At 49.3% G+C, this 267,976-nt stretch overlaps 4 protein-coding genes, 1 long non-coding RNA gene and 1 other non-coding gene across 13 annotated transcripts; 4 read left to right on the top strand and 2 right to left on the bottom strand.

The window, feature by feature from the left end:
- Positions 1-7,123: 7,123 nt before the first annotated feature.
- On the top strand, positions 7,124-16,896 carry Map1lc3b (microtubule associated protein 1 light chain 3 beta). The gene is made up of 4 exons (XM_005073109.4): positions 7,124-7,284; positions 11,926-11,981; positions 14,683-14,789; positions 15,365-16,896. Exons 1-4 carry the CDS (start codon positions 7,245-7,247, stop codon positions 15,537-15,539), a joined length of 378 nt encoding a protein of 125 aa, XP_005073166.1. The 5' UTR covers positions 7,124-7,244; the 3' UTR covers positions 15,540-16,896.
- Positions 16,897-17,614: 718 nt separating this feature from the next.
- On the bottom strand, positions 17,615-76,016 carry Zcchc14 (zinc finger CCHC-type containing 14). 5 transcript variants are annotated; one of them, XR_005873176.1, is made up of 15 exons: positions 75,394-76,016; positions 50,621-50,744; positions 38,577-38,690; positions 37,625-37,698; positions 30,439-30,510; positions 29,134-29,243; positions 28,086-28,180; positions 27,946-28,000; positions 27,176-27,458; positions 25,646-25,737; positions 25,035-25,162; positions 24,045-24,185; positions 22,493-23,953; positions 20,559-21,299; positions 17,615-20,475 (listed from the first exon to the last, which is right to left on the bottom strand). XR_005873176.1 is itself a non-coding variant. In XM_013115667.3 (14 exons), the coding sequence occupies exons 1-14, from the start codon at positions 75,964-75,966 to the stop codon at positions 21,244-21,246; spliced, it is 3,378 nt and encodes a 1,125-aa protein (XP_012971121.1). In that variant the 5' UTR covers positions 75,967-76,016; the 3' UTR covers positions 17,615-21,243. The 5 variants fall into 5 exon arrangements, 4 of the variants coding, with proteins under 4 accessions (XP_012971121.1, XP_012971122.1, XP_021084658.2 ...); XM_013115667.3 differs by having other exon boundaries at positions 17,615-21,299; XM_013115668.3 differs by having other exon boundaries at positions 17,615-21,220.
- A 30,559-nt stretch (positions 76,017-106,575) lies between these two features.
- Positions 106,576-140,431, top strand: LOC121136616. 2 transcript variants are annotated; one of them, XR_005873659.1, is made up of 4 exons: positions 106,576-106,712; positions 129,093-129,174; positions 131,369-131,466; positions 140,360-140,431. It is a non-coding gene; the product is annotated as an uncharacterized LOC121136616 (long non-coding RNA). The 2 variants fall into 2 exon arrangements; XR_005873658.1 differs by having other exon boundaries at positions 129,042-129,174.
- A 7,409-nt stretch (positions 140,432-147,840) lies between these two features.
- Jph3 (junctophilin 3) lies at positions 147,841-212,491 on the top strand. Its single transcript, XM_005073111.4, has 5 exons — positions 147,841-148,534; positions 169,628-170,405; positions 204,573-204,697; positions 207,175-208,058; positions 212,275-212,491. The coding sequence occupies exons 1-5, from the start codon at positions 148,153-148,155 to the stop codon at positions 212,353-212,355; spliced, it is 2,250 nt and encodes a 749-aa protein (XP_005073168.1). The 5' UTR covers positions 147,841-148,152; the 3' UTR covers positions 212,356-212,491.
- A 7,086-nt stretch (positions 212,492-219,577) lies between these two features.
- Klhdc4 (kelch domain containing 4) lies at positions 219,578-252,381 on the bottom strand. Of its 3 annotated transcripts, XM_005073112.3 has the most exons (12): positions 252,216-252,381; positions 249,738-249,829; positions 246,511-246,589; positions 245,456-245,554; positions 238,887-239,023; positions 230,371-230,463; positions 228,361-228,520; positions 224,532-224,607; positions 222,649-222,857; positions 221,141-221,537; positions 220,170-220,295; positions 219,578-219,993 (listed from the first exon to the last, which is right to left on the bottom strand). In XM_005073112.3, the coding sequence occupies exons 1-12, from the start codon at positions 252,312-252,314 to the stop codon at positions 219,797-219,799; spliced, it is 1,764 nt and encodes a 587-aa protein (XP_005073169.1). In that variant the 5' UTR covers positions 252,315-252,381; the 3' UTR covers positions 219,578-219,796. The 3 variants fall into 3 exon arrangements, with proteins under 3 accessions (XP_005073169.1, XP_012971172.1, XP_021084659.1); XM_013115718.3 differs by lacking the exon at positions 252,216-252,381 and having other exon boundaries at positions 246,534-246,589; positions 249,738-249,824; XM_021229000.2 differs by lacking the exons at positions 249,738-249,829; positions 252,216-252,381 and having other exon boundaries at positions 246,506-246,589.
- Positions 252,382-258,308: 5,927 nt separating this feature from the next.
- On the top strand, positions 258,309-258,415 carry LOC121136663. Its single transcript, XR_005873707.1, has one exon. It is a non-coding gene; the product is annotated as a U6 spliceosomal RNA (small nuclear RNA).
- Positions 258,416-267,976: the final 9,561 nt, after the last annotated feature.

Here is a 267,976-nt window from a genome sequence, read left to right as displayed (position 1 = left end):
ATAAATATGCCTATGTTCACACCATGACTTCTGGAACTCTGCAATTAAAAAGTGACAGACAGAAAAACACAAGTCTATACAGCATATGTAATTCTGTTAGTCAGTGTGTAGGAATGCTTTATGCTCAGGGAGGAGACTGGATTTTGTTTGAATACTCAGAGAAAGGGTCTTTGGGGAAGCAGCATTTGTGATTCCAAGTGCACAGGTCCTGAATTCAATCCCCAACACCAAAATATCAAAGAAAACAGGTGTGGCATCTGAAGTGGTGCACACTTAATCCCAGCTCTCTGGAGGCAAGGCAGACTGGTCTCTACGAGTTCAAGATCAAGCTGATCTACATAGTGGTGATCAGTTCCAGCCAGACCTACATAGCAAGATCCCACTCCCCATATCATTCACATATATATATATATATATATATATATATATAGAGAGAGAGAGAGAGAGAGAGAGAGAGAGAGAAAATTACAAAGAATATGTACATATATAAAGAAGTGAAGTGAGGAAGTGAGCTAGGAGGAAAACACAGGAGGTAAAATGTTCTAGGAGCAAGAGGCAGGTACTTGCTAAGTACTAACTTAGCAAAGGAAGCTGAGAGCTATACTAGGCAATGACATACTCAGAGATAGGAAAGCAAAGGCCTGCCAGGAAGTAGGGACTGAGCAGGCAGAAAGGCATGGCAGGAAGGCTCAGGCCAGAATGGAATCTGAGCAGATGAAACAGGAGCTGGAGCCAGGACCACAGAGGATGATGCAATCCTGAAGGAGGTGTTTTGGGAAGCCAGCTCAGGCTTCCACTGCAGCGTGGGATGCTGATGAACATGCAAGATTATGTTTCATGGTACACAAACACATTTTGTTTTGGTTCAGCATTTGATATGCACAGGTGAAAATTAAATAGTACACAAAATGTATAAATCCCTATTGCATAAGACACCTCTACATGAAACCAAATTCTTTTACAAAGCTTCGAATGAGAAGTGGGATGTTTGAAAGGAAATGGTGGGGCTCTGCCCAATGCTGTTGGAAATGAAGACTGGTGCAGATGCTATGGAAATCAGAATCAAGGTTCCTCAAAAAGCTAAAAATGGACCTGGCTATGCCACTCCTGGGTGCATACCTGAAGGATCCAATTCCACCTGCCACAGAGAAACTAAGACAGTGTTCAACGCAGCTGTTTACAACAGCCCTGAGATGGAAACCCCAAGAATGGATGTAGAAAATGAGCGTGTACACATGGGAATTCTGTTTAGCTGTAAAGATTAATGACGCTATCATGTCTGCAGGAAAATGGATGAACCAGAGGTAATTCTAACAGTCAGATTCAAAAAGAGGAACAACACGTTTTCTCTCATGTGTGGATCCTAGGTTTAAACGTGTGTGTGTGTGTGTGTGTGTGTGTGTGTGTGTGTGTGTGTGTGTGTGTGTGTGTAATCTAGGACATAAGAGTAAAAAGGGGACCCCGAAGGGGAGGAAGACTCCTAAAGGAAAGGAGAGGGAGGAGTAAGGGAAGCGATTGAAGGGCAGAACGCAGGACAGTGTAGACTCTGGCAGATTGTGGGGAAGAAGGCAAGAAACCCCAGCGGTACTTAAGATGCCCAACAGCTTTGCATTCCCACTAAAAGAAGGAAAACTACACGGAAAAGTAAGCAGGTTTTAGCCGGGCGTTGGTGGCGCACGCCTTTAATCCCAGCACTCGGGAGGCAGAGGCAGGCGGATCTCTGTGAGTTCGAGACCAGCCTGGACTACCAAGCGAGTTCCAGGACAGCCTCCAAAGCCACAGAGAAACCCTGTCTCGAAAAACAAAACAAACAAACAAAAAAAAGTAAGCAGGTTTTCCAAAGCAGTGGAGACAGGGGAAGAGGAAGGGGGGGAGGCAGGGAGGGGGGAGGGAGGGAGGCAGGGAGGGATGCAGAGACAGAGACAGAGACAGAGACAGTCTCTTGGGAGATGGACGCTGATGGACGGACGGACAGAGACAGTCTCTTGGGAGACAGACACTGATGAAGCAGGAGTTCATCCTGGGCTACACTGGGAGTAGGAAGTCAAGTCTAAGCTACTTGAAACCAAGTCTCAAAAACCAAGCAAAACTTATTGACTTTGCTGGGCGGTGGTGGCACACTCGGAAAGCAGAGGCAGATGGATCTCTGAGTTCGAGGCCAGTCTGGTCTCCAGAGCGAGTTCCAGGACAGCCAGGGCTACACAGAGAAACCCCGACCTGGGGGGGCGGGGAGGGGGGAGGTGTCGATTTTGGGTAAACATGGTGGTTCATACCTGTAATTTCAGCACCCAGAAGGCTGAGGTAACAGGAGGGACACGAGTTCCTGAGCAGCCCAGGCTACAGTACGAGAACTTGGAAATAATACGTAAATGGTGGGAAAGCGTCTATTTGTCCATGCCAGGAGTCAGGAGCACAAGTGCAGAGAGATAGAAACTGCGGGAAAGGGCCCCCACAAGGCGCTGGGAGGGAGCCAAGGAGCAACCACCAAGCAACCCCATCCCAGTGGCCCAGAGGTTTCCCGGAGGTCGCTGTCCCCGCTGGTCGCGGGTCACCAACACACCGCCCTGCTCCCCTAGACGTTCTTGAGCAATTCTTGTTTACTTGTTCTAAAGAGCAGGTGAGGCTGAGATTGACTGCACAGCTGGCCAATAGATTCCCAGACAACAAAGCTGATGGGCGGCTTCTTCCAATCAAAAAGAAATAGGGGCGGGGCAGGCTGTGCGCACGCCCAGGGACCCGGCACTCTCCATGTTGAGTGTGGCGCCTCGGCTCTGTGCTGCGGGAGGAAGTGTCCTCCGGTCCTTTGGTGTCCTGACTTCCGACTTTCCGCTTTCCGGAGTGCCCAGGTTGCCAACCTAGGCTCATCATTGGAAACAAGGGTCGGTTTCCAGGTGTTTCGTCATCTATCTACCTCCCAGTATGAATAAGCAGTGAGGTGGGAGGTTTTCAAAGTACCACCGCATGGGCTCACGAATTAGCAGTTTGGGGACCATTGGCTGTTCTTCCAGAGGTCCTGAGTTCAATTCCCAGCAACCACATGATAACTCACAACCATCTCTAATAAGATATGGTCCCCTTTTCTGATATACAGGCAGAGAACACTGTATACATGAAACTTTTAAAAATGTGCAGTTTGATTGATATGTTTTTAATTTGTATTTTTACAAAAGGGCTCGTGTATACAAGGGTGGCTGGAACTCACAAAGAGCCTCCGGCCTCTGCCTCCAGAGTGCTTTGATTAAATTTAAAAGCATCACAGTAAACAATATACCTATAGAAACGTTGCGTTCTGACTTGGAGGGAAGAATCATGATACTAAAAATAAATTATATCGTGGAGGCTAGAGCCATGTCCCAGGGGTGTAGAGCACCCAGAGGACCTCAGTTCAATTCCCAGCACCTGCATGTCGGCTCACAATGGTCTGTAACTCCAGAGCTAGAGGATCCAATGCCTGTGTCTGTGGCCACTGAACATACATGGTATACAGAAATACATTCAGATAAAACACACACATAATAATGGATATTCAAAATAAACCATACTTTATGTATCATATAAACCATACACCTTCTGTTTTGGTTTCAACTGGGGCTGGAACCTAGGGTATTTTGGAAACTGGGCAAGCACTACACCACTGGGGGTATTGGCTCACTTGCCTAGAAAGTGCCAGGCCCTGGCTCAGTTCCTTGCAATACTAAAGAAAACCAAAGAGACTCAGGTGAGCTGGAATCTCATAGGTGACTCATGCCTACTCAGGCACACTCCTGTTTGTGAATTTCCATGGGTCTGCTTCTTGTGTTCAAATGTGAAGAAAACTTAGCCCACTTTGAATAGAATCTGTACTCTGTAAGTATAAACTGCCCTTCTCCTGGGGGAGGTGAGTCTTGCAAAGCACCATTCGACTCCACATTGCAATGAGAACTTGGGGTGGTGCCAAAGCAGCTTGCAAAGGTGTAGACTTCACCATTGCAAAAAGAAAAGAACAATCCTGGCCACCACTTCTGCAACCTTTCGTTGATAAGGGGTTGCCCTAGGGAAGGCAAACATCTCTTTCCCTTCCCCCACTGCCACAAGCCAAGTATGACATTTCCTCTCATTGTATTTTGTGTGGTTCAGCAACACAAAAAGCCCATTTCTTTTTCTTTTCTGATTTGTTTTGTAGCCCTGGCTGTCCTGGAACTCACTCTGTAGATCAGGTTAGCCTTGAACTCAAGAGATCTACCTTTCTCTGCCTCCCAAGTGCTGGGATTAAAGACATGTGCTACCACTGCAGGGGGAGGAAAGAAAAAGAAGAATAATTTCTTGCACATACACAGTAGCAGTTAAGCTACATCAGGCAAGGCTTACTGTCATAAACACACAGAAAAACAAGCAGTTCCTTTGTTGTCGAGAACAAAGCTTCAACTTGAAGGCTTTTCTTTTGCATTTTAGGACTCAAACCCAGGGTCCTGCACAGACTGGGAACACCATACCATTTGGTACATTCCCTGGGACCTAGAAGATTTTTAATTTGCTTTATTTTTTTGTGAAGCCAGATAACAATTCATTCCACAAGTCAGGACTTATGTTCTCCTGAGGCCAGTGCAGGAGGTGGTTCTATAGTCAGAGAAAAGTTAAAGAAAACATCAGTCAATAAACAAATACATAAATAAACAAGATAAAAACTAAAAGCAGGCAGCAATGTTAAGACTGGCCGTTTCCACATCACTTTCCTCCTAAGGTGGGAACAGAAAATAGAAAGTTGACTAGCTGACATCAGACTACTTTGGAAAGGCAGAAGAGCCTTCTATGCTAGTTGAATTAGCCTGCTGGGAAATGTGGCTCCGCAGTTCCTGTTTTGGGGGTAAAGAGGGTCTCACTCGGAAACTCTGGCTGGCCTGGGGCTATGTAGACTAGATTTGCCTGCTTCTGCCTCCTAGGGCTGGGTTAACGGTGGTTTTTTTGTTTGTTTGTTTTTGGTTTTTTTCGAGACAGGGTTTCTCTGTATTGTTTTGGAGGCTGTCCAGGAACTAGCTCTGTAGACCAGGCTGGCCTCGAACTCACAGAGATCTGCCTGCCTCTGCCTCCCGAGTGCTGGGATTAAAGGCGTGCACCACCAACGCCTGGCCCCCATTTTGTTTTGTTTTCAGACAGAGTTTCTCTGTGTAACAACCCTGGTTGTCTTGGAACTAGCTCTGTAAACCAGGCTGGCCTTGAACTCACAGAGATCCCTGTCTCTGCCTCCCAAGTGCTGGGATTAAAGATGCATGTCCCTACTGCCTTCATTTCCTTTGTTTATCTTTTGAGATAGAGTTACAATGGGTGGGGCTGGGTGGTTCACACTTTAAATCCCAGCATTTAGGCATAGCAGGCAGATTTTAACAAGAAATCAGACAAACACAAAAAGATTTTTATTTCATGTGTATGAATGTTTGCCTGTATGTATGCATGTACCTCAGGAGGCCAGAATAGGGTATCAGATCCCCTACAGCTGGCATTACAGTTGAGCTGCCCAGATGAGTGCTGGGAACCAAACCCGGGTCCTCAGCAAGAGCAGCCTGTGCTCTTGCCCCGAGTCATGCCACCAGCCCCATCTCACCTCACCCCTTATATGAGTCAGGCTCTCACTATGTAAGAACTTGTTACGTAGAACAGGCTGCCTCAGATACACAGAGATCAGACGGACTCTCTTCTGGAAGCACGGATTAAGGTCTATGCACCAGGCCCAACTTCGCCTTGAACTTCTGATACTCCTGCTTCAGCCTCCAGGATGCTAGGATTACAGGTCTTGCATCACCAGACTTGGCTTCCATTTTGACTTTTAGACTGGTTTCTTGGGCCCCAGTGCAGGAGTCTCATACAAAACAACAGCCCTCAAGCAAACAACAGCGCAAATAAAAAGGAACAGCCCTCTGTGACCTTAAGAATGCGTCTTGAGTGTTTCCTGTTCACGATGATGCATGAGGCAATCCCTTTGACAAACAGCATGTGAAGAAAGTTGAAGGAAGTCTGGGGTGTAGGGATGGTGCAGTGCCAGGCGGTAGATCTGCAAGGACACCAGGCTGGCACAGTCACGGCATCACCCACAGAGCTGGGGATGGATGCTCAACGCTGTACCTGTCACCAGCTCTTACAAACTCAAGTGGGAAAGCAGCGTTGCCTCCCTCTCACAGGGAGCTGGAGGCTCACACTTGAGGCTAAAACTCGCTGATAGGCTGAAGGCTGTGGCCTGATGAGACTGAAACCTGTCCTAGACCGTAGGCAGCAGCCATGGGTGAGGAGTGGGCAGGCCCAGGCTCTGCGGCAGCAGAGGTAGTCTGCAGGAGTCAAAGTGGGGACTGGCCTGTGACAGAGTCACCCAGGGGTCAGCTGAAGTAGAAGGATCTGTCAGTGAAGGGACAGCTGAGGTAAAGGGCTCCAGACAGAACTCTCCCAGACTTTCCAAGTTGGATCATGGCTGGATCATGCTTCTGCTGGTTTTCCAGAACTCTGACTGCTCACATACCAAAGCTTGAGAGGCGAAATGGTGGGAAGGAAATTAAGGTTACACATGGGCTGGCACCCTGGGAAGTCTAGGCAAGGTATGCCCCCCAAACCCCGTGCTCAGGAGCTCAGGTACACAATGGTGCTTTTATAGGAAGGGAAAATGGATGTGTTGAACACCAGGTGGGGTCATCAACTTTTTGCTGGAACACGTAATTGACCTTGACCTACCCCGAGAAGCCTGGAGTTCCTGAGACCTTGCTTTTCTTCAAGTTCAACCTAGAGTACATACAGGACACACAAGGGAAGGCGCCACAAGTTCAGATTCACCAAAAAGGCTCCAGACGTCTTGGGGTTCGTAAACGTAGTAAAGATTATTTAGAAGGCTAGACAACTCGACTTTTTTGGGGTGGGGGATTTAGGGATGTCAAATAACATCGGCAAAGGGGTGGACACTGGGACACCGGCTGGGCCATGAGTGGGCAGGGGCGGAAAGGCTTCTGCAAGTCTCCAGGTCCAGGGAAGAACAGACCCTTAACTGACTTTCACCATCACTCGCCCAGCCCGGCCGGCGCACGCGCAGGACAGACAATTCTTTGCCCGCAGGCACGCACGCGCACCGCCCTGGATTCCGCCACTCCAGTCATGGCGGTTGTCGGGGCCGCCCTTGGTCCCGCCCTCGCTGACGTACCGCGGGTCACCTGACTCAGCTGCGGGCTGAGGAGACACAAGGGAAGTGGCCGTCGTGGGAGCAGTATCCTCCGACCCCGGACCACCGCACCATGCCGTCCGAGAAGACTTTCAAGCAGCGTCGCAGCTTCGGTGCGTGCCGCGGGCCCTGGGGTGGGAGATCCGATGGTGTCGTGAGGGGTGGTGGTCGGGATCCCGGTGGTGTCGTGAGGGGCCGAGACGCGGCAGGGGCCGGTGGAGTCTTCCTCTCCATCCCCCAGCTTCGCGGTCCCTGCTGGCTCAGTCCCCTGGGGAGCCCGAGCCCGACGCGTCACCCTGGTCGTCGGTGGTGTCGGCGTCCCCTCCGGTTCTGGAAACCCGACCCGGGTGACAGAGGGTACCGAAGCCGCGGCGCTCTCGGCAGTGTCCTTAGTGGGCCCCAAGTCCGGGCGCCCCGCAAGCCCCGGAACAGCACCCAACCGCCTTTGCTTCGGCAGTCGCCAGGGAACGTTTGTGTAGCAGAGATAGCCTCTGTCTCATAACAAGTATTTGACAGTTTTATTTGCTTGTAGTGATCTTTAGTGATTCTGGAACAGTGGTCAAGAAAGAAGAGGCGTAAGGGGGGTGGGGTGGGAAAAGTGAGGCGTGCACTTTAGCTAGGACCCGGATCCCCAGGATGACCGAGGGTAAACTCCAGTGTTCCGTCTGTCTTTACCGTAGAACTGCCTTTTAGGTATTTACCCCGAGTTCGCCTTCATCTCCCTCTACTCCAGCCATTCTGAAGAAAGCGCGGGTATCTGATGGCTGCTGTTTTCCTTGCTTCTGACTTTAGTGGTCCTGACTTTGGGCACAGAGTTTAGAGGTTTGCCTTACAGACGTTGTTCGGAGGGGCCCCTTTGTGGAGGCCAAGCCCAGTCTTGCTTCTCCATTTTGAGGTATTTAGATTGGTGGAGCTCTGGAGTCTCCTCTGTCCGCCTTGAGGAGATGCTTACTGGGTGGATTTAGTGCTCACCCCAAACAGACCCTTTGTAGATGAAGGACTTGGGTGGGGCCTAGGGCAGTGAAGCTCAGGGTCCACCTAGTGGCAGAATCCCATTAGCTTTCTGTCATAAATTCTTGCACTTCCAGTAAGTAGCCATCAGCCCCAGTGCTGGAAGGGGACTAAGAACATTCTGCAGGCTGGGCACCTTTACAGATCGTTAGAAACACAGGAACAACTTTCAAGTTAAAACTGATTAAATGAGAGGCAGGTGGATCTTTGAGTTCAAGGCCAGCCTGGTTTACAGAGCAAGTTCCAGGACAGTAATGCTACACAAAACCTGTCTGGGGAAAAAGGAAAACTGATCAGGTGATTCCAGGGTTCATTCATCTCAAAAATGATCACCCCCACCCCCGAGGGGGAGGCAATCCATTTATTTACTGAGAGGCCAACAGTGCTCAGTTTTTTCAGGATGGTCTTAAGCACCAGTGAACTGGTGTCTCCAGGGTGCTGGGCCAAAATAAATAGCCCCAGGGTTTTACAGGTCTGCTGGATAGCAAGATTCCCATCAGATTCAACTAGATGTCAAGCCTTTAATCCCAGCATTGGGGAGGCAGAGGCAGGCCTGTCTTGAGTTTTAAACCAGCCTGGTTGGTTAAAACTCAGGCCAGCCAGGTCTTCATAGTGAGACCTTCCCTCTCAAAACAAACAAAACATCGAGGTAGCTTCAGGGTTGGGCCCAATGGAGACAGATAATTTAGCAGTTGGGGTTGGGGGTGGCATCTGTTCTTCCAAAGCTCAAGAAAAATAGTAACACTTTGACCCTCTGCTTATCTGCTTGGGGGATTCCTGGTTCCCAGAGGCTGAAGGAAAAGGAGCCTAGGCGGCTCCTCATCACGTCACTGACATGTTGTGGCTTTTATTTGGTCTTTAGTCATCTTCTCTACAAGTCTTGGTGGGGGGCACTTGGGATGCTGAGAGGCTGAAACTGTAGTTGCATGGGCTAGTGTCTGGAGAGAGGCATGATAAATATGTCCTTGCAGTTAAAGGACCAGTCTCCTCCAGTACAAACTGTTGGCCTCTGAGCAGCTGTCTGCTTACAAAGGCCTCCAGCATGCCCTGAATGTCCCCACTCTTCCAAGGAACCCCAGTTCATTGTCCCTGCAGCCAGCCAAACGCTGAGCAAGTCTTTTTTTTGTTTTGTTTTTGTTTTTGTTTTTACGAGACAGGGTTTCTCTGTATTGTTTTGGAGGCTGTTGGTCCATCCTGGCCTCAAACTCACAGAGATCCGCCTGCCTCTGCCTCCCGAGTGCTGGGATTAAAGTCGTGCGCCACCAACGCCCGGCTACACTGAGCAAGTCTTATGGGCCATCAGTTTTGTTCCTTGTTTGCTTTAAGACAACTATTAGCTGGGCAGTGGTGGTACATGCCTTTAATCCCAGCACTCAGGAGGAGGTGGAGGCAGGTGCATTTCTGTGACTTTGAGGCCAGCCTAGTCAAAACCCAAAACTACTTCTGTCTTCCCTTTGGGAGCTTATTTTGGGACAAATCAAAATAACATTGTAGTTTCTGATGGTAGAGTCCTTTTGGCCTGATCTTTTCCTTCTCCACTTATGGGTGAATTAACTGTTTGTTTTTGTTTTTGGAGGCAGGGTTTCTCTGTATTGTTTTGGAGACTGTCCTGGAACTAGTTCTTGCAGACCAGGCTGGCCTCTAAAACCACAGAGATCTGCCTGTCCCCACCTCCCGAGTGCTGGGATTAAAGGCGTGCGCCACCACTGCCCAGCTGGATAACTGTTTCTACTCTAGAAAGTCTGACTCTTAACATGTACTAGTTTGGGGCTCTGTTTATTTATTTATTCTTTTGAGACAGGGTTTCTCTGTGTACCTTTGGAGCCTGTCCTGGAACTCACTCTGTAGACCAGGCTGGTCTGGAACTAACAGATCTGCCTGCTTCTGCTGGGATTAAAGGCGTGTGCCACCACACCTGTTTTTTTTTGTTTGTTTGTTTTGTTTTTCCAAAACAGTGTTTATCTGTGCATCCCTGGCTATCTTGGAACTAACTCTGTAGACCAGGCTGAACTTAAATTCTTCAAGATCCACCCACCGCTGCCTCCTAAATGCTGGGATTAAAGGCATGTGCCACCTCCACCTGGTGATTTTTATTTTATTGTTTAAAAAGAAAGAGCTTGCCCGGTTGGGCTCTGAGGTCTTGTGAGTTAAGCTTTTAATTTTATGTGTATGGTTCTTTGGCCTACATGTATGTTTGTGCACCATTGCTGGTGCACATGGAGTCCAGAAAAGAGTTACAGATGGCTGTAAACCATATGTGGGTGTTAGGAACTGAACCTGGGTCCTCTTCAAGAGGAGCCAGTGCTCCTTCCTAACTGTTGAGCCATTTCTGCAGCCCCCAAGTGTGGAATGTATGCCAGGTATGTAAGCAGCTACTTGTTAGAATTAGAATGAGTTCATTGCAGTGACATCCTACACCCTGGAGTATTCAGCAGGGATACAATGGAGGGTTTTCTGGAAAGAGGCAGGAGCCATGGGTAGATGATACCATCCCATTTGTGGGGTGACAGGGAAAAATGGTTCAGAGAGCACAGCCAGCTCTTCAGAGAGTAGAGAAGGGTGAAGGGGTAAGCCCCTTGGTGCAGGTGACTTGTTTCTGCAGAACCTGACTTTGTGTCAGTAAGCACATCCCCAGTCCCTTGAGTTTGCTATGAATAGCAGTTGAATTTGCTATTGATCCTTCAGGAAGAACCACTGGTAGAAATATCAGTTAGGACTCTTCCACATGGTAGCAAAGCCATGTGATTGCACTTAACACGAGTTATTTCCATGGCCTTTCTAAGTGATGAAAACAATTTTTTAACCCAAATGCAGTTGGCAGTAACATCAAAATGTGTCTTCATTTTGGTCACAGCATCATTTTTTTTCTAGAGCCTTCTCAAGATTTTTCACAACACTGTTTGCAAAGACCATGAGTCCGACCCAAAGTGTCATGGTTCTGCTAGTTTTGTTTTGCTTAGCGTCACCTCCTCCTCCATGAATGCGGTGTATGGCCCGCTGTATGGCCTTACTGAGCCCTGGACTTTTTCCTATTAGCACAAAAAGCCTGGTACACTGTTGAAACGAAGACAGGACTGGTTGTAGGCCTTCCTGCACTTGTGAGGTAGAGGTCATTCTCAGCTACATGATGAGTTTCAGGCCAAGCTGTGTTACAGGAGGCCCTGCCTCCAAAACCACACAATGAAAGGGAGGTATTCTCAGGGAAGCATCTGACTGTGGGATTTTGATTTTGGGGACTGCTTTTGTAGAGTATCTTACACTCTACACCCAGGAGCACAGCTGTAATTTCAGCACTGGGAAAACTCAGGCACAGGCAAGAGGGTTCCATTTCAGAAAATAAATAAAACAAATCCTGAATAGTACCACTTAATGCTAAGTCAAAGTGCCTCAGTCCTTGGTTTATCCACATTGGACTGAAAATTTAACAAAACTTGGCAGGTATCAGAGGAGAGATTGGGAGACCACCCTCTTCTCCCCCAAGTTACAAAATTAACCTGCTCTGTGTGGCTATACACCTGGGATTGTAGCCCCTTGAAATGAGGGTTTTTACCCTCTGGGCTGCGTTGCCATTGCTGTTGGGCCCACTGACTGCCATAGTGCTCAGTGGTGAGATGTGATCCAAACCCGGAGTCCAGGGAGAAGTGTCCTCACTGCTCTGATGTGCCTCAATTAGAGGACAGTCCACCAACCAGCAGGAACTGGTAGCATGGCCCCTGATATCACTGTCTCTTCCTTTCTTGCAGAACAAAGAGTGGAAGATGTCCGGCTCATCCGGGAGCAACACCCCACCAAGATCCCAGTAGGTTCTACTGTGGCTATGATGATACTTCTGGGCAAGAAGGGGGACCCCTCCCCCAGAAACCACCACCATCAAGAGCTCTTGTACTCATGGGCTTTGTGTGCCCACCTAACCACATGCTTTTCTTCCTAATCAGAACTTGCTGCTCCTGTGCACATTAAAGGGATAGATGAGCTAGAATTATTCTTTCCTCTATGATATCAGAACTAAACCCAAGGCTTGAGCATGTGACTACTGAACTCTACTCCAGCCACCACTGCAAGGGAAACAAGGATGACGTCTGGGAATCAGTAGTCCTCAAGGAGGCATGGCTGCTTTGTAGGAGATGAAGGGACATGACTCTCACCCCCTTACTGAGTGTTTTGCTGACAGACAGCCATCAGTATCCCTCTATGCTGTGCTCCTTGGTTGTAGTCCTTATACAGAGCTGTGAGTCAGGCACGGACAGGCCAGGGTTCAAAGTGGCTCAGTGTTCTACAGTTAGTTCCCACATTTGGGGAAGAATTCTGGTGTGGTGCCTCTTTTACAGTAGAAGAGGACTTAGCCTGTCAGGATATCAGCTGTCCCTGTGCTAGAAGGGCACCCTAGTGCCAAGTCCTGCAGGTGTATCCATCCCTATGTAGCTCTCTCACTAACCCCGTCAAGTCATTCTCAAAGTTGAGGAGGGAGGGGTTGCTACGGAGTGGGGTGAGGTGGGACATGTTGTTCTGCACTGGTTGGACATTTCCCAGTCTGTCCTCACATGGAGGTAAGGCTTCCTGGGCAGGGCCCCATGAGTAGCTTTTCCTGGACTAAAGCAGTCTTTCATTTGGAGTGCCTGCCCGGCTTATTTGCAGGAAGCACAGCCACCTGAGCTGAGCCTGCCAGGGTTTACACACAGCTTCCTGCAGGGCTGTGGCCTACGTGCACACCGGTGGCACCTCCTGCAGTAACTCCAGGATCTTTACAGAAACTGAGTTGTTCATGACACCAAGCAAGCATGAGACCAGGCTTAGCGCTGCCTAGTTGAGGACAGGGTGACCACAATGTGTGGCTCCTGGGAATTCCAGGCTGGAAACCTTGAAGGCAGAGGCCTCTTTCAGACCAGCAAGCCACATGTCTTCCTCTATCTAATACCTTGTATACTTTCCCAAATTGGAACTGGAGATGATTATGTCACTAAGGAGATTCCCAACAAGGGGCTGGAACCTGTTGAGAGCCAGTCTCAGGACACTAGTGTCCTCTAGTGTCCCACACTTCTGGCCTTCTAGAAGAGTGCTAAGGTCTTTTCTTATGTGCTCTGTCATTGCTCTGCACTTTGATGGTGGAGGGTCTGCCTCATATAACCAGGTCTGTGGCACCCACAGCTGGCATTTCCTGTGGATGCCATGCTTCCAAGCAATTCAAAGTATGGACTTTTCAGTCTCCCAGGGATGGGAATGGCAGCCTTTCAAGGAACCACATGCAGGTCACACCCAGGGAGCATGTTCAGACAAGTGCTTCCCCTCAGTGTTCCTCTCTGCCATGCCATGACCAGGCAGGGATTTCTGTTCTCTGGATGGATTCCATGGCACTTGGAAACTGTGGTGTACTGAGGGTTCTGAGGCCCATTGATGCTCAGATCTTGTAGCAGCTTTTTGTTTAGTTTTGGTTAGTTTTAGAGACTGGTCTCTGTAATCTGGATTAGCCTTGTTCACTGCCTCAGTCTCAAAATGCTGGGATTATATATACATGTGCCATATATGCATACCTAGCTTTTTCTTTTTTGGTTTTTTGAGACGGGGTTTCTCTGTATTGTTTTGGAGACTGTCCTGGAACTTGCTTTGTAGACCAGCTGGCCTCAAACTCAGAGATCCGCCTGCCTCTGCTTCCTGAGTGCTGGGATTAAAGGCATGCACCACCAACGCCCGGCTTGCATACCTAGCTTTTATTTTGTTTTTAATTATCTATTTGGTCTTCGTAGAAAGTTTCTCAGTATAATAGCCCTGGTCATCCTGGAACTCACTCTGTAGACCAGGCTGGCCTTGAACTCACAGACCTGCCTCTGCCTCCTGAGTGTTGGCATTGAAGGCATGGGCTACCACACCCATCTGCTTTTTAACATTTCTTAATTATTTTCTCTCCTTGGAGCAGATAGGAGGGAGGAGGTTGAGGAGCAGGAGGAGAGGAGGGAGGGGGAACTGGGATTGAAATGTAAAAAAAACTAGTAAGTAAAAAAAATTCTCAGGGAACAAAAAATTATTTTAGGGTTAGAGATGGCTCAGTGGCTTAGAGTACTTGCTCTCACAGAGGACCGTCCTGGGTTTGAGTCCTAGCACCCATATGGCAGTTCACAACCATCTGATCTGTATGTAAAACTATGGCTTTGTATACCTGCTGGGTATGATGAGGGTCATGTCTATGATCCTAGCACATAGGTTGATGCAGGTGAACAGCCGTGAGTTAAAGGCTAACTAGGCGATGGTATTAAACTATTAAAAAAAAAAAAACAGCTAGGTATGGAGACATACACCTTTACTCCTAGCACAAACAGTTTAAATAGCAAAAAGGGTGCCTGGTGGCCCTGTTACATGTCCTGTGCCACACTTCACAGGCAATGAATGAACGCTGGTCATGTGGGGAAGCCAAGGGAAGACTGGGTTAGGGCCTACTTTGCATGGCATATGCTGGCCACAGCATGGGGGGCAGTGTGCCTGCTGCTAAGTGTCTCTGGTCTTTGCAGGTGATAATAGAGCGATACAAGGGTGAGAAGCAACTGCCTGTCTTGGACAAAACCAAGTTCCTTGTACCCGATCATGTGAACATGAGTGAGCTCATCAAGATAATTAGGTATTTGGCCATTTCTTGTCTTGTTTCCTTGAGTGACATTTCTCCTCTCCCCATCTTGGTGCCAGTCTTAGGTCCTTCCTACTTCTTTCATGTCCCTGTAAGTCAGGTGGGTCCAACCTGCAGCTGCATGTATCTCAGGACAGCTGTGAATATAGTCTAGCATATTTACAGAAGGTATCACATCAGAGGGGCTAAAGGTTGGGCACACATTCTGGATGATGATTCTTTAAAATATTGCTAGGTATGGTGGGTTGCTGGTCCCAGTTTGAGGATCCCCACCCTATGCTAGTAAACTGTCAAGAACACTTAAATTTGTGGACACTGAGAGTTAGTAAGAGAATGTGGACTCGGAACTACGCAACCTGGAAGGCGAAGGCCAGTTGTAGATTTTGAATACTAATGGTGTTTTGCAGGACAGTTTCAAACTGCCTTAGGTATAGAGCCAGTCCGTAATTCCAACCATCACTGAGGGCTGTAACATGGTAAGAAGAGAGCTGTGGACTTGCTTAGTTTGGCCAGATCAGTCTTTTTTTTTCTGCACAGTGTGAGGTCTCCCCACTGTCTTCTCTCCACAGAAGGCGCTTACAGCTTAACGCCAATCAAGCTTTCTTCCTCCTGGTGAACGGGCACAGCATGGTGAGCGTGTCCACGCCCATCTCTGAAGTGTACGAGAGTGAGAAGGACGAAGATGGCTTTCTGTACATGGTGTACGCCTCCCAGGAGACATTCGGAACAGCACTGGCTGTGTAAGACTAGAACAGTGCCTAATGTTTGTTAAGCCCTTATCAAGGAAAAAAGGGATGTTACCAGCAGACGCTGGGCAGCTTACCATTCACAGATCAGAACATAGGCGCCCACCTAGGGTGTTAGGAACTGTTTGTCAGCAAGAAACTGAGCTCCATGCAAGCGCATTCAGCTTTGAAACTCATCTAAATTAGGCTCTCTTGTGTTCAAACTTTAGAAGTTTAAAAATAAAATACTTTGCATCCTGAGTTGCCAATAAAACAGACCACGTTATTTTGACATTTTTCTCCTGTAGGGATTTAAATGGAATAGCAGCATCAGGGGCAGTCTTTTCCTGGGATCTGCTGCCTTCTCTAAAAGGGCTTCCACTCAGTAGAGAAGTCTGCCTAAGCAGTCCCTCGGCCCAGGTTGTCTAGCAGAGGCCCCAGAGGGCTCTAGCTTTGCCCAAAACAAGTTAGATGTGTAGGATATGGCTTTAAGTAGCCTGGTCCTGACCCCCAGCTACACTACCATTGCTCACCCTCAACAGTGCAGGGGAGCTTACCTGCTGCTGTCTAGATGCTACCAGATATTCCTCACTGCTCAGAGACCAGTTCCAGCCTTGAACAGGGGGTCTCTTGGTTCAGCATCTAAGGAGGCTGCAAGATTGGATTTGGATTCTGTTTGGCCCATACCTGCTTCAGGGAAGGGGAACAATCAGGTATGCAGTGCTGGCATTAGGATGCAGCTGTCAAATGGTAGACTCAACTCTGAAGTTCAAATGCACTCCATCTGCATTTATCTTAAAGCTATAAATAATTTGTTAGGGTATAACTGTCTTTGTAATGGTAGTTATATCAGACAGCTGTTGAGATTCTCCCACTCCATGTCAGTACATTAGATGTCAGCTGTGATGACGCCGGCAGCAGGAGACACACCTGCTCTTGACAGAGATCCATGGCCAGTTCCAGCTAAAGCAAACCACTGCTTCCTACTACCTGCATGTGGTCCACTGTGACACTCAGACCATCTTTGGTCATTTATGTTTGTGATCTGAGAATCTCAGTGAGAACTGCCTGCTGTCATGGAGGGAAGCCAACATAGCCACGTAGTATCCTAGCTCCTTACAGGCACCTCCCCCTCCCTGCATGCAACTGTCCACTTGCTGACTTTCAATGTTATTTTATTTACATCATTATATCTGACTACCCTGTCTTGTGTAGGTTGTGTATGTCATTATGTCCCCGGTTTTTATAACTACGGTGCGATCAATAAGGATTCCTGTAATACTGCTTTAAAAACGCTGCTCAGAGTGGCGGCCTTCATTTATAGGACACCTGTATACTTCGATGCACTAAGTGAATAAAGGCACAATTGAACCTGTCCTGAGAGCTGTCTCGTGGTGTTAGCATGGGAACTGGGCCCTGCAGTAAGCTGAGGGGGAGGGCACTTCCCCTTGGTCAGCACCTTGCCACTAGCTCCTACTTTTAAATTCTCTGGAGAGCCGACTGATGTACTAGCTGTCAGGATGCAGTCACTGCTGTGGGACCGACCCAAGGCGGCCTTGCCCACCAGAGCGCACACAGCAAAGAATGGCTGGTGTGGGAGGCTTTACTCATGTGGACACTTATTACTCATTGCTGGCACTTGGGAGACAGTGTCAGCAATTCAGCTTAGAGCAGACAGCAGCTCTGCAAAGCTGTTCAAGAATCTCTTCAGGCCAGCCCAAGAAGCTGCACTGGGGGGTTGCCCATACTGTCCAGAGGAAACTGGACAGACCTGGATCTGAGGGATGCCTCAGTAACCCTCACAATGCAAATACTGGTCAAGTCAGTGTCAGACAGTGCTGTTACCAGAATCCCCTTTCTAGAAGACCAGGTTAGGCCATATCATATCCCAGGGATGTGACTGTCAAAGATCGTGCAGCTGAAACATCTTCAACCTATTTAAGTATTTGTACTGTGAGGACACTGTTCAAAGCTGGGAACCTTGGCAGAAAGAGTCCTAGAAATTGGAGGAGGAAAGGAAGGTGCCTTACCTGAAGAGAACTGAGCTGGGAAAGTGGCCTGCCTCTGTGACAAAGATCTAGGTACATAGAACTCTTAAGTTTTTTAAAATTTTTATTTTCCGTACATTAAATTTACTCATAAAAACAGTCTAAAAATGTACAATTTCTCCTTTTTAACAAAGTATAATAAAACATAAAAACCCCAAAAACAGAATACTTGACATTTACAATTCAAAATCAAATTAGCAGAATATTAAATATTTACAAAACTATATCTTTTAAAAATATTTATAAAGTTACATGCAATTTTGTAAATTGACAAAAGAATGGCTCAAAAATGGGGATAATTGTCCTTCATTCCTAAAAAAGAAAATATGCCCAATAGAATCTGTGAAGGTTCAGTCTTGGTACCAACACCTCCTCTGTGTGCGTGAGAACTGATCTGTGCTGAGGGCTGGGTCACTGCCTCCCCTGTGGTAGGACAGTGACCTGGACCTGTTCTTGCCATTACAGTATGTGGTTTTCTGAAATATTGCCAAGTGTTGACTACAGGTGCTGCATTCAGTCAAATACGGGACAGGCCAGCAGTCCAGTCTCTGGACCCCATGGTCATCTGACTTGCTCTATGGGAGTCACCTGCACTTTGGAAAGGACAGCTAACCCTGCTCATGTTCCCCAAGACTGCCCTTGGGGATGAGGTTGAGCAGACAGTTCCTGCAACCTTTTAAGACTTTAGCAAGTAATGTTACCCATTAGTTGGCTATAAAACTAGCATGTCAGACCAAATATCAGGAAGCAGAAAGAGTGACAGGGACGGAGTGAGGAAAGTGAGACCCAGTTACCATCAGGCTGTCCTCAAGGGACTGTCATGGCACACATGTAGGCAAAGGTACCACCATTGAAAATGCCTCTGCACCTGCATGTAGTACAAGCCAGGTTGACTTGCAGAAAGGAGTGGAAGCTTAACTGGAGTTCCACACGGAAGCTGCTAACTACTGCATTAACCATCTGGCTGCTGTCATCTTTGGGAGATGAGTATGTCACTGGTTTCCTAATATCCAACTGTATATATGTTCAAGAAATAGTTTGTCTTTATTGTAAGAGCTAGTTCCCATTCCTCAGTACTCTTCAGAAGTTAGGAGTTTTCAGTGTTAAAACACTTGCCAATTTTTACTATCAAGCATGAAACAGAAACTAGAAAGTAAGGTAGAAAATTGAGTAGTTTGCTTAAACAATAAAAAAGTCACATAGCTGTTTTGTCCCAACATTGTGCCCTCCTTCCTATCGGAACATCCCACTTCCTACCCTGAGATGTTAACACAGAATTAGAACTGACACTGCAGTCCCAGGGCTATGCCCACCTGGGTACCACTGCCACCTGACACAGCAGTTTTGGGAAAATTACTGGCAAGGGCTGGTTTGTTCGGTGTGTAACAACGGAGTCTCCCAGTGAAGAAGTAAGTGTCGGCCATGCCGATGGCCTCTACAGGCTCTGGGAGTGAGCCCCACCCACAAATGCTGCCCATGCTTCCATGGTATGCGTGCTCCTTTGCCTGATGTAATCCTTGCCGCCTTCACAGAAACACCACACCACATAAGCTCTTTCAAAGACAGCTGGCGGCTTCCAGACACAGCACAGACTTCTGCCGTCTGAACAGCTGAGATGGTGCTGGGGCTCGCTCGCCTCAGCTGAATGCCACAAGTCGTGGGAGTTGCCACAGCAGACTGCTGTCTTTCAGGTTATCAGCTGAAAGGGTAACAAGACACTTCCATTCCCTATACTGACCACAAAACAAAAAAACTTAAATATGATTTTTTTCTTTTGCTATGAGACAGTTTTCAACAATTTCTGTGTTGAAATAGGATTTATTTAAAATATTTCTTTGTTTAAAAAAAACCAAAAAATTTAAAAGTTTGGCTTTCAGCACATATCCAGGCCACTGTAATGGCCTTCAGAAATATTAAAATCGTAAACATCAATGAACACTCTAAGTCTTCCTTATTAACACAATTCGACCAATCCCAGTCTGGTGCTCTTTAAGGCAAAGTTGTGTCAGTTCTTGTATTTGACATTTGTAGTGTTACTGAGTGAGAGATCAACAGAGCATCCCCTAAAGCCTCATCACCATCACCTCAAAACAGATGTGATACTGTGTGCCATGGACAGAAAAGAGGTCTATCAATCCTGCATTGCATAGAATCAACAACACTCAAGCCTTCCGTGTTGGTCTCCACGGATAGAAAGCCCATCTTAGAACATGAAGCCTTGCATCACAGCGCCTCCAGTTATAGGGTATTTTGTAATTTACACTAATTTTGCATGAGGGTGATTGTCCCATCTGAAGAATGGTCTAAGGACTGAGATTTTCTTCTCCATAAATACGAAGCTGGAAAATTCTTGGCAAGATCTTACCAGTAATTTTTTTTAACACCGAAGGCTTCAGCATTTTAAATAATGTTATTTGAACATAAAATTCCCTTTAACCTCGAAGGTCTAAGCCCCTCATGCCTCCACTGTGGTGGGGCTGAAATGTTCATACCCTACTGAGTGAGGGCCACCCCCACCCCTGGTCTGGACTGTAACTGGTGAGTGGTTTCGAGGAATCTTGCATCTCTCTACTGAAGTTTTCCAGGCAATTTTAACGGAATTAACTATCAACACACAGCCTAACACAAAAGAAGCTGACAGTTTCCAGTCTTTTGTTCATAAATCACAGGACTGTATTACTGTTGAATGTTTGTCTCAAGTGTGAATTCATCTGCAGTGAGCTCTGGGGAAGCCATTTGAGACATGACAACTTGCCAGCTTCCTGAAGAATGGGGAGCATCAGTCACAGTCAACTCACAAAGTTGAGTCCTCAGGAGTTGGTTCTTGTTTGGAGAGAGCAGGCTCAAAGCCACCAATGGGAGGGGTGGTCTCAAGCCTCGGTGACTGGATTCCCTGGGACTTGGACCCTTAGAAACGAAGTTGTCAAGAGTGAGCTATGTCTTATCTACTATATTGTGTAAATTTGTTTACAGAAAAAAATATTAAAAACCTGGAACTGCTCCAAGTGTCTGCAGAAGGACACCCTGTGACCTCTGGGTGTACTAGGCCGAGCAGCCTGCTGGTGCCAACTCCAATGCCCACTGATGGAGTCCCCTACATTGTTGGGTCCCAGAAGAGTCTGCCTCCCAGACTGAAGAGGTCCTTGTCAGGTAGTGCAATCCTAAGAAGCCAGACATGAGACTCCCACTCTAGGAAACGGCAAAATCCAGTTGGCACTTCCTAGCCCAAAGGGGTCTTAGATCCGACTGGGGAACTCCACTTGAGAGAACACCGACCTGCAGTCTTGACTCAGGCCGTGCATAGCTGCCCTGGAATTTATGTGTGAGCCTAGAAGGACCAGCGATCTTCAGGAGACAGGTCTCCATACTGCAACAACAGTGAGGTGGCCACATCACTGCTGTGGAGACATCCACTAGGCAATCCTTGTATCAAGCTCCAAACTAGGATTTTGGCAATGAAATCGAGTTTGACGAACTTCTATGCTAGATTCTCTATCCAGTATAGTAAAGTAAAGCACCTTTGGGTTAAAAATATTAAGCTCCACAGCAACTCGACTTCCGTTTTTCTATGTGATTTTTCCTTAGGTCTCCATGGCTCCACAGCAACTTGACTTCAGTTCTCTATGTGATTTTCATGGCTTAATAAAATGTTCTGTTGCCAAAAAAAAAAAAGGATCAGTCCGTGGAGTCCAGACTTTCTGCTGGAGGGGCATATTTCAACCTAAAAGTTCCTGGAGAGAAAGAGAGAGAGAGAGAGAGAAAGAGAGAGAGAAGAGCGTGAAGCCTGAGTCGGTTGTGGAAGTGCACACCACCCACCTGCCCTGAGCTGCCACTTAGGACTGACTACTCTCACGCACAGCTGAATGCCATGGGTTTATAAGACTCTGGAAGTGACCAAGAGCTCATCTCTCCATGCCGTGGATCTTTCTCTGGACATGAACCTTGCACCCAGGCTGCAGCACACTCACGTGGGCAGGAAAGGCCTGGACTTAGAGGGTGCAGGCCAGCTCTGGGAAGGGAGGCAGCCACCTGTACCATCACTGGATCTCTCAGGTTACAGGTTTCGGCTTCAAGCTCTCCAGGTGGTGAAGATCAACAGGAAACTGCACAATTCGAGATGGAGGTGCTGGGAACCCAGAGATGGGCAAAGTGGGACCAACTTTCCTAACTTTACTGTAATTTCTCCAAAACAAATAGCAATTGTAAACCTAGTGATCCAGGTGTGTGGTGACAATGTTAATAATCCCAGCACTCTGGAGGCCAAGACAAGAAGAACTTGAGTTCAAAGCCAGACAATAAAACAACAAAAGAATAAGCCTGGTATAATAGGGTAGACATTTTTAAATTTGAATAACAAAGACAAACTATAGAAAGTAAGAAACAAGGGAAAGAAAGCAGCAGCCAGTCGGCAAGACACAAGGGCATATAGCTGTCTCAAATGGATAGACCAGCAGAGGTGGCTATGCTGGAAACCTTAACTGACTGCCCCACCCTTAATTTTCACATATCTTCCAGGAGGTGGCAGCAATCACTGGCTGCTCTACAGACCTACAAGTTCCATCCAGTTCTGTTTAGGTAAGGAGGATCTGAGGCCATGTTTTTGGTTTTTGTTGTTTTTAAAACGTGTGTGTTTGTGTGTGTGTATGCCCGTGTGTCTTTATATGTCTGTGTGTATTCGTGTGTTCAAGTGCCTACAGAGGCCAGGAGAGGACTCTAGATTCCCTAGAGCTGAAATTACAGGCAGTTGTGAATGGTCTAACATGGGTACAAGAACTGAATCCAGGTCCCTTTATAAGTTGGCTTTAAAAACAAGTTTACTACGTTTTCAAAAAGCCAAGCAGTCATGGGTACTCCCCCAGCACCCCCCACCCCCAGAAGCCACGATCAGCACAGCAAGGAAGATATAATACCTCCCAGTGTTTACCTTGTCGGTTGAAGTCCATGGACGGTTGCTTGCAATCCTGAGCACGGTGGCCAGTAGCCCCACAGTTGTAACAGGACAGATTCCCACTCTTTTTGTGACTGGAGCCATTGGTGCTGCCCACCAAGCCTTGGGTTTGGTATACCCCTGCTGTCCCAGCCATGAAGTTCTGCATGGGTGGCACTGCAAAAGTGGACTGCCCACCTAGGACGGGGTCCGGAGTCACACTGCCGCTGTAGGGCGCATGTACAACAGGGAAGGCAGAGCCACCACCATACTGCTGGGTACTGACATAGCCATTGCTGCACATGGGGCTGAAGGGTAGGAAGGGGAAGGTAAACATGGATGGCCCAGAGAATGGGTGCTGGAAGTAGTTGGCATAGCTGACAGTCAGGCCACTGGAGCCACAGCTGCCACTGCACCCACAGGACGTGCACACAATGCATCCAGGTGGGGGTGGCGCAGGCTGTGGGGGTGCAGGGGGCTGCTGATGGTGGTGGTGGTGGTGGTGGTTCTGACTTGAGGCAGGAATGTTTCCTGGGGAGCTGCTGCCAGCACCGCCGCTGTAGAAGCTGCTTTCAGGGACAGAGGAGAGGGCAGGGCTGGAGCTGGGGGCAGGACAACTGGGCAGAGTGGCCATGCTCGCAAAAGATGTGGAGGGGTGGCTGCTGGGGGAGGCAGTGTTGCTGTTGGCGCAGAAGCTGCCCTGCAATGGGCCCACAGGCACACTGCTCACTGCAGAGAAGGCAACTTTGGTGTTGGCTGTATACAGAGCAGTCCGGGGGTTGATTATTGCAGGGGGCACGCTGATCTGCCCATTGTTGGGGCAAGAAGTCTGCCCAGAGATGGCAGCATCAGTAGGGACGGAGGAGGACAGCAGTAGCTTGATAGGCGGCCGGGCCACATGTAGGACGGTGCTTGGTGTCCCTGTGGCGGCTGAGCTGGTCTCTACAGTCAGGGCTGGCTGCTGTGCTGTCTTCAGCACCCTGTCCAGTGCGGCTGCATGTACAACTTTGGCCCGGGGACCAAAGGAGACCGTGGGTGACACGGAGTTGTTCTCTACAAGGCCCGAGAGGACCTGCACTGGTGGATGGGGTGCTGCTGAGGGCAGTGTGTCCAGCACAGCTCCACCAAAGCTCTTGTCCACTTTTGTGCCACTTCTAGGGCCAGGCCCCTTGTTCCTGTCTTCCAGGGTCAGAAGGGAGTGGACAGAGGATGAGAGGAGCTTCACGTCCGTGCTGCCTCTGTCCGACTTGTGCACCGAGTTCAGCATGCGGACAGGTGCCAGGTGGGAAGCTGTAGGCATCAGCTGTGCTGGCAGGGGATGGTGACCTGCAGGGCTGGAGCCAGCTTCATTCTGCACAGGCAGGACCTGGGCTGTGGGTCTGGCAGAGTTGGATGGGAAGTGAGTCAGTAGCATCACAGGCTTCTCCTTATCAGAACCCTCAATATGTATGTCCACACCTGAGGACGGAAAAGACTGTTAGCACACCGTGTGACCAGCAGCAAGCTCAGAAGGTGGGGTAGCAAACAGGCCACAGCACAGGTATCTTACGTCTATCGCTCTCCTCAGCGCTGTCTGAACTCTCCTCTCGTACCTGCACACCCATGGGGCTAGAGGAGGAGCTGGAATACTCAGAGGAGCTGCCTTCCCGGGGCAGCTGGTGAGCCGGTGGCTCCACCTCCACACGTAGCTCTGTGGAGAAGGCAGGTAGAGGTCAACAGCTCTGTGGAACTAGCCCACAGGCAAGAGAACCCTGCCAGGAACACTAGGAAACACGCCTCCAATCATGGTCAGATTAAGATCCAAGAATCTTGAAAGCTGCACCAACCACTCAAGACCATATTGTTAGGTGACAGATCAGGCTAGCACACCGCGAGGTTGATGCCCAGTCACTGTGGGGTGCCCTGCTCCATTCTGAAGAGTACAGAACTATATTACATGCCATGAAGGATCCCTGTAATGGACTGAATTGTCCAAGATGGACATTTATTTCTTACCAGTCTGCCATGACTCTTGCTATTCATCACATCTTTTTGATGAATAAAACAATGCTTAGTGCTTCTGACAGGATAACACAGCCACTAACTCCTATGTTCCCAGTCTCTTCCACAGACAAGGATTGGGGAAGAGGATGAGGATACAGGCTAAAAACCCAAGTCCTTAAGCCTCTCAAGTTTTCCAATGGGAAGACAGGAAGGACAACAGTGGTCAGAGAAAGGGCACCAAGCAACAGTCCATGACGATCTCCTGTGTGGCAAGGGCATTTCACCTCTCTGGATTGTACCTTGCTTCCCCCAAGAGCATAAAAGTTCAGGGTCTAACACTGCTGAGACTAGTCACCAGTGTCTAGTACCTAAGGCCATCCATACAATTACTTTCCTGCACTAAACACTCCAAAGTCAGGATAAAGAAAACTAAGTGTAAACATTTAAAACCTGTAAATGAAAAACAAGAGTAATAAGAAGTCTAATTCTGATCCAAAAGAATACCATACCACACCTGTATACATGGCACACATCTGAACCACAGGCCCTCACACACCTGCAGCATGGCTGCTACGCCCAGGCTGCACAGGTCCCACGTGGCTGGTGGGGGTGACTCGGGCCACTCCACTGCTGGTAACCAAGGATGGTGCTGAGGAGTTGAGGCACCGTCTCTCTGACTTCTCCCTATGAATGACAAGCACAGTCAAAAAGCTCCTCCTCCGCAACACTCTAGCTTCCAGTGCACCTCCCAGGCAGGGCCACAGAGGCCAAAGCTACAGCTGTGATGCTGGATACCAGCTGAGAACTGGGTAAGAAATAAAGTAACCTGGACCCTAAAATTTAGAAACCTTCAGGTTCTAACACTGCTCAGCACATGAGAAACTAAAATGAACACAAGTTATTCTGTGTTGATTTGGTGTTTGAGACACAGTCTCACTATGCAGTTCAGGCTACCTCAAACTCAAATCCCTCTTCCTGCTTTAGGCTCAGGGCTGAGATTGCAGTGTACCCACGCCCACAAAAGCACACACATTGATTATTTCTCCTTCCTCCCTCCCTCCCTCCCTCTTTTACTCACAGAGATCCTCCTGCCTCTGCCTCCCAAGAGCTGGGATTAAAGACATGCACCACCAATATCCGGCATACATCATATGATTTCATGCTTACTTTTCCAGCTCCAACTGAGTCTTGAGCTTTTTCTTTGCTCCCATGGTGAGGGACTCAAATTTATTCAGATCTTCTTCAGTAAGGCTCAGAAACTTGCATAGGAGAAACAAAAGATAGTTACTAAGATGACCACAAGGACTATGGAACCAACCAACTTTATCTGAGTGCAGGATATCAGATAAAAGGGCTAGAAAACAAAAGGCTGGAGACAGAGACCACTTCCCATTGCTCTAAAGAGCTGTGGCCTCTCTTCTGCACCTCATCACAAGTGCAGCTAACAGGCATCCTTCAGCCCTCTGGTCCCTGCACCCCAGTCACTAGGCAGGGATGCATACCTCGGACAGTTTTAACACTATTCACTTACAATTGAATGCTGTCCCTGTTCCCTGGGGAAGGTCTCACAGAAGCAGGGCACAGTTGCCTTACAACTGTTCTTTTTGGCAAATCACCTTCAGCAGCTTGGTGAAGACTCAAGTAATGTAGAAAGGCGGCACTATCCAGATGAAATAGTAGCTAACTTATAGGCCTGATGCTCCGGACAACCGGCAACACAAGTGGCTTACCACATCACAGTCAGCTGTGGGATTCAGTCATCTCATCGTAATTTTTTCTGAGTAGAAAACTTAAACTGTTTATAACCAATATCAGAAAATCTCTTGTCCTTAAGATTCAGGGGTCCTGCCAGGCGGTGGTGGTGCACACCTTTAATCCCAGCACTCGGGAGGCAGAGGCAGGCGGATCCCTGTGAGTTCGAGGCCAGCCTGGTCTACAGAGCGAGTTCCAGGACAGCCTCCAAAACAATACAGAGAAACCCTGTCTCGAAAAAAAAAAAAAAAAAAAAAAAAAAAAAAAAAAGATTCAGGGGCCCTCAGCAGCAGCATGACAAGCACAAACTCTGTGTTTCCCCTGTCTCCAAAGCTCCATCTCTATGTTTAACAGTAGAGGTTTATAGGTGTGGAGCTGTTACAGAGCCAGTTTGTCCAGCAGGGGGAGTTCAGATTTCAAACACCTTGTGCAGGTATCATTTGGCTTTGAAAACATCAACAGGAATTCCAAGTCAAAACTGTTCACTAAAACATTGCTCTCTGAGAAGGCCACTTCTCTTCCACGACTCCAGTCCAACTGTTAAATGCAGCCTTGGTTGTCTGAGCCCCCACTTGCTTGTGTCCAAGGCAATGACTCTGTGAGCTGGCCACATGGAGGCAGGAGCTACACCAGGGCTACTTTCAAGAGGAACAAATGGTGTCTGAATGAGCACTGGCCTACAGCAGCTTGAGGGATGGAGCCAATATAAGTCACAGAGCTCTTGGTTTGTCAAGACCCTCACATTAGAAAAACTATGTGCTTATGACAAATCCTGTGTTGGTTTGTTTTTGCTTCAGGCAACCTGGGAGTGAAATCCTGGTCCCCTCTAACACCAAGCTATACGATCACCACCCAAGTTCTTAACACCTCTAGGAATAAGAACAGGACACAGGCTACTAGACAAATAGCAAGCACACAGTGTGACCCTTTGAGTAATAAACTTACCTTCTCCATGGTGAGCTGTTTAAAGACAGGGTAATACTTGTGCAAACGCAGCTTCCTAAGCCAGTCTAAAATCCCATTTTGCTCCTGGGGCTGAGGGGCCTGCAGACTAGAGGGCATCAGGATGGTAGGCGAGTTGTCCACTTGGGTCCGGTAAGCCAGTGTTGGGCCTGTACCCCCTGCATGGGAGCAGTGGGGCAGGGAAGCAGATGCACTGGCCGAGTGCTGCAGATGGTGCTGGGTGCTGCTCTGCGAGGACGGGATGCCAGCCACTCCACACACAGGCCTGCAGGACATGGGACAGCAGAGTACAGGTACTGCTCTACAAGACTTCCAGTTGGCGCCAGGAAGTTAGAGGTATCCCATGCTGGCACCTACTCCCTGTGGCATCTGGTGTTTGGCTCATGGCACACTTGGGGCTAATCAGTGTCCTGTCTACTACCAACCCCATCATGACTTCCCTCCTCACACTGCAGTGCCCACAGGGATACTGCTGTACCCACATGCTGTGTGTCTATGTGCATCAGAGATTTAGCTGAGCTACCCGGCATCTGTCACTTCTAAGGAACGAGATACCAAGAGTCATGAGTTAAAACAAGCTATGCAGCACTGTGAGAAAACCATGAAACTGGGAAGCCAAAAATTAGATTCTTTCTATCCAATTTCTCTCCTGGCATTATCTAAAATGTAGACAGAGTGGACAGCTCTGACAGCAGCTGCTTGCATACATATGGGAGCAGTGCTGACCCTGCTGTCTAGAGAGGACCACTCACCTTCCAGATACACCCATCATGGCACCGACTTTAGGAAGGGAGGGGTTGCCAGGACCTACAAAGTAGAAGAAAAGTATTATAGAAACTTATGGACAACCATGTAACTTTGTTTTTATTTTTTAACCATTTCACAAACTTACTTGGACTCTGGAGCTGTTGGGTGGGAGATGAAGTACTGAAGAACTTCCTAACGTGGTCATGTTTCAGTGTATGAGGAGGTATGGAAGCCAAGTATCTGGGGAGTAACACAGCAGCTTGTCAGCATGGAAACACACACGCATGCATGCACGCACACACACAACCAAGAGAATGATATTAGATAAAAAATAAACTCGTCCCATAGCCTGATACCCATCTTGCTTTTATTCAATTTGTATAGTTTCCTTCAAGTCCCTTCTCTTGTCTCTTACAGTGAATGAGCCAAGCTCTACAAGAGTCTGTGACAGGAACACTGGAACCCTAGTGCTCCTGAGTCTGCTGGAACCAAGTCACAATGTGAAGACATTGGTCCCAGAGCCCAGAGAGGACCATGGCCTCGTACACACTAGAGAACCAACAAGAGGCCATAGCTGTGACTCAGGTGGTAGATAGAGTGTTTACCCAACATGTGAGCTCCATAACTAGTAGCACATCAACTGTGTGTGGTGAGGCACACCTTTGATCCCAGCCCTTGGGAGGTGGAGGCAGGAAGATTACAAATTCAAGGTCAGCCTCAGTCTCAAAACAATGGAACAGAACTAGTGAGTCTCAGCATGGCATGTTCCATGTGTGGGACATGGCTGAAGATTCAGAGAACATACTTTCATTCTGATAAGCTTCAGATTTGTCTTTTCCCTCAGACAGGGTTCTCTGTATAGTCTTAGCTGTCCCGGAACTCACTTTGTAGACCAAATTGGCCCAGATCTCACAGAAATCCACCTGCCTCTGCCTCCTGAGTTCTGGGACTGAAGTATGCGCCACCACCATCCAGATAGTTTCATCTTTTAATCCCACAACACAGCTGACTGCTTCTGTCATCTCACAAGGACAGCAAAACCCCACAAAGCACAAGCTTTTGATTCCTTCATCTCATACTCAACTCACCCTAAGGTTGTCCATACCTTCAAATCCTTACAACACATAATCCTGGAGATAAAGGAAAGAGCCACATCAGAGCAACACAGCCACCTCATCAAGAACCTTACTTACCTCAGACCTGCTTCTAAATCCACATGGTTGCGCTCCACATAGAAGGAATCTGGGCCAGTCAAGCAAGGAATGAGTTTGTCCAAGTTCTCTTCAGGGCAGAGCTGGGATAACTGAAAGAAAACACAAGGCAGAAGGTCTGTCTCCACAGCACACCAGCACTCCACCTTGCTACAAGAGGCTTGGTAAGGGGCCTCTGGAACATCTGTGGTAGGACAGTTTGGACCTTTCCAGATGCTTTGATTCTATACACATGTCAGATACCCTACCACAGGCAGGTGAAGTTCCACAGTCCCCTCATCCTAACCAGCCCTGAGTCTAACCTAGTTTGAGCCACAGGGCCAGTTCCTGACCAGAATCCAAACAGGGACCAGGCCTGCAAAGAAATGCCACACCATGGTCAGCACATACGGGATAAGATGGATATGTTCCCCTGGGACACACATGACCACTATACAGAGGTGGTGAGCCAAGAGTGGCACAAGTACCTTCGGAACTTCCAGGTCCTTAGCCTTTAGGGGATAAACAGGAGCATGACATATACCTGGCCCAGTGTATAAAAACACCCCAGTGTCTTAGGCAAGCAGTGCTCCGAGTGGAAGAAAAAAAGCAAACATCTTCTAGCCATGAAGCAAGGACATGAGACCCCTTGGGTGCAGGACCCTACTGAACATACAAGCAGAGGTCCTCTACTTGGAAAGGGCTGAGTTCTGATGAACTCTAGCCTCCAAAACCCAGGTACAACAGCCCTGTGTCTAAGACCATGACCAGGACAAGAAGGTGGAGAATCCCCCTCTTGCTCTTCTGTAAGTCTAGCTCTAGGTAATGGGCATTGGCAGCCTATCCTCGAGAGAGGACACAAACAGAAAGAATCCCTCTGGTGTATTGGGACAGCTGAAAGCTGAGTGTTAAGCAAGGCTCTGGCAGCTCAAGACCCAGAAAGCAGCAGCCCATCAGAGATGTTACGATCACATTAGAGCCAGCCACTCCTGCCTACACTGACCCAAGGACCTCACGACTGGCCTGGCAGGAAATGAGTACCCACTATAGGCATGGCTACTCTTTCCTCAGATTCTACAGCCTTTCAAACAAAATGCCTAATATTCAATAAAAATTTCAAAGACACGAGAAAATATAGGGACAGGGAGACTACTGTCAATTTTGTCAAGAGAAAAAGTACGTGTGGTGGCTCATGCTTTTGATCCCAGAACCTCTCTGCTCACTGTCATGACTAGGTAAAGGATAGAAGCCACTGATATCACTGCACCATGTACTTTTCACTGCTTGAAGAGCCCTCGATCACCTTACCTTTGAAATAAATTCAGTCACTTCTGAGGAAGACTTGGTTACCGACGTTACTGAAGAATCAGACCATAAGACCTTAAAAACAGATAGCACATATTCAGATTCCGACTGTCCAGGGCTCACAGCTAGTGAATAGGATACTCATGCTCCTGACTTGCTGTGAAGACAATAGTTACATAGCCCAAGTCCATTCATATACTACCAACTCACTAAAGAGAGGTTAGGGCCACTCCTAGGATATCACCTGCCATCTAAGCTCCTATGTACACCAGGCATGCTTCCTTCTCTTTATGGCACATGTGATGCTGGACAAAGCATCCAATCACCAGAAACCAGCCTCTTCACCTGGAAGCAGGTATCTGTGCCACACAGGTGCTGTGGCTATGTGAAAACTTGAGCCCAGACATAGCCTGGGCCTTCAGGCAGATGACAAATGTGGAACAGGAGAGGTCCTCCACAGGAAGGCTGCATCAGATCAGAAGAGTCTGAGAGGTGAACAGAGCTTAGTGGCAGAGGTTTCACATGCCTGTGGGCTTGGCACTTGCTTTAACCCATGGCACTGGGGCCAGCATGACCTTCTGACTTCATTAAGCTAGCACTGGCTGAGCTCTTGTCATTCCTTCTTGACTGCAACAAGGCTATTGCTCACAACAGTGCTATGCAGCCTGAATGCAACTACTTCTGCAGGTGTATATGTGTGGATTTTTTTTGTGGGGGAGTCTGTGCAAAGAACATGAACCCACTTAGAAAGGCAAGGACAGGAGGCATGAGGAGTAGGCTAACTAGGATACAAAACACACACATTTTGCCTAAAATCCAGAAGTTACTGCCCAAAAGGGACACATCACATTTACCCTGGTGTAGAAGCAAGAGCTCAACATGACAAGCCTCTAATCCCTTCTCTGCATAACTGAGACACCCATGACCTGGGAGGGCTCAGTTATGTTCCTCTCATCTGTGATGTCCACATGGATCTGTATGTTTCAGCGTCAGCACTGTGAGTGACAGCTCTCACAAAGCCAAAGCAAATGGAGAGAAGGCCCCATGAGTTTGCAGGTGAGGCCATTACAGTCTCTGAGCTACCTGCTGCTAGGAGTGAGGCTTCCATCTCAACTTGTGTGCACTTGGGAGAGAGATGCCTCAGTGCTTCTTGGCTTCCAATAATCTCACAAAGCTGGGGTTCCTAAATTTGGGCCACAGCAGCCCTGAAATCCCAGATTAAGATGAAAACTTGAGTCACCCAGAGCCTTGAGTAGAGACAGGCAATCTGTTTCTAGAAGGAGTCTTTCCTCCCAAGACTGACCCAAGGAAAGCACAAAGTCCACAGCCAAACTGAAAGCAGTAGTCCAACCCCTGCCATGGCATGGCTTGCCTTGTGTATGTTCCTGGGGTCCTCGTTTCCACCAAGAACATAGAGTGGGAGATTCACAAAGTGATCCCAGGGATCTGGTTCACTTCCAAGTTGCTTAGCCTTGGCCAGGGTCCAAGGCTGCACTGGCCTCATACTCAGTCTCCACCCACTCAACACAAGGCGCTGGAGGAAGACAGGCCGCCACAGACGCATGGAGATGTAAAGCACCCAATCAGAACTGCATCTGCCATCCATCTCCAGGAACCCATTCCTTTCTACCCCATCAGCAGGCATTGCAGGAAAGTTTAGGCACACAGCATCAATTACTTCCTCCAAGAGCTGGAGAGCCATACTGGGGCTGACTTGAATCTTTCATCACACAAGAAAGAGACAAACATACAGGCTAAGGTCAGCTCCACATGCAGCCTGATTTCCTACTCACATGGAGAACCTCTGCCTAGAGCCACCAAAAATGGCATGTGCTTCATTCTGTACCAGCCAGGTACTGGGCAGATAGTTCCACCCAGCCTGCAAGGTATCTTGTAAGATCCCAAACTCTTCCCAAGATCCCAGCCATCTTAAGGAAAAAACAGCATGGAGGATGAAGGCTGCAATACACATTCTCAGGGGATTTGATGCCAAGAGCTTGGCTGAGGCAATGGTGGCAAGCAATGGCCTAGCACAGGTCCCAGGGGAGGATCTGAAAAAAAGCCCAAAGCCCAAAAACCTCCAAACTAGAAAACAGACAAGCCAAAAAGAGACATCCATCCCATAAGATGGATGAGGCGGGTGACACCAAGACTCTTCTAGAAGTATAAAACTCTTGGCTGGAGGCACCTAGGCTGCCAGAGGACCAACCAGAGTGAAACCAGGTAAGCAAGCTCCCCCATTCCTTAGGAAAGTCATGGCTAGGCCAGGCATGATGGCATACTCCTTAAATCCCAGCACTCAGGAGGCAGAGGCAGGAGGATCTCTGTTCAAGACCAGCCTGGTGTACACAGAGAGTTCTAGACTACATAAAGAGACAGATATGCCTCAAAAGAAAGACAGACAGACAGACAGGCAGACAGGGGGAGAGAGAGAGAGAGAGAGAGAGAGAGAGAGAGAGAGAGAGAGAGAGAGAGAGAGAGAGAGAGAGAGAGAGAGAGAGAGAGAGAGAGAGAGAGAGAGCGCAAGAAATCATGGCCAGCCCATTATCAACTATGGGGATGGGGGGAAAGCAGGACTTGGGACAATAGATAAGGCATCAACAGCAGGCATCAAAATGATATTGCCCAGCTAGTCCTTAAGACCCTGCCACACTCTTAAGGATGACTCAGTAAGGATAGTGGTTCATACTTATAACTCCAAAACTCTTCACAATTCCTATAACACCATGCTGAGACAGGATGTAGAATTCCAGGCCAGCCTAGGCTACATAATGAGACCTTGTCTTAAAAACAAACAAAACAAAACCCACAATTCTGAGAGAACAGACCTGAGTGAGACAAAAAGGCATGAGGCTCAGTATTGGTTAGCCTGTGTTGTCCAGGTACCTTACAGTCATATGCAGGCAGCACCACCTTGCCTGGCTGGTAAAGAGTATCTCAAATAAAAGAAACTTCTAAAGACAAGATAACAACCAACCAATAAATGCAATGGCTTTTGAGAGGTATTCTGTACTAGTAGTGTCTTGTAACAAGTGAAATCCTCAGTCACTGCACACACCATCAGGTGTAGGAAACAACCCACACTTCTGAAGAGCCACAGTTATTTCACTTTCTTCAGATACACTCCCCCTATTTGCTTCCTGAGACTCTGGCTGGACCTTCTCGGGACAGTAAGTACAGTTGCAGCAAAAAGGAAACTACATCTCTATGGAAAAGAGCTCACACCTGTCTGTAGCAGGTGCTTCTTGATCACGCCCATCCAGTAACTAAGTGCTGGGAAACACTGTTCTTGTTAAGATTTTTGTCAACTCGACACAAGCTAGAGTAACTTTGGAAAGAACGAACCTCAACTGAGAAAATGACTCCAGCAGACTGGCCTGTAGGCAAGTCTGTAGTGCATATTCTTGTTGGTGACTTATGTGGGAGAGCCCAGTCTAGTGTGGATGGTGTCACCCCTGGGCAGATGGTCCTGGGTTGTATAAGAAAGCAAACTGAGCAACCCATGGGGAGCAGCAAGTAAGCAACATTCTTCCACAGCCTCTGCTTCAGTTCCTGCCTCTAGGTACCTGTCTTGAGTTCCTGTCCTGACTTCCCTCAGAGTATGACCTAGAAACTGTGAGCTGAAATAAACCTTTGTTGGGGAAGTCTTATGCTAATAAAGCACTGTCTGGCCAATAGGAATCTAGATAGGTGGGGCTAGGAGTCCAGGAGGACTCTGGGTAGGAGTAACACCAGGAGTTCGAGATGTAACCGCATGGGGTAGGAAGTCCGGAACTATTCTCCGGTAAGAAACATACTTAGATTAACAATTATGGGGTAATTACTTAAAGCAGAGCTAGCCAGTAAGAGACAAGCAAGGCCAACAGCTTCATAATGAATATAGCCTTCTGTGTGTTTATTTGGGACTGATGCGGCTCTAGAACCAGGCTGGCGCGGCAGAGCCCAGGCGACTGGCGGGGGATAAACCAAAGCGGCTAGCAAAAGGAAAAAGCTTCTCTTAACAACCTTTTCCTCCCAAAGTTGCTTTGGTGATGGTGTTTATTGCAGCAATAGAAATCCTAACTATGATACACTGATAGCCATAAAACAGAGCTCTGGAGAACCACAAAAGATAGCTAAGGGCAGGAAGCTCTGGGCTTCTCCCTAAGCATACAGAGTTCAACAGACACTTCAAATGTGGACACCCCACTACAAGATGTCCAGTGCTCAAGTCACAGTGAAGCAGTTATTACTTACTTTTACTTACTATTCTCACTATTTTCCATTCTACTTCACTAGTCATGTGGTGTACATTGTTTCTCAAACGAAATTTTAAGATTTTGATACCAAGTATAGCAAGCCATACTTGGGCAGCTGAAGCAAGAGAACAGCACGCTCAAAGTCAGCCTGGAGTGCACAGAAAAACGTTAGGCCCTATCAAGAAGTAAGAAAAAAAGTTCACTTTTGATTGTAGTTGATGGTGAGCTACACACAAGTGTGTGATCAAATGTTGAAATCATATCCCACTCAGACAACTGATCACAGCACCCCTAGGCCCTTGGCTGACTTTCATCCTGTACACAGAAGCTTTCTGGCATGCTCCCTCACCATGGAGTAGTTTGCATCTTATAGAATTGTATGTAACTGGCTTGCACAGTATACACCTGTTTGGAGTAGAGTCTGAGTCACTGTGCCTCTTCTGTGTCCCGCTTTTGAACAGTCCTCCACCCGTGGACAGTACAGTCCTGGAGATGCAGGTTCCTAGGGTGGAACTCACACCATTCACCTTGCATTCAGAGATATCTATCACTAATAAAGTTGTGCACTCTCACAAATCAAACTGTGCAGCACACAGGTAAATGAGGGTCTATAGCAGATGTGGATTTTAAAGGCTGTACTGAGGAGTCCCTTGTTTTTTGAAAGTTGTCACTTGCCTAGTGTGCATAAGCCATTCCCCACTCCCAATAGCAGAAGCACACAGAACTCCATCTTAACAAATCAAGTGTGGCCAGCATTCTTCATGTCAGTCTTTCCCATAGGCAAGACCTCTTCCATAGTGCTTTAACACTATGTCCCAGCTATGAGGCTGCTGGCACACCTTTCCACATATGCTCACTACCAGCCAGTCTTTCTTGGTACTCTGTTCAAATCTTTTGTTCATTTATTTTTCTCCTTTTTCCTTTCTCTCTTTCTTTCCCTCATTTTATGTTTGTTTACTCGCTCTGTAGACCAGGCTGGCCTCAAACTCAGAGCGATCCACCTGCCTCTGTCTCCCAAGGGCTGGAATTAAAGGCATACATCACCATTGTCCAGCTGGCAGTATAGCATGTTCTTAGTACTAAGCTCTGATAGGATAGTTCTTTGAAGACTTTGGGTAGCAACTCTTCATGCCCCTTCCTGCCTTATGGCTAGTCCACCCATTCTCTTCAGGCTAGTCTCGATTAAAGGTGTGTGCCACCACCATCTGGCTCTTTCTCTGTTTTCTTCTGGAAGCTTTATAGCTTCTGACTCCCAGCCAGGTCTCTGATCATTTCTGACTTAACACCTGTGAGGGAAGTCTAGGGTGGGTGTCTGTTCCAAGGCAGCCTGTCTTTCTTGAGCCTTTGTCCCCTATGAAGTCTACCAGTTCAGCAGAAAGTATTCCTGTGGTCACGAGGCACTGGTGAGTCACTGGAAAAGCACCAAGCAAGTCTACTCCACCACAGTCACATTGCACCTCTGGGACCTCTGGTGCTTTGTCCTCAGCACACAGTAACAACTACTCCAACCCTCTCTGGTTAGAGTTCCTCCTTCCACAAGAGGTCAGGCAGTAGTAATACCAACACCCACCTCTATGTGGAAAAGCTGTAGGCAGTTCTGGGGACCATGTCACCAAAGCCCCTATTCTCACTGAGGACTAGAGGGATCCAAGTTCACCGTGGCAGACTGGCAGAAGCAAAGCTGGCTCCCAACATCTTGGGAGTACATTCCCTACACACAGTCCCTACTGGGCTGAAAACTTCCTTCTCAGATATACTAGAAAAAGACAGAAAGGAGTGACTTGTGAACACAGCCTCAAATACCATGAGACATCCGTGCTTCCAGGTGTGTAGATGGCTACTGAACCATGTCCAGGGTCCTGTAGAACTTGCTGCCCACACTACATTGAGCACTGGGGCTTGGTGGGTCCAGTGATACCCACCAGTCAACAACCTCCAGAACATATACTCAGAGTTCTTCTTGTGTTCAAGAAAAAACCCCACCTGCAGTACAAAGGATTCTCATCACACAGCACCTCCTGAAAAACAAATCTGGCTCACATGCAGCACTAAGTCACTTCTGAGTGTGCTTCCCAGTACTGCCAGGGCAGATTCTTGTGCTCTGTGCATGCCTGAAGACAGAATCTGAGAAATACCTAACCTGCCATACCAGATGGGTAACAGAACTTTGATACAAGCCAGCAAATACATTTCCCAGTTTCCTTTGCAGACAAGTGAGACCAAGAAACTGAATGTTTGTCAACTGAATACAAGCGGATGCTCTTCCAGCTGCTCCTGGCATGTTCCTCCTCTCTGGTTTGCATTTTGCCCACCAGCAAGTGAGCACTAGAGTCCTAGCTGCCATCTTGACCACAAGCTGAAAGACTATATCCTGAGGACATGCACACAGTAAAAGCTGGTGTCAGTCAAACTGAGTTCTAATGGAGGACTAGGACTGCCTCCCTGAACACCATAGTGGGGAATAAAGGGAACTTTTGGATTGTCTAAGCCTTTGTAATGACAGGCCTCTCTCACACAAGACAGCCCTTTCTTCATGGTGTATCGGTTTGGAGCACATTCCCCTGCATAGACCAAGTGGCCATGGTCAAGTAGTCAGCATGTATGTGTGTCTCATCTAGGGGTACTTACTGCCCTACAGTGCCCAGTGCCATAACCTGGATTTCACTCTCTCCAGAACCAGGGTGAATGCAACCATGTCCCTCCAGTCTTAGTTACAAGTGACAAGCACTGAATTGATGTTCATTAGAACTTAGCTTTTCCCTGAGAAGGTGGCCATCCCCCAACACCCTAGCCCACCCCAAAGACACCTGCCCTTGCCAGGCTCCAGGCCCATCTTACTCAGCACCATTGCTCTGCAAGAAGCACAGCTTTCAATCCTGTACATAAAGTGGCTACTTGTGACAAACGTACCCCTCAATACTTCCAAGGCTAGGGAAAAAACAGCATCTTACCTCAAAGGAACACTCAACACTTCTGTCATTTTTCGTGTGTGATAATCCCTTCAGGTCTATTTTTTCAACACTCACTGTAAAAACAAACAAAATTTTAAGAAAGCAGGAAGACTTTGAGATACAAATAATTACTGGGCATGTGACAAGTAGTTATTCCATACAAGACTGCCAGAACCAATACCTGAGTATCACCTGCACCAGCCTCAGCTGGTATTGGCATTTTGGAAGACTAATATCAACCAAATCCCAAGAAAGGGAATGTAGGAATCTTGAATGGGACAGCACATTTGTGAGCCCTTGTACTGTCCTTCAAGACAGTAAAAAACTGGATCTAATTCCTACGAAACTCATGATCATGTCTCCCATGGTGAATGGTTTGCATGAGGAGGAGCCTGGCACATTCTTTGAGGGTCTTTCTGCAGACCTGTACACCACTGCTCAGCTTTACCACTAAGGCAAAAATGGAAGCTCTGAATGGCAAGGTCTGGGAGGAATCAGAGTGGTTCCCAGACAGTATGACATGATTATCAGGTTGGGGACTGACCATGCTAAAGGAGACTTGCTGTTACCATAGAGCTCTGAAGCCTCACTCTACTTCCTGTTCCAAATCTTTCTCTTCAGAAATGAAATGACACCATTAAACTATAATACTGTTCCTAGGCAAGTTCAAACATGTGCTCACAATCAAGCTCTCTATCTGGGCACACACATCCTCCCCCAGATGACAGTGCTGCTGACTGACCCCATCCAGGGACTCAGCTGCTTCTTCCAGGCAGTCATTTTCCACAGGCATGAGAGTCACATAACCCACTGCATTAAGCAAATGGGGAAGACCACAGCTGAGCAGAACTGTTAGATTGGCTGAGCTTCCAAGAGTCCAGGAAGCCACCTCCATATCCTGCAGAGCTTTCTACACACTCTGAACCCTAATGATGGATGGTGACATACTCACTAGGCTTTACATTCCCTGCAGGTACACTCTTCTGGTCAGCAAAGCCAGAGCCTTCCAGAACGCCAATCCTTTGAGATGTCGAGGGACAACCCAGAAGTTTTATAGACAAAAGATCTAGAGGAGAAAAAAAACCTCAGCAATGGCAACCTGCTTTGTGAGGCTGCACTGGGAGGTTCCTATACCTGTGATGCTCCATGCTGGAGTCACTAACTGAGGTATTCACTTAAATATATTAAAATGGACTAACTCTGGTCTAGGTATTGAACAGACACATGTGTGGGGCCACTACTCTGGATGGTGAAGAATGGACATTTCCAGTATTCAAGTGTCTTTTGTTAGTGCTGTCTGAACTGACTAGCATACAGACCAAACCTCCATAGCTTTCTTGGCAAATGGCTATACAATTTGCTCTAGTACCACTGACAGCTGCTCTCCACACACTACAGTAAAGCTGGGCTCAAGAGCAGAGAAAGACACTACATTAGAACCCCAGTGTGGACGCTGTACCACACCACAGCAGAGCACTTAGTCCCAGAACGTGCCAGTTGCAGGAGAAATGGAGGCAGATCAGGAGTCCACCACAAGATATGCCATCATCTTGATGGCCACTGTGGCACCCTTGTCTCTCCAGCTAGAGGCCAGCAGGAAGCAACCCTCTGCACAGACTCACTTCACTCAGTGACACCATTCTAGACCACCCTCTTTCTCTAAGCAACAAACTATAGGACCAGAGCCCACCCTGCCCAGAGAATCAATCTGAACAAGTGTTCCCAGACCAAAGAGCATCAGAATATGAGAAAGGAAAAACCCATTTGGACAAAGGGAAGTGACTCAGCTGGACAGGAAAACAGGCAAAGTAGATTAATATCGTTTAGCTGTTTGCACATAAAAGCATTTTGGAGCCAGGCCAAGTACTCACAGCCAGCCCACTGCCCATGAAATATGTTTTAAACCTAAGTACAAATCTCACTGCCTCACTGCTGCCAGCCTCAGTACCCAATGGATTGTAGGCTCTTCTTCCAGAACTCTGATGCCAGGGCAGGGCAGTGGCTTAACAGGTAAGGGTTAAGTCTGAATCAGGTCAATGGCCTGATTCAATCCTCAGGACCCAAGTGATAAAGGAGAGAACCAACTTGTGCAAATCCTCTGACTTCCATGGATGTGCCACATCACAGTACACACACTAAGTATATAAATAAATAAATGTAATAGATATGTTTTAAAACACCATGTTTCAGTATACTCTCCAACTTGGAGTCACATGATTACAGGAACTGCATTGGCTTGTTAGCAAAGCACATCCAAAACTCACACAACTAAACAGAGTTGAAGGGTGTATGGGATGCCAGAGGCCAGGCATCTTCTCTGAGCACATCACGCATTGGGAAAATCTCAACTTCCAGGCAACTGCTGGGTTTTCAGGAACTGGAAATTATGACTCTCACACCAATGGCACCTTATACCTGCAGCTGGCTAGAGCAGCAACATATGGGTGCTGCCAACCCCTTCCTTTGGAGAGGAGAGTCAAGAGGCATTCAAACACAATGGGTGCTGCAGCTTTGTAGCTGCCTTCAGGGCAGAACCTTGCCAGAATTCTGCCCACTGGTCTGAAAAACACCCAGGGCTACAGTGTAGGGCAGCTGGTACCTTGGAAGCACCATCAGCAACAGGGAACACCTTTCTCAAACTTTCATTTTTTTTTTTTTAGGATTTCTATATTTATATTTACTTATTTTGGTACACTGTCTATGTAGGCCTGGCTACCCTGGAGAAATTTATTCCCTTTAGTTTTTATTTTTACTCTATATGCACGAGTACCAAGATGGTGAACTGACTTTTCCTGGCTATGACTGTTTCACTGCCTTTTCCTTATTGCTTCATTCTCTCTGATGGCCACTGTTGCCCCAAGAATGGATGGAGGTAGGCTTGTGTTTCAGGACAGGGTTTCTCTGTATTGTTTTGGAGGCTGTCCTGGTTTCAAGACAGGGTTTCTCTGTATTGTTTTGGAGGCTGTCCTGGAACTCGCTCTGTAGACCAGCCTGGCCTGGAACTCAGAATTCCACCTGCCTCTGCCTACTGAGTGCTGGGATTAAAGGCGGGCACCACCAAAGCCCAGCAGGAGGTAGGCTTTAACAGGGCATCACATAGCAGTTCCTCAAAGGATTCTTAATATCTTAATATCAAGACAGGTGCTGGGTGCAGGCCCAGGGACCACACCAACCCAGAAATACATGCTGCCCATGATCAAAACTAGTCTCAATATGTCAGGAGGCTTCTGAGACAGTGGTTTGTGAAGTCTTTTTTTTTTTTAAATTCAAGTGCATTAGTGTTTTGTTCCTGGACCTGGAGTTACAGACACCTGTGAGCTGCCATGTGGGTGCTGGGACTCAGACCCAGGTCCTCTGGAGGAGCAGCCGTACTCTGAGCCATCTCTCTAGCTCAAGTGTAGCCCGTTTTGATGCTCAGCTTCAAAATAAGCCTAATTAAATAATGACAGTCACAGGAAAGCGTTACCAAGGGTTATTCATACTTACTGATGCTGCTCAGCAATCGGGCTATGTAAATATCCTCAGGAATTACAATTTCAATCAAGGAAGCCATTTTTGTCTCCTGCATAATGCACAGATTGGCTTTCACCCCACAGAATGTTTTAACACTTTGGGGGCAAAACTTACACAGAGAAAATGCAGCATCTCAAGTCCAAAGTCAGTCAGTCAAGATGAATATGGACCCTTGAGTCATCAGCCACTGAGTCAGGGTGGGAGTGAGCTGACTGGTGTGCTGGCACCCGAAGCTGAAACAGGGGATACAGATGTACACACCCCTCTGCTCTGTATAGTGTCTTGATCCTTGACCAACTTCTTTTTTTTTTTTTTGCATGTAAAATATGTTTTATTGTTCTTTAAAAGGGTTCAGGGTTTTGTTTTAAATCAGGCTGCACACCTTTCAAAAGTCTGACATCTCTCACCATGCCAAACTGGCTTCCACTAGCAATACTTCATTAAATTCAAAAGAAAAGTTTTAATTTTGAGGGAAAAAAAGTCCAGTTCTGAGAACAACATTAGTCTTATTTAAAACAAAACGAGGGCTGTTTTCTGTAGCTCTGCCCAGGCAGGAACTGATACTGATGGAGACCTGCATGTACACACCCTCACAGCACACGTGCACAATGCACACACACAAATTCTGAGTGTGTCAAGTGAAAAAAGGTTTTGTTAGTATTGACCAAACCCCTGGAGTCAACACTTAATCTAAATTTAGAGGGTAGGATATTCTGATCTTGAATCTATGTTAAAGCAACCTATTGTCATGTTCTGAAATAAGAGAATTTTGGATTGTATCATCATTTTTTACTTTAAAATTTTAGAAACAATATCAAAAAAGTATTATTTTTCATTTATAGGATAAGGCAGGAAGGACTCCACAGATTCAAATGCAGAGCGATTCCAGCAACAGCAAAGAGGTAGCTCACAAAGCTGCCAGCATCTGAGGTATCATCAATGAGATGTCATCCATCCCTATTGGATCCTTGACCAACTTCTGACCAAGGGTATCTATCTCCTGCAATTACTGGGATACACTGCACCATACGTGGGAACTCTAGCAGTGTGTGTATTCTCACAGTTCTGCACTAAACTGTGTAATCTGCATAAATGAAGCTGACAGCAAGTAACCAAGAGAATCATGTGAAGGGCTGGCATCGTGCTGCTTGGATTGTACTCAGTACTAGTGTGGACTAGCCACAGTTGATGCATGTCAGGTTCCAGGGGCAGGATGCTGTTGTTCTCAAGCATCATGAGAGTAATGTCAGATGAGACAAGACCAGGGCCAGGGAAAAGATAGAGGAACATAGGCCACAACCATGATGGTATGTGAAGGAATTCTGAGTTCTCCTATACTTTCAATGGTGAGCTCACAGCTCTGTTCAGATGGCCTGCTGGTGGTATGAGGCTTGCTGCTCATAGCATTGGCAGTTACTGGGTCCCTGTAAACCTCATGTACTCACCTCGACAAAGAAACCCTAATCTAGCTGGGCGTTGGTCCCATGCCTTTAATCCCAGCACTTGGGAGGCAGAGGCAGGAAGATCACTGTGAGTTTGAGGCTAGCCTGGGCTACAGAGCTAGTGCCAGGATAGGCTCCAAAGCTACACAGAGAAATTCTGTCTCAAAGAAAAAAAAAAAAAAAAAGAAACCCTAATCCAGCACAGGAGACCAATGCATACAGCACTGGGACATGGGATGCTGCCGAGCTGTGAGCTAAGACAATGGCCAGTGCCTAGAGGACAAAACCAGAGGGGCAGGAATGGAGGCGAAAGAGCCCAGAATAATTGATGAAGATGCAGAAACAAAGAGAAACTGAGTCCCACAGGTCCAGGTCTGCCAGGTTCACAGGGCTAGAACCATCCTGTAAAAAACAAGATGCCTGACACTTCCTCGTTCTTGAAATTTTTTTCAGATTTTTTTATTTTATGTGTATGATTGTTTTGCCTGTACATATGTATGTATACCACATGTGTGCCTGGTACCTGTGGCAGTCAGAAGAAGGCACAGAACCTCCCAGGACTAGTTACAGTTGGTTTTGAGCCAACATATAGGTTCTGAAAGTCAAATTCTGGTTCTAAGTGGTGGTTTGAATGAGAACATCCTCCATTGTCTGGGGTATTTGGCATTACTTGGGGAGGTTTAGAATGTGTGGCTTTGTTGGAGGAAGTATGTCATTAGAGGTGGGCTTTAAATTTTTTGGTGTTGTTGCTGTTTTGTTTTGGTGGTGGTAGTTTCAAGACAGGGTTTCTCTTTGTGGTCTTGGCTGGCCTCCGATTCATAATGACCCACCTGTCTCTGCCTCCCAAGTGCTGGAATTAAAGGCGTGATACTTTAAGAGACTTATGCCATTTCCAGTTTTATGTCTCTGCTTTGTGCTTGTGGATCAAAAATGTGAGCTTTCAGCATGCTGCTCCATCCACCATGCCTGTATACTGCTGCTAACATAACATTATGAACTCTAACTCTCTGGAACCTTATGTCAAAATAAACTCTTCCTTCTATGAGTTGCCTCGGTCATTGTGTTTTACTTCAGCAACAGAAATGTGGTGGTGGTGGTGGGGGGCTGAAGAGATGGCTCAAGCAGTGATAAACACTTGCTTTTCTTTCAGAAAACCTGGGTTCAGTTCCCAGCACCCATATGATAGCTCGCAATGGTCCAGTTCCAGGGGGATCTGATGCCATCTTATAATTTCTGTGGACACCAGACAGCACATGCCACATATATATTCATGCCAGCAAACACTCATAAAAAAGTAAGAAGGACTGACACCAGCCAGGAGGTAGTGCTGCATACACCTTTAATCCCAGCACTCAGCAGGCTGATCTCTGTCTTTTTTTTTTTTATTTGTTTTTTTTGAGACAGGGTTTCTCTGTGTAGCTTTGGAGCCTGTCCTGGAACTCACTCTGTGGACCAAGCTGGCCTTGAACTCACAGAGATCCGCCTGCCTCTGCCTCCTGAGTGCTGGGATCAAAGGTGTGCGCCACCACCGACTGGCTGAGAAATCTTGTCTTGAAAAGCAAAACAAGAAAACGAACAGCAACAAAAGGGAAAAGAAAAAGAAAAAAGAAAGCTTGGGAACATCTCTAAAAATGTAAGGTTCACTGTAAGATATTTTTCCTTCCCAGAATTCCCACTTCTTAGAGTAGTCCCCATAAGCCACCATGGGGTGTGTTTGCCTGGGTCTGCTCACCTTTCTGGGTCCTGACTTAGAAAGGTGCAATTCTTTTTCTTTCAGATGGCCAGGATCTAACTATGTGCTTAAACTTCCTAACTAACGTTTGAAGCTTTTGTGTTCTTTTCCTGCTGCTATGTGGTTGTGCTCCACGCTAGCTTATCAACTCTATTGTCCTCCAAGCAGCTGTGAGATTTGTAGCTTGCCTGTCTTGGGTTTTCCTTTCAGGTTTTAGTAAATTGTCTTCAAGCTTCCATTCGTGTCCTTTCTTAAATTATTTTATTAATGAGACCAAAAGCACTAAGAGAGGATCCAAGCTCCCTGGTATCGTACAGTGGATCTGCTGGGACTCCTGGGTTCCAGCCCTCATATCTGCTTTTTATCTTACTGTCACTGTTAGTAGAATTTGCCTTTGCAAACTTTCTTTTCTACCTTTTAATTCTGCACTCAGTGGAGAAAACAAACCATCTCTGCACCCCTAATTACCATCAGTACCAAAACCATCAATCTGCTGGGTGTGGTAGACAAACCTTAATCCCAGCATTAGGGAGGTAGGGACAGGGACATTACAAGTCCAGTGCCATCATCAGCTATGGAGTTCAGTTTGAAGCCAGCCTGGGCTATGGGAGATTCCACCTCAAAAAGCAAAGCAAAAACAACCACAAAAAAAGAGAAACACATTATTTGATGCAAATACATCTAGTGGCGGGGGAGGGGTGTCCCAAGTTCAATCCCTAGCAACTGCATGGTGGCTCACAACCATCTGTAATAAGATCTTGTGCCCTCTTCTGATCTACAGGCATACATGTAGACAGAAGACTATATAAATAGTAAGCAAATAATCTTTTAAAAAAAGAAGAAAGAAAGAACATCCAGTGGACAATAGGCTGGGAATAACAAGAGGGGACAGACAAATCTATAGAGCAAAGAAAAGTATCCTGCCTAAAGAGGAGGGAATGAAGGTGAAAATGGTATCCATGGCTTACATGATCTGACATGGTGAGGGCATAGTGCACACAGCCCCTGGAGTGCCAGCTGGAAAGGAGGAGGAGTGAGTTCATAACAGCTGGAAACCCTCTAGACTTGGTACAAGAAGTAAAGGAGCTATAAGAAAAACCACATATAGGGACACTGCAGTCAGATGAATCCCAACCAAAGAAAACTGTAAAACAACCAGAGAAAAATGGCACTGACATAAAGACAGCCAATCACACACTGCAGGAAGACTCTCATTAAAGGAGGCAGGCAGACAGAACACCTCTGGCAAAGCTAAATAGCAAAACCAACCCAGCCAAGCATTCCATGATCAGAAAGAACATCTTCAGGCTAATGAAAACGGGTAGAGTCCACACCCGCAGAGCTGCACACAATCAACCAGCTTTCAGGAAGAAAAAGGGCATCCAGGGGGAAACCAAACAGAGCATTCAAAGACTATCCTTCCCCTTCTCAAAATATATGAAAAAAACCCAAGGTCCTACATGGGGGCACAAGGCACACAACACCTAAGTTGTAATACATGTGGCACCTCTATACAGGGCACATGGAGAACCATGCCAACACTGTAAGTACCCTCATCCACAGCATCTGCCACTCCCAGAGGTGTAAACACTGTTACCAAGAGACATCTGAAAGTTCAGCACTAACTCTCAAGAGTCAGTGTATATACACATAGCTGCAAGAGTCCCCCAGCCTCATTTTCTTTAGGGAAACTGAGGAAGCAGTCACTTGGATAGTTTTTTATGTCCTGGGGTTCAAAGGAGAACTGCTGAGGAAGAGTGTGAGCAGCCTGCTTAGAAATGGGGACAGGCCAGGTGATGGTGGAGCACACCTTTAGTCCCAGCATTGGGAGGCAGAGACAGGCGGATCTCTGTGAGTTCAAGACCAGCATGGTCTACAAGAGCTAGTTCCAAGACAGCCTCCAAAGCCACAGAGAAATCCTGTCTCGAAAAACAAAACAAAACAAAAAGAAATAGGGACAGTACGGACCTAATACACAACATATGCAAGGCCCGAGGATTGGTTTCCAGCACTGCAAACTAGTAACAATGACAATGATAAATTAAAAACCAAAAAATACAGTAAAATAAAACTGTGTGATCTGGGCACTCATTGTAAAACTCTGAACTTTGCTGTCTGTCTGCAGAACCAGGAATGTCCCAAGCACTAAGGCTTCTTATCCCTGCCACACTGCAATCCCAGTGCATCTCAGAAGAGGAAACACATAGTTATGGTCTCATGAGATAGCTTTTATCTTCTATTCCTGTCTTGTTAAAATTCATGCTCATATTTTGAGTTTCCTTTTTATTAAAATCCCAAGAACGAGCTGGGTGCGGTGGCACGTCTTTAATCCCAGCACTCAACAGAGTCAGGCAGATCTCCCTGAGTTTGAGGCCAGTCTGGTCTACAATGAGAGTTCCAGGACAGCCATGGCTACACAGAGAAACCCTGGCTCAGAAAACAAAAAACCAAACAAGGAAAATCCAGGACTTTTGAGGGTCAGTCTTATCATTTGTTTATTTTTGAGACAGGGCTCTCTGTAGCTTTGGATCCTGACCTAGAACTCACTCTGTAGATCAAGGCTGGCCGAACTCACAGAGATTCATTCGCCTGTCTATGCCTCCAATGCTGGGGTTAAAGGTATACATCATTGCCTGGCTCAAGGTTCAGTCTTTAAGCTGCTCTTCATCATGATAATATTACGTAACAAAGTCATAAATAAGCCTCAGTGGTGCTTTGTCTGAAGGTATAAAGTTGCCACAGACAGCACACTTTGTAAACATAAATTCCTTCAAGTCCTTTTTTGTTTTTTGTTTTTCGAGATAGGGTTTCTCTGTATTGTTTTGGAGGCTGTTCTGGAACTTGCTCTGTATACCAGGCTGGCCTCGAATTCACAGAGATCTGCCTGCCTCTGCCTCCCAAGTGCTGGAATTAAAGGCGTGCACCATCAATGCCTGGCAAAGTCCATCATTTTTAAGAGTGCAAAGAACCTGAATTCAGAGATATTTCAGATCTGCAGCTTAATCAAGGTGACAGAACCAGCTCTCCCTCACTGTCTTGCCAGAGTCAGATTCCAGTTCTGGTTGTGAAGGGATAGAATCTCCCACCACACTGGGCATCACTGGGGATGTCTCCTTTTACACCTCCTAATCCTTTGGCACCAGTAACAACTAGGACAGGGACTGGACCCTGAGACAGTTATCTTTTGTACAATGATCCACAACCGAGGGAGGGAGGGAAGGAGGGAGGGAGGAGAGGGAGGGAGGGAGGGAAGAAGGACAACTATTTACCAGTCCTGTGGACTTCCTACACCAAACCAAGACCTCTGCTTCTACATAGTAAGGTAAGAAACAGTACTAGGAAACTGCACTCTGGCACTAATACCTTCACTCCCCTTCCCACTTTCTTCATACCCACAGCACAGGTTTGTGCCTCAGGAGCTTACTTGTGACTTAAATCTCATCAGCAAAGTAGGGTGTATTGCTCCTGGGAATAAGGGTTTCCATTCTATGTTCCCAGGGTCACTGAGAGCACTGTGAGAGAATGGGAACACAAGACGTTTTAGGAATGCTGACCCAAGCCTGATTATTCCATAAGTTCCATCATATTGCTATAAGACTTCTAAGACAACAGAGAAAACTGGATAAAACTTCAGACTACAGTGACCACAGACCAATGCCCAGCACAGGGGAAGGGACCATGAGAAAGGAACCAAAAACTCAGCTAGTTTGCTTGCCTACACTGGAGAGAAGAAACTCCTGGGGTTGGCTAGTGATGAGTGATGGGATACTGGGCTAGCTAAAAGAGGGCAGCATGGTCTTACAGGACAGTCTCCCCAGTATGCTCCACCACAGCTGCTTAGCACTCATTCTCCTCAGCACTAAAGCATATAATCAGAGAACAGCAGACAACAGCCATGTTTTTAAATTATACCCAGAGGCTGGAGAGATTTCTCAGTGCTTAGTGCACTGGCTGCTCTTCCAGAAGACTTGGGTTCAGTTCCTAGCACCCATTGCTCACAATTGTCTGTAACTCCAGTCCCAGGGAACCAATGCTCTCTTCTGGCCTCCACAGACACTACACAGACCTACATGCGGGCAAAACACTCATACACATAAAATATGAACCAGGGAGGGAGAGAGGGCCATACCCTACAACCCAGGGTCTTGGTTATGGCTCAAGAAAAAGCACTGTGGCACAAGGTGGATGCCCTGCTTGGTCTGGAGGGTGCTACACAAAGGAATTAGCACTCACAAGAGGCTCTGTTCTCAGCTGGCTCTCTCCAGCAGGCAGCCCTGCACTCCAAGTACCAACTCCATTCTGTGGTCACATTGCTAGGAAGACCTGGCGGGACAAATAATCAACAGAGGGACATAGTCCCTTGGGAACAACCTGTATCATGTGCACTGTGACTTTACAACTAACGCCAAGTGGGAGACTAGGCTTTCCAAGACTGTGTCTCAAGACACAGATGTGGCACAGAAGCAGACCACCCTGAGCTGCAACCAAGCAGAGCAGACAGCATTCCACGTAGAGTGAGCACAGGCCTTTAAAGCAACAGCACGGAATGCACCTGTGAGATAAAAAGACATAGAGAAGGGCAGAAGGACCAGCTCAAGTTACAGAAGGCACAGATACATCTTCGAGTAGTGAAGCAGAGCAACTCATGAATAGGGATGGGCATCCTCCCAGGAGCCTCAAAATACATGACCAGTCAGGACATACTTCCCTGCCTAACTCTGCTAAGACGTGGTCTCACCAATAACCTCATCCAATTTAAAACAATCACTTTATGCCTGCCCAGGTGATTCCAGAGTTAGTCTGGCAGAAAGCCAGGAGGCCCATGGCCTGTGGTGAGAGGTTTTGTCAGCTGCAGATTCATACTGAGCAAACTCACACTCCAATTACATTTTTAAAAATTGTGCTTGTGCCAGGTGGTGGTGGTGCATAGCTTTAATCCAGCACTTGGAAGGCAGAGACAGGAGGATCTCTGTGAGTTCAAGGCTGGCCTGGTCTACAAAGCAAGTTCCAAGACGGGCTCCAAAGTTACAGAGTAACCTTGTCTCAAGGGGGAAGGAGTGTGTGATAAGATGGCTCCGTGGATGACAGACTATGGACACCCCCACGGAGGGCCTCACCCTCCCTGGGGAAAGGAGGGGATAATGGGGGGGTTGGGGGGAGGGCATGGGAGGAGGGGAGGGAAAGGGAGAGGGACCTGGAACTGACTTGTGAAGCAACCTTGTTTCTTATCTAAATTTAAACTAAAAAAAAAAGAAAAAAGATGGCTCCGTGGTTATGAGCACTGGCTGCTCTTCCAGAGGTCCTGAGTTTCATTCCCAGCAACCACATGGTGGCTCACAGCCATCTATAGTAGGATCTGATGCCTTCTTCTGGCATGCAGGTATACATGCAGAGCACTCATACATAAAATAATAAATAAATGCACTTGTTCAGAGGCATGAACAGTGTGGAACTTCACTGAGGCTGATAGCACTGAGTGAGTGAAGACAGGAGTACCTGTTATAGCATATCACATGGAATAAGTCTCACAAGCCCATTTAGTTGGGAAAGAAGTGTTCTACGCCCAGCTGCTTTAAAGTCTGATGTGAGGAGCAGAGGACATTTAAAACATTTTCTCCCTTAATAAACACCAGCATTTGAAGTTGATATTGCTGAAACGTGGTCATGAGTTCCTTGGGAGAATCAGAAAGACAACAGCTCCCTCTAAGCATGCCTGATTAAAGGGACTCTGGTCAGCTGAAGTATGACAGGCCTTGCCTTTCTTCCTGATTCCCTCTAACTTGCTGAAAAACCATTAGATTACATCCCTAAAGCTAGCCACCAAGGTCTATTCCCTTATTTGGCCTCTTCCTCCTCCTAAGTCGACTACCAAGATCCAGCTATCAAAATATTAAGGTCCAGCAATCAAACGACCCCTCTGGCTCACCTAATTAAAATGCCCAATTAAAATTAAACACCTTATTCTAACACAGTTTCCCCTTTGTACTTTTATAAACTGCCATGCCTGTCTTCCTCTATTCCGAGGCAGTCCTGTTTCCCTCCATGACAAATACCCCTTCCCCTTTTCCCTGATTACCTTCCTCTTCTCTCTCATCCTCTATTTCCCATCTTGGTCTCTTATTCCCTGCCCTCTGTACCTCTGGGGTACATAAGTCTCCTTTGTACTGAAAGAACTTGGTCTTGGGAGTCCTGAGGTGAAACTTTTCCTTTCACTAATGACACTATGTACCAACAGTCTACAGCTCTGTACTGTGGATGCCTTCTCCCTGAACTTGGGATCTCCCAGTAATGTCCAGCATAACTACCCACCTTTGCCGTGTTTCCCCAAAGGCCTCTTGGGCAGGGACTCCTCCGTGGAATGTGCTGATGTGTGCAATGCATTCTCCAGACTGTTGCTGATGCTGCTCACAGGGGTCTCAGTTCTGGGAGCCATCTGAGGAGACAGAATATCACCTTCTTACTTTTTTCTGCACAACTGCCTCTTGTTGAAAGTTATACACACAAACATGACTTCAAGTTTTTCTACCATAACACAATGTTCTTCCAGAGAAAGAAGAAACACCACTATCCACTATTCTCCCCAAACCCACAAACAGTCCTGTGCTTCTGTCTAGGTTAGGTCATTAGACAGAACAGCAGTCTTAGCCATGGTGGTATGCATCATACGCCTTCATCTGAAGCAAACCCTGTTTTTACGTCTTACAATTAGACGCTTTCCTATAACAAACTCCACAGAGCTCTGGAAGCCACCGAAAACAGCACAGGACATTTGACCATGTACAATTTGAACAACAAGAGAATCCCACAGCAATTCCACTTCTAGGGATTGTTGTTTAACACCTTCCTCCAATATTGAAACATTACATCCTTCAGGGAAGCTCCTTGAGCAAGAAGGTAAACAACTCAAGATAGCTTCTGGAAGTCCCTGAAACAGATTAGATTCACTATGCCCTTCCCTGTTAGAATGAAAAATAAAAGCTGAGAGTCCATTCAGATGGAAGGTAGTGAGTAGCTGAAACTGAGCTGCCAAGATGATGGAAGAGAAACTGAAACTGAGCTGCAAAGTTAACTTAGAGAACAGCTGCCAAGAAGACTCTTGAGACCAGGACAGCAGAACAGCTGCCTGGAAGCAGAAACCAGCGAGCTGTGTGGAAGAGGTTTAGACCATTTGGGCATCTGGAATGGGCACTGTCCAAGCTATTGAACTGCCTGCAGGGGTACAGTGTGCTCCAGCTTCCTGGCTTTGTAAGCTGTCACTCATGCTGGGGTTAGCCTTAGGCATACAGCTGTCTTTGAGTCATTTCTGTGCCTGTAAGTAGCCCCTCATCACACTCATGTAAATAACCCCAATAAAACTCAGACCAAGGGGCTGGAGAGATGGCTCAGAGGTTAAGAGCACTGACTGCTCTTCTAGGGGTCCTGAGTTCAATTCCCAGCAACCACATGGTGGCTCACAACCATCTACAATTCAATCTGGTGTCCTCTTCTGGCATGCAGGCAGAACACTGTATATGTAATAAATAAATAAATCTTAAAAAAAAAAAACTCAGACCAAATCCATACTTTGGTCTGTCCTGGGACCCATCTAGGGTGAGTAGCTGTGTGTTGCATCTCCCCAAGTTTTAACACAGGAAGAGACCTGACACTGAACACTTCATTATCTAGAGATGAGGACCTGCTATATAAGTCATGGGACACCACAGTTAGACTGTGACACAGCCATCCTCTGCCCTGGCTGGGTGTAAGAAGAAGGTTCTTTTTTGGGGGGGGGGTTCAACACAGGGTTTCTCTGTGGCCTTGGAGGCTGTCCTGGAACTAGCTCTTGTAGACCAGACTGGTCTTGAACTCACAGAGATCTGCCTGCCTCTGCCTCCCAAGTGCTGGGATTAAAGGCGTGTGCCACCACCTCCCGGCTAAGGAGAAGGTTCTTACTGTATACACACACAGAACTGGGCCCACAAGCCCTGGATGGCTGACTGACCCTTGGGAAGGGAGTGAACTGTAGTATCCTCCATTTCCCTCCTTACCAGTATTGGAAAAATTTACAGCCCAAATAGACTAGATATAAAATAAAAAATAGCAATGCTTTCACTTTAGTCATACCTTAAGATTTCAAATAATAGAAAAGGTCCAAGATTTTAAAATTTGGGAAAAGACTTGTGGGTTCCATGACTGACAGCCTGCTTTATGAACCATGGGAGCAGGAAGTTGAGAAACTAACAGCAACTCTTGGTTCAGTCTTTAACTTGAGTAGTGAACACTTGGGACATGCCTGCTCCTGACATTCTAGCCCTGTGCCCGTGGCTTCCTATTGTTACCAGCCTGGTGGTGGCAGCTATCACTGGCTGTTCAGAGACCTAGCTCAGAGACTGAGGCTCTGCTGGCTACACAGTGAGACCTTGACTCAACAACAACAAAAAATTTACTCAGCATTCCAGTATCCAGTAGAGGACAGCAAATGCCTATAAGCAGTGTGCCACTAGCCGGTTTCTATGGACTTTAACGGAATTCAAGAAAACAAGTCCTAGCCATTCATTCACTTTAGGAAGATAATTCACTGTGGCTAACATTACCAAGAAGTTATCAAGAAAGTTAAATGTGGGTCTAGAATTGGTAGACTACTTGCCTAGCATGCATGAATCCCTAGGTTTGAGCCCCAGGCATGATGTTTCATACATGTAATCCTAGCACCCAGAAGGTAGAGGCAGAGGGATCAAAAAATTTAGGGTTTCCCTAGGCTATACAGCAAGTTCAATGTTAACCTGGGCTGCATGAAATTCTGTCTCAAGAAGGAAGGAAGGGAGGTCAATGAAGAGGGTTGGGTAAAACGGCTCAGGCTCAGTGGATGATAACATTTGACTTACAAGCCTGAGTTCAACTCCTGAAAACAAAGTAAAAAAGTAAGAGAACTGACTTCATAGGGTTGTCTTCTGACTTCCATACACAGAGTGGCATGGAGACATGTACCTCTATCATGCATATACACATAGTAATAATAAAATACATTTATAAAAAAATGAAAGAATGTTAAATTATAAACCTGGTATTTCACATATGCCTATTATCCCTGTACTTGGAAGTCAAAACAGGACCAAACTGGACTAAACAGCAGGCTGCCTTCAGTTTAGCAGCTTTTTTCATTATTTAATAATTGGACATTAAGAACAAGGCACACCCTTACCGGGAGACAAGATTCTCACACAACTTTGTGAGCAGCTCAGATACAATTTGTCAGTATATGGCCGCCAGTCACCAGTAGCCCGTCCTGGTGGCTTGACTCACACAGCTCCTGACTCTACATCCTGGTTCCAAGAAGAGTTGTTCTGACTAGTCACAGGAAACCAGCCATTTTCCATCACCAGAGAGCCACTAGCAAACCCCAGCTTCCTACCCACAGCCTACATGTGAAGGTAGCAAGGGATATGATGACAACAGGCCTCACTAGGGTACCCCTACACATCCAGGCCAGAGTGCTGCAAGGGCCTATACTTGTGTGGTTCCAGAGCTGAGACCCAGGCTGAGGTAAGGACCATTTCTCAAAGAATAGGCTTGCCCACCTGCCGACTTCAGTAAGTAACAACAACAGGAAGCACTTCCTATGTCCATGTAGACTCGGCCCAGAGTTGAGGCTGCTGTCCCCAGGCTGTGAGCTGCCTGATTAAAACATGCAGAGAAAAAAGCTGCTTTAAGAAGTGATGACCCCAAGGCCAAATGTGTCTGCCTGTCTGGTCTCCCTCCTCTCACCTCTTGCTCCCCTGTTTACACTGAATGCTGCCTTCAACTCCAATTCCCAGAAATGTTGTTTTAGGTTATTTTTGGTTAGGTTAATTTGTCCACGTGACCCACAGTTCAACTCAGATAGTCTCTGACTCACTTTCAGCAGAGCTCCAGTGGGCCTGACATTCACATGTTGCCCTCCCATCCTGTGCAAGGCTTGCAGACTAAGCCAAGGCACTCCCTTCCCTGGCTCTTCCTATTCAAATCCTTTCTGAGCAAAGCACCTTACTTTATTTCCAAGAAAGAAAAAAAAAAAACCCACAGGTTTTACTGTCCAACTAACTGTCCTTCCATCATCATAGCCAACCTTTCCAAGACCATCAGGGGCTGCAGTACAGCCCACAGGGACCCAAGTGAGCACCCCCATCTCATTTACCTGGCCCTACACCTCATCCTAGTCTAGGCACAAAGTCCCTTCTATTGGCTCTGTGCTCCTTGTCCATATACAACTTCATTGCCAGCATTCAGTGAGGCATGGTTTTATTTCGCTTTTTGTTGTTACTTGTTTCTTCTCCTTTTGGGCTGTTCTGTTCATGGAGGGATCCTCTGCATGTACAACAGTGCCTTCCATTTAGAAGCACTATTCAGCTACAGCACCAAGTTCCAAGGGCCCCTGTGGCACTGATTTTCCAGGTGATGCTCTGTATTCCCATCTTGTCTGGCTGTAATTGCCAGGATCTCAGCAGCTCTGCTTGGGCACCAACAAGCAATGGCTGCATACAGATCTGATGTTTAGCACCTGCAGGAAGCCCAGGACATACTCCTCTCTCCAAGAACTTCCAAATCATGGTATATGTGTATTCTAACTTGGGTCCAAGGTGGACCTTGAAATTCTGCATTCCTGACTACCAGGACATTTCAAAATAAAGGGTTACACCTGGGTCAGACCAAAGGCTAGGTAGTTCCCACAAGAAAGGACCTGAACATTAGAATCCCAGGTGCCATGTGGACAATCAGACCAGATGGACTTGTATCCCTTCCAGGGAAGTCATAGGGATCAGGTGGCTTGATGACTGATGTTGCTCCTATCATGATAGCTGATAAATGTTCCTCAGACATAGACAATTTTTTAAAAAAAGGTTTTCCTCAGACTGTAATACCCTATGAAAAAGCTCACATTTACAGGCTTCTTTAAACCTATGGACAAATTCACTTTAATATTCATAAATCAGGTACACGATCTTTAAAAATTTAATTTCTAAACACCAATTCCATTTGCAATATACAATCATATTTCTGGAAGCAGAGCTCCCCAAATATAGACTGTAACAGACAAGCCAACTGGAGGGAGCTTGTGTAGGGGTGAGCCCCACAAAGCCATCTGCCCATAAGGGTGGGGATAAGGAAATTTAGCACAGATGAAGATAAAAGGAAGTGAAGGAGAAACAACTCTCTTCTTCTCCTTCTTCCTCTGGAAGACGGATGTGCTTCTAACTACCCATCCTTTGTGTGTTAAGTTCATACTCTGGTAAATAAATATATTGTATTCCCTATTGCATTGACCTTCATCTTTAAGCTTGGGCCTCCCATAGCCCAGTGGCATTGCTCCAATAGGGAATGGTAGTGAGCTGCTGGAGTAGATATACACATCAGTCCCCACAACAGACCAAGTTATCCTCACATTACAAAATAAAGCTGGAGCACAACTCCTAACACTTTGCCCAGGGCCACATGCCCAGATGGCACGAAAAAAGGGAGACACGGTAGCCAATGAAATCAGTGGAATCAGTGGGCTTGGTGGCACACACCTATGATCCCAGTGCTCATGGCGGTGGAGACAGGAGAATCTCAAGTTCCAGATCAGTGTGGGCTATATAATGAGACCCTGTCTCAAAATAAATAGGAGGGAGGGAAGGAAGAAAAGAAAGTGAACAAGAGTATGGGCAGATAACATGGGCACTCAGTGTGCAGACAGCAGCACAGGCCTTGCTAACTGATGAACCTGGTCAGGAGATTTCACCTGGTTCTGTCGCAGCCTCTTTTACTACAACGTGGAAATAATAGCAAGTAGCTCACAGGGCTTTAATGGTAATTAAAATGTATTTATTAAGCTCATCAAACTGGAAGACAGACACTAGATACTATTATTGCCACTATTGTGGCAGACACAGCGAGGCTGCTAAGGCACCTCAATGGCACAGTGAAAAAACAGGGGGTCAGAAGTTATGGGTCTTACAGAGCCTCCCACCCTCCTGGACTTCCTTTGGGCACTGGGCAGAACTCCCAATGGCCACCCAACATCCACATCCCTGCGGTTTGTTTTGTTTTGTTTTTGTTTTTTGAGACAGGGTTTCTCTATGGCTTTGGAGCCCATCCTGGAACTCATTCTGTAGACCAGGCTGGTCTCGAACTCACAAAGATTTGCCTGCCTCTGCCTCTCGAGTGCTGGATTAAAAGTGTGCGCCACCACCGCCCAGCTATCCCTGCGTTTTAATACAGGGGGTCTCTCCTCCTTCAAACATATCCTTCTTATATGCCCATTACAACAGTCCATCACTTCATGTAAAATTAGCAGTGACAGCTTTAGATATCATTTCATCACCCCAAATTCAGTGAAACAAAGTCATCACAGCAGGACAGACAGTATAGCCTTAGTTGGCAAGTACTGACTGGTGTCATTGCTGGACAGCCAATAAGCAGGACACAGCTGAGACAACTCTGTACCTTCTGACCTTCTAAAGCTACCTAGAGGAGTCAACAGATCCCTAAGCTATCACAAATCAGCAATATAGTCAAGGACTTGTGTGTAGAAAGATATAACTAACCTTCACATGATGACAATCAATGACATCAACATGCATCAAAATCACAGGTGACACAAAGTCACAGTCATATGAAGACCACAAGTCCTTTAAACAGAATCAGAGGAGACAAAAGGCATGAGGAATGTTCAAAAGAGGAAAATATGTCTATAAGTGGAGTCTCACTGGAAAGAGACAGAAAAAAAAAACTTGAAAGAGTTCACAGTATTTACATCTAGGTTACTATTATTTACTTAGCAAGGTTTAAGTAGACTTCAGTGTTATGGGGGGGACTCCATCAAGCAGAGTCAATAAATGTGGTCTCAAGTTGTCACCATGGAGACATCAAGATGTCATGATTGCAGAAAAGGTAACTAGAATTGAACCATGATCAGGAAGGGCTGGCAAGAATGCAGGAGACATGATCAGAAAGGGCTGGCAAGAATGGTCTGGTCACAGGATATTGGGAGAACAGCCTCTTCTCTACTGCTTCTTATAGTTCTCCAGATGTGGCAGGACCTAGTCCACAGGCAGGAGGCAACACAGGAAGCAGGAAGTGAGAGACTCCCTCTTGCCCCAGCAGCATCATGGAATGATCCTGGGCATAAACACTGCCAGCCACAGGGTAGAGCCACTAGGACCCTTCAGCAGCAGTGGCATCAGAATAGACACAAAATAACAGGAATTAGCAATCACTGGTCATCATTAATATCCATTAATATAAATGGTCTCAATTCACCTATAAAAAGATACAGGTTAGCCGGGCATTGGTGATACACGCCTTTAATCCCAGCACTGGGGAGGCAGAGGCAGGCAGATCTCTGTGAGTTCGAGGCCAGCCTGGTCTACAAAGCGAATTCCAGGACAGCCTCCAAAGCAATACAGAGAAACCCTGTCTTGAAAAACTAAAAAAAAACTAAAAAAAAAAAAAAAAAAAGAACAGACACAACAGTAGTTTTTGAGATAGCGATCCTTCCGCCTCAGTCTTTTGAGTAGTGAGGTTACAAGCACACACCACCATGTCTAGCTTTATTTTCTGATTTTCTGCTTTCCAACTTTTCTATAAAGAATAGATACTACTTTTAGAAAAAGAAGCTAAAGATCCAGTCTAAATATAGATACCTTCCTACCAGGTACAAGCAGCTCAGAAAGGCGCACACAGCTCTGCTTGCCTTCCACAGCCTCCATACTCATCCCACAAGCCAGGTCCTAGGGAGCTACCCTAGGACTGTGGGATGGGTAGACACCTTATCAAGACCCCTGACCCTTCTCACTGAAAAGATGACAACTTCAGGGTAATCAAGCAGAGAGGATGAAACCGATTAGGAAACCACCATGGAGCCAGGACTAACTGTCAGGAAGAGCTTACCAAACCCTGGGGATGGGCCTTTGGGCGTAAGAACAGGTGTAGAGCCAAGGCAACAGGAGCTGGCACTACAACCCAAACAGTCTAGTCAGCCACCAGCAATGCCTAAGCAAGAAGAATAACATCAGCTATATGCTTTCAAATCAATGTAAAAAATAAAAAGAAAACTGATTTGTAAGCACTTTACTAAAATAGTTGTTTTGTGTCTCTAAACCAGAACAAGAAAATAGTTTAATAGTGAAAGCTATTTGCTGACTGAGGCCAAATGAAAGCCAATGCTAACCAAAAACCATTTTCCACACACACAAAAAAAATTCTTTTAATGTTTCTTACCAGACAGAAAATGAAGAGTAGGAGAGAGAAGACAGACAGCATGATTGTGGCAGAGGTACTGGGAGGGATCCCCAAAGTGGTGGGAGAACAGGCTTCTTCCTTCCAGTCAGTGAGGTCTGCTAGGACACAGCTCTGTAGACCTAGACAGCCTACCACAAGTTAGTTCCACATCCTGCACAGGAAGCTACTCAGCACAGCTACCCCAGGCCTGCTAGACACTGAAAGGAGGCTGGGAACTGTGTAAACAGGCTCTTCCTGGTGACCATGTACAAGTTTATGGTGCTGAAACATCTCCACAGATGTCACTGAGGGCTGAGATGGCACAGAAAATGCCCCTGAAAGTAAAAACCTGCTTCTTTTCCCCATAACCTTTCTGATATGGTCTGAGGCAGGTTCAAGGGACTGTCATTGCTAACAGGGACTGGCTATTACCTAACTGCTTATAGCTTCTGCCTTACTACACATCCATCTGTTGTTTGCATAGTGAGTTCAGACACTAGAGACAGACAGACAGAAGAGGGAACAGGGCGGTGACCCTATCAACCTCCTATAATCAAGAGCCATGGCATGCACTCATGCCCTTAGGAACCCTGGACCATATACTGGTTGGATATGCAGCTAGAGGAAGCAGATGGCATCTCCAACAGCTTGTATCAACCTCAAGACTAAAGTTGCTGGCTCTCAGGAGCAGCCTAGAATGGGGCCTGCTGCCACATAGCCCTGTCAGAAGACACACAGGCAGAAGGAACTCTTGTGCAATACACCCCAATCTCATACTCAGGTTTTGATTTTAGTGTCTCCTCTATGATGGGTGGTGAGGGGCTGCCTGGCTAGGGTGGGGGAAATAGGAAGTGCCAGTTGCCAGAAAAAGGTCCACTATCAGCAGTGAGGTGTGATCATGACCATGAAGGCGAGAGAATGCTCAGAAGCCAAGTTTAAATTTTTTAAATTCTGTGTATGTGTATGGGTATGTACACATGAGTGCAGGTGGCCACAGAGGCCAAAGGAGTCAGAGTTACACCTAGCTGTGAACTGCCTGATATGAATACTGGCAATCAAACTCAGATCCTCTAGAAGGGCAGTGTGTGCTCCTAACCCAAGCCCATAAATTTTGTTGGTTATTGTTTGAAGCAGAATCTTACTATGTAGCCTTGACTGGTTGGGAGCTTTCTATGTAGACCAGGCTGGCACTGAACTCACAGAGATCTACCTGCCTCTGTCTCCTAACTGCTAGAATTAAAGGCGTGCACCACCACACTTGGTGGTTTATTTATTTATTTTTATTTTATGTACCTGCAAGTGGGAGTTAGATCCATGACCCTGCACACAAGAAGCAGCAGGGAGCATTAGTTGTGGGTGTTCATCCCAAGGACTGCTGATAGTAAAAACCACATTACACACGATACTGTTACAATGAATATTCTGGCTAGAAATATGTTTCTTTAACAAATGGGAAGGGGTCTTGCTACCTTGCCCAGGCCAGCCCCAAACTCCCAAGTCCTTAGGCTCAAGCAATGGTCTCATCTCAGGCTCCCAGGTGACCGTGACCACAGATGTGCATCTCTGAGTCTTACTCAGAAGAATGTTTCCTCTCTGGAGTTTTGTGTGAGAAACTGGCCAACTCACAGTAAATCCACTAATAACTCAACTGCCTAAGATGGCACAAGTAGAATGCTAAAGTGACTGTTGTATAGTCTTAGAACATGGGCTCCATACCATCAAAGCAACTGGCACTATCCAGTAGCCAGCCCAAAACTGACAAGCTGAACAGCACCAAGGGCAGCAGCACCAAGGGCAGCAGCACTTGCGAGACTACCACAGGATAGACAAAGGGTCGGTATCTCATCCTGTGAGCAGAGGAATCCCATGAGCTGATCTAGGGTACAGTCTATTGGTACAATTCCAGTACAGCTGCACACAGAGACCCCCCACACACACTTCCAAGAGAGACACTTATACCCTCCCTATTAACTGTGCCACGTTTCAACTAAGTTCTGAGAAACATAGGTAGGAGGCTGGTTCCAAGACACTTCACATGCATAGTGAACACTCAGAATACAAAAATAAAGAAAACAAAGATGGAAGCACTATTGCTCAATGCCCTGCCATCAGAAGCAAGCACTTGGGTGTAACCAGCAAGTTGATTTGGAAGACCAAATGCTGTGAAGGGCTCTAAAAACCAAGTTTCCCAGGAGCTCAGCAGAGGCTGGTCTCCAACATATCTCAACTCAATATACATGAGCCACCTACATACAATAGCAACTAGGGATTCTTTCAGTGACCACGTCTCTTACCAGGATCTCTAGCCTCTGGCTTGGCTCTGACCCTAGTGACTGCTGACAGCAACCTGGCTGACCTGGATAAGTACAACTGAGGCTATAACCAGCTAACCTCTGTCATTCTCAAGCAGCATCTCCTAAAGAGCAGAACACACTCACTTTCCTTTCATATGTGAGTATGGTGGCTTGCTGTGTACTGGTCATTCAGACTTGTGACTGGCCTCTACCCACTGTACATTCAAGAACTCTCCCTCTGGATATTGCAACATCACTCAGCTAGACTGTCAAGTTGTTAGGTTTACTTGCTGTGAGTTGTTTCTCTTTCCCTGTTGTGTCAACAATAAACCATGCATTTGAAAAAGACACCTAGTTAATTGTTCTCTGGGACTCATAAGTTCAAGACAACATAGTGACTAGAATTGCTGAGGGAAATCACAGGTAACTATGGGCTAAGAAGAGAAATGTGTGGCCTGCCCAGCCATCCTGAGCATCCTTATTCTTCAGAACCAATCCACAGGTCCTACAGCATCTCCCTCACAGAATCCAAGAAGCAACCACAGTCAATAAACACCAGAGAAACAAAAAATAGGCCCCTGGCAGAGCAAAAGCTTTCTGGAAATGACTAAGTTGGCCCAGAGTCTCAAGAAGGAACAGCAGGGAAGTATTATTAAATAATACAAAGGGAAGCACAGGCTGAAGAACCAAAGGGCACCAAGAGACAAACAGGTGGTTTGGGGAAAGATTTTGGTTTGGTAGGTTTTTTTCTTAAGATTTATTTATTATGTATACAGTGTTCTGTCTGCATGCGTGCCTGCAGGCCAGACAAGGGCATCAGATCTCATTATAGATGGTTGTGAGCTACCATGTGGGTGCTGGGATTTGAACCTGGGTCCTCTGGAAGAGGAGCCAATGCTCTTAACCGCTGAGCCATCTCTCTAGCCCAGTTTGGTAGGGTTTTAAAGACAGAATCTCACCAATTCTAGCTGGTCTAGAACTCACAGAAATCCATCTGCCTCTGCCTCTGCCTCTGCCTCTGCCTCTGCCTCTGCCTCTTAAGTGCTAAGATTAAGGTGTGCAACCACACCCCTCAAGAAAATGGAGTTTTAAAAGTGAAAATTCAGAACCAGAAAATGCCATTTCTAAACTAAAAACCCACTGGAAGGCTTAGCAGCAGGCTTGAGATAACAAAACAATGCCATCTCAATGGCTTTGAAGATGGATCCCTGGATGGTGTCCCATCAACAGGACAGAAGAGATCTGAGAGGACACCTATGTGAGAACAACAAGCAGGTAAATACCTGTGATTGCATCCCCACAGGAAACAGATGCAAGGACTGGAATGTGTTGCTGAAGCCCCAAATTTAGCAGAAGGCATAAACTTAAAGCTACAAAAGGCTCAGAGTATCCAACAGGCAAGCTTAGGAGAGCCCACAGGCACAGCAGAGACATCAACACAAGAAAATCCTGAGCCCAGCTAGAGGGTGACACAGGCACAAGGCAGGTACAGAGCAGTCAGACAGATCTCCATTTTCCAAAGCGCCAGAAGAGAAAAAAAGCTATTAACTAAAAGTTCTGAATTCAGGGCATCTGTTCCACTATGTTCATAGCAGCATTATTTGTAATAGCCAGAACCTGGAAGCAACCTAGATGCCCCTCAACTGAACAGTGGATAGAGAAAATGTGGTACATTTACACAATGGAGTATTACTCAGCAAAAAAAAAAAAAACAATGGAATCTTGAAATTCGCAGGTAAATGGCTAGCACTGGAAGAAACCATCCTGAGTGAGGTAACCCAGTCACAAAAAGACAAACATGGTATGTACTCACTCATATATGGATTTTAGACACGGATCAGGAGAGTGCCAGTCTGCACTTCCACTGACAGAGAGTCTGGGAAACAGGAAAGAACCTAAAAGATATGCATGGTACCCAAGAGAAGAGAAATGAGGCACGATCCTCTGAACAGATGGGGAACACGGCGAGGGGTGGGAGGGAGGGGGAGCTGGGAAATAGAGAGGGGGAGAAGAGGAAGAGAGAGTAGGTCATAGGGGAACAGGAAGGTTGAGTGGGGGGGTAGGATAGGGGGAAGAGGGAATCATAGGTTAGAAGGCAGATCAGGCACCATTGTGACCTCTAGTGATCTAAAGGGATAACACCAATTGGCAAGCTAAGCAATAGTGTAGAGACCACCTTGAATGCCCATTCCTGATAATGAACTTGATGTCTATAACCATCCTGGAGCCTTCATCCAGTGACTGATGAAAGCAGAGGCAAACACCCACAGTTAAATACTGAACAGAACCCAAGGAACCCAGCGACAGAGAGGAGCGATGAGCAAATTGGCAAAGAATGGGCTGGCAAAACCAGCAGAGACAGCTGATCCGAACAGGGGAGAGCTCTTGGACCCCAGACCGACAGCTGGGAGGCCAGCATGGGACTGATCCAGACCCCCTGAATGTGAGAGTCAGTGAGGAGGCCTGGGCAACCTATGGGGATCCCTCAAATACTAACAGACATCATGTGTCCATAACACAAAAAGGGATGCTCTCTCAGCCTGGACTCTGAGGGGAGTGCCTGGACCCTACCCTGAGTGAAATGACAGACTCTAGATATCCCCTATGTGGAAGGAATGGGCAATAGGGTGGGAGGGTGGGAGGGGATAGTGGGGGGGTGCAGGAGGAGGGGAGGGAGAGGGAACTGGGATTGACATGTAAAACAAGCTATTTAAAATTAAAATAATTTTAAAAATAAAATAAAAGTTCTGAACTCAGTAACAATATCCTCTGGTGAGACAGGGGAAAACAAAGCTGTGTGCTAGCACACACTAATAGGATGCAGTACCAAGCTGGACCTTCTAAGAAAAAAAAAGGTAACTATGTTAGTAAATGGGAAAGACTACATTCAATCACTCATTCACTCACTCAAGACATGGTTTTGTTCTGTAGCCCAAGCTGACCTTGAACTTGTGGTCTTCCTGCAGGTATGTGGCCACCACTTGCTGCCTCTCCCTCTCTTCCCGTATGCTGAACTAAGGTGCAAAGCCTTGTGCACACTAGGTAAGTACTCTGCTCTTGAGCTTCTGCCCAGCATCCATCTTCATCTTGATTAAAAAAAAAAAAAAAAAGGCCAGGCAGCGGTCATGCACGCCTTTAAACCCAGCACCCGGGAGGCAAAAGCAGGAAGATCTCTGTGAGAGAGTAAGTTTCAAGACAGGCTCCAAAGCTACAGAGAAAACCCTGTCTTGAAAAAACAAAACAAAAACACTCTAACAAAAACTCCTCCCACTCAAGCAGACTACTACTATAATGTACTGTGAGGTTTAGGGCCTCTGTTGTTGGCATAGGAACCCCCCCCAGGAGAGAGACAAAGGTAGCCCCCACCATAGGTATGAAGTACTGCACACTCAAAGTGGACTTGAGAGGTAGGACTACACCAAGACCCATCATGAAAGCCCTACAGTGTGAAAGAAGACAGGAGATAAAATGGAATTCCATGACTCTGTTAATGGAGCCTTCAGAGTACACAAAACTAACCAATAATAGAAAAGTTAACAGAATAGAAAAAAAAAGAAAAAGAGCAAAAAAGCCTGAGGAGGACACAGGATGAAGGCAGGAATGGAATAGGAAACAGCAAGGAACTAGAAAATGGTACTTTCTCTACCCTGACAGAGGCTTGTGTCACATGGGCTGTCAAAATACATGGCAAAGGGAAACTAAACTGTATTTTGCCCATTGTAAGTTTTGCCTGTAAACGAATCACAGAGAACTACTGGTGTGTAGGACTGAGCAACACTAGGTCTAAAGGCTCCAGTGCAGTCCTAGGAAAGGACTATGGGTCCCAAGCCAGAGCCCTGCAGGTAGTCCCACTCCCCTAAATGGCCCACCTCTGCAGCCTTCTAAAGCAAAGCTGCCTTCCCATCTCACTCTCCTGCGATTCCTTTTCATTTCTAACAATGAACTAAGACAAATGTCATCATTTGTCTTCACATAATAAAAATAGCCACCAACTGATGCCACCTTTGCAAACTGCTAAGGCTTACCTGTTTTCTTGGTGCCAAAAAAGGAACATGGGTCAACTGCCCTCATGGTGATGATTCCAAAGATTCCTGGGATGCACTGGGGACAGTGCTGAGCACGTGGCAGATGTGAGCTCCCTCCCATCCATCCTTCCTTCTTGGACCCTTTTTCTCTATCTCACATTTCAAATGATCCTGAAGAGGAAGTCAAGGAGTCTGAACCTCCCCATCAAGCCCTGGATGGCTCCTGCTCTCTTTACAGTGCAGACATGCTCTCAGAAGATTGCCCTCCCAATGCACTATGGCTGCCAACCTTCAGCACCCCGCACAGCAGGAAAGTCTCTGCCCCCATCTCAAAAAGCCTGGTGCTTGGCAATACATGGATGTACCAAACCACCTTTCTCACAGCTGACACTAGGCACCTTCAAATGCCCCTTCAACTTTACCAGCAGCATCACGGGACTGCCAAGCACCATCCTCACATATCCAGAGTGATGGGGGAGGGGGTTGGGACTCTGCTTCATAAACTAAATCTTTTTTTAAAGACTTATTTATTATGTATAATAGTGTTCTGTCTGCATGTATCCCTACAGGTCAGAAGAGGGCACCAGATCTCATTACGGATGGTTGTGAGCCACCATGTGGTTGCTGGGAATTGAACTCAGGACCTCTAGAAAAGCAGCCAGCGCTTTTAACCTCTGAGCCATCTCTCCAGCCCCATAAATTAAATCTTAGCTGAAAACTGCTGAATCTCCTGTGGCTGCACTAGGCACATCTAGGACTACCCACCTGCACATGCTTTAATGAGGCTTACTGTGAGTCAGTATGAGGCCTGAGGGCATCCTATTTCCTTTGTAGGAACTCAACTGATACTTCCTGTGGTTCCCAAATAATCAGGAAATGATTCATAGCTCTTCCTTCTAAGGATGAATCTGGTATCACGGGTTGAACTAAGAGAAATGCTGGCTAGACACTGGAGTGACATGGCTGCTCCCTTTATTGCTAATCATTAGCAACCATAGCACCCAGCTTGCCACAAGCCAGAGTTGCATGAACACAAAAGGAACACAGTACACACAAGCCTTTCTCAAGACTAACAGTTACTCTGCAAAAATGAATTAAGCCCTCTAGACTGCCACAGGAAAACAGCCTACTAAAGTGTCCCCAATGCCTCACCACTCAGTGGACTTGCTCAGGATTCTGTGAGTTCTATGTGTTGGCAGTAAAGACAGTACAAAGCCCAATACCACGGCACAGCATTTTTTCCCAAGAGCTGTGCAGTCAGCCCTGGAGAAAGATCAAGTCAAAGACCATTACAGAGGATGAAACTCCCTGGGAACAGCCCATAGTACATGAGAAAACAGTTCCTGCCATGCCACTGAGCTGCACCAGGAACTGGCCACAGCACCAGCCCCTCTCTCCCCCCTCTCACTGGTTGGAACAGATGTTCCTCAGAACAGGCAGTGCAGGGATGCTGAATGATCACCATCCCTGTGCTCCAGTGAGTGAGTCTGGCAACAGAAACACAAAGACATCTATGGTCATACTGGGCAGAAATCTCTAAGGGTGTAATGGAAATATTGGAATATGTGAGTCATTAAGTGGGCAATGGAGCAGTCACACTTGCACAGGATGGTGTGGAGAAGTCAGAGAACAGCAAGGGCTGCAAGAGAAGATGGTATGCAGAGAAGGCATGCCATGCTGAGAACTGCAGGCAGGCAGGCAGGCCGGCAGTCTACAGCACCTTCCCAAGACAGTACCTGCTGTTAGAGACTGGAGTCAGGGCAAGGTCACAAGTTAGGCACACTGCTGTGGTTTCTACTAAGAGTTAAGGCACCAAGTCATCTGGTGATTTAACTAAAAAGAAAAAAAAAAAAAGCGAAGAAGCGGTGAAGTTTTTTCTTGTTCACATTAAACAACAACACCGGCTTTTGAAGAAATTAACCATGTATGTGCCACACTTGTGCCACCTCAGTGTGTGTCATGATAGCACACGCCCCATGTACCATCTGTATCCTGTGCATACATCTTGTCACATATCTGTTCCCATAAGTGTTGCAGGGAACAAGATAGGTTGGAAAGGAGTCAGGGAGAGAGCAGTAGGCATGGATGTGGGGATACTGACCCAGGCTATGATGCTATACGGGACTTGTCAAATAACCCTTAGAGGGGACAAGGATGCCTAGAAGGCCTGGGCATCTGGGTAGGGCAGGTGGAGCAAGCAGCTTGCCTTACCACAGATCAGTTGACCAGGGATGTCCACTTGGAGCTCCAGCCCTGGCTGGCACATAAGATGGGTGGGTGGGAGGGTCATAGTTATCAGCCAGAAGGGTAAAAATCAAAGCTGAAAATGAATTATACAGCAAAAAGAGAGACAAAAACAAAGACAAACCAGCCTCATCACACAACTGCATTGCAGTCAGTCAAGTCCCACCACAAGCCACCATGTGGGAAGCTGTTCAACAGCCGTGTTTACACATAACCAACCCCCCCCCCAAAAACAAAACTGGCATCCCCTGGACAAGGAAGGAGGGACCAGAAGCAAGAAACTTAGACTCCACTGATGGCCACTAAGTGCTCACAGCAGCCAGCCTGGTGGTGTACAGCTACAGTCCTAGCCATAGAGAGGCTGAGGAAGGAGGATCATGAGTTCCAGGCAAACCTGGCTACAGAGTGAGACTCCATCTCAAAATAAGTAAATTAATTAACTAAAATTTTAGCAACTACAACAAAAACCTTCCACGCATCCACAAAACCATCCAGACAGTTCAGAAGCAAATCTAGATAGTGATGGGGTGTGTGATGAGAGCAGTTCCACCCAGGGAGTAAAGGCCATCATCCAATAGACAGTACTGAGAAAGAGACTGCCATGTGCGGTGTCAATGAGCTTTGCACCTCATACCAAATCAGTTCCAGATGGGGTGAGTCAACAGAAAAGAGACTAAACAAGTTCTGGCCAGATGACACAGGGAAGCATCCTCTCCTAAGCTGTGTCATGCTTTCATTCATGTGTAACATATGTTATCTTTTATAGTAGATGTGCTCTATAACAAATTTCTACTTAGATCAAAAGCCATATATGGGCCGGGCGGTGGTGGCACATGCCTTTAATCCCAGCACTGGGAGACAGAGGCAGGCGGATCTCTGTGAGTTCAAGGCTGGGCTGGACCGACAGCCTCCAAAACAATACAGAGAAACCCTGTCTCGTAAAATCAAAAAGAAAAAAAAAAAGCCATATATGGTATAACAAACCAAACTGTGTGGACAAGTCAAAGCTAGGAAAACAAACACAACTCTTTCTAGAGTCAATATCCTCAGAAGTCCAGGTGCTTCTAGAACACAAATACCCATTACCTGGTAGGAAAGAACAGGGGACATGAAGATGCACCAACAATTGGTGACCAGAAAAAATGTTCAACACCACCTGGAGAGGATCCTGAGGGTGGTTCTCTCTGAATGGCAGTGACCAAGGTCTGCCATTGCACTGACAGATGTGGGGACTATTTACTGTTTCTCCCAAAAGTTCTAGAAAGAACTGTTTTACAAAAGGGATTAGGTAGCTTGGGAAAAGGCAAAAACTATGTTTTGGTTTTTTTTAAAGGATACTTTGTTTTGAGTCAGAGTCTTGCTATGTAGCATTTGCCTCTAAAGTGCTGGCTGGAAGGCCTGCAATACCATAGTCAGCAAGCATCTTAAATGCAAAACTAAGTAGCCCAAGCTCCAGGAAAGGAAAGGAAAAACAGCTGGCCTTGGTGAAGAGACTTAAAACTTAAATTAAGAAACTACTGAATTCCCACCAATAAAGAAGCATCTTAGCATGCCAGGCAGTGACGGCATATGCCTTTAATCCCAGCACTCAGGAGAAAGAGTCAGTGAGTTTGAGGCCAGCCTGATCTACAGAGTGAGTTCCAGAACAGCAAGAGCTGTCATACAGAGAAACCCTGTCTCAAAAAAAAAAAAAAAAAAACAATGACAACAACAACAAAAATAAAACAACAACCATCTTAGCCATGAGAGGCCAAAGGGAAGTGACAGACTGGGTGCCTCTGAAGATGAGAGTAGACACCATGGACACAGAGCAGGATAGCCCTGTTCCTAGTTAACACACAGAAGGTGGTTATAACAATGTGTAAATATGTCTCAAGTCCAGAAGAAATGCTGACCTGACAAAGAGGGTGGAGCCATGCTCAGGAGGGACAAAGAAGGGTGGCTAGCTTTGTTCAGAAAGCCAATTAACAAGCTTAGGGACCAAGCAGAAAAACAGTAGAGGTCAAAGGCGGTGAAGGGGAAGAAGGGAAACAGGAAATAGCAAGCAAGTTCAGACACTTGACCCCTCAAAGTCCCTGAGGAAACAGAGGACAGGAGTCAAACAGAGATCTGACTGAGGGAACAGGGATGTTAAGACCAGGAGACCAAGAGAAAACCTCCTATCTGTGGCCAAGGAGAGGTAGGCAAGCTGGCTGGTGCAGGACCAACTCAGGCTCCTCCACACCCTAGCCAACTGCCCTGGAGAGAATTAGAAAACCAACTATGACAAGAGAATATTTGCCTCCATCCTGGCTTCACTTTAAATAACTTCAAGCCTTTCAACCCACAACAAAATCCTATTCAGAGTTGCCTGCTTCATGAGATTCTGATGGTCTCTTTGCTTTTTTGTTTTGAAACAGGGTCTCACTATGTATCCAAGGCTAGCCTCTAGCTCATGACAAGCCTCCTGCCCCAGCCTCTCAAGAGACAAAGGTTAACTTTACCTTTGGCAGGCCATGTTTCTACAGCATTCCTTTTTTCCTTGATGAAACCACCTGCTACTGTCTTGCTAACACTGGCTCAGAAGACACAGCTAAGATTTGAAGTCAAAGCCTGCAACAATTTTGTTGATGTCACCCCTGATGGGTCCCAGCTGAAGTTCTGGGCATGAAGGTTTTTTTTTCTGAAATCTTACCCTATTAAGGGAGGGAGGGACCCCTAATGTAGAAATTATTTCTTCCAGGCAAAAGAAATTTATAAAAATGTGGGGCTGGACCCGGGCCTTGGTGGCACATGCCTTTAATCCCAGCACTCGGGAGGCAGAGACAGGCGGATCACTGTGAGTTCGAGACCAGCCTGGTCTACTGAGTGAGTTCCAGGACAGGCTCCAAAACAATACAGAGAAACCCTGCCTCGAAAAACCAGAAAAAAAAAAAGTGGGGCTGGAGGAGTAATGAGCAAAGGGGGTCAAGACCATGATGATGAAACCCACAAAGACAGCTGACCAGATAAGGGGGAAGCTCTTGAATCCCAGACTGATGGCTGAGAGGCCAACAGGGGACTGATCCAGACTCCATGAATGTAGTGTCAGTGAGGAGGCCACAGAAATCACTGGGGCCTTGGGTAGTAGATCAGTGCTCACCATGGTGTATGAATGATCTTTGGGAGCCCATTCCAAATAGAGGGATGCTCTCTCAGCCTGGACACAGGGGGAAGGGCCTAGGTCCTGCCCTGGATGAAATGACAAACTTTGGAGATCCCCCCCAAGGAGGGCCTTACCCTGCCTGGGGAATGATGTGGGGATTGGGTGGGGATTGGGGGGGCTGGTGGAGGGACAAGGGAGGAGGGGTGGGAGAGGGAGCTGGTATTGACATGTGAAGCATTCATGTTTCTAATTCAAATAAAAACATATATCGAGGAAAAAATATACAAAAAAAAAAAAAAAAGCACAGGCTACTGTTCCAGAGGACCCAGGTTGAATTCTCAACACCCATATGGCAGGTTTCAACCATTTGTGATTCCAGTTCCATGGATGTGATGCCTCTTCTCTCCTTCACAGATACCAGGCAGGTATGTGGTACAGACATACACACAGGCAAAAAACCCATACACAAAATATAAAAATAAATCTTAAAAAAAATTGCTGTGATCTACCCGTAGCCTCCCAGAAGCTAACAGCCATCCAATCTACAGACACAGCATATGTAAGATGGCACCTCTAGCAGTTTGCATGCCAATGTTCTGGAAACTATCCTAAGTATGCTCTTAATCCAAAGGCAAGGTAAATATGGCAACACAGGACTAAGGCACAATGGAGAATGGAACTTCATCAAATAATGGCTTCAGAAAAGCAGCATGACTTGGCACTGTCTGTTCCTGGTCATTTACTAGCTACCTGTACAAACAATGCCACAAAGCTATATATCAGACCCTGCAGTGACAGCTTCCAGGTTCTGAAGCACACAGCTCAGATGGGGCTCAAACGGTGACCAAGGCACACATGGGCTGACTACTATGAAAATAAGAGCCTTGCAGCTCAATGTGAGGGCAAAAGACAGTCACTTCAGAGGCACACAGTCACACCACACTGGGGCAGCAAGCAGACCTGCTACAACTGCAAGACTTGACTAGGTTTTTGCTTGCTGTTAGAGATATGCCACTAAGAAGGTCATTAAAACAGAGTTTGAGGGTATCTAAAAGCCCACACCATGCACTTCACTGTGAACAGGACAATCGCTTTGAGCACGAACTGGAGTATTCCCACCTAGGTAGAAATACATGGAGCAATGTGTACAGACAGTAGACTCAGTACAAGGAACTCAGGGAGACAATACTTGCAGAAAATTGGTATCTCAATCCCAGGTCCACGGAAGACACAATCTACTCTAGCTCTTTAGAATACTAGGGACTTTTGGCAGCCATGTGCAGGGGTCAGAGTTATAAGAGAAATCAAGGGAAGTCATCTACTTCTCACATGATAGCACAGGACGAACAGGCCCAATGCCTAACCTTTGAACTACAATGACTTCCAAGAGCTTACCACAGACAAGCAGCTAAGTGGAAGCGTAGCCTGTCTCAGGTAAGAGCTTACTAGCAATTTTATTTGTAGTCTGTGGAGATTGTTGTAAGTCTACACAAGGCAAACACTAGGGTTCATATGGCCAAAACCGGGGGACACACATCTACCAAAAGCAAGACCAGAACCTCAATACACCCCACATGCAGCACACCATTTTAGACCTTTAAGAGAAAAATACCCCCATGAAGTAGTTATGGCTTCCAGAACTGACACCAGGTCACAGGAGAGAGATTCACAGTCACCTCTACCTGCCAATGTAACTATAGAGCCTAAAGGGCCTGGCAGCTATGCAGAACTGCCCAGCAGTCCCTCAGGTGGCAGCCCATCCCAAGAATGAAGTCCCTTGGGATAGCAATGTACTGACAGAGTGCAAAGGAGCATGTGTTAATGTTGGGCATTCAGGAGTTTTCCATGTTCCTTAGCTGAGAATGATCTTAGCTAAGCATCAATCCAAACCTCTACCCACTGATGAACAGATAATCTATGGCCCATCCACATGATGAATGAATATTACTCAGTCATAAAAAAAGAGCAAAGTGGTGTGCACACTCTCACAAGAGAAGCCTTAAAAGCATGTCACACGAAAGAAGCCCATCACAAAAGGGAAAGTATTTGTGATTCCATTTACATGATATTATCACAGAAGACAAATCCATAGAGACAGAAATTGATCATGAGTGTCTATTGAGGGACTGGTAGGGAGAACAGGAGTGATGGCTCAGAGGTACTGGTGTCTTTAAAGAGTGATCAGATGATCTGAAGTTCAGCCATATTAATGGCCACAAAGCACTGCACAATACCCCTGACCAGCACAATTTTCAGAGTGAATGTTCTCTTACACCAGCTCCCTGCCGCCAACTTGAACAGGGCAGCTTTGAATTCCTTGAACTCCGGATCCTCCTCCTTCAGCCTCCTGAGTGCTGAGACTGAGTGTAGGTCAGTACCTCATAGTCCAGTAAAAGGTCTTAATTTAACCTGCTTCCAAAACCCAGGCAATACAAACAGTTCTTACATAGCACCAAGACCACATCTAAAGGACAGAAAAAGCATTGGCAGCATTTAGGAGATTAAGCCCTGCAGCCTTGCATCCTCCCATACCAGGCTCGATACAACAAATGGTTTTCTGAAGTAAGTCATACCTATTTAATGCCATCCACAGCTGGGCAGGAGGCTGAGGCAGGAGGATAGCGACACTCAGCCCAGGGTGAACAACACATCAAGACCCTGGTCTTTAAAATAAATAAACCACACTTTTAGTTTTTGGGTTTTTGTTTTGTTTTGTTTTGTTTTGCTTTTTGGTTTGGTTTTTCAAGACAGGATTTCTCTGTGTAGCTTTGGAGCCTGCCCTGGAACTCACATAGATTTGCCTGCCTCTGCCTCCCGAGCACTGGGCCACAACCATCCGGCTAAACCACACTTTTAAACTCCTAGAACTGCTCAGAATATTGTGTATTTTTAAGAAAAGTGAGGGCTCAGACAAGTGACTACAAATGAGTTTTTCAGAAAGTTCAGTTAAGAGAAATAAAAATCTAAATCAAAGACATCCAAAAGCAAACCACATCTTTATCTCTGAGAGCAAAGCCTCAAGATCAAGTGCAGCACTTAGGAAAGAATGACGGGCTGCCTTCTGATGACACGGAGGCCCAGGTCTAGTCCAGTGCTAAGCTGGCACTCAGCTGGACTTCACCCTCCAAGGATTTCCCCTCCAAGCACACCATCGGGCTTCAATTTCAAAGCTGCAAGTGAACCCAAAGTCCAGCTAAGGGAGCTAAAGTTCCTTTGGGAGTGACTTAGAGCCAGGGAGAAGAAAAAGAAAAAGGTCTGTTTGGACCTGGGCAAACATGACGCCGCCTTCATTGCTAAGTCAAGAGTCCCTGTTCCAGAATCAAGCAGAGTCCCTAAATTTCCAAAGAGGACCCTAACCCTGTCAGGCTCACAGAATTCCTGAAACAGCTGCAATGCCCAGGGCAAGACAGACATTTAAGCCAGACAATGCATACCTCTGAAAAATGCACTGAAAGCCAGCATGGTAGGGAAGATCACATTGCTGGCACAGCTGCCAGCTGCCCTGTCACCTCTAGAGTACTTTAGCCCAGCCTTCTGCTTTACAAGAGACAAAAGCTGAGGTTACACAGCTGGTGACCAGTGCCCAGGCCCTGAGGACTAGATTAACTCCTTTATCTCTCAATGGACTTTTGCCTGAGACAAAGGCTATCTTATACAAGGCATTCTGAGGGCTGGGTGGAGCTCAGTGGCAGAACACCTGCCTGGCAGACACAAGATTCTAGGCTTCATCCCTAACATTGTTTGGGTGGTAGAGGACCCAAGATACTTGTTCTAGACTAAAAAAAGAGTCACCACCTTCTACCTAGAGTGATACCCCTTCACTCACAGTGGTCTGGCTGCAGCAAGGGTGAGAAATGGCAAGTGCATGGTCTTGAACAAAACTATTTGCAGGTGAGACCACAGCAAGCTAGACTCCCCAGACAGGTGACAGTTTGTTAGCCTGGGGTGCTGAGATTTCCTTGGGCCCTGCCTCTCTTGCTGACAGCTGCCCAACACACAATAGGGAAGTAAGGTGGGAAACTTGGGGGGAGCAAAACCAAACAAAACAGAAAAACCACAACAGTCTCAGAGGCAAATGCCACTGAGAAGATAAAACACCATAGAAACCCATACAGGAACCACAACCACTTCTTAGAGGAAGACATTAAAAAACGAGAAGCCACAACCCAGAGCTCAAAGAGAGCTGAGAGAAAACAGAAAGAAGCTTGCTTTCCTGACCACCCCATCTTGTTCACCTTGGGCAAGGGAAGTGTTTGAAATTTTTAACTTCAGAAAACAAAAAATTCAAAGGCTGTAGAGAAGCTGGGTAGGAGGCCCAATTGTGGCCTCCTGCTGGCAAGGACACCGTGTGGTACTTCAATGGCTCCCTGGCACTGTAGAGCCTTTCTCTTATAGCAAACATGGGCTCCTGGATCCTGCTGAAGGCCTCCAAAGGTCCAAATGCCCACTGACTCCATCATCTACAACTACGGGCTGCAGCTAAGAGTACCGCAGGGGCACGAGTTCCTTCTACTCTTTACCATGGCCTCCAAAATCCCTGCCTTCAGCTTCCACCAGAAGCAGGTGCTGCGCCAGCCCTCAAACACTTGGGCCAAGGCTGGCATTTCTGAACAGACGGCCAGGCTGCCCTTCCCGCCCAGCAAGCTGACTTGTCATCCTAAGACCAGATTCCACCTCAATGGGTTTGGGCTCCCCCGATGGCGGGTAACTGGTGATAACAGGCAGAGGCGCCGAGGCTGCAAAGCCCCTGTCAATGGCCAGGCTCTCCAGACAGACATGCTCACAAGCGCGCACAACCCACACGAACGCACACGCATACACACGTTCGCGTACATCGTACCCCTGCGATGCGCGCGCGCCCTCCCTCCCGCCCGGGGATACCTGTGCCAGGAAGGCAGGGGCAGGGCCCACCTGAGCCAAGGTTCTAGAGCCTTCGCAGAAACACCATATCTGTCCCGAGCAAATCGACATATTGCTGAACTGTTATCTGTCACCTAAGTGCCCGGGTGACAGGACAAAGGCCTTATCACGTCTCCAGCGTGGGCTGTGACACAGAACACACAAAGGGACTGGGCACTGACACCGGCCACTGGATCCCTACTGGGTCCTCTGCAGGCCGGCCTGTGAAGGACCCCAGGCGCGCTAACCCACCGCACGCACGCACGCGCGCGCGCTCACCTTATGGCAGGCCGAGCAGGTGGGCAGAGCGCCACCGGGCCCGGGCGCGCTCTTGCCGCCGCTGCCGCCGCCGCCGCCGTTCAGGCTGCTCTGGATCTGCGTGAGCTCCTGGCGCAGCACCTGCTTCTGATGGAAGCTGAAGGCCGGGTGGTTGGAGGCCATGGTGAAGAGTAGAAGGAACTCATCGCCCGTGCGTCCCTCGTTGAGCTGCAGTCCGTAGTTGTGGATGATGGAGTCGGTGTGCGTGAGTGTGCGGTACAACACGCCCGCTGCCTCGCGCTGCTCCGAGCCCAGCAGCGCCAGCGACACCAGCAGCTTGCTACGCACCACCTCGTCTGTCAGGTTGGTGAGGCTGCCAAGGTCCGCCGGGTTGTTGGCCTTAATCTCCGAGTCGCGCAGCGAATGGTAGTCCTTGCGTGCCAGGTCCTCCAGGCACGAGCCGAGGAAGCGCAACTCGAGAGGGATGCACAGGTCCAGCAGGCCGCAGAGGAACTCCACGCGTTGCGGCGACGGCAGTTCGGAGAACCAGCGGTACACGCCGTCCCTCTGCAACGGGCAGCGCTTCTCCACCATGCTGCCGCCCGCGCCGCGCCCGCCGCCGGGCCCGGGAGCCGCGCGCGGGCGGCCGGGGGGCGCGCAGGGCCGCGGCCGGGCGCCGGGGCCGAGGCCGGGCGAGGCCGCGCGCGCGCGGGCCTGGCGCGGGCGCGGGCCGGGCGCGCGCGGGCCGGGGGAGCCGCCCGCCAGGGGCCCCGAGGCGGCCGGAGCCGGGGCCGCGGCCGGGGCGGCTGGGGGCGGCGAGCGGCCTCGGGGCCGCCGCTCACGGGGAGGCGCCCTGCCCGCGCCCGTCCCCAGCGGCGGCCGGTGCGCGGCAGCGGCGGCGGCCGCTCCTCGTCGTCGTCGTCGTCGCCCGGGAGGCGGCCGCCCCCATCTCCCCGCGCGCCGCAGGGTCTGTCAGTGCGGGCCGCCCCCCGACGGAGCCGCCCCGGCCATGCCGCCTCCTGCGCTTGCGCCCAGGCCGGCCGTTACCCGCTGCGAGGCTAGGCGCGGCGCCCGGACGGGCCTGGCGTGGCGGAGTGATCCAGCCGGACCCGCGGACGGATCGCGGCCCGGGCCGTCGGAGCTGAGCAGAGCGCGCTCGCGAGCACGGGCGGCCGCGGCCAGCGGAGTGGGCGGGGTGGCCGCCTCTCGCGACAGCCCGGGCTGGCCGGGCCCGCCCCCCCACGTCGATTGGCCCTGCCGCCTGTCCGGCGCTCGGGCTCGTCCCAGCAGCTTCGTAGGATTGGTCGGAGCCTAGGCCCCGCCTCCAAGAAGGACTGTCGATCACTCCGGGCCCGCCCTCGCCCGTCCCCTTTCGACCGGCGCTAGCGGATTGGTCCGCGGGAATCGGAGTGGTGGAAAACCCGGGATGGAATTTTGGGCGCTTTTGTTCCCTCAGATTATCCCGGAGCCTTGTTTTTGGGCAAAGACGGGCGTTGGGCCTTGGTGCTTTATTCACGAATGTGATGGCAAGGAGGTATCGATGGGCCTAGAAGAACTACTGGCGCCGGGTTTCCCTCTGATCTGCCCGAACCAAACCGTGTGACCTTGGGCGAGTCCCTATTTCTCGCTAAGCCCTAGGTGCCTCCCGGGGAAAATGCGGGTAATAATACCCTCACGGGGGGGCTGCTGAGAAGGTGGTGAGCTCACAGTGGGCGAGCACCTGCGTTTTTGAGGCGGCAGGCCCGTTTAGGGCGAAGGTGATGGGAAGAACAAGCCTTCTCCCCAACATCTGTCATCCAGGTCTGTCAGCTGGCCAGTCAGCCCGCCCTGTCAGTGGGAACCGAGAAAATGCAAACCCGCGGGCAGGGGCATGGCTCAAGGACTGCCACAACCCTGGCTTTTGATTGGCACCGGGATGCAGTTGGGGGAGGGGGAGACGGGCACCCAGCCCGTCTTGTACAGACAGAGATCTGGGACGAGACTCCCCACTTCCATTCCTGGATGGCATTGTCTGACGCCCTGGGGGTATATGCATGTTGTCCCTTCCTGGGCATAGGATGTCGGGACTTGGATCAAACTGAGCTCCGGTGCAGAGCCTGCAGCCAAGTCTGTGAAGCCAATAAATAGAGCCTTCCCGTCTGGTCCAAGGTGCTGAAACTCTAGGCAGAACATTCCTGGCCTTGCCTCTCCCACCTTGAGCCGAATTGCCAAGAGCCAGGAAACTGTTCCTGGGCCCTGCCCACCACCTCTTGGGCGCATTTCTCTGGTTACCCCCGTGTGCTGGGAGGCTTAGGGTGAAGTAGGTCTCCTGGGGAGTCCACGAGGCCCCCACCTGGTTTCCCAGGACAGACTACTGAATGAATCATAGTTCTCTGTAGTCGTCGAGAAGACATCCATCCCTCAGTCTAGAGCCAGGAAGCAAGGAAACCTAACCTGGAAGACAGCACACCCCTACTTGCTGCAGGAATGCCTCCGACCGAATTCATGAGTACCTGGGTTGTCCCAGCTCTGGCTAGTTGTAAGACCTGAGCCACCTACTTAAGTTTCCTCATCTGTAAAGGCAGCCTAGAGCCCAGCCTGGCAGGTGGCACTGGAGGTCATGGGCGTCTCCTAAAGCTCTTTCTAGCTGGAACCATAGAGTCCCTTGATGGAGCTCCTCTAGTTCAATCTGCCTTCTTGCTGTGTGGTGTGTTATTTAAGGACATGCTGGATTGAATGGCAGCCCCTAAAAGTTCATGTCCACCTAGAGCCTCTAAATGTGGCCTTATTTAGAAATAGGGTCTCTGCACATTTAATGAATGTCAGAATCAAGACACTGTACCAGATTAAAGATAGGTCCCAAATTCAATGAGAATGCCCTAATAGAAAAGCTGTGTCTACCTGGACACAGGAGACAAGGGCAGAAAGTGCATGTAAACATACTCTATAGTCGAGGGATGGCAAGAGGCTGTCTAGATCCTCCTCTGTGCCTTCTGTGGAGACATTGGCCACCACACCTTGATTGAGGTCGGGGCAACCGTAGGAAAGAATGGGAGCATTATCCCCTCCCCCCACTTGCTTCAGCTATAGGACCAGACCTCATTCTGAGATTGGAACTATAGAATGAGTAAGACCCAAGCCCACACATCCAAGTTTTAGAGGTCTTCACTCCCTAGCCTCCCATCTCATGCTTCCCAGCCTCAGCCCAGTCCTGGGCACACCCTGTCCTGGACTGTCCCTGCCACTGTTGCTGTCCCTGCTTCAGCACTCTCCAGGCCTCATATTGCTAAGCCCTGTGTGTGTCTGACAGGTCCAGTCTCCCAGTGCTCAGGGATCCTTCTTTGGCACAACCTTTCCTGTGGGCTCCTGGGCCTTCCACTCCATATTTGCATAGGTTCAAGGGCTTGCAGGCTTTCCCTCTTTTCCTCACTTTGCCTATGTGCCTCCTTCCGGAGTACTGGGGAACTGAATATTGGGGCAGCCCTCGGGACCCCTAGGGGATGCTGAGAACTAACCCTAGGGCTCAGGATGAACCAGAAGGGTTGATGAGCTTCTGTGGGAGCAGCACAGGCGACGGCCCGCAGGGAACAGAAATGGGTATAAATCAAGTCCAAATCCAGCTGGCTGTCATTCAGGTACCAAATCCCTGTGCTTGGAGAGGCAAGGGTGGGGGTGCTCCCAATGCACATGGACCCTGAAGCAGTTCAGAGTGTGATCCAATCTAGGGTAGTTTGGATTGCCTGCCTGTGTTTATGTTTGCTCCAAAATGCCTTCCTTCGGGAGAAAGATTGGGAAGAAAGCTGTCCCTTCCAAAGAACTGAGTAGAGCATAGATTCTTTGAGATGGAAATTTGGTGTTCACACCCAAGTTCCCAGAACAACCACCCAATAGGGTGAAGTGCCTGTAATTGTTTCTGCATGTGTACTAGTAAGCCTGCCCTGCTACCCAAGTGCCCATGCCAGTGCCCTGTTTCTCTTCTGCCTCAGCATCCAGCATGGAGACAAACCAAGACACGGCTCTGATTAGGACAGAGTCCCATGTAAACTGGGTACATGGGCAGCAGGAACAGGCTCTAGCTATGCCTCTGTCCCCTAGGCCAAGCCTGCTTTCTTGTGATTGAGGTGGGTTGGGAACCTTAGACCCCTAAATGGGGCTATACCTCTAGTAGAACCTAACTTGCTTGTGGGGTTATTTTTTAATATTTAATATGTGTATGAATGCTTTGTATGTTCACATGTATGCCTGGTGCTTGCAGATGTCAAAAGAGTACATTGGATCTGCAGGTCCGCTGTAATAGCAACACATGTTCTTAACTTCTGAGCCTTCTTATGTCAGGCCTAGGTTCCCAACACCACCACTTCAACAATGGATCCTAATGCTGCATTTCAAATCATAATTCCCAGATGTGGAGCAGTCCAGACACCAGCCTGGCAGGGCAGTTCAGTCATGTTGGAAGTGGAATCTGACATGTCAATCACCTACCAATGACATCCTTCCCAGGGAAGAATCGTAGGTATCTGCCCCGAGAACCACTGGACATGGAATCTTCACAGGCAAGGTTTGCCCATACCATGACTGTTCTCCCAGGGGTCTGGTGCAGGGCCAGATGTCCCATTTTTCCAGTAGAAACAGAAAAAAATCTGGATTCTTATTTAAAATGCAGAGTTCTTCCAGGTATGATAGTGCACACCTGTCACCCTAGAACTCAAAAGCTGAGGCAGGAGGATAAAAACATAAATGCCAGCCTGAGTTACATGAGCCTTGTCCCCCCTCCCAAAAAAGGTAGACATTAATGAGATGGCTCACTGGGTAAAGAGTGCCATTGTAATCACTCTTATAGGAAGATGATGGAAATAAGAATCTCCCAGAGGCTCAAGAACCAGCTGGTTTGGAATATGTAGCACTACAGAGACCTGTCTTAAAAACAAAGGATCTCCAGCACTTGGGAGGCAGAGGCAGGCAGATCTCTGTGAGTTCACGGCCAGTCTGGTCTATAGAGTGAGTTCCAGGACAGGCTCCAAAGCTACACTGTGAAACCCTGTTTCCAAAAAACAAAAACAAAAAAACAAAGGAGCTGGCAAGGTAGCTCAGTAGTTAGAGGCACCCGCTGCCAAGCCAGACGACCTAAGTTCACTACACAGAACCCTGCCAGTTGTCCTCGACTTCTACAGGTATGCCATGGTGCTTCCAGCCCCCCCCCGCAAAAATAGCAGTTTTAAAGTGGAAGCAGAGAATCAAGTCCTGAAAGTTATGTTTTGACATCTAAACACTTGCCAAGCCACAAGCACACCTGCACTGACTCGCGCACACACACACAACGGAAGCACTCCTGAGTGTGACAAGCACACCTGCACTGGCTCCCACGTGCACACACACACACACAACGGAAGCACTCCTGAGTGTGACAGGCATACCTGCACTGGCACGTGCACACACACACACACACACACACGGAAGCACTCCTGAGTGTGACAGGCATACCTGCACTGGCACGTGCACACACACACACACACACACACACACACACACAGAAGCACTCCTGAGCGTGGTCTCTCTGCTTCCAGGCCCCTAAGGGTTTTTCTTTACTTGTTTTAGTTGTCTCTTCCAAGAAACTTATTTTAAAATAGAAATATGTTTTTATAGTCAATATTTTGAAACATTCAAACCAAAATGAAATTATAAAATCATCTTGTCTATACATTTTCGCATTACCATAAAGTCTTAAGCCTGAGTTAATGGGCAGAAGAAAATGCTGGTGAAACGGTGAAAACAAAAGCCAAGGCACTGAGCTTTCCATTATGCTTAGGTGTTTGGATATACAGATTTTACTTTAAAAATTTGACTTTGTCTTGGTGGCCTTATAAATGAACATGATTAGAGAATTATGAATGAAATGTTTTTTGACAATTTACCATGTACTTTTAAAAACAAAAATCAAAACTGTTTTTCCTTCCCTCGGGGTTTTTCCACATGCAAAATCCTTTGTTGGGTAGAATGTTTCACACATGTTATCAGATTCAGGAGACTTAGGTAAGAGGATTGCTAGCCTGGGCTACATAAAAAGTTCACTGTCAGCTCAGAATGCATGATTTTAAAAAGTGAAAAATCTCAACTAAAATGATGAGTTTTAAATGTATACCACTTGGCAAAGGCATTCCTTGTATTCCAGACAGGGGAACTGAGACTTGGCATGGCAGGTCCCTGAGCTGGGGTCCCACAGCCCATGACTTCAGGGGTCTCTCCCTCTCCTGTGTGTGTGTGTGTGTGTGTGTGTGTGTGTGTTCCTTCCAGGTTTGTGTTTGTGTTTTCCATATTTTCCAACTGTGCTTTAATGCCAGTGCCTAACTCACTACCCTCACAGGGTATTGTGTTCTGCCTGTTTTCACTATATCATGAGACATTTGGGAAATGTCAAAATACCACAAAGTCAGGGGAATAGTGCAGCAACTTCTCATGCCCCTACTTCCTGCTTGCATCTAAAATAGGTTTGTTTTTAAAGATTTTTGTATAGTAAAATTATTTTACCACTTTTATTAAATGTGTAGATATATGTACTTATATATAATATGTTATTAAGGCTACTTTATTTTTAGTTATGTTTACGTGAGGAAATATGTGTCTTGAGCGAGGGTATCCATGGAAGTCAGAGGTTTCATATCCCTTGGAGCTGGAGTTATAGGAGGTTGTGAGCCACCCTACTACATGGGTGCTAACAACCAAACACAGCTTCCTAGGAAGAGCAGTAAGAACTCTTAACCACTGAATCCTTTAATTACATACATATATTTTATTTGTCAGAGACAGGGTTTCACTGTGTAGCTCTGGCTGTCCTGGAACTCCCTCTGTACACTAGCTTCAAACTCACAGAGACCCACCTGCCTCTGCCTCCCAAGTGCTGGAATTAAAGGTGTGCACCACCACTGCCCAGTAATACATATACTTTCTAAATCGGCTCCCTGACATCTCTCCAAACCAGTGGTGCTATTGTCAGTGGTGGTTCAAGGGCAACACAGAGCTTCGCTGTACCTTAACCTATTGGACAAGTCTCCCAGTTCTAGGACTTAAGTCTGTGCTGAGAGAAGCACTGAGGACAGTTTTACTAGTCCTGAACTTTGTTCCCTCTGGGTTGGGCTGGGGTTCATAGAAGGATCACATACCAGAGAAACAGGAAAGATAGAGGAATTGACCTGCCTCCTGGCCACCCAGTCAAGCCTTCCAGTTACCATTGCTGTTCTGTTAGAAGTCTCAGGAGACACACCCAGACTGCACTAGTTGGTTGAGGGAATATACATCTGAAATATCAGAGGCAAAACAGGTGTGGTCATGCACACTTGTAATTCTAGCACTTGCAAGACTGGGGAAGGAGGGTTGTGAGTTTTAGGCCAGTCTGGAATACCTGGCAAGTTCAAGGCCAGCCAGAGCATCATAGGATGACCTTACTTAGAAAATAAATTGGGGGCAGGCAAGATTTCTCAGTGGGTAAAGTCACTTGCTATGCAAGCCAGTCATCTGAGTTTAAATTCCTGGGCCCCGCCGGGCGGTGGTGGCGCACGCCTTTAATCCCAGCACTCGGGAGGCAGAGGCAGGCGGATCTCTGTGAGTTCGAGGCCGGGCTGGACCGACAGCCTCCAAAACAATACAGAGAAACCCTGTCTTGTAAAACCAAAAAAAAATTCCTGGGACCCACATAAAAGTGTAGGAAAGGCCCAATCCCACAAAATTGTCCATCACCTCCACATGGCAGCCCTGTGGAAGACCCTTACCTCCCTACAATAGTAAATCTTAAAGTAAAAAAAAATTTAGGCTGTCCTCAAATTCACTATATACCTAAAAATAACCTTGAACTTCTGGTCTACCTCTACCTTCCAAGGGACAGAATTACTGGTGTGTGTCACTGTGCTGATTTTTGAGATGTTGGGATTCAAACAAAGGGCTTCATGTGTTCTAGACACTCTACAAACTGAGCCATACCACAGCCCCTAATCAAAAATTCATAACATCAGTTTTTAAATTGATTTTAAAGCACTTTTTAAAAAAGATTTATTATTATATATGCAGTGTTCTGTCTACATGTATGCCTGCAGGCCATAAGAGGGCACTAGATCTCATTATAAATGGTTGTGAGCCACCAGGTGGTTGCTGGGAATTGAACTCTAGCCCTCTGGAAGGGCAGCCAGTACTCTTAACCTCTGAGCCATCTCTCCAGCCCTTAAAGCACTTTTAAAAATTATTTAAACTTATTTTTTAATTGTATGTGTATATGAGCACCTTGTGTGTGCCTGGTACTGGAGGAGGTCAGAAGAAGACATCAGATCACCGGAAATTAAGATTACAGACAGTTATGAGCCACCATGTGGGTGCTGGGATCTGAACCAGGTCCTCTGCCAGAACAGCCTTAAGGGCTGAGCCATTTCTCCAGCCCTTTAACATCAGTTTTTAACCCTAGCTTGTTGAGGCAGCTATAAAAGATCACAAGCTTATACTCTCTACTGACTCTGCAGGTCAGAGGTCTACCATTAAAGTATCCCCTCCTGTGGCTCTAGACCCTCAAACTCTTGGTGGTCATGGCCTTTCTATTATCCTTTAACTTGCAAATACATCATCCCTCCAGCCTACATCTCTGCCCTCATCTAGATGACTCCCTTGCAGACCTCTGTCTAATTCACAGCTAGCAGCTGACCCTGGCCTTACTCCTGTCTGTCTTCCTGTGAAACGGAGAAAAGGCACCCAGGCCTTACAGAGTACTGTGAGGACTAGAGATGGCAAAGCTTGGCGGTAGCTTGGTGGACTTGGTTTCCAGGTTCTCACAGTCACAGGCATGTCTCACCTCACTGTGAGTACGTCTGTGTGTGTGTGTGTGTGTGTGTGTGTGTGTGTGTCGACACTCAAACATGAATTGGTAACTTCCTGTGGGCTAACTCTAATGCACCACTGTTCTGCATATCATAATCTTGCAGACAAAAAATAACTGACCACAGAGAGGCTAAGTCACTGCACAGGACACAGCAAACGGCAGAGCTAGGTCTTGAGGCCGGCATCCTTCTCTTGCCTCTTGCCAAGCCTATCAGAGTAAAGGTTTTGGCATCAAGAACAGGAAGGAAAGCAATGCCAGAAGACAGAGCACCTTCATGGCTCATTTCACTCCTGTGGTACACTTTGAAGTCAGTATATCATTGTCCCCACGTGCACAGGAGGTCAGGCAGTGAGGACAGCATGCAGTCCTGATCTATCACGCTGCCCCGTTCTCCAAGAAGGGCTGCAGAGGGAAGCTGGGCTCCAATGGCAGCTCCACTGTGGGAGGGGAGTCCACAGCGACAGTCAGTATCTCAGGTCCTGTGGATGAGCCAGGCTAATGCCTCAGCCCTTGCGGTGGCTTTTCACAGTTTTCCCAGTGTGGCACCCCTTACTCTTACAGCTAGAGACACCACCGAAGCTCAGAGAGGCTAGTTGCCCAGCATCGACAGGAAGCAGATCAGACTGCTGACTACAGTGCTTGTGTTCTCCCCAGGTATGATAGCACTGTCTCCCATGTTGGAGTCCTGGTGTTTCTGGGAGTGTGGGGGGGGTGGGGAAGAGAGAGAGAGAGAGAGGGAGGGAGGAAGGGAGGGAAGGAGAGGAGAAGAGAGGAGAGGAGAGGAGAGATCTAGCCCCATTTGGAAAAGTTTGGGGGTCTACATTTTCTTTTGTGTGTATGTGTTCACCTGCACATGCATGTGCACACTGACGGCTAGTGTCAACTGTCAACTGATATAATCTAAAACCACCTTGGAGGTAGACCTCTGAACATGCCTGTGGGGAATTATCTTGATTATATTAATTAATGTGGGAAGAGCCTTCTTGACTGTAGGCAGGACCGTTCCCTGGACAGGGATGCTGGACTGTATAAAATGGAGGAAGTCATCTGAACAGCATCTCTTTCTGCTTCTTGGCTGTGGATGTGACATGCCCAGCTGCCTCACACCCCTACTACCTTGTCTTCCCCACCATGATAGACTGTACCCTTGACCTGTGAGCCAAAATAAGCCCTTTCTCCCTTAGGTTGCTTTGTTAGGGTAATTTATTACAGCAATAGGAAAACACACACACACACACCACAAACCAACAACAAAACCCTGAGACACAGACATTGTATGGATGGCTACCTCTGACTGACTCACCCAAGGGACCCATGAACTGAGTGAACCAGACGCATCCTCACCCAGTCCCACCGGAGAGGATATCAGGAAGATGTCAAAAGGCCAAGCAGAGACTACAGGACTGGGGCCCACCTGGAGCAGAGTAAGAATTGACTTATGTGGGGGATCTCTTGCCAATGCTCTGTGGTATGGCAGCAGGTGAGGCAAGGCAGACAGTCCCCAAGTCTCATAATGAATCAGGAGAAAAGCACTGGTCCCAGCACAGGGGTGCCCAGCCAGGCTTCTTTTGAGGATGTTAGTTCTTCATGAGGGAGCCTAAGTAGTTACATTCCTGAAGTAAGAGTCCTCTGGCTTCCAAGCCTTAATGCCTCATCATACCCTCCTACTACAAAAAACCTAACATGTGTTAGATAGGGTGGCATATACCTGTGTGTGACAGAGAGAAACACACACACACACACACACACACACACACACACACCAAATAAACCCAAGTTTGTGTGTAGTACCTGTTGAGAAAATCCAAACTAATCACGGACACTCCCAGATGAACTTTGTCACAATACTTCACCACAACATGCCCCTTTAATTCATACAATAAACTGAAAACGGGCCCAACACACTGAATCTGCTAGACAGCTGGGCAAGCGCAGCACATGGGTTTCTTCCACGCGTTGTCCCTGCCCAGCACCACCAGAGAGGATCATCCCATGGCGGGGCACCCACCTGAGAGAGAGTCAAGTGTGAAACTACAAGAACAGCTTCTATGATGTGGGGCTTGCTCTCACAGATCATCCCATGGCAGGGCACCCACCTGAGAGAAAGTCAAGTGTGAAACTACAACAGCTTCTGTGATGTGGGGCTTGCCCTCACATCACAGTGAAGTGGGAGTCACATAAGTTGGGGACCGTGTGCACATAGCATGCAGAGGGGAAGCACACACAGTGGCTGACAAGAGTCCCGGGGCTCTGGATAGATCTTGTGGGTAGACAAGGACTAGTGTTTAGTGCTGGCTTCATTCAGTCTTATGGGTGTGTTACAACACAGAGTGACTCTCTCTCTCTCTCTCTCTCTCTCTCTCTCTCTCTCTCTCTCTCTCTCTCTCTCTCTCTCTCTCTCATCTCCCCCTTCTGGGTAGCTTGCAGGAGTCAAGATAGACTGGAAGGATCTTCAGCTCCCAGTAGCCAGACACTACAGGACAGTCCTGGCTCCTCTGGCCTCCACTTAGAATGCTGGTCCTAAAGGTGCCATACAGCTTCAGGGAAGGTGTGATTCTGGGTCATTTTGGAGAGGGACTGATGGAGAAAAGGTCCTCCCAATGTTCACAGGCCCTGACTGACCCCAGATATAGGGCAAGTGAGTAGTTTTGAGTGGATGATGACATTTCTGATATTGAGATAAAACTTCTTTGGATTTATATACAACTGCACCCAGTGAAGCCACCTGTTCATTGTGTGTGTGTGTGTGTGTGTGTGTGTGTGTGTGCTGTCTGTCTGTCTGTCTGTCTGTCTGTCTGTCTGTCTGCCTGAGCATCTGTGTTCAGCCTGGTACAAGCCAGGTCCCCAGTGCCTCATTCCCCTGAGTCTGTGTGGTAGGGATAGGCCTGCCAGCACATGGCCTGTTTGTTTAGAAGAGCCTAGACTCCAGGAGCCAGCTGCTAGCCACAGAGCCCACAGCCCACAATCCCAGGATCTCGGGAACCACTGACTTCCTCTCCCCCTGCCCCCCACCCCCCACCCCATGGCCGAGCCAGCCTCCCTGACCTCCTGGCCACTGTTTCCCAGCAGCCTTTTGTTTATTTGGACAACGTCTGGGGTCTCCTAGAGAAAGAGGCTCAGCTGAGTTCCAGGAAGTCAGCCCGCACTGCCTGCTCTTGGAAGGCTCCCAGCTGTCCCTCCGTGGCTCCTTTGGGCAAAAGCAGCTCGGCCTAGAGCTAGCACAGGGCCGGCGCTGGCTCTAGTGTGCACTGAGTAACCACACCTCACTTGCCTTGCTCCTCTATAGTGCCTGACCTCTGTGCCCAACACTCGATGCTTGATGTTTCTGTTGACCTGCTCAAGCCAGAGGGGCTGTTTGGTGTCACAAAGCATGTCACAGCATTATGGCTGACAGCAGGCATTTTTCTTGGATGCTCTTTTCACTCCAAGTTGTGGTCTTTAAAAAATACCATTTATATTATTATTTGGCAGGGGGGCACATGTCACGGCACATGTGGAGGTGGAAAGACATCTCTGTGGAGTCAGCTCTCATTCCACGTTTATGTGGGTTTCAGGGATCAAACCAGGGTCACAAGGCTTGAATGGTAAGCACCTTTACCCACTGAACTCTGTCATCGGCCTTCTCTGTTCTTAAGAAACAGCCTCCAGTTAGGCAGTGGTGGTGCACACGCCTTTAATCCCAGCACTCAGGAGGTAGAGGCAGGCAGATCTTTGTGAGTTTGGGGCCAGCCTAGTCTACAGAACTTGTTGTTCTAGGACAGCCAAGGTTACAGAAAGAAACCCTGTCTCAAAAAACAAAGAAAACCAAAAGAAATAGTCTCTTGAGTTATAATCATGGAATGGTTATAACTTCTTCTAGGACTGGAATGCTTCCAGATTTGAATCCTAAAGCTGTCACTGACAGTTGTATGGCTTTGGGGAAATGACTCCATGTTCCACCCTACAAAATAGAAGCTACCAGCACCCCTACTCTGATGGAAGCTTCAATGGGATAGTCTTTACAGAGAAGGGAGAGCTGGTGTGTGGAAAGGAGGAAAGACCAGGTGTGCTTGTTCTAGTGGTCTAATTATGAAATCAGAAGCAGAAAACCACTAAGAGAATCAAAGATAACCATAAGATCTGAAGAAAGCTGGGCACAGTGGCCGCACCTGTAATCCTGGTTCTCAGAGACAGAGGCAGGAAGACCAGTAGTTCCCAGATGTCTAGCTCTGGCCTGCACCCACATGTATGACCATGTCCACATTGACATGTACACACACCACACATAGACCAAAGACAGCTTGCTGAGTATTGAAAAAAGCTAGCATGTGTGTCCAGAGGTAAACTGTACTTACTTATGCAACAACACATGTATGGCTTGTGCACAGGCGCACTCCCACAGCAAGGAAGGCCAGGCTGACCTCAAACTCACAGAGATCCTCCTGCCTCTGCCTCTCGAGTGCTGGCATGAAAAGCGTGTGCCACCACTGCCCAGTGAGACAGGGTCTCTTGCTGAACGTAGACTTCATCAAAATCAGTTGCCTAGAATGTCTGGCCAGTGAGCCCCAGGGATCCTCCTTTCTCTTCCCTGCAGTTGGGATTACAAGCATGAACCACCACCAAGATTGGCTTTCTCCATGAACACTATGGATTTGAACTCTGATTCTCATTCTTGTATGGCAGTTTACCAACTGAGCTATCTCCTCAATATGCTACTTTTTGTAAACTTAAAAAATAGACTCAACTCACCTGGGTGTGGTGGCACATAACTCTAAAACCGAGGCACACTCTGGAGGCAAAGGTATGTGGATCTCTGTGAGTCCAAAGCCAGCCTGGGTGTCTTAGGGCTCCTATTGCTATGAAGAGACATCATGACCACGGCACTCTTACAAAGGAAAACATCTCATTGAGGTGGTGGTCTACAGTTTTAGATGTTTACCCATTATCATCATGGCAGCTGAGATAAGGTAGCTTGCAGGCAGCCATGGTGCTGGAGAAGGAGCTGGGAATTCTGTATCTTGATCTGAAGGCAACAGGAAATGGTCTGAGGCACTAGGTATGAGACCTCAAAATTCACCCCACAGTGATGCACTTCCTCCAAGAAAGCCACACCTCCTAATAGTGCCACTCCCTTTGGGGGCCATTTTCTTTCAAACCACCACACGGTCTGAATAAAATAAAATAAAACAAAACAAAATAAAAGCCGGGCGTTGGTGGCGCACGCCTTTAATCCCAGCACTCAGGAGGCAGAGGCAGGCGGATCTCTGTGAGTTTGAGGCCAGCCTGGTCTATAGAGCGAGTTCCAGGACAGCTTCCAAGACAATACAGAGAAACCCTGTCTCGAAAAACCAAAATAAATAAATAAATAAAATCCTACTCTGTCTCAAACCTCCCTCCCTCCCTCTCTTTCTCTCCTCTCCTCCTCCCTCCTTCTCTTCCTCTCTCTCCCTCTCCCCTACCCCCCTTCAGCATCTGCATGGTGATTCATGACCATTTGTAACTTCTGTAACTCCAGTTTCAGAAAATGGGAGCCCTACTCTGGCCTCTGAGGGCACTAGACACACATGTGGTGCACAGACACGCGCGCCAAAAACTAAAATAATCTTTAAAAATTGTATATGCCCAAGCTACCACATCTTACCACAGCATGTACTTCCCAGTTTGATATTCATGGAACAAAGGTGTCCTTGTTATTGGTAGGTTTTTATCTAGAAATAGAGCCTTGCCATATAGTCAAGGGTGAGCTAGAACTCCTGACCCTTTTGACTGCACCCCTAGGGTGCTGGGATTAACAAGTGAGAGACCTCACCCTGCTTCATCATAGTTTTGTAGGGTTTTTTGTTTGTTTGTTTGAGAGTATGTCCCGGGACTCACCATATAACCCAGACTGACCTCAAACCCATCATCCTCCTGCCTTTGTCTGCCAAGTGCTGGTGTCCAACAACACAGCAGGCTCACAGATGTTCTACAGAATGGACCTCAGAAGATACATTCCGTCCCTTTGAAATGGGGGTTACCAACTCAGTGACATGACTAACACGTGACAACATCTAAGGCAGAGATGAGACGAAAGTGCTTCCAGAGGTCACACAGGGCTCCTCAGTGCTTTGCCACACCCACCACAGCCCACTCTACTTTCCAGTGTCCTTCTGATATATATCAGAGGATATATATCTGTATCTACACTGAACTCGCAGAGGTCTGCCTGTCTCTAACTCCCATGTGCTGAGATTAAAGGTGTGCGCTAGCACGCTCAGCTCTTCTGCCAATTTTTTTCTTAATCTAAATTATTTTGTGTAGCTGAGTGCTTGTCCTGAATTTATGTCTGTGAACTATGAGTGTGCCATACCTTTGGAGATCAGAAAAGGTATAAATCCCCTGGGACTGGAGTTACTGACAGTTGTCAGGCACAACGTGGGTGCCCAGTCCTCTGCAAGGGCAACCAGTGCTCTTAATCACTGAGGCATCATTCCAGCTCCATTTTTGGATATTTTCAATGACGCCAACAAGATGTGATCAGAGGATTCCAGGACCTAGCAGTCATGAAGGTGAGGTAGAGAGGTGCCGGACTACAAGCTCTCTGCCTGGTCATGGCCAATCTCCCTCCTTCTTATCTCAGGCCAAGGCAGAGCCCAGTGGGATATGGAGGGCCTGGAGAGAAACAGGTGTCCATGGAAAGGCGGAAGCAGAGCCAGTGCCCAAGCCATAAGCAGAAGCCTGCGATGGCTTTCCCTCTGTTTAGAGTAGAGGGCGGAGGCAGACCATAAGCTCAGCTTCTGGGTGGACAGCTCATGAATGGCTTGCGCCAAGGCACAAGGGAGAGGCCGCCTCCTCTTGTGGAGTTCCGCCTCAGGCCTACATTTCAGGCAGGCTGCTATTTTTAGGGGGCTGGCACCGTGGATAAGTGCTGGGTAGGGAGCAGAGGGGACCTGACATGCAGGGGCTGGGCATGCTGAAGCAGGGTGGGGCAAAGGAAAGGGGGCCGCTGGGCTGCTGAACAATGGGCTTGAGAGCAGGCAGGCGGGAGGGCTGTCACACACGCTGCAATGTTAATCACATCCTGCCTGGCATCACAGCAGCTCTGACACATGTAGCCCCACCCCACTCAGGGAGCACCCTCCTTGCAGACTGCATAGGGTGCTACCTCCCTTGCTGGATCCCTCCAAGGTGGACTTCTTTCATCTGTACTGACTCCACAGGAGGCAGGGCCCCTCCCACTAAGACCTGAAGGCCCAGGGTGCTGCAGGTTCCTTTAACCTTGGCAGTTGTGGGTTGATGAGCAGGAGCCCCTACTGATCTTCCAGCCAGCACTCTGGGGCTGTAATAACAGAAGCAGACCTTGGCTAGCTGGGATAGCGCTAGGACAGTTGCTTCAGGGATTTGAGGGAGCTTATCAACAGAAAGGTGACAACTAGGTCGCAGGAAGGCTGCAGGGGTGTGGCTCTGGGATTGGGGGATGGGGCATGCAGGCCACAGGGGGATTCTTCTTCCTCCAGACTTTTCAGTTTTACAAAGAACTCAGCCAGATCTCTGTGGATGCAGGGCTCTCCTAATGCTAAGGCCACCAAGATCCTCCCTAGAAAGGACCAGGTTCCCATCCCTAGGCACCCTGGTCGGAGCTCCCTCCCGGATCCTGCAATCTCAGACACATTGTTTCTTTGGATCATGAGACTGAGGACCAGCAGAAGGGGGGCCAAGCAGGCATGGGGAGTGTGACTCACTTGTGGCCACCCAGCCAAGAGACTGGCAGGGGGCGGTCTGCAGCCATTCAGCCCCCTCTCAGCTGGCTAGGCTGAACTTACCAGAAGCCAAGTCCCTCCCTCCTCCCGCTGAGCACCCCTCCTTACTGTACATCACCACCCTTCCCTGTGTTTTTCTTCCCTAACTTCCGTTCCCTATGCCCTTTCAGGCTCCTCGGGCCTGGTAAAAAGGGACTCTGGCCTCCTGCCTGGCTTCACAGCTTCTCAGTTGTTTGTGGCTCTTGGATATGTTGTACCACTTTTATCTGCCTCCATGTTCTGGTTTGATCTGTGACAAAAACCATGACCAAAAGCAACTTGGGGAGGAAAGGGTTTATTTAAGCTTACATACGACAATTCATTATCTAAGGAAGTCAAGGCAGGAATTCAACACAGAAGCTTGAAGCAGAATACACAGAGGACTGCTGCTTACTGGTCTCACTGGCTTGCTCAGCTACTTTTTTTTACACATCTCAAGCTTGCCTGCCTAAGGGTGACATCACCCTCAGTGGGATGAACCCTTCTAGATCAATTAGCAATCAAGAATATGCCTCGATGGGTGGTAGTGGCCCACGCCTTTAATCCCAGCACTTGGGAAGCAGAGGCCAGCTGATCTCTGAGTTTTATGACTCACAGATATGCCCACAGGTCAATCTGAGAGAACCAATTCCTCAATCGAGGGTCCCTCTTTCCAGGTATATCAGGCTGACAACCAAGAGAAGCCACCACCCGTGTGTCCTACTGTGTAACACAGGGATGAGACCTCTTTTGTCGGTCACTAGGTGGATGCCAGGCATGGAATGGATGTCAGCCCTTCAGACTTGTTGCTCCTCCCAGGGAGCAAGGCTGGAGGAATGTTCTAGGGTAGAACTGCCCACCCCTGCACCAGGCAACCTCACAGCACCATCCAGGGGCTGTAGATGGATGTTCTTGTCCTCAGGTCAAGAAGGGGATGCTCTGGGTGTTTAAAACCTCATGAACGGCTAGCAAGATGACTCAGCAGGTAAAGGCACTTGCTTTCAAGCTTGACAGTCTAAGTTCAACCCTTGAAACCTACATGTTGAGAGGAAGGAAACAATACCCTCAAGTTTCCCTTTGACCTCCACATGTACACCGTGGCATGTCCGTGTCACTCCCCACATAACACACAAACAAATAAGTGAATAAATTAAACAATAGTAAATGAAACCTGACTAACTAAAACCTTGCATCCATAGGGAGTGGCAGTGCACATCAGGGAGGCATCTGCCAGTTAGGGACAGAGGAAAACTGTCTCATCAAAAGCACCAGAGAGACTAGTCATGGTGGCACATATCTATAATCAGGAGGCTGAGGCAGATGGATCACAAGTTGGAGGCCAGTCTGGACTGCATAATGAGTTTAAGGCCAACCTGGACTACAACAAATCTATCTCCAAAAGAATCCACAAGCAAAGGAAAGATAATAGCACTAGCCAGAGTCCTGGTACCAAGTGGGCACCATCTGGTCTTACTAAGGACTCTTAAATGTCAATGGCAGAAGGCCAGCTATAACTACTAAGCATACGCGTGCGTGCGTGCGTGCGTGCGTGCGTGTGTGTGTGCGTGCGTGCGTGCGTGTGTGCGTGCGTGTGTGCGTGCGTGTGTGTGCGTGTGTGTGCGTGTGTGCGTGTGTGTGCGTGCGTGCGTGTGTGCGTGCGTGTGTGCGTGTGTGTGTGTGCGTGCGTGCGTGTGTGTGCGTGCGTGCGTGCGTGCGTGTGTGCGTGCGTGTGTGTGTGCGTGCGTGCGTGCGTGTGTGCGTGCGTGTGTGTGTGCGTGTGTGTGTGCGTGTGTGTGCGTGTGTGTGTGCGTGTGTGTGCGTGCGTGCGTGTGTGTGTGCGTGCGTGCGTGCGTGTGTGCGTGCGTGTGTGTGTGCGTGTGTGTGCGTGTGTGTGTGTGCGTGCGTGCGTGCGTGCGTGCGTGCGTGCGTGCGTGCGTGCGTGTGTGCGTGCGTGCGTGCGTGCGTGTGTGTGTGTGTGTGTGTGTGTGTGTGTGTGTGTGTAAGGTGGCAGGCAGTCCTACATGTTATAGCAGATTGTATGTTCTGAATTTGGTCTCTAACTTAATGGCTATCCAAATGTCCTTATAAATGTGAATAAGTGTCTTTCAGACCACTCCTCTTGACTTTGTCTCTGGAAAGGTGGAAGTGGCACATAGCTTCTAAGATTGGGTCTTAAAAGGTAACGTGGCTTCTGCCTGATTCTCTTGCTCTCGTGACATGTAGATTTTGGAATCAGTAGCCCTGTGACATGGATGAGTATGAGGGTAGGGTGTGAGTCCACACTAGGTTCTGCAGTGAAAACACAGGAGAGAGTCTAATGAGACTCCCTGGGGCAGCCAGTACCAACTACGGGGCGCACAGGACACCAGCCCAACTTCAGACAGTCCCAGCCTTAAGGGCTGCACCCCGAGATCCCACCCCATGGTGCAGAGCAGAAAGCTCTAGCTAGATGCCCAGGCTGGGTCACAAGTGGTCCCCTGTTACAACGAAGGGTGGGGGCAAAAAGAGTCCATCTTGTCAGGCTTATGAGGAAATGGCCAGGGTGCTCCTTCTGGGGCAGTGGGGATGTCTATTAGGAGAAGGGAGAAGGCATTAGTCAGGGTCCATTATAGCACAAGAAGGCATGTCTGGGACTGCCTAGCATAGGGGAAATTTTACCTACGGGGGGGGGGGGATGCAGTCCAGTGAGAGTTGTGTTTTTTCCCTGCCCTAGCCAGACAGGGTGCTGGTGTCCAGGCTCTGGACTCAGCCTTGAGTTAGGCACTCGATCCACATCCCTGTTTAGTCAGCCTGCTGCCCTCAGAGAACAGGGACAGCCCCCAGAGCGGCATGGAGCAAAAAGGTGTGGGTTCATCCACATTGCTGCTGGAACAAAGGCCAAACTGACAGCAGCTTATAGACAAGAGCAGATTATTTCCTATGAAACAGCCAAAGATTAAGCAATTCTAGCCAATAGGCCTCTCTGGGCTTTGCTTTGTGTTCATCTTCTTTGTCTGCCAACCCTAACATGTGGTTTCTACCCTAAGACCTATGCTGCATGCTTCTGCTCCTACCAACACATCTACATTCCAGCCACGCAAGGGGAAGGGGAAATGAATGTGAACTTTCTTCCTTGTAAAGGATGATGCCTAGAAGGCCCCCTCTTCTGATTACATCCAGCTGGTTAAAACCTTATCACGTGGCCACTTGTAACTGCAAGGGAGGCTGGGGCACGTAGTTTTTAGTGAGTGATCATGTGCCACACTGAAGCTTAAGGGTTCAAATGTTAAAAGAGGTGGGGAGAACGGGCATTAGATAGTAACAGCTGGCACAGCCTGAGGCATTCTGCGCTGGATAATTGGCAAGCTCCGTAGCAAGGGAGGAGATACAGACAGTGCCAATAGACTCAGGTCTAGAGGTGTCATATTGGCTCTCCCTTGGAACAGCCACATTACTTGAGCCTCAGATTCCTTATCCATGAGTCAGGGTGTTGTTAACATTAGATCCCATAGTGCACTTTAACATCTCTAAAGTTAAGATGTGTTTACAAGCAATGACATGTTTAAATGACAGTTTTGGTCACTCTTTAATAATCTATAATAGTGCACCTTGCAAATTAATGGAATCTGATATTCAGTGACCTACAGTGCAGTTGTTTGGAGGGTAACTTCATCAGTGGAGTTCACATCTCCTATGCATTGATAGTTATTAATGCAGAGGCTTGATAACCAGCTCAGTAGTTAAGAGAGATTCCTGCTCGTCGGGCAGTGGTGGTGCATGCCTTTAATCCCAGCACTCGGGAGGCAGAGGCAGGCGGATCTCTGTGAGTTCGAGGCTGGGCTGGACCGATAGCCTCCAAAACAATACAGAGAAACCCTGTCTCGTAAAAAAAAAAAAAAAGAGAGAGATTCCTGCTCTTGCTGTGGACCAGAGTTCAGTTCTTAGCCCCTCCATCTGGTGGTTCTCAACAAATTGTAACTCCAACTCGGGGATTTGATGCCGCCTTTTGGCTTCTGAGGGCACTGCACTTACATGTGCACATGCACAAATAAAAATAAGTCTTTTTCCCCCAAAGACAGGGCTTCTCTGTGTAACAGCCCTGGTTGTCCTGCAGCTTACTCTGTAGACCAGGCTGGCCTCGAACTCAGAGATCTGTCTGCCTCTGTCTCCCGAGTGTTGGGGCTGGGATTAAAGGCGTGGGCCGCCACTGCCAGATGTACTTCCTTGTTTTCCATCATATGGCTTGGGTGAGCTTCCCATGGCTGCCATGACAGATGACCAAGGAGGAACTGAACAAGAATGTGCCTCCTAAAGTGTCTGACTGAGCAGTCTCAAGTCTAAGTGTGGGAAGCTGCACTCCATCTGACAGCTCAGGAAGAACTTGCCTTGGTTTCCCAGCTCCTGGCAGCTCATGAAGTCTTTGGTGTCCCTTAGCTTTTGACAACACCATTCCAGCCTCTGTTTCTGTCTTCACATGGCTTTCCCTATGTGTCCTTCTGACCTCTGCTGCTCTTACAAAGACACCTCTGTCATGTTATGGTGCCCAGATCCAGCCTGACTTTACCCCAGTTAACTTCACCAACAGAGACCCTATTTCAAAGCAAAACAGCACACTGTGGTTACAGATGCCTGCAGATTTTTGGAGGGCCCCGTGCAGCCCTGAGCACTCCCTCTTCTGCAGTGGACCTGGCTCTACTTAGGCGAATCTTCTTTCCCCGTGCTTGCTTTTTTCCCCTCTTCCCCAGCACATCTGCAGGTTCTGCAAGGCGTCTCTAACACCAGCGGTCGTGAACGGTCTGTTCTGCACTGAGGGAAAGGCAGTGCCCAGCCAGCCCTTGTGGGCTGCTGCTCGAGAGCATGCTAGTAGCGGGAGACGAGCCCAGAGAGCATCAGCAGAGCATGTCACGCGGCTGGAACCGCACGAGCACGTGGGGGATCTGTTACCAGACACTTCCTTGGAGCTCTGGTTCTTCTTATTTTATTTTCCTTCCAGTAAAACAACGAAAAAAACATTCCAGTTAAGCATTTAACTTGTCAAGGCACAGAGATTGCCTAAGAAAGACTTTCGGTTTGGGATATCAGCCTCACTCCTCCTGTTTGAAGGGAAAAGGAAATAAAGGGGCTAAACAAGCTGCTGAAGGTCAAGTGTGAAGTTGTCTTACAAGGCAACCAAGGAGACTTCTCTTGAGTGTTCAGAGGCAGGTGTGACAGTGTTCACCTGTCATCCCAGCACTCCGAAGGTGGAGATGGGGACTGTAGGTTCTATGCCAGCCTGGGCAAATAGAGAGACGCTGTTTTAAAAAAGGACATGGGACCAGGCATAGTGGCACATGCCTTTAATCCCAGCACTCAGGAGGCAGAGACAAGTGGATCTCTGTGAGCTCAAGGACCAGAGACTTCGGTTAGCTGTGAGATACACTTTGCACTTCCAAAGAGTGTATGAGCTTCACGATCACCATACACATTGCTCTATTGGAGTCAAGGAAAATGTTTGTTTGTTTTTGTGATCCAGTTTATTTTTTGAAAGCTGGAAGGAATTAAATTACCTGTCTCAACAGCTCCTACAAACACATTGACCCAATGGCATTAAAACTTTTTAAAATGGCATTTATTTAGAGGGGGGAGGGAGAGAGAGGAGGGGGAGTCTCTTACCATGTGGTTCCCAAAGATCAAACTGAAACTCAGATTATCAGGCTTGGTAGCAAGTGCCTTTACCTGCTGAGCTATCTCACTGGCTCCCAAGTGTCTTTTCAAAACTTATGTGTATGACTACTTGGCCTGCATGTAGGTATGTCCATGCAGCACTTATGTGCAGGGCTTCAGAGGCCAAAAATGAGCACCTGATCCTCTGGGACTGGAGTTACAGACAGTTGTAAGTCATCATATATATGGGTGCTGGGAATTGAACCTGGATTCTCTGGAGTAGCAATCAGTGTTCTTAACCACTGAACCATCTCTCTATCCCTTTGTCTAGTGGCTTTTTAAAAAAGATTTATTTATGTATTTATATTTTTGCCTAGCATAGAGTTGTCCATATTTAATCCCAGCACTTAGGAGACAGAGGTAGGTGGATCTCTGTGATTTGAGGCCAGCCTGATCTACACAGTGAGTTCCAGGACAGCAAGGGCTATGTAGAGAGACCCTGCCTCAAACAAACAAACAAAAGATCTATTATTATTACTTTTAATTATGTGTATACATACATATGTGCATGTGAGTACAAATGCCTGCAGAGACCAGAGGTGTGGAATCCCTCTGTAGTTGCAGTTACAGGTGGTTGTGGACCACTCAGTGTGGGTGCTTGGAATTGAACTTGGGTACCCTGGAAGAGCAACAAGTGCTCTTAACCAACGAACCATCTGCCTAACCCTCTTACCCCACCATGATTTTTAAAAATTCTTCAGGATGGGGCTGGAGAGATGGCTCAGAGGTTAAAGGCTAGGCTCACAACCAAAAAGAATTCTTCAGGATGATGCTTTAATATTTTGAAATGAAATTCACAGAAAATATATCTCTGGGATTAAAGAGACGGCTCATCAGTTAAGAGCACCAACTGCTCATCGGGAAGATGCAGGTTCGATTTCCAGCATCCACATGGTAGCTAACAACAATCTGTAACTCCAGTCCCAGGGGACCCAGTGCCCTCTTCTGACCTCCAAGGATACTGTATGTACATGCAGGCAAAATACCCATGAACATAAAAGTAAATATTATTTAAAAAGTAAACACTTCACTTATACACTAAGAAAGATGCAGTGCCCTGTGTGCACCTTAAAGAACAGTTAATAACAATGAAATAACAGGGCTTTACAGAAATATCTAGGTCTGACCTCCTAGACTACATGCAGATGCCTGTGACCCAGCAAACCACCCTGATGTGTCACATGGACCAGAGACCATGGTAGCCTTGCTGCAGAACAAGACTAGAGGGTCAGTAAACTTCCAGACAGAAAAAAGGAACTCCTGTGATCACATGAAGGCACCAACCTAGAACATCCAAGCTGTGTGACAGCTTTGGAAAAGACAAACAAAAAGCCAAATCCTTAGAGAGGAGCTTATGTGTTTATGCATGTATGTCTGTGTACCATATACGTGCCTGATGCCTAAGGAGGTCAGAAGAGGGTATCAGATCCCCTGGGACTGGAGTTAAAGATGGTTGTGAGTGGCCATGTAGGTGTTGGGAATTGAACCCCAGGTCCTCTGGAAGAGCAGCAAGTGCTCTTAACCATTGAGCCGTCTCTCCAGCCCTGGCCTAGTCTTTTTTTCTTTTCTTCTTTTGGGTTTTCAAAACAGGGTTTCTCTGTAGCCCTGGCTGTCCTGGAACTCACTCTGTAGACCAGGCTGGCCTCTACCTCCCAAATGCGCCACAATTGTCAGGCCATCTGGTAATTTGTTTGTTTTGTTTTTTGAGATGGGGTTTCTCTGTGTAACAGCCCCAGCTGTCCTGGAACTCACTTTTTAGACCAGGCTTGCCTCAAACTCACAGAGATCCGCCTGCCTCTGCCTCAGAAGTGCTGGGACTAAAGGCATGTGCCACCAATGCCCATCCATCTGTTTTTTTTTTTTTAGTTCGGCAAATTGAAGCTGTAAGTGAAATCGAGGCAGAACACACATCACACAGGTGATGCAAGGGACCAGGACACTGCCATCTTAGCACCAGCTCCTTCCCCTTGGTATCTACTTTCTGTTTTCCTGCCAAGGGAAACACAGAACTTCTAGGTTGAGTAGCCTTAGGAACCACCACCCTGGAAGGAGAAAAAGGGACTCCTTCAGGAATCTCCACCCCATTTTACAGAGAAACATTCAGACTTTACTGTGAATCAGATGGGCCAATCTTCATGCCAGCTCTCCAATTGGACGGCTATGTGCCCATGAGTAAGTCATTCAGGCTCTGGACATCTGCAGACTTGGATCTGGGCCCTCACTCCATGTGTCACTGTGCACCGTGACCTCTCTGACTCCAGTTTTCTCTCCTATCACAGATGGTTGTGGGATAGAGACAGCATTTGTGAGTGCCTGGCATTCGGAAGAGTTTTCAGCTTCTCGTATGCTTGAAGCAATCCCTCAATTCCTCAGTCATTCCTAGCCAGGATGTCCTACTCCCTCAGTTCAGAAGACAGTGACTTGGCCAGGGCTGCAGTAGCTTGCTGGTAGGGTTCCTGAGAGCCAACTGCATCCATCCAACTCTCTGTTTGCCGGTCCACACTAGGAGCCTGGAACCAACCAATATATCCAAAGGACCACAGATCTTCAATCACAGCTCACATCAACCTGCCCACTCCAGAAAATCAGGTGTTCAGTGCATTTAAGCACACCACAACTTTTAGTTTTTCTGTCAAGCTGCCCAGAGCCTGAGAGGGTCAGGTGGGACAATCCAGATTAAGCCACATTGAGCCTGCTGCCTCAGGCTCTACCACACTTCAGCTAGCCAGGCTGGCTTCCTCATCCAGTATCTGAGAGCTGTGTGTTTGCTGACCCCTCCTTCTCAACAGAACCTAAGGGAGTCCACATGGTGCAGGGAATGCTGGGGGAACTTGCATCCTAGTGGATGCAGAGAAAGAGACACCTCCTCTTCTCGGACATTCATGTGTATGCGTATGTGGCAGTTATTATGCCACCATGTGGAGAAGAATGTGGGCTAACAGCGGTATCAATGCCCTAATGAGCCTATTCTGGCCTGGGACAGCCTGTGTCTGGGCTGCTTCTGAAATCCAGTAAAGAGTCTCTGCTAGTATAGTAAGCCATTTTTGTATGGATATGGTTTTGTTTGTTGGAGGCAGTTACATATAAGCCTACAGTAGCCTCAAACCAACTATGCAACTGAGGATGACCGTGAGCTTCTGATCCTCCTGCTGCTACCTCCTGTGTGCCTGGATTACAGTCATATACCACCATGTCCTGTTTATGAGTGCTGGGGGTGGTCCATGGCTACATGCTCAGATCATTTCTGAACAAACTGACCTGTTATTTGTAGCTCTGAGGGTACAGACAATAAAGTCAATTTGAGGAGAGGGGAAGAAGAGAGGGATTCCAAGGGAGTAGTGGGAGGCACAGAAGTAGAAAGCAGAAGGTGAGGGCGGACTGTTCCTCAGCAGACAGTGGCAGAGGAATGGGGAGACACTCACAAGTAGAGCCTGCCCAAATCCCCTGATAAAGCAAGCAAGCCTGATAGGACTGAACTAGGATCCTTGAATACAGGTGACAGTGTATGAGTGGGATGAATATGAAGTCACTGGCAGTGGGACCAGGATCTAACTATAATGCATAAACTGACTTTGTGGAGCCCATTCTCTATGGAGAGATACCTTGCTCAGCCTAGACATGAGGTGGGGGAGCCTTAGTCCTGCCTCAGTGAGGTGATGGAACGGACTTAGTTGACATCCTAGGGAAGGTGTTACCTTCTCTGAGGAGCAGATGGGAGGTGAGATGGGGGGAAGGAGAGGAGAGCCTGAGGAGAGAAGGGAGGAGTAACTGGGATTGGAATGAAAAAAAAAAAAAGCAAGCAAGCCTGAGAAGCCTACAGTCCTACAGTCAGTAGTGGAGCGGACTGGTAACGTGAAGTCTTCCCACAGGAAGCCCAGAGCCTTCAAGGCTCACAGCTCCTAACAACATACATCTCAGCCACAGATCTTTCCTCCCAGGATCCAGAAAAGAAGGGCCATTCTCAACTTATCCCCTGAGGCCAGTGTTCCCTGATACCAGAGCCTGACAAGATGGTGTAGGGAGGCAGGGTTATCTGCCCAAAGCACTGCCAAAAGAGACACAAAAGAGGACTGGAGAGCTGACTCAGTTGGCAAGGCACTTGCTACGCAAGTGTGAGAATCAGCTATCAGATCCCCAGAAGCACTCTGATGGTGGAGACAGGAGGATCTCCAGCTGCTGCCAGGCCTAGTCAAATCAGTCTCATAAAACAAGGTGGGGAGGGATTGAGGAAGACACCCAACCTTGACCTCTGCCCTACACACACACACACACACACACACACACACACACACACCTTAAAAACTTGATTGTGGGGCTAGAGAGATGGCTCTGTGGTTAAGAGCACTGACTACTCTTCCAGAGGACCCAGGTCCAATTCCCAGTACCCACATGGCAGCTTGAAACTGTCCCTCCAGTTCAAAGGGACCCACACTCTCATACAAACATAAATTCAGGCAAAACCGTCGATGCGCATGAAATAAAATGCATACATTTAAAAAACCTGATTGTATAGGAGGAAAGCTATTAGAGATTATAAAAGAAATTCACAAGGGTGTGTCCATGTCCAGTGGTTACTAAGCTAGAGCCAGGAGACGAAGATGATTGGAGTAGAGCTGGATGAGTGACCCAATGTACCGCTGCAAGAAGGGAGCTCAAGCCAGGCGTGGCGGTGCAAACCTATCACCCCAACACTTGGGAGGCCGCTTCAGGATTGGTGCGAGTTCAAGGCCAGCCTGGGCTACTGAGGGTGCTCATGGTTTTTGTGTTTTTATTTGTTGCTTTTGTTTTAATGTTGGCAGATTTGCTCTGCTGCTAAAGGTACTCACTGCCAGGCCTGACCATTTGAGTTTGATCCATGGAACCCAAATGGTGGCAGGCCCGGACTGACTCCCACAAGTTGCCTCTGACGTCCACACAAACATTATGGCACACATGCTTACCCATCCACATGTATTACACATACACTAGTAATCCCATTTGTTAAAACAAAAACAAAGTCCCTCTCAGAGCCACATCCCCAGAGTGACATCTACCAAAGGCCAGCACTGGTTCAGGAATGGGGACACTGCATTCCCTGGGCTCTGGTTCAGGAATGGGGACACTGCATGTTCTGGGCTCTGGTTCAGGAATGGGGCCACTGCATGTCCTGGACTCTGGTTTAGGAATGGGGACACTGCATGCCCTGGGTTCTGGTTCAGGAATGGGGACACTGCATGTCCTGGGCTCTGGTTCAGGAATGGGGACACTGCATGCCCTGGACTCTGGTTCAGGAATGGGGACACTGCATGCCCTGGGTTCTGGTTTAGGAATGGGGACACTGCATGCCCTGGACTCTGGTTCAGGAATAGAGGCCACTGCATGCCCTGGGCTCTGGTTCAGGAATAGAGGCCACTGCATGCCCTGGGCTCTGGTTCAGGAATGGGGACACTGCATGTCCTGGGCTCTGGTTCAGGAATGGGGACACTGCATGCCCTGGGTTCTGGTTTAGGAATGGGGACACTGCATGCCCTGGACTCTGGTTCAGGAATAGAGGCCACTGCATGCCCTGGGCTCTGGTTCAGGAATGGGGACACTGCATGTCCTGGGCTCTGGTTCAGGAATGGGGACACTGCATGTCCTGGGCTCTGTTTCAGGAATGGGGACACTGCATGCCTTGGGCTCTGGTTCAGGAATGGGGACACTGCATGCCCTGGGTTCTGGCTGAGTAGAGAGCAGGCTGGAGAGAGTCGGGGAGCCCTTCATGGCTTTACCCCTCTCAGACACTTAGCTGTTCTCTCGCGCCTCCTGAGGTTTCTCATCCTCGGGTGCCGGTCCCGCTCTGGCTCCGGCACGGTGGGAGCCTCAGTGCCGATCCCTCTTCTGCCTCTTGTTGTTTCTCATTTTCAGAAAGCACGGCTCTGATGGAGAGGCCGCTCCTCCCTTGCTCCTCTGCCGTTTTTATTGTGATTGCTGCCAAAGAAACCACTCCAGACCTGGTGACTGGGACATCCCCTCTTAAGACCCATCCTTCAATGCCACATAGAGCCAACTCAGTCAGCCCATCCAGACCCAGCTTTCCAGGCTGGGTTTGTCGGCCTTCAGCAGGGGCAGCTTGCACAGGTTGGTAAGGACCTTCTTGGAGTATTTATGTCTACCTTCACATACATTCCAGAGGAAGAGAAGGAGAGAGCGCCCCCTGGTGTCTTCTGTTACAAGGGCACAAATCTCATCCTGAGGGACCTACCTCATGGCCTCATCTGACCTTTTTGCATCTCAATTCCAAATTTGTATGCACATTTCTATCTAGCACCGGGCATGTGGGCCTAGCAGGGAGTTCTCTAGCCTGGCTGCCTCCCAGCCCGCAAGTTGAATACAGCCTCCTGAACCCCCAGTTGAAACTTGGTACTGGAAGGGGGTTTTCTTGTTTTAGTTTTTGTTGTGATTTTGTTTTGTTATGTTTTTTTTTTTTTCTTGAAGCAGGGCCTCATGTAGCCCAGACTGTCCTCAGACTCATTATGTATCTGAAACCTTGAACTCCTGATCCTTCTGCCTCAGGGATTACAGCTGTGTGCCACCACACTGATTTTTACTTATTGTCTTCATTGTGGGTATGTGTGCATGGTAAGTGAGCATGGGTACATGTGTGCCATGGTGTACATTTTTAGGTTGTTAGGTTTCAAACCAGGGACAGATGGCTAACTGAGGTAACTATTTAGCATACCCAAACGGACCTGGCTGCCAGGTTCTCCCAGCATCCCTCAACCCCTACCCGTTACAGGATATGGCTGGTATATCCCGCCCCCTACCCTAAACTTCTCCAGCCTGGGGGCTGGGCTGCCCTTCCGTATATAATCCAGCCATTTTGGAAGACCAGTCTCTGGGTCTGCTGTGTCTCCCCCTCCTCTTTTCCTGTCCTCCCGTGGTTTGGCTCGGGGTCATGTTCACTCTGGTTGTGCTTTCCATCATAGCTATAATATACCTTCTCCTCCCCCATGCTTAGGAGGAGTCATGTCCTTTTTTATTTCTTCTCTCATTCAGATGTCAGAGGATAACTTTGGAGACTTAGCTGTCTTTCTACCATAGGACCTGAGGATCAAACTCGGGTCATTGGGATGACACAGCAAGTACTGTTACTTACTGAGACATCCGTTGCTGTTTTAAGAAAACATCCCTAGCTGGGCGTTGGTGGTGCACGCCTTTAATCCCAGCACTTGGGAACTCTGTGAGTTCGAGGCCAGCCTGGCCTACCGAGCGAGTTCCAGGACAGGGGTCCAAAACAATACAGATAAACCCTGTCTCAAAGAACCAAAAAAGAAAAAGAAAACATCCCTGATATTTGGGAAACACCAACGGAGGGAAAACCCAGGATTCATAGAGATCCGCCAGCCACAGACACCCCAAAGTTAGAGTCATCTCTGCCGTCTGGGTCTTCTGAGTGCTTGGCTAACAAGACCCCTGTCACCAAGCTGACATCCAAGTGACCCCAGTAGTGTCAGAGTCCCTTCTCAAGACACAAAAACCTTTGAAGTCAAAATCAAGAGCAGTGCCCAGGCTGAGTCTGCTGCTTAAAGAAGGGATGTTTCCTCGGTTAGCAGCCGTGAGTAACTTATGACACTTAACATTTGACCTTATGACACTTGACATTTGACCTTCTCAGGGGTCAGTGTTGATGTAGCCACACTCACCTGCCCAAGCAGAGACAGTAGGTGTTCAGGCCAAACCTTGGTGATTTACCTTCACTTAGTATATGAGAAATATGCAGGTCTTGCCTTATTTTCTTTTACATGTGTGTGGGTGTTTTGTCTGCATGTATGTCTGTATACCACATGTATGTCCTGTGTCCACAGAGCCCAGAAGAGGACATCGGATTCCCTGGAACTGGAGTTACAGACATTTGTGAGTTACTGTGTGTGTACTTGCTGGGAATTGAACTCAGGTTCTCTGGTAGAACAGCCAGTGATCTTTTTTGTTTGTTTGTGTTTGTTTTGTCTTAGACAGGATTTCTCTGTGTAGCCCTGGCTGTCCTGGAACACACTTTATAGACCAGACTGGTCTTGAACTCGCAAGAGATCTGCCTGTCTCTGTCTCCCGAGTGCTGGGATTAAAGGCATGTACCACCACTGCCCAGCTAGACAGGGTTTCTTTATGTACCTTGGCTGTCCTAGACTAGCTTTGTAAATGGACTCATAGAGATCCATCTGTCTCTGCCTTCGAAGTGCTAGGACTAAAGGTGTGAGCCACCGCTGCCTGGCTCAAGAACCAGTGCTTTTAACCACTGAGCCATCTCTCTAATCTCTTGCCTTGTATTTTTATTTATTTACTTATTTATTTTTGAGATGGGGCCAAACTGTGTATTAGAGGATGACCTTGAGCTTCTGATCCCTCTGTCTTGTCCCCCCTCATGCTAGGATATGGTGTGTGCCACCACATCTGTGTGCTGCTGGGGATGGAACCCAGGCCTTTGTGTTTGTTGAGCAAGCACTCTACCTGGAGACCTTCTTTTTCTGCGTTTCCCCAGCTTCTCCTCCCTTTCTCTGAGCCTCCAGCTGTTCCCCCCTTTGCTCTCAGACTCGGCTCTAGGCAGCTCTGCCCTCATCTCCCTGGATCTGATTCCCCAGGTGCCCTTTACAGTCCAGAACATTCCTGAGCTTGCGCTGAGCCACAGGAAGGTCAGCACATTGAGCCTCCAGGTTGGGCTGCAGCACCCATGCACTGCTCCAGGAGGCCGCCACTGATCTGTCAGCTGTATCCCTGAGAACTGACTCTAGCTGCTTCAGGAAGAAAAGGCCCAGCCAGTCAGGGCAGAGCCAGAGCTAATCTCTGAGGCCAAGACCCCACTTCCGCTTCTTCCCTGTGGTGGCAGCGGCCACCAGGAACCTGCCAGCAGAGCCTGCCTCACTCACATCACCCTGGCCCATCGAGAAATTATTTATAGAACCCAACTCCACAGAAACCATTGTCTGCTGTTGCCATGGCAACAGGGAATATGAGAAGCAGCAGGCTCCCAGGAACTGGTGGAGGCCTTGACGATGGTCGATTTCTACCCGGGAGGTCTGAGCTCATAGTCACTGTCAGAGAGGCCTGGAGTGGAACTCCCCCCACACCTCCAGGTACTGAGGGCCTGTTAGTTGTTGGATTTTGTTTAAATCTGTCCATGAAACCATCTAGCACTGAATTAGTCTAGCTAGGCACAGGAAAAACAGGGGGCAGATTCAGCCAGGTGTGGTGGCTCATGCCTGCAATCCCAGCACTCAGGAAGCAGAGGCAGGTAGATCTCTGTGAGTTCCATGCTAGTTTGGTCTACATAGTGAGTTCCAGGCCAGCAAGGGCTACATAGTGAGACCCTGTTTCAGAAAATAAGAAATTAAAAAAGAGGCAAATTAGCCGGGCGGTGGTGGCACACGCCTTTAATCCCAGCACTCGGGAGACAAAGGCAGGCGGATCTCTGTGAGTCCGAGGCCGGGCTGGACCGACAGCCTCCAAAACAATACAGAGAAACCCTGTCTCATAAAAACAAAAACAAAAACAAAAAAGAGGCAAATTTACTTCTCATGGTGGCTTGACATGGACAATGACGAATTGTCAGCAGAGCACCATGCAAACTTCTCAAACAAGAAGGTCACAAGGACATTCAGAAACTGGATGACAATAGCATGGTGGACCAAGATGATTGCTAATTGCTCTCTGCTTCACTAAAAGAGCATCTTCACATGATCAGTCTTACACACTTACCTGTTCTCACCACACATTTGAGGAAGAAAATGAGTAAGCCCCTCCCCCACTTGTCATGAATACCATTCCCTCTGGTAAAGCTATCGGCACTGTGACTTTTCCAGAAGTCCTTGCTCTGTCTTGAGGGTGTGCCTTCACTCTGTGAAGAGATCCCTTGCTTTGTCTCTGATGGCAATGGGACCTGCCCACAGCAGGCAGAGGTCTCAGGTAGCCTGCTCATCTCTAAGACCTTTAGAGCAGTCACCACAGAACAGCATCCAGCCCAAGAGCCTGGATCCAGCCCCTCACCCTGACAAGACAGGAAGACTCCTTAGATAGAGGGCCTGGGAAGATTGGTTCAAATTCACAGGACTTAGTGACCCAGCCATAAAAAGCCTGGGAAGTGACCGCAACAATTGCATCACAGCCTGCTAACAAGGGAGGCTGGAAGCAGAGTACTTAAAACTGCCGTTAGAAGTCAGGGATTCTTTCAGTGAAGGGAATCCATGGTACCTGGCATCTGCATGGCCTCCGTGCTTGGTAAGTAGATGTGTATCTGTGAAGGAGAAAGCCAAGGATAATGATGTAAGCGCAGGATGGTGATGTAAGCACAGGATGATGATGTAAGCGCAGGATGATGATGTAAGCACAGGATGGTGATGTAGGCACAGGATGGTGATATAGCTCAGGATGATGATGTAAGCACAGGATGATGATGTAAGCGCAGGATGGTGATACAGCAGGACAATTGCTCTTGGGTTAGGAGCATCCAGGGTTAAGTGTGCTGCAAATGGACCCTCAAATGCAGAAGTTCAGGACAACACATAGACATCATCTAGGCGCCTTTGAGGGTCCAGAGTCATCCATCTCAGGTCTGCTGTTCAAGGAGGTAGACATAGGAACTATTGGGTTGAGTTTTCACTGCAGGCTTGGCTACTGGAGTGTCTGCTTCCAAGCTCACCAGGCTGTTGGCAAAGTTCTCTTCCTCAGCTGCAGGCTGTAGAGACTGGTTTTGCAGCTGTCTGTCACCTGAGGCTCCTCAGGTGCCTGACCATCCCTGTTCCCTGCTTTGTGACCTTTCCAAAGACTTCCACAGCTTGGCAGGCCCCAAGCTTGCAAACACAGACAGCGATGAAGTCCCAAGTATGCTCATGTGGCTGATTGAAGCATTCTCAATCCTGTTGCCAGTAAGGATGGTGTGACTAACTGTGAGCAGATCAACCCAGCATAAGTCTCCTATGCAATACTGTACCAACACTCAGAGGGCATGATCTGCAGGAATTTTTCTGTTCCTGCTGTGTCACACTGAGCAAGTCCACCACCTTCTCTGGGCCCCAGTGTCCTGCTCTATACAGGTGAGGAGTACAGGTCAGTGAAGCATCACAGTCCCAGCATTCTGCACACACCTAATGTTTTCTCTGAGTTCAGAGGGTGCCTTTAGCTCTGGCTTCACCTAGGAGGCACTGGAAGGATTCTCCATCTCGCTGGGGATGGCTATCGGTTCCCTCAGGCCCAGGCTTTCCTAGGCATCCTGTGGAATCCCATCAACCATTCTGCAGGAGGCTCAGAGAATGAGCGCCTTGCTCCACCCACCCACCCAGAGCCCTGTGTGCGGTCAGCTTCAATTGCATACCCTTCCACAGCAGGCATCATCTCACAAGTGACAGCTGTGCTCCACTGAATTGGAACGTGCTAGCAGACAGGTGTTCCAGGCTAGGAAATGGACTCATGGGACAGAGGCACCAGGTTGGGACAGAGGCACCAGGTTGGGGCTGAGCCTAGATGTTGTCTTTGGTCGTTGTTGTTCATGTAGAAAGGCAGGGTCAGGCCTTGGACCTTGATGGTTCTGCAATGGATTAGGGATGAGGACTCAGAGGAGGAAATGTGACATAAGATGTGACAGAGAGAGAAGGAAGGAACCAGTAAAGGCCAGGAGGGATGGCCTACATGCCCTGCAGGACAGTTTCAAACTAAACAAAGGCATGGAACTTTTGGGGAAAGCCCTGTGATATGCGTGACTCAGGGATGAAGCATGATCTCTCTTTCCAAAACTATTTACTGATTTTGTGTGTGTGCATAAGCCATAGCACACACACTGACGGCAGCTTCCAGGAGTCCGTTCTCTTCCACGATGTGGGTCCTAGGATCAAACCCAGGTCTTAGGCTTGGTGGCAATGCCTTTACCCTCCGAACCAGCTCACCTGCCTGAAAGACTCTTTAACAAGATACAAAGCACAGCTGGTGGGAGAGCTGGGTGTGGTGGCCTGGGCCTGCCATCCCAGCATGCTGGAGGTGAGAGCAGGAGGATCAGGAATTCAAGGACAGCCTTGGCTGTGCAGCAAGTTCAAGGCCAACCTGGACTACATGAGCCCCTGTCTCAAAACAACAAAACCAGACCACGCATAGTGGCACAACCTTTAATCTCAACACCAGGTAGGCAGAGGCAGGCTGATCTCTGTGAGTTTCAGGCCAGTCAGGGCTAAAAAAACAAACAAAAAACTATGCTTTACAGCTTGGGTGTGAAGTGTCTTCCCAGAAGGCTGGTAGGTTGAATCCTTGATGCTCAGCTGGAAGGCTGGAAACTTTAGGTGGCGGGGCCTGTCTAGAGGAAGCAAGTCACTGGGTGATGCCTTTGGGAGTGTATCTCACCCCAGGTCCCTCGGGATTGCTCTCTCTGCTTCTGGTTGGCCAAGAGGTGAGCATCCTCTGCCGCACACTCCCTCTACATTCCAACTCACCTTGGACCAGAATCTTCAAAGCAAAGGATTGTGGTCTGAACTCTGAAACAAAGAGCCCTAAGGAATCTTTCACTCCTAAGTCATTTATGGCAGATGTCTAGTCACAGTGCTGCAGAGCTTATATGGTCTGAGCAATGGAACGCACAGGCATGGGTTAGAAGCTTCCTGAAGTCATTTACAAGGGAAGGAGTGTATCCAGTAAAGAACTAAAAACCTAAGGACACACAAGGGATGGAAAGATGGGTAGAGGGCATGACTTGTCCTCCAAGGACAGGGAACCTCACAGCCGATGACGGTTGTAGGAAAGCGCTCTCATGGATCACAATGGATTCCTCTCTACACCCAACAGACTAGCAAAGAAAGCTTAAGACTACTGGCCACACTGAGGTGTGGCCAGGGGAAGGAATAAAAAGCGGTATCTGATTCTGCCAGAGGGTCACTGCCGTCAGTGTCCAACAGGGGAGAGTTGTCTCCCCCATTGCTGGGGGTCTTTGTGGTGATCCCCTACAATTTTAAACACCCCCTTCTGGAGAGAGGAGAGAGGATCACACGGCTCAGGAAGTAAACAAAACCTACGGGAAATTCCTGAAACACACAAGACTCACGAGGCCCTGCCTAAGCAAGGGTTGTATGTAAGTAGTAACAACTTCTGGGGAGTGGAGTTGCCTGCACGTTGTAGGGAGAGCTACAGGGGTGCAGCTTTCTGTCCTGAGGTGCCATGCTGGAGTGGGCAGTTCAGTGAGGCAGCTGCTGTGAGAGACTCCAGTCAGCACACTGGCTCATTAAGCTGTATGTGTGTGGAGTCTTTCCTTCGGTCTGTGCTCTGCATCTCATCTGACATGAATAGACCTTTGCCGACTTCTCTCCAGGAAAAGCTACACAACCGGCTCACTGAACAGAAACCAATGTCCTGGGACCTGTGTGCATGCTAGTACTAACAGATACTGCTTGCTAACAGGATGAATAAATCTTAGAAGACTCTTGAGACAGTAGATAAACTGAAACTACACAGAGGAACTTCCAAATGTGGCGTGGAGTCAGAAAAACTGAGCAGTGCCTGTCACAGTCCTCTCTACAGGAAGTGTGGGACGATCCCAGAGAAGGGGAGCTGGGTCTTTCCTTCCCTCTTCAGGAGCTCTTGAGTGAGGGTCTCCATACAGTGGAGGCAGGAGATGGTTATGTATGTGTAAGCATACATTCTTGTGTGTGTGTGCGTGTGCGCACGCGTGCCTGTGCTCGCCCGCACACACATGAGCACCCGAGGAGAATGCATATACATGCATCCATCTGTGGGTATCAGCATGTGAGGCAGTGCCTATGAGAATGTGGGTGTGAGCATGCATGTGTGACAGTGTGCGAGTGTACCTGCTGAGCATGGGATCTGGGACTCAGGTATGCACATGTGGCTTCCAAACCAGGTGCCATTGAGCTAGCCTCTAGGCTGGCCCTTCTTTGGGTCCCTCCCTGTCACAGACAGTTGGACCATTCTGTCACCACAGCCTGTGGTACATGAGGGCAGAACCCTCCAGCAGCATTGGAAGGATCATAGGGACTGGGCAACTGAGAGCCTGTCACTCAGGGTAGGCTATGAGCCCTACCTGGGGCAGGCTGCTGCACTACCTAGGATATCCAGCAGGTGGCTCATCCTGGGCAATTTGCAGCAGGCTGTCTGTGGCCTCTATCCCAACTCCTTGGTAATGATGAAGAAACTGAGGCTGGAACTTCTTCTGCCCCTTGTGCATTGGGGAAGGCTCTTGATCTCTGCTGGGGCATGGTAGCCATGATGAGATGAAGCAGCAGGCCTCCTCTCCAAACTGTAGATGCTGAGAGATGAGAGGGTCATACCCTGTGTGGAGTGCCTGACTCCAGACATTGCTCACCCCACACCAGCACAGTGCATCTGTGCTATCCAATGTCCTCCTGGACAGTTGCTGCCATGTGCCTCTCGTTTCTTCCAGCAGATTGGGGAGTCCCTCGGGGCCACCTCCTTTGGGCACAGGCAGCCTGTCCTGGTGGACAGCTTGGGGTGCTATAGGATCAGCTTATGGAGTTCACTCACCTGTATCAGCTTAAGCTGTGTGGCTTTGGTCATGGCTGAATTTCTGAGTCTCTTTTCCTTCACTGCCATGTATGGATCATAACTGTCCCCAACACAGAGGGTCCCAGCAGGACTGACTGGGGGTGTGCCCTCAGAGGCACTGGGGCCTCCACACAGGCACCTGAACATCCTCTCCTGATCTCATTGGAGGATACGGTGGGTTGTGAACATTCATGTTCAGGTCAGTTTCCAGGACCCATGAACAGGAATTTATTTGGAAGTAAGTTATTTACAGTTGTCACCAAGTAAGATAAGGTCACACTGGAGCAGGGTGACCCTAAACATGATGGACATAGGGAAATGCCAGGTTACAGATAAAGCCACGACAGAGGTAGAGATAGGAGTGACATATTTTGTTTTATTTTATTGGGAGGGCGGGGTTGGAGACAGAGTTTCTCTGTATAACAGCTCTAGCTGTCCTGGAACTCACTTTGTAGACCAGACTGACCTCGAACTCACAGATATTCATCTTCCTCTGCCCCCTGAGTGCTGAGATTAAAGGCATGTGACACCACCACCCGGCTGAGAGTGACATGTTTTAAGTGAACCACCAAACACTGCCTCAAAGGTCCTCAGGCCCCTTCTCTGGGCCCCGTGCAATAAGAGCAGGCAGCCAGGATGACTGGAGAGTACAGACATCCCCCTAGCCATGAGGCCCCATAGGAAAGGCTGGAAACAACCTGCTATGGGGTACGTAGCATAAACAATGCTGTTTCCTTTACGTGGAACATCATGGAGTCATCAAAAGTGATGGCTTGACACTGTAAAGTGACTCTTCAGGGACCCAGCAATTTTACTTCCTGGAATTTACCCCAAAGATTTACATGAAGAATGGATAAGGAAATAAGAATGTCAGTTTTCATGACTGTGGGGGAAAAACCCATTGTCACCAGGAAGAGGTGACAACAAAAGGCTGATGAGAGATGCTGCCAGACCTGGGCCAGGGAGCCGAGGTCCTTGGGGAGGATTAGCGCTGCCACCTACAGTGCCTGGGCTGAGGAAGGCCCTGGAATAAACCCCATCTCTCCTGTCTTCTCAGCTTCTCCTGGCCAGGTCCATCTATTAGTCAAGAGGACAGAGGGCTCAGTGGTTTGGGGACAAGTAGGTTACCTAGGGCATGAGGTGGGGAAGACGGGGGAGACATGGGATGTAGGCCAGACAGGGCCTGCAGAGGGCACACTCGGGAGATGGCTGCAGCGCCTAACCACAGACACAGGTGTGTCAAATTCTAAAATGACCTTTGTTTCCTTTTTGAGTCAGGGGTTCATGAGCCCAGGCTGACCTCAAATGTTCTTTGTAGCCCAGGTTGGCCTGAACTCTTCAGCTTCTTGCTTCTACCTCCTGAGTACTGGGATTATAAGTGTGTACCACCATGCACAGTTAAGTGGTGTTGGGTATTGAACCCAGGGCCTTGTTTATGCTAGGTGTGTTATAATTTATTTTAAAATGGTGGGAAGGAGTCATGCCATATAACAGGGCTCACATTGGAGGTTTATTGGAAGAGGAGAGAGAAGGGACAGAAAAAGGGCGGGGGGGGGGCAAGAGAGAGGGGTAGAGACCAGTCCCTGGGGACAAGAGTAACGGGAGAGAGAGGGAGAGGGAGAGGGAGAGGGAAAGAAGGAGAAAGAGAGGGAGAGGGAGGGGAGGGGAAAAGGGAGGGGAGGGGGAGGGGGAGAGTAGGTGGACAAGGCCCATCTTTTGAAAGGGACCGTAGCAAATGTGCACAGGAGTTGTTCTTAGTGGCTGCAGCTGAGGACACACCCTATCAGGACCCTAAGGGCAGGCTGGTACAGATGTCTGAATGCTAACACTCCTCCCTTTTATTTATTATAAAAAAGTGAGGAGCTAGAAAGGGGTAGCAAGTGAGGCGGGAAGATAAGGATGCTGTGTCCTTAAGACTGCTTCTTGCTGACCTGGGGGGGGTGTCACAATCTTTAGAGGACCTGGGAGTGCTGGCCAAGTTCAGGAATAGCTGTATGTTTTACTCCACTGTCCAGGTTCTGTGGGGCCTCCTGGTACCTCTTGGACCTGGCAAGATACTGTTCAAGGCGGATCCAAGTCGACTGCCTGAATCTTAGAAGAACTTTTTGAGTTTGTGAAAAGATAAGTTTTAGACACATCAGCATTCCCACTGTTTGTAATTTGTACTGAAATCCACATTACAGAAAAGGTAGCGTAGTGGTAATACTCTGCCAAATTAATAGTTTATCAGAATTCCACTAATTAGCATAGTGAGAGAGAAATCTGGAACATGTTTCATTCTTTTAAACTTTTCTTTATCACCAATTAAGCTCTCTTATCTTTACATAAACAAACCTTAAAGCACCTGGTCCTTTCCCATCACCAAGGATCACCCGGACACCCTCTTTCTATCCGATTTACCAGGAGACACATGTGGTTGGTTACTGAGGGCAGTCATTGTAGAGTGAGTACCTTTTTAATAAAGGAATGGTAAAGAGTTACATTAAAATCTGTTCTTTGAGTCCCTTTTCTGAATCTGGGGGGATGTGAATACCTCTTGGTTGGCTCTCACCACCTGGACATGTAGTCTTGCCTCTTCAGCTCTGTGGCTGACAGTCGGTAGTCCTGTAACAATAGTTGATTGGTTGTTTGCTAGTCCTGTAACAATAGCTGATTAGCTACGTGACCAGAGATTTCTGAGTGTGTTGTTGGAGATACATAGAGAAGAAACTGCTGAGGCATGGTGTGGTTGTTGAGGATGGGAGAATGAGGAGAGGGGTCGGGAAGGAAAGCATCCACTTTTTTTTTGGTTTCTCCAGACAGGGTTCTTCTGTATTGTTTTGGAGGCTGTCTTGGAACTGGCTCTGTAGACCAGGCTGACCTCAAACTCACAGAGATCCGCCTGCCTCTGCCTCCCGAGTGCTGGGATTAAAGGCGTGCGCCACCAACGCCTGCTGGAAAGCATCCACTTCTATAGGGTTCCCAATCCAGTAGAGCTGAGTGTGGCTGCAGGGTGAAGCCTTATTCTTCTGGAATTGGGGACATGATAGTTGATCTTGTCCTCTGAGGCTTAACGGAGCAGGGTCTCAATCGAGGTGAAGTTCCTGTGACATTTTAACAAGAATTTTTTAAAAGGAGCAGTTAGTTTGTTCTGTCTCCCCTGAGGAGTGTCCATCTCTGACTAGCCAGGACATTTAGAAAGGGAGAACAGACACAAGCAAAGAAAAGGTTAAGTGGAGAATTCTTTCTTGGTTCCCTGACTGTCTGGTCCAAGGAATATTGGGGGCAGATTTGATTTGAAAGGAATGGTCAGTGGGTCTCCAGAAGGCATCCCAAAGGGAGTGAGGGTGTGTGTGGCACAGTTCCCAAGGATGAGGCAGAGGCACAACGATCGAGGTAGAGAAGGAAGATCCAAAGGCCTGAATACGCTGGCGTCCCAGGGATCCAGGGAGGATCAGACCGAGGGGGCACAAGCCGTTTTAGTACGTCATCACACAAGAACAGGGATTGAGGGCTCTGAGCCTGAGACAGACACAGTCACCTGGTACCAGGACTTCGAGAAAAACCAGAAGGGGAGGAGAGGACTGTGCTCAAGAAAGGAAGCCTCACACGCAGGGGAATGGTCAGAGGTGGCTAGCCCCTCCAGAGACCCAGTTGTTGGTAACTGGATGGAAGGCAAAGCCATCAGTGAATGAGAAAGCAGGTTTACTGCAGGTGGAAGAGAGCGGGTCTACTGAGGGTAGGAGAAGTGATTACCTTTTGGTGGGCCCTGCCACTAAGCAAACACGTCGAAAGCGAAGAGTGAAAGGGTGACACCTCCCTCCACCTACTGGATTGCTGGCAGAATGTTGCAAAGGTCCCATAAAATGTCGGGATATAGAGTACCAGGAAGTGGCCGTTTGGATTGGTATCTAAGGGGTATTTGAGACCAGATCTGACTGCAGAGGTAACACATGAGAGAGGCAGAGACGTAAGATCCAAGAATCTGCAATTCTTAGTGTCCCAGGAATTCAGAGAGGATTGGATTAAATAAGCACAGCTGTCCCATGTGTCATCATTGCAAAGAACAGGAGCCAAGAGCTTCAAGCCCGGGAGAGCCATGGTTGTCGCATACCAGGGCTTGACAAGGCCAAAAGGTGAAAAACCATCCTCAAGAGATGAGTCCTCACTAGTGGGAAATGGCCAGGGGTGGAGAAGAGGGAGCTCACCAATCGTGCTGGTGTTGGATGGAGTGATCCACTAGTTAGATCCCTAATGCCTCAGCCTGCTGGCAGGCAGGAGGAAGTGCCAGTAGAGCCACCGAGTCACAGACTCGGTGTTATAATTTATTTAAAAATGGTGGGAAGGAGCCATGCCATACAACATGGTGTTTATTGGGAGAGGAGAGAGAAGGGGCAGAAAAGGGGCAGGGTGGGTAAAGGTAGAGCAGAGACCAGTCCCTGGGAACAAGAGTAACATGGGGAGGGGGGGTGGAGAGACAAGAGGTGGCCAGGCCACCTTTTAAAAGGGAATGCAGCAAACATGCATAGGAGGTGCTCGTAGTGACTGCAACTGAGGACCAGGTACAGATGCCTGAATACTATAAGGCCATGTCCTCAACCTTTACTGCACATTTTATTTCCTGAATATTTTGCAACCTGTGCTGTACTGTACTGTAGTTATTCTGTAATAACTAAAATAATGTTGCAAGGGGAGGCAGTCTAACCGAGATCCCCACACCCTGAGGATTGGCAGGGTAGGGCAGAAGGGGCTCCTCTCTGATCTCTCACATTGGGCCCTGTGTGTCAGGGCCGTGGCCTCACCTTTGCCTAGACTCTGCCTCTGCCTGGGTTGCCCTCATTGCTCCTGTCCATGAGGCAGGAGTGCCTGGGCCAGGCTCCAGGGCCCAGGGCAAACAGTCCAGTGGCAACAGTGTGGACCTTTTGCCAGCCAGCTTCAGGCCCGGCCATGGCTGTGCTTATTCATGGCTGGCTGATGTCTCTACCTCTGGACTAGGCCAGCACGACCTGCCAGGACTTTCAGGAAAACAGCTGGGCAGTGGGTGGCAATAGGGGCCGGACCATCAGAGTCAGAGGTTTTTCTGGCCAGCTGGAACCTAGGGGCACAGCCGGCACAGAACAACCTCCTTGTTCCTTAGCCTCCAGCAGCCTGGTAGGACCTAAGGCCAGGCCTGCTTGCTTCCTTCCAGGTGGGACAGGGGGTGTGGTTTGGCAGAGCACTTGCCTAGTGTGTGCAAGGCCCTGGGTTCAAATCTCAGCTCCACACAAACCAAGTGTCCTGTTATCCTTGTCTGCTCAGAAAGTATAGACTTAAGAATAAGAAGTTCAAAGTCAGCCTCAGCTACATAACAAACAACTATAGGAGAGAGAGAGGAAGGAAAGAGAAGGCAAACCAGCAGCCCACAGGCCTGTGGGGAGCACATTGGGTGGACCAATGCCTGGGACCACGTGGACCAAGAACTTTTCTTCTCTGGAACTCACTCTGTGGGCCAGGCTGATCTCAAACTCATAGAGATCCACTTGCCTCAGCCTCACAAATGCTGGGATTAAAGGCGTGTGCCACCACCGCTAGGCTGAACTTTTATTTTCTTATGATTTATATGCAAGAGTGTTTTGCCTGCATTAATGTATGCACATCACATGTATATCTGGTACACGTGAAGGTCAGAAGAAGGTGTCCAAGCCCCTGGAACTGGAGTTACCAACTGTCGTGAGCCATTATGTGGGAACTGAACCTGGGTCCTCTGCATGAGCAACAAGCGTTCATAATCGTTGAACTGTCTCTCCAGCCCCTGGACCAAGAGTTTTAAAGGTTCCCACAGCTCAGAGGAGGACATGGATGGGCTGGGTCCCTGTCCAGTTGCCACTGGAGCAGATGTTCTCTCAGGGACATGGCTAGAGTGCTGGGGTCTGTGAACCTAAGAGAAAAATCATCCTCTGGTTTTCTCCAGTCCTGAGCTGGTGCCCACAGGCCCTGGGCCCAGGGATTTCCAGCTGTGGCTTTGCCATATACTTATCGTATGGTCATAGTGGCCAAAGTGGAGAAGCACCTATGGTCACACATCCTTCCCTCCAGCTTCCAGGCAGAGGCTACACCATCTCCACTTCTCTGAGACTAAAGCCAAGGGTTGCCAAGTCCCTCACTAGTCCCAGGTCCCCAGCATGTGAACAACAGATCTGGGCTTCCATCCCAGGTCTGCCTTTCCATCCTAGGTCTGTACACCCTGGGACTCTTGCAATCAGAGGCTAGCCTGGGTTACATAGTGATACCCTGTACCAAAACCATCACTAATTTACTCACCCATCTATCCATCCATCCTCCACTCATCTGTTCAGCCATTCACCATCCACCCTTCCACCCATGAATCCACCACCTTCATCTTTCAGTCAGCCACTTATCCATCCTTCATCCTTCACCATCCATCCATCACTCACCCACCCATCAACTATCCAATTCATTAATGTCTTCACTCGATGTTGTAATTACATACCTGACAAAAACAACATAAGGAAGGAAGAGTTTATTTTGGGTCATAGTCTGAGGATACAGACAATCAAGGCATGTGAGGCAGCATCCATCCATCCATCCATCTATTCATTCATCCATTCATTCATCCATCCATCCATCTATTCATCCATCCATCCATCTATTCATCCATCCATCCATCCATTCATTCATCCATCCATCTACTCACTTATCCACCCATGATCTATCTATCCATCCATTCACTACTCATCACCTTTCTCCCCACCCAACCATCTTACTTTTAATGTGTTAGTAGTATTTCCTTCAGTAGCTCAGAATGCATAGCACTAGCACAATTGTAATAAAATTTTGTTTTATTTATTTTTTATCTCTATGGAAGTTTTGCCTGTGTGTATGTCTGTGTACTGTGTGTATGCCTGGTGTCTGGGGAGACTAGAAGAGGGCATTGGATCTTCTGGAACTGAAGTTATAGAAGTTGTGAGCCTCCGTGTTGGTGCTGAAAACTGGACCTGGGTCCTTTGGAAGAACAACCAGTACTCTTAACTACTGGGCCATCTCCCCAGCACCACTAACAAAATTTCAGTGTCTTAGAAGCATAAATTTACTTCTAGAAACAGTGATCAAATCTTGCCTCTCTGGTCTCTCCCATGCTGAACCTGCAGCTCCAGGCTAGGAGATGCCAGGTTGAGCCCCAGCAGGGAAGGCCCTCACCTTCCTCAAGTAGAGACCTGGGATAGAATTGAGTGTCATCTCAGTTCACTGGAGGACTTCCTGGGACAGCCCCTCAGTGGGAGTTGCTTTTCTGACTGAGATCTCTACTACACCTCCCCTGCATGTGCAGCCAACGCTGGTTCTGCTGCCCACCTTACTACCTCAGGCCAGCAGCTCCCAGAGGCGGCATGCTTCCACCACAGGAAGTGGACGAAGACTGAGACAACCCTGTGGGGGTGGCAGAGGCATAACCCAGAGCAGGGACTGAACTGCTTCAGGCCCCGGCCTTGACGTCATCGATATTTTGGGCCAGATAGCTCTTTGTGGTAAGAATGACCCATGCACCAAATTGATGACCTCCAGCCACCACAGAATGTCCCTCAGGAACATGCGCTTCAGCTAAGGACCTCTAAACCAGAGGAAACCCAGGCCCATGTCTGTCTTGGAAGCCTGTGACTTGGCCCCTCCCCAGGGGACCGCCACTTCAGCCCTCACTGTTCACAGAAAGAAGATCCGCTTCTTGGTTCACAGGACTACATCCTTGTTGTTGCTATGGAAACCAGGGATTTTCTTTGCTTCTTCTCTCTGCTTTGCTCGCCTCATTTATGTGTTCTCTTAACCAGTAAGTCCCGGTGTGGATCCCAGGGGAGCGTAATACAAACAGGCTTTGTAACAATGGTCTGACCTAGAACCGGCTGAGAATTAAGTGAGAAGATGGCAGGGAAAGCAGGATTAGGTCCCAGGTCACCGGCTCTGAGAACTGGGTCAGCAGGGATAGCTAGGGCAATGGGGGTAGGTGCAAGGGGATAGGCTGATGCTGGAGGTGACTGTCACTGAGGAAGGGAAGGGGAGGACATCCACCCTTGAGGTCCACACACCCCTCGTAGGAAGGCCTAACCAGAGGTTGAGTAACACACAGTGTGGATGGGAAGGAAGCAGAGTGAGAACCTGGGAGGCCAAGAGTGTGGGACTAAGCAGTCTAGGAGCTGGAGGGCAGAGCCTGACCCAGACACAGGAGGGTTGGAGGAGAAACAGAAGAGCAGGGGTCATGTCTCCTGGGGGAGGAGCAAGGTGTTCAGGAGGTGTGGCCATACCCACTGCAGCGGGGACCAGATTTATAGGGCCAAGCTGGGGGTGTGGACATTGGTCTGGGGAGAGGGCCAAGTTTACAGGGATAAAGCCAGGTCTTCTGGGTACAGGGCTAAATTGAGGGTATGGCCAGACCTCCTGTGATAAGATCTTTCCTAGGGTAGGAGCCAGCCTTCCTAGGGGTTAGGCTAGCCCCAGGTGAGACCAGTGTTGGTAGAAGCCAAGCTCAGGGGCGGGGCCTCTAGAAAGACACCCTGCTGGCCAACCTGCTGGCTTTCCATCTGGTTGCCACTGGGCCACCTCTGTGCACCAGACTCAACTATCTGGCTCAATCCATGGCTGACACATTTGCTAAGACAGAAGAGGGTTGGGGTCCTCTCAGTGGGGGGTTGGACAAGTCTACACAGGCTGTCTTTAAGTACACAGTGAGGGCAGACCCTCAGAGGAAGGCCAAACACCTTATTAGGCAGAAAAGCAAGGAGTAAAGAGTGGCTGCTGGTGCTGGGTTGCCATGTGGGCAAAAAGAGAAACTTCTGAGTCTTTTGCTAGTCCTGCATCTGGAGACTAGTCACATGACCCACCTCTGGGGAGTCTGGGACCCCAGGGTGTCTCAGAGGAGCCTCGTCCTTTATCTTAGCTTTCGTTCTTTGCTAATCGTCTTTCTTTCCTCTCCCACGCCTCTCTCCTTCTTCCGCCCTCCTACTCAGTCCCCTTTTCTTTTCTTCTCTTCTCTTTTTTTTTTTTTTTTTGAGAAAGGGCTTCTCTGTGGCTTTGGAGACTGTCCTGGAACTTGCTCTTGTAGACCAGGCTGGTCTTGAACTCATAGAGATCTGCCTGCCTCTGCCTCCCAAGTGCTGGGACTAAAGGCGTGCGCCACCACCACCTGGCTCCCCTTTTCTTTCTTTCTTTTTTTTTTTTTTAAGATTTGTTTTTCTATCATGTATGCAGTGTTCTGCCTGCATATATTTCTGCAGATCAGAAGAGGGCGCCAGATCTCATGACAGATGTTTGTGAGCCACCATGTGGTTGCTGGGAATCAAACTCAGGTCCTCTGGAAGAGCAGCAAGTGCTCTTTACCTCCGAGCCATCTCTCCAGCCCTCCTCTCTTCTTTTTAAAGCAGGGTCTCCCTATGAAACCTAGACTGGTCTTGAGCTTGCAGCAAATCTCCTGCCTCAGTCTCCTGAGCGAGTGCTGGGATTACAGCTGTGAAACACCACACACACTTACCCCATTTAGATGTGGCCAGCCTGGCCAGGACAGCAAGTCCACAATGGCAAGAGGGACTTCAGCTGGTTCCTGGGCTCAAGGTTGCTGGCGAGCTTCCTCTGCCAAGTCCAGAGGCCCCAGAGGGAATGCAGTCCATGGACCAGGAGCCACTGAGTGGAAAGGGCTTCTCCCAGAAGCCAGCAATGACTGGGGCCTCGTAGAGGAGGGTGGTAAGTGCCTCTAGCTGTGCTTGCCCTGCACGGAACTGAGAATCCATAGAAAGAGCAGAGCTGTGGAAGGGCCTTCAGCACCTATGAATTCTGTCCTCTGTGACTGTTACCTGCTCTTCAACTTGGAGCCCAGGACTGAGGCTAGAAAACAAGCCCTGGGACAGCTAGCTGTCCCTTCCCCCAGTGTGGCCCCTAGTTTGGTCTGTTGCAAGCTAGCCATGGTCTTGGTTGCTCTGAGCCCCCTGTGGGGCAGGATGTAGGCAGAACCAGCAGGAAGGAGGTTCAAGGCAACAGGGCTGTCCCTTCCTGGCAGGAGGACAGGGCTATGCCAGGTGACAGGTGAAGCAGCAGATGGTGACTGACGGGGGGTGTCAGTCTAAGAAGGAATGAGGTAGCCCATTACCAGGCCATGTTAGTGGCTGAGCAGGCCTGGAGACAAGATCAGGGCTTATGGCTGCCTGTGTGATAAACTGGCTAGCCTGGTCTGCATGCTAAATGTCCTTTGATGACCCCTGGAAGCCCAGAGCTGGTCCTCAGACCTGCCTGTTCTTCTTGGTCACCGGGTTTGTTTCCGGTAGAGCTTGAGCTCCATCACCTTGCAGGCCGGGCATCTGCAGAGTCCACACTGCATTTTCAAGCAAACTCCCAGGTGCTAGGTTGCTGGAAGCCCATGGCTGTCTGTATACTCACACCCAGGCACAGTTTGCAGGGTTCTTGCTGTGGTTAAGCCCCATTCTGGATCTTGTCATAAATCACACTCTATTTGGTCCCTAAATGATTACCACTGCTGAGATGACACTGCCAGTACCCTGCCTCACAGTAAGGCAGCTGAAACCCAAGATGAGAAGTCCCCAGTTTGCAGCTGTTCAGGACAGCCCTGGCTACTTTGTTATGTTCAGTTGAGAGACACTTGAAGTCCTGGTGTCATTCCCTGGGGAAGGATGGGGAAGATGAGGCATTAGGAGTTGGGCAGTTTCCTGAGTATCAGATTTCCAGGCCCCATCCCTCTACCACGAACCCTGGGTTTCTGGTTCCAACAAGGTCTCAGAGAACCTGACCTTGGCCAAGTGCCAAGGACTCAGTGATGTTTCTGCTCAAGGGAAGCAGGGTAAATCCTTCCCCATCCTGGGTCTCTGTCTGCCCGTTAGCAGAGAATAGGGTCCAGGGAGCTCCAGCTCTGAGCTCTGGGGAAGCTGGGATGGCTAAAGAGCAATGACCCCATTGTCTCTTTTGAGAATGACTCCTCAGTCCTGCACCCTAATCCTGTGGCTCAACCAGAACTGTGAGGGTGTCTGCATTCTGGAGTCAGGATCCTGGTCCATGGAGACCAGCCATCCTCTCTAAGGATCACAAGGCCTTCCTGAGCCAAGGAAGGGAAGGGATTGTTCTAGAGAAGCCCAGAGGTTAATTTGACTACCATGGGGATTGGCCCAAGTGTCAAAGTTGTATGTCTTTCCATCTGTATACCACTCTTCTCTGAGTTGGATGACTCCCTCTGATGGAAGCTTGCTGCTGGTTATATGCAGACCCCCTCATTCACACAATGTGTTCACACAATGACGGACACTGAGGAATCTTACAGTCAGACACTGCAGCCTGCAGCCACAGCTCTCTCAGTGAGTGAGCTGTTTCAGGATGAGACCCCGAGTTTAATGGCCAGCACCTACATACTTCTCTTTGCCTCCCTTCTGCAAGAACCCTGTGGCGATTTTAGGTTTCATCGGGCATCCAGAATCAATCCCTGTCTCAGGGTCACAACCTTCATAGGCTATGATGTGGGCATCCCAGAGCCATTGTTCATCTGATCAGACCCCGCTCTGCATTGCTCCTTCCATTGGCACATACTGCGGGCAGCCAGAGAATGGTCTGGAAGTAGTCACAGCTTGGTCTACTGACAGTTTTGGAAGAGGCCTGGAAGGGGGATTTGTCTGTGAAGAGTTTTGTATATAATGAGATGAGGCTCCCAGGGGACCAGAAGTGACCTCATGGGCTGGTGGGGCCTGGAGGGTTTCATCCTAGGGGTCCTTGGAATGTACCCTCAGCTGACCCCTGGTCCTGCTTCTGTGAGCCTTGCTGTGTGTGGTTGATATCCTGGTCCCGTCTGACATGAGACTCTCTGATACCGCCAGTGAAGTGGGCTCAGCAGCAAACCTCTGCACAATGAGAGCAGGGAGACCCGGAGCCTGGGAGGGATGTACCTGGAGGACCTCATGGCTCCCAACACTCGGGTGGATGCTCTTCTTCCAGGAGCACCTTTCCTGGGGCACAGACCGGCTGTTCAGGATGACTCACACACAGCAAAAGCCTCAAAGTCAACATCACCTAGCCAGGAGTAGTTCTTGTGTCTGGTCACAGCTGCTTGAGGAGCTAAGACGGGGAAATTCCTCAAGTTCAGGAGTTGGAAGTCAGCAGGGCAACGTGGTATGACAACCCCCCCCAAAAAAAACTCAAAAAAAGGAGAGGGCCTGGGGAGACTTAGTTGGTAAAGGGCTTGCCTTGCAAGTGTGAGGGCATGAATTTGATCCCCTGGACCCGTGTGAAATGAGCCAGGTGTGGTGGTGCACATGTGTAATCCAGATGTTAGAGGAGCAGAGATAGGGGATCCCTGGGGCTTATTGGCTGTCTTAGCCTAATTCACAAGCTCAAGGTCAATAAGAAACACTGTCTCAAAAACCCAAGGTGGTGGCTCCTGAAGAGTGACATGGGGCTGTCTTCTGACCTCCAAATGCATATGCACATATATGCACCCCACACACAGAGGGACTAGGGAGATGGCTCAGAGGGTCACCATATATAAGCATGAGTTCAAATCTCCAGCATCCATGTGAAAATATAGGTGTGGCTAAGTGCATGCCTATAACCCCCAAACTGTCAGGGGCAAGAGACATAAGGATCACTAAGGCACACTGACTATCAGCCTAGCTCCAGCTTCAATGAGAGAACTTTTCTCAAGAAAGAGAGGTGGAATGTGATAAGATAGGGCACCTGGCATCCCCCTGTGACCTCCAAGAACACACACAGGCACTGCAGACACATGTGCATATATACCATATACAATTAACTAACTAATCAGTCAGACAAGCTCTCCGTTCTCTTGCTCATTGGTTTTGTTTCCTCACAAGATTGTAAAAGCATGGGTCCCATGGAGCAGGTCTTCTTGGGGTGGGAGTAGGGAAGCCTCCCGTAAACTAAGTGAGTGCCACCATCCAATAGCAGTCACTTCTTTTGGGGACAGGAGAAATGGTCTTGGGGTGCTCTAGGAGCAGAGACCTTGCCACATCAGACTCTACTCACCCTGACTTCATTTCTCCTCAGTGACACCCTCTGGCCTTACCAAGGTCATTTGCCACTTATCTTCACCTGGTTTTGTGGTTTTGGAAGGAACAACCAGACTTGGGAAGAGGCCTGTTCAATGCCGGGGCAGAGGGATTACATGGGATGGATGAGTCTGGGGCATCAGACATCCTGTGGAGCCTGGATCCAGGACCTTTCTCAGCTGAGCCCCTCAGTGGTGTTTAGCAGGGATGACAGGGGCCTCTCAAACCCACATTCTATGGTTTCGGTTTTAAGGCTGTCTCTGGGTTGTTACCCCAGCAGTTCCAATCTGACCTAGAGTGTGGAGGTCCTCAGAGCCTCCAGCCCAACCTCTGGCTTCCACTGAACCTGTCTGTGGATGAGCCTATGGATGGCCTACGTGTGGCCATTGCACATACGTAGGAGTGTTCAAGCTTTCCAGAGAGACCTGAACATGATCTCAGAAGATGCACTTTTCTAAGAGGGAGGCAGGTGCAGAGTTTGTGTATCTGCACACACACAGACAGGATGAAGCAGGGGACTGGGATTCTGTTACAGCCTTGCTTCCTTGTGGCCATCCAGTCTTCCCGAGGCTGAGGGCTTCCTACCACTCCTGATTCCCCTCTGGCTTCCCTTCCAGGAAGAAGGTCATGTGAAGCTGACTCACATGTCTGAAGACTTGGGGATACTTGTGTCTGCTCTTGAGATGGATCCCAGTCTCGAGCTGAAGCTAAGTCCCCTTGCTGGAGAAATCTGGCTGCTGGGTCGAATTGCCCAGTGCAGTGGTCTGGAGGTGCTGCACCTCCTAGGAGCTTTGTTGGGAGCTTCAGGGATCAAGGGTGTGATGCATCTCACAATAGACACGTGCAAGGCAGGGGTCCTGGGTACCTCACCTTACTGGTATCCTCCACTGTCATCTCACAATGCTGCAGGGTGTGTACACAGGTGGAAGCTGGTTTCTAATTCTGTGTCAGGGACAGAGCTCTCTGACATACAGTATACTTTTACATGTCTCTCTACAGCTGCCAGGCATGCAGGGCTTTGCTAAGGGAGAGGAGCCTGCATTGTGCGTGTTGGGCACATTCTAAGACATTCTTTCTACTCTGGTGGCAAAAGTGAGGGAGAGGGTAGGGTCCTTCACAACCGCATCTGCACCAAGTGCTGTAGATTGACACCCTACTTAAGTGGGAAACAGCAAACTGCTCCATTCAGCCTTCCAGGAGAGGCTGGAAAGCCCCGTATTCTATATTGGGACTTGGTGTGGAGCCAAGTAAGTTTGCTCAGGGTTCCGTGCATGATAGCCCTGGGGAATAAAATTATTTGTTTTTAAGGAGTTTGCTGGGTGGTGGTGGCGCACACCTTTAATCACAGCACTCAGGAGGCAGAGGTAGGTGGACCTCTGTGAGTTCAAGGCTAGCCTGGTCTACAGAGTGAGTTCCAGGAGCCTGTCTCAAAAAACAACAACAACAAAAGCGGGGGTGTTAATGGGCTGGAAAGAAGGCTCAGCAGTTAAGGGCACTGGCTGCTCTTCCAGAGGACCCAGGTTCAATTCCCAGCACCCACATGACAACTCACAATTGTCTATAACTCCAATTCTAGGGGATCTGACACCTTCACACCAGTGCACATAAGATAAAGTTACACAAATTATTTTTTAAAAGAAGGGAGTTAAAGCTGGATCTAGTAGAGCATGTTTATAATCCTAGCAGTTGGAAGACTGATGCAGACTCAAGGCTAGACTAGACTGCAGAGTAAGACTGTCTTAGAAGAAAACAAGACAGGTTTGGCAGCCTCTCTCCTCAGCTAACTAACTCAGTTCCATTCTTGGGAGTGTCCTTTCCTATTTTGATTTATTTTATTGGTATAGGTGCTCTGCCTGTATGTATGCCTGTGTGCCATGTGCATGCCTGGTGTTACATCCACTGGAACTGGAGTTAAAGAGGGATGTGAGCCACCATATGGGGCTGGGAACTGAGCCTGGGTCCTCTGGAAGAGCAGCCAGTGCTCTAACTGCTGAACCATCGCTCCAACCCCACGTTTTCCTTTCTTAATATGCTGTTTATTACTAACTTAAAGGGCATTAGTTCTTCTCCATTCCTCTGGGTGGCAGCTCAGATTTTTCACTTAACCAATGTTATATTTCCTCATAAATTCTCATAACATTGTCCTTGAGCTTCAAAACAAGAAAGAGGGGAGAAAAGGAGGAGGTAGAGGAGGAAGAGGAAGAGAAAGAAGGGGAAGGAAGGGAGGGGAGGGCTGGTCTATTGGACCAGAGCTATTGAGAAAGAAGAGGAGGAAGGGGAGGACTGCTTTATTGTATTAGGAGCCATTGACTGAGTAGAATCTCACTAGCAGCCCTTCAAATACTCTAAAAATTTTATCTTTGCCACTTGCCCTTTAAAAAAATTGACCTTATTGAGGTAAAATTGGTGTACCAAGCCCTGCCTGCATTTAATGTGTGTAGTTTGGTGAGTGTGGTGTGCATATGTTCTTGGACACCCTGAGGTCTCAGTCATATCATTCATGACAAGTCTCTTCACTTGTGGCAAAGTGAAGTCTGCGCATAACACATACCAGAGTGTTGACCTCAGCTCTGCTGACCTCGGCCCTGTGCTGGAACATCCATCCTTTTAAATTAAGTTATACATCAATTCCTTTTTAATTAATTTATTTTTGGTGCTGAGGATAGTGCCTGTACATACCAGGCCAGGTTCATTCCTCACACCAGGAGGTCCTGGAGTTACACTTGGTGGCAGACACCACTGCCAAGTCATCTCACAGGCCCTCAGACAGGTTTAAAGCCGTTCCAGTGGCCGTTACTCTGCTGAAACAGTTCTAGTGTGTTTTCTGACTAATCACTTTTCTTTCTTTTCTTTTTTTTTTGAGACAAGGTTTCTCTGTATCATTTTGGAGGCTGTCTGGAACTCGCTCTGTAGACCAGGTTGGTCAAGAACTCACAGAGATCCTCCTGTCTCTCCCTCCCAAGTGCTGGGATTAAAGGTGTGTGCCACCAACCCCGGCTTTACTTTTTTTCTTTTTGTTTTGTTTTTTATTTTTCAAGACAGGGTTTCTCTGTGTGGCTTTGGAGCCTGTCCTGGAACTTGCTCTGTACAGAAGGCTGACCTTGAACTCACAGAGATCCTCCTGCTTCTGCCTCCTGAGTGCTGGGAGTAAAGGCATGCGCCAGCTCTAATGACTTAACAACCCACATGGCCTCAGCATTCAGGCATTGGAAGCCAGTAGCAACATTTTCATACATGATCCAAGACTCAAAAGTCATGCTCCAATGTCTCCAGCTACCTGATGCTGTTTTCATGGGGTTTCCTTATTGTTAGGATCCAGATAGGCCTCACATCAAGACCTTGTGCTAAGGCTTCTGTCCCTCTCTGCCCTCACTCTGCCCCCTAGCCCACCCACCTGGCTGACTGTGGGAGCAGCTGGCTACCTCTCCTACTTCTCTACCCAGTATCTGTTTTGGGGACACCTGCTGAGGACATGGTGCTGACAATGGCCCTGGGTCCCTGGACAGTAGAGGCCTGGGGGTGGGGGCAGGGATGGGAGGACAGAGTGGCAAGCTGCCCCTTCATCACCTGTGCTATCGAGCATCTCCACCTCCTGTCTCTGCTTCCAGCCTGCCCTCAATTCCTCCCTCTGCCCCATAGGGCCTGCCTGTTAATTACTTCTGCCTCTCTCCAATGCTCTCACAAGTGCTTTGGTCTCCCAGCCCAAAAGAGCTCCTGTTCATTCCAGAATGATATCCCAGTCCACACGGTTCAGCAGGCTGAGCCCCTGGCACAATAACTGTTATTCCAAGCTGGCCTTGATTCAACCCTGTAGGCCAGGCAGGTCTACAACCTGCAATCCTCCTGCCTCAGTTTTCCAATGATCTGGGATTACAGCTTCCTTTCTACCAGGGTACAGCTGATGAATACCTGGATGACTCGGTCCCTTCCCTGTCCCTCCAGACCTGGTTCGAAGGCTCTTTGTTGTTTGAAGGCCCTGGAAGTTGAAGCTGAAGCAAGGTGAACACTGAAGGTGTGAGGACAGGTGAGCCATAGCCAGGTTTGTTCTCAGGCTGAGGCTGGTTCTGTGAGGAAGGTTCTACTGGAGACCCGGTGAAGCTGCAGAGGGCATGGACACAGACCTGTAATCCCAGTCAACTGGGAGACCAAAGGCAGGGTTGCAAGTTCTAGGCCTGCCTAGGCTACAAAATGAGTTTAAGGTCACACCTGTTCGGCTACTGTAGTTCTACCGGGCAGAGCCCAGTGGCTATGACAGAGGCCACATGTATGCAAAGCTGAAAAACATAGGAAAAGTCAGTCAACCCCTGAGCCATCCGTTTCTCTGTTACAAACTGGAGAGGGAAACATCATTCCCTATCCCCAACAATCCAAATCACTTCAGATTTAAACACAAAAAACAGAGGATGATGGCTGTGGTCCACTCTGTGTGGCTCTGACAAGGACCACCTCCACGAGAGGCAGGTGGCAGTACAGTGTCACGGCAAAATACACAAATTTGAGTCTCAAGGCATGGGAACTCCCTGCACAAAATATCATTTCAGTATTCAATAGGGGACAGCAGCAACCTGAATGGGCTCAAGGGTTACAAACTCAGAAGTACAAGAAAAGGAACTGCTTTAGGAACCGAGTCAGAACTTCACCAGACGTGTTTGAAGTGGAAGATCAGGCTCCTGCAGCATCTGAATGGAAGCTTCAGGTGGGGTGTGGTGGGTACCACGGCCTGTGGTCCCAGCATGATGCAGGAGGACTGGCAGGTCCCAGGCTGGCCTGGCCTATGGAAGTGAGCCTCTGATTCTAAGGGGCAAACATGAACCTCAAGAGATGAGAAGAGGAAAGCAACCCTCCTCTTCCTCAATCCCAGTTTCCTTCCTTACAGTTCACATATCCGTGTCTGTGTATTTGTTCATGTGCATGTATGTGCACGCACATATGGACATCAGAGTTGATATTGCTGTCTTTATCAAACATACTCCACTTTTTTTGATGGCTCACTGATCCTGGAGTTTGCTGATTGGCTAACCTGCTGGGATTCAAGCTCAGGTCCCCATGCCTGTGTGCTAGTACTGCACTGACTGACTAACCTCATCTCCCTTGGCCCCACCAGATTCCTTTCTACCAAGACAAAATGAATACATCAAATTTGTGTGGGTGATGATCATGCTCTCACTCTGACACTTGTGTGAATCAAGGCAGTGGACTCCCTTTTTACATAATCTTAACTGGGAGTTTGTGCATTCTCTATTGGATAACCCAGGGGTGCAGGCACCTTATGTGTGGTTGGTCCCCATCATCTGGGGCCTCAGTGTGCGGGGTGAGTTCTGGCTTTTGTCAGAGAAAGGGAGGTCAGGCTCGGAAGCAATGCCCACTATGATTTTTCAGTTCTACTGGACACACTGTTACATGACTGCTCTGACTGCAAGGAATACCGGGAAATGACATCTATCTGTATTTCCAGAAGGGCGAGTTTGTCTATTAGCCAACCTGTCATACGCATTCTGTTTGATCTCATTCTGATTTCTAACTCGATAATGAATTAAACACTAAGTGTTGCATGGCATCTTGAACATTTACATATTCTAGATGAGTCCTAAGCATTTGGGAGGACTTGATTGGGAGTAATCCTATAATTGGGGTTCCCTTATAAATATTTATGCACAAATGCCATTTATTTAGAAAGGGGTTTGTGTTAAGTTGGGTGAAAAACCGTTTGTTGGGTTTTGTTTATTTTGTTGTTTGATTTGGGGTGTTTGAAACAGAGTCTTACATAGTAGCCCAGGCTGGCCTGGAACTCCCAGCAGTCCATCTTGTTTTTGCTTCCTGAAGCTGTGATAAAATACCCTTAGGAGAGAAAAGGTCTATTTGGTTCACAATTCCATATTATAGTTCATCATTGCAAAGAAATCCAGGCAACTGTCACATCAGTGTGAAGAGCAGAGAGAGAAGGTGTGCACACCAGCACTCGGGCGGCTCTCTCCTCTTAGTCAGTCAAAAACCCAAGGCCAGGGGATGATGCTGCCCACAGTGGGCAGTCTTCTCATATAAACTAATGCAACTAAGATAATCCCTTGTAGATATTCTGAGGTCCTTCTCTTAGCTGATACTGGAGTGAGTCAGGTTGACAATGAAAACAAATCCTTAAAGCCCCCCAAGGGCAGGGTGTACAAGAATGATCCCAGTTTAAAGCATGAGAATTCACAGTTATCGAACCCGTGTTTCAGTGGCTCAGGAGGCGTCACTGAGTGGAGGCCTCAGGGAGGACTCTGGAAGTCTGGTTTCAGCATTCACTGGTCCCTCAGCAACTTTGGAGGAAAGTAAGGTAAGTTTTATCTTTCCATGAATTGTGTGTGTGTGTGTGTGTGTGTGTGTGTGTGTGTGTTTGGAAAATCTAAGGAAGCACACTGAAATATTATAGAGGCAATCACTTGGGGACGGAGGGACTGTGATGAAACATTGTTAAGTATTTTATTTAATGTATATGTGGGAGAGCAGCCGAATGAAGAACATAGAGCTGGACAGGTTCTTGCAGAAGGTTGGCATGACTTTAATCCCAGCACTCAGGAGGCAGAGGCAAGAGGATTTCCGTGAGTTCAAGGCCAGCCTGATCTACATAGTGAGTTCTAGGACAGCCAGGGCTCTATGGAAAAACCTTGCTTCAACAAAACAAAATAAAACAAAAAATTTGCAGGCAGAAATCTTCCTTATGTATAATCAGCACCAGGTGAAGCCATAGAACATTCCAGTTCCCCAACTGGCCATGAATCTTCCCCTTAGGGTAACTACCATCCTAGTTCTAAGTCCCTTGTACCCAGTTTGCACTCTAAACAAACAACAGGGCCACCCAGTACCTGGCTTCTTCCCTTCCACACCATGCTTGAGGGAGTTACTGTTTCAGGGGAGATGCAAAGAAATTTTTATTTATCCCAGACAGGGAGGGCCCCCACAGACTGAAGAAAGGATGCCATTCCAAACATGGTGAACCATGAGCTTACTGGAGTTACTCACAGGGGAGGAGAATGGGCATCTTCCAGGCAGACGTGCTATCTGGGAGAGCCCCTGACACATCTCCAAACAACAGCTCACCCCGGAGCCTCTGCCCTCCCTCCTGAAGGAATGTCAGCAGGTCTGACTTTGTGAAGGCTTCCATCAGTGATCACAAATGCTCTGCTTCAGATGTCCTCCAGCAGGGAGGACGTCAACTCTGCTTCTTCCCTCCCCTCCCTCCCCTATGGTGGATATGTATTTCTTACATATTGAGACAATTGTTTAAAGCTCCAGTGGGCAGTCAGGTATGAGAGTGCATGCCTATGACCCCAGTACCAGGGGGCAGAGGCAAGAGGATAGCAGCAAGTTTCAGTCTAGCTCTGTCTACACATCAAGTTTGAGGCCAGGATGCTCTACATAGCAAGTTCCAAGTCAGCTACATAGTGAGATCCTGCCCTCTCCGATGAACAAAATAGAAACAGAAATAGGCTAAGGAAAACCAACTGTATATTAAGGAAAGTTCAAAAGACTAAATGAAGCTTTCTCCTGAGCCTCTGGGGTGGAAAGCTCTTGGGACATATGGCTTCTGCCTGGGACCAGCCTGTGTGGGGATGGCTGTCATGGCAGGATCTCCAGGCAGGACCCATGCTGTGCAAGGGAAGGAGCCTGAAGCTGGCTGACCTTGGTAACTCTGCTCCAGTTTAACACACTGAAAAACTGTTACATGGTGAATCTGCCTGTAAACTTTATCTAAGTGAAAAGGAGTCGGGTTGGGGGTTGCATCTCCAGCCTCTCAGGAGGCCACAGTGTCCATGTGACGGACAAGCCATCAAGGCACAGTGGCTGGGGCTCCTGAGCCTGAGCCTCCCTGCTGCCCCGCAGCTGACTAGGGTTTATGCCATGCATCTCAGGAAAGCAGAGTGCAGCTCCAGGTCATGGGCCTCCCTGAGCTTGGCACAAAGTCTTCTGGTATTGTATCCCACAGATGACCGTGTCTGAGGTGGCCTGGGCACTGGGGGATCTTGTCTGCCTGCTCACACACTCAACCCTCCTCCCTCTGGACCATTTTACAGAGGAGAGAAACAAGGCTCAGGGACAGAAGAGGAGATGGAGGGGGTAGGACGCCCATGTCCCACTAAACCACCCCTGTGGGAAGCTGCTTCTGAGGGACGGGGCTGCTGGAGTTCGGGGAGTGAGTGACACTGACAGGAAAGCTCACACAGACACTGGCTCTGCAGAGCAGAGCTGCCTCTGAGTTCATTTCAGGATTGCAGTGATGGTGGGAATGTATCTGTTATCTACTGCCACATAACAAATAGCTCCAGAGTCTGAGCTTAGCACAATAGCTTATTATCTTGTGGTGTCTGTGGGGTAGGAAGAGGGAACTGCCCTGAGAGGGTCTGGCCCAAGGAAGGAGTCTCTGGCAGAAGAGACAATGGGCAAGGGTGCAGTGGGAAGCTTTAACTGGTTGAGGACTTCACATACAGCCTTTCTCTGTGGGAAGCGTGTTCCCTGCTCCGTGGGAAGCTAACAGCAGGCAGCTGGCTTCTAGAAAAGTAGAGAGAGTTCTCAAAAGAGGAGGAGGGGGAGAGGGAAAGAAGAGAGACAGAAAAGAAGGGAGAAGGGGGGAGCCCCATCTCCTAAGGGGCAGAGTACCCCGGAATTTTCAGACAGGCCTTTAAAGTCTGAGGAGTCTTGACAAGGGATTCCAATTAGTGACCTTGCATGCTTCCTGTAAAAGCAGCAACCACCTTAAGAGTAAGCTGCCAAGAGATGTGATCCAGGTGATGCCCTGTGAGCCCCTTGGGACAGTTTCTGGAGACAGGCAAACAGAGCAGGGACAAGGGTGTGAATGGGAACACCTCACTGTGACTTCAGGGATAGGTTTCCTTGGTCGACCGGAGGCCTGGGGACAGTGCCAATTCTCTGTGAGTTTGCTCTCCTAAAAGAACACTCAAGAACAAATGTGGAACGATGAACATTTGTTCGTTCTGCGCAGTGGTACATGCCATCAGTACATGTTGAACTGTGTGCATGATGGGACATCTTCCCTGTGTTTTGACACGGGCCTCCCTGAGGATGCTTCATGGAGGCGTGGCAGAGAGAGCCTCCCCTCAACACCCACTGACCTCAGCCTCCCCAGTTGATATATATGTCTCAGCATGACAGCAAATGTTCAGCATGCCAGTGTGTTCATCTGGGACCAGGAAGTAGGCATGTCAGATTTAACACCTGGATGCTGGAGAAGGAGCAGCCCAGGCCCTTTCCTGGGATATAGGCAGGAAAGCTCCTTCCCATACATGGGACCCTTACTGGGCCCAGCCACAGTGAAGCTATAGCTGGCCTCCTGTCTTTGATCCCTGGCTTGTATCATTCAAGGAGCAAGTGGGAGGCCAATCTTCCTTCACAAAGCCTTCTATGGAGATGGATTTCTCTCTCCCTGCAACTCCCCATATCTGAGCCCAACTTTGTTTCTCTCTTGTTTGGAGATAAGATTTCATTCTTGCCGGGCGTGGTGGCGCATGCCTTTAATCCCAGCACTCGGCCAGGCTGGTCTGACAGCCTCCAAAACAATACAGAGAAACCCTGTCTCGTAAAAACAAAAAAAAAAAAACTTTTTTTCATTCTTTAGCCTAGGCCAGCCTCATAATAATCTTCCTGCATTGTCCTTCCAAACCATGAGATTACAGGTTTGAGCCACTATGTTTGGCTCTGAGTTCAACTTTGGTAAGAGTTTCCCGTGACCTCAATGTAGTCACTACGCTGGGATGCCTGGACACCAGGTGGGTGGACTACCATCTGCCGGTCTTCTCATCCATCTCTCGTAATCAGCCAAGCTCAGTTCCTCTCCTAGGCTGATGTTCTCCCAGGATTGGAACCCTGGCCTTGTTCTCCTACCTCCAAAACTCTTTCCCAGGACTGACCCTCAGAAATTTTGGAGGGAAAGAAAACTAGGGCCAAAAGGGCGCTCAGTCAGCAAGGCGCTTGCTGCATACATGTGAGGACCCAAGTTCGATCCCTAGACCACCCGGGAAAAAAGCCTGATGTGGGAGTGCATGTCTATAATCCTAGCACTGGGGAGGCAGACACAGGGGACTCTCTGGGGCTCAATGGTCAGCCAGCCTCGCTTACCTGGAAATCTCCTGATCCCAGTGAGAGAACATGTCTTAAAAACAAAGTGGACAGCTCCCTAGGACAACTCCCGAAGCTGCCCTCTGACCGTCACAGGCACATGGACCTGCACACTCGTACACACACACACACACACACACACACACACACACACACACACACACACACTAGTGAAGAGGAGAACACCAAGTCAGCTCTCTCCAGGAGGCAGGGGTTATGTCTTAGTAGCTGTGAGTCCTGCCTGCGTGTGCTGTTGTGTGCAGGAAGCCCACCTCTATGAAGCACTCATTTAGGGTCCTTGCATTGTTCCTCACCCTACCCCAGAGCCCTACCAAGGCTGCCTCACTGTCCAGAGATGAGGGATCCTGAGCCCTCCTGCTGGTGATGTCTTATATTCAGGGGCATGTGGTGGATGCCATCTGTCACAGGAAAGATGTATATGACTGGGTGCAGTTGCATCGGCATCACACCTCCTAGGGATAGGGAGGTCACAGAGCTGCCTCAGAGGTTTGCTGGAAGTTGGGTGTTAATGTTAAACGCTGTGAAATTTCTCTTTCTTTTGGAGACAGAAAATGCCCCAAAGCCAAAAATATCAATGGTTCAAATGGAAAGTTAAAAAAAACCAAGCACTTGCACCCTCTCCCAACTTTAACTTGAACACAAAACCTTCTAAAAACAGAGAATGCAGGGGGAGGTGTAGTCAGGGGCCAACTGGCACAGCACTGGGTAGGCACAGGCTCCCAAGGTATAGCTGTGCCTCCAGGACAGTGATGCTGCAGTTGCAGTGTTACTCCTGGGCCAGAGGGGGTCTCCCTTGAGCTGTGAACCTCTGCGAGCCTGTTGAACAAGCCATCAGAGAACCAGGGCCACCGGCTCCGACGCCTGCTGAGACCTCACCTAGTTAGTTAGATTCTTCTACCACCCAGCGTTAGTCTCTGTCCCTCTCTGGAGCTAGTCAAGTTCAGATACTGGCTACACAAATAGCCAGGCCGGATTGGAAGGTGATGGCAGAGTTTCAGACGCCATGGAGAGGGCAGGAGCTGAGCCGGACATGAACTGGCAACCACATGTCTGGCCTGGCTATTGACATGCTGCTCTGGGTGCTGCCTGTACCAGGCTTCCTGCATGACAGGTGGAGGGAGCGAAGCTGTCCATGTAGGACACGTGGGGTGCAGTCTGTGAATGGACTACAGTAGAGCAGGAGCCTGGGTCTCAGCAGGACCAGAGAGTCTGCGAGGGAGATGCAGGGACTAGCCCACCCTGTTGTGTGCTGGAGGCTGGGCTAGTTTATAGTGAGTGGACCACAGGCAACAGACGGCAGCTGTACAAACTGCTCATGCCCTTTGACCTGGACATTTGTGGTTTAGAACTGGTGGGAGCAGAACTGGCAAGGAAGTTCAGTGGGTAAAAAAAGCTCAGACTTGTCACCAAGACTGATTGATGATCTGAGTTTGACACACCCCCTGCCCCCCCCAACCCACACGGTAGAAGGTGAGAACTGACTCCTCAGGTTGCCCTCTGACCTCCACACTGCCACCTCCCATCAAATCACGTAGAACTGTTGGCAGGGAGCAACTGGATGTGTATGTGGAAGCCTTCGGGACAGTAACTTGGTGCAATGGAGCTCTGTCCTCTATAAACACAGAGGACATTCTCACTTCATGTGGAAAGGTGGCTGCCTCGATATCAGAGACACAGAAGCTCTGACTTGGCAGAGTTTGGAGTTAATTGTTTCCATGTCTCCTGTCATCACCAACTATCTCCACTGTCTCCCTAGACAGCATGCCCAATGCAGTACAGGTGAGCATGTGAACAAGCATCATCATTTTACACACACACACACACACACACACACACACACACACACACACATGCACGCACGCACACGCACACACTCCACTCGCTTGAGCACCTTTCCTATGCAGCAGCTTGAAGACTAGCCCGGCCCCCTGAAGACTAACCCTGCCCCTGAAGTCTAGCCCTTCCCCCTGAGATCCTGGAAAGAGGGAGACACCTGCTCTGCCCATAGAGGTTGCCCTGCATCTTGGGCCACTGCTGTCTCTCCTGAATAGCACATTCTGTGCCAATCTACTCTGGCATTATGAGCAGCTGGGAGATACTCATTCCAGACCTTGGTGCTTGGGACCAAAGGGGTGAGGAACTGAGAGCAGAGGAGGATGTGTGTCTCTGCAGATACAAAGACTTTGAGCTTATTGGATGCCCTATGTGTCCCTTGGATGCACATGTCCACACAGAGAGGCATGGCCACCACCACCCTCACCTCCATGCCCACCCCATCCCTAGCCCTGGAACTGTGGTGGCTAGTATGCATACCCCAAAGCTGGCTAGCCGCTTTCTGACTCTGCCCACCAGAGCTCCAAGGTAGAAGAGGTCTGTCTGCTTCAGAGCTGCCCACCTCAGTGTAGCTCCTTCCTATGCTGTCCCTTCCACTTTGCCCAAAGTGAGACTGCGTGGACTCCAGAGGCCAGGTGCCCAGGTTCAAGTCCCTGCTCAAGTCTTAGCTGTGCGACTCTGGGTAAATGCCTCAGCGTCTTTCTCCACAAGGAAGTCAGTAGTTAACTACTTCACATTCTGGTGCTGAAATCGAAGTGGACTAGTGAACATATGGAAAGCGGTTTAACAATGTAAGCATGATGTACCTAAGTCACTCATAAATTCAGTTGAAGACGATTTGATGAACTAAGGAACTTTCCAGGAGAGTTTGCAAAGCAAAGTAAGTGAATACCCAGGAAGCCTGTGCAGTGTGTTCCTAACTTCATGAGGTGTAGCTATGCTAGCAACACCCTGGAGGTTCTGGAAGGAATGGTGATCATATTCTTTTTGGTGGCTTGTTTTGTTTTGTTGTTTTTGCACAAGTTCTGTAATGATTGGGTTGATTATAACACGAACCAAGCATGTTTTTAAAAAGCTGTCGTCTGGGCAGGAAGAAGGGCCCACAGGGTCCCCACCTCTTGTCATAAGGGAGCTGCCTTCACCTTCCCAGGCCTATTGGAGGGACAAGGTGGTGGGAGCAGGGAGCCATAGGACAAGGAGTGCGTACACGCCATGAGCACACAACAGCCATCGTGAAGGAGTGGGCATATAGGGGTTCTCTGGGAGCCCCAGGTGAAAACCAGTACCTCGCTTTTTGGCAAAGTAAAAACCTGGGCTATAGAGCAGTGATGGCTCGAAGGTAAAGGCGCTTGCAGATAAGCCCGACAACCTGAGTCGCTCCTCAGAATTGACACAGTGGAAGGAAAGAACCAAGCTCTGCAAGCTGTCCTCGGATTTACACATGGATGCCAAGGCACATGCACAGGGGCCCCCTCCAGCAAATGAATAAAATGTAATTTAAAAACTCCTTCAAGAAAAGAAAAAACTCGTGTTGCAAATAATGTCATGAAGAAAGCAGAAGGCCAGGTGCTGTGTGCCTGTGTGTGATTCCAGCAGAGGCGAGGCTGAAGCAGGAGGGTTGCCATGACTTCCAGGCCACCCTGGGATACAAACCGAGATCCCAGGTTAAAAAAAAAACAAGAAGAAGGAAAGAAAAGGGAGGGAAGGGAGGGTCAAGACAGCTCGCAAATAGGTTTTTGCGATCACAAATCCAGTGAGTCTTATATACAGAAGGTGCAAAGGACACACAGAAATGCAAAGGAACGCATTTCAGTGGGAGAGGGACCTGAACAGACATTTCCCCAGCGAGGACACACAGATGGCCAGGAAGCACAGGAGGAGATGCTCAGTGGCTGATTGCCAGGGAAACACAAATCATAGTCTCCCAGAGGTACTGCTGCATGCTTCAGGGGCAGCCGTCATCAAAGGGACCAGCAAAGAGTATGGAAGGTACTGGAGACACGGACCCCCCCCGCTCTCTTGACCTGCTGGTGAAATGCAACATGCGACCACTACAGTGGAAACTGCTGAGAAGTATCTCAAAAGTCAGAAAAGCACAAGACTGCCATGGGGTCAGCAACTCCTCTCCCAGGTCTAAGACACTGAAGTCCTGTGTCCATGCAGAAACATATGCACATCCCTGCAGAGAACTTCAAAGCGCAAACAGCCAAATGTTCCACCTCCGAGGGATGGACAAACAACAGACAGAAAATGCACAGTGTCCACATGACTGGCAATCGGCACATTCTAGCAGCATGAAGGAGAGACAGTGCGACCTGTCCACACGACAGGAGGTTGTGCAGCTATGGAAAAGAGTGAAGCATGGACACATGCACAGTGTAGACAAAGCTCAACAACACCGTGCTGAGAGAAAGAAGCCAGGCATCCAGGGCCAAGTGCCACCCGATGCCACCCATGTGAAGTGTTCAGAAGCCCAGAAACAGAAAAGAGTGGTGGGTTCCAGGAAGTTGGAGGGAAGGGCACAGGGAAGGACTCTCATGGAGACAGGGTTTCTGTCTAGGGCCATAGAAGGGCTAAGCACTGTGCATGGTGGCTCACACTGGTTGAATCAGCCATAAACACCAACAGCATCCTCTAAATGGGCAATGGATGCAGCATGCGACTCACACCCACCTTAGGTAGGGCTTTTTATTGTGATAAACAGCGTGTGCAAAAGCAACTTGGGGAGGAAAGACTGTATTCAGCTTTCACATGTGCATCACAGTCCTTCACTGAAGGGAGTCAGGGCAGGAACGCACGGCAGGAGCGCACAGGCAGGAACGCACAGGCAGGAGCGCACAGGCAGGAGCGCACAGGCAGGAACGCACAGGCAGGAGCGCACAGGCAGGAGCGCACAGGCAGGAAGGCAAGGCAGGAACACACAGGCAGGAACGCAAGGCAGGAACACACAGGCAGGAACGCAAGACAGGAACGCAAGGAAGGAACGCACAGGCAGGAGCGCAAGGCAGGAACACACAGGCAGGAACGCACAGGCAGGACTGAAGCAGAAGCCACGGGAGAACACTGCTTTCTGGCTTGCTCCCCACGGCTTGCTCAGCCTGCCGTCTTATACAGTCCAGGACAACCTGCATCACCCATGGCAGTCTGGGCCCATCCCACATTAACCAAGAAAATCCCCCACAGACCTGCCCACAGGCCATCTTAAGCAGGCATTTTCTCAGTTAAGATTTTTCTCTTTTCAGGTATGTCTAGTTTGTCAAGTTGACAAAAAGCCAACAGCACAACCTCTCCATGAAGCATTCCCCCAAATATCCTTTTAACAGGCACGGGCCCCCAGGAACTAAAGCATGAGAAGCTACTGGTGTTGATTGCAGTTTGGGGTGTACTTTCAGAGGTCCATTGACTCTGGGTACTGATGGATCCAGGATCTGAAACATGGGTAAAGCCCACCCAAGCTATGAGCTGAGGGGGAAGAGTCTGAATGAGTCGTCTTTGCCTAAGGGGCTTGGGTCCCAGCCCTCTTTGTGTCCCTGGCGAATGGCACAAGAAAGGTAGAGGGGGTGCCTTCCTTGATGCGTAGGCAGAAGGCAAGGTGGGAAGGGGTGCGGAACAGGAAGGGGGTGTCCCCAGCTCCTCGTTCCCTCTCAGTAGCTCTGCTGTCACCCACTCGGAGGCTCAAACACAGCCATTAAACATCTGGTATGTATGGACACTAAGTTGGAGACAGATGTAAACATGGGGACTCAGGCTGGGTCTTAAGTCTCTCACAGCAAATGCTGATGGTGACCTAACTAGGCCATGCCGAGAACCCTCTACTGTGAGATGGAGACACTGGGCAGGAAGAATGGAGTGGTGGGCAGGCTTCCTGGGGGGGGAGAGGGCTACAAGCTGGGACCCAAAAGGAAATACCAGCAGAAGGAGGGGAATACAGGAGTTGAAATGTGGAGGAATGGGGACGAGGATGGGGGGTGGGGTGGGGGGTGTCATGTTGAGAGTGCTAGATGTCATCTGGAATTCAGGGAGTGGTGGGCCCTTCCCTGAAATGTATAGCTGTGAGTGAGCTCCTCTGGGTGCCTGTATGTCTGATGGAGCTGGTCCATACCAGCCAGGCCCCAGTCCGCTATTGTGATTTCTAAGTCTTGAATCCACCTTGCAACCTGCAGCAGCCCCGTCTCCTGAAGTCCTTTCGCAGACCAGTCTTTCCACATGTGTGATGTACCTTTAGGCTCCTCAGTCTTTTCCTTCTGGTCTGCCTTTCCAGATGGATCCGATTCACGGTGGACAGGAGAGTGGGATGCAGACCCTCTGGCCACTGGTCCTCATGAGGTCTGATCACACTGATGAGCCGTGGGAGCAGGGAACGGGGAGTATGTAAAAGTAACATGTTTGAGAGCAATGGCAGGGAGGCGGTTCCTCAGATGGCTTATATGTCCCCCACACCATCTGCTGAGCAGGAGGGGTGAGCAGGGCCCCCATAGTCTCCCCACAGTCCATACGCTGTGTCCCCAAGTGTCCTGTTGGTGATACCAGCTGGAGTCTACCAAGTATGAAACGTGGGTCAGAAGGAGCCTGCAAAACACCTTGAGCCGGGCCCTTCCCTGTACGACAAGCTTCAGTTCAGCCTGTGTTCAGAGATACAGGCTGCCTGCTTGTTTGTTGTTCATCTACCACTTAGTCTAAGCCATCTGTGCCAGGCGTGGAGCTCAGTGCCATGTGACAGGTCCACTTGGCCATGCTCTCCATTCCCTGTGTGAGTGGATGAGACCGCGACTTAAAAGAAAGTCACAGGACACAGTGATACACCTGGTTCAATGTGCTGATCCAGCTCAGAAAAGAGAGACCGGCTTGGCCTGGATCCTCCTTGGCACTAGAGGTGAACTTCAGTGTGTGATGTGTACCTAGGTGCAGAGCGCTTGGGCAAGATTAGGGGAGTGGTTTGAGAAGAACAGCTGTGGCTTGAGTGTGTGTCTCCCTAGGGGTTCTTGTGCCTGGACTGAATCTGTTGGGAAGTGGTAGAACCTTTGGCAGGTGAGGTCTAGTGGTTGGTCCTTGATCACCAGAAATGTGCTCTCTGGAGGGTAATTATGGGGCCAGTCTCTCTGATTCCACATCTGGTAATGTGAACTCCTCAATGCATATCCATGTACCTCTGCTGTGATATGATGGCTGAGAGAAAAGGTCCTCCCCAAAACTGGGCAGAAGAAGGCACTATGCTCCTGAACCTCTAGCACCTAGAGCTAAATAAACCTTTTTACTTGATAATGTTAACTGCCTCAGGTATTATGCTAGTGGGTTTTTAAAAAGTTGAGTAGTACAGCCTGAAAAACTGGAAACAAATATCTATACATGGCAGAATGGGGAATCAAGAGGTACAGCTGTGCAAATTAATCTTAAGCACAGTGCTGTGCAAAAAAAGAATGGATATGACAAGATTCCACACACATGAAGTCCAGAAGCAAGTGAGACAAAGTCAAATAGCACATGTTGTTGAATGATAAAGAAAAGCAAAGGTCACTAACTTAGGTTCATGGTTTCGTCTGAGAGGAGAACATAGATTATGAAAGTAGGTTATATGGGGCTTGGGATCCTGAAATTAAGGTTCAATTCCAAAACCTGGTGATCCTCCCATGGGCATTCACTATACAACAATTCACTAGTTATACAAATATGCACTTGACCAAGGGCAACACCCACCTCTCCAGGGAGTAGCCACATAAGGCTGAGGAAAGTGATGAATGCAAAACTGTGCTGTGATGCCCATTGTTCATGTCTACCTTGGGCCAAGGACTTGACCTGTCTAAACCTCAAGATTCTTCATCTATAAAGGAGAAAATAACAACAATAATAATGATAATAATAATACCTGCTTCATAAAGTTATTTTAGGATTAAATATGACAGCAAATGTAAAGTGCTGACTACAGCCAAGTACATAAGCTTAATTTTTCATCATCACCATCCTCATCACCACCATCATAATTACTATCACCACCATCACCACCACCATCACCATCATCACCATCATAATAATCACTATCATCATCATCATAATCATCACTACCATCACAGTCATCATCATCATCGCCATCACCACCATTATCACCATCATCATAATCACTGTCACCATCATTACCACCATCACAGTCATCACCACCATCACCATCATCATCGTCATCATAATAATCACTATCATCATCATCATCACTACAATCACAGTCATCGTTATCATCACCATCACCACCATCATCACCATCATCATAATCACTATCATCATTACCACCATCACAGTCATCACCACCATCACCATCATAATCACCATCATCATCACTACCATCACCACCACTGTCAACTTGAAATCAACCGTGTCATCCACAGAACACCCATCCTGACTTGGTCCCGTACTTCCTCCAGGCTCACTAAAGGAGCAGTCACACTTTCTTCCTGCTATCACAAGGCAAGACACTATTGACTGGGGCTCCCGGGCCAGGAATAGACATCTGGCTTTAGTTGACCCAAGCTGAATCTGTCTCACATGATTCCATCCAGGAGTCCACATAAGCAATGCTCCTAATGGAGAGAGAAGACTGCAGCAGAGAAAGCAAGGCCATAGGGAGCAAGAACTGACTGCAGGACTCAGGAGAAAGTATGCTCAAGCTCCAACACAGTGAGAAGGTAGCCATAACTGCAACTAGGGGGAGAGCCTTGGGAGAAACTGAGTCAGCTGGGACTTTGACCTTGAGTTTTCAGACTCTGAGTTTCCAGACCTAGAACTTTGAACACTGGATACCATTGCTTAAGCCCCCTGGTCTGTAATCATTAGTTATGGCTGACCCACAGCCCAGTCACAGGGTTTGGCAAGCTGTTATATAAGTAGGTGGCAGGGATGAGGCTTCATTAGCAGAGTGTTTGCCTTGCATTCAAGAAGGCCTGGGTTAAGTCCCCTGTAGCACATAACCTAAGCATGTGCAAACCTGTAATACCAGCACTCATTAGAATCAGAAGTTCAAGGTCACCCTCGGCTACATGAGATCTTGTCTGAAACAAACAAGCAAAAAAGTCACTCAAGTGGCAAATGACCTCAGTTTTGTGAGCTATCTGTTGTCTAATAGAACTGCTCAATTAGCCTGTTAGAGTGTCTGTGTTGATACAGAGTTATGGATACTCTAAGTGGATGACCATAGCTGTGTTACCAGAAAAACAAAACAAAACAGTAAAAAGCTAGAGTTTTCATAACCCTTGGCTTAAAACAATAGTTCATTTTATTCAGAGACTAAGAATACAAAAAGATTGGAATAGGAAGATTCCCTTTCAGGATGGTGTGTGTTCTCTCTCAGGGCAGTGTGTATGGCTCTTCCTAGATACTGGCTGCTTCTGGGAGTGCCCCCCCCACGCCAGCTCCACCTATACACTGTCTGGGCTTTCTCACAGCAATGGCAACCGTCCCAAGCCCCAGCAGCTTCCCAAGAGTTCCAGGCTGCCACTCACTGCTCATGAACTAATTTCTGTTGCACTAGCAAGGCCAGTCAGGGTTCAGAGGACAGGAAGGAGATGGGAGGAGGGTTGACCACATACCAAAGAAGAATCCATATGGGAGATTTTGCTTCGGGGGTGCAGAGTATGGGCATGATAAATACAGGTGACACCAGAGGGTGGCTACATCCTTTTCTAAAGTATTTATGGTTTTATTTTGTGTGCGTGCATATTCATCTGAGTGTCTGTATGTGTTTATGTATGCCATATGTGTGCAGGGCCTGGGCAACCAGAAGAGGGTGTCTGATTCCCTGGAACTGGGGTTGCAGGTGGTATGTGCCATCCAATAAGGATACTGGGAACTCAACCTGAGTGTTCTGCAGGAGCAGCAAGTGATCCTAACCTCTGAGACATTTCTCCATGCCCTAAATATTGTACTTTATAGGCATTTTCTTGACAACTTGAAATAATTTTCAGTTCTACCTTAATCGACCTCTCCTTCTTGGGATGAGCAGGTAACAGGGATTGAATCCAGGACCTCCTGCATCCTGGACAAACATTCTACCACTAAGCTAACTCCTCAGTCCCTTGGCTGAGTTCTTTCAAGGAGACATACAGGCTCATGTGGACATGAAAAGGGACTTACACAGAGAAGCCAGAGCACCCACCACCATCACCAAGTTACAACTGGAAAGCATCCTGAGTATGGGCAGAGACTAGAAAACAAATAGCGATGCCTGAGGGTAGAGAGGGCTGGGACCTCAGCTGTCATTATTGTCCCATTAGCAAAGCTCTCACCCAGAGGGTCAGGCAGTCTTCTGGACAAGGAGAGTGTGTGACTCCACTTGAAGTCACTGAGGCAAGGTTTCCAGCCAAGCTCAGCACCCAAAGAGTCCATGGAGGACTAAGGCTGCAGCTTAGTGGTAGAGCACTTGCCTAGCACAAATATACAAGGCCCTGGCTTCATCCCCAATAAGAGGCTGCAGCAGCCTGCTTGCAAGGGTAGCTTTGCCTCTTCCTTGGCTCTTGCTTAAGTTGCTGGGTGGTACTGTGTTTAAATCACTTTGGCAAAATTCCTCTTAAATGCAATCAATACCTCCAGCCCTACTTTATGGGGCAAACAGTTCCAAACTGCACAAATATGCCTTAAATATCTGCACTCCGGAGACTAGAGCAGGTCACTGTCTGAGCGACCCTGGGAGTGGGAGATGAGAGGGGGAGCGCAGGGAAGGGTGGACAGGATGGCAGGGAGTGAGTGAAAGGCATGCATGACTGGGGGAGCAGTGCCCTGTATCTGGCTTGAGGCCATCACCACTTCCCAGAGGGAATGTGTTTGCCATGCAGTGCTGTGCAAGCAAAGGCTGCCGAGTCAGCAAAAGAGGGCAGGAAATAAAATGGAAGGAGATGCAGTGTATTGTCAGAGTGATGGCATGGTTTCTGCCTACAGTGTAGGGGAAGGGGGCAGGTTGAGAGCTAGGCATCCCCATCACTACATCCCAGTGACAGTCCTACTCCCTCATACTTACTAGATGCTGGACTCCTGATCCCTGGATCCTCACAGGGACCCTATTGGAGCTGATGCTAGCCCCACTTAACAGGTTAGGCAACTAACGGTGCACAGAGACATGAAGTGGCTACCAAAAGTCACACAGCCTGGAAACCGGAATCAGAATTTGAACCTGAGCCTTAAAAAGATGAGTCTGTGGCCCATTTGACCACACATTCATAACCGATGATTTCTCATTTACACCTAACAGACTCAATATACTGTTTCCTAGCCTTTTAGATTAACAAATTAAAATACACAGAAGCAAAGCTAAGCCTGAGGATAGAAGTGCTGTCTGGAAGAATGGCAATTCCGTGCCCCCACCATGTGTATGGCAGACCGTTGCCAACTTCCAGTAAAGTCCAAGATGTGCCACACCAGCAGTCCACCATAGGCATTCAGAGGACCACCTGAGGGGGAACCTTGCTTCAGAGACCAGAGTGACAGTAAACCGTGGACGAGGGCTGGACTCCTTGGGAAGATGAGAGACTGACACCGGGCTGGTCTTTAAGGAGAGGGTGTTGTGCCTAAAGCAAGGGGTTGAGGTTGAGGTTGAAATCTGGGGATCTGGAAGCGCCTCTATGATCCTGAGAACTCCTTTAGAGACCCTGGCTAGCTGCAGGTGCCACTCCATACTACTGGTTCTTAGCCTAGAAGATTTCACCGCCTGGGCCGCGATTCTGGGCTTACTGGGCTGTCTGTCACCACTAGCCCCCATTAGCCCCCGCCCTTGTGCAGTTGTGAAGCCATACAACCCCTCTCCTCAGTCCATTGCACCACCCTCTGCCATTCCCTGTACGCATTCAGGGAGGGCAGGGGATGTGGGCTCTTGTCTTTGGATTGATGATCCAGGAAATGCATTTTCAATTAGTCCCAGGATGCTGAGGACCAAGAATCACATCATCCTTTGGTGGGGGTGGGTAATGAGTGGAGAGAGACCTAGTAACCGCGGAGTAGGGACCCCAACGAGCGACCGCTTCTAGAGTGGGGGGATACCTGTTGGTCAGGGCGCAGGACCCAGGGCGCAGGGTGCACAGGATTTGGGTGGCTTTGCTCCAAGATGTAAACGTGTGGCCCAACTTTCTATTAATCTTTGGAGGGGGCTAAACGCTATTCGCTAAAGGCGTGTTTTCCGAGATGAGCGCCTCCCCGGGGACCCTCAGTGGCCCTGAAGGAGAAAGGAGAGAGTGTGTGTCACAGGAAGAAACCACCTGTGGTTTGCAGGAGCCTCGCAGTCAAGTCGTGGTCGGCGCGGGCCGCGGTGCTGGCATCCCCTGAGCTGTCGGGGTGGGGACCGCACGGCCCTTCACTGCCTGCGGCGCCCGAGACTCCTCCCGGCTCCCGGTCGCGGCGTGCGCTCGCGGTGCCCAGTTCCTTCCCGTTACGCAGTTCCTGTCCCTTTAAATCCCAGACCCTGTCAGGGGCGGTTGGGGCGCGCCGGCCAGACCCCGAGCCGGGGGAGGGGCAGGGCGCCCCGGGGTCCCCGCGTGCGCGCGCGCGCGGCCGCCAGCGCCCCTCTCTAGGCGGCCGCGCGCCTGCCGGAGCCCGGAGCGCACGCCGCCGCCGCAGTGCCGCCGCCCGGCCCGGCCGGGATCCGTGCAGCCGCGCGCGCCGCCGCCCGCGGGCCCCGCCGCCCGGGCCTGAGCCGCGCCCCGCGCCCTCCCGCTCCCGGGGCGCGCGGCGAGGGGCCCTGGCGGCGAGGTGGAGCCGCGGGCACCAGCCGCTCCCCCGCCCTGCGCCGCCCCTCCCCCGCCTCTTCCCGGTCCTGTCTCCAGCGGGAGCGCGAGACGCTGGTCAGGCTCCGGCGCAGCTCGAAAATGAACAATCGCCGCGGGCGGACCTAGACGCCGCCGCCGGTCCGCGCGCGGGGTCGCGGGCGTGATCCATCCCTCCCCCCCCCCGAAAAGAGCATCGCAACAAAAAGCCAGCCAGCCAACCAAGACTCCGGTTTGTTGATAGCCTTGTTTTTTATTTTTTTTTTCTTTCACCGCTTGCGGGATTCGCAAACCGCGTTACATGCATGTCCAGTGGGGGTAGGTTTAATTTTGACGATGGAGGGTCCTACTGCGGAGGCTGGGAGGACGGCAAGGCGCACGGCCATGGCGTCTGCACCGGCCCGAAGGGCCAGGGCGAATACACCGGCTCGTGGAGCCACGGCTTTGAGGTCCTGGGTGTCTACACCTGGCCCAGCGGCAACACGTACCAAGGCACCTGGGCGCAGGGCAAGCGCCACGGCATCGGCCTGGAGAGCAAGGGGAAGTGGGTGTACAAGGGCGAGTGGACGCACGGATTTAAGGGGCGCTACGGTGTGCGGGAGTGCACGGGCAACGGGGCCAAATATGAAGGGACCTGGAGCAACGGACTGCAGGATGGCTACGGCACGGAGACCTACTCGGATGGAGGTAGGTGCGGGCAGCGGGGGCGGGGGAGGAATGGGGACCGGCCCCTCTTTCTCCTTCTGTTTATCTTCCGGGAAGTTGAACCTCGCCCTCCAATTGGGCTATGGGTTCCTGGGGCATCTCCTAGGTTCCCAGGAGGCCTCAGCGGGCCCCTGGCCACAGGTTGCCCCATGCTTGATGGGGACCGCGGCCCGTGCCAACCCAAAGGTTGGGGGCTCTCCAGCAGCAGGGCCAGGCCTCTGCTGCAGCAGCTGAGCCAAAGTCTCAGCATATCCTGAGGAGCAGGCGAGAGATTTGCACCTGCCAGAAGGCCAGGCCGGGTCCTCTGCTACCTCCGGGACCTCCAAGGCAGGAGGGGCCTGAAAATGGACCCTTCCCCTCCCTTCATGTTGCTCGCCTGGTGTCCCCAGAGTCAGGCCCCGGTTAGCTTCTTGTTTTCCTGCGGTGCCCAGGGCCTCCCTCAGTCCTAAAGCAACCCAAGCCAATGGAGAGGGAGCGCTGGGAGCGCCAGAGGCGGGGGACGCCGACCAAACCAAACAGCAAGGCAATAAACTTCTAGGTGGTTGGACACAGGCTGTCGAAGCAGGCTGCTGGAGAGAGAGGGAGGGAGGGAGGGAGGAGGCCCATCTGTTTAGCGGGAGCCCAGGAATCTGGCCGCTCAGTGGCTGAATCATTTTCACCTTTAGTTTAGGGAATCGCTCTGCGCCTCCGGTGTAAGATGCCACCACAGTCCGGGCAGAGCCTGTTCCGGAAGCCAGGGAACTGCCAGTGTGATGGTTTCTGTTCAGAAGTCCTGGCTGACTTAGCAGCGGCCACCTTACCTGGACACTCCAGTGCCCACTCCTCAGCGGTGCTGAGACCTCGGGAATAGTTCTAGATCCTGGGAAACAGACCCCAAGGCCGACTCTGCCTGGAGGCCCCCTCCCCCTCCAGGCGCTCATCCCAAGAGGCTGTTCTTTTGCCTCCCTCTGGGCCTGGGCGGCTTCTGATTTTTAGGGCATGGATGCAGCAATGACTTGGGCTTCTTCCGGGGACAGAGAGCTTGATGGAGCCTGTGTGTGTTCTCTGTGCCTGAAGCCAGCTCCTGCCCGAAGCCAGCACCTGCTCCTGACCACATCTAAGAGTGATCAGGGCTTGAAAGTAATTATTATTTTGGCTTATGCAACTGAAAGACAGGGTTCGTTATTACCCGAAGAGGAGGCGGAGTCTGGGCAGTTAATTATATAATGCTCCTGCCTGTCTGTGCCTTGCCCAGCCATGGTCCCAGGCGGCCTTTTCTGTGCTGTTGTTTTCGTGGGTAAAGCTGCAGAGTTTCCCTGACCCTGGGGCATTGAGCCCTCCTGAGATTCCAGGAGCATGCACGTGGTGTGTGTGTGTGTGTGTGTGTGTGTGTGTGTGTGTGTGTACACGTGTACTCACACACTCAGTCTTGGTTAGGTCCTCACAGCAGGTGTGGGTGGTCAAGCAGCCTGGTGTTCCCAGCAGGGATCCTTAGCAGGCAGTTGTGGCCCAGGACAGTCATCACTCGGGATTCTGGATAGACTGGTCTGCAAAACTGCTTTCTAGAGGTGCCTGCTCTGGAACAGCTATGGTGACTCCTGGGGTGACTGAACCTATCAGAAGGGGAGAATCCCAGAACACTTGAGGGTGGGGCCCTGCACTCAGCCTGCCCACACCCCAGACATCTATCTTCATTGGCCTAAGGAGTTCTTACCTCCCCATCAACAAATGTTTATTGAACACTTACTATGACCAGATGCTGAAGCTCTGGGAACTCAGAAGCAGGCAAAGCAGACATGATCTTTCCAGAGTGTTCACTTAGGAAGATGGTAGCAATTCTCCTTGGGGAGGTGGGAGCAGGCACTGGGTCTGCCAGGGACTAGGGGCCCGGTGTGCAGCTACCACCCTCTAGATGACTTTCTGAGGATCTTGGCCCTCTACTTGGAGCTTTCCAGGCCATCGGCCTCCTGTAGTGCTTCAAAGTCTGCTTTGAAGGTGAAGTCAATCAGATCAGGGGTGTGTGTGAGCAGAGATTCAGAGCCTAGCCTTGTGGTAGAGCCCCCACGTGTCTGGGGCCATGACCCCTTGCTCCTCACTTCCTGACTTTGCCAGGGGTGCTCTTTTTGCCCTGAACCCCTCAAGGGGATTGCAGTTCTTACCACTTTCCCTGGAGTGCATGGTAGAGAGAGAGGTAGGCATGTGGATCTGGACTTCAGGGCCCTCTCTGATTATTGGATGTTGAATTATTGGATGCTGAAATTAAGCTGGCCCTGCTTGCTCTGGACATTCAGGTACAGGTGTCCAGATCCGTTTTCCTGATCATGACTACCTTTTGTTAGGAAGGGTAACCTCTGAGAACCCAGACCCTGGGGAAATTGATCTATGAACTTGGGTGGGGTGTGGTCAGCTGCAAGAGCATACCTGGTGGGCTCCCGGTCCTCCGTGGAGGGTGATTGGCTCTCTTGAGTGAGTAGTCCCAGCTCAGCACACCTTTGACTTTATACAGAGATGGGAATTTGGGGCAGACGGCAGCAGAACTCCACAACTTTTGCTCAGCGTCCAAGACTGACTTAGAGAAGCAGTGGTTGTCATGAACAGAAAATGTATTCTGCATTCAGCTGCAATTGGTACAGAATCCGTTTCGGCTAGGGACTCTTTTGCCAAGTCCTCCTCCAGCTTGCCCTCCCCCAGGCACAGTCAGGCATTGCTCCTGATGTGAGCCCAGTAAGCAACTCTTGAAGTCTTCGTGAGGCCCCAGGGATGGGGTGGGTGCCACTGTAGTACAAGGTTTTGGGGGCATTGACCACCTGGCCTTGAGTCCTGGCCTTGCCAGGGATCTGCTTTGTGACTTTGGGCAAGTGGCTTCACCTCTCTGAGCTTCTGTCCCTTTGTCTTTGCAAAAGGATAGCACCATGGAGTGGGCGAGGATGAGCGGAGGGTGGCGTCCCAGGCTCTGCCAGGAACCAAGTGGGCACTCTTTTCATCCTTACAGTTCACGTGCAGAGAACATAACTGCTAGCAGATCCCAGGAGAACTAACAGACAAGCAGGGCCAAGGTGGCCACACAGGTGACAGAGGCGACAGAGGATATTTGCTGTGTCTCTTACACTTCCCATGTCACACACCGGACAGCTGAGACGTTGAGCCGGGAGACTTGGGAAGGGCTGGGATTCTAAGTTAGCTTTCGTTTGCTTTGCCTTTTATAAACTCCCTTTGTGATCTGCCTGTTATCTCTTCCACATGCTCTGTCCCCTTGCCGGGGGCAGCACCCCAGGTACAGGCAGATGCACGCTCTAGCAGCCATCATTGTCATCGCATTGAGACCCTGGGACCACCTTGCTTTCTGAAGATAAACAAGGCTTCTTCTGGATGCCTTGGACCAGAAAGTCACCCCCCCAGATAAACCCTCCCACACTCTGAGAGATGAGTCATCATACGCCCCGGCCTCCCCACTCCCCATACAAGCAGGTCCCGTTCACCGGCCCAGATTCCACAGCCCACACACATCACACACACCCACAGTAAGAATTCAGATCCACCCAGGCGCCTGCGCATACACACTCGCACAATACACCTGCCACCCTCGGATCTTCCACCCTGTCCCCTGAAGCAGCCACATGTATCTCCTGGCTTTGTTTGCTCTGCCATAGCTGAGGGCCGGGCGTCCTTGCCACCCTGTAAATTCAGGGTTCTGATGAAAAGGTGGTGCAGCCGTTTCTATTTTAATGTGGCATTGCTGCCCCTTGTGAAGAGAAACTGCTATCAGACAATACAAACTGAGTTTTTCTTTTTGTCAGCACCGGGGTTTGAACCTAGAACCTTTCTGTGCTAGGTAGACACTCTGCCATTGAGCTATATCCCCATTCTTCTTCACTTTTTTATTTTACATTTTATTTTGGATAGGGTCTTGCTAAGCTATTTAGGCTGACTTTGAACTGGTGATCCTCTAACCCCAGTCTCCTGAGTGCTGGTGATTCCAGGTCTGTGCTACCATGCCTAGCTACTTAAACTACCGTCCATGCTCAACTGTGAGGAAATCTTTGACTGAAAAAATCCAGGTGCCTGGGTTACGGAGGCACAACCAACCCAGCCATCCACACAGATATTCCACCCAGAGAAGCTCAGTTCTGAAGGAGGCACACACTCTGTCTTGGAAGAGAAAGACATTTCCCCTGTCTCTTTCTACCACTGAGGGAGGGGGATGCTGACAGGCTCCATCAGGTGAAAGGAGAAAGAGAGCAAATGACTAGTTCTTTGTTCCAATTATAGCTGAGAAAGAAGGGTTGGTGAGAAGTGTTCCCTCCCCCACCTCAGCCTCAACTGCCTGCATTTGGGACCTGATGTGAGCCTTTCCAGTCATCATTTCCCTTGAGAGTGGTTTCTGAGAGCACCTAGTGTGGAGTCCTGGGTGACCTGAGGTAAGGGGACTCTGCCCTGTCCTCGATGAGGACCTGGGCTAGAGGGAGGATGACTCTGGAAGAGATAGTGCCAGTGTCCTGGGTGGGGGCACGTCTTCCTCAGCACCCTACGACTCCACAATTCTCAGCGTAACTAGTGGACTGCGCCTGCAGATATGCTCCGTAATAACCCCTCCATGCTGGCCATGGAGGACATGACACTCACTGCATAGGATTCTGGTCTTTTGGGCATAGTTGTTATATTTTATTTCTTTTGAGACAGGAACTTAATGTGTAGCCCACATTGGTCTAATATTCACCCTATAGCCGAGGCTGGCCTGAACCTTGTAGAAATTCTTCTGCTTCAGCTCCTAAGTGGAGATCCTCTTTTTAACACTTAACAGGGTTTTGATTTGTCATTATTGTGTGTTATGAAGTGTGGGCAAGTGTGGGTTTGCACATGCCACAGCATGTGTGTAGAGGTCAGAGGACAACCTCCTTCCATCTTTATGTGGGCTCTGGGGATTGAACTCAGGTCATTGGGCTCACACAGAAAGTGCCTTTGCCCACTGAGCTATCTCACTGGTCCTTGTGTTTTATCGTTGTTTGAGACAGGGTCTTATGTAGCCCAAGCAGGCCTTGAACTATCTGTGTTCTTGAGGATGACCCTTTGAGTGCTGGGAGTACAAGTATGGGTCACCACACCCACTTTATGTATTTTTGGGGATCAAATCCAGGACTTCTTGTGTGCTTGTCAAGCATTTTGCCAGCTGAGGTACATCCTCAGCCCTGGGGTCCATTTCTTTTAAGTATTATTTGTGTGTGTGTTTGTTTGGGCCCCTGTGTACCAGGCTGCGTGTGTAGAGATCAGAGGACAACTTTCACCATGTGGGTCCACAGGATGAGCACAAATCATCATGCTTGTCAGCAGGCATGTTTACCTAATGAGCCATCCCTGTCCTGGGTTTCAGATTGAGCTGGGTGGCTCCTTGGGAGGCTGGTTCCTAAGGAGGTGAGCCTTGAGGACCTTCAGCACCTTGGAGAGCGCCCACGCCAATTGCTCTGAATTTAGATGCCAAACAGGTCACTTTCTGGGGCCAAACCCAGTGGGGCCTCAAAAGTAAAACCTTGGCCCCGAGCCCTCCTGTATGCTGTGTACCTAGTCAGTGTGTCTACCACTCTGTCTACTGCTCACATTCCAAGAAACATGGCCAGTCCTGGGCTGTCTCACCCTGTGCTACACCCTGCTCACCTTGTAGTGCTGTTGAGATGGGTTTGGGTGAAGCTTCAGGAAGACTGGCTGCCCTAAGTGTAGTCCAAGGTTTGCTACCATCTTAGGCCGTGTGCTGGCTTCATGGAATGTGGCTGGGTCGCAGCTGAAGGCAGATGGAAGAATGGTCCTTCTGTGATGGCTGATGAGAGAGCATCTTGCGCTTTCTCTTTAGATCGGCCTTAATGGATTAATCACCTAGACCAGTCCTGCCCACCCCACTGGCCTTGGCCTCTAGCCACGTGCAACCATTTGCATTTAAATCTAATTAAATGCAATACAATATAGGGAGTCAGCTCCTTGGTGCACCAGCCACATCTCAAATGCTCTATGGTTTGTGGAGTAGTGGCTGCTGTGGTGTACAGCACAGAGAGAAACTATTATTGTTACTGCAGAAGGGCCTGTAGGATATGATGGCCTGTAGTGTACCCCTCTTGCAGGAAGGAGCATTGCTGGTGGTCACTGCCATGTGGCCAGGGACTAGATATTGCCAGTATATAGTGGTCATTCATTTATTATTGGAAATAAAGGTAATGTTTAGTTTCACTATTGATGTCCATTTCCTCTGGACAGCTGGATGGTCCAGATGGAAACAGCTCCTTAAGATGTGTGTCTGTGGTCAGTCTCACATTTGTGTACCATATCCCTGTTACAGTGTTTTGTACTGTACCTGGACAACCAGTATTTGAGACAAGTCAGTGGTACTGGGTGAACAAATAATGGTGATAATAGTCTAACAGTGAGATGCACTCATGTCTGGAGATGGTTCTGGGCCTCCGCTGAGCAGGCACATTCCTTGTAGGGTGCTGGAAAGAGGAGGTCCTCTCCTGTCTACGTGAGAACCGCCTCTCTGCTGCTACCCTCCTCAGCTGGAAGCATCCAGGACATCAAGAGGTTCTCACAGAGGTCCTACTGTGTTCAGGACACAGCGCAGCAACGGGACCTGCCTTGTTGACTGGGTCTGGCTGTGTACAGCGGCTGGCTTGCAGGAGCAGAGGAGACTAGATAAAAGAAAGAGAAACGAGAAATAGAATGACATAATCTCCTGGAAAAGCAAACTGTTTGGATACAAGTGCAAAAATATGTGATATAACTTAGGGTCTGTCCTGCCAGATTTAGGGAATTTCATGTGCATCCTGAAGGCACAGCAAAGACCTCCCAGGGCAGGGAGGCTCCATTGGTGTTTGGAAGCCCACCCCAGGTTCCTGTCTTCATGAGAATCCTCTGATCCTTCCTCTCCTTCAGTTTCCTAGATTCTGTGGGAGGACACTGACCTCCTTCTGCTGAGCAGGTGCTGTCTCCCCACTTCCCAGCAATGTCGCAGGTTGTCACCTGAATCTAGGAGGTACTCAGAAGTGCAAACCTGGTGCTTCATGCCAGCTAGGGAAGCATGGTCTGCCTCTCTGAGTCTAGGCCAGCACGTGTGACAGAATCACACGTAAGGAGTGCCTGAACACAGATGGTCAGCTTTCTTGAATTTCTGGGCTGGGATATCACTCAGGATATCACATTTTACAGGGCTCAGTTGAGAACCACAGCTTGGCCAGGTGCCTCCCAGCCCTGCTGCATACTAGAATCACTATGTGTGGTCCTGGTGTACCCATATCTCAGATGAATACGAAGTCTGTCTGGAGTGCTTTGTGGAATACCATTGCCTGGGCTCACCCAGAAGTGCAGGTGAAGGGACAGCTGAGCCCTGGGATGCTCTATGAGTTTCCAGGTGAGGCTGATGTCTGCCTTTAGGGAAGCCCTGTTGATCCAGAACACTGCAACTTGCATCAGAATCCTGAGAGTGCATCCATCCCTGGTGGTGCCATGATCTTATTTCCAGGGAGGGTTATTGGAAGAGGGAAGATGCCCTGATGTGGAGCCATCATCTCATACTGAATAAAGAGGGAGATGGAACTGAGCCTTCCTCTCTGTCTCTGTCTCTGTCTCTGTCTCTGTCTCTGTCTCTGTCTCTGTCTCTCTGTCTCTCTGTCTCTCTCTCTCTCTCTCTCTCTCTCTCTCTCTCTCTCTCTCTCTCTCTCTCCTGTGAGCAAGCAGCTTCCCTCTCCTGCTGCCACAGTCATGATCTCCTTCTCACAGACCTATGACCATATGCACTGCCTCACCCAAAGTGGGGCAGAGCTGACAGCCACACCCTGGAGCCCCCAAATTGCAAGTCAGAATGTATAGCCAGCATACTGCTCCCTTCAAAGAGATTAGAAAAGTGAGGGTCACGGAGGTGTGGCTTACTGAGGTCTCATGGTTGGTGGACAGCAGAAGTCAACTGGTTTCCACACTATCTCCACCATCCCCTGGCTTCCTGATGGAGGACCATGTGCCAGCCTCCCCCTTCATTTATAGATAAGGGACCAGAGTGGTGAGGACCTGTGGCTATGGTCTCAGCTTAGCAGCAGCAGTCTAGTCTCTGGTGGGGCTTGGCCCTGTAAATGCTAAGACCCTTGACAAAACCACTCATTCTGGAAGAAAACATGCAGACTTCTGCAGATTTGAGATGCTGTGTGCCCTTGTAGGTGTTCACAGAACCCCAGAGAGGAACGCTGTGCTCTCCAAAATGCCTGGACCTGCTCTGCTGGGTCTCATCTTGCACAGTGAGGACAAGAACAGGTAGATGGCCAGAGCTAGAAGGCACCTCCAGGAGAGTAAATCTGAAATAGAGACTGAGGCCACGTGGCAGAGGCAGATTTTGCTACCCCTTGCACCTGCCAGCTCCACCAGACACCCCACTCCCCCACAGCATAGGGCACCCAGAATCTTTCTTGGGCCTGCACCTGGCCCCCAGCTCAGAAGCATGGACTTGAATGTTCCTTTGGGTTACATCAGCAACATCCCAGACCTTGGCTGCTTAGTCTCCAGGCAGGGAAAGCAGGGCACCCCCCACTCCATTTTGTAAATGAGCAGCTGATGCTCCAGGAAGATGTAGAAGTGAGGTAGGCTGGGTCAGGGACACAGCCCTGCTCATTTGGGGGTGGGGGTTGGACAGACTGCTTGTACTATGTGCAGGGTCAGGCCGTGGAGCCCCTCTACTCCTGCTGTGCTGAGGTCCCAAGGACTATCGCCCCTCAAGACGCACCTGTCTCCTGCGTATTGCCCCTGGGAATGGAAGTGTTCATTTCAGGAGAGGCCATGGCCAGCTTCCCCAGGAAGGGTTTCTTTCAAACACAGAGGAAGACTCAGGGAAACCTCATGGGAGCTCTGGGTGGAACTTCCTCTGGGGCAAGCATCATGGTTAGTTTTTTGTCGACTCTAACTAGAGCTCCGTGACAAGAAGGAACCTCAGTTGGGGACTTGTCTTGAGAGCAAGTCTGTGGGGCAGCTTCTTGATTAATGACTGATATGGGAGGGCCTAGCCCACTGTGGGCGGTGCCAGCCCTGAGCAGGTGGTTCAGGGCTCTGTAAGAAGGCAGGCTGAGCAAGTCATGTAGAGCCAGCCAGTAAATGGTGTTCCTCTGTGGACTCTGCCCTGACTTGCCTTAGTGATAGATGTGACAAGGAAGTGTAAGCCAAATGAACCCTTCCTTTCCCCAAGCCACTCTTGGTCAGTGTGTCACTACAGTAACAGAATGGAACCCAAGACAGTAGGTATCACAGCCCCAAGGGCGTGCTCGAGTGTGTTGGGTTTGCACCCCAAAAGAGAGAAAACAGCATTTAGATAACATTTTTGGTGCTAACTTTTTTGAGATATAATTCACATAAAAATTCATTCTCTTCCAATGCACATTGTAGTGTTTAGTTTTTTTGCTTTTTTTAAAGTGTATTCACAGTTGGGTTCTCATCACTAGTCTCTTCTTCTTCTTCTTCCTCTTCTTCCTCCTCCTCTTCCTCCACCACCTCCTCCTCTTTTCTTCTTCTTCTTCTTCTTCTTCTTCTTCTTCTTCTTCTTCTTCTTCTTCTTCTTTTTCTTCTTCTTTTCTTCTCTCCCTCTCCTCCTCCTCCTCCTCCTCTTCTTCTTCCTCATGCCTCAGTATGTATATGTGGTAGTCAACCCCAGGTGTCCCTCCTTGTTTTATATGAGACAGGGTCTCACTGGCCTGGGCCTTGTGGCTAGGCTAGGTAGATGGCCAGTGAACTCTGAAGATCTGCCTGTCTCCACCTCCCACAGTGGGCATCACGAGTGGATGCTGCCATGCCTGGATTTTCTATGTGGATTCTGGGGATTGAACCCTGGCCCTAACAACTGAGCAGGGTCTCACAGTAGCTCAGGCTGACTTAGGCAGTCTTGCCTCAGCCTCCTCAGTTCTGGGGTCACAGGTCTGCACCACCTGTCCAGAACGCTTTGCATCTCCAATCGTCTCTGCACCCTGGTTCACACCTGCTGGTCATTTGTCTGCCTCCTGTCCCCAGATTCACCTGCTTTGGCTATTTCAGACGTGTGGGATCATACCTGTGTGCCCCTGTGTGACTGGCCCTTTCACTGAGCATGGCATTCCAAGTCCTTAGTATCATGCTTCCTTTTTTTGTCTGAGTAGCACTCCATTGTTTGGTCTTCCTCTGTTGGGCCTTCCATTGGGCCCCTGGCAGCAGTGAGTGGTGTTTCAGTGAGTCTCTCAGTATGTGTATTTTCAGTTCTCTCGGGGATGCCAGAAGTGGGCTCTCAGGGTCCTGTGAGGTGACTGGATCTTACCTTTTGAGGAACTGGCTGACCAGCTGCACAGCTGCTGCTCTCTCCCATTCCTGCCTGCAGTGTGTTGAGAGCTTCAGTTCCCCCCAGCCTCACCCCAGGCTCATCCATACCTGTTACTACTGCCCTTCTGGTGGCAGCCACCCCGACCCCACAGTGTCCTGCTGTGGTCTTGTTTATGCTTCCTGCACTGCTGGATGTCTCTTCACATGCAGTTTGGGCTACTGCCTGAATGTCTGTCCCTCTGTGCTGTCTGCTTAGTTCTATGCCTGTCCTTAAACCACATTACTTGTTTTATTATTGGCTTCTAGGGTTTTCTTCAGACTGTATCTGAGTGCTGGTTGCGGGGGTGGGGAGGTAGGACTGCCAGAGATCTCCTCAGGGTCGATTTCTTTCTCCCAGAGCTCCCAGTACTATGCCAGGCACACAGTTGGTACCTAGAAAGTGCTTACAGTGACAGGCTTGGGATCACTGCTCAGGGTTGGTGTCATTAGAGGCTGTGACACACAACCAGCTGGCTCTGGGGATGGGTGGACAGAGCTCAGTACTGTTTGGCTGTTAGTTGCTCTGGAGCTCATGTTGGTTCCTTGAATGGCGTTGGTGGAGCAGAGGACACTGGAGACAGAATGGTGTCTGTAACCTGGAGAAAGCCATCTGGGGAAGTAGCTTTGGATGGAGAATCGGGGTGAGAGGGGCAGGGATGGTGGGCTTCCTAGCCTGCAGACGGAGCCTCTGCCACCTCAGGGAGGGTTTTATGGCCCACTTGTTGGACCACACCAGTCAGGGCTCCTACTTGACCATCTCTGTGAAGGTCCCAAGGGACTGCACCATGTCCAGGGCCCTGGGCTTATGTGTCTCTGAGAAAGTGCAGCAAAGAAGCCACAGGCAGGGGTTGATTGGGTTGGAGCTGGCTTCAGCAGCACCAGTCCAACCATGAGGTAGCTTGCAGGAACGGCATTCTGTCCTTCTAGCTGCAGGAGCAAAGAGAAGAGATGTGTGAGCCCTGGGGAGTGAGTAGCAAGTCGGGGAGCAAGAGTTACGGGGGGAGACAGGTGGGGGAGACAGGTGGGTGACGCAGTCCTGTCAGGACCCAACTTGGAGTCTCTCACTCCACTCTATGTCTTCTGGTGCAACTGTGCCTGGGAGCCTAGGAATATCTCAGCCTCCTGTGGAGGAGCAAGACAGAGGTTGGGAGATGAAGCCGTGGTCCAGAGTATCATGGGGCATAGGTACAGCTTAGGAACCTAGGGCTATGTGTTGCGTGTTCCATGGCTTCAGAAAATTGCCTGTCTGCCTCAGTTTCCAGCCCCTGGAAGGGCTCATCAGGACTATTAGCACTTGGTGGAAACTGTGTCTCCCAGTACCATGGAATGCAGCCAACTCCCCCGACCCCGGGCCATCTCCAATCCTCTAAAGTGGACTTCCATCTGCTGGTGCCCTGGGGAGATGCCTACCCTGAGGCAGAATGAAGTAGGGAAACTGAGGTAGCCCCTCAGGGACAGGCCTGACATGGGTTCTTGGCTTCTATGAGTCAGAAGCTAGTAGGCTAAAGTCTGTAATGCAGTTCCATGACCCACCCTTGGGCAGGTCTACTGACCTGCCCCAGGCCTTCCTCTCCACTAACTGTCTCTGACAAATGGTCAACCCTCCCATAGCCCCCAAGAGCCCTCCATAGAAAACCTCAGAACCCACCCTGGCCCCTGCCTTGCAGACACCACCTTGGGTGAAGATTTGGGCTGATTCCTGGAGTGAGGATGTGTTGTAAGGAGCCCCTGAAGGCCTTGGTTTTGGGGGGCAGGTGTTGGGGAGGCCCTAAGCCATTAGAGCTCACTCCATACTGGTGCTATCTGAAAAAGAGGCTGCCATCTAGAGCAGGGCTGTGATTGGCTGGGAAGTTGGGAAGTATTTAGCCCTTTTTTCTTCTTTTTTTCTGGAGAGGGATTGTTGGTGTTTGTGGGTGGCACAGTGACCTGCTTTTGCTCATTATCCTGATCTTGGGGTGGCTTTGTCTGCAGCTGACACTCTAGAAAGCAGTTCATATCAACAGACATTGATGGAGGTCAGGGGTACGGGGGTGAGGGTGCCACAGGTGCTTAGGTGGCAGTTATTTCTTCTGATGGCGTTAGGGCCACCTCAGACCAGCACTCTGCCCCCCCCTCTATCTCCTTGATCCCTCTTCCTTAGCCATTTTCTGGTATCCTCAGTTTCTGTGTGCCCTGATTTCATAACTGAGAGAAGCTTCCAGAAAGTCCACTTGTCTCTTTCTCTTTTCCTGGCCTGAGGCTGAGCTCAGCTGCCCAATGAGCACTCAGCCTCCATGCCTCCCAGGCAGTAGCCAGAGAGAACCTCTGCACCCAGAGACCTCTGGGGGACGCAAGAAGGCTAACCTGGGCTTCCTGAGTGCTAGGATTTCTTCTGACTCCCCTCATCGAAGCTGCCCTGTCCCTCAGCTTCCCCACCCGAATGTCCCTTTCCCAGGCTGGTGACCATGGGGACTGCAGGGGCAGATGTAGGGTACGGCCTCTGCTGTCCTTGACTCTGTGCCTCCTTGGCTGGTCACTCCAATGTCCGGCATGGTGGGTGTGAGGCTGATCCCCAACTTCATAGCCAGAGCAGGCCACCTGTGCAGTGCTGACCAGGGTTGTTAGTGTTCCTTGGGACTGGATGTGCCATCTCCATGGAGGACAGTCACAGACCTGTGACAACAGAATGTGATCTTTATCCACTTCATTTGATTCTCTCTCTCTCTGGGGACCCCACATCCACCCCTGCCCACCCCACCCTGCCTGACTAAAGGCCAGGTCTGGAATCAGAGACCAATGCTGGCCTTGGCTTCACCTTTGTCTCTGCATAGGGCACATGGATCCTCTGGCTGGGTTTTGGGTGTTCTTTGGAGGTTTAGGGATACAGCTGTGCCACACCCTTGGGCTGCAACACAGCTTTCTGGAAAGTCCTTACCCTGGGTGGTCGCCACAGAGCCCCAGAACAGGGACTGAGTAGTTACGAGCACAACGATAATATGAGGTCCCTGTTTGTTCCCACTTCTAGAATGGATGTGTGTGGGGCTTTGATGACCAGCAGCAGAAGGGAGCAGGACCCCTCCACCCAATGGTCAAGGAAAAGGAAGGCTGTTGCTGCTTCACCAAATTTGATGAAGCCCACCCGAGGCCCAGAATTCCTCTGGGTGCAGAAGAAGGTTTTCCACTAACCCATGGCTTAGAACCAAACCAAAACAACAACAAAAACAAAACAACTTTGGCACTGGAGAGAGGGCTCAATGGTGAAGAGCACTTGTTTTTGCAAAGGATCCAGGTTCAGTTCCTGGCACCCATGTGGCAGCTCATAACCATTTGTAACTCCAGTGCCAGAGAGTCTGACACCTTTTCTGGCTTCCACACACATACGGTGCACAGACAGACATGCAGGAAAAACACCCGTGTGCATAAAATAAATTAATCTAAAAAATAAGCTCAGTTTTATTGACATAAAGTCGACACCTTGCTCAGTTCACTGGGCAGTGGTGGGACACATCTTTAAACCCAGCACTCAGGAGGCAGAACTCTGTGAGTTCGAGGCCAGCCTGGCCTACAAAGTGAAAACAAAACAAGAGCTGAAATAAGATACACAGTTTGATGGTTTCTGCAATGTTCCTGGAGTCATGAGCCATCAGCACATGTAGTTGGTTGTCAGGCAGCTTCACCATCTCCGGAAGACATTTGTACCTAAGGATCATTTCTCTGCTTTTCAGTCTCAGCACCCATTCCCCACCAAAGGCCACCTGCTCTCTGTTCTGTGGATCTGCCCAAGCTGGGGGTGGCATTGAACAGCTGGTTTCTGTCACTAACTTTCATGTGTCCAAGCTTCATCCACATGGTAGCATGTGCCAGAGTGTTGTTTCTTTTCATAGCTGAGTAATATTCTGTTGCCAAGATGGACCTCACTGTCTGTCCTTCCTTCAGTGGTGGACATGTGGGTGGTTTCTGTCTTTGGGCTGTTGTGGACACCATTGCTGTGAACATGCATGTACAAGATATGTGTGAATTGTGCTTTCTTTTCTCTCGAGTAGGTCTCCAAGTGTGGTGGTTTACTTCCTGTGACTGTGATGAATGAATATCTGAGATTAATCAAGGTACACAGAGAGAAGGCTTGGAGATCCTAGGCCATGTTTGGCCTCCATGCCTTTGGACTTGTGGGAAGGCACATAACATGGTGGGAATACCATTTGCCTCATAGTGGACACACAGGAGGAAGAGGCAGGTGGGCCCCATTACAGCCTGCAAGGGCACACCCCAGTGCCTTAAAGATCCTGCCACCTCCCTATAGCTCTCTGTTAGGGATTCGACCTTTAACATCTGACCCTGGTGACATCTGACCCAGACCGTGGCACTGGAGTGGCAATGCTTATACCAGGATGATAAGGTTGAATTATTTCAGGAACTTCTCTAGTCACACCTCATGTTCTGGAAGCTGAGCCCACACCAGGACCACGTTTGGAAGAAGTTGTAAGGTGATGGGCAGTATGGGGTTGCCAAACACGTGGTGCAGGGTAAGGAAACTCATGCTGAGTGCTTAGCTCCCTCCTCCTGGCACAGGCCTCTTCCTGTTCTCCCTCCATGCCCTATAGCCCAGCCTTGAGCCATGCAGCTACCCACTGAGAGGCCCTGGGCCCTGGGTGCTGAGGATCACAGCCTACCATGTGCACAGTTAGCAGAGCCAAGGTCACTGTGGGTCATGCCTCCATCCCTGAGGTTCTGAACTGACAGCAACCCCTGCTCTCCATCAGATAGAGGGAAGCTGGGGGAAGGGTGATGAGAATACAGGGCACATGGAGTCTCTAGGGACCTCCACAGGGACATGCAGAGACCCTGGAACCTCCATGGGGGCCAACACACAGAGACCCTGGAACCTCCGTGAGGGGCACACAAAGACCCTTGTGACTTCTGCAAGGACATGCAGAGACCCCAGGAACCTCTGTGGAGACACAGTGAGACCCTGGGGACCACCAGAGGAAACACTGTACTTCTCTAAACCTGAAACTGCTGTGAAAGTCACGATAGTCATTTTACTAGGACAGCGAAGAGCATCTCCATACTGCTCCAGTATGGACAGTGGTCAGCCAAGCGGAGTGTTACTAATGAAGCCCGCATGCTCAGGCCACTAGGATGTAGCCTGTCATTCAGAAGGCTAACTGCATCAGGCTTGTCCCTCCCCAGGCTGAGGTGGACCGCAAAGGTGTCCTCAAGCGGCATTGACCCTGTGTTGTCATGGCGCCTCTCATTCAGGCAGGGTGTGCAGTGAGTGTGGGGTTGTGTTCACGGCTCCACGGGGCTCTGGTTTTGCCCTTGGCCTGTTCTGACTCTATGTTTGTGCTATGCAAACATGATGCATTTGTCCTCCAAAGTGGCCACCTTCTGGTCACCTTCCTTTGCTGTCTGACTCTTCCCTGGTGGCTCCTTTCCCTCTGGTCCCTAATCCCTTCTGAGATACACCCCCAGTTCACGATGACTGTAAGCAGTAGACTCGGGACAGTGCTATGAGTCCCGGCAAGCCATGACGCCCAGTTATGACACATTCCACAGCTAGATAGCACATTCCCTCAGAGGCTGACCTGTCTTTGTAAGTATGTGGTTGGTGTCAAACTTCCAACATCCTACCCCAGAAGACAGAGCTTCAGAGTCTTGCCCCACCCCTGGCCAGCATTATAGCACAACTTAAAAGCTGAATCCATACTCGGTGTTTTTGATCCTTGCCACTGCAAGTCTGTTTACTGCTGAGCCAAGCAATGTTCCCCAATGTACATTTTCCATGCACAAAAGAGTTAGCAATTGACTCTTTTTTTAAATTGCATTGTTTTATTTAAATCATTGGTCAGTTTTCCCCCACCCTCCAGATGCTCAATCAGAAAACCTCTCACTGCAGCTTTTCTCTCACACCTGTCAGAGTCTCTGCTGTAACCATAAGGCCAGGTCTGTTTGTGAGTCCCCTCAGCGCCCTCACCCTGGAGTGCCCCCTCCATCACTGATCACCATGTCGTCCTCTTTCTCAGGTTCCTTTCTTCTACATTAGCCTTCTGAGAAAGGATGCCTAGAAGGTCAAGTTCCTGTGGCTTGATCACTTGTTTGGCATGTTGGTGTGGACTGCAGATGAAAGATCATTTTATTTCAGAATTTGTGCCATGTGGGGGGCGCAGTTTCACACCAGGAAAGCCTTACAGCTGTGCAGCCCTGTGTCATTCTGTCTGTTGGACAGTGTATCTTTTGTTTCACTTTAGGTTTTCAAGACAGAGTGTCTCTGTGTAGTCCTGGATGTCCTAGAACTCTCTATGTAGACCAGGCTAGCCTTGAACTCAGAGATCCACCTGTTTCTGCCTCCCAAGTTTTGGGATGAAAGGTATGTGCCACTGGCATGTGTACCTTGTATGCTTCATTTTTGTGTCTTTCTAGAAACTTCCTGCTGCTATGTCCTTCCCTTCACTGTGCAGTGATATGGGTCCTCCCTCAGTCAGGACACACAGAGCCTTCATGTTCTGGAAGGCTGTCGTGTCTGTATTTGGTCCTTTCTTTTTGAGCTTTCTTGGGACTTCAGCTTGGGGATTCCTGGGTAAAACCTTTGGTTCCTGCCTCATTGTCTTGCCCACTCTTTTTCCAGCCTCATCTCCTTAAAGAGTGTATATGCACACAGCTCCATTCCTGGGTTTCAGGGTTCAGACTTCTCCTAGGGATCAGGTGAGCACACATCACTCCACAGCTAACTCCAGTAGCCATAGCTCTCCAGAGCTGCACAAGGCTTTGGAGTGTCACTCAGTGGCTGGTGATGACAAGGATGTGGTCATTCTTGTGGCCTTTTCTAAGGATAACTTTACAAAGACCTTGAGAAAAACCTTCCTTATGACCATGCTAGGGATGTGTCCTAAGGATGAAGTTTGATATTATGTATGAATACCAGTCATTATAAATAGGTAACGAGTGGGTGAGGGTTTAACTCAGTGTGTAGCCTGTGTGTGATGTGTGTGAGGCCATGGATTCGGTCCTTAGCACCATAAATAAATAAATATAAAGTAAGTAAAACAAAAAATAAGGTAGGACCTACAGGTCAAACCTGGTAGTGATTTCTGCAATAGAAGACATCCATGCAGTGGACTATTACACAGCCATTATTAATGGTGGGAAGAGGTCCACTGTAAGGGAAAGAAGATTCTAGAACATTGTGTTACTATGTATGCTATGCTAGGCACAGTTCCTCTACCCCCCATATCCTGCCTTTATCCCTAACACACTGGCTGTACTTCTCTTACAGTAGGAATCACCCCATCTCCTCTGAAATCCTGACTGCATGGTTGAGGCCCTGGAGTGTTGTGCTTCTTTTCTCAAGGACAAGCTCAGCAAGTGATTTCCATCCTTGGGGATAGCACCACTGTGTTCATAATGGTCACTTGAGAGGCCTGCCTGGCACAGTCCCCTGCTGTGACAGTGCCCTGGTATCTTCTTTACTCCGGGGTGACATGGACTCAACCTTTTCCCAAGAATGGTTGGGAAAATCACTTCTTGGCTGAAGCCCACAAGGCACAGCTTGAACCCTCGGTGCCATGCACTCGCTGGCCAAGACAGCTGACACCCTATCCTTCCAGCCTCCTAGAGCATCCCATTGGTCACTGTTGGCAAAGGGCTGTCAGGCAGCCTGGTACCTGCCCTTTATGGATGACAATGGCTACAGATCAAGTTGGAGGCCCTTGTAGGGTGACTGCAGGAGGGATGTCCATATAGCCTTATCCTCAGGCTCCCAAACATCTGAGGAGGGTGCCCACCGTGGTCCTCAAACCAATGGCTTCCAACCCTTGTGGCAGTGGACTGAGGGACTGGTCCCTAGGTCAGCTGCCTTCCCTGCAGGCTGCCATCCCAACCCAGATCTGCGGATACATACATGCATACATACATACATATATATATATATATACAATAACCCATGCAGGAATACAGATGTCTGTCCCTGCTTCTAGGTGGGGAGGATTCCAAGGTACTCTCAGTAGTACTGTTTGCATCCTGTCCCTTCTCTATGATCCCACCCTGTCTGTGTGACCATCATGAATAGCCAAATCTCAGGCTCTGCTCTGGAGAAGTCAACCTTGCTATGTTGCTGACCGCTTTTTCTTGTCTTCCTTTCTCCTTGTATTTTGTTTGTTTTTGTGATAGTGTCTCACTTTGTAGTCCAGCTGGCCTCATGTGTGTGACAATCCTCCTGCCTTAGCCTCACAAGGCATGAGACATCGTGCCTGACTTTTTCTTTTTCTTTCTGTGTAATACTGGGGATGGATCCCAGGCCCTCACATGTGCTAAGCATGTGTTCTGTCACTGGGTTGAGCTGTCAGCCACCATTTGTGTTTCACTGAGGACACCACAGCTGTGGGCAGATTTGTCCAAGGCCCTGAGCAGATGGGCACTTTATGGACATCTGTACTCTGCTGAGAAACACACATCAATAGAGAGCTAGGTGCCTGCAGTGTGGACTTGGTGCCTGGGTAGCCAGGAAGGTACATTCTGGGCCATTCAGGAACCTGATGCTGTCCTGGACCAGTGCAGTATGTGGACAGTTGGTCCAAATGACTGGTGTCTGTTGCCAGTGGCTAGGGAGACATGAGCTGGGTTGACCTGGAGGGTTGAGTGGGAGCAGTTGTATTAAGGAGACGTGCTGTGAACTCAGCCTCAATTAACCCGTCTCCTTAAGCCTGGTGAGGTCAGGATCACTTGATTTGGGGGCTGTCAGGAGAGAAGGGCTGGGAGTGATGGTGGTTCATGGGGCCTGGGTGGTGCTGCCTGGCTCATACCTGATAATGCATGCTTTTATCTCTGAGGTCTGTAAAGGAGGAAGGAGTCCTGGGTGATGGGCCGGGGAGGGGGGGGATGGTGGGTGATGGTGAGGGACCAGAGGAGGCAGCTGCTGTGGACTTGCTGTGGACTTCCAGTTATTTCACATCTGAAAAGAAAGATCCTAGGCTGCTTTGTCTTTGGAATACACGAGAGAAACAACGTTGTGCTGAAATCATTGGTTTGACACCTGATGCCTCAGAATGATACCAGTGTCTGCCTTGGGGTATCTGCTGCAGTGGGCTGGGTCCAGTTCGGTCTACACTGTGAGTACAACTGGCCTGCTCTGCAGATAGGGGTCCAGGAACTTGCCTTGAGTCATGTATTAATAGCAGAGCACGATGAGAGCAGGGGTCTGAATGTCCCCTTGTTATTTTTAGTGCCTTATAACATCTTGGGGCTTGGGAGGTTGTCCAGTCAGTACAATGCTTGCTGCACAAATGTGAGGACCTGAGTTCAATCCTAGCACCCATGTAAAAAACCAGGTGTATAGTACATGCCTGTAATTGCAGCATTGCGGGAGTAGATCCCCGATGCTTGCTGGCCAACCAGTATACCTGAATTGGTGAGCTCCAGGGTTAGTAAGAGACCTTGTCTCAAAAGAGAAGGTGGAACATCTGGAGAGAAGGCTCAGTGGTTAAGTGTATGCACTGCTCTTCCAGAGGCCTCAAGTTCAGCTCCCATCACTCACATTAAGAGGCTTACAACCTCCTGTAACTCCAGTTCTGGGACATCTGATGCCCTCTTCTGGCCTCCTCGGGAACCGCGTGCATGTGGCACACAGATGTATATGCAGGGAAACACACATAAAGTGAAGCTAAAAACTAAATCCTTTAGGACATTTTAGTTAAAACTTTTAGTGAAAATTTTTAAATGTTAACGAAGTGGAGAACAGCAGTCGAGGAAGACAGCCATCACCAACTCACCTCTCTGCACAGATGTGCACAAACACACATTCTCATAATTTTATGTTACAATTCTAACCACCATTTCTTATTTGGAGAAAGAATTTGTCTGTGATTCCCAGGCTGACTCTGAATTTCTGGGCTCAAGTGATCCTCCTGCCTCAGCCTGCGAGGCGCACACCAGGAGCTTGCCAGCATGGTATTCAGTGGTGTCGAGCTTACCACCATGTCGTTCCGATCTACTCTAGAACTTCTCCATCACCTAAATGGGAACATGGTCCCCAGTAAGGGGCATTAGCCATGAACTCCCGTCTCAGCCCCTCGGGCCTCACCCTCTATGTGGAACCGGGAGGTTTTGTCCTTTGGTGCCTGGCTATTTTTACTTTTGTGGTGTCAAGGTTGTGCCCTGGTATGGTGACATCAGTACGTCTAACTTTTCTTGGCTATTTTTCCATGTCACTGTTTTTCCACGTGTCTAATCATTATTGACATAGGGTTGTGTTGTTCTCTTATGAACAGAGCAGTGTACAGGGGCATGCTTCTTTGCTCCTGATTCTACTGACTGTGGTCTGCTAATTTTAATGTCCCTTCCCCATGCACTTGATGCTCTTCTGGGGTGTCCCACTGAGTGGGCTGACTAAACTTCTGGGGCACCTCCAGTAGCAGCAGCGGGGACCTCACTCTCCCTAAGGTGTGCCCTTAACAGTCTCACAGCCTTCAGCATCCTACAGGCCATGCTCCCTCCCCTTCTTCACCTCTTTCTGAAGGCTCCCCAGAGTCACTCTGGACTCTGACTCTCTGTATCCAACCCTACTGCAGTCTTAGAATCCGGCCATGGGAAACAGGACAGGGGTGCCTTCGAACATGACCATCAGTGAGGTCAATTTACAGCCTCACTGTGACCCCTCTGCCTCTGTGCCCAGGTAAACCCACCTGCGCTTCACTTCCATGGAGAGGCCCTGAGGGGCGTGCAAATGCGGATGTTCCACACACCTCCTGCCCCAGGAGCTCACCCTTCTCTCCTTTGTCTCCCCAGGCACGTACCAGGGCCAGTGGGTCGGTGGCATGCGCCAGGGTTACGGTGTGCGGCAGAGCGTCCCCTATGGCATGGCCGCAGTCATCCGCTCGCCCCTGAGGACGTCCATCAACTCTCTACGCAGCGAGCACACCAACGGTGCAGCGCTGCACCCGGATGCCTCCCCGGCAGTGGCCGGCAGCCCAGCTGTGTCCCGTGGTGGCTTCGTGCTGGTGGCCCACAGTGACTCAGAGATCCTGAAGAGCAAGAAGAAGGGGCTCTTCCGGCGCTCCCTGCTGAGCGGCCTGAAGCTTCGCAAGTCTGAGTCAAAGAGCAGCCTGGCCAGTCAGCGAAGCAAGCAGAGCTCCTTCCGCAGCGAGGCGGGCATGAGCACTGTGAGCTCCACGGCCAGTGACATCCACTCCACCATCAGCCTGGGTGAGGCCGAGGCCGAGCTGGCTGTCATCGAGGACGACATCGACGCCACCACCACTGAGACCTATGTGGGCGAGTGGAAGAATGACAAACGCTCGGGCTTCGGTGTGAGCCAGCGCTCCGACGGGCTCAAGTATGAGGGCGAGTGGGTCAGCAACCGGCGGCATGGCTACGGGTGCATGACCTTCCCCGACGGCACCAAGGAGGAGGGGAAATACAAGCAGAATGTGCTTGTGAGTGGCAAGCGCAAGAACCTCATCCCACTTCGTGCCAGTAAGATCCGGGAGAAGGTGGACCGGGCCGTGGAGGCGGCCGAGCGGGCAGCCACCATCGCTAAGCAGAAGGCCGAGATTGCGGCATCCAGGTAGGGTTGGGCAGAGTGTCCTGCAGGACCAGAAGGCATTCATGACCTGCTCTGCTAGTCTGTGTGGTGCCCCGTGTGAGCCTGTGCAGTGTTCCTCTATCTGTTCCCCAGAGTCTTGGTGTTCCTTGGACATCCTCAGAAGGTGATTGCAGACAGAGGTGGGGCCAGGAAATGATCTGAGGGGCCTTGGGGACACCTGCAGCTTCCTCTTAAACAGGGCAGGAGGGAGTCGGGAGACTGCAGAGCAGGGGAGATAGATGCCTTTCGTCTTTGGTATGTGTCTAAGCGTGTTTTTATACACCACTGATGGACAGAGACGGCTGCTGTTCTGTTGGTATGATGTGTAGGACACCTGCTGGCTGGTGCCCTCGGCCTCAGGGACTTGGGAAGAGACTGAAAGCTACTTCAGTGGCTCAGATCTGTGACTGAGGCCCCCACATGGCCCCCACGAGACATCTCTTCTGAACAGAACAGCTGTGGGTGGCAGGGAGGGCCCACATGAGACTTGGTATTTTGAGTCAATAGCTGCCCCCACTCAGGCTATAGGGCATTAAACTTGAGGTTCAGAGGGACCACTGGGCCCCAGAGAACAGTGATAGAGGTGGCTGTGGGTGAGCATTGCATGTGTTTTTCCTCTAGGTGTCAGTGCAGTGTGCAAGCCTCAGGCCTAGAGAAGGTGTCCCAGGCTGGGAAACCATGTAGGCAAGTGTGGGAGCCTGGGCTGGTGTCAGCCAGTCTGTGAGAGTCAGGAGACTGCAGACAGGGGAACCACAGGAGTCACATTCTCGGGCTTAAGGATGCTGCCCTGTAGGAAGCCCAGAGCTTGCCTGTGTGTGCCTCTGGCTGCGCTGTGATGCACCTATTAAATAGCTTTATGGAGATATTGTACAGGATTATCCTCTGAGCCAATCCACCACCGTATTTACCAGAACACCTGTGCCCGCTTGCAAAAGATGGTCACGACTCAGCTTATTGGTTGTTGACGTTCCCTTAGAAGTGGGGTGGGGAGGGACCCTCACCTGAGTAGCCAGTTCCCCCATCCCAAACAGCTACATGCTCTCCTGCCCTGATTGCACCAGGTCTCTAGGCCTTGGGGGAAGGACTGGAGTATACAGGTGGGGAATGGTTGGGGCAGTGGCTCCATCTATGTGGCTATGGGGAAGCCAACACCTATGCTGGGTAAAGACTTTCCAGAGTGACCTTTTAGGGAGAGCACCCACATTCCTCTCAGTAGCCCCTGCCCAGGCTCTGTAAGGAAGTCCCATAGCTTGCTGGTTTCCGCAGGTTAACTTTGGTGGTATGTGACTTGGTTTGTTGTTGGGACCTTCAGAGAAGTGGTTATTGTTTGTCTCCCACCTCAGCTACAGAAGGTGTTAGAAGCTGAAAGTCTCTATCATTCCTTCTAGAGAGCCCAGGGCTGGGAGATACTGCATATGCCTTGGACTCCTGGGCTAGCGGCCTCAGGAGGACATATGTCTGTAGACGGAAGTTACTGTCCCGCCTGGTCCCACAGCCGTCAGTCCAAATAAACACACAGAGGCTCATATTAATTATAAACTTTTGACTGATGGCTCAGGCTTCTTATTGGAGAGCTCTTAATTATTAACCCATTCCTATCAATCTGTGTATCTCCACGTAGTCTTGGCTTACCAGTGATGTCTGGGCCTCCTGTTTCCTCGGCAGCTGCATGGCATCTCTCACTACCTTTCTCTATCCCTGTTTGGATTTCCCACCTGGCTAAATCCTGCCTGTCCATTGACTGAAACAGCTGTATTCATCAACCAATAAGAGAAACATATATGCACAGCATACAGAAGGACATCCCCCATCCTGTGTCCATCTGGAAGATTCTGGAAGGTGGTGATGGCCAGCTGAGCATCCAGCACCACTCAGCCTTTAGCCTGTGGCGACTGAAGATTCGCTCACTCTGGGCGACCTTTATCATAGTACAGAGCGCGGGTATCAGCTGGTGGGACTCCTGTCTCCTGTAGTGTCTGTGGTCTAGAAGGGAGCACAATAGCTCCAAGAGGCTGAAAGAAAGAATTCCGACCTCAGTACTGAGGTCTGACACTGCCCAGGCTTGGCCTCTCATGCTGCTCCCACCACAACCTGGAAGTGACTGTGAGTGACAAGTATGGCTGCTCACCTGGGATTTTAGGAACCTGCTGAGCTCTAGGTGTTCTTATCGTGGTAAACATAAACGTAGCCCTTACCTCATACAGAAAGTAATGGCCAGAAGACGTGTGTATCTTTGTGCACCTGGGCACCAACAGACCCCACACACACACCCATGGGCTCCAACCTAGTCTGTTGAAACCCTGAAGCACACCCATGTGCCTCCCTCCCATTGGCTGCCTGACCCCAGGCTTGTTTTCTGCATATTTGAGTTCACAGAGAGGACCCAGTCCTGTTACCTTATCAGTGACATGGCCTTGAGATTAAATAGCCCTGATTCTGCCTTTACACAGCTGGGATTTCAGAGTCTGTTGAGAAAGAGGCCAATTGATGGACGTGTCCCACAATGTGTAACATGTACAGGTATGCCAATTCCCTTGGTATCCTCCAGGGAAGTCTTAGGTTACTGGCATGTGGCTAGTTGTGGGGTCTGGCCTCGATGTGGCTGGCAGGAAAGACAGGAGGCATCAGACCCTTATTAGCCGTCAGGAACCAGCTTCTTAGACTCTGGCCTTGAAAACAGCAGGGACCTATGTGCAATCTACTGTCACTGCCAAATGGCCAGGGCTGGCTGCTCTATAAGAAAGGGTTCCCACTGGAGCAGTGATTCTCAACCTGTGGATCCTGACCCCTTTTGGGTCACATATCAGATATCTGGCCTATCAAATACAACAGGAGGAACTGTACTAAAGGGTCACAACATTAGGAAGGCTGAGAACCACTGCACTGAAGGATGGTGGAGCCCCTGATGTGGGGCCCAGTCTCTGGTTGAGCCCATCATTAGTGCTGGTGTCACCCCAGCACTGCTCTGAATGCTGATCCCTGGTGCCCAGAGTGTCCTGTTGGAGGTGGGGAGGTAGTGCAGTGTCATCCAGGAGATGAGCCACCACCGCAGGCTGTAAGCATGAATCTGTGTCTCCTGCTTCTTCCTAACGGGTTTAGAATGTGGGGACCAAGGCAGGTAACCAGAGGCCTGTGTTGAAAGGGTAGAGATGGCAAGTAACTGACAGACCTTGGGTCCAGCAAGAGCCCCAAGCAGCTGTGCTGCCACTGAAGCGCACTCATCCCTGGAGGGCATCACTGTCACCATCAAGATGACAGAGACTCGGGGTCATGCATGTTGCTTCATCCTCAGCTGCAGGTCAGGGCTCACCCACCAGAGCAGAGTGAGTGAGACACTGCCCATGGCATCCTTGTCAGACATTCCAGGCCATCTTGGAGATGACTCCAGCAAGGCTGGGGACAGGCACAAGGAGAGTAACTCTGGGGTGCCATAACTCTTGGGGAACCCCTTCTGAGGCCCCTCTTGGTGGAGGCAAAGGAGCACTGGCACTTTGAAGTACCTTTTAAACACAGCACGGGGACTGCTTAGTGGCTAAGAGGACTCGAGTTCAGTTCCCAGCACCCACATCAGGCAGCTTACAACCACCTGTAAGTCCAGCTCCAGGGGAGCAGACACCCTCCTCTGGTCTCCATTGGCACTGCACACACCCATGTACATTAACACATGGACACAAACATATAAGGGAGAAATAAATGTGAGTCTTTAAATGCATCCCTGCTCCTGCGATGGGAAGGTGGGTGTGTGCATCCGGGAAGAGGCCCATTCAGGAGAGTGTCCGACCCCCTGCTGTCCCCATTAAGGTGGTCAAATAGCACGCAAGCCCTAGTTAAAGGGATAAGAAGGCACTGTGCAACATCTTGAGCTACGCCTGTCCCCTCAGTGGTGCATGAAAATACCATGGTCCTTCTCATCCACGCATTTTCCAGTGGTCGGCTGTGGTCTGTCTGAAGGAAAATTCCGTAAGTAAATAATTGATGAGTTTTTTCCCCACTTTGGGACAAGCCTCTCCCTATGTCTTCCATTGTGCACCATCCTGAGGTGTGTGATGGTGTCTGGCACCATCCCACTCTATCCTTCCTAGGCTGTGACTCATCCTATGACTTGTTCTTGTCCAGTATATCCACACCATGCGTGATACTCACCCGTGAGCCACTGAGTAGCTGTCTTCAAATGACCCGTTTGATTAGTAGGGTGACTGTTAGTTATTGTCAGGCCCGCGTGGGTGCCTGGAATAATGTACAGAACAGGTTTAGGGCTGGGACCTAAGACCTCAGCCTTCCCTGCGACAAGGGAACTGCTGTACACACGCCACGCTTTCATCACTTGCCTTGGGAGGCTGGCATTGCACTGTGTCCTGTTCTCTGAGATCCTCCTCTCCCCGGTCCAGGGGTCTCTCCACTGGTGCAGCTGGGTGTGCACATTTCTCCGCCATCTGTGACGCGGGTGTCCATGTTGCTGGAGCCCTCCTCTGTTAGAGTGTTCTGGGCACTTCTGATCTTGCAGTCTGGAAGTGGGGCTGCAGAGGCAGGCCATCCTGCTACCCATCCCATTTCTGCACCACCCTCCCCTGTAGCATTGTGATCTGAGGAAAGATACATGCTTGTGAGCCTGTGGTAGACGCAGCAGCTCCGAGGAGGAGGTGATGGGGTCCTGGGTTTGTTCCACGGTGCTGAATCAGGCCCCTGAAGTGCATTCACATCTCAAGCCCAGAACCTGCAGCTGTGTCACCTCTCATGACAAAAGGACTTTACAGATGTGGCTGAGGATGTGGAAATGGGTGATTATCTTGCCCCCCTCCCCAGGTGGCCCAATGTCATCACAGGGTCTTCACTCGAGGGAGGTGGTGAAGGCACAAGTTAGAGCTGTGAAGTACAAAAGGAGTCTGGGACCCAAGGAATGCAAGCAACTTCTAGACACAGGGGAAGTTAAGGGAAGGGGTCTTCCTGGAGCTGATCTGCAGGGGACCCACACAGGCCACACCCTGATTTCAGCTCTTGCATGTTTTGGAGGATCTGCATAGCAGGTGAGTTTTGTCACAGTAGTTTCAGGAGGCATACATGCTTACTGTTCTGGCCACAGGCCCTGCCTGCCTCTGAGCACCTGAGAGAATGCTCAAGCTCCCCTCTTCCCACTGGCTGCACTGCCCCACAGTATCACTTCTTGGTCCAGGGTTGGGCTTCTGCCCCCGTGGGAGGCCTGTCACACCTCTGGTGGGCAGAGACCCATCTGTTTGGGCTCAGCCTTGTAACTTGAAACTGAACAGGGTGGGTGGGGACGGGTTTTAGGATCCTGGGAAGTGACTAGACTCAGGACCAGCCGAGGGGATACTGGAGGCAAATGGCTGGTGTATACCATCCAAGCTTCTGGGTTTACCCAGCAGCCTCAGTTCTGTCTTGGTGAGCTGGGAGATCGTGACCTTGGCTGTCTGGCACCTTCTGTGGCACTTCTCATAGACTCATAAACTGGGGAATGTGGGCAGCCTCTGCCCATGCCAGCACTGCCCCCGGTCCCTGCCCCACGGGCTCTCACCTTGCTGCAGACAGTCAGACACTGTGGTTGGAAACCGCAGTTAGGACAGCTGTCACATGCCCTTTCTATGGAACTGCTGGTCACATGGTAGTCTAGGATCTCTGCGCAGTCTGAAGCAGCTGTCACCTGGATTCACAGAGGCTCAGAAGGAGGCAGGAAAGAAAGCAGTCATCTGAGGCCTGCTGGGCCCACAGGCTCACTGGGTACAAGAGTTCTGCAGTCCTGGGCATGTGAAAGGGCTGTGGGGCCCAGGCCCCTGGGAGTCCCCTGTCCCCCAAGTAAGCCTGTTGATGTTTAGAAGTCCTCTTGGTGGGCCTCCATGGGATCTCAGTGGCCTGTCCCAGCATTTGGTGACAACATGGTGTCTCTTCTGAATCCAGCCTGACCCTCCCACTGAATACCCTTTTCCCATCTGTCTCACAGAAGTGCCGAGTGGCTCTGCTGTCTGTAACCTCGGCAGGCGTCTAACCTCCTGGGCCTTGCTTTCCACTCTGTAGGATGACAAGTGGAGTGCCTGCCACATGCCACACGCCACGTCGCTAGTGTGTCAGCGTGGACACCCCAGGGGTCAAGCCGACCCCAGTGGACTCAGCATGGGATGTCCAGGCATATTATCATGGCCTTGGCTCCTGTGCCCCTTGCTCCTATCGGTGGACACATGTACACAGTTTCTGCATCTTTTAGGGACAGCTTGTCATCGCAGCAGACTGTCTTTGTTCTTTGCCCCCTGCCTTCCTTAGGCCCACTTGTGTCTTTTGCAGGGAGCTTGCAATGAATGCCCCTGCTTGGTCAGGTTGTTCACATGACTAAGGAAAGGGCTGTGCAGAGCCTCCTGCTGCAGCCTGAGTCTCTGGGATGATTGACAGGTGTGCACTGCCAGGCTTGGCTCACCCATAGATAGCTTCTGCGCTAGTTCTTCATGGAGGTCTGTGACATCTGACATAGCTGACCGGTCCTGTGGTCTTCCCACACACCATGGCTCCTGCCACACTGACTCTTATGGGACCCTCTCCATCCTTCTAAAAGGCCTCATGGCTGCTATGACAAAGTGCCCCAGACTGTGCAGTCACAGCAACAGGAACCTGTCCAGCATGGGGTTCTGGAGGCTGCAGTGGGTGGAGCCATGGTCTCCTCCACAGGACCAGGCTAAGGCTTTCTGTCCCTATTGGGTACTCATAGGGTTTCTTGGGAGTCTAAGGTTCCATGCCTTGTGGCTCCATCACTCTGACCTCTGCCTCTGTCCCTTTGTGTTTACTTTCTTCCCTTCCTTCCTTTTTAAAAACAGTTTTATTTATTTTTTACATTCCAATTCCAATTCCCCTTCCCTCCTCTCCTATGGCTCCCCCTCCCCTCACCTGCCATTAACTCCTCAGGGAAGGTAAGACCTCCAAGTCTGTCCCATCATCTCATTGAGGCAGGACCAGGGCACCTCCCCATCCTCCACACACCTGTGTCTAGGCTGGGCAAGGTATCTCTCCATATAGAATGGGCTCCACTAAGTCAGTTTGTGCATTAGAGTTAGATCTTGGACCCAATGTCAGTGGCCTCACATATTGTCCCAGTCACACCATTGTCACCTATATTAAGGGAGTCTAGCTCTGTCTTATGCAGGTTCCCCATGTGTCAGACCTGAGTCAGTGATCTCTCACTAGCTCAGGTCAGCTGATTCTGTGGGTTTCCCCATCATGGTCTTGACTCCTTTGTTCATATTATCGCTCCTCCCTCACTTTGATTGTACTACAGGAGCTCAGCCCAATGGTTAGTTGTACATTTCTGCATCTGCTTCCATCTGTTTCTGTAAGAGGGTTCTAGCTTCTCTGGGTTTGTGGTTTATAGGCTGAGTATCTTTTGCTTTATGTCTGGTATCCACTTATGGGTGAGTACATACTATATTTGTCTTTCTGGATCTGGTTTACCTTACTCAGGATGGTTATTTCTAGTTCTGTCCATTTGCTTTCAAATTTTAGGATGTCATTGTTTCTTACCACTGAGTAGTACTCCATTGTGTAAGTATACTACATTTTCTTTATCCACTCTTCAGTTGAGGGGCATCTAGGTTGTTTCCAAGATCTGGCTATTATGAATAATGTTGCTATGAGCATAGTTGAGCAAATGTCCTTGTGGTGTGAATATGCCTTCTTTGGGTGTATGCCCACCAGTAGTATTGCAGGCTCTCGAGCTAGGCTGATCCCTAATTTTTTGAGAAATCACCACACTGATTTCCACAGAGGCTGTACAAGTTTGCACTCCTACCAGCAATGGAGGAGTGTTCTCGCTTTTCCACGTTCTCTCCAGCATAAGCTGTCCTTGGTGTTTTCGGTCTTAGCCATTCTGATCAGTGTAAGATGGACTCTCAGAGTGGTTTTGAGTTACATTTCCCAGAAGACTAAAGACGTTGAGCATTTCCTTAAGTGTCTTTCCGTCATTTGAGATTGTTCTGTTCAGAATTCTCTCTTTTGAGCTGTACCCCACTTTATAATCGGATTATTTTACAGTTTGATGTCTAGTTTCTTGAGTTCTTTGTATATTTTGGAGATCAGCCCTCTGTCAGATGTGGGGTTGGTGAAGATCTTTTCCCATTCTGTAGGGAGCCATCTTGTCTTCTTGACCATGTTCTTTGCTTTACAGAAGTTTTCTCAGTTTCAGGAGGCCCCAATAACTAATTGTTGCTCTCAGAGTCTGCTACTGGTTTTCTATTTAGGAAGTGGTCTCCTGTGCCTATGCGCTCAAGTGTATTTCCCATTTTCTCTTCTATGAGGTTCAGTGTGGATGGATTTATATTGAGGTTTTTGATCTATTTGCACTTGAGTTTTGTGCATGGTGATAGATATGGATTCTTCTACATGTTGACAGCCATTTATACCAACACCATTTGTTGAATATGATTTCTTTTTCCATTTTATATTTTTAGCTTCTTTATCAAAAGTTAGGTGTCCATAGGTGCTTTTTAGTGGAGAGTGTCCATGGTGCTTGTATGAAGGTCAGGGGCCACTTTCTGGAGTCAGTTCTCTCCTCTGCATGAGTTCTGGGGATTGAACTCAGGACACTAGGCTCATATGACAAGTGCCTTCACCTGCTGAGCCATCTTGATAAAAGAAAAGTAAGGGCCCATTGGAGTCCATAGTGGCCTCATCTTAATCACTTCTGCAATGACCTGAACCTTGAGGCTGCAGATTGGCAGGAAGTAGGACACTATTGGGCCTGCCCAACTGCCTGCTACTCTTCCCCAGCCCAGGCTGCCCCTCTGTACAGAGAGCCATCCCTCCACCATTTGGTTTGACTCCTTCTGGCCTAGGTGCCTGCTGCAGTGGTGTGTCCCATGGGTCCCATAACCAGGTGCTGGCCCAGGCCTTTCACTCCGCATGCAGCGATGTTTGTGTTCTCAGCGTGGGCTCTGGTGCTCCCTAAAGACACAGATGGGCACTGTGAAAGACCAGGACCAGAGGCACTGGTGCGAAATTCCAGGGGCTAAGTTGAGCATGCCTCTCACCCCCATTGAACCATCTGTAGAGCTGCACAAAGGCACACATACATGCGCTGCACACACACACACACACACACACACACACACACACACACCTTCCGTGGGTAGATTTTCATGGAATTCTTTGGGCTTTTTGCTGATTGAATTCCATACCCTCTGTGTCTTTAGTGTTCTCACTCCCCTCTAGGCTAGGGCCTGTGTTGTCATTCATAGACGAGGATGGGCTCTATTCCCTATGGGATGTCTGCTGCCACCTGTTGCCTTGAGAATCACCACAGCCAAGCTTAGGCTTCACCCTCCCATTATGGAGGCAGAAAGGAGAAACAGATGAAACACACAGGATGTGGGAACAGCTCGCCGACCTTGGTCTCCAAGGCTTAGAGCTGTGTGTGTGTGTGTGTGTGTGTTGTGTAACTGAGCTCAGAAATGCATGATTCTGGGGTATTTTTAAAGTATAACTGATATTTCTCCAGTCTGTGTGGAGACTGGAGACAATGCTGTTAAGATGTGGTTGCAAGGACAGAATCCCAGTGCAGTTAGCTTAAGCAAAATGGCACTGGGTTAGTTCCCACTCCCGGAATGGAATTCAGACACAGCGGGACCCGGGGCTGCAGACTACATGGTCTTGCTTTCCTCTGTACTCAGTGTCACTATCCAGAAAGTTCTCAGCATGAGGTAGGGAAGACTAGCAGGTGTGTTTGCTCACACACTCCGGAGTTCTCAGCCTTTGCAGGAAGGAGATGCCCTTTCACTCCCAGCAGCCTTAGAGACATCCGCCTTAAAGCTCCCATGCTCCACTACAGCATAGAATTCGTTGCTTTTCCCAGTGTTCCAGGGAAGAAGGGTTGGTTGTAGCTCAGTCTGTCATGGTGGCGAGATGGTGGTAAGAACCGGAGGCCTCCAGGGGAAGTGGGCTGACTTATCACCAGTGACTCACTTCCCCAGGCCAGGCTCTATCTTCTGAAGGTTCCACTGCCTTCCAAAACAACACAAGCAGCGGGCATACGTGTCAGGAGGAGGAGCCCAACGGGTGGACATGGGTGTCCTGTCCAGGGTGCTGAAGGAAGCCTAGCGGCTCAGCCAGCCCTGAGATAGAGCCAAGGCCGTCAGCCCGCCTGCTCAGTGTCCCATCGATGGTGTCGGCGTGTCCTCCCCCCATTGTCCACTCGCAGAACACCCTCATAACCTCAGATACTCCAACCTCATCACCATTCCCTCAGTGTCCCCACTCCTCAGTGCAGAACTGGAGCCTGCTTCCTGCCGCTGTGGCCTTCTCACATCACCAGCATCCCACCCCACGAGGCCTTTCGTTCCTGTTTAAGCTTTCAGTTCATATTGAGTTCTCAGTGGTTTTTCCTGTTGACAACTAGGCAATGTTCCATGTGCTCACTTACCCACTCATTATCCTGTGGACTCGTGTCTGTACTGTGGACAAGGCTGGCTTGGTTGTCCATGGACATGTGTGCCATTTTCCTGATTCCTGTGGTGACTTTGCTGATCTGTTTCTACAGCTGCTGAGGTGACGTGGTGTGGCTCTCGCCACTCCTTGCCTTGCGTTGGCTGTCTCCTCTATTCCATCATTCAGGTGGGTGGGAAGTGGTGTCCCTCTGTGGGTTTGCAGCTCAGACTGGCCTTGAACTTGTGATCCTCACCCCTCAGCTTCCCTCTCTCATCCCTGCTTTGACCTGCACTTCCCTGATGACCGATGGTGCTGTCTTTCCATGTGTTTATGGATCACTTTATACCTTCCTCTGAAGAAACTGTTCAGTTTGACTTTTCAGTAAATATTTGCATCCTTTGAACGTTGAAATCCATGTAAGTTGCAACCAGGCTTCCTGGCATGCAACTGAGCTCCTCGAGAGCATAATGCTGCCAAGACTAACCTGGAGCACACAGGCAGACATTGCAGGAGGGCGCCTTCAGAGACAGAGCCATGCACCTGGTTCCAGATGTTGGCTCACCTAACTCTGAGCCCTCCCTGCAGGCCTGTGTTAAGTGACCTCTAAGACACGAGGCAAGGGGAATGAGGCAGGTGCCCCAGCAGGCAGAGCCATTCCTACTCCAGTTCCATGGAGGATGAAGCAGGCCCAAGGCTGCTTCACCTCAGGACCTGGGTGTGCATGCTGGGCAGAGCTGCTCAGTGAGGTCAAGTGCCCAGGTCTCCAGTAGCCACTACTGAGCCTGACCCCAGCTCATACCATGATCTCAAGAGGGAGGAGAGATAAGGTACAGTCACCCAGTTGCAAGGGAGACAGGGAAACATGGTCCGAATGTGGGCCATGGGGCCCACATAAGTGTTGGTGGCTGTAGTACAACCAGAAGGAAGGGCCAGCAGCAATGGGGAACCGACAGCCACACTTGCCACCCTGACCGGGGGCAGTTACTCTCAGGGCCTATGTCCCTCAATCCACAGCCTTCCCTGGGCCCCTGGATGCCCACCTCTGCAAGGTAGCTGCCCCTGCAGAGTCCTCTTGTTCTCTGAGCACAGAGACTCTGCCCATGTGTCTGTCACCTGGGACCTCCAGGGCTGGACCAGACCAGTTCAGGGTAGATGTTTCACAGTGAGATGTGAGTGTGGGTGGCCGTGTTAGATTTCTCTGAACCACAGAACTAAGGGACAGCCAAGCCATGCTGTCCCCAAAGCCAGGGTAGATGACCAGCTAGGGCCTTCTGTACTCTGTCTTTTCCTTCTGAGGATGGAGGTGAGGCTATTTCACCATGCCTCTGTTGCTGTCTCTCCATGTCCGCCTCCGCCTTTCCTTTTATCCTGCTCCCTCCCTGCTCCCCTCCCTCCCTTGCTCTTCATCCCTGCTTTCTTTGTTGACCCGGTCCCTCCAGTCTCTCTCCATACCTCCCTTTCTTCACCTGTGGATTCCTGCTATGGAACCAGGATGGCCACAGTGAGTGAGCCGGGCCCTTTGCCACCCAGCTGACAGTCACATGTGGGGCGTTTACAAGGCACTGGCTCCCAGCAGGTGGAGGCAAGTGTCCCTGTATTGGCTGGGAGGTCGCCTCACGCCCCCAGCCCCCAAGCTGAGACCCATTGACGGGACTGGGCTGCTGTGGGGGCCTCTACCTTGCACAGCCCAGAGGCCTCCCCTTTCCAGCCCCTGGGCTCTGATAGTGATTTTCCCAGCAGGGCGGCCCGATGGCTGGTGCCTTGAGAAGCAATTATGTGAAGTGGCTGGGCAAGGGAGCTATTACCGGCAGGGCGCCACAGTTGCTGTGACCTCAGTTGCCACTTATCTGTACCCAGCTGGAGCACCCACGGCAGGCCCAGACACCCCGCCCTGACTGGCGTCGCAGCCTGCCTCTTGTGGAGACCAGCTGTTGGGGAGGCTAGGGTGATGGGCTCAAGGCTATCACTGATTGAATGGTAGTGGCTGCCTACAGTGTTGGGTTGAGAAGGATTAGAAGGCCAGACCTGGGTGGGAGGTGGGCCTTGTTGAGTAATAACTTCTCTTATAGGCTCACTTGTTGTTGTCTCTGGGCTTTGTCAGCTTAAAGTTCTGTAGGTGAGTTTTCCCAGATGCCCCAGCATGGTGTGTGTGCGTGTGTGTGTGTGTGTGTGTGTGATGCATGTGTGTTCACATGTGTATGTAAGTGTGCTCACCCATGCCTCTGTGTGTGCGCATGTGTGTGTTCAGGTGTCTGTGTGCTCACTCATGCCTCTGTGTGTGTGTGTGTGTGCACATGTGTGTATGTTCAGGTGTCAGTATGTTCTCCCATGACTGTGTGTTCACATATGTGTGTGAGTGTTCTCACTCATGCCTCTGTGTATTGGAGGCCATAGGTCAATGGTATCTTCCTCCATTATTCTTGGAATGGTCCTGAATCATCTCCCTAGCCCTGTGGCATTTTATTTGCAGTTTTAAAAATTTGTGATAAAGGCGGCCCAAGAGATGACTCAGCTGGCAAAGTGCTTACTTTACAAGCATGAGAACCTGAGTTCAATCCCTAGAAACTGCATTAAAAAGGCAGGTGTGATGGTTCACACTTGTTCCCAGCACTGGGTTCGTGAAGGCTGGGATCCCTGCAGCTCACTGGCCAGCAAGCCTAGTTTAATCACCAGTCTTGGGCCAGTGAGAGAACCTGTTCAAAAAACAATGTGGCTGGGCAGTGGTGGTGGCACATGCCTTTAATCTCAGCACTCAGAGGCCAGTGGATCTCTGTGAGTTTGGGGACAGCCTGGTCTGCATAACTAGTTCCAGAACAACCAGGACAACACAGAGAACCCTGTCTCGAAACAAACAAATCCAAGGTGGATAGTAACTGAGGGAGAGGCCCAGGGTTAACCTTTGGCCTCCACATGCATGAACACATGTATAAATACATAAATATTTTTTTGTTTTATGAGACAGGGTTTCTCTGTATTGTTTTGGAGGCTGTCGGTCCAGCCTGGCCTCGAACTCACAGAGATCCGCCTGCCTCTGCCTCCCGAGTGCTGGGATTAAAGGCGTGCGCCACCACCGCCCGGCACACATAAATATTTTTATAAAATCCACTCAACATAATTATCATCTTAGCTACTGCTAATTCATAATGTCAAATACCTGCAACCATCACCAGCGTCTTCCTTTAGAATGAAGCCTCTGTGCCCTTTTAACATGGCTCCCTCTCACTCCCCAGCCTGCTGGCCACCATAAAAGCTGGTTCCTGAGGGATGGTAGGGATGAGGAAAACGTGCCCCCCTTAATCATGGCTGGTAGGATGCCTGCTCAGACAGGAGAGAATCGGGCCTGCCCAGTGTCAGAGTTCCATCAGGCCTGGCCTGAGTAAGATGAGCATACACTCCCATGGGAATGCATTCACTAGCCTTTTGTTTGGGGTCTTCATGCAAGGTCTCCTATATACACCAGGTACGTCTTGAGCTTGCTGTGACCTGTGGTGACTCTCTCTCCACTTAAAGCTCTTCAGGGGCTCCTTTTGCGGCAAGAACCCATGGACCTGGTACCACCAGCCTCACCTGCCCTAGCATTCACAGCCCTTAGTTTCCCCTCTCCTATGATCATAAAATGCTGATGTGGGGGGACAAAAAAGGGCTAATGTGGGGTTGACATTTGGGGATAGCACTGAAGCTTCAGTATTAATTCCTTGTTACTGTCTTGGGGTTGCCAGTGATACAGCCCAGGTCGTGTGCATGCTGGACAGACTTTCCAGCACTGAGCCCCGCCCTGCAATAATGGCAGCTGTGCAGTCAGTTCCAATGCAATGCTTGTTTGAAAGACAAGAATTTGCTTCACGAAGAGATTGAGGACTGGTCCGAGTGCCGCGAAGCTCTTGTGTTTCCCACGCCACCCATGTCAGAAGGCACAGCATGCACTCCTGCACCCTGGCTTCCTGCCCACCCAGCCCAGCTGCCCTCATGCCCCTTCACAGCAGCTCCCTAGCAGCCCCCACAAATCCAGGTTCAGGGGTGCTTTTGTGGGTGTGTCTGACCCTGCTGGATTCGGTTTTGTTTTGTCTTTCCAAACAGGGTTTCTGTGTGTAGCCCTGGCTATCCTGGAACTTACTCTGTAGACCAGGCCAGCCTTGAACTCACAGAGATCCGCCTGCCTCTGCCTCCAAGTGCTGGGATTAAAGGCGTGCACCACCACCTAGCTGACCCTGCTGTGTTTTTATCAGCTTCTTGCCCTCCTGTGTCTCTCCAACCCCGTCCACACAGCCCTGTAATTGGGTGGAGCGGTTCACCTGCCTATACCGTGATGTTCAGTTCATGCATCTGTTTTAGCAGTATCCCTGCTCTGTGGTATGTGTGGGAATGGCCTGGTGTTGTGAAGTTGCATGAAAGTGTCCAGAGGTTGAAAATAAATGCCTCCCACAGGGACCTGAACTCTGGGTGCTGGCCAGACCTGTACTCCTTCCAAGTCTCCGGGCACTTGAGGGATACAATGAGGAGCTGGAGACAGGTGGAGGCATGCTGATGAGGCAGGGAGGTGAGGGCTTGTCACTAGGCTCACCCTAGGCATACACCCCATGGAGAGGGTGTTTCTATAGCCTGGCTGGGCTTGCCCACATACTGGGGGGGTGGTGAAGCCTAAACTTGGGGTGAAGGTCCAGGCCTTGTCTGACACTCTAAGAAAAGGCCTTCCCCACACCCCCAGGACCTCCCCTCTGAGGCTCATTTGAAGCATTTATCCACTCACTTATTTAGTTAGCTTGTTAGGCTTTGATACAGACTTTTGCCATGTAGATCTGGCCAGCCTCAAACTGACAGTAATCCTCCTGCCTCAGCTTCCTGAATGCCTGACTGTCAAAATCAATCTTTTTCTTCTTCTTCCCGGATTCTCTACTCTTTAATATAATATAAAATATAACCAGAGGATAAAGGCAGCCTCCCTGCCTGTTCAGTAGCGCCCCCACCTGGCGAGTCCTATGCTGCTTCTCCAGTTTAACAAGGATAACGGTGAGATGTCGAGGGCAGCTGGCAGGACCCCAGCCGCCACTGATCTAACTGGACTACATGTCTCCTCCACTGCACCAGGAACCCCGCAGGACCCCAGCCACCACTGATCTAGCTGGACTGCGTGTCTCCTCCACCGCACCAGGAGCCCCGCAGGACCCCAGGTTCTGACACAGATGCCCCACCTGTGTCACCCCTACCCCCACGGGCCTGGAGGGTCTCTAAGACCCTTCTCAGGAAAGCACTCACTCTCCCCACTCCTCCGTGTGTGTCCTGCATCCTGTGTAGATGAAGAGGCAGCCACACAGTTAGTGCACAAAGGTGGCTTGAGTCTTGGTTGCTCAGGGTTACAGCCATGTCCTCTTCATCTTCTGTTCCTCACCAGGTGTGCAGCTTGGTGGGTACCTGCAGACTGCTCAAGTTGGGAAAGAAGGGTCCCTTAAAGGCAGGGTGAGGAATGGAGCCTGGTCAGTAATCTTGAGAGTGTTGGATGTGACAGAGTAAGTTGACAGTCGCCTTTTGGCCAGCCGGCTGCGAGAGAGGAGTTCAGTGCAGCACCCCTAAGTTCTGTTCACTCCCATTTCTCTCCCCCATCACACATGGGGAAGCCAGGACTCCTGGGGCACGTGTGTGACTTATACAGGCTCCCAGCTCCTCGCTGGCATAACTGGACCCCTGCCTGGTGTCTCTGTGAGCTCTGTAGGATCCAGCTGAGTGCCGTGTGTGCAGGGTCTTAGTCCAGAGCTGCACCTATGCTCACACATCAGCACCTCTGGCCTTCTGCCTTGCTGGCCCTGGCAAGCAGGTGGTATTCGATGGCCACTCCCCTCAGGGAGACACCCAGCGCTCACTGCTGTTTCCCTTTCTGGCCCTCATCTCATCCCCCACAGAGTGGACCGATTGGAACCTTCGTCCCCAGGGTAGCACTTGGCCCATCCAGGACACCTGCGTCAACTAGCTGCATGAGGTTGCAGAGCTCCCTGCCTGGATGACTTTGTCTGGTGGCCACACAAGGTCCAAGGAGGCTTTGGCTGGTCCCACACATAAGGTCTCAGGGCAGGTGGGCAAAGCCAGGGCCCCTTGGAGTCCCTTCTGCTTTCTGGGTGCTGCCCCAACAGCCAGGTCAGCTCACCGGGTTCTGAGACACTTCTTTGAGCTCCCTTTGTCCCTGACTTTGCAGGTGACCCCACCTTGCCAATGCTGACACAGCCAGAAAGGCAGAACCCAGCCAGCCCTCTTTCCTCAGCCTTCACATGCAGGGACAGGGCCTGCAAGAACTGGACATGGCTCAGTGACCGGGCCTGATGCCCCTCCCCCGTCACAGTGAGCCCACGCCTGCTCTTACCCCCGTGGACTCCAGGCCCAAATCCCATCCCTGTCAATGGATGTGGATTTTGACTGTCGTGCGGTTATCCTCAGCTTTGACATGAGATCTCGGTACTGACTCGCTCCTGTCCCCAGCTCCGCTCATCCTCAGGTGCCCAACACAGATCTGCAGAGGCAGAGGCAGTGTCTACAGACATGGAACGCCAGATGATTTGATTTCTGATGAACGCAGGTAATCGTGTGAATGTGTAGAAGAAACCCTAATTCCACTGTACCCACAAGGCCTTGTGAGGTAGGCGGTAGTCATCTACCTTTCACATCGGCTAGAAGGCTGAGGTATCCACCTGGTCCCCCAGCAGCAACCTGGCAAAGGCAGTGCAAACGGCAGCAGCCGGTGTGAGCCCTCCGTCTCCAGGGCTAGCCCAGTAGTTTTCTGAGGGTTGTAACAAGGGCTCCGTGCAAACAGGAGCTATTCTCTCTCAGGCTGGACAGTCTACAGGCCTGAAGTGGGCAATGCAGGTCCGCACTCACCCTCAGGCTTCGGGGAGTCCTTTCTGCTTCTTCCAGATGGGTCCAGAGCATCCTTGGCATTCCTTGGCTTATGGCCACATCCATCCTGTCTCTGCCTCTGTCTTTACATGGCTTCTCTCTGAAAGGTACCCTCTTCCTCCTCCCCTCTTCTTTTCTTCTGTTTGTTTTGAGTCAAGATCCCATGTAGACCAGGCTAGCCTGGAATCTTCTGTGTAGCTGAGATGACATTGAACTCCCAATCTTCTTGTATCTGCCTCCCAAGTGCTGGGATTGCAGGTGTGTGTCGCCATGCCTAGTACGAAATCTGCCTCTTAAGCACACTGGTGGTGACAGCTAAGGTTTAAGTCACCTGGATGAACTCATCTCAAGGTCCTCCTTTTTTCTTTTTACATTTACTCTGTGTGTGTGTGTGTGTGCATATGCGTGTGCGTGTGCGCGTGCGTGTGTGTATGTGTCCGTCAGTGTCAGTATGCATGTTCCATGGTGTGCGTGTGGAGGCTGGGGGACAACTTGGAGGACTTGGTTCTCTCCTCCCACCATGTGGGCTCCGGGAATGGAACTTGGGTCCTCAGGCTTGGCAGCAAGCCCCTTTTACCTACTGAGCCATCTTGATGGCCTCTCAAGGTTCTCACTTAAGTTATATATACAAAATGTCTTCTGGATACTACAGGCCATTCTTTACAGGAACTGGGGGAAGAGGAGGGCATTATCTTTTAGGGGACCACCATGTCTAGTGTCACATAGGAAATGATGAGGAGATTGAGCGTGGAGTGACACCTATTGATGCTGGAGTAGCTCATAGCCAGGGTCCCCAGCTCTGACTTTGGCACAGTGGACTGGGACAGGCTGTGGCTGGGCCTCCCAGCCCTGTTTCCACACCCCACTCCCTCCACTCCTTGGATGTCAAGTTCAGCTCTGCCGCTAGCTCCAGTGTGCTCTGAGATCTCGTCTCCAGAGACCTGGTGAACATTACAAACACCTCATTAATCCTCTCCGAGGCCCCTGGAGGCCAAGCTGCCACAGCTTTGCCTTTGGAGAATTAAAAAAAATCACGAAATAATGGTTCCTGGCAGCCCCTATTTCCTCTTGCAGGAAGACCATGTGAGAAGCTTGGGGGTTGAGTGCCTACCTGCTGAGTGGGGTGGGCAGTGAGCTGAGGTCCTACACAGAAGGCTCAGTGGCCTCCATGCCCAGCTGGAAGAAGCCAACGAGGAAGGGGTCTTGGTCACATTTGAACTTCAACTCAGGCTCACACCCATGCTGTGGCAGCAGGGATTTGGGACTTCGGACCCCAGCCCCTGTCCCCTTCTGGCTACTTGCCTCCCATCTGAGTCATTGCTGATCTCCCCTAGTTCTCGGGGCTGACCCAGACACAGTACACAGGTTGACACCACTGGAGGTGCCAGTGTTGGCAGCTTGCAGGGAGAGCTCTGTCCCTGCTCCATGCTGCTCCTGCGGTGGAAGGACTTGGTGGCATTCGGGACTGAGTGCCTGACAAGCCCTATTCAGGACATTAGATTTTCCCAAGAAGCCTGGGCACAGAGTAAAGGCTTCGATCGACGTCCCTGCTGTGACCTGAGGTCCCCTGCGGTCCAGCCTGTCCTTGTTTCCCTCTCTTGTGTCAGCAGTTGTGGCGCCTGGGGCAGGCACAGGCTTTCCAGTCCTGCTCAGGCACTGCCTTCCTTTCCCCGCCCCCTCCTGTCCCACTCTCTCCTCCTTCTTTCCCTCTCCCTTCCTCCTCCTCCTCTCCCCTCTCTTCTTCCCTTCCTCCTCCCTTTCTTCTCTTTCTGCCCCTCCCCTCTCCTCCCTATCAGACTGGGATCAGTGGCCCTACTGTGTGAGATGCCGCTGACAGGACTCTATCTTTGGTAGCTGGCTGACTGTGCAGACAGCACCCTGGAGAGCGGCCCTCATCTGTTGCCCAAGTTCCACCAGTGCCTGAGGGGTTGCCCTGGACCTTCCCTGCCCTTAGCTTATGGGGGTGCATCCTGCTGCCATCGGTGCAATCTAGGGACTCCAGCAGGGCTGGCAGGACACGGTCTCAAAGGTGTCAGTAGGTGAGGCTGCAATATTGGTGTCAGGCCTGTGCTGTGAGGTCACCTTGGCCTGTGTGCAGTATGGCATGTCATACAGAGACTACTCATGGTTACCACCTTGAGTTCCCAGTAGTTTTATCTGGGTGAGGGAGCCAGCCGGGGCGGGGAAACCAGCTGACGACTTGAATACAGCTCACTCCCAGGCAAGCTTTCTGTTCTCCATTCCCAAGCCTCGGTGCTCAGGCCCCACATGGCCTCACTGAACTCCTACAATGGTGCCGATGGAGAAGGCTGGCTCCATCTTTGCCCTCTGCCCCGTGGGGATGTGGGACCTGGTGGCCAGGCAGTGCCGTACTGGACATGCCCTCCTGGCATGGGGGCTGCTGTTCTTTTGCCTGTTGACTGTGGGCTGGTGCTGAGGCCCAGAGGTAGAGGGAGAAGCAGGTTCATCACACATGATCCCCTTGGACAGTCCCTGGGGATGAGGTGGCCCTGCTTGAGACTCTGTGTCTGAGGCCTCCCCTCCCCCTGGTGTTGCCTCACTACCCGAAGTTTGAGGTTTATGTCCGTGAATGTACCTTCTGCTGTGGGGGTCAGGTCTCCAGATACTGATTCCACTTTTAACTGAGTAGAGCAGAGTTACCCAAAGATTAGATTTAAACTAAGCACAAAAACAAGAGGCCATAAACAGGTTTCAGGTTACTGTGACTCTGTCCACACATGTGAGGCCTCTGCTTTTATGTAAGTCCATGCCTGACCCTCTCCTGCTGTGATCCTCTGTCCAGGACCCACCTAGCCACCCCTGGGAAAAAAAGACCCTGAGCTCAGCCTGGTGGGTGGACTGCCCTCCTCAGTGGGTCCCTAGGCTATTCCTTGTACTGTGTGCAGGTGTGCATGGTTCACCTGCTATTCCGGGGCTGTAGGGTGAGGAAAAAGAGGGGGTGCTAGATCTAAAGATAGATAGGAGGCCTGAAGGTGAGGGGAGGCACCGGAAAGAGGGTGAAAGAATGCTTTAAAAATCGACCTGCCTTTGCACTTCTCAGGCTTCCCGAGCTCCTGGGGTTGTCATGACAACTGAGATACATCCTCTCCATCCTTCCCCACACACAGAAACTGGTTGATGTGGGTGGGACCTTTTTCTCTGACTGGCCAAGAGCTCTCTGACCCAGGCAGACTCAGCACTGGAGGCAATAAGCCTCAGCCAAGTTTCCCCTCCTAAGCAACTGTTTCTCTGCCTGTGTTGCGGGGTGAGCCCTGCAGCCTGTGTGTTATGACAGCAATATTCTGAGCAGAGCCTTGCGCACGGGGAACCTCGTAGTCCCCAACTGCCATTTCTGCCAGTAAATCCTTGCCCTTCTCTTGTTGGACTCTGACTTAATAAAATTGGCTAACCCCCACCTCGGAAGCCAGCGCTGGTGTTCCTCATCTCACAAAAGACAGCAAAGAGGTACCCACAGGAGGAGGGTGCTAACACGGGAAAAGAGAGGCCTTGGGGGACACAACTTTCAGGTGGTAGCATTTAGTTGATGCCTATTGTGGGTGTTGCTCATTGACTAGGCCAATTTGAGCTCCGTTGGGGAACAGGAAAATGGGAATCTGCCTCACACCTCACTCAGAAGTGAGCTCCAGGCGTACAAAATGCTTGTGTATGAAGCATAGAGTTTGATTATTTGCTGCTTGGAGCATAGCTGTGAAGTCAAGCTCTGCCGACCATGGCAGTGCTCTCTTGTCCTCTAAGCACTGGGGAGGCTGAGGCGCAGGACTGCAAGTTTGAGACCAGCGAGATGCTCACCACAGCTCCTGTTTCAGGCGAGGATACAGCTCACCAGTAGAGCACATGCCTACATGTACAAAGCCCTGGGTTGAAACATCAGCACATTGACAGTCCAACTTTCTACCATGCACCAAGCCCTGGGTTCAGTCTCTAGCACCACATAAAAAGAGGTGTAGGTGTTAAGAGATGGCTCAGTGGCTAAGAGCACTTCCTGCTCAATCATAAGGGCCACAGTTCAGACTGGGCAGCTCACAAACACCTGGGACTCTAGCTGCAAGAGGTCCAAAGCCCTCTTCTAGATCCCAAAAGGTCTTCCATGTATACACATATACCCACACAGAGACACACCCCCAAGAATAATAACAACACAACAACAAATAATACAGACATGATGGTACATGCCTCTCACCCTAGCACTAAGAAGTAGAGAGAAAAGCATACGTTCAAGATCATCCTCAGGCCGGGCAGTAGTGGCGCACGCCTTTAATTCCAGCACTCAGGAGGCAGAGGCAGGCGGATCTCTGTGAGTTCGAGGCCGGGCTGGTCAGACAGCCTCCAAAACAATACAGAGAAACCCTGTCTCGTGTAAAAAAAAAAAAAAAAGATCATCCTCAGTTACATACTAAGCTGGAGGTCAGCCTGGGCTACATGAGACCCTGTCTCAATAATGTTAACAAAGGAAAACAAAAAGAGAAATGCAAATTAAAGCCACGCTGCAGTGATACTGTCTTGCTTGTCAGATTAGGAGAGATGGGTAAGCTTTACTGACGCACTGAGCAGGAGAGCTGTGGACTGGCCTCCCAGGGGAGCTGCGCCTTAACTCAGAGACCACTTCCTGTTGTAGCTCCTTCTCTCCTCTCAGCTCTCCCTCCAGCACCGTGTCTGCCTGCATGCTACTGTGTCCTACCATGATGATAATGGACTAACACTCTGAAACTGTAAACCACCCAGTTAAATGTTTTCCTCTATAAGAAAAAAAAAACTTCAAGTACCATGTTGAAAAGGTATGGAGACAGTGGACAGCCTTGTTTTGTTCCTGATTTTAGAGGAATTGCGTTGAGTTTCTGTCCATTTAGTTTGATGTTGGCTGTTGGCTTACTGTATATAGCTTTTATTATGTTTAAGTATGTCCCTGTTATCCCAGATCTCTCCAAGACCTTTATCATGAAGGGGTGTTGGATTTTGTCAAAGGCTTTTTCAGCATCTAGTGAGATGATCATGTGATTTTTGTTTTTCAGCTTTTTTATATGGTGGATTACGTTGATGGATTTTCGTATGTTGAACCATCCCTGCATCCCTGGGATGAAACCTACTTGATCGTGGTGAATGATTGTTTTGATGTGTTCTTGGATCCGATTTGCCAGTATTTTATTGAGTATTTTTGCATCAATGTTCATGAGGGATATTGGTCTGAAGTTCTCTTTCTTAGTTGTATCTTTGTGTGGCTTGGGGATCAAGGTTATTGAAGCCTCATAGAAAGAGTTTGGCAAAGACCCTTCTGCTTCTATTGTGTGGAACACTTTGAGAAGAATTGGTATAAGCTGTTCTTTGAATTTCTGGTAGAATTCTGCACTGAGGCCATCTGGACCTGGACTTTTTTTGGTTGGGAGACTTTTGATGACTGCTTCTATTTCCATAGCGGTTATAGGTCTATTTAAATTGCTTATCTGTTCTTGATTTAGTTTTGGCAAGTGATAGCTATCCAGGAAGTCATCCATTTCCTTTAAATATTCGAATTTTGTGGAGTACAGGTTTTCAAAGTATGACCTAATGATTCTCTGGATTTCCTCAGAGTCTGTTGTTATGTCCCCCTTTTCATTTCTGATTTTGTTAATTTCCTTGTTCACTCTCTGCTGTTTGGTAAGTTTGGACAAAGGTTTGTCTATCTTGTTGATTTTCTCAAAAGTAGCTATTGCCATACGACAATAAAGGGGGATCAAGGGGATACAAATTGGGAAGGAAGAGGTCAAACTTTCACTGTTTGCAGACGATATGATAGTTTACATCAATGACCCAAAGAACTCTACCAGGGAACTCTTACAGCTGATTAACACCTTCAGCAAAGTGGCAGGCTACAAGATCAACTCAAGAAAATCAGTAGTCCTACTATATACAGATGATAAAAGGGCTGAAAGAGAAATCAGAGGAACATCACCCTTTACAATTGCCACAAACAACATAAAATACCTTGGGGTAAGGCTAACCAAACAAGTGAAAGACCTGTATCGTAAGAACTTTGAATCTTTAAAGAAAGAAATTAAAGAAGCCCTCAGAAAATGGAAAGATCTCCCATGCTCTTGGATAGGTAGGATCAATGTAGTAAAAATGGCAATCCTGCCAAAAGCAATCTACAGATTCAATGCAATCCCCATTAAAATCCCAGCACAATTCTTCACAGACCTTGAAAGAACAATAATCAATTTTGTATGGAAAAACAAAAGACCCAGGATAGCCAAAACAACACTGTTCAACAAGGCAACGTCCGGAGGCATCACCATCCCTGACCTCAAGCTCTATTATAGAGCTATAGTCCTGAAAACAGCTTGGTATTGGCACAAAAATAGACAGGTAGACCAATGGAATCGAATTGAAAACCCAGGTATTAACCCACACACGTACGAACATCTGATCTTTGACAAAGAAGCTAAAAATATACAATGGAATAAAGAAAGCATCTTCAACAAATGGTGCTGGCATAACTGGAGACTGGCATGTAGAAGAATGCGGATCGATCCATGTTTATTGCCATGCACAAAACTTAAGTCCAAATGGATCAAAGACCTCAATATAAATCCAGCCACACTGAACCTCTTAGAAGAGAAAGTGGGTGGTACCCTTGAACAAATTGGTACAAGAGACAGCTTCCTGAACATAACACCAGTAGCACAGACAGTGAGATCAACAATTAATAAATGGGACCTACTGAAACTGAGAAGTTTCTGTAAGGCAAAGGACACAGTCAGCAAGACAAAAAGGCAGCCCACAGAATGGGAAAAAATATTCACTAATCCCACATCTGACAGAGGGTTGGTCTCCAAAATTTACAAAGAACTCAAGAAGCAAGTCTCCAAAACATCAAAGGACCCAATTAAAAAGTGGGCTGCAGAACTAAATAGAGAGTTTTCAATAGAGGAGTCTAAAATGGCTGAGAGACACTTGAGAAAGTGCTCAACATCCTTAGCCATCCGGGAAATGCAAATCAAAACAACTCTGAGATACCATCTCACTCCTGTCAGAATGGCTAAAATCAAAAACACCAATGACAATTTATGCTGGAGAGGATGTGGTGAAAGGGGGACACTCCTCCATTGCTGGTGGGAGTGCCAACTGGTTCAGCCACTTTGGAAATCAGTATGGAGATTCCTCAGAAAAATGGGAATAAACCTACCACAAGACCCAGCAACTCCACTCTTAGGCATATATCCAAAAGATGCCCATTCATACAACAAAGATGTCTGTTCCACTATGTTCATAGCAGCTTTATTTGTAATAGCCAGAACTTGGAAGCAACCTAGATGTCCCTCAACTGAAGAGTGGATAGAGAAAATGTGGTACATCTACACAATGGAGTACTATTCAGCAGAAAAAGTAATGGAATCATGAGATTCGCAGGCAAATGGATGACACTAGAAGAAACCATCCTGAGTGAGGTAACCCAGTCACAAAAAGAGAAACATGGCATGTACTCTCTCATATATGGATTTTAGACATAGATCTAGGGAGTGCCAGCCTACAATCCTATGGCCAGAGAGTCTGGGAAACAGAAACTTCATGTAGTGGCTGATCGAAGAAGAGGCAGACTCCCTTGGTTAAGTACTGAGCTGAACTCAAGAAAGCCAGTAACAGAGAGGGAGGACTGATGATCAAAGGGATTAAGTCTGGGCTGGTTTAACCCCCAGAAACAGCTGACCAGACAAAGGTTAACTCTTGAATCCCAGGCATCAGCCTGGGAATCCAGCATGGGACTGATCAAGACCCCCTGAATCTGGGTGTCAGTGAGGAGGCCTAGGGAATCTATTGAGCCTTGGGCAGCAGATCAGTACCCATCCCAAGTATACACACGGACTTTGGACTCCCATAGAACAATGTGAGGTGCACTCTCACCCTGAACTCTTGGGGAAGGGTCTAGGCCCTGCCCTATATGAAATGACAGACTATGGACACCCCCATGGAGGGCCTCACCCTCCCTGGGGGAATGAGGGGATAAGGGGGGGTAGGGGGAGGGCACGGGAGGAGGGGAGGGAAAGGGAGAGGGACCTGGAACTGACTTGTGAAGCAACCTTGTTTCTTATCTAAATTTAAACTGAAAAATAAAATAAAAGAAAAAAAAGGAAATACTTCTTAGGGATAGAAGTATTTCATTTATGTTCCCAGTGTGCTGTCTACGTGGCTTGAGAGTGACCGTATACATGTCGTTACTGTGTCTGCTCTTTGACCTGGACATGCTCCTCTGTGCAGCCTTCAACACTGCCAGCTTCCTGCTAGCCCTTCCCTCACAGAGCAGACCCTGCTCTGGGCCTGGGCCCCAGCACCTGCCTGTGTCAGCCCTGCACAAGCTAGTTCAGTGGACATTGCTGCTGTGGGGAACCAGAGACTCCAGTGACAGAGTAGAGACGGGGAACCAGAGACTCCAGTGACAGAGTAGAGACGGGGCCTTTGCTCCACTTGCCACACATGACTGCGCGCGTATACATACATACATACATATCAGAAAGTTTCTTCCCACATAGAGAGGAACCTTCGAGGCAGGTGAAGGTGATGGTCTCTAGTACTGTGCGGGACAGGTGGGGGACAGGTGCTGTATTGGCCCTGTTCTCTGAGTCGCTGCTGACCTTGGAGAGGCTGGTATGCCGCTGGTCTATCCCTGAATTTCTGCACTCTGTGCTGCCCCTTCCTCTCCCTACCCCAGCCTACCTCACCTCATACAGATGCAGCCAGCGCCAGCTGTGCCCTGGCTCCTTAATTTCTCCAGAAAGACTTAAAACAAACACAGCCAAAGGAAGCAGGCCGGCTGCTGCTGGAAGCTGAAGCTGGGCATGTCTGACTGTTTGGGGGGCATCAAGAGAAGGTGAGACTGAACTGTTGGGAGCACTGCACACCCCGGAATGTGCCTGGCACCTTTGAAGTTGATTGCTGAACCAGACATGTCAGGGCAAATAGGCCAGGACTCTATGGAGTCATCCCAAAGTGAACCCACAGAGCATCCTCAGTGAAACAGCAGGTCCCACTCCAGGCTCTGATCTCGCAGAGACCCCTCTCTATACCCATTCTATAGCAGAGGACACAAATCCTAGAAATTGTGGCACCTTCCACAGTGAGTAGCCATGAAAGAGGAGGCCATGTGCTGACCTCAGCCTGTCAGTGTAACACTGTGGAGGGCCATGGTCAGGGTGACTGTGAGTGTACACACGGAGGCCATGGTCAGGGTGACTGTGTGAGTGTACACATGGAGACTGTGTGAGTGTACACACAGAGACTGTGTGAGTGTACACACGGAGGCCGTGGTCAAGGTGACTGTGTGAGTGTACACATGGAGACTGTGGTCAGGGTGACTGTGTGAATGTACACATGGAGACTGTGGTCAGGGTGACTTGTGAATGTACACATGGAGACTGTGGTCAAGGTGACTGTGTGAGTGTACACATGGAGACTGTGGTCAGGGTGACTGTGTGAGTGTACACACGGAGGCTGTGGTCAGGGTGACTGTATGAATGTACACATGGAGACTGTGGTCAGGGTGACTGTGTGAATGTACACATGGAGACTGTGGTCAGGGTGACTGTGTGAGTGTACACACAGAGACTGTGTGAGTGTACACACGGAGGCCGTGGTCAGGATGACTGTGTGAATGTACACATGGAGACTGTGGTCAGGGTGACTGTGTGAATGTACACATGGAGACTGTGGTCAGGGTGACTGTGTGAGTGTACACACGGAGGCCATGGTCAGGGTGACTGTGTGAGTGTACACACGGAGGCCGTGGTCAGGGTGACTGTGTGAATGTACACACAGAGGCCGTGGTCAGGGTGACTGTGTGAATGTACACATGGAGACTGTGGTCAGGGTGACTGTGTGAATGTACACATGGAGACTGTGGTCAGGGTGACTGTGTGAGTGTACACACAGAGACTGTGTGAGTGTACACACGGAGGCCGTGGTCAGGATGACTGTGTGAATGTACACATGGAGACTGTGGTCAGGGTGACTGTGTGAATGTACACATGGAGACTGTGGTCAGGGTGACTGTGTGAGTGTACACACGGAGGCCATGGTCAGGGTGACTGTGTGAGTGTACACACGGAGGCTGTGGTCAGGGTGACTGTGTGAATGTACACACAGAGGCCGTGGTCAGGGTGACTGTGTGAGTGTACACACGGAGGCTGTGGTCAGGGTGACTGTGTGAATGTACACATGGAGACTCTGGTCAGGGTGACTGTATGAGTGTACACATGGAGGCCGTGGTCAGGGTGACTGTGTGAGTGTACACATGGAGGCTGTGGTCAGGGTGACTGTGTGAATGTACACATGGAGACTGTGGTCAGGGTGACTGTGTGAGTGTACACATGGAGACTGTGGTCAGGGTGACTGTGTGAGTGTACACACGGAGACTGTGTGAGTGTACACACGGAGACTGTGTGAATGTACACACAGAGGCCGTGGTCAGGGTGACTGTGTGAGTGTACACACAGAGACTGTGTGAGTGTACACACGGAGGCCGTGGTCAGGATGACTGTGTGAATGTACACATGGAGACTGTGGTCAGGGTGACTGTGTGAATGTACACATGGAGACTGTGGTCAGGGTGACTGTGTGAATGTACACACAGAGGCCGTGGTCAGGGTGACTGTGTGAGTGTACACACGGAGGCCATGGTCAGGGTGACTGTGTGAGTGTACACACGGAGGCTGTGGTCAGGGTGACTGTGTGAATGTACACACAGAGGCCGTGGTCAGGGTGACTATGAGTGTACACATGGAGGCCGTGGTCAGGGTGACTGTGTGAGTGTACACACAGAGACTGTGTGAGTGTACACACGGAGGCCGTGGTCAGGATGACTGTGTGAATGTACACATGGAGACTGTGGTCAGGGTGACTGTGTGAGTGTACACACGGAGACTGTGGTCAGGGTGACTGTGTGAGTGTACACACGGAGACTGTGGTCAGGATGACTGTGAATGTACACACGGAGACTGTGGTCAGGGAGACTGTGTGAGTGTACACACGGAGGCTGTGGTCAGGGTGACTGTGTGAGGGTACACACAGAGACTGTGTGAGTGTACACACGGAGGCCGTGGTCAGGATGACTGTGTGAATGTACACATGGAGACTGTGGTCAGGGTGACTGTGTGAGTGTACACACGGAGGCTGTGGTCAGGGTGACTGTGTGAGTGTACACACGGAGACTGTGGTCAGGATGACTGTGAATGTACACACGGAGACTGTGGTCAGGGAGACTGTGTGAGTGTACACACGGAGGCCGTGGTCAGGGTGACTGTGTGAATGTACACATGGAGACTGTGGTCAGGGTGACTGTATGAGTGTACACACGGAGACTGTGGTCAGGGAGACTGTGTGAGTGTACACACGGAGGCTGTGGTCAGGATGACTGAGTGTACACACAGAGACTGTGGTCAGGGAGACTGTGTAAGTGTACACACGGAGGCTGTGGTCAGGATGACTGTGAGTGTACACACAGAGACTGTGGTCAGGATGACTGTGAGTGTACACACGGAGGCTGTGGTCAGGATGACTGTGAGTGTACACACAGAGGCCGTGGTCAGGGTGACTGTGAGTGTACACACGGAGGCCGTGGTCAGGGTGACTGTGTGAGTGTACACACAGAGGCCATGGTCAGGTTGACTGTGTGAGTGTACACACGGAGGCCGTGGTCAGGATAGCTTGTAAGTGTGGCACACTGTGGAGAGCCCAACATCTCCCCTGGAATTGTAGCAAGCGCCTGGCTGGAACAGTGACTCAGGCACTGCGGCTGCCTTACGTTGAAGGCTTCCTTTGCTGTGAGGAAAGCCCCTGGGCACCTTGGTGACCATACTCTGACCTTCGCATGAGCACTTGGTGGCTATGGTGGGGCATGGTGCACAGGCTCACAGTTTGGAAGCTTTAGCCAGGAAGACCATGTTTAAGGCCTGGAAAGGCATCTTAGCAAGGCTATGTCCAAAAGATAAATTCAAACAAGCCACCGTACCCTGTGACTGTCACAAAGTGAGGGAGAGGAGGGACAGTGCTGTGATCTGGGGATGTCTAGGAACCTTCCAGCCTCTGGGGGGGTGCCAGTGGGTCTGTATCAACCTCTTCTTGTGTCCCTGGCAGGCAGGCTGCAGGAGCCCTTCCTTCCAGTTCTCATGCATGAACACCATGAGCAGTCAGTTCCTGAGGAAGCATGGTTAGAGTGGGTGTGCCACCTGGTCCTACACCTGGCCCTGAAAATACCCCAAGGCTTGTGTCTAGGAGTACCACAGCAGTTTGCAGCACCCACTGGCAGAGTAACTGAGTCTCCTTGGCTATGACATAAGAACCTCGCCATTATTCCTATACACAGTGCCTGGCGTCAGGGCTGCCCAGAGTCTCCGTACTTGTCAGGATAAACACCAAGAGTTATTGGCCTATTCACAGGGCCTGGCAAGCCCTGGTCCAGTCTCTGAGGGCTGACCTGAGACTTAGATGCTCAAGACTATGGGTCTAGTCCCCAGGGTCTAGTCCCCAGTGGGTACCTGTGTGGGGGCAGGGCCTGCAAGCACCCTGCCTGGGCACAGTTCTTCCCCATCAGCCTCCCTGGAGGAGGTGGGGTTGTCTTGACAACAACAGCCCAAGGAGAGAAACTTGCTGTGGGGCTGGGCATTCCCAGTAGAATCTCTAGGAGCCTGGATTCCGGAGAAGGGGTGGGATTCTCTTCTTGGCTAAGCATCTCTGAGCCATCAGGACCACGTGTTACTTTAAGTGGACCATGTGTGGATACAGCTCTGTCACACACTGCTTCCTGGGGCTGTCATCTTGTAGCGCTACCATCTTGGGCCTTGACTCTGCTATCATGCTGGGAACAGGAATCCAAGATGAAGGCGATAGAGCTGACTCCATGACAGGCTGTGAGGGAGAGCCTGGTCCTGCCTCTATCCCTTTCTAGATGGTGGCAGGCCTGTTGTTTTCATGGAGCTCTCCCTCTGTCTATGTTCAAGTTTTCTCTTTAGACCAGTGTGCGGGATTAGGGCCCATTCTGATAGCCTTACCTTCCCTGAATAAGGTCACAGCCATAAATACCTGGGTCAAGACCATGGTTGTCTACTAAGGCAGCCTGTTCTCACACACCTGACCTTTGTAGTTTAAGGTTATTCTTAGAAAAAGCCACATCTCTGTAAGTTTGAGGCCAGCCTGGTCCATGGAGCAGATTCCAGGACAGGCTCCAAAGCTACAGAGAAACACTGTCTCGAAAAAACAAAACAAACAAAAAACCACAGAGGGAAAGCTCAGGATGACACATCGTAGCACTAGGGAAGCTGAGGCAGGAGAATTATGAATTCAAGATCTGCCTGAGCTACAGAGTGACACCTGCCTTAAGAAACAAAACAAAGCAAATCATGGGGGTGGCAGGGTAGGCTAAGAGAACCATCGAGCTTAGGTAGCCTTATGAGGGATGGGGTCTGCACCAGTGTCCCTGCCTGCATCCTGGTGTTCATCTAGGCCAACGCTGCTCTTGCTGGTTTGTGAAGACAGCCATTCTGAGAGCAGCTGCTCCGTGTGTGTTCTGCAGCATGTGAGGCAGTGCACAGAGGCCTGTATCTCAGCTGTGGGGTGCTAAAGGCCTTGGGTTGTAGGAGGAGACCTGACGGTAGTTTTCATGAGAGGGGCAATAAGCCGGGCTAGCGGGACACATGCTAGTGGGTGATGGAGCGACCTTCCAGGAAGAAGAGCCAGAGCCTAGCAGGCACAAACCTATCTTGTTGAAACAGGCCCTCCCTGAGATCCATATCTGGAGGAACCCCAGCATCTGTTGCTGAGAATAAACCAAGGGCATGTGAGCTCCTGAGTCAAGTAGACATAAGCAGTGCTGCTGTGGGCAGTGGGGGGGTGGGGCGCAGAAGCATACACGGTTGTAGCATCCTGTGGTTCAAGCAAACACTTGCCACCCAGTACCATCCTGTGAGATCCCAGAGGGGTGAAGGGACAGAGGAGGGGAGCTGGGGAGCCTATGACCCTTTACCCTCCCTCTCCTGCCAGCCCAGACCAGGAGCCGATACAGAATAAGAGATAGGGAGACACTGGCCAGACACAATTCAGTTCCTATGGTCGGGGGAGGAGGCACTTCCTACAAACACAGAGAAGCAGAAGAGGGAAGATGGAAGACTGGAGCTGGAGTTCCTTTCCCAGAGACCTGCTCTGACTCCTGACCTTCAGGGACCAGGAGACCTGAGCTTTCCTGTCTCCTTGGTGTCCCTCTCCACCATGCTTCTGTAACACCAGCTCTAGGCAAGTAGCAGGAACAAGAGGGATTCTGTCTCAGGGTATGGCAGTGTACCCCTGTAAACCCAGCAGGCAGCACACCCCTGTAATCCCAGCATGGCAGTGTACCCCTGTAAACCCAGCAGTTGTAACACTGGGGTAGGAGGATTATGAATTTGGAGTAAGATCCTGTCCTCCTGCCTTCCCACATAAAAATCCCCCCTATGGTCCCCAAAGGCCTGCCTGGGCCTCCCAGGGTCTGACTCCAGTGTCCAGGCATCCATGGTGAATCTGGCCAGAGGAGAGGAAAGGCACAAGGCAAGAAGATGGGAAACTGTCCTGGAGAGCCAGGGAGTCTAGGAGAAACCACTGTCCCAGGCTCTGGGCCTTGCTGGTGAACGAAGCTGGTGAAGGGGATGGGGGTGGATTGGCGAGGGAGAGTCTCCTTGTGGATTTGCTACTAGTGCCTTGGCTCTGAGAGTCTCATAGCTGCCTGTCCCATGGAAGAGTGACTTGGGCTCAAAGAGGGGCCAGGAAAGCCAAGATGCAGACTGACTTCCTGTGGCTCCTGAAAAAGTGCCACACGTGCTCAGCCGCTTAAACAAGACATTTGCACTCACAATCTGCAGCAGTCAGAGTGGACTCCTCAGGATGTGACGAGGTGGGTGGGCTGGCCCCTCCCAGAAGGTTCCAGGAAGGGTCTGCACCTTTGCTCCCCAGTCCCTAGACCCAGCTTCTCAGGAACGGGAGAAACACAGGTGTCAGGTGACCTGAGGACTTGGAACTGATCCACCTGGCTGTTTAGTGGCAACTTGAGTTTTAGCACACCCTGGGAATCTTAGCCCCCCACTCCAGACAATGCCACAAACTGTCAGCACTAAGCTGTGTCCCCCACCTCAAGCATCATTTTCTGCCCAGAACCCATTTGGTCTTGTGTTACCAGTGCTGGCAACCAAAGGCATAGTTGTTTCTCCCATAACACTGGATGGTGTCCTTTGTAGTCTCCATAACCAGCAGTACTCTGATCGGTCACATGTCCGAGGTGCATCCTGGGCACCCAGCACATGCTCCAAGGATGCCTTTAGGGGAGGATCAGAGGCCTTATTCCACACGTGCTGTGGAGTCAGTCAAAGGGTGCTGTGAGACATGGGAACCCGGCTGCTGGGCAGAAACTGTGCCCGAGAGCTGCGTGATGAAACGCGGTCTTCCATGTGTTTGTTCTGGGAGCCCATCTCTGGGAGATGATAAGATTATTGGAGTGGGTGGGGCCATCAAGAATAGCATTAGTGCCCTTTAGGACCATCTCTTCCTTCATGGACACAGCCAGAAGGAACCATCTGTGTGGGTCTTCCCCAGATGGCATCCTAACTTTGGGCATCCATCCTCAGAACTGAGAAGAAGATAACTTTGATTGAAAGCTACTGTCACCCTATTGCTTGCTCTGTGGTTACCTCAACCACAGGCAGGAGACCTGTTAGGAGAGTGCCACCTTGATCTCAGGGGCTGGGGACCACTGTTTCCAGCGTTGGGGAGGTGGTATTCATGTGTGGCATGACCCGGTCCTAGAATCAGCATGCCAGGAGGAAGGAGGAGCCCATGAGGAGCACTGCGTTCTGCCTTGGAATTCCAGCCTCTGCACAAGCCGACCTAGAGGAGTAGATACAGGTCCCGGCCCATCCATCACCAAGCAGTGTCCCGTGTCCTCTGCCAGAGCAGGAACCTCCTCACCCCCACTCAGGGCTGGTTGAAGCCTGGGGGACAGCTCATGTAGCATGGATTCACTGGTGACCTGCCATCATTTCCACAGCTTAGGTTTCCACAGCGTGGGGTGTTTGTTGATAAAAATACATATTCTAGGACTGCCTAAGAGTGTGTACTGCCCACCAGTGGACCTGAGTTCTGCTCCCAGCACCTACGTCCAGGAGCTCACAGCCACCTGCATCTCCAGCTCCAGGGGATCTGACACCCTGTTCTCCCCAATATGTAACCCCTGACTCTCCCTCCCTCCCTCCCTCTCTCCTTCCCTCCCCCCTCTCTCTCATGCACATACACACCTAAAAATACAATATTTAAAAACAAACAAACCAGGGAGCTGCGCAGTGGTTACACACACCTTTAATGCCAACACTTGGGAGGAAGAGGCAGGTGGATCTCTGTGAGTTTGAGGCCAGCCTGGTCTACAGAGCAAGTTCCAGGACAACCAGGGCTACACAAAAAAGCCCTGTCTCGAAAAACAAGCAAAAAACATCAGGATGTCTCAGTGGTTAGAACACTGGCTGCCCTTTGCAAAGGAACCAGGCCCAGTCCCCAGAACCCACGTGATGATTTGCAATTGCCGGCAACTCCGATTGGCCTCTATTGGCACTGCATGCACACCATGTACAGACACATGCAGGTAAGGCACCCATATACAGAAAGGAAAAAGAAAAAGAAATACACCACACTTTCTCCAGAGGCTGCTGTACTAAGGCTTGTTGGTTGGTCCAGGAATGTTTGTTGAGTGACTAAATGAATGAACAGTATCTGGGGTTAGACACCCAGGATGCTCACTGCAGAGGGTCCCTTCTGGGTCTGCACTCAGCGCTCTCACCCTTTGCCTCCTGTCTCCCCCAGGACCTCTCACTCGCGGGCCAAGGCTGAGGCAGCACTCACGGCCGCTCAAAAAGCCCAGGAGGAAGCTCGGATCGCCAGGATCACTGCCAAAGAGTTCTCGCCTTCCTTCCAGCACAGGGAAAACGGTGAGTTCTGCCTGAGCTGGTGGCTCTGAGGGGCAGGGCCCTGGCTGAGTGGGAGCCATGAGGGGCAGGGCTCTGGGCAGTGGCTCCTGATGCCACCTGGGCCTGGTTGTCACCCAGAGCTAATGCCTTCCCAGTGATGTGCCTTGTTGAAGCCGATTCAGCAAGCACATGTGGGTGTGCATGGGCTTCTGTGTCTGTTTGCAAGTGCTCTGTGTGTGTGGACGCTGCTGCTCCTCTTCTGGGCTTCTGATGCGATTCTACAGCCATCTGCAGTGGTGGCTCAGTCGCCGGAGGGCTGAAGATAGTCTCATTCAGTAATTTCTGTTCCTTGTTTCTAGTACAAGAGCTTATTCTGTAGCCCAGGCTAGCCCATTCCAATCCTCCTGCCTCAACCTCCTCTGTGCTGAGTTGTATTTAACCTTAAGGCACACTCGATGAACTGCAGACAGCCATGTACGACCAGTGGCTGCCAGATTGGAGAACCTCTAATGAGCAGATTGTGCCGTGTCCTGTAAAAGTCATTGCCCTTTCCCTCCAGTGTGGGACAGTCCAGTGTAGTAGGGTTGTGCTGTGTGCACCCAACCTCAGCACACCCAGCTTTACCTTGCATCCACCCAGCCTCACTGGGAAGCATCCCGGTCCCACAGAGCCTGGAGGCAGAGTGGAGGTCACAGCCCCTCCTGTCTGCTCCCAGCTCCTGTATACAAGGGTAAGAATAGATGACTGAATGAAGCTACAGGACTAGGGTGTGCCACGTCCAATCTGTGTTCTCACATGGTGATAAAGCAGCTTCTGGGTCCAGGCTGAGGAGCAAAGTTCACGAAGCTGGTGCTGGGCCTAGCTAGGTCAAATGAGTCTTGCTGTCTCCTTCTAACGCTCTGCCTGGGACCCATTCTGGTGTCTCTCTGTGACCACCAGCACCTCCTTCAGGTGTTTCTGATATAAGGGGGAGGCCCACTAACTCTCACCCAGCCTCTCCCAGCTTAAAAAGAAAGTCAGAAAAGATCATGGTCCCCAGTGGAGGACCTGACTGCCTGAGACTGAGGTGGCCACAGGCCATCTGCCCCACATTCAGACTGCTAGGCACCTGACTGACCCCAAGCCAGGTGAGCCACGTGTAGAATATGTAGATGGACAAACATGCTAATAATCCCCCGGGGTCCCCAGGCTCCAGCCCTGAATGCTGGTCCTACCGAGGAGCTTTGGTTGGAGGGGACACAATTACTGTCTGAGGCACTTGTGTGTGGAATGATGACCAGCGGATTTGTCCACCAGATGCTCTGAGGAGCCTGGGCAAAACCCATAGGAGCCATCCCTGGCCCCAGCTCGACTTTGGACCTCTGACTACCAGACATCGAGAGACCAGATGTGTTGCTTTACGCCCCGTGTATGTAGGTCTTGAGCAATCAGCTGACTGGTCCAGGGTACTGCTTCTGCCAGGGAAGCCTCAGCTAATGTCTGCTTTCTGTTCAGAGTTGCCTCCTTGAGAAACATCTACGAGGGAGGCCTTCAATTCACAGTACCTCAGCTGCCCCTCACTGGGATGGGGCGAGACCATGGGACTTGGCTGATGCAGGGGCCCTTCCTGGCTGTTGCTCCCTGTGGTCTCTGGCCACGTCTGCTGCCTGGGAGGCTGCATTGTTACTACCAGGCGCCCTTAAATCCCTTCTGGGATTCACTTCCCCACATCAGGGCATTTCCTAGAATGCATTAGTAGCCAGTGGGTCCATGCTGTAAGGGGACTGAGTGCTAAGTGTCCCCCTCCCTGGTCCGCAAACGCTAGCAGTTGTTGTGTTCTCTTAGCAAAATAAACCTCCTGTTAAGACGGTGGCAGGACTGACATTTAGAATGGGCCTTGGCTCACAAGCCCTGCCTCTAAAAACATTACCAAAGTGTTTCAGCTGGGGCAGAAGGTTATCTTCCTGTGGTCTGGCTGCTCGGGGAAGACCCCAGCCGTCAGTTCCTCTGAGAATGTCTGAGGCCACAGGGATGGAAAGAGGGGATGCAGGATGAGTCCGAGAAGAACCCAGGATACTCAAGCTGACACCCATCCCTAAAGCCTGCACATCCATGTACCTAGGACACCAGGCGAGATGACAGCCCTGGGATTATGTTGCGGTTGCCGCAGGTTCCTTCGTGGTCTTCATAATGGTCTTCCAGGACAGCATATGCTTTGCAGCCAATTTTAGCCGGGAATGGCCCCCGTGGCAGTGGCAGCCAGGCACAAGCTTCCCTCCAAGGTGCAGGGCTAATGGGCAAGCGGCCTCACCCTTGTGAGGAAGGCCACAGGGCCACCTGCAGGCTCATGCCCTGACTTTCCAGGTCCCTGATGTTCAGCCAAGAAACTCTAGTGACAAGAAGTGCCCAGGCTCTAAAGCCCTGCCAATTATCCTTGCTGGGTGACCCATTCCACACTGGCATAAGGTCTCTCTGCAACGGGCTCCATGTAACCCATGTGCTCTTGTTTCCCACCCAAGGGCTTGAGTACCAGAGGCCAAAGCACCAGATGTCCTGCGATGACATCGAGGTGCTCTCCACCGGGACACCCCTGCAGCAGGAGAGCCCGGAGCTGTACCGCAAGGGCACTACCCCTTCAGATCTGACCCCCGATGACAGCCCCCTGCAGAGCTTTCCCGCCAGCCCCACGGCCACCCCTCCGCCAGCTCCTGCCTCCAGGAACAAGATGGCCCACTTCTCCAGGCAGGTCTCAGTGGATGAGGAGCGAAGCGGGGACATCCAGATGCTCCTTGAGGGCCGCGGAGGGGACTATGCCCGCAACAGCTGGGGCGAGGAGAAGGCTGGGGCCTCTAGGGGCGTCCGCAGTGTTGCCCTGCGCAGCGGTCAGCCCACTGAAGACTTCCGCACCCGGGGCTCGGGCCACAAGCAGCCTGGGAACCCCAAACCCCGGGAGCGGCGGACGGAGTCCCCCACCACATTCTCGTGGACTTCTCACCACCGGGCAGGCAATTCCTGTGCTGGGGGCGCCAAGCTGTCAGAGCCTGATGAGGAGCAGATGAGCAACTACAAGCTGGAGATGAAGCCCTTGCTAAGGATGGATGCCTGTCCACAGGACACACACCCCCAGAGACGGCGTCACAGTCGGGGTGCTGGGGGAGACCGACGCTCGGAGGACCGGGGCTTTGGGCTGCAGAGACTGAGGTCCAAGTCCCAGAATAAGGAGAACCTCAGGCCAGCCTCCTGTGCAGAGCCCACGGTGCAGAAACTAGAGAGCCTGCGGCTGGGGGACCGGCCTGAGCCCCGTCTGCTGCGTTGGGACTTGACCTTCTCCCCACCCCAGAAGTCCCTGCCTGTTGCACTGGAGTCTGATGAGGAGACTGGGGACGAGCTCAAGTCCAGTACGGTAAGTGCTGGCCACCCTTACAGGGCAGAGGTGGTAGGGCCCAGGGCTACCTCCTGGTTACTTTGCTTTCTGTGTATTTCCTCTCTAGGGATTGGGGTACAGCTAGTGTGGGTGTGTACAGGAAGTGGAGGTACTGTGCCATGGGGGGTCACACTTGCTCTAGATTGATCCTTGAGAAGGCTCCCCATGGGCTCAACCCTTTAGAAGCAGTGTGTGTCCATGAAAGCTCCTGGAGGGGAACCAGGCTGCCTGTGATGGCACCCTGCCCCTGACGAGCACACCTGTTGCTGTCAGGGGCTTGTGTTCCGGATCTGGGCTAGAGCAAGGCTGAGGCCCCTCTGTCCAGACAGTCTTTCTCCCGGGAGCATCTTTCACTTGTGCCAGATGCCAAAACTGGTAAGGGACCAGCTCCTGAGAAGGTGATGCTCTACACATGGAACAATGGGGAGGACCCCTGCACGCCTGCCCTGCAGCCTCTAAGGTTTCCCTTCCAAGCAGTGGGAATTGGTTAGGAATCTATAGCATTGAGGTTTCTGGGCCCCATGGTCTTAGGGGGTTATCATGTCCCAAGGGGTATAGGTCAGACTCCCACATGAAATCCCTTCACTGGACCCCAAGAGTAACTCTTTGCCTGCCCACACACCCCCTAGTTTTCTCGCCCTGCCCCAGGATAGGCCTTTTAAAGCCTCCCCTGGGCCAGAAACATTTAAAGGACTTCCTGGGACCTCTAAGCCCACAGCTAGCTCCATGACAGAAGGTATGGGAGGGATTCTGGCAACACAGAAGCCTGATGCCCTGTGTACCTGTGGCCTCAGCAGACAGGCTCCCATTTACCTGCTGTGGTACAGAATACCACCCACCAGTACCTGGGCTATATGTGACACGGGATTTCTGAGCATCTAGCTGGGTGTGTGGAGGTTGCCAGGAGCTCTCCACAGGAGTGCTCTGTGGTAGTGATTTGTATGGGTCACATACCTGTGCCAGGCCCACAGGGACCCTCTGCAGGGTTCTAGTTGCCGCTGTAGCAGGGGTCAATGTCCATTCAGCAGTCACTTGCCCTAGGTGAGATGTTTCCTGTGGCCCTTGATTCTCCTCAAAGCCACTGATCATCTGTCTTTCTCACTGCTGCAATTCTAAAATGTCTCCTCTGCTCTGGTTGCTGCTGGGACCACAGCGCTAGCTTAGGCCTCACCCTGCCAGCACACAGCCTGCTGTGCAGTTGTGCGCATGCAGAGTGTTGTGGCTATTTCAGGAGCGGCACAGCAGTGGGCAGGGGTGGGAGGTTCAGGAGTAGTTCTATATTTAGCCCACTTCACCGTGTTGGCTTTTTTGGGTGCCTTAAGACGAAGCTTCTAGCTTTGAACGTATCTCAATGGTAGAGTGCACTTGCCCAGTCTACAGACGGCCTAGGTTCAGCCCCTAGCACCGCTGAAAAGGAGAAGCAATGTTTTAGCATAACCCCAGCACTCCAGAGCTTAATACAGGAGGAGCACCATGAGGTCAGCCCAGCCTGCACTACATAATAAGGCTATCTTCTGAGAGAGAATAGTGTGTAAATTGATTGCTGTATGAACCTGAGGACATGAATTTGATCCCTGGACCATGGTTAAAAAAAAATCAGCCACATTGATACGTGCTTAAAACCCCAGCACTGGGAACAGGGACAGGCAGAGTCTCTGTGGCCAGTCAGACTAGCCCACTTGGTGAGCTCCAGGCCAGTGAGACATCTATGTCCAAATGAAACAGGGTGGGAGGCTCCTGAAGAAACCTTGGATTGCCCTGACTTCCATATGCATGTGCATGCATATGCACCCATGTTTACCCATACATGCACACACATGAACATCCACACAACGCACAAACACATGCACAACCAAAACAAATACCCAGAGTTCCCTAGGGTAGATGTGCAAAGCATGAGTAGTAGCCACAGGCTGGTCTTAAGTGTCAGGTGGGAGAGACAGCGGCCTACAGTGCAGGCTCGCTGTACCCTAGGGCTTCCAGTCGGGGTGAGTGATCTGGAACACTCTGCAACTGCCCAAGGTCACTCACACTCTGAGGACAGAAACTGAAGAAAGAAACTCCAGCCCCACCCTGTGGTCCCAACTACCTGATAAAGTAGACAGGGTCTCTGTAAGTGCCGCGCTGTCCTGGGGAGAGGTTAGGCGAGGCAAGGAGTAAAGCCAGCTTAGCAGCAGATGGAAGGCAAATGCACCCTGCCTGTTTTCAGTGGTGACCATGAGTGCCTCCGGGAGGTTGGCTGCCAAGCATCTAAGACCTATGTGTTCCCTCCCAGTGCAGGGCTCTGCACAGTATGGCCCGTCCTGTGTCCTAGTCAGGGAAGGTGGTTCCTGGCTGGTAACATCACCACTTCCTCCAAGTTGTCTGGCTCATAAATCCTGGCCATGGTGAACTCTGGTCCTCTCTAGCCTTCCAAGACTTCAGAAGGCTCACACCTCTCTGAAGCGGTGGGCAGAGCAGGAGTTGCCTGCTCTAGACTTTCCATACCTTGTAGCAACTGCAGATGACCTCTGACGGTAAAGTTACTTTGGTGGTAGGTGAGCTCTTGATAAGGGGCTGGTCCCAAAGCTATCCCTGCTCCTCTGGCCTTTCTCAAACCTATAGGCCTGGGGCTGGACAGAACAGCCCAGAAGGGTGTGGAGCTTTACTCCAGGGCTGGCATCAGAGGGCAGGACCTGCTCTTGACCAACCAGCTGTTAAGGCCCTTTATACCCCAAAGTCCACACCATAAAAGCACAACAGTTCAACGGTGACTGCCCTGGTGAAATCAAGGCCTGGAGGCAAGCCTCCTTGTCCCCTCCTGCCATGCAGAGCCTGGGTCTCCATCCACTCTTGAGCAAGGTGGTTTAGAAAAATGTTGGAATGCTGGACTCAGGCAAAACTGGCTACTTGGATCTTTCTTGGCTAGTCCCCAGGGGATTTTTCTTTTTTTAAGCTTTGGCTCTGAGCCGGGTGTTGGTGGCGCACGCCTTTAATCCCAGTACTCGGGAGGTAGAGGCAGGCAGATCTCTGTGAGTTTGAGGCCAGCCTGGTCTACAAGAGCTAGTTCCAGGACAGCCTCCAAAGCAATTCAGAGAAGCCCTGTCTCAAAAAACAAAACAAAAAAAAAAAAAAAAAAAAAAGAAAAAAAAAAAGCTTTGGCTGTGGTGCACACCTTTAATCCCAGCACTCAGGAGGCAGAGGCAGGCGGATCTCTGTGAGTTCAAAGCCAGGCAGGTCTACAGGGCGAGTTCCAGGACAGGCTCCAAAAGCTACAGAGAGACTCTGTCTCAAAAAAAAAACAAAAGCTTTGGCTGTGAAGGTAGCTTAGTAGTACAAAGCACTTGTCCAATGTAATAATTAGCATCACAAAATAAATATATCTATTTAAGGAGCCCTCTGCTTAGCAAGGCATGTGGCACACACCTATAACCCCAGCATTCAAAAGGTTGAGCCAGGAGACTCAAGTTTGAGTACATTCTGGGGTGTCTAGTAAGAAATAAGGGGGGGGGGAAGCTCCCTGAAGCCTAGCCTAGCTGAGCAAACTTCTTAGTCTACTTAATGTCTCTGGCAGACCCCCTTTATGTAGCATCTCTTGGGTCTGGGACATGAGCAAGAAGGTGCATGCGTGTGGTCAGGAGGTCGGGTACCATGTCTACTCAGAGGATGCAGGGGGCTGTGGGGCGGAGTCAGATGTGTTCACTCCGCACACATGGGGCCTGGCTGAGACATCTGCAGTGCTGTCTGTCAAGGGCAGATGCAAAGCCCTCACCATGATGGGACTGTGGCGCTTCCTCCCTCTACACGCGTGCAAAGTCTGTCCCCAGGAGCTGTGACAAGGCAAGGTGCAGGAGCAGGCAGCCAGCCAGGCAGGTGTCTTGGGGCCCTCAGGGCAATGGTTGTGAGCCACACTGAGAAAGACAGAGCTAAGGGCTTCAGAAAGTGCTGGAAGACCTGGATCCAAGAAAGCAGCCTGTAGGCAGTCAGTAGGTCTACAAGCAGGAAGGAGAGGGAGCATGGGAGATTCCAGGTGACCAATTGAATAGCTTCCCATCAGGTTCACAGTAAAGATTAGTGTAGAGGGCCCCCAGGGAGACCAATGAGTGGTCCTGCACGAGGGCACGCTTTCTCTGCCTAGGGTGTGGGCTACTCCCATCTAGGCACCGGTGTGTCATGAGGTCCTGCATTGGTGTCACTCACCTGTCCTCTGTTCCAGGGCTCAGCTCCCATCTTGGTCGTCATGGTGATCCTGCTCAACATTGGAGTCGCCATTTTGTTTATTAACTTTTTCATTTGACAAGATTGTTGTGACCACGGAAGCAATGATGTACAAAAGGGACGTTAAAAGCAAAACAAAAGGGAAATCCTGACTCGGACAGCCCCACGACTCCCGTCTTTCCACGGAAGAACAACATGATTGGGTATCACTCACAGTTTGCCTTTTTTTCTGGGTAATGTTTTTTGGATCTTAGCCAAAACTCTTTGCTTGTATAACATGATGCTGTGTGGCATGGCAGGAGGAGGCCGGCATGCCACCCCTCCAGCTTGGTGTGAAAGGGTCCCGGCGAACCAGCGGCCAAATGATCGGGATCTTCTTCGCGTTTCCTGCCGGGTGTGGAAGGTGGCCAGGAGAGGAGGCACCTTCACAAGGGTGCTGGTCTAGCCGGGGGGGGGCAGCTAGGTAGTACAGCTATGGAAGGCGAGTGCCTATGCCCTCCTGTCTGGAGTAGCTGCTGGGAGTGCGGGCCCAGGGACAGAGCCAGGGACCAGGTGTCCTGGCCTGTGTCTCCATGGAGTCTGTGCTGCATACCTGTGGAGGGAAAGTCCCTGCTCTTCTTCCCACAACAGACCATGATCCCTCTTCTCGGCACTGCCCCAATGCCCTCCTAAGGAGGCTGCCTCCCCACACTGAGTCTTACAGCAAAGTCTGTCCCCTCTGCTGCCCTCTGCTCACTCATTGTTGGCCCTGTCCAGCCATCCTCCCTCCAGACCCAGGGAGGCCATGCTGCAGACGTCCAGGGCTAACCCCAATCTGGCCAGGCACATCTGAGCCCTGATGCCAAGGGGCTATGGCCCACATGCCCCGGACAGCCTGACAGCACGCCTGGGCTGAGCATGTGGCGTTTTGCACCTAGTATGCAGGATGTATATTCAGGCTTCCGTGTCCCTGGCCGTGACGCCCCATGGAGGACGTCACCTCTCACTGACCTCCACGGGGTCTCACATCTTTGCACTGTGCCTGCCTCAACTACCCCTAACAGATATGCATATTCCCTCCAGATGCCTCAGTGCTACTCCAGAGCGAGTCTGGTCCCGGGACAGGAATGTGGTTGAAGCCAGTGGCTTGAATGTCCTGGAGACTGTTGCATACCCAGCACTCCCCGGATGTACAATGTAACTTGTTTCAGTCAAACAACAGGTTCCTCATGTCTCTGCCTTCTCTACCAGGGTTGTTCCCTCATCCAAACAAACGAACAAGGGATGCCAGCTCGGCTGGTACCCATGGCTCCGTCAGTCTTCTTGGGTGCAGCCCGTCTGTCTTATGGACTCTGCCTTGCTTTGCTCGTGTTCAGCTGTTCTCTGCTACCTTTCGAGCAGATTTCTTTACTACAGTGCACTGGATTGCTATATTTTTAACCAGAAATAAACTACAGATTAGAGCATGTTCCAGCGACACTCAGCTTTATTGTTTCCGTTACCCACCCTGTTCCCTATCCACTGCCTGTCCCTTCTCCCAGGCTGGTTTGGATTAGGGGTCGAGGTGGGGGAGAGGCTCAGCAGGTGCCCTGATGCGTTTCTGGTGTTTCTAAAGGGTTCCATCTTTTTGTACAGCTTACTTTTCCATTCACTTTTTTTAATATCAAGAGGTTGCTACAGATCTGGCGTGAACCAAATAAAGATTCCTGCTCTTTGCAGCCATGAGAGCCGTCCATACTGGGCTATGTGGATTGTAATTCTGTCTGCAGAGATAAGGGACTCAGTGTGCATCCCAGGAGCTGCATGGTTCAGAACAGTGCCTGCTCATGTAGGTGGCAAGTTTACTCACATCACCTTGACATACGCACTAGGCACAGCCGGATGTGCCTAAAAGGTTCTCATGGGGGACAGCGTTCATCCACTCATTCACTATGAGTGATGTTAACCATAGAACCAAATCCAGCCTGGCACTCCACTGGCAGCCTGCAGTACATGCAGCATGAAGTCACTTCTCTAGCCCTGGTGGATTCCAGGTAGAGGTGCTGGAGACTGGGATGCACACTGGGTCTTGGGCTCTAACAAGCTGTCCTGCAGTGAAAGAGACACCTTGCTGCAGCCTGTGGCTACTCTTCTCTCTGCAGAGCCCACCTCCTCCCTGCAGGCAGAGTAGATGTAGCATGTTGAGCAAGAGGAGGATGTGCTCATAGGTAGAGACATAACAGTGTGTCACTCTGGCTCCCCACTCTGGCATTGTGATGAGTTTCAACTAAGATTCATTCCCATCTCAAAAGACAGACACACTTTCTTCCAGAATGAAGAGCAATCCTTTCTGGAGGAGGTGGGAGACACCTCAGGTCCTTGGCGCCTGCCTGCAGCATGGCTGTACCACTGCTGAGCACTGAGTCCTGCACTGCGCACTGGAGGCTCATGCCAGCACATATGGGATGCACGTATGAGTCAGCACCATAATGCCAAGTCTGAGGAGTCCCAGTGTCACAGACCAGACAGCAGCAGAGCCCAGGATACTGGTCATGACGGTGGTGGTCAGAAAGTCCACACAGTTCCCACCATGCAAGGGTCATGCACAGGATCTCAGGGAGCACAGAGAGCAGAGTGCTTTCCATCAGTTTCTGCTTTGAGCGGAACTACTGACAAATACCCGCACCAGGCTCCTCCTCCCCCACACTAATCCCAGAAACCACAGCCCATGGCTACCTCAGGTCAGTACCCAGGGAAAACAGAGGGCAGCCACATATTCCAGTTCCAGCATGTTCCTGCTCACTGGACAAACCGGCTCAGCTTAAGACAAACCACAGGGCCACCCTCGGGGAGACTGAAGACACTGCTGGGAGCCAGAGAGTGCTCAGAGGCCCAGTCGCAAGCATAGGTGATGAACACTCAGGGAGACGAGGTTCTGGGGTGCTGTCCTTTCTGGTTTGAGTCTTGGTTGCTCTGCACAGACCTCCAAAGCCCTTGAATGGCTGGTAGTTCTAGGCAGATACCCCAACAGATATCAGGCATGTCTATCATATATCTGTACCTACCCTGCTCCAAAAGTCTCTTGGCTGTTTGTTTTATCCCCTCTGTAACCTTCCTCAAGTGGATGTGGGATGCCGTCTTCCAGCTTAAGCTCATTTATTCTTCCTGCTGGTCCTCCCACTATTGCAGCCTCTGGTCCCAGGAGCTCAGGCCAAAGTACCTACTAGATTCCAACACATCTCCACACTCCTCGATCTACTGACAGCTACAGGCCACTTGACACCACATAGCTCTGAACCATTACTTCACCATTACAATGAGTTAGCTCCCTTAGCTCCACTGTCTCACTGAGGTTCAGCTGCAAGTCAAACAACCACCAGGACAATTAAATGTCTCCCAAATACCAAGAACCGTCTGTCTTATGTACCTTGGCCTTTAAAGAAGAAAAAGTATAGCTGTTTTGTTGAAATTAACAAACAAAAACAGCTAAGCTGCATTCCAGTGTGAATTCTGGGACCCCAAGACCCAACCCCACTCCTGAGGAGCTAGACAAGGCCTTCATGGCAGCGTGAGAACAAGGGCAGCACAATTCTCAGATGGCTTAGCACTCTCCAGACCCCAGCAGATGCTCCTCCTGGAGTCTGCTTCTTCACCCCTCCCCAATGTGGCCAGGCCGAAATGTATATTGGGCAGTCTCCTTTGGCTCAGTTCCTTCCTAAACCTCAGAGTACTACATCAAATTGGAGAGTGGGTACATTACACAGGAGCTGGGCTGCAGGGACACAGGTCAAGGGTTTCCAAGGTTGCCCAAATAGGCACACACAACTACCTCACTTCTGGGCTGGCCTACAGCCCACCCACCCCTTACTGCAGTTCAAGATGCAAACACCCAAGTATAGGGTAAGCATTTGAGACTGACTCATCTTGCCCTTTGTCCTAACCCGCCTAGTGCAGATGGGTCTCAGCTAGACGCTGGTCCACTTCCCTGTTGACAATGCCAGCTAGCATGCTGCTTTCTGTCTACTTTGGTGAAGGTCAGTCCACTAACAGAGCTGTACAGCTCTCTAAAGGTAATGCCTGAGGCTATTGAGGGTCTTATGTCCTAAGGGCACAGCCACCTTCACGTTGGTTGCAGCCTCCCCTGAACTATGGAGAAATAGAAACAAGTGCAGACTGTGGAGCACACAGTTCAACCTTGCCTACCAAAGGGTTCTCTCCTTCTTGGGGCCAACATCCACTCTAAGTAGGGATACCCCAATTTACCTCCAACAGATGGCTCTCCCAGACCATTCTGAGTTCACAAGGCAGACACTTGGGTACAGGCTGAAGACTCAGGGTGCAAAGGGTAGCATCGGGTAGCATCATTCCTCCATCATGAGACCCAGTATCTAGCAAACACTGCTTACAAGACCCACCAGCCTGAGCACTGCCCCACTGGGAGCAGCTGTAGCTACACAAGCCCAGGTGGCTGTAACTGTCAGGGCCTAGAGCAGGAAATAGGTCCACAGACAGCACTCTCATGCTCAGTGGCTCTCTGGACTGGCACTCCTGAGTCTGTTGCTATCCACAAGTCAGCCCTCCTCGCAGGCCAACCCTGAATGCTCTAGCTGGAGCCTGCTGATTGCCCCATTCAGCACTCCCCAAAGAAAAGCCACCAGATGACCCGAGGACTGTGTGCTGAGCTTCACGTGGCCACAACACTGGTGTAGACGCCTTCTTGTGACTGAGTCAACAGTCTTCATCTGCTTTATCTTTTTCTGATCCTTTTCTCTTGGTGCATGTAAAACACCCGTTAATGCAACTGCTTTGCAGAGGACAAGGTGAGGATGTCAACTGAGTTTTCTCACTGGCACAGTGGCTGCTCTTGCCTTGGCCTCATTAGTTGGAAGCAGCTTGATTAATCAAAAACTGGAAACGATTCCTCTCTAATGAATGTAACTTTAAATCAGATTTCACACCTGAAGCAAGGGACACTCAAGATTCAAATTCTCTGCTCCTTTACTTAATAAACTCATTTGAAACCACAGGAAGCTCGTCTCATTTCATTACAGACCACCTTCCCGAAGCCTCCATTGCCACAGGTGCAGGGTGGGTGGAGCCTCTACCACCCAGTCCCTCCCAGTCTGGAACAGGAGCCCAAGTAGAACACCCTGCCCGAATGTTTCCCTACAGCTAACTCCTTGTTCCATCCGGCACCAGGTGGGAACACAGGATGCTTGCATCTCTCACGACACACTCATCTTTGGGGGCAGGAGGGTATGGAACAGGGATGAGCCCTCATACAGTCTAAGCCCCCCTTCCAATCAGAGAGAGTCACCCCCATCTCCCTCCTCTTTGACATGTCCTAGTGTTTCTGAGTCCTGCCTCTAGGCAGACTGTCAAGCTCTGGCAACTGAGATCAGGATGCAAGCTCAAAGATCTAGCTGTCTCCAGTCCCTCACTGTGGCTACCTGCTGTGCTGACAGCAGGACATGACTATCAGGAACACTGGGCCACACCAGGGTGACCATATGCTGAGTACTGTGGACAAACTAGTGAGTCCCTTGGGAAGCGCTTTGCTCTGCGGTACTAACCAGCCCATGACATCAGCAGCACTTAGTTCATCTGGCACATGAATCTGGGTGACAGTGGGCACACTGACCTCACACTCACTCCTTGGCTGGAGCCCCACCGTTCCTTCACATAAAGGAGCAGCTATCCCTCCCTAAAACTCATATCTCCTCTATGGCATACTAGAAAGAGGTTTCTGAATGCAAGGCTGTCACTTCTGACTGGAACCAGTTCCTCTGGCAGGAAGGCTTCTTCTAGCCTTGGCACCTTTGTGTGTTTCTGTTTCATCATCTGGCCACTGACTTGCTACCTGTAGCAATTCATTCTTAAAAACCATTTAAAAAAAAAAAGTCACATTTAGGTAAGGGTTTCCAGTCAAGTGTAGTGGCATGCACCTTTAATTCCAGCACTAGGGAGGCAGAGTTAGGTAGATCTGTATGAGTCCAGCCTGGTCTACAGAGTAAGTTCTAGGACAGCCAGAGCTACATAGTGAGAACCTGTGTTCAAAACAAAACAAAAAAAGAATAAGGATTTCCAACCTGCTTGGTGTTTCCCTTTGTTATGATTCAACTGTACAAACCCCAAGAGATCCAGGGCCTTTAAGCAACCCCTCAGCCTCAGCTAATGGCATGAACTGGGTGGCTAGCTCAGCTGCTCCTGGGAGTACTAGTCTCAAACCCCACACACCCACCTGGGGCCACAGACCGCTACCAGAAGTGGGCAAAAAAGCACAGGTAGCATGGACTCCTAGTGACCCTGCTCCAGCAGCCCAGGCCGCACACACCCTGACTCTGTTTTGGTTACAACAGCCCACAGTAATATTGGACATCCTCAACTGATGGTGGCAATGGCTGTGAAGCCATGGCCATCTTGAGGTCTGCCTGGCCTCATTGTCCCATGGTTAAGGTCTGTCTTCTTGCACTCAGCCTTGTGCCCAGTTAGGTAGCCACCCATTCACCCTGTGAAGCCCACAGCCCAGGACAGGCAGCAGACACTTTGCAACAAGGAGCTGGTTCCTTGGAGCTTTTCTATTTCTCTTGCTTTAGTTTAGAATCAGAGTCTCACCTGGCCTAGTCTCGCTTTCTGCCTCGGCTGTGGAGTAGGCACTGGCAGCGTGTTGGGGTACTAGATCCATGGCCAGGTGACAAAAGGCTGATGCCATGGGGGCTGGTTTCTTGCCCTGCAACTTTCCTATCATCTCACAGAAGACAGCCCTGCATCCAAAGAGGAAGAGAGAAGAGAAGGTGTCACCACTTCCTACTCAAAAAGACTGCAATGCAGGGGCTGGAGTGAGGGACAACTCAGCACTAGCTGCCTTTCCATAAGATCCAGGTTTAGTTCCCAGTCTCATGTCACATGTCTTACAGGGCTCCGATACCCTCTCCTAGCCTCTATGAGCACTGACATACACATTCACATGAATAAAGTGGAAATACATGTCTAAGACAGGCAGTGGTGGTACACACTTTTGATCCCAGCACTTGAGACGCAGAGGCAGGCAAATCTAAGTTTAAAGTCAGCTTAGACTACAGATCGAGTTCCAAGGCAGCCAAGGCTACAAAGAAAAAACCCTGTCTCAAACCCCACCACAACCCTAAAAATATACGCCTAAAAGGAGGATAATATTCTATCATGAGACCCACAACACAAAGCCAATGGCAGAGGGAAGGCCAACTGGCACAAGAGATGTATGTAAGCACTCCACGGCAGCTTCAGGTGACTGCTGGGCTGTTGGTGACCTTCTGTTTGATGACGCATAGCTTATCTCCATGTTCTGTAGAAGAAGGAAAACCTTAGAGCACACAGCCAGCTTTATTAGGACAAGAACACATATCCTACAGGTCCCTCACATTCCCATCTCACTAACTTCCTCAGAGTGGACAAAAGCTGCTGTGAAGACAGTGAATTCCTCATCAGGCTGCCGACACCTAAGGCTGCACAGAAGACAACCTCTGCAGGGGCCTCCTCATGCGTGGCTTAAGGACACCAGTGATGTTGCAGCCATCACTCATCTAATGTTTGGCCTGTGCAATGTCTTGAACTGCATCATCAACGAATGTTTTTGCCATGGCATGGGCTACTTTCAGCACTTTCTTCTCCTTTGCATCAGGCCCCACGTGGTTCCGGGCAAGCTTCAGCCAGTACTGCTCAGTGCGGGACAGGTACTCTTCGTACTGCTCCCCAGGAGCCACCTCTGGGTGCTGTGGATCTTTCCATCCCAGAAGGAAGAATGAAACAGAGCATGCTCAGTCAGGCAGTTCAGAGGGATGGGGGCAATGCTGCACTGGATGGCAATGTGCCCAGACCCACTCTAGACACAAGCACTGTTAAAACAGAATCCCACAGAAGCACTGCGCAACAGTCACATCTAAGTAGGGTTCTCACCTGCTCCCTCCTCGGCACTGTCCTCTGAACTGTCCTCTTCCTGGTCCTCGTCGCCCCCCTCTGCACCCTCTTCATCTGAGCTGCTGTCCTCTTCTGAGTCCGTCTCCTCCAGCCACTCTTGAGATTCTGACAAAACAAAACCAACACAGGGTTCTGGCTATAGCCTAGGGGCCAGGAAACGTACACAAGGGGGGAGCTGGCACTGCCTCACAAAACCCCTTCCACTTGGGGGCTGGGGCAGGAAACCCAGCTCTCCTGCCCTAAAGCCTGGGTGGAATCACCAGGACAGCACAGAGCAGCCTGGGAGTGATACTGTGGTGGGCACCAACTCCAGCCACACTGCTATCCTAGCTGTAGGCAGCTTAGTGGAGGCTGCCTCTTCCTGGGCCCCTACAGCCCCACTGGCTCCCAGAAGATGGTGACAGACCCTGCACTATGGGCAGTGCCTTTCCCTGGACATGCAGGTTTAGTTTCGAATCTCAAAAGTGAATGATGGAACTGGGTCTGGAAAGGCACACCTTTAATTCCAGAACTCAAGGCAATGTGGTTTATATAGTAAGTTCCAGGTCAACCAAGAATATAGTTAGACTGTCAAAAAAAAAAAAAGGATTTGGGACCAACAGCAGTCTAGGATAAAATGGGGATGTCATGATTTCTGAGCAGTGATGGATGAAGAGAGCTACCACTTCAGTGTGCCAGCCTACCAAAGGCAGACTCAAGTCCTCTCTGGTCTGGAAGATGGGAGGCACATGTAGCAGGTCTGACCCAGGTACCAGGGACTTGTGCTGGTACCCAGGCTGCTCCTGCTAGCACCCAGAGCACACAGGAGTGTGCCAGGTGAGCCCCCTTCTATACCCAAGTTCTTCTGAGGGAAACCTGGCCCAGGGTCAAGAGCAGGGCTCCCTGCAAGATGGGACAGAGGCGTTCAGAAATTCTTACTCCATATGGGAGTCTCACCCAACCCAGCTTACTTGGATCCATCTCTACCAAGGTTCTCCATTCTTCCATCTTGTGAAGATCAAGGCAGTAGAGGTCACTAAGGGTCACCTGGCGGTCACCAGCTTCAAACATGCCGCCATAGACATAGAGCAGTCCATGCTTGACAGCCAGCATGGCATTTGAACGTGGACACGGCTCCTGCCCGGTGCTGCTTGCCTCCACGGCACTGTCTTCAGCCTTAGGTGGGGCTCGTAGTCCAGAGGGAGCGAGCACTTGTTTGATGGTGACCACAGTCCCATCTTCAGCCACCACCTCTTTTATCACCTCCAGCGGCTCCGGGGCACCAGTCCTCCCATCCTCCTGTTCCGTGGCTCCTTCATGTTCCTCTACTTTGCCCCGCCTCCGTTTCCTCTTGTCGGACTTCGGGCCCTGTTAACACAACTCAAGCTGCACAGCAAGGCAGTGACAGCCCTCCCTCTAACATGCTACTCCTGGGAGGAGGAGTAGCGCAGTGCAGGAGGGAGCACAGACACTCCAGCCAGCAAGATGGCAGGCTAGGAATGGACTCCTGGCCATCACTGTAATGAGGGACACTGGGACCAGGTCTGGTTGAAGTGTATGTCTGAGGCTTATCTTGGGAAATCCTATCCATTCACAAAAGGGATGCAGACTTCCACTCCCTGCCAACAACAGGAGGGGATGACTAGAGGGTCAGCACTCCACACTGATCTTTAAGACCATGTAGGACCCTCCCACTGGGTTCTCCTGCAGGACATGTACTCTGTCTCCCTGGCCATTCTGCAGAGTACAGCTGAGTGGCTCTGTAGCAGCCTCTGTCATCTGGCAGAGCGCCATGCTCACAAGATGCCATTAATTCCAGCTATGACTACCTCTAGCCAACCTGGGTCCTGTTCTACACACAAGACCCACTTCATCCTGAGGAGGTGGGGGTGGGGGTGTCTCACACAGAACAGCTCCTGAAGAGCATCACGGGATCTGAGGACCAAATAATCTGAAAATATGAGGCTAACCTTAACACTGGTTCAATGCTCTTGGCAATGTCAGAGATCCTGAGTGACTATGCCTGGTGCAGCTTCTCACAGCAGGGGCCTACATGTGCAAGGCTGTTTTCTATCAGAGACCCCACCACAAGGCCCACAGCAGGTACTAGTGCCTCTTGTACAGCAGCAGTTCACTTGTGCAGGTGTGGGGGCCGCCTGGGGCCCTCCAGGGACTGTCACCTGCTAGTCTGTCTGCTCCAGGCAGGTCCTGGCAGCAGCTGCACTGACAAGGACAATAGAGAGGGTGATGGAAACCAGGGCTGAGCTCAAGTAACAGATATTAACTGTCACAGAGAGCCTGACTTGCTCTCAACAGCTCAGCTCTGCCAAGGAGAGGTGGGTGACACAAGAAGAACAGGGGCCACCAAAACCAAGGGGGCCACAAGCCTAGTCCCTCAGAACCCACACAGAAGAGTACTCGGGCCTTAAAGGGAGGAAACAGACAAGTAATGTGGAGGACTCTCAGGAGTCTAGGCTACCTTCAGCTGTGCTGTGAACCAGCGACTCTTGGCAGCATCATAGATGTACAGGTCACTAAAGAACGAGCCCTCCAGGCTCTCCTCCTCCTCCTCATCACACACACCCCCAAAGACTAGTATCTGATGATTTGGAGCCACGGCCACAGAAAAGCCAGACCTTGGAGTAGGCTTGACCCCTGAAGGGTTAATCCGGGTCCAAGTCCATTTGCCTGTCAAAGAGAACAGAGGAAGGGATAAGAGGGGACACTAAGAGCCAACTGAGAACACACAGAGAGCCCGGGACCCCCAGGATGAGGACAATTGCAAGCATTTGAAACTGTTTACGCATGGAGCCTTACTTTGTTCCCCTTGCAGAAATAGGGGATGTCAGTCAACAACCCTCCAGGTCCATCCTCCTCAAAGTTCAGCTGTGTGACACTACCTACACCCCAGACCCTTCCTTCTAAGGGAACCTGGTATCAACTGCTGAGAGGCTGAGAGACAGATGTGGAGGTTCCATCTTGCTTGGAGGACCATGGCCTAAAATACACCTCACTGGGGTCCTAAGCCAGCCCACCCAATCCTGGACCACACCACCTCTCCTCTGGAGACAGCTGCTCTAAGTTTCTCAACAGGTGCCAAATTCATCTGACAGTGCTGGCTATGTGGCCTGGTACAACAGATGGAAAATGTCTTCCCATTACTTCTGGAAGAAAGAGCTGAGATTGTCCCCTCACTAAACACTAAAAAGTGCTGCAGCAGCCCAGGGACCATAGCCAAGCCTCAGTCCCAAGCTATGCACCCCAAAGCCCAGACCATATTTCCCAGTAAAACAGGACAAACCCTAATGGAGAAGTCCTGTATATATGTAAATAAAGCACTGTTGGCCAATAGGAAAGCAAGATAGGTGGGACTAGGAGTCTAGGAGGATTCTGGGAAATGTAGTGAAGGGAGCCGTCGCCATGTGATTCCCAGGAAGAGGGGTCGCAAGTCTGCATTCTCGGAAAGATAAGTCCTTATAAAAATATATACTGGTGATTATGGGTCAATAATTAACTCAGAGCTAGCCAATGAGAAACAATAGCAAATAGCCAACAGTTTCATAATTAATACAGTGTCCTGTGTGCTATTTGGGGGTTCAGACAGCTTGGCAGGGCCCAGGCAGCAGGCCAGAAAACTGTTACAAAGCCTCACAGAATTCCATATCCTAATAATGTTTGCGCATTCTTCTTCTTCTTCTTTTTTTGTTTTTTGTTTTTTGTTTTTCGAGACAGGGTTTCTCTGAGGCTTTGCAGCCTGTCTGTCCTGGAACTCGCTCTGTAGACCAGGCTGGTCTTGAACTCACAGGAATCTGCCTGCCTCTGCCTCCCGAGTGCTGGGATTAAAGGCGTGTATGCGGCCACCACCGCCCGGCTGTTTGTGTGCTCTTGAGTAAGCACACATTCTTTAAAATGTCAAGAAAGAACAGGAAAACAGCAGCTCCTTCCTTTCCATCTCTCACACATCTACCCACACATGGCTTTCATGCCTTGGGGCCCTGAGAATGCACGCACAGAAAGCCCACCCCAGTGCCCTCCCCAATACCTCTAAGCATGAAGGCTATACCTGAGAATAACATCAATATAACACATGGCTTTTGAGGGGGACACAAACAGCTGAATGACCTGGGCTCCTGCTGGGTTCCAGGGCACACTAAGAGCTCACCCATGTCACATAAGGCACTATGGCCCAACCACTCTAGAGAAAGGTGGCCTGGTCCTTAAGCTCTAGATAGGCAACAGGGAACTCAATGGAGTTCCCATTTTGATAAGAGGGACACATAGGCTATGCTTCTGTCCAGAAGCTAAATACAACCCACCCCAAGGTCACACAGCCAAGCCACAGTCCTCAAGGCACAGCAGTACCTTCTCCTCCTTCCTCAGGCTTCAGCAGGAACATGTCTGAGTGCTGGGTGCCTTTGTCCACGTCCTTCTTGACTCTCTGCAAAACAAAGAACTCTTGAGAACCAGCCAGGCTGCAGCAGCACTTCAGGAGAGCCCAGACATGGCTGACAGACTTTAAAGCCACCACCAATGGCCAGGCATGCTGGAGCACTGCAGTATGCTCTGCCACAGAATTCCTGTCCATCCAAGGTCTGTACCATGTGGACGGATCCACACATGGCACAGTTCAGTCATACCTCACTCCAGTTCCTGTGTGCCCTTTCAGGTGACACAACTACATTGGCACTGTGTGGAAAGAAACATGCCAACACCTTTTACAGACCTCCTAGAGTCTTCAACCCCAAAGATCCCCAGTCCTTATCCTTGAGCGTCAAACAGTGATGCCGACCAGCTGTCAGCCCTGAGGCCACAGCACACACATCTCCTACTCAGCACCCCAGGGCCCAGACAGCTGCTTGCCAAGATCATCACCCTGAGAAAGCTGTCAGTCCACTTAAATGTCTCCCTGTATTGTCTGTGCTCAAATGATCAATTTCAATACTTGTCTTTACAGTTACCAAAAAACTAAGAGGCAGCACAGAACCCCTGTCCTGGCATCCCACCCAGGTACATGCTGAAGCTACACTGAGCAGAACCAACGAAGCCACACATTCCTCATTTTCCCTATTGTTGCTTCTCTCCCCCAGGGTGCCACTCAGGTCCTCCGTGTCCTGCAGGCTGGCTAAGCTCTGTCCTAGGGAACCACTAGTTCCCCTTTCTATCTGTCCTGTCCAGAAGGATGTGGCAGGAATGATGGGTGGGATGTAAGTGGGTACACGGTGACATTGTCTTTTGAGACCAAGTGCTGGTCTCAGGGTATTTTTGTGTCAAGTTGTAATGAAATAGCAAGTCTGACCCTCTGGTTTCTGGCTCCCTAAGCTCCCCCTCTCACATATGCTCCACCACTGTGATACCATCTGCCATGAGCCATCCATGTCCAATCCTAGATTTGCAGCCCCAAGCTCATTTTATAGCCAAGAGTGCCCTCATAGTCTGAGAGGCCTGAAATAAATAATCTCTCTTCTTTTAAGTCCTTAGCCTGTAGTATCTTATTAGACTCTCAGAAATAGGGCCACTATGTGTACCACAGGACAGCTAGACTTGCTCATCTAAATGAGACCTGATGTGCACGAGTGTGCTGAACTCTGCTGAAAATAAAACCATAAGAACACTAGCTATAAGCATGGGGACTGCAGAGGTCCAGTAACATACTCCACCATGCAGCACTCAGAGCAGACCTAAGGAAGCCAGAACATGGAGGGAGAGGCGGGCAAACACTGGGGGTTGAAATGTTTAAGCATGGCCTCGGGAAGAACAGGGGAGAGGAGGTGGTAAGTGTAGTTCACCCAAAACTCAGGGCGTGTGAAAACCCTTACAGAGACCCACTACTTTTTAGCTAAATTTTAAAATATAATTTAAATAAAATAAAAGGAGTTTGACTGGGCGTGGAGGAACACACCTTTAATCCCAGCACTTGGGAGGCAGAGGCAGGCAGATCTCTGAGTTTGAGGCCAGCCTGGACTACAGAGCGAGTTCCAGAACATCCAGGGCTGTTACACAGAGCTTTTGAATACAGTTTCGAATACAGAACTTTTGGTTCACAAGGTTTTGAATAAACAAAAACAAATAAATAAATGAAAGAAGTTTGAACACAGGTGCCCTATATGTTTGGACAGTGACTGCCCCAGAAGATACAGGTTTTTAAATGAAAATCTGAGCCAGGTATGAGTTATTGGTCAAGTAGGTCGCAGAAACAGCCAAACAATACAAGCTATTGCCATTGCTCTTGGCTGCCCACCAGATCTAGATGGTGAAACCATTCTGCTGATACCATTTCATGCTTTGCTTGGAAGACAATAATAAGCATAGAACTGACCTGAAAACTTCCTCTCTGGCTGGCTAGCTTTCACAGTGTCTGAAGACACAATGCAGGTCATGAGGACAAAAAAGTCATCAGCAGTATTACCAAAAAGTAAACCCTGAATTCCAGACAAGATGTGTCCACTGGGGAAATAGTGGCATTAAGGTTATGGAGACAAGTAACCATTGACTGGATCTGCCTGTTACTGTAAACCTGGTCAAAGTCCCATGACTCAGGAGGTCATAGACCCTAGGTAGAAACCTACTACTGTTGCTCTGCTAAACAGACACACTGCCAATCTGTCTTTGCTTCTACCCACAGATCAATGCTGCCCTCTACCGTGGTCAGAGAAGTGTCTCTCTGCAGTGGACAGCAGTAAACACAGAGAAACTCATAACTGATCAAAGGGCTGAAAATAAGTGGCTATTGAGTACTCTGCCCTACAAGGGACATTGAAATCAACCCCCACCTCCTAAGGCTCAGAGAACATCACTGAAGAGGGGACAGAGAGAATGTAAGAGCTGCCGTTACACTCATGAAACTCACACCAGCTGTCATCACCTGCACAAGACCTACGTAAGACCAAGCCAACAAGATCTATCCCCATTCTGGCTGGCTGTGTTAACTGGACTCAGTGGGTTACAAAACAAAAAGAGAGTGCATTAAGGTGGGAAGGGGCATGCTGGGAGATGTCTGGGAGAATGGGATGGGGACTGGAAGAGCTGGGTTTAATCTAGATGCACTAGATGAAATTGTCAAAACAACAAATAAAAGATATTCTTAGGAATAAAAGATATTCTAGGAAGGAAGGAAGGAAGGAAGGAAGGAAGGAAGGAAGGAAGGAAGGAAGGAAGGAAGGAAGGAAGGAAGGAAGGAAGGAACTGGAAGGACTATGTGGGAGCCTGGCAGAAAGAACGGCCACACTACATGACTGCCACAGTTGGGTGGACTCACTGCACTGCGAGTAAATCATGTAACAGTCAACACTGACCTCTACCTGACTCCCCACACGCGGGCACACACACCTGCACGCACACAAACTCACATTCAGGGATGACCCTGCACCTTTCTTTGAACTACACACAAGATAACAGAGAAGACAGGGACACAGATGTGTGAACCCACGTGATCAGACAAGCATGCTGAAACAGGAAGGGCATGCGGGTGCTCACTAAAAAAATTCAGGTTAACTGTGTTTGAGAATGTTTGAAATACAAAGGATTTTTAAAGAAAACAGATATGAGATAGTTTGTTTCTAAGCTCTGATTTATGGCAATATCAGAGATGACAAAGTACCAATGAGGAGTAGGGCAAGTGGGTGGCCAGCACTTGCAGATACACGCATTCCATAAGGGAGCAAGAGACTCTTGAGCACTGGCTTGGGAACACTGCTACAACACTGTCCGCAGACACAGGGAGAGGGATACCATGCAGTTATTAAAATGATTACAGTGTAAATACATTGTTCACATGGCAGTGCGCTTGGGAGGTTGGCATGACACAACCTAAGTTTGAATCCCCAGCATACACACAAAAGCTGGGCTTGGTGGCCAGCATCTATAAGCCTAGACCTGGAAGATAAAAGATGCACAACCAACTGGCCAGGACCATGTTAAATGTGAGACCTGTTTTAAACAGGTGGAGAGCAACTGAGAAAGATGCATGATCTTAACCTCTGGCCTAAACACACACATCCACATGAGCACACACACACACACACACACAACCTCATAACTATATACACCCACATTAACACACAAATGCATGCACACATCCATCTCTGTATGTTTACAGAGGAGCAGAGCCATGCCATTGCAGCTTATAGCTCAGGGTAAGCCTGCTCACAGCTCACTGGAAGCCCCTCTTAATTCTAAACACAGGGGCCCTTACCTGCTTTGAGTAGCCCCCATATATGGCAATGCTGCCCTGGGGGGTGACAGCCATCAGGCAGCCTGACCTGGGTGTGGGCCCGGAGCCTGAAGGGGACAGCTTGCTCCACAGGAAGGTATCCAGGCTAAAGGTGTACACATCACTGTAGTAGATGTAGTCCCTGTGAGAGAAAAGGACATAGGTCACCACAGAGACAACAGGAAAAGGGAGGGTCATTAGAGTGCACCATTTATACTGAAGGCAAACTTGTGTTTCACCTAGTCATTTGCTTCAACGCTAAATCAAATGAAAGTCTCCGGATCCTGAATGTACAAAGGAATCAAAAACAACTCCAGCCACAATCACAAGGTAGTTTACTATGAAAGTTGTTCATTTCCTACCCAAGTGACAACTGCAATCTTCAGGCACATTTGCTACTCCGTGTGACCGTAAGACTGACAATGAGTCTAACTGATCACAAGGCTGGAGACTTCTGTTTTGGTAAGAACTGTGGCAGGGATGAGCAGGGGCAGAGCACCCACCCCACACAGTCAAAGGACAGGAACAGAGCCTTTGCACAGTACCAAGCAGGACTGGGAGGTTCCACCTAATATCCCTCTGCTCAGAGTCAGGGACTCGGATACCAAAGCATGCAGTACACAGAGGGGGTCTTAGAGACAAAAAGGGAGGCTTGCATCATGGGGGCGATTATCACAGAATACAAACTGTCCTCCAGCTATTAAGAATAGCTAAAGTGGGGGGGCTGGAGAGATGGCTCAGGGGTTAAGAGCACTGGCTGCTCTTCCAGAGGTCCTGAGTTCAATTCCCAGCAACCACATGGTGGCTCACAACCATCTGTAACGAGATCTGGTGCCCTCTTCTGGTGTGCAGGCAGAACACTGTATACTTAAATAAAATAATAATAATAATAATAATAATAATAATAATAATAATAATAATAATAATAAAAGAATAGCTAAAGTGTCCACAAAAGAGAGGCATGTGGAGGCTGGGACAACCATTGCTCCACACAGTGTATCTGAATAATCCAAGCCTGGAGGTCTGTAGTGGGAGAGCTGGCACAGGCGGGCTCTGTCCCCTCATATACACAAGGTAGACTGCTGAAGCTACAGGGGCAGAGCTGTCACAAGGCTGTCTGCCTCTTCTGCCCTGGAGAAATGTTAAGAAGTCATGGGTACTGCTGGCTGTCCCTCAAACCCACAAAGCCCTCTTGAAGAACACAGGAAGGATGGGAGACTCCAAGTTTCTAGAAGACTTACTATAATCCAGTTTTCTCTGGTTTCAAACTCCACTTTCAGAAAAAAAGAAAAAGTCTACTCTGAATTGAAGATAAATAACAACTGTCTCAAGGAAAACTCAGAATGGTGATATTTAAAAGTCAAGCTAATTTAATACAGATGGTGACTGCATTCACTGTAGGACTGTCATTTTTGTCTGTATGCCTAAGTGCTTCCTAAATGGGTTTGTACTTAAAAAAAAAAAAAGATTTATTTTCATTTATGTGTACATGTCTGTGTGGGTGTGCAGAGCTGGTGAGGGCACTAGACATCTTGGATGTGAAGTTATAGGCAGTTCTGAGTTACAGACATGAGCGCTGGAAGCTGAACCAGGTCCTCTAGAGGAACAGCAAGTGCTCTTACCTACTGAGCCAGCTCTCCAGACCCCTAAAGAGTCTTAAATAAAATAAGTTTTGAAAAAAGTTCTAATTTTAAAATGACTGCCTCCCTAAAATCACGTGAGATGGTGATCAGCATCTGTAAGATCAGGTCTGTAAGAGGAAAGGGCTCTGCTGGTTTCACACACAATCACACACACACAGTAGGTGCTGACTTAATGTAAGCACAAGCCCATGATTTTCTCACGATAATGGCTGTCATGCACGGTAGCCACCAAGCTGTATGCGCAGGAAGTTAGTGAGCGATCAGTGCTTCTACAGAGATCAGAATGTTTGGCCCCACACAACCTCTACCCTGTGCTCCACAAGAGGCCCAATCTGCTGGGAGTACCAACCTTGTGCTTTCATGGAAGCCACCAAAAAGAATTAACTGTCTCTTCCAGGCCACCATCCGATGTCCACTACGACCTGAAGGACCCCCTGTTGACCTAAAATGAAGAGGAGAAAAAAAAAACACTATTAAGTTAGATATTTTTATGAGTTGTTTTTTAAGGTTTACCCATTGATTTCTTTTTTACAAAATATTTATTTATTTGTATTTTATGTGTGTGAGTATTTAGTTTATATGTACGCTAGTGTATTATGTGGGCACAATCAAGAGGCCAGAAGAGGACATCAGATCTCCTGGAACTGGAGTTATAGCAAGTGCAAGCTGCCATGTAGGTGCTGGGAACTGAACCCTGGTGCTCTGGAGAGCAGTCAGCAATCTTGACTACTGAGCTATATCTTCAGCTCTTGATTTCCATTTTCAATACACTCAGTAAGTTCTCTTCATTTATCTATTCAAATTACCAGAATCAGCCTGACTGCCCTGACCAATTGCAAGCTTAGGTGGAAATTCCACTTTATTCTATCAGAGTTTTTTTTTAAGAATCAGATTAAAATATTTCCTGTCATAGAAAAATGTTCATAAGAATGGAAGACAACGGCAGGTTACAAAACACATTACATAAGGTTCTAATCCAGGGCTTTGAACAGTTTTATTACTGTCTGTCTTCTACATCCCCAAGCTTTCCCCAGCGAACACACATCACTCTGGTAAGTAGAAGGGGAAGACAGAGAGGAGAGTGGGGAAGGAGGGAAGCAGGAAGGAGCACCTGTCACTGTAAAAAAGCTGCTGGCTGCCAAAGGAAGGCCACAGCACAGAAGCAAGGTTCTCTGCAGCCTGCTCTCTAAGACCCTCCCGGGTTAAGAGTCTCCCCTCCTACTTAAGAGTCAGTGCCCCAGCCCTCTGCAGCCTGCTCTCTAAGACCCTCCCGGGTTAAGAGCCTCCCCTCCTACTTAAGAGTCAGTGCTCCAGCCCCTCAGTGCAGTGTTCTCATCAGGCCTTCCCACTGCTCCCAAGTGGAATGCAGGAAAGTCAGGTTGCCAAGGGTGGTTACATAGGGTTTATGTAAAAATCCCACAAGGTGGGGGCTGGCTCAGTGGAGAGATGGCTCAGAAGTTAAAAGCATTTGTTGCTCCTCTAGAAGATCAGAGTTCAGTTTCTAGCATCCACACTGGGTGGCTCACAGCTATCTGTAACTCCGGTCACCTGAGGATCCAACGCCTGCTTCTGGCTTCCACAGGCACTGAACTCCACATTCCGGCTCCCCACACACAACAAATAACATAAAACTTTAGATGGTACATGTCTTTAATCCCAGCACTCAGGAGGAAGAGGTAGGTGGATCTCTATGAGTTGGAGGCCAGCCTAGTGTACAGAGTGAGTTCCAGGACAGCCAGGGCTACACAAAGAAACCCTGTCTTGAAAAATTAAAAAAAAAAAAAAGGTTCCACAAATAGCAAGATTCCCAACAAATGCATCCACACAGAAGCTCAACACTGAAAGGACCCTGCCCCAAAGTCACCCTTCACAAGCGTTCAGATGCAGCATTTGAAGCACACCACAAGAATGCTTGCTGACAGCTTCCCTAGCTCAATCCAGCATGAAGACTGTTCTCAAATGTTCTACTATATCTATCACATTACCTGTTAAAAGTCACTCAGGACTACCAGCACACTTGCCTACAGAAAGTCAACCAGAAGTGACCAATACCTTCTCCTAGACACCATGCTCTAGTGACCCATCCTCTAGGCACCCTTATGGGTGGTCTCATGCCAATGCACCTGCTACCCTATCAAGAAGGGCAGCTTTAGAGCCAAGTCTCCTTCACCCTTATTTACAATCCTGTACGGGAAATCTCATTAGATTGGAGAATACACAATTTGTCAACCAATTTATTTGCCTTCTCCTAGCTCTGTTTTACATAATTTGGTAAGAATGTTCTAGTGCCAAAATTCATGATTAAAAACAGCAAACATCAGTTTCTGGGCTCAAAAGAGCCAGTCTGGGGTACAACAACATACAACACACAGGCTTCCTGAGACCAAGAGGGCCATACTGCAAAGGGGCCTTGAAAGGGCCTTCTTGGGAAGCAGACCACATTCCAGGGTGAGCAGACAGCACAGCCATGATCTGCACAGGTACGAGGACAAGAAAGAAACTGACTGCTCTGGTCAGAAGCTAGCTCCCACTAAGAGTTCCAGCCACACTGCTCTATGAGGAGTTCAGAGACGGTGCTCACTGCACAACTGTAACAGCACACTTACACATCTAATTCACAACACAGACACAGAAGAGACTGGGCATTCCCAGTGCCACTCAGTAACAGAAGTCAAGGCCACTAGCAAGCTGATTGGTTACGTATGACCCCAGAACCATGGAGGCGTAGGCCAGGCTCCCAACAACTTTCTGAACAGGAGCCCTACCAGGTCATCCTGGTTGAGTCAGATGCCAAGGACACAACTCCCTTGTGGCAGCAGCAGTGAAACACCATTATTCTAAAAATAAAGGGAGGGGGCTATAAAAAGGTTCCACGTCCCCTCTAGAAAAATGAAGCCAGCCTCCCAACAGTCCATTTATACTAGAATCTCCAATAGGTTTTTTAATTGCCGTCAATCCTAAATAAGGAGTTTTTAAAAATTTAGCCTGCCCCACTCATCCAGAAGCCTATGTATAGCACAAAGACACACACGAAATGGTGTGGGCGCCAGGCTCTTCGCTCTTCTGGGCTGTGCACAGAATGGCATTCCCATAGGGCATGCTGCCAGCCAGCATCACCAACTCCACCACCCGGCTGCTGTGAGATATTCATAGAGAATGTCCATGCATCAAACAACAGTGCAGGATTAAGACAGAGTGAACAGCCAAGCACTCAACACTAGTGCTCTCAGTTATGTTCATGTTTATACTTACAACATGATACAGTATCCACTGTCCAAGGCCATGCCATGCTTAGCACAGGACTGAATTCTACTGGAATTCTGAATTCAAGGTCACAGGGCACATCACAGAACAGAAACACTCCCTGCTCCAAGGGTATGGTCACAGCATAGCCTGAATACAGCTATGTGCAGCATGTCCTCTCTTTCACAGAGCCTTCAGCCACCTTAACCATACTTAGCTGTCAGTCCTAAGGAAACCAGAGTCAGGTTAGAAGCCAACCTCAAACATACCAGATCACCCTCTTAGCTTTCCTACAAATCAGACACACTTCACCCACACGGCTTGCTCATTCCTAGGACTCACTGGTACAGCATGGGTTCACAGCTGACTTCTTTTGAATCAGGTTCTCAGGACCACTCCAGGAAAACCTTACAGTGCTAAGGGCCAGGAGGTAAGTCTTCAGGCATGCAGCCTACCCTCCCCCCCCCCGCCCAGTGAAAAGAAAGGGTCAAAGGGCTTCCATTCCTGGGAACAGGGTGTTCAGACCCAAACTGCAACAAAGGACAGCTCCTTGGAGGTACAACTGGTATAACTCTCATGAGAGAACACCAATAAGTGCAAGCCAGACAGAATATCCAGCCTGTTGCTGCCCGCTATCTATTGTGAAAAGAAACAGATTTCTCAGGAAAAGTCATGCAACACCACAACTCTGAGACTTGCCATAATCACTGAAGTGCATGGTTTCAGCCAGCTCCTTCTCCACACAGGCCTAAGCACACTTCCTCTCTAGACAACAAATAGGCCTGGGTACAGACTAAATCCAGGGTCCCTCCTCAATCAGGAGACAAACAACACATATAGACCACACACTTTTATACTTCTAACCAATTTTCTTATCTACTGAAGGCATTAATGCATATGAAAATGTAGAAATAACCCAAGTGCCCCTCAACAGATGAATGGATCGGTGGTCTGTGGAATAAAACTCTGGCACACGCTCCAGCATGGTGAACTTGAAAATCTTACACTGAGTAATACAGCCAGACACTGAAGGCTACATATTTCAGGACTCCATTTACAGCCAGAAAAGGCAAGCTCAAGGACAAAGTGGGACCTGGGTAACTGAGGAGTAGAGTGCTTTCTTTTTTAGGGGGCTAGAAATCCTTTAGACTGAGACAGTAGTATTGCTTTTACAACTGAACATGCCATGAAGCAATCATACACTTTATGTGTGTAGTGTTACATGTGTGCTCACATGGATCAATGATGGCATCTTCCTCGTCTCTCTCCATTTATCTACTTAGTCTCTCACTATTTCAGCTGGTCTTGCTGGATGGCAAGCCCCTAGAACTCTCATCTCCCCTGCATGCTCCTTCCAGTGTATAGGCTAAAGTGTGGGCCTGGCTTTTATATGAATGGTGAGGATCTGCACTCAGGTTCTCATGCTTGGGCAATGTGAATGCGATTCTTGCTTATCAACTTGACTATATCTGGAATTAACTAAAACCCAAGCTGTGAGGGATTTTTAATTGGATCATTTGAGATGGGAAGGCCCACCCTAAATCTGGGTCACTCGTCCTGGAGGCAGCCTAGACAAAAGGACATGGAAGAAGGAAGCTTTTTCTCTCTGCCTGGTCACCATCCCTCTCACTGGCAAGATCATTCTTTTGCTGGTATTAGAGCTGCTTCTTAGGGCTCTGACAAATACTGAAGACCATCTGAGACATCCAGACTTGTAGACCAAACAACTATTAGATCCTTAGACTTTCCAACAAGAAAGAGCCATTGTTGGAATAGTCAGACCACAGATTAGGCCTGTTTTTATGTGGAGATTCATTCTATCAGCTCTTTTTCTAGAGAACCCTGACTAACATAGGCACAAAGCACTTTACCTACTAAGCCCATGAATTTTGCAATGTTTAAAGGGTGATTATAGCTTATATAAGTCACTCTGCAATAAAAGCTACCATAAAGCTACACCAGGCAATGGTGGCACATGCCTTTAATTCCAGCACTCAGGAGGCAGAGGCAGGTGGATCTCTTCAAGTTCAAGGCTAGCCTGGTCTACAGAGTAGGACAGCTAGGGCTGTTACACTGAGAAACCCTGTCTCAAACCAACCCCCCACCCCGCAAAAAAAAAAAAAAAGCCTATTTCAATGGGCATTAATGCTCATATTTTGCAATATCACCATCAGGAGGCTGAAGCATGAGGACTGCCCTGAGTTCGGCCTAGAGAGTGAAATTCTGTCTCAGAAAATCAAACAAACCAAACAAAAAGATTAAAACAAGCAACAACAAACTATCAAGAGCGCTCTACGACGGCATGGCCTCAGCCCTCCCCAAGCTGTACACATGCCCAACAAGGGACACGGTTTCTTGCTGTCCTGGGCTTTGTCAGCTTCAAGTTCTGTAGGTGAGTTTTCCCAGATGCCCCAGCATGGTGTGTGTGCGTGCGTGTGCGTGCGGTGGGGCATTTCACATGAACTGGTGATATATCACAGACCATGGTTGAGTCAGCCACTTGCTGGTGAACAGAGGGAAGAGGCCACTCTCCCAGCCCTCCCCATATCCCTCTACTGCAGGGGAGTTTAGTCCTGCTTTGGTGCCTGCCTACCTTTCTTCAGATTCACATAAGTGCACACAGGCCAGAGGAAATCACAGAATCTCCACTGCCAAATCAGGATCAGGCCAGCTCTATGTACATCAGGCACTCTGCAGGCACCTCTCACTCAAGACAAAGCCTGAGGAATCTCCAAAGAGTCCTTACAACTAATGTGTCCCCGGTACCTGATGGACAATGGAGCTTGTCTTCCTGGGAGACAGCAATGCTATTTCTCTTCTAACTTCAATTGCTATGGCATAAGTGTCATATATCTGCTGACTGCCAACATCTACAGAAACATGCCCTAATGTAGGAAAGCAGACTAGAGACACTACACTGCCCTTGATGCAACAATGAGTCTCTCCTGAGCTGTTGGGTAATGTCAATTAGCATTGGAGGTAGGAATATGCTTGCCAGCCAAGCTAAAGAAGTATAAACATATGGCTTAACAGTAGTAGCCAAATATCCGCCTGGTTCTGTCTCCCAAGTGCTAGCATTAATGCTGTGCACTACCACCACCCAGCATGATTTTTTTGTATTTTTATTTATTTTATTTTAGGAGTGTCCATAGCATACATGTGGGAGTCAGAGGAGGACAGCTTGAGGAAGTCAACTCTCTCCTTCCACTGTGTAGGTCTCAAGGATTGAACTCAGGTACTCAGGCTTGGCAGCAGTCAACTTTATCTATTGAGTATCTTGACCACCCTGCCCCCTTTCTTTGACACTCTTTATAGACACTCTTTGTTTGTTTTTTGAGACAGGGTTTCTCTGTGAAGCAGTCCTGGCTTTCCTGGAACTCACTCTGTAGATCATACTGGCCTTGAACTCAGAGATCTGCCTGCCTGACTCCTGTGAGATTAAAGGTGTGTGCAATCACCACTGGCTTATGAACACTTTTATATGAAATCTTATGAACTTGTACAGATTTCTAACAGAAATAAACAAGTAAATAATAAGCTAAGCATAGTAACATGTGCCTAAACCTCAGTCCTTTTGGGAGATGCAAACAGGACCATCTCAAGATCAGCTACACAGTAAAATCCCAAGCCAGCCTGTGCTACACAGCAAGATCAATCTGTCTCAGGGGGCGGGGGGAGAGACCAAGGAGATAGCTCAGTGAGAAAGAGAACTTGCTGTGCAAGCACAAGGACCTGCATTTAACCCTCCAACACCCATGAAAAGAGAGAGAGTGGCCACATAAGTTTGTAAACCAAGTTGTGTGGGAGGTAGGGGCAGGAGAATGGCTTGGAAATGTTGGCAGACAACTTAGCTCCAGGTTCAGTGAGAGACCCCATCTCAAAAGAACTAAAGTAAAAGAGAATAGAGCAGGACACTCAAAATACTCCTCTGGCCTGCGTGTGTATACACACACACACCCCAAGACCCAACATATTAAACACACCGAGATCAGAGGGTAACCTCAGATCCATCTCATATCCAAATAGAGGATTCCATCTGAACTGACTGGTGTCTGGGTGCCTCCCTGCATAGTGCAGACCCAACACTGTGGCAAGTCTCCCCTGGCTAACTGCCATCCTAGACTAGGTGCCATGCACTCCTGTTGGACAAATCCTCCACAGTTCTGGAAGGCTCATTCCAAGCACCACCAAGGCCAGAATCAGAAACACTGACTCTGTACTGTGACTGGCTTCTAGATCTTTCTATCAAGTCAGACAAGAAAACTGCTCACTCAATAAGACTGTCACAGCTGTGGTGTCTGTCACAGTCATGAGGTCAGGGGGGCGGCCAGAACATGGGAAAGTCCCAAAGCAGGCATGGTGACCCATGACTTTAATCCCGGTAGAGGTAATGAGTCCAAGGCTAGCCTGGTCTACAAAGAAAATTCCAGTCTAGCCAGAGCTGCCAGAAGGATCTAGCCAGATCCTTCAGGAAAGAAAAAGGAATGGGGAAGAAAAGCCCTGAAACACTCCAAACCAAAAGGGTGTAAGGCTTTGGAGCCTGTCCTGGCACTCGGCTGTATAGACCAGGCTGGCCTGGAACTGACAGTGCTCTGCCTGCCTCTGTCTCCTGAGTGCGGGTTAAAGGCATGCGCCACCACCACCTAGCAACAATGTACATTTCACTTAGGCACTTAGGACTTTGGGCTTCCTAAGGGGGCCAAGAATGACTTGTGAAACATGCATTACACCTGGTTGTGAGACAAATTTCTCAAAGCACATTCCACTGGGTCTTTATCAGCACTCTCTCCCCTGATAATGCCAGAGGCCATGCTGAGTCTGAAACTGTTGGCAGAGAACTTGTCAAACAAACCAACAAAAAAAGGTGCAGCCGTAAAGCATATAAACAATCACCTTTCTACCTGCATGAGTCTGCAGATGAAACTGAGGGTGAAAAAAGGCAGTTAAGCCATGGGTAATGGTGTGTGGCTGTAATGCCTGCTCTCAGGAGATGCAGGCAAGAGGATCACGAGTTAAAGGCTCCTGAACATTCTCTCCAGTGACAGACACACCCCTTCCAGTGAGAGTCCTGGACTCTGGTTAACTGCTTTAACAGCAAAGAGGACAGTACCCTTACACTGTGGCACGCACATCCCTGGCAACAGGGCTTGGCAGCACCAAAGAAGATGGAATCAGTAAGTCTGCTGGCAACTGGCCATTCTGCCAGGCTCCTCTCTACAGCAATCCTTCCAGATACAGTAAGACAGACACACAGCAGAGGTTCCCAGCAGAGAGAATCAGGTAACAGCACAGCAAGCCTGGCTTCCTGGGAGTCATGAAGGTTCCTCCCTCCTCTGACCAGTTCTGCTATTTCTACAACTGTCTGACACAGGACCATCTCCTGGTCTTATAATGACAGATCCATCTGCAGCAGGCCTGAACCCACACTGGAGGAGCTGCATGGAAAGGGTGACTCAGGTCTAACACAAAGCTCGCTGCTCACCACCCCAGACAACACCTCCAGCAAAGTTCTTGCCCCACCATACAGGAAAGCACCCTATACCCTCCCTGCCTACCCACAACTCAAACTCAATCAAGAAGGCAAACTGAGGCCAGGGCTCAGGCTCCCATCCAGAATCTTACCGTATCTGTTCCCAGGTCTTGGTGGCCAAGTGCAGGACCCAGAGGTCCTTGTAATGGTAGAACTGCTCACCATCAGGAGATGCAAACTCTCCACCGAAGACCCACAGCTGCCCTCCACCCTGGGGTACCACCACAGCCTGTTAAAAGAAAGCAGACAGATTAGGTGAGCCATGGGACACCACAGATGGCCCCAGCATGACGAGAAGCATCAGCACCATCCACCCACAATCTCAGGGACTCCCTTAGCCATTGCCTCCTGCCTCCAAGGAGAAGGTTCTAGAACAAACTTCCCTAGGCATATTAATTACACTCAAAGTCCTAACACATCCATGTTTTCCTAGACTGCAAGACAGACATCTACTTACATTCAGACAATGTACTGTCCTGAGCAGTTACTACAACTTCATATGTTTTCAATGAGCAAATACCATTTGTTTATTAAATTACCACAAGGAAGCACTTCAGAGCTGTGTTTATTGTTAGTTATATGTATACGAGGTATATGCCTGTGTGAGAGTGTAGGATATAAACATGTGTGAGTTGTATGCACATGTGTATGTAAAGCATATGCACTTGTGTGATGAATATTCAGAGGTGGAAAGTATATGGACGTGTATCTGTGATGCATATGCCTGTGTGTGGATGTGAAGTATGTGGATACATATGTGAGGCATATACATCTATGTGAGGTGTATGCACATGTGTATGAGTATATGAGATGTATCCACATGTGTATGAGGTGTGTGTAAGACATGCACATGTGTGTGTGAGTGAGTTATATGCAACTGTGTGAGGAATATACACAAGGGTGTATGTAAGGTGTATGCACATATATGTGAATGTGTAAGGTATATGTACAGGTGTACGAGGTGTATACACATGTGGAGATGCACTTGCCTGTGTGTGGGTGCAGAGGCAGAACCAGGGTGCTGAGTGTCCTGTCTATTGGTCTCTACCTTAGTCTCCGTAAGACAGGGTCTTTCACTGAGCCTGGAGATGGGCTTGCGTAACAAGTTCCAGTGATCCTCCCGTCTCTGTCCCTGACAACACTGGAGTTACAAGTACATATGCAACCACACCCATACTTTTACATGGATGCTCGGATCCTAACTCAAGTCTTCATGTTTGTGCAACAAGAGAGCATTCTTACCCTCAGAGTCATTTCCCCAGTCTGTTTCTGTCCACTCAACCCACTCCTAGGTTCTACCACACATCTAAAAGTGCTTCACAAGAAAGCAAATCACATGACATGAAGTGTTTGCAGAACGTTAATGTTTATTTTTAAAGATCTAACGGTTGTTTGTCTACAAAACTCACTTTTTAAAAATAAAAATGAAACCTCACGTAGCCCAAGCTAGCTTCAAACTCATTATGTATCCAAGGATGGCCTTGAGCTTCTAATCCTCCTACCTCTACCTCCTGAATGCTGGGATGGGAGACATGCACACCTGCCCACCGCACCCCATACACCACTAAGATGCTAGTACATGGGTATTAGGCTTCCTGCCTCCCAACCTCTGAATAAACTGCTCTAACATGGTACCGTGTTAGCTACAGCAGCACAAATACCCAGTAAATACACAAATACACAGACAAAAGCCATGAAGGTAGGGCCTCTGCAGGAAGTTTACTGTCCCAACCAGTCCAGTTGGAGGACCCGTGGAGAGCAGAGCAATGCCACACAAGCACCTCAGCCCCAAAGTATCAAAGCTGAAGCTTCCACCACTGTTCATCACAGATTGCCAACCAAAAGAATGAAGCATGGGCCACAGCACCAAGGTCATGGGATGAGCTCCCCTGAAGACTCTGGGGCACAGCTCCTGGGACTGGGGTAACATCTCTGCAAAGAATGGACCCATCTATTGCCAGGCAGTGCTGTACACCTTTAATAACAGCACTTGGGAAGCAGAGGCAGGCTGATCTATCTCTATGAGTTCAAGAGCCAAGGCTACACAGTGAGACCCAGTCTCAAAAAGAAAAGAACAGACAGCCAGCTACTTAGCAGGTTCTTTTCTCAGGCCTGCAATCTGAGAACTCAAGACCAGAACAAGACCAAGGCTCGCATATGCAGGAAAGCACTGCCAGGTCCAGCTCTGCCTCCCTAAGGCGCAAACAGAACAGAGAGCAGAAGACAGCCTGAGAGGTTTCTTATTACCTTCTGAAGCAACCATTCCAGACGCATGTACTTGGAAGGTTTTACATTCAGTAACTGGGATTGGCCTCTAGGGAGTAGGGACAGACACATATCTTTAGAAGGTACATTTCTCCTGTAAGCATCCCTCCATTGTTGGCCCCATGCTCAAAGTCCTCCTCAAGTCAGAAACACTCTCAGGAATGTGAAACACATGTGGGTCCTCTGGAAGAACGGCTAGCACTCTTAACCACAGAGCCATTCCTCTAGCCCCATAGCATGACTCTTAAGGAAAGTACCTTAAGTAGCCACTAAGGAGGCTGGGCAGGGTGTTAGGATCTACCATATAAACCTAAGTCCTAACAAGAGAGGTGGGCTACCTAAGCACAGACAGTGAACTCCAGAACACGGGTCATCAGGGATACATCAGTGAGTTCATGGAAGACCTGAATGCTAGTCAGGCAATGCAGCTGGAGGACACAGTCTTTTTCACCATGCGATCACATGGGGACACAAGGTAACTCTCAATAGTCTGAATCACAAAGGCTTCATTGCAACAGAATAAGACTCAAGCAACAAAAAGATATCTGAAAACAATTCCAAAGTATTTATAGATTAAATAACTGCTAAATTCTGTACCCCACAGTTCAAATAACATATCCAAATACATCAGTATAATCTAGATTCATTCCAACCACATGAAAACACAAAGCACCAAGTGTGTGCAAGACAGAGCTGTAGCCACATCTAGAGGGGATTTGCAGCTTTAAATGCTTCTAGTAGCCAGGCGGTAGTAGTGGTGTACACCTGAAATCCCAGCACTTGGGTGACAGAGACAGGTGGATCTTTGAGTTCTGGTCTACAGAGCAAGTTACAGGACTGGCACCATCTCAAAAAACAAAAACAAACAAAAAAATGCTTCTAGTAAGAAGAAATAAGAGATAAGCCTCCATCAAAGGAGTAGAACAAGGGAAACCATCAAGTACTGAAATTACTGAAAAGAAAAAGCAGCTTTCTGTAGATGGCACAGCAGGTAAAGGTGCTTGTCACCAAACCTGATGCCCTGAGTTCAATCTCAGGAAGCCACATGCTGCAAGGAGAGTTGACTCCCCAAAAGCTGTCCGCAGACCTCCAAATGCGTGCCATGGTAAATACACACACACAACACACACACAATAAATAATGCAAAACAACTTTTTAAGTTAAAAAATACATATACAAGACTGGAAACGGCTCAGCAGTTAAGGGCACTGACTTCTCTTCCAGAGGATGCAGGTTCAATTCCTAGCACCCACAGGGCATCGCCCAACTGTCTGTAACTCCAGTTTCAGAGGATCTGACATCCTCACACAGACATACATGCAGGCAAAACACTAATGCACATGAAATATAAATAAAAAATTTTAAATACATATACAAATAGGAAAAAAACTATGAACTACACATTTAAAAAATATATAAAACAAAACAACCCAGGAACCCAAGCAACCAACTTTCTATTTGGGATTCAATGCTGACATGTTTAACCCTGTGGGACTTCTGCTGTTTCAAAACCATTCCTTAACAGCTTCAAAACTGATACATCTTTTCTTTTCTTCTTTTCAGTGAGTCACACTATACAGCCCTAATTGGCCTAGATGAAGCTGGTCTCAAGCTCAAAGATACACCTGCCCCCTGCCTTCTGAGTGCTGGAATTAAAGACACGCACCTAGCTAAGATTCATTTTTTGAAGATGTAAATATAGAAGAACTTGGTCACTTAGTGATCCAGTCCAAACAAAAGCTCAAGAGTTAGCAGGAGAGTTCAGGGGGCAAAAGTACTTAGTGCACAACTGATGGCCTGAATTCCATCCCAGAACACATAGCAGAAGGAGAGAACTGACTCCTGAGAGTTGTCCTCTGGTCTCCTACAAGTGCCATGCCATGCACTTGGCCACACACAGGAGGAGGTTGAGCTTACGGCCAAGGAGCACCATGAAACCAAACCCAGGGGTGTGTGCTTTCCACTTGCCATCTATACAAAACAACACCCCGGAAACTTTTAAGTGTGTACACATTATAAATAAACCATAATAGGCTAGAGATGACTAAGTTGGTAAAGTACTTGCTGTGCAAGCTTGAGGACCTGTGCTCAATCCCCTAGAACCCACATTAAAAAAAAAAGCAAGCTGGACATGATGGCCTGTGCTGGAATCCTAGTGCTGAGGAGGCAGACACCAGAGAATCCCTGGGGCTTGTAGGTCGTCCAGCCAATCAGCAAGTCCCAGGTTCAATAAGAAACCATCTCAATAAATAAATAAATAAGGATTAAGGAAATCACCAGATGTCAAACTCTGTCCTCCACACTACCTCCGTAGTGCTGGGATTAAAGGCATGCACCACCACACCAAGCTGCTGTTGAATACAGTCCAAGCACCCTGACTCAACTGAGTCCTACAACAGCCTCCCAAGTTAGAACAACCTCCTGGAATCAGAGCACAGGCCAAGGCTACTGTGTACTCAGGACAATCCCACCCACTCTCAAGAGACTAGGAGTCCTGGGCTGGACGGGCTGGAAGTCACTTCCCTGTCATTGTCTGCTGCCTCCATCTGTAACTGAAAGACATCAGGCAGCTTCACCTGTACCCTCACTACTGGACTTGGTTGGAAATGAACCCATCACCCCCCCCCCCAAAAAAGCATGCAAACTGGTGGCAACCACCTTTCCCTCTAGATCCAACAGAAGCAGAACATGGCCATGTGACCAGGTATAGGCTGGTACACACCTATATATAAGGTTTAGAGCAAGGATAGTCCTACCAACCTGCCCCGCCAGGATATGTGCCAACAGGTATTTGGGTTCACTTGTCACTGCACTGGAACACAGGGAAAAACCTTAAGTGTCAAAAAATCAAAACAAAACCAAGACCATTGGCACAAACACTCAGCATGTGTCAGATTCTGTATCCCATTTCATTCCAACACCACTAAAGCACAACACAACAAAGGTTTCTGGTATCAGCCTCACCCAGGCCCTAACCAAGCCAGATACCCTCAGGACCAAACAAGGCATAAAACAGGGAACTCCGTTGGGAAGGCCAAGTCTCACTGCAGCATCCCAGCACCCAGAGGGCACCCAGCAGACAAAGGAGGCTCTAACCAGGACCCAGGTGTCGTAGGTGGTGCTCTTTCACAGGCAATCACAGTGTAGACTAGTCTTTCCATCCATAACTCACTGCCGCACTGCCACCAATGAAAGCACAGCTGTCACTGCAGCCAACACAACTCGTCCTTCCTTACTCTCCATGAGTGTTGCAGTCTGTGTTCTCTTGCTGTGATGAAACAGAGAGCAAGCCAACCTGAAGGAAAGCTTACATTTTGTATTATACATCACTGAGGGCAGCCAGGGCAGGAACCTGGAGGCAGGAACTCAAGCAAGGGCCACTGAAGAATGCTGCTTACTGCTTTTCTCCCCGAGACTTGCTCAGCCTGCTTTCTTTCACCCGCCAGGACCACCTGCCCAGGACCAGCACCAGCCATAGTGAGCTGGGCTCTCCCACATCAATCATTAATCAAGAAAATGCCCCACAGATGTACCCACAGGATAATCTGATGGAGGCAATTCCTCAACTGAGGTTCCCTCTTTCCAAGTGACCCTAGCTTTTGGCAAGCCGACGAAAATCTACCAGCACAATGAAAAACGGAGCCGGGCAGTGGTGGTGCACACCTTTAATCCCAGCACTCGGGAGGCAGAGGCAGACGGATCTCTGTGAGTTCGAGACCAGCCTGGTCTACACAGCGAGTTCCAGGACAACCTCCAAAGCCACAGAGAAACCCTGTCTCGGGGGAAAAAAATGCTCCTGACTGTTACTTTGGGGGAAAACTGTCAAGTGAACAGACAGACCCAGCCTTCCCTCCTCTGTTCTTGATATCAAACCTCACAGGCAGCTGCCTGCAGTCTCCAGAGTCAACACAGAAGAGTTGTCCCTTGTGTCTACACCCATCCTTCTCCCGGGAAAAGAGAGCAAACTGTTCTGAGAAGGAACTGAGGTCTGGATGAAGACGAGGACTATACTGCAGAACTCAGGGAACACCTGACACTGGGGCACATGGGATGCCCTAAACCAATAGGTGCTGTTTTCCGCTGCCATAACATGCAGCACTACATTCAATCATCACATCATTTGGAGCCGGGGCTCGCTCCTTTCTCACAGGTAAAGAGACTAGTGCAATGAAACTCAGTAAGGTGTCCAGGGAAGATGGCAGAGGCCAGGCTGGTGGCTCCAGTTTCTCATTCCAGCATGCAGGAGGCTAAAGGCAGGAGGATGCCATGAGTCCAAGACTAGCCTGAGCCACAGAGTGAGATCCTGTCTCAAAGACCCAGAAGGATGTAGCAGGAGAGAAGCAGGAGGCGACCTGTCATCTGTAGATGACTCTGTGACAGTTAGCTGTGGCATTACCTGATGAGCACAGCGCCTTGGAGGTGGACCAGGGATGTCAACTTTCGTCCAGGTGTCCTTTCTGATACTGTAGATGTAGAGTTCATTATACATGAAGGTCTGCAGGAAGGAAGCGTTATCATCAAGGCCACAAAGACATGCAGACAGCAATGACAACAACAGCAGTGAGTATGCACCAGGAAGCTTACATACTAATCACACCAGTGCAGACAGGCCATGTGTAAGCCCAAGATTGTGTGCGAGGTCATGACAGATGCTCCTGGCTTGCCACAGGCTTAAGTCTCAATGAACTTATAAACAGGTAAAAATACTAAATGGAAGATGCAGTGTGCATGCCTAACCCATCAAACCTCCCGTCTCCTTCCAGCCCACCTTAACATGGGCTCAGAACAATAGCCTCAAAATGGCTGGTGGGCATCTAACACGCCACCTGGTTTTTAAAAAAGCACTGCCACATCACAAACAATGTTCTGACATGACAAACACAATGGCTGCATCAGTATCCTTTCAGCAGTCTAAATTTAAAGTTGACATGCAAAACCCTTACAATTTAGAGACCACATGTCATTATGCCAATTGATTCCTCAGGCCCCAAGAGCCTCTGCTGCATAGCAAGAGGCATCACTCTCTGAATTTAAGCCAGTTCTTAAGTGCATGAAAACACAGAGTAAGCTGGGGAAATGAAGACCTGGAGCTTGTCACAGGACACTGGAGGAGCCCACATTTTCAACTACTTTCCCTCCACACTCCAAAACTCAGCGGGTTTTGGCCCCACAGTTCACTAAGATGTTCTCTATTCAAAACACCCCTGTGCACACATATGGCCCGGTGGACTAGAAGAAACCAGGACCCCTGCAGCACTGAAGCTCCTGCTGCCGGTCCCTAAGGGATGCTGGTGACTGGCCAAGCACAGCCCACATCAGGCCTGACACTTAGAATGTGGGGAGTACAAGAGGGAAGTGACAGGACAGTGGCATGTTTCTATCACCAATCTAAATTTACTTCAAATGAGCACTGAAAGAGCTGGGAGAAAAAGAAAAACATATATACTTTACTTTTTGGCCATTGAAATATTCACCTCCGAAAAGGATTAATTCATCTTTCTCAGGATGAGCAGACAGGGAAGCATTTAACCTGCAAGACAAAAGCCACAGAGGAGCAACATCAGAGAACATGACACCAGGCTAAGCACACTCCCCTTCTCTTCCTCGACCTCCCCAGAGAAGCACGCTGCCACCTCCAGCCCATATATGTGTGTGTATACATGAATTAAATCACAACCAAAACTCTACCAAGTCCAAGGTTAGTGAGATGATTCCATAGATAATGGCTCTTGCAGCTAAACCTAATGCCCTGAGCTCCATTCCTGGTATAACCCACATACCCACATGATAGGTAGGGAAGGACTAATTCTCACAAGCTGTCCTATCACCTCTACATGTATACAGTGATATATGTGTATGTACATACTTACACAAATAAGTAAAATAACAAAAATCCAAGTTTGCTACTGAAATATTTCAGTATGTAGCCCAATACCATCTACAGAAATCATCAACACTCCCTACTTACTCACACAGGATAACAGAACAGCTGTGGGGAATGTGTGTACATCTGAGTATTGAAGTGGAAAGCTGGAGCAAATGCAGTGGCCATAGGAGCAACACTGCAGAAGCCCAGCTCTCAGACTCCTGCAGTGATGTGCCCCAGCATGTGACACAACATTCACTCTAGAAGATGCTTCTCAGAAGAAAAAATGGGTATTAAGGTCAAGTTGTGCCTGGGGAATCAGAACCAGCTGGGGGATTTACTATGCACAGATCATTCAAGGAAGAAACCAGCATTGAAAATGCAGCTGCACAGAGCAGCTGACAGTCCCTCAAAAGCGAGATCCAGAATTATGACATGGATCTGAAGTGCCACTGCAGGCTGGACTGTGTGGACCAGTCAAATGTGACACAGAGCAATATGTGGCCTAGACAGTGCTAGGAAGAAATGGGGTTCTGCGTCACACTATGCTGTAGAAGAGCCTCTGAGACACAGAGTGAAGGAAGCCTGGCCCCAAACACAAATGCCACACTACTCTCTGTGTGAGAAATCTCTACACAGGCAGATGCACAGTAACAGGAGCAAGCTGGCTCTTAGCAGGGAACAAGGAGCAAGTGCTTCATGGAGACAGAACATTTTAAAGCTGGAGAGTGTAGGAAACTGCACAGCACAGCAGTGTAAACATAAGCAATCCCACTGAACTCAGGTCACATGTATAAGACTGGGGATGTGGGGAGCATAATCAGAATCAAATGCATCTATGACATGGTCCAAGAAGACGCTAAATAATAATATAAAGAACAGTGTCCCAAACTCCTGTCACTCCAAATCGTCTCATCGAGCATGTAAATGTCCTGAGCTGCAAGCACCAACCACACAGACCTTACACAACCCAGTGCCAGGTCCTTTCTTGCTATTAAGCCACCTGGACCTACATACTTTCTTGTTATGGTTTGGACATAAAAATTTCCCAAAGGCTCAGAGGCTAAGGCTTGCTCCCCATCAGGTAGCCCTACTGAGAGGTAATGGATGGGGAAGAGGCTGACGCATTAGCCACTGCTGGAGGAGTAAATCACTGTGTGGACTTGTGAAGATGCATCTTTCCTGAACCCTTCTTCTATCCTGTTCCCTGTTTCATGAGGTGAGAAGCTTTGCTCCTTCACATCATTCTGTTCTGACTTTCCAAGGGGCCAAAACCATGAGCTCTGGTAACCCTCTCCTCCCTTAAGCTGACTCTCAGACATTTTGTGAAAGCAAAAGAAAGCATCAGTAACATGGTTTTAAAACAAAACTGAGGGCTGGAGAGATGGCTCAGAGGTTAACAACACTGGCTGGCTGTTCTTCCAGAGGTCCTGAGTTCAATTCCCAGCACCCACACAGTGACTCACAACCATCTGTAATGGGATCTGGTGCCCTCTTCTGGCATGCAGGCATACATGCAGACAGAACACTGTATACATAATAAATAAATAAATCTTTACCAAAAGCAAACAAACAAACAAACAAAAAACAAGGTGGGAGGTCAGTAAACATTTAGGTCATCAAGGAAGATGTAATCTCACGACCTCAGTTCCTCCTCCCACCAGGAAGCATTCTCTGAGGGCATTTTAAACTATACCCTGACATTAAACCTAGCTTTGGGTTAATGTTGCTTCAGAAAAGTACCAAATCATCATCAAAAAATAAAAATCCTCATTCAGAGTGAAAAACGAACCATCTGCACTCAGAGAGGATTCCTGAGTGAAGGTGTCGGGCCTGCTTCAACCACCAGATGGTTTCAGCATACCAACTGAAAAGTAAAAGCTGGTCCCAGCACAATTTACCACCACCACTTCACTCCAGGGTTCAACACTGACTCCCCCCACACCCTAGACAGCTAAAGCCCATGTGTGAATCAGAGAGGTTCAGGCTCTAGAGCCATCACTGTATGTAATTATCACATCCCAAAGAGCTCCCCTTCATCTTGGGCTTCCACCCTGGCAAGTTATGGTAGGACAAGCTCAATCCCAGTCTGGAAAAATGAACCACTCACACATCAACTAACAAAATGGGGCAAGAGGCAGAGAGGCTTACATACTTTCCCTACCTGAACAATACGGCTTATTACACACTTTCCCCGCCTGAACAATACGGCTTATTACACCCTTCCCTTCCCCAAATAACAGTTCACGAAGGTACTGGTCCTTTCCTGATGATTCTGAGCTGAATAGTACAGACACGTATTAGAGAGCCACAAATCAAATTAAAAAGGACTCTGATGCTAGAAGGGGGAGGAAGCGATCCGATGGAGACCCAAATTGTTCATTCAGTATGAATTCTACAGAAGCCTTGGGACCTTTCTCATAAGTTATAAATTCACTTAGAATGGTAAGTTTAGAGTTTCTGTTTAATAAGCTTCCACATATAAATATAAAAGCATTAAGAACAGCAAAAATTTATGATGCTCTTCGATCCACATCTGTGACAAATTCTTAAAAAACTTGAGAACCAAAAGGTAGCTCACTGGGGCCATGCCTTTGTCACAATCTGTGGCAAGGGCAGAATAATGACAGACCCCATACCCCTGTAGAACAGGGGATGACAGCCAGCTCTTCCTAGCAATTGGGAAGCAGAGTTCTGAGGCCAGGCTGGTCTACAAAGAGAGTTCCAGAATAGCCAGGGCTACATGGAAACCTCATCTCAAAAACCCCTAGTTTCCCCCCCAAAAAAGGGAAAACAAAGTTTGCTCACTTACCGTGGGGTTGGCGGAGAACATGGCGTCTCTGTGACCTGGGTCTTTTTGGCATCCAGGGTCTGGAAATGGGCTATGAGGGCCTCCAGGTCTTCCTAAAGATCCAAAAGTAGCTACATGTGAGACTCTGTCTAACCTGTCTTAGAGTCAAAGGCATAGCCAGCTTTTGTTCTATTGGTCTGACTAGACTGGGGTCCAATCCAATCCTAACATGGATCTGAAAATACACAGAACTTGACACATTCAGGAAATACTTGTTGTGATACCAATGGCAGCTTTCTGTAGGTGCAGATGCATGCACTGTCTCTATCAGCCAAGGGCTTTCTATGAAGGGAATCCCATTCTGACCACACTACCTTCAATGGCCTCTGACAACCTGTTTGTGCGACAGCCCACCTTGCTGTCCACACAGCCATGCCTGGAATTTCTCTTGCTTACTTGTTTTCAGATTCTACTTCCATCCCCAAGATAACACATGCACTCCAGAAGAACAGGACTTTTGTCCTTTAAAACAGTGCTGGAAGCCTGGCATTGGTGGCGTACGCCTTTAATTCCAGCACTCGGGAGGCAGAGGCAGGCAGATCTCTGTGAGTTTAAGACCAGACTAGTCTACAAGAGCTAGTTCCAGGTCAGCCTCCAAAACCACAGAGAAACCCAGTCTCGAAGAAAAACAAACAGTGCTGGAATGATGGGGCTCAGTGGTGACCTGTAGTCCTCCACTCACTAGCCACTATTTCCCAGCTGTGACAGTCGACCTAGACAGTAAGGTAACAGTTCACAAGCATGCTGGCCAGCACTGAAACCAAGCCTGCCTTCCCACACACATCCAGCGCCCACTCCTCTGCATTTCCCAAGTTGTCCCAGCTTGCTTCCCATTGCTGTGATCACAAGCAACTTGAGGAGGGAAGAGTTTATTGCATTGTATTCCATCGTGAATGAAGTCAGATCAGGACTCAAGGCAGGAAATGAAGCAGAGACTTTGAAGGAGAGCTACTTACCTACCCCGCCCCCATACCTAGACAGAGGACCACCTGGCTAGGTACAAAACTGCCCTCAGTGTAGACCCTTCTACATCAATTACTAAGCAAGACAATACCCCCACAGACTTGACAAGCCAACTTTTAAATGTACTATTTTACACGTGTAGGCGTTTGGCCTGAATGTCTGTGCACCATGTCCAAAAACTCGGGTGCACAGAATCAAGCCAGGGTCCTCTAAGAGCAGCAAATGCCCTTAACAGCCAAGCCACTCTCCAGCCCCATACAGGCCAATGACATGGATCTATTTTCTCAACTGAGGTTCTCTCCTGCCAGGTTAGGATGGGAGCCCAGGAAATCCTGTGACAGAAAAACTACTGGGCACACCCTGGACTTCACAGCGTCCCAAGTGAGAAAGACCTAAGACAAGAGCAAGCGAGGCTCTTAGCCCGAAGTTCAGAGCGGATCAATCTACACTTCCTGGGATAATGGGAAATATAATAGTGGGGGCCACCACCAACTGTTCGGTAATACCCCATAGTTACAGCGACTTGTTTGGTTACTTAATCCTACTTGTGCCGCGGAGCCGTGGTGCCACACGGTTTTAGTCCCAACACTCAGAGGACGGAGGCAGGTGAATCTGTAAGTTCAAGGCTAGCCTGCTCTACAGAGAGAGTTCCAGGACAACCAGGGCTACACAGAGAAACTATTGTCTCGAAAAAATATTTAAAATTCTACTTGTGGCTCACTCCCTAAGGCTGCTGAAGGAATACCTGCTCTCCTTTGGAAAAACTAACAATAATAAGCACAGTGCCGTTAGGACTTTAGGCCGGGCGGTGGTGGTGCACGCCTTTAATCCCAGCACTCCAGAGGCAGAAGCAGGCAGATCTCTGAGTTCAAGGTCAGCCTGGTCTACAAAACGAGTTCCGGGACAGGCTCAAAAGCTACACAGAGAAATCCTGTCTCAAAAAAACAAAAAACCCAAAAGACTTTAGCCGGGCGGTGGTGGCGCACGCCTCTTTAATCCCAGCACTCGGGAGGCAGAGGCAGGCGGATCTCTGTGAGTTCGAGGCCGGGCTGGACCGACAGCCTCCAAAACAATACAGAGAAACCCTGTCTCGTAAAACCAAAAAAAAAAAAAAAAAAAAAAAAAAGAGAGAGAAAAAAAACCAAAAGACTTTAGTCACAGAACGCACACCTGAACAAAGTAGGAATCATTCAACTCTACTAAACCCCACCACGCTGCTTCCCTCTACCAGAACAGAAGGGAAGCAAGCAAAACCGAACGGCGTCCGGAACAGATCTGATCTTCAAAGGAAGAGTGGGAGAGAGCGACCGGGCAAACGAGGAGTACCGGTGCTGCGGAGAGGCACAGGAGAAACAGAGAGGCCCGAGGGTGCTGGGCGCGGCGCAGGCCCGCCACCCGCAGACCCCGCGGACAACTCCGGCTCCGGGTCTCGCTCCCGCGGTCCCAGGCCACGCCTCCCCTCCGAATCCCGCTCACCTCCTCCTTCCGAGAGCGCTTGGACACCTTCTTCTCCATCTTGGCGGCCGTCTTCTCCGCGCCGCGGCCCTTCTTCTCTTTCTTGCCCTTCTTGCCCATCACGCCGGTTCTGAAGCGGCACCAGGTGACCACGGAAGGAGCAAGCGGCGTTCTGTCCGGCCGGAAACCGGCGGCACGCTAAATAAAAGTCACTTCCTGTCCGTTTCTCTGGTGTTCCGTCAAGCAACCGACTCCAGGAATACTTTGGGTCCGCCAGCCGGTGTGTCCTGCCAGCCGATGCCTCTCAGGCCGCTTTAATACAAGTCTGCTCCAGCTGGGCGTTGGTGGCGCACGCCTTTAATCCCAGCACTTGGGTGGCAGAGACAGGCGGATCTCTGTGAGTTCGAGGCCGGGCTGGTCTACAGAGCTAGTTCCAGGACAGTCTCCAAAACAATACAGAGAACCCCTGTCTCGAAAAAAAAAAAAAAGACATGTCTGCTCCGGGTTACACTGACTATTGGGTAACTCTATACTAGACAGGAGCAAGTGGGATGGATTCTAGAGGTCTTATTCCCCACAGAAATTTCCACTCAGGGAATTCCTGACCCGAATTAAAGGCAGCCCTATTCCCTATTCCATGTAAACTGCGCCAGGCGCAGTCAGGCTCTCGAGGTACTGTCCTGAGCCAGAGAACAGTCTTTGCCCTTCCGCTAGCGTGGCTCCACTGGACCGACATGTCTCTCCATTGGGAGGCTCGAGGTGGTGATATCAATCTACCCTCCCAACGGTTTATGATATGGCAAATACGTGATAGGGAATTAATCTCCAGAATTTGACTCAAATGGCAGACTGGAAGACGGATCCTGAGGTTTAAAAGAGCAGAGTGAAAATGCTCATTGCCTAGAGGGTGTCATCTTTGGACTGTACTCAGGAATGGCGCAAAGTAAGGACAAGGGCAAGCAAACTATCGGCAAAGGGAACACAAATGAGTCTCCTCTGTGGGAATGCTGCCAAAGTACAGTGTAAGGAGAGATCTATGTATCTGTGACCACACCCAAACGGGCGTGGTCAGCCTTTAAAGAAACTGCCGCGGATCTGGCAACCACTTTTCACTGAGGCTGTGAGCAGGCGCCTCAGCTCCCAACTCACTCCAGATTTTTCCATAAACCTAGCTTTTGAGAAGAAAAGTTACTTTTGAGGAAAACAATGGTGTTGTGTTATTTTTCCCGAAGAGATACACAAACAACTTTTCACCCCAAATAGGACGTCAAAAGATAAAAGAAATGCGCTCGTTTTGGCAGCAGATAAACTAGAATTGGAGCGATACGGGGACCACGAAAGGGTGACACAGATGAAGGCCTCTCATGATCTCCAACATTGCCTGCAGATCACATGTGATGGCAGTGGGAGCAAAACAGAAAACAGTTACCTGATCTGAAAAAGACAGAAATATGACTTGAATTTCTAGACATTGTCATCTTTGTAGCAACAGACTATATCCTGCCCACTGCTCAGGGGAACAGCTAGGTCCCCTTATACTGTCACCTTAAAAATATCCCTAATCCTCCCTTTCTTTTCTGAGACTATTAGGTAACTTCCAAGCAGCAGTGCTGAGTACGTCACACAGCCCATGATGCATAACAGCGCTCCCTCTCAGGCCTGTGAAAGGGAAAGCGTATCCCCTGTGGAAGATTTAGAAGGATCTGGAAGCAGCTGGGATTAATGCTTTTATTATCTGGAAGAATCTTGAAGCTAAACTGGAAAGCTCGTGGATGATACATGTCACAGTGATTCACGGGAGGTTGAAATTTTCATTACCAGGAAAGAAATGGACTAGAAGCGCTGACGTGAGATCAGAATCCTAAAATAGGGGAAAGATTAAGTACCAAGACCTATTTTAGGGAAATTCATATTCTTGAAAATGTAATAGATTGTCTTAAATGTAATGTCACTTTTACACTCTTTTATGTACATGGCCAGGCGCCCTCTGCTGCCTTCAACTTGAATTTCAGAGGAGAAAAAAAAGTCCACTAACAATAGAGGACTTGAAGGAGAGGGTGCTGACTGCTAACCATCTTCACCACAAATAACCAATGTGACTGCAAGGGCTGAGTCACTTCATTTAACATTTACTGAAAGTTCTACAGGAAGGGTGAGAAATCATTCCAGGCCACAGGAGGCACGCCAGAGAGAAGGCTTTCTTTTATCCAGACGGGCAGAGATATGAAGGAGCCAGGTGCAATATGGGAATAAGAAAGTGGCCTGGTGGGGATAGAGAGATGGCTCAGCAGTTAAGAGCACAGACAGTCCCCCCTGGCGCCTACAACCTTCTGTAACGCCAGTCCAGGGGATCCGGCGCCCTCTCCTGGCTTCTTCAAGCACTGCACCTGTAGCACGTGGCACACAGGCAAAGCACTCACACACATGAAACAAGAATAAACCTTGGGAAAAAACAAACAAAGGGAGATGAAGAGATGGCTCAGAGGTTAAGAACACCAGCTGTTCTTCCAGAGGTCCTGAGTTCAATTCCCAACAATCGCATGGTGGCTCACAACCATCTGTAATGAGATCTGGTGCTCTTTTCTGATGTGTGAACATACATTCAGGCAGAATACTGCATACATAATAAATAAATAAATCTTTAAAAATAGATAGCCTGGGGCTGGAGAGATGGCTCAGAGGTTAAGAGCGCTGACTGTTCTTCCAGAGGTCCTGAGTTCAATTCCCGGCAACCACATGGTGGCTCACAACCACCTTGAATGAGATCTGGTGCCCTCCTCTGGCATGCAGGCAGAAGACTATACACAATAAATAAATATTATTTTTTAAAAGAATTCTTTGTTTTAAAAAACGGGCATTGGTGGTGCATGCCTTTAATCCCAGCACTCAAGAAGCAGAGGCAGGCAGATCTCTGTGAGTTCGAGGCCAGCCTGGTCTACAGAGCGAGTGCTAGAATAGCCTCCAAAGCTACACAGAGAAACCCTGTCTCAGAAACCCCCCAAAAAAGATAGATAGATAGATAGATAGATAGATAGATAGATAGATAGATAGATAGAGGTGGGAGGCGGTGGTGCGCACCTTTAATCCCAGCACTCAGGAGGCAAAGGCAGGTGGATCTTTAACTTAAAGGCCAGCCTGGTCTACAGAGAGAGTCCCAAAAGAGTCAGGGCTACACAGAGAAACCCTGTCTGAAAAAAACAGGAAGAAAGAAAGATGAAAGGATGGAAATAAAGAATAGAGAGAGATGAAAACAAACCCATGTAATAGATGCTGTATCTCGATTTCTAGTTGTTCGGAGTGGTGGGGTATAAATCCAGTTTTGCATCACACTGAAAGCTAATTTTTCCTCTGTAGGGCGTTATTTAATGACCTGCCATCTGGAGATCTTTTTGTTATCCCAGGGCCTTGTGCAAGCTAAGCAGGTGCTAGGCAAGTACTCTGCCACTAACCTACATCCCAGCCCTGGGGCATTGTCTTTTTGCTACTCATCTCTAATTCCTGGAAAATGCACTCTATTGCTTCTGGTCCTTTCCAATGCATCAGTGAGTTGGAGGGTGTTTAGTGTGCTCCTGGAGTGACTGATTCTGCCACTGAGTCCTGCAGCTGCCATGTGCAGCTGATGAATTAACTGATTCATCGGAAGCTCGTTGTTTAGACTTTCTATGGTAGTGGTTCTCAACCTTCCTGATGCTGCAACCCTTTAATACAGCTCCTCATGTTGTAACCCCCAACCATAAAATTATTTCCATTGCTATTTCATAACCATAATCTTGATACTGTTATGAATCGTAATATAAATATATGTGTTTTCTGATGGTCTTAGGTGATCCCTGTGAGAGGGTCATTGGACACCTTCCGAGAGGGTTGAGACCCACAGGTTAAGAACCACTGCTCTATGGCCTGATGTGTTGTTGTGACTTCTCCTATTTGTTTCAGTCAACCCCAGAGAGTGGAATATTATAATTTCCAACCATAGAAAAGATTTATACAGTTGTTCTTTGTAACCAGTAAACGACATGTGTTTAAAGTGTGCGCACGTGTCTCCACTGGAGCGGGGAAGGCTGGAAAACAGTCCTGCCTTCTGGGAGGACACACCAGATCAGGCTGGAGAATGGAGGCGAAGGAGCAAAGGATTCATGAGCCCTGGAATTCCAAATTCGAAATCCATGTGCAAGTGGGTCATCTCTTGTTTTTTAAAAGACTTATTTTTAGTTTCTACGTATGTGTGTACGCGTATGCATGTGCATGTGTATGCGGCTCTGAAGGAGGCTGGGGGGAGGACATGAGACATGCAGGAGCTGGAGTTACAGGTGGTTGTGAGCTCCAGACAGAGGTTGGAATGGAGCCTACATCTCTGCATGAACAGCTCACGCTCTTAACCTCAGAGCCATCTCTCTGACCCCAGGCAAGTCGTCTTTTTAATGGACGTTTTCAAACTTCTTGGCATAGAGCTTTCCATCTAAATAAAAGCATAAGACAACAAATAAATAAAAATGAAGAATTAAATATGCATTGGAATACATGTATCTGGTGAGGCCATTACACAGCTGCAAAGACACTCCTGCCCCCCAGGAACTTCCCTGCACCCTTCGCTAGTCACCCTACCCCAGTGCTCACTGGTAGGGACTGCTTCTCACCTTCAGAGTTTTTATAGAACCATAAAGTGGATGACTTTGGGGAGGCATTCAGGGGACTCTGACTTCTTCCACTGAACCCAACTCTTTTGAGAGTTGCATGTTTGCCTAAGAGTATTCTTGACATTATATACATGCATTCTCGTTTCCACCCCTCCCTCATCCTCTCCCTCCACCCTCTCATGATAGGAACCAAACTCAGGGCCTCTGGCCTGCTAGACAAGCACTCTACCCCTGAACCACAGCCAAGACTAGTGAATTCTTTATTGTGTGCTGTCAGACCGCACCTTATCTATTTGGTGCACCACTTGATGTGTATTGGAGCTGCTTCCAACTTGAGGGTATTATTAAAATCTCTGCTTTGAGCAATCTAGGTCTAACTCTTACAAATGTGCTTTCATTTCCCTCAAGTACATGCTTAGAAGCAGAGCCGCTATGCTAGGTCATACTCTGTGTGTGTGTGTGTGTGTGTGTGTGTGTGTGTGTGTGTGTGTGTGTAATCTTTAACTTCCCAGCCATTTTCCAGTGTTGACTGTACCATGTTACATCCCCAGCAGCAGTGGTGAACAGTCCTGCTGGTGCTAAGCCAGACATTTTCATCAAGTGCACACTGTTGTATCTCACCATGGTTTGTCTTTCTTAATGAGTGTGAATCCTGCTTGTTCTTCATTTTGAAATGGTGTTTTTAGTATGTAATTAAGACATACTAGTTTTTAATTTCGTAAAGTGTGGAAAAACCAAACTCTTTAAGTTATTTATGGACTACCCTCCCATCATGACCAATCTTCGAACTGGGGAGAACTTCCTGTTGGGGCTGAGCAGCATCTTCACTGTGGTTTAGCTCTGCCTAGTGATACTAGGACCCTCCTTCATTCTTATGTTGTTTGCTTATGTACTTTTTTCCAGCTGGCCATGGAATCCTGGGCCCAGCACATTCAGACAAATACTCCTACACTGAGCCACGTCCTCAGCCTCCTCGGAGCTTGCTGTGTTCCTGACTTCCTTATCAGCAGGTCCCACTGGCCAAGGCTTGGCAGGACACAAGATAAGGGGAGGAAGCAACAAAACCTAGAAGATAGCACAAACTACGGAGCAGCCAACACAGTTGAGCTCTGTATGGCAGAGCACACAGCAATGGGAGGAGGAGACGGAAGGAGGATAAGGGTTCGAGGTCATCATTAGCTACATAGAGAACTAGAGCCCATCCTGGGATGTATAAGAGGTGAGCATGGTTTTCAGCCCTCATTCACTGTACCCTGACTTCCACACTACCCTAAACTTCCAGGCCCTGTCATCGTGTTCCGGATTGTCCTGTTCTAACAGGAGTGTCATAGTTTCTCTCACTCCTATTTAAAATTGCATTTTCTTATATGGCAGTGTGTGTGCTGGCTGGTCTTATGTCAACTTGACACACAACCTAGAGTCATCTAAAAGGAGAGAACCTCAATTGAGAAAATGCCTTCATAAGATCCGGCTATGAGCGCTTGCTTTGGAAGCACATATACTAAAATTGGAACGATACAGAAAAGATTGGCATGGCCCCTGCGCAAGGATGACACGCAAATTCGTAAAGTGTTCCATAGTTAAAAAAAAAAAAAAAGATCCGGCTGTGAGGCATTTTCTTAACTAGTGATTGATGGGGGAGGGCCCAGTCCATTGTGGATGGTGCCATCCCTGGGCTGGTGGTCCTGGGTTCTATAAGAAAGCAGGCTGAGCTGGGTGGTAGTGGAGCACGCCTTTAATCCCAGCGCTCAGGAGGCAGAGGCAGGTGGATCTTTGTGAATCTGAAGCCAGCCTGGTCTACAGAGTGAGTTCCAAGACAGCCAGTGCTATACAGAGAAACCCTGTCTCAAAGAAGAAGAGGAGGAGGAGGAGGAGGAGAAGGAGGAGGAGGAGGAGGAGGAGGAGGAGGAGGAGGAGAAGAAGAAGAAGAAGAAGAAGAAGAAGAAGAAGAAGAAGAAGAAGAAGAAGAAGAAGAAGAAGAAGAAGAAGAAGAAGAAGAAGAAGAAGAAGAAGAAGAAGAAGAAGAAGAAGAAGAAGAAGAAGAAGAAGAAACTAGTGGTTTTTTAACACTAAGAAATTTAGTGTAGCCGGTTGGGAGGCAGAGGCAGGAGGGTATCTGTGAGTTCGAGGCCAGCCTGGTCTACAGAGCCAGTTCCAGGACAATACAGAGAAACCCTGCCTCAAAAAACCAAAAAAAAAAAAAAAGAAAGAAAGAAAAAAATTTAGTGTAAAAAGTAGACACAAGCCGGGCGTTGGTGGCGCACGCCTTTAATCCCAGCACTTGGGAGGCAGAGGCAGGTGGATCTCTCTGAGTTCGAGGCCAGCCTGGTCTACAAAGCGAGTTCCAGGAAAGCCTCCAAAACAATACAGAGAAACCCTGTCTCGAAAAAAAAAAACAACAACAAAAGTAGACACAAAGAACTTGTGTCTACTTCAAAATGTAAGTAGAGCCATCTTCGTGCCCCCAGACCAGTTCCAAGCAAGCTCACTGGCTCTGCCCCTCTGCTAAGCCTCCTTCCTGTCTTAGTTTTGTTGTCAACTGTGTGCGGCTCTGTCTTTGGAAATAGAAGCTCCCCAACCTGCATATGATGCTAAATAAAACAGTTGCTCACCTGATACACCCCCACCTGTGGCCAGGCCTGAGAGATATGCTCATAGTTCCTTTATGAGTTCTTTGAAAGTCTTTGTTTATGGTTTATTTGTGGCTCACTACCGTTTTACAAACAGGGAAGAATTGTATCCTGGAGGTACAGAGGTGAATAGAGAATGGGAAGGAGAGTCTTTTGGAAGACAGAAACAGTCTGTGGGTAAGTGTAACATCTTCTGAAGTATTCTCAGTGTAGTCAGAGGGAAAGCCAGGAGCGGGAAAGTTTCCTCTTCCTTGAAATCAGATGGCATTTACTCCTGACGAGTCTTTAAAACATCACCAACTCTCAAGCCGGCTTCCTGGTGCCTCTCGCGAGGAGTAGAGCTCCACTCTGATGCACCCCGCCTCTCTCGAGGAGTAGAGCTCCACTCTGATGCACCCCGCTCCTTCCTATCCCGACAGTTGCACCATCCACACACCCAGCCAAGAACAGGGGATGTGGCTAGCACCCTGCCCAGAAGGGAGCTTTCAGAACTGGCTTCCACGAAGGGCAAACATCTGGCCCCTCCAGTGGCCTTGATCGGAACCTTCGGACAATCAGCAAGGGGAGCTGGAAGTCTATTTTCGTAGTCCCACAGCTGGTACTCAGGGGCAGCTGCCAGGAGCTGTCAGCACGTGTGGTTGACTGTGGCATCAGGGCTACAGACTAGCTGACTCTGGAGGCAGGCAGGGAGAACGCGCCAGGTGCTCCAAACTGTGAAGGGAGAAGAGCTTAAGAACCTACTGTCAGAGCCACTGACACCTTCTATGCCTCTGACTTAGGCAGTATAGCCTTTGAAAAGCCAAGTTTATCACCAACAACAGGCTCACCTACCTCACTGCCTGCTTCCCTATGTCTCTAATGTCTGCATTCAGGGGGGCTGAGACTATTAGGGAAGACTTGGGGGGACACTACCCAGGAGGAAATATGACCCTACAGTTTCATCACATAGGAAACACTCCAGGTCACAGTTTCCCCACAATGGGCCCAACTGACAATAGTTTTTGTGTTCTGCTTTTAGGGTTTAAAAAAATTGTAGTACAATTACATCATTCCTCCCTTTCCTTTTCTCATCCCTGTCTCTCATCCCCATTTCACCTTCTTCCTTCTCAAACTCATGGCCTCTTTTTCTTTAATTGTAATTGTTACACGCATATATAAATGCATAAGCACAGCCTGTTTGGTCCCTAGGCAGACCTCCACTTCACTGTGTGACTGAAGATGATCAGTACTCCTGATCCTCCTGGCTCCATCGGGATTACTAGCATGTGCCACCATGCCCGGTTGTTACTACTATGACCTTTGAGGTTATTTCTCAGTTTACTAAATGCCCTGTTTGCACCAGGATAGAGCTACCCTCAATTTGGAAATCTTAATTACAGTGCAGTCATTGGCCAGCAGAGGGAGCCAGTGACACACCTTATCTGCAATCAGCTCACAGATTTCCACTTTGGGAGGTGGGAGGCGGTGTTTGAGACAGGGTTTCTCTATGGCTTTGGAGGCTGTCCTGGAACTAGCTCTTGTAGACCAGGCTGGTCTTGAATTCATAGAGATCAACCTGCCTCTGCCTCCCTAGTGCTGGAGTTAAAGGCATGTGCCACTACTGCCCAACTGAAAGATCAGTTTAAGATTATCCTTGGCTATATAGTGACTTGGGACCAGCTTGCATAAAGAGAGAAAGAATGAAAGAAAGAAAGAAAGAAAGAAAGAAAGAAAGAAAGAAAGAAAGAAAGAAAGAGAGAAAGAAAGAAAGAAGGGAGGGAGGGAGGGAGGGAGGGAGGGAGGGAGGGAGGGAGGGAGGGAGGGAGGGAGGGGAGAAAGAAAGAATTCACCTTAGGAGGCATAGGCAGGAGGGTCTCTGTGAGCTCAAGGCCAACTTGGTCTACATAGCAAATTACAGGCCAGCCACATTGAGACACTGACTGAAAATAACAAAACAAATTCATATAAATATATACATATATATACATTTGTTTTTGTTTTTCGAGACAGGGTTTCTCTGTATTGTTTTGGAGGCTGTCCTGGAACTCTCTCTGTAGACCAGGCTGCACATTAATATAACGTCATTATATATTCTATACAAGGGAAAAATGGAGGGGTATGAGCCGCTGCTGCTGGATACCATGTGAGCTACGTGTCCTCATGATGTCATACCTGCCCCGGCTCACTCTTGACCCATCCCTAAAGTTGCCTCCAGGAAAGCTGCCGGAGGGGCTGTCATGGCTACCTCTGTTTGTTTGTTGCAGTAGTAGTCATTGATGCATGCCAGGCAAGGGAAACTGCTGTATCCCAGCCTGCCCCCCACGCACACACACTCCTTTTAAACTTTATTTCTGTGCGCATGCTTATGTGCGCCATGTGTGTATATATACTCATGTTTGTTGGGGCCACCTGTGTGTGCAAGTTCATGTGCACTTGAGCATTCCTGCAAGTGGAAGCCAGGGGTTCACATCAGGCGTCTTCTTTGACTGCTCATGTGTGAACTGTCTCTCGATTGCATCAGGCAACACTTACAGATTTGTCTAGTCCAGCAAGGCAGTTTTTTCCCCCCAGGGATTCCCCCGAGTCTGCTTCTCAAGATCTGGGATTACAGGTGGGCTACCTCATCTCCTGGGCATTTACATGAGTACTGAGTATCAGAACTCTGATCCTCACACTTCTGAAGCATCTCCGCAGTCCCCTTCTGTTATTTACTTTTACTTTTTGCATTTACTTATTCTGTGTATATGTCCATGCATGTGCATGAGAGTTGGAGGGCTGAGGCTGAAGGGCCGTTAGACCTGGGCTCAGCTGCAGCAGCAGGACTTGCTGTGAGAGTCCTCCTTGGCCACCAGTTCCTGTCCATCAAGAGCTAAGCACTTCGGGGCAGTGGTGGCACATGCCTTTAATCCCAGCACTTGAGATGTTATGGTGTCAAAAAACGGGAGCTAACACTAAGATGTTGCAAAGTAAAAATTTAGTAACAGCCAGGCCATATTTTCAGTCTCCTGTAGTAGGAGAATGAAAACAGCTCAGATTAAAGGCAGAGCAGCCCCTTTTATACCGAGTGAGCAAGTGGTTAAAAGTAGAATTTTGAAATTATTTTTATGATCACAGGAAAGGTACATGCTATGGGTTTATGGTCAGACAGGTAACATACCACACAACATCTTATGGCCAGCCAATTCTCAGAACAATGGAAACGATTTACAAAGTGTAAGTCACAAGATTATTGAGGAAGGACCAGTCAAAAAAGGTGACTTTTAGCTAAAGACATGACCAAAGTCTAACATTGTTTAACTAAAAATAAAATAGAGTCAGCTGTCCCTTAACAGGGAGGCAGAGGCTGTCGATCTCTGAGCTCAAGAGGCCAGCCCGATCTACATAGTTGGTTCCAGGACAGCCAGGACTACACAGAGAAGTGGGGGGGGGGGATGTTGAGGGAGTGGGGGGGAGGGGGAGGCAAACACAAGCAGGTATCCCTGAAACTATCAACAATGAGGCCTCCCACAGGGAAAATCCCAGGTGGTCTTGACATTTTGACTCTTCACCACCCCACCCCTTGACACCTTTGACTTCCAGGTGGCTGTGAGCAGGCAGGCAGGCCACCTTGGGTCTGTGCTTACGAGAGGCTGATGCAACACAACAAGGAAGTTAGGTAGCAGCCCCGAAACCAGCAATGTCCCTTTTGGCCGCCAGGGGGCAGACTGGCAATGCAGAAGGCGCTCAGGGAGCCTTGTAGACACATGAAGCAAATATTGCATCATCCTGGGGGGGAGGGAGGAGAAGGGAACAGGGAGGGGTTCCTGAAACAACTCCTAGCAGGAGCAAACTGCCTGTTGGAGACTTTATCTACACTAGTAAAGTGTCTGTTGTCCTGTATTGTAGACATTAGACTGCACAGCTAGAGATCGGTCACAGATAGAGAGAGATTGGTCTCACCTGCAGGCCTGGCTGTGCGGGAGCCAGCATGGGAGGAGGTGCAGGCTTTTCTGATTTCACTCCTCCCTCCCAGCAGTGGAGGAGAAGCTGGATTTTGTTCCCTGTTTTTAAAGAGGGACTGGGGAGTAGACTCCGTTGCCATTGATGTCCCTGTTACTCACATTATTGCTGTCCCTCCCTCTTACCAACACACTATTCTAAGACCACAGGGTCTCCCTTCATTTAAGCCTAGCCACTGTTACATGGGGGTTCTAAACTCTTGAGATGTCTGCTGGTTTTCTCCAATCCAGGAGGGCACAGAGACCGAGGAAGAGATACAGCTGCCATCAGCACAATCACAGCCATCAAATACTCTTAGGTGTCCATGAAAACTGGTAAATTACTGTTTGCTCACTGTCCTGGAAACAAACGTTGCAGAAGAGAGAGGCACATGCCCAGGGCAGGGCAGAGGCTGCTGTGAGCCTGCGTTTAGTCCTGTCTGCTTCTTCATCAGGCTTCCCAACTGCATCTTCATCGTGAACACAGGCCCTCGCTGACCTCTGTACTTCCCATCAAAAGAACCCTGTGTCCTCCAGGGGCACCTTAATCTGGTCTGCCCCACTCCCCCTACTGATACCCTGACTTCTGCTGCTGGGTTCCCAGAGATCTTCCTGGGGCTCAGTGCCATTGTTTCTAGAGAACTTTTTTTCCTTTCGGAATAATTTGGGATTTGCAGGAAAGCTGTACATTGGGCTGGGGAGATGATAAAGTGGGCACCACGTGTTGCACAAGAATATCCTCCAAGCCAAACTGAGGCCATTCATCTTCAGTGCGCCAGGGCTTGCTCGCCACAGAACAGCAGAACCAGACTTGTTGACCTTCTCAGACAGAAAGAGAAGACCCTCAGCTGGGTATCCAGTCACCCCACCAGCCATTGTAAGCAATTCTACTCTGACTGCATATGGCCTCAGGGTCCCAGGAAGAGGCTAGAGGATATAGGTTGGGGAGGACTAGGAAAGGGGCTCTAGCTACACAGAAGTGGGGAGCCATGGTCCCTGCTGAGTAAAGACCAGCCAGTGTGACTGTTTTAAGGTCACCCATGCTCCTGCCTGTAAACCCCACCAACTCACTGGTTCCCCGGTGTGAACTTTGGTGGATGTGAATTTTGGTTTGTCATTGGGACCTTATGAGGAAAAGGGTAGATGCTGCCTAGTCCCCTCCCACGCAGCCAAGGCAAAAAATTCTGCTATTCATTGACATAGTCAGTAGGACTTGACAGAAACCAGAGATAAATTCTGGGGAAGCCCTAGAATTGTTCCTGCTAGGGGTGGTGAGCAGACAGCCGAAGGTATGCTGCCCGGGGGTGGAGTCTGCAGAGGAAATTTTGACATAGCTGGGGGTGGTGGTGGCAATGTGTCTTTTGGGGATAGTTACTGAAGCAAATGTAGTGTAGAGAGGTGTGAGATAAGAAACTAAGACAGAGCCTGAAGGCAGTGGTTCACAGCTTTAATCCCAGCACTCCAGCAGAGACAAGCAGATCTCTGTGAGATCCAGGCCAACCTGGTCTACAGAGTGAGTTCCAGGACAGCCTTCAAAAGGTACAGAGGAACCCTGTCTCAAAAAAGAAAGAAAGAAAGAAAGAAAGAAAGAAGGGAAGGAGGGATGGAGGGAGGGAAGGAAGGAAAGAAGGAAGGAAGGAAGGAAGGAAGGAAGGAAGGAAGGAAGGAAGGAAGGAAGGAAGGAAGGAAGCAGAAACTAAGACAGGGCCACCTGAAGGAGAGATGTCTGTGGGGAGAATCCCAGGAGGGAAGTTGTCTAAGTGGTATAGAGCGACATGGCTGTTTGATAAGTATGGTCTGCCCTTGAGGACCAGGATGCTTTGAGAATATAACCCAGGATCTAGAACCAATATTGAGGTCCTCGAGTGAGAGTAGCACAAGAGTATTAGCAAGCACCTTCAGAGAGTGCCTGGCTGTGATTATGTGCAGTAAGGAATATATCTAAAGTCAGTGTTGCTGCCCACAGGGAGGTTGTATGTTTAAGGGAACAATTACAATGAGCGAAGGACCAATAGCTGGCATCCTCTGTATTAGTCTCTCTGTTGACAGGAAAACTGGATAAGCAGCAGGAGGAGGAAATGGGTGTGTTGATTTATAGCATCCTACGTGGAAGGACCAGAGGGTGTAAGCCAATTAGGGCTATGCAAAGGAGTCATTCTCAGGAAGCCCTGGGTAGTAAAGAAGACCCAGGGTAAAGAACTGACGAGAGAGAAGTAGTGGGCACTCCTCCTCATCCCAAGAGAGGGCCGTTAGCCAGAGGGCAGACAGAGGCTGGTGTGGCAGGGACCCTGGGACAGGGCTCTGGAGGAGCTGACCAGTCCCATTATGGAGGCTTCTGTGGAGGAGGGAACACTTGCGTCAAGTGGTGGAAACCCTAACCGTGGCAGTGAGGGGTACCTGCAGATGAGGACTGTGCAGGGTGACTACTCTGAAGGAAGAAGCTAAAGCCAAGCCAGGTCTGGGGCGCAGGTGTGTAATCTCAGTTACTCCTGGAGTTAAGACGTGAGGACTGCAAATCACTCTGTGTGGGCTGCAAAGTGAGTTCAAGGTCAGCCTGGGCAACACCCTGAGAGCTTGCCTCAAAATCAAAATAGAAAAAAGACTGGAGATGTTGCAAAAAAAAAAAAAAAAGTATTGTGCCTATCTCTGGCACTAAAAGAAAGAGGAGCTGAAAGAAAAGAGAGAGAGGAAAATGGAGACAGATGCAGAGAGGCCCTCTCTTTCATAAGTTCAAAACTAACTCAGACATCTTTGGCTGAGGGTTTCTGAACAAAACCTACCTTTCCACCAGGCTCATTGATTGTAACAAACGGAGCACTCTCCTGTAGGATGCTGGTCACAGGGAAGGCTCTCTGCATGTGGGGGGCCCTGGGGACATGGGAATGCCCTGTACTTTCCACTCAATCTTGGTGGAAGCCTCAAGGGAAAGCCTATATCAGAAAACTGTCAGTGCTCTCCAGAATCATCCATGGCAGCTTCAGCCCAGTAAGCGCTCCACCATGTAGCCACACCCTAGCCTTCTTCCTCCCACCTTCTTTAAATTATTTTAGATTAATTAATTTTTTAAATTAATTTTATGTGTATGATGTTTTGTCTGCTTGTATGCATGTGTGCCTAGTGCCCTCAGAGGTCAGAGGACGGCAGTAGAGACCCTGAAACCGGAGTCACAGACAGTTGTGAACCTCCATGTGGGTTCTGGAAACTGAGCTTGGGTCCTCTGTAAGAGCAGTCAGTGGGCCTTCTCCCCAGCACCTTGTCTCTCTCTCTCTCTCTCTCTCTCTCTCTCTCTCTCTCTCTCTCTCTCTCTCTCTCTCTCTCTCTCTCTCTCTCTCTGCACATGTGGACATGCAGGCATACATGCTCATCTCTATATATATGGACAGAGCTCAGTATGGGTGTCATTCTCCAGGAACTATCCACCTTGATTTTTGAAACTGAGTGCGGTAGTTTGAATGGAATTGGCCCCCATAAGCTCATAAGGAGTGGCGACTATTAAGAGGCGTGGCCCTTTTTTTAAGTAGGTGTGGTTTTGTTGGAGGAAGTGTGTCACCATGGGGGTGGGCTTTGAGGTCTCCTATGCTCAAGCTATGTCCAGCATCACAGTTTATTTCCTGTTGTCTGAGGATTAAGATGTAGAACTCTCATCTCCTTCTCCAGCACCATGTCTGCCTGCACGCTGCCATGATAATGGACTAACCCTCTGAATTGTAAGACTTCCCGATTAAGCGTTTTCCTTTAGAAGAGTTTGGTCGTGATGTCTCTTCACAGCAATAGAAACCCTATTGAAGACACTGAGTCTTTCACTAGGACCAGGAACTTCGATTAGGTTAGGTTGGCTGGCTAGTGAATCCCAGAGATCCATCTGCCTCTTCCTTCCCCGTACTTCCAATAACAAAAGCATGCCCTACTGTCTAGGTTTGGTCTTATTTATTTGTTTAAAATGGGTTCTGGGAATTAAAACTCACTTTCTTGGCTGGTCAGTGGTGGCACATGCCTTTAATCCCAGCACTTGGGAGATAGAGGCAAGTGGATCTCTGTGAGTTCAAGGCCAGCCTGGTCTACAAAGCAAGTTCCAGGACAGCCAGAGCTGTTATACAGAGAAACCCTGTCTCAAACCTTCCCTTCCTCATGCTTGCTTGGCAATCATTTTACATAGCCCATAGCTATGGACTCTCTATATAGCTGAGGATAGCCTTGAATTTTGGATCTTCCTGCCACTACCTCCTAAGTGCTAGATTGCAGATATGTGTGATCATGCCTACTTTATGCTGTGCTGGGGGATTGAACCCAGGGACTCATTCATGTTGCATGAGCACTCTATCAACTGAGTCACAGTCCGAGCCCTTAATATTGTTCTAATAGGATTCTAGAGAGTTCTGTGTGTGTGTGTGTGCTCATATATACATGAACACATGTGTGCATGCATGCAAACAAGCATAAGTGCCAGCAAGGTGATTTTAAATGTAATGGAAAAATGGAAATACAAAGGGCCAAGAATGGCAACAGCAATGTTACTTTCTAGCTGGCAATGCAGAGGTGCACTGCCCATGAGTGAGGCG

Source organism: Mesocricetus auratus, unplaced genomic scaffold, assembly GCF_017639785.1.
Source record: "Mesocricetus auratus isolate SY011 unplaced genomic scaffold, BCM_Maur_2.0 Super-Scaffold_6723, whole genome shotgun sequence".
Lineage (NCBI taxonomy): Eukaryota > Metazoa > Chordata > Mammalia > Rodentia > Cricetidae > Mesocricetus > Mesocricetus auratus.
The sequence above is the reverse complement of the archived record's forward strand: the minus strand, read 5'-3'. Positions and strand labels throughout refer to the sequence as shown.

Bases quoted from the DNA above. Each gene is read 5' to 3' on its own strand.
- Klhdc4 (XM_005073112.3), bottom strand. From the start codon at position 252,314: ATGGGCAAGAAGGGCAAGAAAGAGAAGAAGGGCCGCGGCGCGGAGAAG. The intron at 249,830-252,215 runs GTGAGCGGGATT...TTGGATCTTTAG, and splicing joins AGCGCTCTCGGAAGGAGGAG to GAAGACCTGGAGGCCCTCAT. The intron at 245,555-246,510 runs GTAAAGTATATA...TCCTTCCTGCAG, and splicing joins AATATTTCAATGGCCAAAAA to ACCTTCATGTATAATGAACT.
- Jph3 (XM_005073111.4), top strand. From the start codon at position 148,153: ATGTCCAGTGGGGGTAGGTTTAATTTTGACGATGGAGGGTCCTACTGC. The intron at 170,406-204,572 runs GTAGGGTTGGGC...TGTCTCCCCCAG, and splicing joins GCCGAGATTGCGGCATCCAG to GACCTCTCACTCGCGGGCCA. The intron at 208,059-212,274 runs GTAAGTGCTGGC...CCTCTGTTCCAG, and splicing joins ACGAGCTCAAGTCCAGTACG to GGCTCAGCTCCCATCTTGGT.
- Zcchc14 (XM_013115667.3), bottom strand. From the start codon at position 75,966: ATGGTGGAGAAGCGCTGCCCGTTGCAGAGGGACGGCGTGTACCGCTGG. The intron at 50,745-75,393 runs GTGAGCGCGCGC...CTGTCTCCTCAG, and splicing joins CCTGCTCGGCCTGCCATAAG to ATGGCTCCCAGAACTGAGAC. The intron at 38,691-50,620 runs GTGGGTAGTTAT...TTTCTCCTCTAG, and splicing joins TTTGGGGAAACACGGCAAAG to ATCTTTTGTCTATAAAACTT.
- Map1lc3b (XM_005073109.4), top strand. From the start codon at position 7,245: ATGCCGTCCGAGAAGACTTTCAAGCAGCGTCGCAGCTTCG. The intron at 7,285-11,925 runs GTGCGTGCCGCG...CCTTTCTTGCAG, and splicing joins CAAGCAGCGTCGCAGCTTCG to AACAAAGAGTGGAAGATGTC. The intron at 11,982-14,682 runs GTAGGTTCTACT...TGGTCTTTGCAG, and splicing joins AACACCCCACCAAGATCCCA to GTGATAATAGAGCGATACAA.